This window comes from Cannabis sativa, chromosome X, assembly GCF_029168945.1.
Source record: "Cannabis sativa cultivar Pink pepper isolate KNU-18-1 chromosome X, ASM2916894v1, whole genome shotgun sequence".
Taxonomy (NCBI): Eukaryota; Viridiplantae; Streptophyta; class Magnoliopsida; order Rosales; family Cannabaceae; genus Cannabis; species Cannabis sativa.
The window spans coordinates 82,623,300-82,911,657 of record NC_083610.1 but is presented as its reverse complement, the minus strand read 5'-3'; the positions used below and the strand labels follow the sequence as shown (position 1 = coordinate 82,911,657).

The following is a 288,358-nucleotide window of genomic DNA, read 5'->3' as shown; positions in this document are numbered from 1 at the left end:
AATTTAAAAATGGGATAATTACATAAGACACTATTTTTTGTAAAAAAAAATTATATTTTTATGTTTAAAGATTTTTTTTTTTTTACATTTTTACAGTTTTCCAGAGAAACAACATGAAAGCAACAAGAAAACTACATAAAGTAACATGAAAATAACATCAAAACAACAATAACAAAAATAACATACAGACAACAAAAATCAACAACAAATTAAAAAGAGTAAAAGATAAAAAAATCGTATTTTCTGTAAATAAAATCAAAAAATCATAAAAGTATTTAAAATTTCGTGAAACTATATTTTTGTAATTTTTTTATTGTTTTTGTGTATTTGTGAAATTATTTCTTTAAAAATTAATTTTATTAATTGTTATTAATTAATTAGGCTCAATAATGTCATGAATTAATTACATTGATATCATAATAAATATATTATTACATTTTTAACGTACTTTTTTTTTTATATATATATATTATCATAGTTTCATTAACCTATTTTTAATTTTATATTCACATTTGTTGTCCCTGATTTCGCCCAATATACGTGGACCAACCGGACAGGGACACGTGGATCAGATAATTTATAAATATTTGCTAAGTCTTTGTATGCCACTAGGAAACATCCTGGGCATAGGTCCCGGAGGAGGCACCCGGAGTGCAAGGTGCTCCCGGAAGCTCGCATAGCATAAAACCTCTCCGTGAGGTGTCAGGCTTCTCCTGAGCAATCAAGTCGCATTAAATGCTGCATGGGAGGAAGCGTGTTGGGACTGCAACACGCAATAAAGTCTGACAGCACAACCTCCAACCAGCAGCGCCACAGTAATAATCATTTAAGTCTAGCGACGGCTACACTACGAAGAGTCACATCAATCACAAGGCAAAAAGGACATTCCTCATAAAAACCCTACAACACCTAGGGATTTGACCATGCATTACTCATGGTATATTCATTGGGAATACCCAACTTTATGGATACTTACAGATACACTTGTAAGAGCAATTTTAGGGATTACCCCACCAAAACACTATAAATACCCCCTCAGAGCTCATTAAATGGGATCGAGAATCTTGGGTTGCATATGAGCAAGAAGAGTAAATACTCACCAAGAACATTCTCTGTATTTATAAGGGTGACATTCTCCCAAGTATAAAATCTGTATTAAATACATCCATTAATAACAAAGACTCGTGGATTAAGGCTCATTAACGCCCCAACCACGTAAAAATCCTTCTCTCACTTTCTTACAGCACAATAGTATAATCATATTTTATTAGTTGCCGAAAACCTCGGTCAACATTTATGCCACTCAGGGGGGTACTAGGGTATACCGCACGGACAGACAGAAAAACAAACTAAGTAAAATGTAAAGCCCGCTTAGTTAAGTTGGAAATTAGCAGTTATTTATGTTAATCAGGAAATTATTTATAGCTATTTAAATAATTTATTTATGGAATTCAGATATGCATGAGTATGTTATTAGCAGTTTTTATATTTCGCATTTCCGGTGTCCGGTATTTTGGAACGCGGCGTTTGGCTCAGTAGAGATCACAACTTAGTATGTTAGTATTTTGGGGACGGGTTTTAGACATTGGGAATGTCGGGAATGGCCGGGAATTTAGAATGTCCCAAAAATACCCCTTTAGTATGAATTATGTGATTTTATGGTGGAGGGGCAAAATGGTCTTTTTGCCCCATTAATATTTTGTCTTATGTGATTTTTGTAAATGGAAATTAAATATTATTTGGTTATGTTGAGTTGGCTGAAATAAGTTTAGTTATATGGCAAGTTTCTTTTAATTTCCCTCATTTCTCAACACTTAGAAAAAATAGAAAAATTTTCAAAGAAAACTCTCTCTCTTTCCTCTTCACTTTCGGCTGGGAACTTTGGGGTGCAAAGCTGGGTTTTTCCTTCAATTCTCAAAGCTAATTCATCCTAATTGTGATCCCTTGTTGTGGTATGTGCTTCCTTGTTCATTTCTCTTTAAATTTCTTGGAAAAAAATGATGAAAAGTGTTGAAAATGCATGTGATTGTGAAGTGTTCTTGCTGCTGTAATTTTGTTGTTAGTTTATGGATTCAAGCATGATTTTTGATGATAAATGAGTTATTTGAAGCATGAGTAGCTAGGTTGTTCAAGCTTTTAATTTATATGTGAAAATTGATGATTTTTGTGAGAAAATGCCATGTTTTGTTTCTGTATATTTGCTGGATGTTATTGTTAGTTTGCAGAGGTTTTTTTAATGCTTAGTTAAGTAGAATTAACTAGGCTAGGGTGCATGCTAGTGGGTTTAACCAAGTTTGAGTTCTTGAACTCAAAGCTTGGTCTTCAATGGTGAAATTTGCTTGGGAGGTTTCTGGGTAGGTTTGAGGCCTTGGAATGGTCATTTGGGACCTTTGTAGGAGGTCTGGAAAGTTTGGGACCATTTGGGTTCGAAATGGTCAAGATTTGGGAATTTTCGGTTCTTGCTGCGAGGAGCCGGAATTCGGTTGAGCATCCGGAATTCGGATGGGGGTTCGAATTTTCCCGAGCCGGAATTCGGTTGGGCAACGGACTTCGGATGGGGGATTTTTCGAACCCTAGTTTTCCTCGTTTTTGGGTTTTTAGGGTTATTGCCATGCTTTTTATCGATAGGGAAACTTTTAGTTTCGAGTTTTAGTCCGGGAAGTGATTTAGCGTGTCAACTTATAGCGTTGTGATTTTTATGGTTTAGGAGCCGATGTCCGTAGTTCGGCTTCGGTTCCGGTCGGGTTGACCACACACTGAAATCGGAATCCAGGTAAGATTAGTATAACAGTATGCATATGTAGATTACATGTTTAGCGTGCATGTAGGAAGCTGTTAGATTACATTAGATATGTATTTAGGCTTCGAACCATCCAACCTGTCACGTCGGTACAGTGGAGTATGACCGGCGGCGGAGTATGGCCGGTTCGGCCGTCAGTGACACTTGGTTGGTGGTTCGGGGCTATTGACCTATCCGTCGGTACGAGTTTGGAGTATGACCGACGGCGGAGTATGACCGGTTCGGCCGTCGGTCGGGAGGATACTTGTCAATAGTGCGGGTCCACGAACGTTCAAAACTCAGTACCATGTTGGACATGGCAGTAGTGCTCAGTACCATGTTGGACATGGCAGTAGCGGGACTCAGTATCGTGTGGGACACGGCAGTCAGTTTTATGTATGATATTATTATGCTTTTCTTACTGAGTCTGTCGACTCACAGTTTACGTTGCATGTGTAGGTAAAGGCAAGGCAGTTGCTGATGGACCGTGAGCGAGCTTATGGGATTGTACATGTCGGGGCGGTTAGGCCTGGAGCGTACGATCCTCGGGACAGCACGGCTGAGATTTTGTAATTGTCGTTAGACGACTGTATTTTGATGTAAAAGTTGAACAGTGAAAACGTTTGTAAATATTTTATAAATCGGGATCCCGCGACTTTTTGCAAAATGGTTTATAAGTTAATGAAAAAGCAAAATTTTAATTAATCACGTTTTTCCATAAACCTCGTTGATTAGCAACGAGCTGCACAGTACGTTTAAAAATCACGTAATACGCCTAAATTAGTTAGGGTGTTACAATTTGGTATCAGAGCCGCCAGGTTGTCTTAGAAGATCGTCACGACATGTACAATCATCATCGGCGGTTAGCTCGGTTCACGGTTCGGTAAGCCTTTATTGCTTTAGTAGTTTATTTTATTCGGTTATGAAAAAGAAAAGCCTCGTTAGGAAGCATGTTAGTAGCCTGATAGTAGAATAGGCGCATGTTTCATTTCTAATTTCCAAATTAAGCGGCATTAGTAAGCTCGCCTTGAATACGACCTGATATGCCAACTCTTGGTTTCGCAGGCGGTTCTAACTAGATGGACGCCAGGCGGACTACCAGGAGTCGAGGCAACTCAGTGGGGTCGAATCAGGGAGAGGGAGCTCGGTTTCCCCCACTGCCAGGGGCGAGGTAGAGGTTCCCGAGGCGGGGGCTCGTGGTCGGGGTGATGAGAACCCGCCACGGGCGCCCGAGCTCCCGGCCGATCGGGGAGCCCGGGTGGGAGTTACGGTTTGCGGAGATGCAAGCCGGAATCGAAGAGCAAGACCTCGAGATACGAGAGGTTGAGACGAGCGGGGTGCTCCTGCCGGTTCCGGTGCCGGTAGTTCCGGCGGCACACCGCCCCTGCTGCCCAGGCCGAGATGGTAGTGGCGGCCCACAGATTGGAACCTTTGTATGAGCGGTTCCGGAAGCAAGCACCTCCGGTATTCCTGGGAGGTCCAGATGTGTCGAAAGCCGAGCAGTGGCTTACGGTGATCACCAGAATCTTGAACTTTATGGGTGTCACCGGCAACGACAGAGTGGTGTGCGCCACATTTCGGTTCCGGGAGGATGCCACGGTATGGTGGGACATGGTGTCTCGGATTCACGATGTCACCACCATGACTTGGGAGAGGTTCCAGGAACTTTTCAACGCGAAGTACTACAACGAGGCGGTTAGAAGCGCCAAGAGAAAGGAATTCGTTCACCTGACCCAGCGGGAGAACATGAGTGTCACTGAGTATACTACTCAGTTTGACCGGTTGGCGAGGTTAGCCTCGGGTATTGTGCTTAGGCCGACTTCGGTAGAAAGGAGAAGTATCTGGACGGGTTGAATCCCGAGATCGAGGCATGACCCGATGATTACCATCGACGACGGCACCACCTACGCTCGGATGGTGGAGAAGGCCTTGCGGGCGGAGGGCGCAGTGGGATGTATGTCAGATGCAGCCAGTACTCCGGGTGGTGGCGGAGCTCCTACCCCTCCTGCATCAGGCTTTAGCAGGGGGAGTAGTGGTTCGGCCATTGATCAGAGGAAGAGGGCACCCTTGCTTCGGCGGCTCGAGTCGAACGAGAGGTTCGGGGGAACCGAACGAGAGGAGTCGTCTGGTGGTAATGAGACTCGCTTCTCCTATCCCGAGTGCCCTATACGCAGAGGCATCATCGGGGAGAGTGCAAGGGCGGGGATGCTTCCATTGTGGCATGCCGGGCACTTCGAGAGGAATGTCCCCGGCTCGGCCGGAGGCACCGAGAGCTCCGGCGATGCCCACTCCGGCCGGGGTATTCGCGATCACGCGGGCGATGCGGATGCCGGCCCATCGGTTGTTACGGGTCGATTCTTATTAACGACTCGTTTTATTCAAGGTCTTGTTTGATTACGGGGCTACACGTTCTTATGTGGCGGCCGAGTCTTTAGTAAGTTGGGTAGACCCTTTGATAGATATGAGTCGGGGTTTGGAACCACTGTTACACAGCGGGGAATTGGTTATCTCCAATAGGTGGATTAGGTCTATGCCGATCAGGATAGATGGTAGAGAGTTGAGCGCTGATCTGATAGAGATGAGCTTAGTCGAATTTGATATTATCTTAGGAATGGATTTCCTATCTAAATATTCGGCGAGCATTGATTGCAAGAGGAAGATGGTGGTCTTCCAACCAGAAAGTGAAGAACCGTTCGTATTTGTGGGTTCGGTTCAGGGATCTCGGATCCCGGTGATCTCGGCTATGTCAGCGAGAGAATTATTGCACGGTGGGTGCTTAGGGTTTCTGGCCGTGGTGGTGGACACCACTCGGCCAGACACCATTCGGCCAGAGGATATCAGCGTGGTTCGGGAATTTTTGGACGTTTTTCCCGAAGAACTTCCAGGGTTACCACCTCAGCGGGAGATTGACTTCGTGATTGACTTGGCACAGGGGGTGATCCAGTTTCTAAAGCCCCGTATAGGATGGCTCCGAGTGAACTTAAGGAGTTAAAGATTCGGCTCCGGGGGTTGCTTGACATAGGGTTCATTCGGCCCGGTGTGTCACCTTGGGGAGCCCGGTTTTGTTCGTGAAGAAGAAGGATGGCTCTATGAGGATGTGCATCGACTACGGAGAGTTGAACAAGTGACGGTGAAGAATAAATATCCATTACCTAGGATCGATGACTTGTTCGATCAGCTTCAGGGGAAGACGGTCTTTTCTAAGATTGATCTCCGTTCGGGTTATCATCAGTTGAGGATCCGAGAGGAGGACATTCCAAAGACGGCTTTCCGCACTAGGTATGGACACTACGAGTTCCTGGTTATGTCATTCGGACTAACCAATGCTCCTGCAGCATTCATGGACCTGATGAATAGAGTATTCAAGGATTTCCTCGATATCTGTGTAATTGTGTTTATCGACGACATCCTCGTGTACTCTCAGTCAGAAGAGGAGCATGAGTTACATCTTCAGATGGTACTGCAACGACTTCGAGAACATAACCTCTACGCCAAGTTCAAGAAATGTGAGTTCTGGTTGTCTCAGGTGTCCTTCCTAGGGCACATAGTGAGTAAAGATGGGATCGAGGTGGATCCGGGAAGATCGAATCCGTCGGGGATTGGCCGAGACCGAAGACGGTGACGGAGATCGAAGCTTCTTGGGATTAGGCGGGTATTACCGTAGGTTCGTGGAGGGTTCTCCAAAATTTCAATGCCCCTAACCGAGCTTACAAAGAAGAATCGGCGATTTATACCGAGTCGGATAAATGCGAAGCTAGTTTCCAGGAGCTGAAACAGAGGTTGATTACTGCTCCGGTACTAGCTTTGCCTTCGGACGAGGAGAAGTTCGTGGTCTATTGTGACGCATCCAAACAGGGTTTGGGGTGCGTACTGATGCAAGCCGATCGGGTTATCGCTTATGCCTCCCGTCAGTTAAAGGATTATGAACAGCGATACCCGACTCATGACTTAGAATTGGCCGCAGTGGTATTTGCACTGAAGATTTGGCGGCATTACTTGTATGGTGAGAAGTGCGAGATCTACACCGACCATAAGAGTCTCAAGTATTTCTTTACTCAGAAAGATTTGAACATGAGACAGAGGCGTTGGTTGGAACTAGTGAAGGATTATGATTGCGAGATCCTCTACCATCCCGGGAAAGCCAATGTGGTGGCCGATGCCCTGAGCAGAAAGGGTCCCGGGCAAGTGGCTAGCATGGTTCAGATCTCACCTCAGCTAGCAGAGGATATGGTTAGATCCAGCATTGAGTTAGTGGTAGGTCAGCTTCACAACTTAACGCTGCAATCTGATCTGTTGGAAAGAATAAAGGTTGCTCAGACGTCAGATCCGGAGTTAGTTAAGATCCGAGATGAGGTATTGGCTGGTCAGGCCAAAGACTTTTCAGTATCAGATAGTGGAGTGCTTTTGTATAAAGCCAGGGTTTGCGTCCCGAACAGTGTGGACTTGAGGAACGAGATCTTTGAGGAGGCTCATTCTACTCCATATTCTCTACATCCCGGCACCACCAAGATGTACCAAGATTTGAAACCGTACTTCTGGTGGAGCGGTATGAAGAAGAATTTGGTAGAATTCGTTTCGAGATGCCTCACGTGTCAGCAGATCAAGGCTGAACATCAGAGACCCGACGGGGTTGTTGCAGCCTCTAACCCTACCAGAATGGAAATGGGAGGATATTTCTATGGATTTTGTGGTCGGATTACCTAGGACCACGGGTATGTATGATTCCATCTGGGTAGTGGTGGACCGATTTACGAAATCTGCTCATTTTCTGCCGGTCAGAACGACGTTTACAGTGGATCAGTTGGCAGAGTTATATGTTAGGGAGATAGTGAGACTTCACGGGGTACCGAAGTCTATTGTTTCGGACAGGGATCCGAAATTCACCTCCAAATTTTGGCAAAGTTTGCAACGGGCAATGGGTACGAAGCTAAAATTCAGTACAGCATTTCATCCTCAGACAGATGGTCAGTCCGAAAGGACAATTCAGATATTGGAGGATATGCTGAGAGCCTGTGTTATGGACTTTGAGGGTTCATGGAATAAATACCTACCGTTAATAGAGTTTTCGTACAACAACAGTTATCAGAGTACAATAGGAATGGCACCCTATGAACTGTTGTACGGTAGGAAGTGCAGATCCCCTATCCTTTGGGATGAGACGGGGAGAGGAAATATCTAGGTCGGAGTCGGTTCGGCGGACCAATGAGGCAATAGAGAAGATTAAAGCTAGAATGCTTGCCTCCCGGAGCGGACGGAAGAGTTACGCGGTCCAGAAACGTCGAGATGTTGAGTTCCGAGTAGGGGACCAGGTGTTTTTACGAGTATCTCCGATGAAGGGGATTAAACGTTTCGGGAAAAGAGGCAAGTTATGCCCTAGATTTACAGGACCTTTCGAGATTCTCGAGAAGATAGGTCAAGTGGCATATCGGTTAGCATTGCCTCCAGCTTTATCAGCAGTGCACAACGTATTTCATGTCTCAATGTTGAGAAAATACGTTTCAGACCCCTCTCATATAATCAGTTATGAGAGCCTTCAGCTTCAGTCAGATATGTCCTATGAGGAACAGCCAGTGCAGATCCTGGATAGAAAGGATAAAGTCCTTCGGAATAAGACCATAGCGTTGGTCAAGGTTCTCTGGAGAAACAGTAAGGTGGAAGAAGCCACCTGGGAGCTAGAATCAGATATGCGAGCTCAATATCCAGAGTTATTCAGGTTAGATTTCGGGGACGAAATCCTTTTAAGGGGGGGATAGTTGTAAAGCCCGCTTAGTTAAGTTGGAAATTAGCAGTTATTTATGTTAATCAGGAAATTATTTATAGCTATTTAAATAATTTATTTATGGAATTCAGATATGCATGAGTATGTTATTAGCAGTTTTTATATTTCGCATTTCCGGTGTCCGGTATTTTGGAACGCGGCGTTTGGCTCAGTAGAGATCACAACTTAGTATGTTAGTATTTTGGGGACGGGTTTTAGACATTGGGAATGTCGGGAATGGCCGGGAATTTAGAATGTCCCAAAAATACCCCTTTAGTATGAATTATGTGATTTTATGGTGGAGGGGCAAAATGGTCTTTTTGCCCCATTAATATTTTGTCTTATGTGATTTTTGTAAATGGAAATTAAATATTATTTGGTTATGTTGAGTTGGCTGAAATAAGTTTAGTTATATGGCAAGTTTCTTTTAATTTCCCTCATTTCTCAACACTTAGAAAAAATAGAAAAATTTTCAAAGAAAACTCTCTCTCTTTCCTCTTCACTTTCGGCTGGGAACTTTGGGGTGCAAAGCTGGGTTTTTCCTTCAATTCTCAAAGCTAATTCATCCTAATTGTGATCCCTTGTTGTGGTATGTGCTTCCTTGTTCATTTCTCTTTAAATTTCTTGGAAAAAAATGATGAAAAGTGTTGAAAATGCATGTGATTGTGAAGTGTTCTTGCTGCTGTAATTTTGTTGTTAGTTTATGGATTCAAGCATGATTTTTGATGATAAATGAGTTATTTGAAGCATGAGTAGCTAGGTTGTTCAAGCTTTTAATTTATATGTGAAAATTGATGATTTTTGTGAGAAAATGCCATGTTTTGTTTCTGTATATTTGCTGGATGTTATTGTTAGTTTGCAGAGGTTTTTTTAATGCTTAGTTAAGTAGAATTAACTAGGCTAGGGTGCATGCTAGTGGGTTTAACCAAGTTTGAGTTCTTGAACTCAAAGCTTGGTCTTCAATGGTGAAATTTGCTTGGGAGGTTTCTGGGTAGGTTTGAGGCCTTGGAATGGTCATTTGGGACCTTTGTAGGAGGTCTGGAAAGTTTGGGACCATTTGGGTTCGAAATGGTCAAGATTTGGGAATTTTTGGTTCTTTGCGAGGAACCGGAATTCGGTTGAGCATCCGGAATTCGGATGGGGGTTCGAATTTTCCCGAGCAAGATTCGGTTGGGCAACCGGACTTCCGGATGGGGGATTTTTCAGAACCCTAGTTTTCCTCGTTTTTGGGTTTTTAGGGGTATTGCCATGCTTTTTATCGATAGGGAAACTTTTAGTTTCGAGTTTTAGTCCCCGGGAAGTGATTTAGCGTGTCACTTATAGCGTTGTGATTTTTATGGTTTAGGAGCCCGATGTCCGTAGTTCGGCTTCGATTCCGGTCGGGTTGGCCAAGCACACACGAAATCGGAATCCGAGGTAAGATTAGTATAACGGTATGCATATGTAGATTACATGTTTAGCGTGCATGTAGGAAGCTGTTAGATTACATTAGATATGTATTTAGGCTTCGAACCATCCAACCTGTCACGTCGGTACGAGTGGAGTATGACCGACGGCGGAGTATGGCCAGGTTCGGCCGATCAGCCGACACTTGGTTGGTGGTTCGGGGCTATTGACCTATCCGTCGGTACGCATTTGGAGTATGACCGGCGGCGGAGTATGGCCAGGTTCGACCGATCAGGAGGATACTTGTCAATAGTGCCGTCCCCTGAACGTTCAAAACTCAGTACCATGTTGGACATGGCAGTAGTGCTCAGTACCATGTTGGACATGGCAGTAGCGGGACTCAGTATCGTGTGGGACACGGCAGTCAGTTTTATGTATGATATTATTATGCTTTTCTTACTGAGTCTGTCGACTCACAGTTTACGTTGCATGTGTAGGTAAAGGCAAGGCGATTCTTGATGGACGAGTGAGCGAGCTTATGGGATTGTACATGTCGGGGCGGTTAGGCCTGGAGCGTACGATCCTCGGGACAGCACGGCTGAGATTTTGTAATTGTCGTTAGACGACTGTATTTTGATGTAAAAGTTGAACAGTGAAAACGTTTGTAAATATTTTATAAATCGGGATCCCGCGACTTTTTGCAAAATGGTTTATAAGTTAATGAAAAAGCAAAATTTTAATTAATCACGTTTTTCCATAAACCTCGTTGATTAGCAACGAGCTGCACAGTACGTTTAAAAATCACGTAATACGCCTAAATTAGTTAGGGTGTTACATAAAATATCCTGACCCAAATGGCAGGTCAAAAAGTATGCACAAAAATAAAAAGCATAAGTATAAAAATCCTGATCTAAAGGACAGGTTAAAAAGAGAAATATGTGGCAAAAGAAAGATCACGTATAAATATCCTGACCCAAAGGGCAGGTCATATACATACAAACGCCCTGGGGATAGGCCTTAAAAAATTGTCTCCCATTCGAATAAAAACTGCTACCTAAATATATTGTTCCAAGGCAGCAGCAAATATGTACAAAAAAAAAGAGATAATAATAATAAAAGAAGTGGGTGGAATCTTGGTTGTACTGGGTCAATCTCAAAGCAGCTCAGTCAATGCGCGGAGGAAGGCGAGGTCCAATACGCGCCTCTACCATGGCATCAAGCTTCTTCTTCTTCTTCCGAAATTTGGCAATCATTTCCTCAGGTTTGGGATAGAAGGTAAGCTTGATATTTTGGTCGTTGGTAGACCAAGCCATGTAGACTCCATCGTCGAAGCGCTTTGGGCACCGGCCGCAGGAAACAGGAGAAAGGAGCTCGGCTCTTTTTGCCTTCTTAATGGTTTGTTCCTTGAAGTCCCTGAGCTCCTTCAGCTCCGCGGCTAGAGCGGCCCTGGACTCTAAGTTCGCCTGGTGAGTTTCCTCTAAGGATTTCACCTTGGCAACCATTTCGTCCAAAGCTTCCCTGGCCTCCCGGAGCTCCCGCTTAGCCTTGGCAGCAGCCTCGCTTTCTGCCCTCAGCTCCTCCTGATGCTGGGCCTCCAGCCTGTCCCTCTGTTGGGCCTCGTCCCGGATCATGGCCTCCTCTTGGGCCTCCCTCCGTTTGGCCTCCTCCTCATTGGCCTTGGCAGCCGCCTCCCGGCGCTCAGCAGCCCCCTGGTAGAGCTGCCTCTCCGCAGTGAGGTCCTGAAGGACCTTCCTGACGTCGTTCATGTCCCCAAAATCAGACAGAACGAAGCCATGATTAATGATGTTCTTGGAGAGGCGGCCAGCCTCAGCAGCAAGCTGAACAATAACACAAGTGTAAGAAAGAATTCCCAAGAAGAAAAATGAAGGGAAAAGAAAAACTGTAAAACACTTACCACGGTGAGGGAATGGCTGAGGTCCTGGACCTGGAAGATAGAGTTCAGGGAGGCGCAAGTTGCGAACCGCTTAGGCGCGCACCGGGTAAGCTGAGAAGCGAACTCGCCAGTCATCTCCGCGGCGAAAGGAGCCAAGGTGGGCCCAAGGAAGCGACGGAACCAGTCCGACAGGGGGTCCAAGTTAAGGTCCCACGGATCCTGGTACTCCGGGTTGTTGATACTTTCCTCTACCTCAACCCGCAAAACCCTCCTAAGGGCTTCCACCTCGGCATACCCCCGGGAGTATTCGTCCATGGCATAGTTATGCTTGGCTATCCGGAGCTCTTGCCTCACCTCATCCCCAGGAACTGGAGTCAGCACAATGTTGGGAGGAGCAGGATGTTCTTCCATGGGGGAGACCCCACTGTCGAGACCATGGGCAGGAGTGTCAGCTCTCCGAGGCCGCTTGGGCTCGTCCTGGGCAACCATCTTGCCCCTGCGCTTGCGAATCAGAGCAATCTCAGGCTCTTCTTCACCTTCTTCAGCTTCCTCAGGAAGAGCCCGGAGCTCTCCTGCACCTTCTGCGACTTCCTCAGAAAAGCCCCATTGCTTTTCTTGACCTTCTCCCGGTAGCACCTCCTCGTCATCCACTAAGTCAATAGTGTCAGGGGGAGCGCTGGAAGAGACCTTTAGGGCAGGGGCTATTGGGGAAGAAGTAAAGGCCGGCGGAGCCTCGGGAGTGTGAACTCCGGCATGTTGGTCCAAGATGGCGTCCATGGAGATACCTGTTTAACAAAAATAGGCAAGTGTTAGACATCCGTGGGAAACCACTTACACAAGATATGGCAAATAAGCTACTCCTACCCGGACTTCCTAATTCGGCCCTAGCAAAGTCCTGAACTTTAATGCTGGCAGCATCATCTCCGAGATAGCTGTCCGATGGCCGGAACCAGCTGGATGTAATGTAAGCTGAAGGACCTAAGGGAACAGGTTCCGGAGGACCAGAACCCATCCGGGACCGACCTAGGAAATCTCCTAAGTTTGAAAAATAAAATTCCTTCAAACGATCCCCCCACCGGGTCGAGGGCATCCTAAACCTATATAGACGCTCGTCGAACCCTATGGGCCTACGACTGGCATATTCGCCAACGGAAGGAACATAATGAATTATCAAAGGAGACTTACCGCCGGCACCGGAAGTGCCGGGCACTGGTGAGCCCCGCAGTTTGGCTCTGGAACCGAAGGCTGTGGCCTGGGAGCCCTTCTCTCCGAAGAATCCTCAATGCGAAGGGGCCTCCCGGCGGGACGATCTCCAATCTCTTCTTGAAGAATCTTGTCAAAAAATTTAGCCTCAGACTTCCCGGCAATCGCCTGGCTTCTTCTTACCACTGGACTCCCCACACGAAGTCCCCTCCCGGAGGCCGCCTGGGCCTTAGAGTATGCCTTCTCCTGGGCCTTCCGGTAGAGATAGTCCTGGTATTTCTTCTCTGCCGTGGCGATAATCTCGTCCCGGAAGGTCTTCTCCGCGACCGGCGCCCTTACATTGGGACAGATGACCCGGGAGAGGTTAGAGTCCTCCACGGATTGATGCGGAAGGATAAGTTTGGCCTTCCTACAGTTTTCCATAGTGACCAAACCCCCGACGTCAAGATCGGCTCGGTCATAGGAGGCAAAGGCCTGGGCCCTCCGGAGGAAGGTCTGTGTAGGGGCCGTCCACTGATAGGGAGGGATCCTCACCCACTCGGTAAGGAGCTCCGAGTGGTCGATTGCCCTGAACCCGGAGGAAAAGAAAAAGCGATGGCGATACTCCTTGACGTGAGTCTGCCTATTATACGGAACCACCCCTTCGTTAGCAGGATGGATCCGGAACCCATAAAAACCGTCCTTAAGTTTGTCCCCCTTCTTGGGGACGGATACAAGTTCATAAAAGTACAAAATTTCCGCCGGGCGGGGAGATCTGTTAGCCCAAGATATGTTTCCAAGAGGGGGGGTGAATTGGAAATTTAAACTAATTTCGGAAAATTAAAACTTTTAACACAAAATTATGCAATTAGTCAATTAATCAAGTAAAAGCAAGTAGTATGGCAAGCAATATATTAAGACAAATAATTAAACTTGTAAAGTAAAGAGTTTAAGGATTAGAAAATGCAAACTCTCGATTTTTACAAGGTTCGGTAGAACTATGCCACCTACGTCCTTGGTCTTCAAAGCTATGGACCTAGCTTTGAGTTCCAATATCGAGCCAAGTTAACGGGCTTGACTAACCCTTACAACCGGGAAATTTTCACCAAGGTATTTCCAAACCTCTTACAATAGTTTCGCACCCCCGAGGACTATTAACCTCTTTCTCGGATTGTTAAAGTGCCAATCTCACTATTTCCGGGTTGTTTACAAAACCGGTGCCAACCTCACCTCAATCACAATATGGAAATGTGTTTGATATACAAGCTAAAATCACTCTAGAAATATGATGATACAATGGAAACCTAGAGTGAAAAGCAAGCACACTTAAGATGAATAAAATCAAATTTTGGCTCAAAGTGTGTGAAATGTGTTGGTTTGGATTTCAAACTTAGAAGCTCCTTAATCTCACTTAGATAGGTTAGATATATGTAATAAATGCTCAACCAACTTATTTTTTGAAAGAAAAATCGAGTTTATATAGTGTTTGATAAAAAACTAGCCGTTTATAGCCGTTAGCACGTTTCCCGAGGTGAGGTCAGCCATGAACCGGAAGTCGGATGGGAACCGGAATTCCGGATTGATTACAACCGGAATTCGGTTGCCATACCGAATCGGATGGTGACCGATGGCAAAAGTGCCATTTTTCGGGACTTAAACGCGCATAACTTCTTACTCGATTATCCGATTTCAGAAATTCCAACTTTGTTCTCTTAGTTAAACAAAATGTGATTTAGAAATTCAATCAAAAAATTTTTTGAACTATCGTGTGAAAAAACTTGTTGCACAAGTTAGTGAATGGGCCAAAATTCAAATTTATAAAAATTAGTGTGCTATGCAAATCACTTTAACAAGACTAAAGTAGATTTATACCATTTAATTTTGAGTAGTCTTGATGTAGATGAGCCTCCTAGCTTGATTTGCATGTTTTTGATCCCAAGTTGATTTTTCCCGAGAGTTGACCTTGACTTTGACTTTGACTTTGACTTTCAGGTTGACTTTTTGACTTTGGGATTTTGAAGACCTCTTTTGAATAGGGTCTTGAGTTGTTGATCCCTTGATGAATCTTTTGCTCTTAATATGCTTGTTGAGTCCATTTAGTGTTGCTTTTAAAAGTTTGGTAAAAATACCAAAATATTTATTTTCTCTTTTAAATTTGCTACAAAATCAATAAATCATTAGTAACAAATAATAATCAAATATTTGCTAATCATCAAAACAAGGAGATCGAAAAGTTTGAGTTAACAATCTCCCCCTTTTTGATGATATCAAATATTTGATTATTTTTAAAGGGAAAGAAAAAAAATTTAAGCAAAGTAAGTTGGATTAGCTCCCCCTTAATGTGTGCAAGAAAAAAAATTTACCTTTTAATTTTACCTTGCATGAAATTGTAAACTCCCCCTCAATTTTTACTTATGATAAAAGGATTAGATACCAAAAAAAAGAAATTTGAGGTGATGCCAAAAAAATTAATCAATAGTTGTTCTCCCCCTTTTGATTCATCAAAAAGGGTGGCAAGGAATTCACAAAATATAAAAGAAAAGAGAAAAAAAATAATAAAAATAAAAACAAAGCAACAAGCCAATGCATTAAAAAAAATAACATCCAAAATAACATTCAACACAACAAACAAACAACAAAAAAAAATAAAACAAAGAAAAAGTACCAACTAACACAAAGTCAAAAGGCATGAAGCCTTTGCACACAACCAAAAAAAAATTAAAATAAAAAGAGACTAAATAAGCCAAAAAAAAATAATGTAAGAACTAGTTTGGTGGGGGGCCAAAGCGATCCATGTATGCCCTCCATTGTGCCATCTCCTCTTGCACATTTGCAAACCCATGAACCATGTCACTCCTCATGGTGTTAATGTCATTGTTGAGGTTGGTGAGTTGTGAGTTGAGATCATTTCGCAAGGTTTGAAATTGGTTGTCAACCGAAGTGTGAAGACGAGTGAAAGCTTCCTCAAGGTTGAATTGGGGAAAAGTAGGCATGGGAGGAGCTTGAGGAGGCATCTCTTCTTCTTCTTCTTCACTTTCACTTGCGGGCAAATTAATATCTTCATCATCACTCTCCAAATCAATTTGCATTCTTTGCCCTCTTTTGGGTGTGAACACCCATTCATTGTTAAGGAATTTGTAACCCATAGCCTTGAAAGTTTTGGATCCTAGAATGTCACTAGAGGTAGGATCATTTTTCTTTTCATGTAGGGTAGGAATTCCTAAGAGAGGAAAAAGGTAGCTAAGAAGAAAACCAAAGGGAAGTGCCTTAATCATATTAGGCTTGTCCACATCAAGTATGAATTTTAAAATAAGATAGCCTAGGTTGATGGGTGTGGTTTTGGCTATAATGAGATGCATGAGTAATTGATCAATGGAATTGATCTCATCTTGGTGGCCACTTCTAGGAGCAAGATTTGCAACAATAAATTTGTGGAGGATTTTAGCCTCTAAAGTGAGTTGGTGTCTTTTTGGTCTCATAATAAAAGGGCCATCACCACAAATATTCCTAGAACACTCATCAAAGTTAAAAATGGCATCATTTTTGAGAGAAAGTTTGGGTTCAAGTAATATGCCACCATTTATTGGTGCTCCTAACATGTCATTAAGAGATGCTACATTGAGTTCAAAAGCTACTCCTCTAAGGGTTCCTCTAACACCTAAAGGTTCTAATGTAGGTTTAATACAAGCATAAAAACCTTGAACTAGCCTAGGATACAATGGAGTATTAATTTGAATAAAAGATGTCCATCCTAGGGTATCAAAATGATGACTAAAATCAACACAATCAAGGCTAGGGAGATCACAAATTTTACCTTTGAGAATTTTCCTAGAGGAGAAATCATTGACAAACTTGTTGTGATCTTCATCATTGAAGAAGAGAGTGGGCTCTTGCCTTGCTTTTGCCCTTATTTCCCTTTGTTGAATTGCACTAGCCATTCTCTTGGGAGCTCTTGATGAGGAAGCCATTGAAGAACACACTTCTCTCTTTTTTTTTTTTAATTATTGGAAGATGAGAGTGAGGCTTTGAAAGAGAGAATTTTAGAGAGAAAGAGATGGTGGCTGCTGTATTAGGGTTAAAAAAACTGAATGGGGGAGAAAAAATTCGGTGGTAGGGTTTAAAAAGGGAAAAAATCGCAATAAAAGGACAAAAACACCCCTGTTGCTGATCCTGTGCCATCCGGAATTCCGGATGGTACAACCGGAATTCCGGTTGGTACAGGACCAGCAAAAAAAAAATCCTAAAAACGTGCTAAAAAATTCAATTTTGACCCAAATGACCCCAAACCAATTCTAATACCTTTAATATGATAAAACAAAATTGCTCAAACAAGAAAATCTAAAAAATAATGAAAAATGACGATTTACGGTAAGTTTTTCGAAAATTGCCAAGAAAACTAGAACCGTACCAAAAATGAGTTTTATGCAACGAAATTGAAAAATTCTTTTTCCAGCAGTTTTATAAAATAAAATGTGAGGTGTACAAACTTACGGAATCGAAAAATGTTGAAAAATGAGAGAGTTTGGCGAAAAACACTCTTTTAGGCCTAAAAATCTAAAAATTCAACAAGTGAGGTACCAAAAATTTGTTTCATGCAAATTTCAATCAAGGCAAACCTATAGGCATACTAAATACACTCTATTTCACATATTCAAGCATATAGACACATAAGAAAATCAAATATGCAAAAATTCACATGTTCACTTGTTTAAAAACAAGTCCAAAGTTCACCAAAAATCCACATTTTGACCTATAATTTTAAGTTTTTCAACAAGGATAGTTCATATAGGTCAAGTATCAATAAATTTTCACATCTATGCATATAAATCTCATTAATATCATATTTGGAACAATTATGCATAAATAAGTAAGTAAAGAGATATGAAATTTTTTATAGCTAGCAAACCTTATATTTCATTTAAGTTGGTCATGCCTAGCTCTCTTCTAATGAAACTAAATCTCTCATCACTAAGAGGCTTGGTGAATATATCCGCTAATTGGAATTCGGTGCTTACAAAGTCTAGCATAATATCACCTCTTTGGATATGATCTCTAAGGAAGTGGTGCCTTATGTCAATATGCTTGGCTCTAGAATGCAATATTGGATTCTTAGAGAGGTTAATGGCACTAGTGTTATCACACTTTATGGGTGTACATTCAAAATTAATATCAAAATCCTTAAGAGTTTGTTTCATCCAAAGTATTTGTGCACAACAACTACCCGCGACTATATATTCGGCTTCGGTTGTGGATAGAGCTACCGAGTTTTGTTTCTTGCTAAACCATGACACTAAGGAATTTCCTAAAAAGTGACAAGTTCCACTAGTACTTTTTCTATCCGTCTTACAACCGGCAAAGTCGGCATCCGAGTAGCTAACTATTTCAAAGTTTGAGTTCTTGGGGTACCAAAGTCCTAGATTCATTGTGCCTATCAAGTATCTAAATATTCTTTTAACGGCACTTAAGTGGGATTCTTTAGGACAAGATTGGTACCTAGCACAAAGACCAACACTAAACAAAATATCCGGTCTACTAGCGGTTAAATATAATAAAGAGCCAATCATACCTCGATACTTGGTGATGTCCACATTCTTACCGCTTTCATCTTTGTCCATCTTTATGGATGTGCTCATGGGTGTATTCATGGACTTTGCATTTGCCAAGTCAAACTTTTGAAGGAGATCCTTGATGTACTTAGTTTGACCTATGAATATGCCATCCTTTTGTTGCTTGATTTGAAGTCCAAGAAAAAAGTTGAGTTCTCCCATCATGCTCATCTCAAACTCACTATGCATACACTTAGAAAATTCTTCACAAAGAGCATCATTAGTAGCACCAAAGATAATATCATCAACATAAATTTGTACTATAATAATGTCTTTGGATTTTCTTTTTATAAAAAGTGTATTATCCGCTTTTCCCATTGAAAAACCATTTGAAATAAGAAAAGTGCTTAATCTTTCATACCAAGCTCTAGGAGCTTGCTTTAAACCATATAAAGCCTTTTTCAATTTGTAAACATGGTTAGGGTATTTATGATTTTGAAAACCGGGTGGTTGAGAGACATAAACCTCTTCCATAATGTACCCATTTAAGAATGCGCTTTTTACATCCATTTGATACAAGATAAAATTCTTGTGGCATGCAAAAGCTAACAACATTCTAGTGGACTCAAGTCTTGCTACCGGGGCAAAGGTTTCCTCATAATCAATTCCTTCTTCTTGATTGTAACCTTGGGCCACTAATCTAGCCTTGTTACGCACAATGACCCCATGCTCATCTACCTTATTTCTATAGACCCATTTTGTTCCAATCACCGATTGATGTGACGGTCTTGGAACTAACTCCCAAACATTATTTCTTATAAATTGATTTATTTCTTCTTGCATAGCTAGAAGCCAAAATTCATCAACTTCAGCCTCTTTAAAATTCTTTGGTTCAATTTGAGAAATAAAAGCAATGAAATTACACAAGTTTCTAAGGGAGTTTCTAGTAGTGACACCTTGAGAAGGATCACCTAGAATTTGGTCTATAGGATGAGCACTTTTGAATTTCCACTCATGTGGAAGGTTAGAGTTCATACCTTGGCTTTCATTTACCTTTTCCACGGGTGGTTCCTCTTTGGGAGTTTGTGAAGGAGCATTGGAAGTCTCTCCAATTTCGAGATTTTGAACCTCATCTCCCAAACCTACAACATCATCATCTAAACTTTTGCTTGTAGGCGGGTTAGTCTCATCAAAAGCAACATGAATAGATTCTTCAACAACATTAGTTCTTTTGTTGTAAATTCTATAAGCTTTACTATGTGTTGAATACCCTATAAAAATTCCAACATCGGATTTCGCATCAAATTTTCCAAGGTTGTCCTTGGTGTTTAAAATGTAACATTTGCATCCAAAAACTTTAAAATAACCAATGTTGGGTTTTCTTCCTTTCCAAAGCTCATAAGGGGTTTTATTCATGTTGGGCCTAATGAAAACACGATTCAAAATATAGCAAGAGGTATTGACGGCCTCGGCCCAAAAATATTTTGGTAATGAAATTTCATTTAGCATTGACCTAGCCATTTCTTGAATTGTTCTATTCTTCCTTTCGACAACTCCATTTTGTTGTGGAGTTCTTGGTGCCGAAAAGTTATGGTTAAAACCATGATCATCACAAAACAATTCTAAGGCATCATTGTCAAACTCACCACCATGGTCACTCCTAACGGAGGTAATAGAATATCCTTTTTCATTTTGCACATTTTTACAAAATTTGACAAAGTTTTCCAAAACATCACTTTTAAGAGTCAAGAAAATAACCCAAGTAAATCTTGAAAAATCATCAACAATTACAAAAGCATAGTATTTACCACCAAGACTAGCAATTCTAGAAGGACCAAATAAATCAATATGAAGCAATTGCAAAGGTCTAGTAGTTGAAATTTCTTTCTTGGAATGAAAAGATGTTTTAATTTGTTTTCCAAATTGGCATGCATCACAAAGTTTATCTTTAACAAACGGAATAGATGGCAAACCAATAACAAGATCTTTTCTAACCAATTTTGAAATAGAATCCATACTAGCATGTCCTAATCTTCTATGCCATAACCAAGAATTATCATTCATAACGGTTAAACATTTATTTTTACTATCAAAAGAATCAACATCAATAACATACACATTATCCTTCCTTACTCCAAGGAAAATAACTTCATTGGTTGAAACATTTTCAATGGAGCATTTTGAGGATCCAAACATAACACGAAAACCTATATCACATAATTGACTAATACTAAGCAAGTTATGTTTAAGATTATCAACAAGAAGCACATTTTTAATACATGGAGAGTATATGTTACCGATATCACCAATGCCCAAGATTTTTCCTTTTGAATTGTCTCCAAAAGTGACAAAGCCACTTTCCTTGCTTTTAAAGCTTGAAAATCTTGATGGATCACCGGTCATATGCTTTGAACATCCACTATCTAAGAACCATAAGCTTTGGCTCTTTCTTGTTGATTCCTACAAAAACAAGTTCATTTGTTGGCTTTTGGTACCCATATAACTTTGGGTCCATTCATGTTAGTTCTAGAACCCTTTGGTACCCATTTAGTCTTGCCTAGATATGCAAATTTCTTTACATGACAATAGGAAATAGTATGACCATCTCGGTTACAATATGTGCATGTAAAGTGAGGTAGACTAGATGATTTCACAAAAAAGTTTCTCAAAAATTTTTGTTTCTTACTAGGATCATAACCAATACCATTTTTTGAAAAACCACATGATTGGTTTCCCACCATGAGATCATAGCCTTCCTTACCTCTAGTGAAGGTGTATATGTCATTTTTTAGGCTTCTCACATGGGCTTTCAAATCAATAATTTCTTTCTTATGTGAAGCACATGTAGCACATTGAGATTTAGCTATAAGTTCTTTTTCATTTATTTTCAAAATCTCAATTTCTTTTAAAAGCATGTTGGTCTTCTCTCTAAGGGTTTGGTTTTTAACAAGCAATTTACCAAAATCATCAAATAGTTCCTTAAATGAATTAGACAACTCATCATATGACATATCTAAGTTATCATCATCATTTTCGCTATCACAATCATTTTGGTTAGAAATGCTTACCCCATCATCAAGTGCCATCATGCACATGTTTGCCACTTCATTCTTTCCTTCTTCTTCGGAGTCCTCTTCGTCACTATTGAGCCAATCCGCCAACATTGCCCTTCCTTTGTATTTGTTCTTCTTTCTCATTGGACAATCCATCTTCATATGTCCGGGCTTCTTGCATTCAAATCAAATTGGTGGATCATCTTTGCTTTTTCTTTCTTTTGAGTCACTCCCTCTTTGTGGCTTCTTCCCAAAGTTCTTTTTGAATTTCATGAACTTTTTGTATTTCTTAGAGAAGAGAGCCAAGTCCTCCATGTCACTACATAAGCTTTCCTCATCTTCTTCACTAATGGCATGTGAGGAGGAAGACTTGAATGCAATAGTCTTCTTTTTCTTCTCAACTTCCTCTTCTTCTGTGAGCACTCATGAAAATTTCATGGTTCATGAGTGAGCCAATTAGTTCTTCCAAGGGAAGTGTTGAGAGATCCTTGGCTTCTTGAATGGCAACCACCTTTCCTTGATAAGCCTTGGTGAGACTTCTCAAAATCTTGGTCACCATATCCTTTTGAGTAAGTACCTTGCCAAGAGAGTTCAAACCATTAGTAATTGTAGTGAAGCGAGTATACATATTAGCAATGGTTTCATCCGATTTCATCTTAAAGTTCTCATATTGAGTGGAATAAATTTGAATTTTAGTTTCCTTCATAGCACTAGTTCCTTGATGAGTAACTTCAAGCATTTTCCACATATCATAAGCGGTAGAGGCTTGTTCAATATTTTTAAAAATATCTCTATCCAAACCACATATAAGAGCATATTTAGCTTTAGCATTTTTAGAAAGCATTTTCTTATCATTTTCATCATATGCTTCATAAGTCTTAATTACTTCAACACCATTTATGACATGTTTAGCAACACAAGGACCACTAGACACAATATGCCACAAATCATAGTCAATAGATTGAAGGTAAGTTTCCATTCTAATTTTCCAATAAGGAAAATCTACTCCATTGAAGTATGGTGCTCTATTTGTGCTAAAACCTTCTAACATGTTATTTTGTGAATTACTTGGAAACGCCATGCTCTAGATTGTTAAATCTAATCAAATAATTTGAGCCCTTGCTCTGATACCAATTGTTAGCCCAAGATATGTTTCCAAGAAGGGGTGAATTGGAAATTTAAACTAATTTCGGAAAATTAAAACTTTTAACACAGAATTATGCAATTAGTCAATTAATCAAGTAAAAGCAAGTAGTATGGCAAGCAATATATTAAGACAAATAATTAAACTTGTAAAGTAAAGAGTTTAAGGATTAGAAAATGCAAACTCTCGATTTTTACAAGGTTCGGTAGAACTATGCCACCTACGTCCTTGGTCTTCAAAGCTATGGACCTAGCTTTGAGTTCCAATATCGAGCCAAGTTAACGGGCTTGACTAACCCTTACAACCGGGAAATTTTCACCAAGGTATTTCCAAACCTCTTACAATAGTTTCGCACCCCCGAGGACTATTAACCTCTTTCTCGGATTGTTAAAGTGCCAATCTCACTATTTCCGGGTTGTTTACAAAACCGGTGCCAACCTCACCTCAATCACAATATGGAAATGTGTTTGATATACAAGCTAAAATCACTCTAGAAATATGATGATACAATGGAAACCTAGAGTGAAAAGCAAGCACACTTAAGATGAATAAAATCAAATTTTGGCTCAAAGTGTGTGAAATGTGTTGGTTTGGATTTCAAACTTAGAAGCTCCTTAATCTCACTTAGATAGGTTAGATATATGTAATAAATGCTCAACCAACTTATTTTTTGAAAGAAAAATCGAGTTTATATAGTGTTTGATAAAAAACTAGCCGTTTATAGCCGTTAGCACGTTTCCCGAGGTGAGGTCAGCCATGAACCGGAAGTCCGGATGGGAACCGGAATTCCGGATTGATTACAACCGGAATTCCGGTTGCCAACCGGAATTCCGGATGGCTGACCAGTGGCAAAAGTGCCATTTTTCGGGACTTAAACGCGCATAACTTCTTACTCGATTATCCGATTTCAGAAATTCCAACTTTGTTCTCTTAGTTAAACAAAATGTGATTTAGAAATTCAATCAAAATTTTTTTTGAACTATCGTGTGAAAAAACTTGTTGCACAAGTTAGTGAATGGGCCAAAATTCAAATTTATAAAAATTAGTGTGCTATGCAAATCACTTTAACAAGACTAAAGTAGATTTATACCATTTAATTTTGAGTAGTCTTGATGTAGATGAGCCTCCTAGCTTGATTTGCATGTTTTTGATCCCAAGTTGATTTTTCCCGAGAGTTGACCTTGACTTTGACTTTGACTTTGACTTTCGGGTTGACTTTTTGACTTTGGGATTTTGAAGACCTCTTTTGAATAGGGTCTTGAGTTGTTGATCCCTTGATGAATCTTTTGCTCTTGATATGCTTGTTGAGTCCATTTAGTGTTGCTTTTAAAAGTTTGGTAAAAATACCAAAATATTTATTTTCTCTTTTAAATTTGCTACAAAATCAATAAATCATTAGTAACAAATAATAATCAAATATTTGCTAATCATCAAAACAAGGAGATCGAAAAGTTTGAGTTAACAAGATCCCCATCCGCGGGCGGCATAAAAAATAAATAAGCCTGAGAGCAGGCGGTAAGCTTTGGGAATAAGTTGGAATGGCGCAAGGCCGACAAAAACAAGAAAATTAACAAAGTAGTCCTGAAGAGGAAGCATGGCACCAGCCATCAGGTGCGTCTGGCTCCAGGCTCCGAAGCCGCCATAATTATGGTTGGGCGTCTCCGCATCGCGAGGTGGCCGATGATAGGTTCCTGAGGTGGAAGGCTTGATCCCAGCAACTTCCACAATATTCTCCAATTAATGGGGACAGGTTAAGGTGGAATGAAGCTCAGCCGCTTCCCATCCGGTTGCCCGGGGCTTATACCCCTCCTGGGCAACGGGTCCTAAGGAGACCTCCTCTAGAGTAGCCATGCGTTTCCCGCTTTTCTTCGAGGACTTCGAGCCAGAGGCAGACATTTTCTATTCTGTAAAAAAAAAAAGGAAAGAGAAAATTCCAGCAGTTAGGACCCGTACCAAACCCTAAGTCAAGAAAAAGGGAATGGGGGTCCCCTAACCGCTGGAAAGAGGCCCCCTCCGGACACGTGTCACACGGGAAACCCTAGAAAGATTCCCTGAACAAGTGTCGGGTGCAGTAAAATCGCAGAAGGTGGTTTTACACAATAAGGGGAACAGAAAGAAAAGACCCTATTCTATGCCCTAAACAACCATTGAACGAAGAGCGTATGGTCTTCTACAATGAAAATGCACAATAACAACAGAGGCATGATAATGGCGATCCTACAACTAAAGCAGTAAATGCAAAACAGAATACATGAAGGACTTAAACACTTGCATGCCCAGAAATCTCGAATGCGAACCCAGAAAAGAACAAACAGAACGAGTAAAAGCATGTCACTACCAAAGGATGCAAGAAACTTACAATGAAGTGTTGAACTGGGGGTCCTGATGTGAGTCGAGTAAGGACGAGAAGGACAGGTAGCAGCAAGCAAGGAAGAACTGAGAAAATTGCAAAGTGTTCGAAGGTTTCGTGCTGGGTCTGAGAATTTTCTCTCTAGGAAAATCGAGCAAAGTTGGCAAGAAATGAGAAGTAACCGAAATGAAGGAAAGATTGTGGCTTTTATAGGCAAAAATGCATGAGGAACAGGCGTCACCACCTACCAATCGAACGGTGGGGGAAACGCACGATTCAAATACCCAAAGATCAACAGGCTAGATTGATTTGCAATAAAGGCGGTGGAAACGTTTGAGTATCCGTCTGACACCATTAATGCGTCGCATCAATCAATGGGCATGAAACGAATCGACCTCTGCAAAAAGCGAATCGCTGCATTTAATGCCATCATTAAATGCACCCTCACGCGCTCTAAGCTCGTGCCGGGAAACCGAGGAGTCGACCGGAGACACCTCTGCAAAAAGCGAATCGCTGCATTAAATGCCATCATTAAATGTGCCCTCACGCGCTCTAAGCTTGAGCCAGGAAACCGAGGAGTCAACCGGAGGCACCTGAGCAAGCCTTGGTTTATTTTTCAAGTAAACAAGGCTTGAAGGGTAAATGTTGCCCCTGATTTCGCCCAATATACGTGGACCAACCGGACAGGGACACGTGGATCAGATAATTTATAATATTTGCTAAGTCTTTGTATGCCACTAGGAAACATCCTGGGCATAGGTCCCGGAGGAGGCACCCGGAGTGCAAGGTGCTCCCGGAAGCTCGCATAGCATAAAGCCTCTCCGTGAGGTGTCAGGCTTCTCCTGAGCAATCAAGTCGCATTAAATGCTGCATGGGAGGAAGCGTGTTGGGACTGCAACACGCAATAAAGTCTGACGGCACAACCTCCAACCAGCAGCGCCACAGTAATGATCATTTAAGTCTAGCGACGGCTACACTGCGAAGAGTCACATCAATCACAAGGCAAAAAGGACATTCCTCATAAAAACCCTACAGCACCTAGGGATTTGACCATGCATTACTCATGGTATATTCATTGGGAATACCCAACTTTATGGATACTTACAGATACACTTGTAAGAGCAATTCTAGGGATTACCCCACCAAAATACTATAAATACCCCCTCAGAGCTCATTAAATGGGATCGAGAATCTTGGGTTGCATATGAGCAAGAAGAGTAAATACTCACCAAGAACATTCTCTGTATTTATAAGGGTGACATTCTCCCAAGTATAAAATCTGTATTAAATACATCCATTAATAACAAAGACTCGTGGACTAAGGCTCATTAACGCCCCAACCACGTAAAAATCCTTCTCTCACTTTCTTACAGCTCAATAGTATAATCATATTTTATTAGTTGCCGAAAACCTCGGTCGACAACATTAAACTTAATAATAAAAAAAACGTATAATTATAGTACATAAATGCAAATTTTTTAATACAAATAAATAATAATAATCCATATTTTATAATGTATATTAATATTGCATTCTTTGTTGGATTAAAAAAATATATACCTCTTTTAGTATATATACAATCACATAATGTATTTAAGTATATATATATCTTTTAGTATTTATACACAACCATTTAAAAATATATACATATAATTTAGGGATTTTTTCAATAATGTACTTAAAATATAAACTATTTACAAAAATATTTTAATAAATTTCAATTACAATAATACCTTGTCACATCATTAAAAAATACCTTAACTCCAAAATAATATATCTGAAAATGAGATTAATCCCAAATTTCATTTTTTATTATTTTTCCTGGGTTTTCAAAAGTAACATTTTAGGGCTCGTTTGGTACGTCGTATTGTATTGTGTTGGATTGTGTTGTATTATGTTATTATTATTTAATACAATACAATATTCCATATTGACTTGTATTAATTGATTGCGTAAAGTTATAATATATTTTCAATACACTCGATCCCAACACCAACTACGGGTCCGGGTCTCGGGTCTGGGTCGGAGATTGATGTTGACTCCAAATTCTTTGTAAATATTATAATACAAGCTAATACAGACCATTTATTATGTATTAAATAATACAACATACATTGTATTACAAAATTTGGTCGTAATAATTAATACAATACATTGCTTTATCCAAAACATAGTGTTATTTATTATTTAATACAATACGACCCTTATACGGCGTACCAAACGAGCCTTTATTTACTTATAATGCCGATAAGAAACTAATTAGTTACTTTTACGTAAAAAAAACTTCATTTTTAAATTATATAATTTAAGATACAATTTGGTTACCTCTAAAACTTATTTGTAAAAATTTTAATAAGCAATTAGCAACTTTTAAGTTATATTATGCTATCTTATTATTTTAAATATATTTGAGTAACCTTAAAGTTTATTTTCGAAAGTAATGAGTTGTCATATAATATAATGAGCTACTATTTTTATTTACCAATTATTTTATATACATTTTTATAATTTTGAAATGTGTTTATTTTTAATTTATATTAAATTAATTTGTTATTTTAAATACTTTTACGTTACTATTTTAGTTTATTTTTGTAAAAATATATATGTTACTTTCAAGTTTATTTAATACAGAGTAAACTATAATCAAACATAATAATATACCACAAATCTATTAGTCTATTTTTCGTATATTGGAATAACAATTCATTTTTTTGTTTCAAAAACAATGTGTGCCTATAAAATAACAAACTAATTAGTCTACTCTTTTTTTTTTTTTTTTTTTTTTTTTTTTTTTTTCAGATCGAGATATCAAATTTGATTGTATACAAAGTACATGATTGTAACATATCTTACAGACTTATATAGTAAACTTGAATAACAAGATATGCACTTGTCAAAAATTTGAATATGATGAAATGTCTTACTCATAAAATTATTTGGCATATATGGCTATACTATGTCTATACTCATACATGCAAAATAAAAAGATTAGTTTATATAAAATAAACTAATAAGTTTATTTTGGCATAATGAAACAAATTTTCATTCTTTTTTTACATAGTAGCCTTTTTGTATAGCCTATACTATAGTATATGCTAATAAATATATTAGTTTATTTTGGCATATTAAAACAAATTTTTATTTTTCTTTTCATATATTGGAACAACAATTCATTTCATTTTATGTAGCCTACCATTATATATGTCAATAAACCTACTAGTTTCTGTTTGTTGGAACAATATTTTATATTTTCAACACAGAGTAAACTATAATCAAACATAATGATATACACCACTAAACTTATTAGTCTATTTTTCCTATGTTGTGTATACTCTGATTTTAGTTGTTACTGTTCATTTTTAATAAACCTCCTTTCAATCTTTATTAATAAATGCATTGACAAAAGAATCTTAACATTATTATAATTAATGAAATAAGTAATAATAATAACAATTAAATGTATACTATATTAATAAAAATTGTAGAAGTTAACATATTTTAACTAACTCTAACAGTTAGTTATGTTAGTTACTAGGAGCTGGTGTAACTAATTTCTCCTATTTTCGGTTGTAAGCTATGTCTATAAATAGCTTTTCTTTTCACTACTGTTTGGGATGATTTCAAGTAAGGAGTTCAGAGAGAGAGAGAGAGGGATTGAGAGAATGGTTGGAGCTATGTAAACAAATTCTGTTGGGATTAAGAACTTGAGGGTGTACTCGAGGTAGGGGAGAGGAATGAGATTGTTCTCTGTGTGTAATCCTCGAGTTTAGAGTGTTGTGTGCTTTGCCATTGGTGTTTGTAACCTCTCTTATTCTCTATTAATGAAACTTGATGATGTTTCTTAGTTGGACTATGGTCAGGGATCATGTTTGATCTCGAGGACCGAAACCAGGATAAAAATTGGTGTTCCTCTATTTGTTATTTTCTATTCTTGTTCATTGAGTAGATTAAGTATTTGTTGATTTGTTGCTGTTAATAGCATTAGTTGTTTTGCACATTAATCTCAAGAATCTTGGTGTTGTCACTTTGAAATTTAGAACAAAAATAATATAACAATAAAATATACTTTTTAGTAATTTTTAGTATTGTGTTTAGAAATGAAAAAGGATTTAAAGTATTAAAATTGTACCTTTCTGGTGTTATTCATCACTAAATTTGAGTTTTACAGCTGTCTTTAATATGATGGTAAAAATAAAATTTTCGGAACAAGTAAAACCCGTTATTAATTAAGGGTAAATACCATTTTGGATCCTGTGTTTTACAAAAGTTTTCAATTTGACCCTCTATTTTGTCAAATGACAAACTAGACCCTGTATTTTCTAAAATTATACAAATATGACTCTGAATTGATTTTTTTTTTTTCAAAATAAAACTTAATAATAATCTGATCTAGAGACGTTATAACAAAACTGTTGATATTTTCTGTATCTGTTCGTGATAGAAATTGTATTAAAGTTGGTTATATTAAAAAATAAAATTGTTAAAAATTGAGCCCAGTGTCCTATTTTTACCATGTTTGAAAAGGGAAATTTGATATTATATGCTTAAAATTAATTTATCCACTAAAAATATGCTAGCATAATTTGCATCATGCAAAATATACTCACACTATTTTTCTATCCAATTTTACCCTTAAACAAATAAAAATCAAACATCCATGTCTCTCTCTCTTTCTCCGGCGTTAACCCCGACCTAGAACCCCTACCATCGAACACACAGACCCAGAACTTCAGTCGCAAGGCCTCGCCGTCATCTTCTCTCACAGCCTCTCTCGTTTTCTGCATTTTTTTCTTCTGGTTTACCATTTTTTTGCGATATTTTGCGATATTTAGCGATGTATTTGCAATGATAGAACAAATCTGAGGTCAGGGATGAAGTTTAGTGATGATTTGCGATATTTAGCGATATTTCGCGATGTTTCGCGATGTTTAGCGATGATATTCGCGATGTGTTTCGCGATATAGTGAGTTGGAGATGTTTTCATGATTTCGCGATGTTTCGCGACATGTTCGCGACATCTAGCGATGTTTCGCGACATCGTCAAAAATCAGAAAAAAAAATGTAGAAAACAAGCGCTGTTGTGAATTAAAGACATTTAGAGATGTTTCATGATTTCGCGATGTTTCGCGATATTTAGCGATGTTTCGCGACATCGTCAAAAACCAAAAAAAAAAAATGCAGGAAACAAGCGAATGGGTTTCGCCGGAAGTGGTGCGGTGGTCGTGGGTTGTCGGGTGCTTCTCGTGGATGGTCCGGTGGGGTTTTGTTGGGAATGGGTTTGGAGAGTTAGAGAAAGAGAGAGAAACGAGAGAGTTAGAGGGAGAGTGGGGGTTTGAAATGAGGAGGGTATTGTTGGGATTAAAGATGTTTGGAGGGTATTATTTTTACATTTTTTTAAGAAGCATATAAAAATAATTTATGCTTTTTTTAAGTATATAATGTCAAATTTCCCTTTGAAAATATAGGGTATATTTTATCATTTAACAAAATAAAATGTCTAATTAATAACTTTTACAAAACACAAGGTCTAAAATATTATGGCTAATTAGTAATTTTTCCTTCTGAACTTTAACATGTACCAAATTGTGCCCCCTGAACTTTTTTGGCCGTTAAAAATTCCCCCCGAACTATTAAAATTATTAAATTTAAGGACTTTTGTCTAATTTCATTCAATTTTACTGTTTCAGTGATTGTTTATGTACTAAACCATGCTCTTCAAACTTTGATATCTACCAAATCACGCCCCTCAAACTTTGATATGTACTAAATCATGCCCCTTAAACTTTTATCCATGTTAGAATTTTTTTACTAAAATTACACAAAAGTCCTTAAATCTAACAATCTCAATAGTTCAGGGGAATTTTTAACAGCCAAAATAGTTGAAGGAGCATGATTTAGTTTATGTCAAAGTTCGGGGGAAAAAATTACTAATTAGCCAAATATTATTTACCCATTAATTAATTATAAACAATTTTGATAAGATTAAGTGATTAAAATTTATTAAAAAAAAAAAAAATTAATTACACACACGCATGATACTTAAAAAGCGCCAAGGACAACGAGGGGAGAAATTGTTGGGCGTAAATTTTGTCTGAACTCCGTAGACAAAAGTATATCTAATGTCCATCCATCCTTCTCTTATTATTTTATTTTTATTTAATTAAATCACTCGCCACCACCACCACCACGTGCTATTCCTTTATTCCTCTACTCCTTCTCCGACCCAGGTGATAGTATCGTACAATACAATCTGTAAATTCCCACGCTTTCACTTCTGCTGCCCATTTTCATTTTCACTACAAAATTTTCTCTTAGATCCCAATTGTACTTGTCTCTTTTCTTTCTCCACCTTTTACTACTTCTGGTCTGTTACTGTACTGAAAATGAAACTTCTCCTACCTGTATAATAAAAACCTTGTAATTTGGATAAAGAAGTTGAATCAGGTTGGTGAATGCGATGCTAGAACAAATGTAGTTGAAGCCTCATGTTTATCTGGATAATTGGAGTTGGAGATCACATTGATTGATTGATTGATTGTTGATGGGATTTCCACTCCACCACCTCAATAACAACAATCTTCTTTCAGCAGACACCAGACATGGATCTCTCACTTTCCGATTCAGATTTAGTTTAGTTTTTTATTCTGCGGAGTGCTTATTAAGGGTTAGAGTTTAGAGATGGCTATTGCTCGGTTAGGCCGGCAAGCGAAACGACCATATGGGTTCTGCGCAAAGATGACGGCAGTAGCCGTATTGGGTCTCTGCTTCGTATTCGTATGGTCTATGTTTTCTTCTTCTTCATTTTCCTCTTCAGTGGCCGCTCGAAGAGAAAGCTTCGATGACATAGCCGAACCTGTATCAGGAAGCTCGAGTGTACGCAATTTTGGTACTAAATCTGGTAACAAAGAAGTGAAGAAACATGAAAAGAAGGGGAAATCTGACTCTAGTTTGGATAAAGATGAGAAAAAAGTTAATGGGTCTGTCTCTAAGTCTTTCCACGAGCATAAGCATGAGAAGCGGAATTCCAGGGTAGTGCCTATTAAGAAAAAGGAGAAAGAGAAAAAAATGTTACCGGTAAAGACTACAGAGGGAGAAGCGAAACCGGCGGAATCTGAAGAAAAAGAAGAAGAGGAAGAAGAGTCAGAGAAGGAAAAGGAGGATGGGGAAGAAGAAGGATTGGTAGTAGATGGTAAGGAAGAAACTTTGGATAGAGAGGGTGAAGTGAAGGAAGACACGGAAGGTGAAGGTGGTCTGGTTGAGACTGTGGATCAGGAAAATGAAGAAACGTTGGAAAGTGACGATGATGAATCTAAGAAAAGAGGAATGAAGAAGAAAAAGCTCAAGGGTCCTTTGTTTGATCCAAAAATGCATTATAATTGGAAATTATGCAGTACAAAGAGTAAACACAATTACATCCCATGCATTGACTATGAAACAAGCTCTTGGAAGCTCCAAAGCTATCGACATACAGAGAGGAGTTGCCCAAAAACACCGGTAATGTGTCTTGTACCTCTTCCACATGATGGATATGAGGTTCCAATTCACTGGCCCAAGAGTAAAGAGAAGGTAAAGGAAGGGCCTTGTTACTTTGTAATTGTTATTTTTACTTGTAAATTGTATAGAGCAGTAGGACAATCTAATGTTGTATCTTGGCATTGCTTGTTTTCTACAGATATATTACAAGAATGTGGCTCATCCAAAGCTTGCAGCATTCATTAAGAAACATAGTTGGGTGATGGAATCTGGGGAGTATCTGACTTTCCCCCAAAACCAATCTGAATTCAAGGGTGGAGTTCTTCACTACCTTGACTCCATTGAAGAGGTGATTTTTTACTTATTTTTAAGATTTTGTATTACATACGAAACTTGTATGTAATTTCTTAATTCGCTCCTATTATCGTGAAAAGAAGTTAGTCTGTTATTGATGATGATCGAAATCTAAGCATTCTTCCCTCTCTATTTAACATGTAAACTTAGAAAGAAGCTAAAGGGTGATGTACCTTGTATTTCTTTAGCTGAATTCTAGAACACTGATAGTTAAGACTATTTATTGTTAACAATTAGGTTTAACTCTTGTTGAATTGAAACCATCAAGTTTTTCTTGCACTTGTCTACAAATGACTTATTTATCAATAGTAATGTTGATTTTTTAATGATATTTAGCAGTTTTAGATTAATTACCTGTGTATTGTGATAGACGGTGCCAGACATTGAATGGGGAAAGAATATTCGGGTAGTGCTGGACATTGGTGTTAAGGATTCAAGTTTTGGAGCTTCTTTATTTAATAAGGAAGTATTAACATTGTCATTGGGCTTGAAAGATGACCTAGTCGACCTAGCTCAAGTTGCTCTCGAGCGTGGTTTCCCTACCATTGTGAGCTTTTTTGGTAGTAGGAGGCTTCCTTTTCCTAGTGGTGTTTTTGATACTATTCATTGTGGCGGATGCACCATAAATTGGCATTCGAACGGTTTGTTGTTTACTCAACTTTGTATATTATTCTTTTGTCTTTTTCCTCTCTTAACTTTTTATATGAATATATTTGTTTTCATAAGCATTTGTACATAGCACCCTTTTTTATTTTTCTGCAGGGGGAAAACATCTTCTAGAGATGAATAGGATTCTAAGGCCGGGGGGATACTTTATTCTCTCAACTAAACACGACAACAATATTGAAGATGAAGAAGGTTTTTCCTATATGTTTTTTTTTGCAGATACTATAAGAAAGCATTATATGGAGGGTTTATGTACTGGACCTATATCTGTTTACTTTTATAAGAATTTATCTACTGTTAAAGTGTTTTTTCTTACTGAAAATATGTTTTGTATTCCTGTGACCCCTTTTAAGCCTTTTTTTTAATTGATTAATTTATCTTGTGTTTAACTCTTTCCAGCTATGACCACCTTGACCCCATCTATTTGTTGGAATATTCTGGCTCATAAAACTGATGATGTCAGCGAAGTGGGTGTTAAAATTTATCAAAAGCCCGAGTCAAATGAGATATATCAATTGAGGAGGAGGAGATATCCACCTTTGTGCAAGGAAAATGAAAATCCTGATGCAGCATGGTAAATCTTCCTTGGACTTTCCCTACAGTGTCTATGTTGCCAATCTTTTGAAATGCTGTTATTTGAGGAAGATATTTTCGTCTGGAGCACAGCAAAGATTACTTCTTTGCTTTTATTTAAACAAGCATTACTCTGCACGGGTTTCATAAGCATCACTTCCTAGCCTTATGTAGCAGAAATTATGCCTGAACTCTGCACGGGTTTGATATGGGCTTACTTTTGCTAGTTAGTGCTGCATACGTACATCTGAATGAAAACCACCTTTATTTACTAATTGTCAACCATGCTGAGATATAGCTAATTTTGGACAAAAGCTGCACAATTCTATTCACCAACCTATCTCCTATTTTATAATATTGTACTGATTATGTGGTATTTGTAACATTTACCGAATAGGTATGTTCCTATGAAGACTTGCTTGCACACTGTTCCATCAGCTATTGAGCAACGTGGAACAGAGTGGCCAGATGAGTGGCCTAAGAGGCTGGAAACTCTTCCAGACTGGTTGGAAGATAAAGATAAAGATAAATTGGCTGCAGACACAAAGCACTGGGCTGCTATTGTTGAAAAGTCATATCTTACTGGAATGGGAATTGACTGGAAGAATATCAGAAATGTAATGGACATGAAAGCAATTTATGGAGGGTATGTCAAACATTTGACTAACTAATCAACATTTCTTTTAGAAGGCATAAACTTTTTTTTAGCAATGATGGAGGCAGAAGAGGGAGCTGCATGTCGATATTAATGTTCCCTTTTTTCCGTTTTTATTTTTTTACCGTCATAGGATTGACCATGAAGAAAATTAGTAATGCTCCTTCTACAGATTTGCTGCAGCCCTTGCAAAGCAGAATGTTTGGGTGATGAATGTGGTCCCTGTACATGCACCAGACACACTTTCGATTATCTTTGAACGTGGACTTGTTGGAACCTACCATGACTGGTGTGAATCTTTTAGCACTTATCCAAGATCATATGACCTTCTCCATGCTGATCATCTTTTTTCACGGCTAAAGAACAGGTTAGGCTAACCTTGTGCAGTTCTTTTTGTCTCTGTTGTTCTTTTGATGCTAAGATTGTTTTTGCCGTAGAAGTTTACTTTCTTTGCCCCATTCAAATTCATACTCGGAATTACTGGATTGATCATATGTTTTGTAGGTTAGAAAAAAGCAGATTTCAATTGTTCTTGAAGGATTTTTGTGTACCCCAACTAGGGACTTCAAAGAATAAGGGAGATAATAGGCAAAATCATAGAAGAAATTTAGAATAGAATGCAACAGAAATAACTAGGCACATCTGATATTTGATATTGAAAGGTAAAATTGATATGAACAAACAAGAACAATGAGGTATACGAGAGACCTAATTCTCCAAGAGTTACTCCTCAATTATTCTCATCGTGTCTTTATCATTTCTTCAAGTTTCTTACTCTTACTATCATATTCTAGATCCTCACAACCCCCAGTATATGACTCTTGTACCTTTTCATTCACATTAGTCCACCAATGCCAGGGTATATCATTACTGGCCACCCAACTTTCACCTTATTCTCAAGGTGAGGGAATGGAACCAATCCCTAAATACTCCCATCCCCTGTCAAAAAACCAAGCAAGTAATGTTGTCTTCCTTCCCTTCATAGACATAACAATTTGCTTTTGAAATGTGTCACCAAGCTCAAGAGCCTTCATACTGTTTATGTCAATATTCTCCCATTATAAGAGTGACTCCTAGCTTCATTCCAAGACCATAAAGATGAGAAGTGCGAGCAGTAGCAGTACACAACGGTGCCACACCAATTTTAGAAATAGTCTTTTAGAATAGAGCCCTCAGTTCATTTTGCAACTTGGCAAGCAACTCAGATCATAGTAATTGCCACCACAAATTGGTTCAGCAGAAGTTGAAGATTTATATACAGAACCATTAGCACTTTCCCTCCTAGGAACCTGGTCCAAACCACTTCACTTGGACGCAAAGCTTTTCATCACCGTCAACTATGATATCCTCCTTGCTTTCGTTCATGTCCTAGTGGACTTCTTGAGGAGAAAGAAAATATGTAGTTGGGATAAAAGCATAGTCCGTACTATGCTTTCCAAAGAAAACAATCCAAATAAACACACAGCAAAAACAAAGTGTGATAGGACCAAAGCCCCATCTTCAGCATATAGTCTTGTATAGCGTCCTAAGAAAGCAACAAAATAGAAGCCCCCAAATAACGAAATGAAACTAAATGCTCATAGGCAGTCACCCATTTAAAGTATAAAAGTTTTCTAGAGTAAAAAAAGACACCCTTTCACTAGCATAACCATCTTCTATACTCAACCTAAAGGTCTAGCATAAATTGCATACAAGAGTGGGTATGTGGGGGGTTTGTGGTTTGGACCCATATCCAATCATAAACAAGTTTCAGACCTGGTTGCACAAGTAGTTTTGCAAAGTTGCATCTGTCTTCCCCTGTAAAAAATCTAACAAGTAACCAATGTGAACACAACCTTGTGGAATCCCATTTTCTGCTACCGATGAGAGGAGAAAGAACCATAACATAGAAAGTTGTGCAGACGTATCTCTCTTAAAGCAAAACCCCAAATGTTGGAAAAACAATCTCTGCCGCGTACCTCAGTGAGATCTAGAGGTCGCAATTTCACTACTTGTCCTCCATGTCGGTCCTTGATCTTGAGATGGAGAAGGGGCTCATCAAATCTTGAGGTTGAGAACAATCAGCTTCCAGCCTTTTACACAAAGGAGATGAAGTGACAAAATGGATCTTAACTTAATCCCTGCACATGAAATTGGGATGTGGGTCGTAGCTTCATACTTAGTGGGTCTTAGCTTGAACTAGATCGCAGTAATGGGCCTATAGGGAACAAATGAAGGAAGCAAGTACCCACAAAATAGACCCCGGCATCCATGAAGCCTCAAACATCCTTACGATGCTTGGGTGTATAACCAACATGTCCCCTGACGTTGTCGACGACGATTGACGACACTGCTCCTCTGCCAATAGGAGACACCATGGTTCCCCCAACCAACTCAGAAACAGTATATCAAAGAAGGTATCATGGCTGGTGTCATCCCACGGATCAAATAATGTCTTCTTTGGTGTACAACGAGTCTTCACTGTACTGTGAGGATCCACTGCGTGGTTATGGGAGAATGGATCGCGATATATATGGACTGAAAATCTTGAGTTCTTTGTAGCCATTCACGCTGAATACGAAAGTACCAATTTTTGTGACTTTGCTAGAGAATCCCAATGGATTCTATATTTCCTTTGCCTCCACAATGCTAGACAAGAGGATGTTTTCTTCAAGTGGAACGATCTCATCAATGTGTGCAATGTTTTCCATCATGTGCACTGTCTCTGATGTGTGCAACATTGTCCATCATGCGCACTGCCTCTGATATTTGTGGTAATGTGGCTACTCCCCATGTATTGAATGGAGACTACCCTTAGTGGTCCCGATGACGACTATATTTCTTTACGGAGAAGGAGCTAGTCTTGCATCCAACTGAAGGGATCGAGCTGAGGGAGCATTCATTCACGTCTGCCAAGGTCAGATGGGATCGAGTCCAATGCTTGCTGATATTCTGCAACAAGAGGAGTCCTGCCAACATCGACAAGGCTCATGATGGATCGGAATGGGTCTGATAGTTCCCCAACTAGGATCTTCAATGAGTATGGGAGATGATAGGAAATTTCATAGATGAAATTGAGAATGGACGGCAATAGAATTAACTATGCATATCTGATATTAACTAATGGATAATAAATCTGATAAGAACACACAAGAACAATGAGGTATTCGAGAGACCTCAACTCTCCAAGAGCTACTGCTCAATTACAATATCATTCTCATCATGTCTTTCTCATTTCATAGTTTCTTACTTGTACCATCATATTTTAGCTCCTCACTACCCCCAATATAACGACCCTTGTACCCTCTTATTTATATAATTACACCAATGCCAGAGTAGTTCAGATTCATATTGCTGGGAATATCTGCATATCCCAAATCAATAACTGCATAAGGGTTATAAAGTTTGGCATTACTTTGTAAATTGACAAACACAAGTTTTAAAGATAAGTTGACAAGGTAACCCAATGAGGTGGGGCCACTGCCACTGTGCTGTTGGGATGAATTTGTCCCGGTGTAGCTGTAGCTCCCTACACTACTTACTGGTGGGTGTAATGGGGCTCCTTTGATAACGTGATATACATGATGTGCCTCGCCTTTGTCATATTTGTTGCTTTTGTGTGTTGTATGCTGACAACTTTTTTAATTGTGTTTATCACTTGAGCTTGGAAATTACTACTTGTGCAGGTGTAAGCAGCCAGTGTCAATTGTTGTTGAGATGGATCGGATACTACGGCCAGGAGGTTGGGTAATTATACGTGATAAAATTGAGATACTAGATCCTTTAGAAGGGATTTTGAAAAGTTTGCAGTGGGACATTCGAATGACTTATGCTAAGGATAAAGAAGGGATCATTTGCGTGCAAAAAACTGGGTGGCGTCCTTAACTTTCCCAAGTTGTCCTCTGCTTGGAGTCGGCAGGTTATGGTGTATCATATGGCTGGACTACTAATTTTACAAGATTTTTGTTTCTTATTATTGAAGGGAAAAAGGCAACGACAAAAGCAGAGCTCTTTTTCACTTGAAATTCAACTTTTGAGACATCTTCTTGTTATTGTTAACAGGAAAACTTTTATCTTTTGGAGATTTTAAATATATTTAATTAGAAACACGGAACTGATTGGATAGAGAAATTTTTCATTATTTTTTTCAGGGTGGATTATAATGTTATAGCTTTGTAAAGGAAAAATGGATTTCACACTTTTATCACATTGTCATACGATTATTTACGAGTGATGATTTGATCTTCTGGAAGTTTTAGCATTTCAAATTAAGGAATAAATTACAGAGTTTGACTTGAAGGATCAATTCAAAATTGTGAATGACTCGTCGGAAAGTCTGTTAAAATCGTATAGTCAAGTTATAGTTGATTGTTGATGGTCTGATTTTCAAATATATTTGTACTTAATTTATTATTAGTTAGATAACGTTTTTTTTCAATCTGTGAAATTTGTAGAATATTGAGCAATTTTTTATATGAAAAAAAAAAAAAGAAAAAAAAAGTCCATCATGGTTCCGTGATGCTCCCTAGAAAACCATTGCCTTGCGATGGTCTAGTGATGGTGTCGCCAAAGTTTTGCATAGAATTTGATAAAAGTTTTGGTGCTTCATAATTTTTCAAAACCGTGAAAAGTTAACTCTCACTAAATCTTTTTGGAGTTTTATAATTTATGCAACACGACATTGGGCATCATATTTGGCCTCTAAAATTATGTTTTGATGAGACCATAGTTTTTTATATCTAAAAATAAGTTTTTATGGATCCTTCGCAAAATATCGTTTAGTTATGCAAATTTTCAGATCTTGAAAAAAAAACGCAATCAAAATTAGTAAATGATGCAGAGATGTGCTCCAAAAAAATAAATTAGTGTTTTAAGTGAATATATATATATATATATATATATTTTGAGACTGAAGAATTTACGACGCTAACATTTATTATCGACGCAAGAACTACCACGAACCAGAATAGCTCATTGTCTAACCGATAGTATATGTTTTCCCAAACCATGAGTGAGCAAGCTACATGAGACAAAATTGCCTCCAAAAATTTAGACAATAAAACTATATCATCCTTAAACAATATATTAGAAGAACTAGAGCTTCAATTTTTACGACTGAAAAACTACCTAAAATATTTTAAAATAAACACCAGTACATAAAATGTATTAGAATGACAATCTACGAAAAAATAAAATAAAATAATATATCAATAAGCTACTAAATTCTTAGACTATATCATTTGATTGAATCAAGTAAAACAAAAACTAATGAAAAAACTAAAAAATAACAACTATCAGCCAAAAAAGTGTTACCTTTTGGCTAGTAGCAATTATTTCTAACCCATCAAAATTCAATAATCATACCACATTAATCCATAAAACAAGATAATTTTTTAAATTATTACGTTTCCCAAAAATATATAGTTATTTTCCAAAATTTACTAATATCTCTGAATTTCAAAATACCAATTTAACTTGAAAGCCCAATCTAATTTAGAGAAATTTACGCTAACAAACAAAATTTTGAAATTAATCCCATAAATACCACTTTTCTTTTTATTTAAACCATAATAATACCGCTGCATCTTAATTTTTTTGAAACATGGGTATATATAAAGGGAAATTTACATGGTATACTAACTTTTGTCATTTTTTTACAAAAATATTGTCAGGCAGTATTTTTTACTTTTTTACTGTGTTTTTTTATAAGTTTTATACTGCAGTATACTGTGTTAAGTTTTCACTGGTGTTCTACTAGTGTTTTACCGGTGTTCTACTGTTGTTTTGAATTGTTCTGCTTTGTATTTTACTAGTGTTTTATAAAAACATAGTATTTTTAAAAAAATTTCTGTGTGACATTATTTTTGTAAATGTTAACCAAATTCCAATATATTTGTAAGTTTCCGATATATAAATGCCAAAGACTAGCAGCCCATATATCAATGTAAATGGACTACTTGTTTAGTTTTCTTTTTTTTTTCTCCCTTTTTTATTTATTAACTATGAAACATAAAAATATTCATAGTTTTCTTTAATATTAAAAAAAGGGTAATTTGCGGCAAAACCTCCTAAAGTGGACAGGTTTTTGCAACTAACCCCCTAATCTAAAATTTTGGTGGTAAAACTACCTAAACCACTAGTCCGTTAGCAGTTAGCCCTTTCCATCCATATTTGGCTGTTAAGTGCCAGGTTGGAATGTCCACGTGTACACAGTGTACACGTGGCACAATTTTATTAGTCCACGTAAATAAATATATAAAAAAATAAAAAATTAATTATTTTAAATATAAAAAATAAAAAAAAATTATTTTTCTTTAAAAATTAAAAAAAAAAACATTTTTAATTTTACATTTTTTTTTTTTTTCCTTTCTTTCTTTCTTTTTTTTTTCTTTTTCTTTCTTTTGCAAATACCCTATTCTTCTTCATCTCAGCTCTCTCTCTCTCTCTCTATCTATCCACCACTTCCCTCCAAAGCCACTGTAAACACCACCACCAACACAACCGAAACCACCATCATCCGTAGCCACCGTAGCCACCGTAAACCACCACCATCCATAACCATCGTAAACACCACCGCCCACCACTACCGAAACTACCATCACAACCTATTTTTCAAATCCATATCACACAAAAAAATTAAATACTAAACCCAAATTTAAACATATTCAAATCTAACAAACAAATAAACACACAAATATATACACAAAATTTCAGTCCCAAAACTCAAATCTGAAAACCCTAAATTTATTTTCCCCAACAACAATTATCTTTTCTCATATCTGAAAATAATAAACACGATAATACACAAATAGGGATATATATATACACAGATCTTGATGATTGCAAATTTTTTTTACAGAAATCCCTAGATCTAAAGAGAGAGAAAGAGAGAGAGAGAGGAGATCGAGCAAATAGAGAGGGATAGGGGATCGGGTTTTACCTGGCGTGGTGGTCCTCGACGACGGCGACGGCACCTGGGTCCGTGGTCCTCGACGACGGTGACGACGGCGACATGGTCCTTGGGTATTATCGGGAGAGAGAGAGAGAGGGGGGATTGAGAAAGAGAAGATGGCTGAGAGAGAGAGAGAGGGGTATCGACAGAGATGGCTGAGAGAGAGAGAGGGGGATCAAGAGAGATTAGAGATGGCAGATGATGGTGGTCTTCCATGGCTGCCTACCTGCGAGAGAGAGAAAGATAAGAAGAAGAAGAGGGTGTTTGCAAAAGAAAGAAAAAGAAAAAAAAAAGAAAGAAAGGAAAAAAAAAAAGAAAAAATGTAAAATTATTATTTTTTTTTTAATTTTTAAAGAAAAATAATTTTTTTTTTATTTTTTATTTTTAAAATAATTAATTTTTTTATTTTTTATATATTTATTTATGTGGACTAATAAAATTGTGCCACGTGTACACTGTGTACACGTGGACATTCCAACCTGGCACTTAACAGCCAAATATGGATGGAAAGGGCTAACTGCTAACGGACTAGTGGTTTAGGTAGTTTTACCACCAAAATTTTAGATTAGGGGGTTAGTTGCAAAAACCTGTCCACTTTAGGAGGTTTTGCCGCAAATTACCCTTAAAAAAAATCTCTTCTTTTTCTCTTCTAAAAAAAAGTTTAAGATATTTTTTTAATCATACTAGTAATTATTTGAGCTTAAAAATTATACCATCATTATCTATTTTTCAAGAAGATTATTTTAACATATGAGAAACATATATATAAAATTTTCAACTATAATAAAATTTTAATAACCAACTAATTTAATAAGTTACTATTATATATTATAATTATTTCATATTTAAATATTACTAAATCATATTTTAATTTTATAAAACCCTTTTCACAAGTTTCTAAAATAATATAAAAGAAAACAATAATACCTTAAAAATCCTAGAATAATTAACTCAACATTTTAAATTTTACACTTAAACAAATTCAATATATCAGCTAATTTCATGGGTTACTAAAAAGTATTTTATTATTTACTATATAATATTCTGCATAAGTTTATTTTATAGAACAATTTCTGTAAATGTCTACTAGGGCTGTACAAAAATTTTCGTAAACCGCCCAACCCGAATAACCTGCCCAAACCAAACCGACAAAACTGATAAAAAATACAAACCCACATAACTCGATAAAATTCTAAACCGCCCAATCAGTTAATTGGACGGGTTGAAAATTGACCCAAACCGCCCAAAAAAAATTCTTTCTCACATATATTGTGTATTTATGTGGTTAATTTTTATTTTAGTTGAAACTAAGAAAAAAAAACCCTCTTAATTCGGTTTGGGCGGGTTAACCCGACCAAACCGCCCAAACCGTCGGTCGGGTTAAGATTTTTTTTTAAATTGGGCAGGTTGCATGTAGAATTTTGACAAACCGATCTTTACGTTGGGTTAGAAAATATGTAGTATAAACCGACTAAACCGACCGATGTACAACCCTAATGTCTACATGCAACCAGCCCACAATTTGTTCTATTTTATTCGGTGGGTTTATTTTTTATAATTCGGTAGAGATACTTTTATATACGTATTAATTTGGTTGATAATATTTGTGTAATTATTTTATAATTTCTATATAAAATTGAAAAATTCCCTTATTATATTGTATTTAATTAGTTGATTAATTAAATCATAAATTGATAATTATAAAATATGAAATTTCGTTGTTGTTTACCGTTGTACAAGAGTCATCTTTCCTGATCTATTGGGTAATAACATGTATTTTATTTTAATTTATTGTTTTGCTTGCAAATGATTTATATTATTTACTTGATTAAGCCTTTTAATAAGGGAGATGTCAAGAAAGCTCTTTTCAGCATTCTCTAGCTCAGGATTGGATGGGTTCGAGTCTTGATTTTACAAGAATTTGTGGAGTAAAATTGGCAATGATGTCTTTACAGCAGTCTTGAATTTATTTGTTAATGGCAAGTTGCCTAAAACCTTAAACGAGACTGTTATTTATTTGGTCCCCAAAGTCGCTAATCCTACTTCAGCTAAGGATTACAGACCTATTGCCTGTTGTAACACTGTCTACAAATGCATTTCGAAGAGGATCTGTTCTAGACTTTCAGAAGTGCTTCCCTCGATTGTCAGTGCATAACCAATGTGTGTTCATTAAGAATAGACTGTTGGCCCATAACATTATGATTTTTCAGGATCTGCTAAAGGATACTAGTAAGAATGTCTCTTCAAGATGCATCATGAAAATTAATCTTAGCAAGGCTTATGATACGGTTGACTGGGAGTTTGTGGAAGATTTACTTAGGCTGCTTTGTTTTCCCTCTAGATTTATTATGTGGATAATGACTTGTCTAAAGGGAACCACTTACCATCTGGTGATAAATGGTAGAATCCAAGGTAGCTTCAAGGGGAGATTAAAAAAACTTATTCAATAATTCTAAATTAAAATAAATAAATTAATAAAATAAAAAATGACAATTACATTCTAAAAGAAGAAGAAACAAGAGGAGAGATATATTTGTAAATGGTGTTTTTATTTTCTATTATTTTTATTCATTTGTTAAATATTATTTAGTTTTTTTTTTTAAAAATTATTTAATAAGTATTTTTATTGAACATTGACACATGTTAATCTAATAAGATTTAATAGGATTTAACGGACTAATAGTGATGTAAGACCATCTCTAGTGGATGGTGTATAATTTGAGCTAAATTTAGCTCAAAACATGAGTCAATGTTATATTTGACCAAAATTATACAATAGTACTCTAATACATTAGGGGTAAAATTTAGTTTTTTTTAATAGAAAAATGTAAAAAAAAAAAAATTAACAAAAATATTAAATTTTTATTGAAAACTTATTAAAATCCTATTGAATATATATATATAAAATGTAAATAATTATTAATTACATCAATAAGTGGCAAAAGAATAAATAAAAAACATGATATTTATTGTGGTATAAAATTTAACCCATGTTATATTTTGTCGAAGCCAAAAACCTTAAGTATTTAATTCACCGAAACTAAAAATTTTAGGTATTTATGCCGCAAATACCATTATGTTTGAATAAGATTTAACAAACTGGTAGTGACAAAAGTAACAAAAATATAAATTTAAGTATTTAATTCGTAAAAAAATATATGAATGTAAGTGTATAAAATTGAAAGCATAAGCAAAAATATTCCCTTTTTTAAAAATATTCTTATTTGAATTGATACGAAGACGTCCAATCACGTTATATATGGTTTAATTACTTTCTAATGCCTATCCATTCGGTCCGCTCTTGCTAGAAGAATGTATATTGAGGAAGCTTCTCGCCCTATTTGTGGAGAGGGAGAGGAAACTAAAGATCTGTCTACCTTTGATCTGTCTACCTTTGATCTCTCAAACCTTTTAAATTGTTATAATTTTTCGTTTATTTCTAAACTGTGTAATTTTACGGTTCATAATGTGGTAAAGTAGACTTTTGCGAGTAATGTAACTAGGATAGTACATCATTCTTCCATACCAGTACACCTTTTATATAATAACTATGATGTCTAACTCTAATTTAATTTTAATATATCTATGCCTTTGGTTTTTCAAGAAAAAAAAAACTTTCCCAAATTTAGAATATGTCACTCTTCTAATATATACATTATACATACTAAACACATCAGCCAGCCACTACACCACACCACACCACACCACATGGCGTGTCATTATTATTTTGGATCTTGAATTAAATTCTCCTCTAAACAAATGGGATGAATGTAGTTGCTTATTAGGTAGTAAACGATTCAAAAGGGTCATCACTTTGTGTCGTCCGTGTTATTGTACCCTTGAAGTTTCTCTCAAGGTGGTTTTAAACTTTTAATGCTTCTTCCTAGTATTCTCAATTGAAATTCGCATCAGAGTCAAATAGGAAACTTACCATACCAAAACTTTCCGTCTTACTAGTGCTTGATGACAAAAAGCTCATTCAGAAACGACCATTATATTAGTTTTTTTCTAATAAGAAATTTGGGTAGTGGAGGAAATTATGGCATGATCGTAGTCAACCAAACCAATTGTGTGGGTTGGGCCAACTACTCTAGAGAATTATAGGGTAATAACAATAGATTAAGTAGAATGATATCTCAATGTTTTGACCTGACCCATGAAGCATTATTTTACGTGGCTTTTGTAGATTAAGAAAGAATTGCCTTTCAATCAATTAGAAACCGCTTTGTAGATTTCCAGGTGCATACTACTACTGCCTAACACAGATACTGTACGGGTCTTATTAGCGCGCGTGGAATCTACTACTTGAGTTGTAGTTGCAGGTTCTATTATGTAAAGAAAAAGAGTTTTAATGAGAATTAGAGTTAATTCAGTCCTTATCTTATCTTCATAAATATGTTATTATTATTAGTCTAATTATTATTGACTCTCATGTAATAACTTTTATAAAATATCATTTGCTATTCATACGGCGCCAATAGTATTGTGGATGTATGTTATATGCTACACGAGAGAGGCTCTCTCATCCTTCCACAATGTATGTATTTATAATAATTTTGTTTAGATACTTACTTTTCAAATTAATTAATTTTTCCTTGCAACAATGAAATATATGGATTAGTGGAACCAAAGCAATTTTTTTTTTAAAAAAAAATTACTTAATAAAATAAATATTTATTAAAAATAGATTAATTACATCTGTATTTATTTAAAATGAGTCAAATTTATTATAAGAAATTGTAAATTATGATAAAGAGAATAATTTACTTGTATATTTCATTGAGAAAATAACATATATTTACACACAACTTAGGCAATCTATTCTAAGAAACTAAGGTAACGTTTGGTTGGGAGGAATAAAAATATAAAAAATAGGAATGAAAATGAGAATTGAAATAGAATGGAATAAAATTTAAAAAGCATAAAAAAATTATTAAAATTTTCTCTTTCCTTCTATTTTAAAATGAAATAGTCATTACACCAAAATGGTGAAAAAATCATTCTATTGAAATGATATTTTAATACTTTAATATGAAACCAAATAAAGGAATAGAATAAAGATTGTTTCCTTTCTATTTCATTCCATTTCATTACCTCAAACCAAACGCCACCTAGGAGAATAAAGTAAACTGATTTACCTAATTTCTGGCTAATTTTACAGCTAATATATACATATGTAACACTCTCCCTCAAGCTAGAGCATATATGTTGATCATACCTAATTTGTTACAAAAATAATCGACTCGCACACTATTAAGAGGTTTTGTGAAGAGGTTTTGTAAAAAAATTTATCGGTGTAATGCTCATTGCATGTGAGCTTAGTTTCGAATTTAAAACTTGACCATGCACGACAGCTGCCCCATTGCATGGAGCTCGAGCATTTAATGCTATGACCATGTACGAAGAACACCACCACCGTAGGTGGCATTCGGGTTATGTGCCCACAGTCAACGATGTCGAGGTCGACTGAGAAGGACGAGTCCTTCATAGGATTCAAACTTGGACCCATCGTCGATCCTCCTTCTACTAGGTGGTTCGACCACAATGTTAGGCAGCCTCTACCTAAAACTGCTCGTTGCTTGCATTGCATGTATGGACCACTCGATCCGATTGCATACGAATGAAATAAGACTTGTTTAGGTCTTTGGGGTCTCGACTCGACTGTTTTAGCCTCACCGTGGTAGCCATGGCAACCCATTTGGGTCTATCTCGCACGACTCACTCTCGCTCTCTCTATCTCTCTCTATTAAGAGGATTGGTTTTTTCCCAATCTCTATTATAGTGTCTTTTGAGTTGAAAATACACTCTAATAAGAAAGTTTGTTCATCTTGTCAAATATATAACCCTACTCTTATCTTGAGTATTGAGGCTGATCTAGAAGATCTGGTGTGGATTCTTCATCAAGCCCATAAAGTCGTGGATTGGATGTTCAAATATTTATACGAAAAAATTCAAGGATCTTCTAAATAGCATCAAGAGGTAAAATCCTTATTCGAAGCAGTTAGATCTATTTTATGTTATATTATGTTGAGATCTGAGATTTATGGTTCATATCGAATTCAAAAAAAATATTTTTTTAAAAAAAAAATTGAATATGATTTTATACTTCTGCTGCGACTCTAATATGAACCCTAAAAACTAACAAATGGTATCAAAGCTATCTTCACAATTACATAAAGTAAATATTATGTTGAGTATTATGCATTTATGTATATGTCGACATATTATGAATGGATGGTTTATTTTTGCATGAATGTGAATTTAATTATATGATAAATTTGAGATAAGAATTTTATATGTTTTTTATTAGAAATATATGTACACCATAATTTGGTGTAGGAATTTTACATTGCAATATAAATTTTATTTGTAATTTTTGTTATACAATGTAATCTCAAATTCCTCCAAACTTCCACTGATGAGTGAGTTCGAGTTTAAGGAGTATTTTTACTAGGAGAAGGGAGACATACAAAAGTGAAATCATGGAGTTCACAAAAACATAGTGTGTAAAAAAAATATTGATGTTGCTAGGAAGTGCATTGTCACAAGAGAAAATGTTATCTTATTTGAAGTGAAAATGTTATCTTATTTGAAGTGAAAATGTTAGAAGTTGGTGTTTTTATGGTTGATTAGGACAAATATGAGTGCACTTAGGTTTCAGCTCACAAGGATTCCTTGTGGCCATGCATTGGCTGCCATATGGTTTTATGGCCATGATGAATGGGGATACATTCATAGTTACTACAAAAAAGAAGTTTATGCAACTACATATGCATGGACATTTCTCCTATGCCTAGCCCTAATAAGTTGCCAAACAAAGGCCTTAATCCAATCTTCTTTCCTTGTGAAAATAATCTTCCTGGCAGGCCAATGAAGAAAAAGAGAAGGGGGCTGATGAAAAGGATCAACCTGCAGCTGGGACAGTTAAAAAAGCTAGCAGAGTAGGAGCAGTCATGCATTGTTCCAAATGCAAAAAAACTAGCCACACAATCTTAAGATGCAAGGAATCTCTACTAGAGAAGCCAAAGGAGGACTGATATTATATTATGTTTTGCATTTATATTATGTTTTGACATTGATTATATGTGTGTGTAGGCTCAAAAGAATAAAGGAATAAAGGAGGTAGGCCACCAAGTAAAACTCAAACTGTGCAAACACTAAAGAGGAGGAAGAGAAGGGAAAAGCAGCTGGCTAAAGAGGCTAGACAGAGGGGGGAAGGTTCAAGTTCACAGCCTCAGGGTTAACTATCATGAAGAAGTCTAACATTAATTTTTTTAGCATTAGCCTTTTGGAAGAAAAATGTGTTTTAGTTTACTTTTAGATATATGTTGTATAGATGCCTTTTGGTGATCTTTTGATCAATGCACCAAGATCAAAAATAAGGTATTAACTTATATTTTGCTAATGCTACTGTTAACGCAGATTTTCGTTAACAAAAATTTGAGCCTCACAGTGATAATCTCACACAGAAAAATGAAAGCAGTAAAATACGAGGTATGAACACAAGGGATTTTTTACGTGGTTTTGCAGTTAAAATTCTGCATAGTCCACAAGTCAATCTTATTAGATTTCTGATAGTTTTTCTCAGGGCCTTTCTTGTATGATTTTTTCATCCCCCCCCCCCCCCCTTTGATCTTACTTGCCACTATTTATTATTACATAGTAGACAGTTAATTACAAAGTTGACTGTAATCTTTACAACGATTATCCCCTCAAATCATGGGATCTGATTACATATCACGTTAAGCAAATATGGTTTTTATTTAAATTTCACACAACTGTGAATATCCCACTTTTACTAGGTCAAAATGAATGTGTATTAAAGATATATGGTAAGCCTTATCGTATTGGAATATCTCGCTGGGAATGGAGCCGAGTTAACCTTGATGGCGAGTTGGAGCTCGTCATATGTCTTCCCAAGGTTGATAATGCTTTTACTTTAACTCTGACAACTGCAGTTTCTAGTGACGAGATGATCTTTTTCGCGTGCATGCCTTCCTACGGCGATGTGGATGCCTCGCTATCTCTTGCTTTGGTTCACCCATCTGTTATACTTAGTTTGTATACTGTACATTGTAGCTAAGTATCTCCATTGTCATTATATCTCCTCCATGTAACGAGGTTAGTGCCTCGTCTTGTACACCTAAAGTTACATGATTTCTCATCGAGGCACAAGGTAATAATTTGTACATTTTTATCTCGCATAAGACTGTTCAGTCAGTCGAGTTGTAAACATACTTTGTTAATTATGCTTTTAACGAGTTATTCCCATGTCAAGTGTAATTATAATTACGTGTTTGAGTTCTTTATTCTTCCCAGCTTGACACGTGTCTTCCTCTGATGTACTAGTCGAATTTTTGGTATAACAGCTACAATATTGTATAGGTATTTTTTGGTGATCTTTTGATCAATGCACCAACAAACAAATAGGGTCTTAACTTATATTTTGCTAATGCTACAATATTGTATAGATGTCTTTGGTTATTTTGATCTATGCACCGACAACCAAATGAATAGACATCACATTTAGCTAATGCTTCAGTATTCATATATTAATCATTTCATTTAAATTTGTCAATTTTTTAATTACATTCTCACACTAAAACCACTACATGTGTATTGTATGTGTCGAAACCCAAAGCAACTCATCAACAAGAAACAAATCAAAATTTTCTATTTCATTTACATGATTTTTTAAAGGTTTTTCTTTCTTAATTACTTACTTAATTACCATATTTACGTTTGAATTTTACGGTGATATTATCTGGGGAAAATTAGGAGTAAGAAAAGAAATAATTTTGAGTGACGTAAACATCTCCTTAAATTACATAAAATTATACATTTTCATACATTGGCGTATCAATTACATCGATCCAAACAACACTCATGAAATGAACTAAGAAAGGATAACGACAAATATAACAGATATGACTAATATTCCACTAGTGCTCATTAATTTTTTTGGATCTTCAACACTAGTGCTGCTACTCCCATCAAAATTTTCTATGTAATTCCATATTGTTAAGAAAAGATTGTTCATCAACCTGAACTCCCTTGTTCAAGACCTTAGGTATAGAAGATTACGCAACAATTTTTTTCAAATTGTTTTCAGGTAATAATGCCCATCAACATTTAATCTTAAAATGTCTAAAATTTCTCCTTCAAGCCTTCTAATTTTATGCAACAACCCAAGAACCACCTTTGAAGCCCTTTCACACATTGGTGGGTCGATCCACTCTCAAAAATAACACCCACAAACCAACTGCTAAAAAATCACCATTTAAGACCGAAGAGAGGAGGAGATGAGCAAACGAAAAAGGAAAAAACAGGCAAAGAAAAAAATTAACAACTCATTCTATAACGACGACATATAGCGAATCTTCTTCCTGGATGTGCATTTGTCCACAAAGTTTTGATCACTGGATCGAGGTTGTTGACAAGAGCATTTGGGATATGGAACCCTCGTCGTTTTCTTCTTCGACTGTGTAACAATGGTGGAAGGGAAGGATAGGGCAAATGACTCGAGTAGTAGGGTGTTTTTATTTTAAATTTTAAATTTTGTTTTTATTTTAATTTTGGGGTTCTCTTTTTTTTTTTTTGGTTTTATTTATTTTATTTGGCTAAATTGAAAGTTTATTTGTTTTAGGTTTTAATGCCACCATGGCATGACTTAGCTGACTTGGATCGTGCCACGTAGGCCAATTTGACACTTAAACGGAGCCAGGGTCACATGATAGTAATGAGCAAAACGAAACTTAGGTTCAGTAGATTCTACATTAAAATTTTACTTTATGTGGTTAAGTGTTAAAAATTATAAAATTTAAGTAATTTTGCCGCCAATATTCCTAAAATATAATGTTTGAGAGCTAACTTACCAAAACTTATATATTTAGGGAACCAAATTGAAAAGAAAAAAAAATCAGAGACTAAGAGGCTATTTAGCTGTGTTTTCAGTTTTTAGTTTTCAGAATTGCGTTTTCAAAAGTGAGAACAAAAAACAATTTTTTATCATTTTAAAAATGTAATGGTGTTTGACTCAGTTTTTTTAAACTATGTTTTAGATTTTGTTTTACTGAAAAAATCAATATTCTACACCATACCATGACATGAACCCATCCAACCTTGGATCGAACCTTGGACTCAGACCCCAAACCCAAACCCAGACCCTGAACTCGGACCTAGATCCAAACCTTAGACTGGGTCCGAGTCTATGTTTGGGGCCTGGGTCCGAGGGGTCTGGGTTCGGGTTAGGGCCAGGGTCCGAGGTTCGGGTCTGGGGTCCGAATCTGAGTTTGGGGTCTTAGGTTCGGGTTCGGGTCCAGAGTCCGAGTTCGGGTCTAGGTTCAGAGTCCGAGTCCAAGTCTGTGCCTGGGGTCCAAGTTTGAGAGGTCTAGGTCCAATTCGATTCGGGTTCGGAGGATTCAGGGTATGAGTTTAATGGTCTGGGTATGTGAGCAAAAATATAAAATATAATATCTTAAACAAAAAAAAATTATTTTCGAAAATTGAAATTAGTTTTTAAAAACTAAAAATAATTTTTAAATTATAGATACTAAAACCCATATAATTGGGATTCCTGTCGTACGATAAAATCGAAAAGAATAATTATCTTTTTTACCCCCTGTACTTATGACACTATACTATTATGCCCCTTAACTTATTCAGCTTGTTACAAATAGTCCTTGTATAATTTTATATGCATACATTTAGTCCTTCTGTTTATTTTGTTTGAAAATATCATTAGTATTGATGATATTTGTGGTATTATAACAAAGGATAGAGTAGTAATTTCATCTCTAGTAGGGAAAAAATCACCACATATGGTGCGCATAATAACCGACAATGAAAGATGATTAAAAAATGATTTCATAACTTTTTAAAGAAATATTTTTAAAATATTTTACTAAATAACTTCTATTAGTTTTTAAAAACTAAAAATAATTTTTAAATTATAGATACTAAAACCCATATAATTGGGATTCCTGCCGTACGATAAAATCGAAAAATATTTGGCGTGATGGTGGAGTTGTTGCTTCGTCGTGCAGTAGAAAACGTTTGTTGTCCACGCGCTGTGGAGTTATGAGGCTGTGTGATCTGTGCCCTCACGCGCCACTTAAAGGCCACGTAGTGATTGGTTGATTTGGGCGGCTGGGCTGCAACTTTACACACCTCCCAATCTCCGCGAGTTCGCCCACCTAAACCTAATTCTGTCTCTTCGTTATACTACAGAGCCCATCTTCAACAGCCACAAGTTTATTTTGTTCAACTCCTCTCGGTCTCATCTCAGCTATATACGAATAATCCTCTTTTTCTCGAAATTCTGCATATCAAATGTTAATGGCTTTATTTCCATACTATTATTTATTAGTGAGTAATAAAAGTGGTCAACTCACTTGTGTCTATTTATTTCTTTATTATTATTATTTTTTAAAAAAAGAGAAGTTTATAGCAACCAATTAATTCTTTTCTGATTTCCAAAGAAAAAAAAATTAATCCTTTTCTCTTTTCTGTTGGTTATTCTTGAAGATAACACTACAACTACCTTGCTGTCATTGCTTCATTCTAGATATTTAGTATTAATTATCATTTAATCCACTGAAGATATATAGTATTTTTCACACACGATAATATAATTTGAACCTGAACCTATAGCTAATACAATTAATAACAAGTATATAGAAACTCCAACAAATCATATGCAACTCAAATCTTTACTAATATAAATCAAGCCCATTCTAACCAAAATAAGCTAACAACATTAGAGAGAGAAGAGACAGAAAGAAAAAAAAAAATCTGCATGTACACTAATATTAAATACACAACATGAGAAGCAGAAGAATAGGATGATTTTTATTATATAGATTAAATACTATTAGCTACTCTTTCTGGGTTTGTTTTTTCTCCTACTTTTCTTTGTGTGATTTATTTCCTTGATGTTATTATTATTAGCTCCTCCTCCAATGGTTGCCGATGATTCTTCTTTGTCCTCAATTAGCTTTTGATGATGATTAGTTTCCCCTTCTACTACTTCATGTTCATCGATTTTAGCTTTCTTGGATTGACTCTGGCTAATAATAATGATACCATCATCATCACCAACTTCTATTTCTTCTTCTTCTTCTTTTTTCTGTAGACTTTTTTCAATGCTAATTTTCCGAGGCCTACCTCTCTTTCTCGGCGTCGACTGATGATGATGATGATGATGATGAGGCTCTCCTTTTAAAGATGAAGCTGGTTCAGCTATGGCTACTGAAATTTCCTTTGTTTTCTGATGCTGCTTCTTCTTCTTACCCATATCATCAAACTTTTATCACTACTTTTGCCTTTTATCTTTTTAACCAATCGAAACAACTTATCGGGGTGAAGAAAGAAGAAGAAGAAGAAGAAAAAAAACCATTAGCTGTCTTCTTATCTATATATCTATATATATATACGTGTATAATATTATGATGTATAGATATACAAAAATATATGATTTCTTGTTTAAAGAAGAAATAAGAAAAAAATTCTTCTTCTTAAGGGGGTGGTAAAGCAGCTATGGACTCGTATCTTTGACTAATAATAACTATTATTATTATTATTATTATTATTAATTATTAATATTATTCAGGAGAAGACTCCATTAAACCACATCTCTTTTCTCATCCAAAGATAAGACCCAAAGAGAAAAAGAGAGGCCTGCAATTAAGTATATTTAAAAGGATCTTAAAAGCAAAATAAAAATAAAAATAAAAATAAAATAAGGGCACATACTTAACGAAATATATATATAGGGCAAGACTATGGTAGGACCTAACAAAAGTTCCCTACCGGTAGGAAAGTTTTTTTGATCATTGATTTTAGATCGTGTGGTTATTAAGATATAAGGTGTATACTCTTACAATAAGACTGTTTGTATACAATTAAAAGTTTATATATATTATAATAATATTTAATTATATATTTATTTTACAAAATAAAATAATATTAATAATTAAAATAAATAAATTTTTAATTTAAATTATTATTAATTATTTTTTTTAAAGTTAACTCTCATATAAATCTTCACAGTTTTCGCACCAATATTACTGTTGCTCTAATTTTTTTTTCTCACTCGATATATTAAACTAGGGTTGTACATCGATCGGTTTAGGCGGCTTATCCTATATATTTTTTTAACCTCATCTAAAGTTCGGGTTGCTAAAATATAAGTGCAACCCACCCAATTTAAAAAGAAAAAAAAATTGTAAACTTACCAACGGTTTGTGCGGTTTGGTTGGGTTAACCAGCCCAAACCGGCCAAACTTTTTTTTTTTTGGTTTCAAAGTCAATAAAAATAAAAAAGATAAATTAAAATATCAAATTCCACCAAAACACAACACAATATATATGACTTTGAAACTAACAATCAAGTATATAACTTTATATTATTATATATTTAATCATTTATGTTATATATAATAAAAACTAAAAAGTAAAAAAAAATCCAATAAATTCGGGTTGGTCCGGTTATTCGATTTAATTGGGCGGGTTGACCTATTTTTAACCCGCCCAATTAACAAATTGGGCGGTTTGTAATTTTTCAGGTTATTTCGGTTTATAATTTTTATCGATTTTTTCGGTTTGGTTTGGGCATTTTACAAATTTTTTTGTACAGTCCTATATTAAACTAGTGTGTTCTCTTTTTTTTTCTTTTTATATTTTTTTTTTTTTTGGAAATTTTCCTTTTCTTTTATTCATCAATGTATTTTAGAGGTTTTTTTATCAAGTCATTTTTTTTTATCAATTTCGACTGTTATATTACGTTGTCTTATTATTATTATTATTATTATGACAAAGTGATTTAGATCACTCAAGAATTTACAATAAAAACATCAATAGTTGGAGTGTGAACCTCTATTTTTCTTTCATTTTATTGATTAATAGATTTTATGGGCTTCTAGATTAGCATCTTTTTCTTCATCGTCAGAGTAGGTGCCGGTGTCGGAAAAGTCGTGTTGGCACCAGAAAAGTTGTCGGATTGGCATTGTTGCTAGAAAACTCACCGAAAAAATCACCAAGACTTGGTGATTTTTTCGGTGATTTTTTCTAAGTGATTTTTCCGATGATTTTTTCAGCGACAATATTAATTCTGACGATTTTTTCGACGCCAGCAACAACTTCGGCGACTTTTTCGACGCCGGCAACCACTCTGACAATTTTTTCTGTCGACAAGTAAACTTGATAATTTTGCGGTACCAATGACAAATAAAACTGCCTAAACAAATAAAAATATTAAATATGAGCTTTGAAAACCTAATTTACACATATACGACATATCAAATACCATAAAATTACCTAAAATTGAAAAATATTACATAAATTGGTCAAACTTAAAAGTGTCATATTTAAGTAAACAACTTTTAAAATCTCATAGTGAATATAATTTCTTCTTTTGTTATATAATAGTGTATTATATTGTTATTGGAATATTATATGAATTTTTAAAAATTTATAAATAATTTATAGTATCATGAATGTAATGGATTATTCTTATTGAAATTTAAGAAATTTTTTAAAATACCAATAAAAATAGAATCAGCCCACCATGTAATTTATAGGTGTCTTTGATAAAGTAGTTTTATCTTTTGTTATTTTTTTTTTAAAGAAAAAATTGGGTGTAAAGGAGTACACTAATATGAGGTGTACAATTTCTTTTTTCAATTCTGATTGGTCAATTTAACTCCCCTATGGTATGAGGTAGAAAGAAGGGGCTTACACTAGATTTCCCCTATATATATATATATATATGTGTATATTTTATAAATGAGAAATGCTAAAGGGCACCAGTGGTGCCTAGCATCCTCTTATTTGTTAATATCGCTATTGGTCAAACTAAGTATCGGGTCCCACATAATTTAATATAATAGCTTTTAAGAAGTATCGCTAGTCAATCGCAACGTGACATGTCGAGAAGGTGCTAGGCACTACTGGTGCCTAATAGCAATGCTCTTTATAAATATGTGCCTTTTTAATAAGAGAAATGCTAAAGGGCACCACTGGTGTCTAGCACCCTCCTACGTGTCAATATCGTTATTGGTGCAATTAAGTATCGGGTCCCATATAGTTTAATATAATAATTTTTATAGAGTATCGCTAGCCAATTACAAGTCGACACATTTAGAAGGTGCTAGACACCACTGGTGCCCAATAGCAATGCTCTTTTAATAAATAAGTTGAGCTAGCTTTTAATTAATTACTTGCAGAACTGACAAAAAAAAATATAGAGGATGGATAAAAATTAACGAGGTAGAAATAAAAAAGGCTACTAATATAAGGTGAGGCTAGTCTCAAAGTTATAGCCAAATTTAAAACTGATGTCACGAAATTTACATTTTTTGTAATTAGGTAATACATTATTTTTTTTTTGTAAAATATTTACATTTTTACGTTTAAAGAATGTTTATTTATATTTTTACAGTTTTCAAAAAAATAATACGAAAACAACATAAAATTAACAAAAAACTACATAAAAATAACATGAAAATAACAACAAAAAATAACATGCATATAACAAAAAATCAACAACAAATTAACAAGATTACAACATAAAAAAGACCGTATTTTCTGTAAATAAAATCAAAAAAATCGTAAAAATATTTAAAATTCCGTGAAACTGTATTTTTGTAATTTTTTTTGTTATTTTTATGTTTTTGTGAAATAATCCCTTTTTTATAATTAATTTTAAAACAATATCAGTTGAAATTTAATTAGGAGTGTGTTTGGTAATATTTTTTTAATTAACTTTCAATTTTTTTAATTAGAAAAGTAAAAATATTTCTCAAAAACATGTTTTATAAAAGTATTTTCACTTTTTAATTTTTTAATTGAGAATTAAAATTTTAAAAATTTAAAAGAAAAATTACTTCCAAAATTTTTTTAAATAATTTTTTTAATTAATATTTTGAACTCCAACCTCAATCTTAACTTTGGGATCCGAACTCTGGCCTCTGCTCTAGTTCCAGACACGGACCGCGACCCAGTCCCAGACTCAAACCTAGACCTGACTTAAATAAAATCAAAAAATAAAAATAAAAGTTATCGAGCACATTTTTGTTTTTCTGTTTTTAAAAATTAAAAAGTAAAAATGACTATAGAACACATTTTTATTTTTTAAAAATACAAATTTTACTTTTATTTTTGTGATTAAAAAATTTAAAAATAAAAATATTACTAAATACCTCATAAGAGTATTCCTAATAAAATATTAAATTTATAATGTATTATTATCATATGTTAGTACTAATTTTATAAAAAATAATTATTCAACCATATGTTAAAATTAGTATTAAACATATCTATAAAGATAGGTTAGCTTTTTTTTAGTTTAGTCAAGTTATTGTTTGGGGGAAAAAATATGGGCACAAAGTAAAAGCCCAATAAAATAGAGTAAAAGTGTTAAAAAGCCCAAACAGAATGGGTACCCAAAAACCCAAGATCCGAGTACATTAAAAAGGCCAACACTGTGCGGCCCAACAAAAAACCTAGAGGATAGATACAAATAAAAAGCACAAAAGACAAGGAAGAGAAATAAACGCCGACAGAAACTATAGAAATTAAAGAGAGATGGAAGGTTAGAACCAGAGCTTACCGACGGAGGAAGGGCTAGGCACAAGACATATTAAAGATAAGGGAGACCCAAAGGGAGTCCTCCGAGCGGCTTGCCGACGGAAAACTCGTCTCCTGAGCATAATAGGGCAACACACCAAGATAGCACCTTAGTAAGGGGCGAATACTTCTGTCTGGAAGAGACACCAAAATAAGGGTGCGGAATCACGATCTCCCAGTTCGCCTTAGGTAAGAAAAGGAATTCCGACGGAAAAAAGAGATGTAGTCTACAAAGGGCGAGATAAACAATTCAAAAGAAGGATACAACGCCGCCGGACCAAGAGAGAGCAAAAGAAAAAAAACATCAATTGGCTAAAAAGCGAACACGTAGCAAGGTAGAAGGAACAGAGGAAAAGGACACGCGTCAAGAGAAGAGTAGGTAAACAACAGGTCATCCATGCAATCAAAGAACGTATCATATAAATAAAAAAAGAACCCACGTAAAAAAGGGGTGAGATTAGGAACTGAAAAAGAGAGAACTCGCACAAAAAAAATAATGATTGTTCTTGGCTAAAATAGTTTGGCGTCGTTTGTGGGAAACTTGAATTTTCCTTTTTCAGAAAACCTTTTCGTGGGACGATCGATATTCGAACAAAGAAGAAGGAGAAGAAAGTTCTGGGAAGAAGGTGAAAGCATGGCGAATGAACAGGAAGACCTCGTCCTGCATGATGATCCAAATAGCACTCGCAAAACCCAGGTGAACACTGGGAACGTTAATGGTGAAACATTGCACCCGATCACACCATGGTGAGAGATTCTGGAGAGGTTAAAGCAACAAGAGGGTAAAATGGCAACACAAGGTGCGAAAATTGCCCTCTAGAAGGAACACATTCAGAGGCTTGAAAATGAAAACAGACAGATGAAAGTTATCCTCGAAGGATACCAGCGCCCTCTGCATGCGGAAGAAACCGACAACCATCCGCTGGGAGAAATCGCTGAGAAAGAAAACAACGTTAACAGTAATCACCCTGGCAACCGTATCCGATGCATGCATGAAGAACTTGGGGAAAAGAAAACCCAGCAGTATTGGAAGCTTCAACACATCCGCAGGACCAGTAAAGGAGAGCCAGGGATGAGGTGGAGGAAATAACAGAAGCAGAAGCACTCCGCACGGCACCTCGAAAGCGAACCACAGAGCCAATGATTACCGGAAGTCCATCAATGGCGAATAAAGAAATAGAAGAGCTGCAAGAAATGATGTGGAATAAGTTACTAGCCTTAGAAGCAAAGAGTTGGATGGGAGTACACAGTGAATGGGCACGAATGGAAGGATCAACCCTCTCGCCTTTTGGAAATCATATTTTACGTGTAGAGGCTCCACAACGTTACATAGCCCCAAAGTTACCGGAATATAATGGGACAGGGGACCCCTCAGAGTATGTATGTCAATTTGAACAGAAAATGTTAACCGTGTCTATCCCGTTGGAAGACCTGGAAGCAATCAAATGCAAAACCTTCACTCAGAGATTAAGAGGCCCCGCTCTACGCTGGTTCCATAATTTGGCATCCGGAATGATAAACTCGTATCAGGACCTGATCCTAAGGTTCCAAACAAACTTTGTGATAAGTGTCCAGACCGCGAAAGTAGACACAAATCTAATGCTAATACATCAGCGAACGGATGAGCCTTTGGAAAGGTTCATTAACAGATTTAGTGAAGAATACGCCAGTATCCCAAAGTGCACTGATTCAGTGGCCACAAAGGCACTAATGCAAGGGTTGCTGAATGGCTCGGAGCTGAAAAAAGGCAATAATAGTGGAACTAGGTCTGTCATTAACAAGGGCCCTGACCATGGCACGAGGATACGTGGCTTTGGAATTAGAAGAAAAACGACACGTTGAGGAGGTGTCTCGGGAAACGTCGGTAATGGGAGATACATTCCTGTTCGAGACCAAAGATCGAATGCCGGCTGCACGGCCTCACAATAGAAATGAGGGTCGATCGGCTAACAAAAGAAACGCCCGAGGGACAGTGATGACAAATATGGGACAGACAAGGCAGCTGAATGCTCCACGGAGCGAGGAGGAGCTACCTCGAATGACCATTACTTTAACCGAGCTAATGAGGCGGCTGAGGGGAATGAAGGAAACAAAGTGGCCTGCCAAAATGACCACTGATCCCGACAAAAGGGATAAGAGCCAGTACTATGCCTTTCATGGGGAGCATGGCTATGACACTTATGAGTGTAGGCAACTGAAGCTCGAGGTCAATAGGCTAGTTAGAGAAGGAAAGGAACATTGAAAGAAAATCAAGTGAATCTTAAGATCAAGAAGATAAACTATATGTTAGTTGATAAGGGTGGTATTTTAATACTCTTAGACTACACCAAATCAGGTTTCTAGACTTGCTTGATGCTAGAAAGTCTACTAATGAGATGGTGATTACTCTGGGGTGGAGCAGTGATTTTGGTGAAGTGTAAAAACCTATCTGAAGTCTCTAACTCTACCAGTGAGACTGAATGTTAAAGTTGCAGGAAAGATACTTATTTAACCTATGGAAAGTTTTTTATAGTTTTTGGCATTAATTGTACCAATAATGAATTTATTAACTACTAGTGTTACTTCCTAACTAACACAAAAATAGTTGCCAAAAAGTAAAAAATCCAGTATCCCTAGAGAAGTAGACATATAGAGAGGAATTTCACAATATCAAGGATTTTGTGATTAAGGATATGTAAAGGTGGAGAAAGTTTGTATTGAGTACAACCTGTCAGATCCTATTACAAAGAGAATACTACACACTACACTTGATTTGAATTATCAAGGTGTTGAGATTATTTGAAATACACTTTTAGTTTTATATTAGTGTAAGTGGGAGTTTGTTAGGTTTTGTGCCCTAAATAAAACTCATTTTAATATAACCAGATTTACTAATTAATATAAGATCAAAAATCGCTTCTACGTTGCACGGTTCACATGATTTATTTTATGATTATGTTTAATGTATAAATTCTATTAAGTCCAGAGCATATATATATATTTGTTCATGATTATAGTGTCGTCAATATAATAAATTATAATTATAATTATATATTTAAAAGTTTGATTCCCATGATTTGTCAGTTCACTGGATTTAGACTGACATGATAATCGACGATAATGTATACTTACACTTTGGATAAGTGTTATGTCTTTTCCAGGGCATTGGCAAAATTTACAAGTATCAGATGTATGGAGTATACATTGAAAGGGACCAATATTGATCTTGGTTAAGATATCATAAACTTACCGTTATATCTTTCGAAGTCAATATCAATGGTTGATCTTAGGTCTATGGATCTTAATCTTGATATGGTTAGGTTCAGCTTAGTTGTATTATTTATGTTCTTCGAGTTGTTAGGGAAGCTACCCAATGGTTCTGACATATATTTACATCTTGGGAACATGGTAGTTCAATTGAGTAGGAGCACTAATCATAGATATGGAATATATAGCTTCTATTAGTATTTAGAAGTGAAACGATGATTTCCTTTGAGCTTGGCTTGATAGAGATAAATGATTGAGATCTCATTTCAGTGATTATATTAGTTTACTAAAATATTATTTATAGGTAGCTAAGTATTTTAAAGATAAAGTACATTGAAGGGTAGAATGGTAAATTTGTCCCTATTCGGTGTGGATCATCTATAGAGGTTCTTTGACTATTAAGACTGTAACAATGGATAATCATAACGTATCTATATCGTGGTACATATAGAACATTTTATATAATTGAGAGTGTATTTAATTCCAAATCTATAGTGGCGCAAGGCGGAATTAATAAGTTAAAGAATTTACTTGGTGAATTCTAGATCTACTTATTGAAAACTCGATTATATAGGCCCATGGTCCCCTCACTAGTTGAGATAATACTGCTCGCAGACTCAATTAATTGATTTTAATTAATCAATTATAATTCTAAAATTAGACTATATCTTATTTATGAATTTTCACTAGGCAATGACTTAATTGTGAAGAAAAGAGGTTTTGAGGTCAATTTATTAATTAAGAGACTTTGTATGGTCTAATTAATAAATAATATAAATGACAATTTTATTTGATAATTAATTAATTATAATTATTAAATAATTTTGGCGTTTATAGGCTTGAATTGGAAACTATGGTATTATTGAAAGAAGAATAAATGGTTGAAATAAAGTGACAAAATTGTAACTAGAAAGTGGTCCCTTTTAGTGGCCGGCCTTAAAGTAATTTTTGCCCAATATTTTTTTTTTAATCCATATAATTCAACCCTAAGCCCCAGTTGAAACACTATAAAAGGAACATGATGCTCTCATCTCATGCAACTGATCATTCAACCAAACCAAATCTAGTTTTCATTCTCTGACAACTAGTAGATGAGCGACACCTTTTATACAGTTTTCAAGCCTCCTTCATTGTTCTTCATACTCGAACTTTTAGTGATAGAGTGTCATGCCCACATATAGCAAGTCAAGTACTCAATCATAGTGAGTAAGATGGTGGTAACTAAACTCAAAGGAGAGAAAGAGATCCAGGCTCAAATCTTGATAATACTCTACGAGAAAAAGGAACAAGGGTTAGAGATCTGAATAGAAAGAGTCATTTTATTTCGCTTCAGCCAATGTAAGGTTTTCTAAACTCTTATGTGTTTAATTTCATTGTTTTAGAGATATTCATATTTAGGATGTTAATTCAACATACTTGTTAGTAAATCTAGATCCTGGTAAAATATTCCCAACAGAGGCTACCCAGGTCGCGGTGAACGAAGGCTTCGATGAGCATCGTAGAGAGTTCAATGCTTGGATGGAACTAAATACTCGAGAGACGAGTGCCTGAAAGGTGGAGGTGGATCGTCTGACGAGGGAAGCTACAGAACTCATAAAAAATTTCATGCAATATACCCAACCACAGACTGGTACCCGAGCTCGAGTTCCAACTATCAATAAAGGCGACCCTCGTCGCCATGAACTGTATGTTACAAATGAAGGGGTAGTGCATGGGCCAGAGAATTTCCCCATTACCAGGAGGACTAAAATCCAAAGGGATAATCATCCAAGGTGGGAGTCCCAGAGGGACGGAGAAAGAAAATCTGTTGAGGACCAGGACCAGCCTGGGCAGCACCATGAACAGAGTAATTCATACAATGTTCACCATCTGAGTCATAAGAGTAGCTATATGGGCTTGAACGTCGACCTATCCTTCTTCCAAAGTTGCCATGGTAGTGGGTATGCATCCCTTGCTCCTGATTCAGTTTGTTAGGTCCCCACGGTGGACGCTAAATTATAGAGGATAAAATTTACAATGATTGGAATGGAAGGATCGCGGGCACCTACAACTTGTAGAACAAAAGAAGAAAGACTGCGAAAGCTTTGGGACATCAGGGTGGTGCCAGCCGAAGAGAATCCGACGATCAACTTAGTAAACGATTTGAATAAAGAATAAGCAAATGTAAATAAAGAAGATGGAAAATAAATATCTCCACCGTAGAATGATGGCAAAGGATTGATAATAGTAAAGTATTGAGTAAGTGCTTGAGTGAGAGTTCAATGAGCGAAGATCTGATGATCTTTCGGGACTCGTCGATCCTTCCTTTATAGAGCTTCTAGTGATCAGACTCCTCCATTCTAAAGGGTGAACGTGGGAAGTGGTGTTTCCCTTTTCTAAGAGTAACAATCGATTCTTTTAGATCAGTTATAAACTCTTCAACGTTCTTTATACTTAACTTAGTCTTGTAGCTACTTGGTTCGTTTTGGCTTTGAGCTTTGCACAAAGCCCAATGTATTAGTGGACTGTATGTAATGACTTGTATTGTAATTTCTATTTGGGTTGTAAGAGCACTCTAACAATTTCTCTACTTTATTCTTTAAAATATATATTGATCAAAATTGTACATTTATTTTATTTTATTTTACTTCAAACATTTATATTAAATCATACATCATCTTTTCTATATTTCTATTTACCTTATTAGAATGTTGGGACACGATTTTATCCCGTGATGTACTTTCACGGAATGTATTCTGTGGTACATTAGATGGGTCTCAGGATACATTAGATGAATCTGAGAGTACGTTACCAATTTTTAACCTTAATTACCCTAGATTAACCCCAACCCTCAGATCAAATAACTCTCCCATGTCGTACATCACGGTATACATTCCGTGAAAGTACATCAAGAGACAAAATCTTGTCCCTTAGAGTGTTATATCTTTAATACATTTTAAGTTAAATAATAATATAAAATAAATAAGTAAAACACAAAGAATAAAATAATAATATTTTTTGAGGAGAGAGCAAAAAAGTAACTCAAAATGAATATAAAGCATTAAAAATTATTTGAAGAAGCTCTATTCCTTTCTCTACATCTATAGAAGAGAAGATGTATCATAGATTAGAGATCCTTCATTTTATAGAACCAATATACATTGATTGAAAAGATGTATCTATTGGAGTCTTATTTTTGCAATTTTCTTTAAATTTTCAAAGCTTTCCCTGTTATAAAAAAGCTGTTGAGATTGAGAGTGCTCTTAGACGCATTTGGACCTAGTACAATTTTTGGCAACACTTATAATTATAAAATAGAGGAAATTACACTTAGTATGGGATTTTAAAAGTTCTTATGATAAATATGGCACATTTAAGTTTGGCCAATTTATATGGTATTTTTTTGTTTTTAGGTTTTTTTATGGTATTTGATATGCTATATATATGTAATTAGGTTTCTAAATCCCATATTTAATATTTTTATTTGTTTAGGAAGTTTTATTTGTCATTGATGCCGGAAAAGTCACCGGAATTTGCTGCCGGTGCTAGAAAAGTCACCGGAGTAGCGGTCGGTGCCGAAAAAGTCGTCGGAGTTGCTGCCGGTGCCGAAAAATTCATCGGAATTGGCATTGTCGCCGGAAAAATCACTGAAAAATCACCAAGAAACTGGTTTCTTGGTGATTTTTCCGTTGACAATGCCAATTCTGACGACTTTTCTGGCGCTAGTAGCTACTCTGGCGACTTTTCCGGCACTGACAGTAAACTTCAGAAAAGTCATCAGAATTGGCATAGTCGTCGAAAAAATTACCATTCTTGATGAAGAAACCAGTTTTTTGGTAATTTTTCCGGTAATTTTTCTAACGACAATGGAAATTATGACGAATTTTCTAGCGTTGGTAGCAACTCTGACGACTAATACACTGGCAGCTACTCCGGTGACTTTTTCAGTACCGACAGTAAACTTTGGGAAATTCGTCAGAATTGGCATTGTCGCCGGAAAAATTATCGAAAAAATCACCAAGAAACTGGTTTTTTTTTCTTCATCAAGAAATGATGAAGAAACCAATTTCTTGATGAAGAAACCAATTTCTTGGTAATTTTTTTTTGTATTTTTTTTCTCTATTTGGTTGATTGATGAACTAGTTTCAATTATTTTCAGTGTATATCATTTTTGTTTTGTTTTCATAATCTTTATTATTGTTGTGTAACAAAATTAGTTCCTTGATGAAGAAAGCACTTTCTTAGTGAAGAAACCAGTTTCTTGATGAAAAAACCACATTCTTGGTGATTTTTCTAATAATTTTGCTGGCGACAATGCCAATTCTGACGACTTTTTTTACTTTGGCAATTTTTCCAACACCAGGAATTACTCCGGCAACTTTTTCGGCACCGACATCAAACTCCAGAATAGTCGTCGGACTTGGCATTGTCACCGGTAAAATTACCAGAAAAATCACCAAGAAACCGGTTTCTTCATCAAGAAACCAGTTTCTTGGTGATTTTTCCAGCGACAATGCTAATTCTGACGAATTTTTCAACGCCGGCAGCAACTCCAGTGACTTTTCCGGCATCGACGGCTACTCTGACGACTTTTTCCGGTGCCGGCAGTAAACTCCGGTGACTTTTCCAGCACGAGTGACAACTTCGGCAATCACTATAGTTTTATTTGTTTTATTTTTTTTAAAAAATAAATATGAAGGGAATTTTAATATTTTTTTATGGTAATTTAATTATGTTTTTATTTTTTATGAATTTTAAATTCAGATTTCTTTTTAATGTTTTATATGGTTTTTTTTATAGAAAAAAAACCATATTTTTAGTTTGATTGGTTAGATAATGCCATATTTAGTGACATTTACTTTTTATGCCATATTTATCATAACCTTAGTAATTTTTCCCATATTTTTGAAAATACTAAATGAAAAGTTGAATACTTTGAACTAAATTGTTTCATTTAAATTGAGTAAATATAAATTAAGGGAAAATTCTACAATGCACACCCTTAAAATGGATATATTGATACACCCCTATCTGTTTTAGCATCCGAAATAATTTTTTAGTCAAATTTTTTCTCATGGTCATGTACATTATAGTTATTTAAGACATCCTGCAAAATTTTAAGAAATTTGAAAAAGTTTAACATGCCGAAAATTATGTTCAAACAGTGTGTTGTACTCGTTACTATTTTATTTTATACGCGTGTAAAATAGACTGTTTGAACATTGTTTTCTATATTGTAAATTATTCCGAATTTTTCAAAATTTTGTAGGACATCTTAAATAGTTATAACGTACATGAATATGAAAAAAAATTAGACTAAAAAATTTTTAGGGTGCACCAGTACATCCCTTTTAAGGGGATGCATTGTAGAATCACCCTAAATTAAGATGTTTAATTTAAATTTTTATATTATTCTTCTTTATATTTTAAGAAAGGAAAGGGAAAGGAAAATACTTGGTTTGCTTACGGAATGCCCATCCCTTTCAGCCTCGTGAATGCAAATGGTATTGCGTTTCAACAATCGGATAAGATCATATCATTTTCAATTCAAGGTCAGACAGTGAAATCAGCCCATTTCATGCTTTACCATTCCATTCCATTCCATTATATATCAACTCTCCTATCTTCCTTCCCCTGTTTCACATTCACATCCAGACACCTAACCTTTCTTTTATTTTCAATTCCATTTCTTTTCAAATACCGACCAATAATAAAACTAAATTTCCTTTCTTTCATTTTTTCTTTTTTTGTTAAAGGAGAGAAAAGTTTATTTGGGGGGTCATGGTAGTATATTATTTTCTGACCACAAATTCTGGGCTAAGTGGGGATCTGAATATCCCTGACCTTGAGCCTTCGAAAGCGATAACCCAAGTCACACTACCTCTAAACATTGGATTTGTCATTTGATTAAGAGGTTGAGATTGTGGATGGAAGAATTCCTTGGTAAGTGTTTGTTTTATTTATTTAATTAATTAATTAATTAATTTGTTTTAGTGGTTCAATTTCGTTCGTTCTAGACTGAGAAAGATAGAATTTTTGGCGGTTTGTGTGACGTGTCGTTTATTTGTCATTCGTAGGAGAGGCTGTTTTGTTTTGTTAACAACGTGTGTGTTTTTCCTTATTTTATTTTCTCTCTCCCTTGCTTTCTTATAATAATTCTTTTCTCTCTCCCTTTAGATATTTCAATTAAAAAATTTAATTTTCTGAGCATTCATTAGATTTTCCTGTCAATCTCGATTCAACGGAGTTAGGACGGATACGATACGTGAGATTCGTACGTTGGATTAAGCTTTATACCGCGTTTTGGCTGGTGGGTGTCTCTGGTTTTTTTTTTTTTTTTGTTTTCCTCTTTCCATTTTTGCTTCTTCCTGGGTTATTTTGATCTTCGTTATCACCATAGATTCTTCATTATTTCTTTATTTTCTCTCAACAATTTGTCTTATATTCCCCACATAAAATAGCTATTCAAGTTGTGCAAGTGATTCGTTCTTCAAAATCTAGTTTTTTTTTGTTCTTTCTTTGGGCCGTGCAGGTGTAGCTTAGATTGCTGACCTGTTCATCTGTTTTATTTTTGTCCTAATTCAAAGGGATTCTGGTGATAAAAATTAGGGTTTTCTTGTTTTATTTACAATAGTTAATTGCCTGTCATATCTTGTCGAGTTTGACGATCAGGGTTTCTTTGGGGTGGATGCATCATATGTTGTTTCGTTGTTATTGGTTTGCTGTGAATACCAAATTATCGTCTTGATCCCATATCAGGTTTTGTATGCCAATTTGAGTTTGATTCGAGAAGTTGCTTTGATGACACCTTCGTTTTAATCAACATTGAGGGGTTTCAGTGAACATTGAGCTCCTTCAACGATGAATGGTCATTGTGATTCACAAAATAATGGCGAAGTGGATGACCATGGCCTCCAGGTTACTAGATACTCTGCTTATCAGCCCTGTAATAATTTATCACCTCCTTGGTTTGAATTGAGAGTGTTCTATGTGAGGGTTAGTAATTTTAAGGTTGACGATTCGTGCCCGGAGTTTCTAACTCTTAACCATATTCCTCTGAGTCCTGATTCCCTTTTGGAAGTTAATGGCACTAAAACTAGCATTTACTCTGATGGATTGTCATCCCTTCTTAGAAGGGATCGGGCGGATAGGAAATCAGAAGAAGCCACATTTGTGAGCACAGACAATATAAGGTTAACAGGGAGTTTGAAATTCGAGGTGTTTGATGAAGAAGATCTCATTCTCTCTGGTGTTCTTGAGATGTCTAATAGTAATGGTTTCACTGGGGAATCAAAACACAGTGCCAAGCGTTGGAGCATGAATTGTGATTCGGATATTACTGCTGCTGCTGGTTTCTTGAAGGGAAAACATCTTGGTGGCTCTGATTTGCCCGCGCCCACAATTGAGGTCTATGTTGCAGGCTGCTTCTCCGGAACCCCAATTATCTTAACCAAGACTTTGCAGCTTTGTTTTCGTAAGAAACAAACTAGGAAAGGCATGTTGGATGCAATTCCGGAGAATGAAGCGACTGAATCCCAGAAAGATGAAGCTCCCGGCCTTGATCTGCAGGTATTATACTGGAACGTTTTTGAACATTGAATGTTGAATTCTGTGATGCTCTTTTAGGTTTCTCTCATAACCATTCTACATTTACTGATCCATGTTGTAAATTAATGATTCCTGATTATTTATTTTTGCATTCATTGTCTTTTGTACACATTACAGTTTCTATTTTGTTTGGCGGAGATAGAATGCATTGCAGATTTATTATTTAGAGTCTTAATCTATCATAAATAAATTAAAAGACCTTAAAGGCGTTTTGGTTTTGGATTTGAATATTCATGCATTATCTTTTTGTTATGACTTCTTTTATGCTTCTGGTTTATGAACATGCTTCCTGGTGCACAAAAATCCAATTTTGTCTTGAAGGGGAGACTGCCAAAAGAATCTTATCTTAAATGCGTTATGGGGTATGGGCAATGCAATGCACAGGTTTCAAGTCTTGGGAGAGTACTCATTTACCCTTCTTGGTTTGAGTTGCGTTGTTTTCAAAGTCATTGCTTTGCCAGATACAGATATGGTGTGCCCTCATCAGTTTCATTATGGGGCCCACATTGAACCTGACTGCTTAGGCTTTTCCATTATAGAGATGTTCTTCGCATTAGCATTTCTTAATCTTGTGTTTGTCTTTACTTTCTTCCAAAGCACTGCTCTTCTCTTCTTCTACTCAAGATATCTGCAGATTGGTGTTACTGTTTATCAATTATGTTAAATGGTGTTGCTCTCTAGTGTCATTGCAATCTGTTTGATTTTCTGTTTAGTGTATTTTTTCAAATTGTTTTGTAAGGGAGGACAAAAAATAGAAAGGTAGTTCGCACCTTGGTAACTTGAAATGGTAACCATGCCTAAACCCACTAGTAAGGGAGCATGGTCTCATAAAGTTGGCCTTAAGACTTTTCATTCTCACTGTTATCTTGGATTTGCAGTTAGCAGCGTATCGAAACTACAAACCAGAAAATGAGGAGGAATACAATGATAGGTATTGGAGAAGAACAGAATATATGGATGGTGAAGATGGTGAGCTCTCGTTTTTTAACGCGGGAGTTAGAGTCGGGGTTGGAATTGGACTCGGCATATGTCTTGGCGTTGGTATAGGAGTTGGTTTGTTGGTCCGTACTTACCAATCAACAACTCGTAACTTTAAAAGGAGGCTTCTGTGATTCCTTTTGTTTAGAAAAGTGCAGGAAACTGTAGTCTCCCAAAATCCAAAGTGCAGCTAACTTGGTCTTTTTACTTTGACATCAAAAGGTGCAGATTTTGACTGTGTGTAGCTGACTGTTGAAATTTTGTTTGTCAATTGTCATGTCTTTTGTTACCTTTGTAATGAGAAATGCTTGTTTAGAGAAGGGTGTGACAGATTTGATTCCTATACAGTGGAAATAATTACCAGTCATGTGGTTCTCCAGGTTATAACTAATCTAAAGCTTGTATAAGTTGTACTGTCATGTAAATAAAACTCTTTTTTGGTGAGCTTTTAGTGTCTGGAATTTGATTTTTTTTTTGGTGAATAGAATTTGCAGGCGTTGTCATGTAGAAATGTTTTTCTTTTATACTCCCCCGTTCTTTCGAAAGTAGTCTAAACCATAAAAAAGGGTCAGAAAGAGCGGTTGCTACAGTCGGCTTTTCAATGGAAAAATTAAATCGATGGTGGTGATCTGATACATCCAATTCATAAAATACATTCATCTCAAAAAAAAAAAAAAAAGAAAAAAAAAATCTAGTTACTTTCTTCTCCATAAATTTATTTTAGTTTAAAAAATTCATTTAGAAGTGAGTACAAAATAAAAAGTTGCTCTAAGGTCTAGCTTCTCTAAAAGAATTTCAATAAGTTAATTTAGTACAATAATTTATATAATGAAGATTGAAGAGAGGAGCTATGTGGTACAGAGGGTATTGGGGTGTGTGGGGTCGAATGTACCTTGAATACTCATTATAATTTACATAGTTATTAGGGGAGTTATGTGGTAGAGTAGCCTTATTTTCGTATGAATACGACATAATTATTATAGGTATGTAAATTAATTATAGTTTCATATTTTTTTATTATGGGAGTGTTTATTGTAGGTGTTGACCCAAATTTTGATCAACGACGTTGAGTCAAATAAAAACATAAAATAGTATATGAAAATTGATTTAAGGTAAAAAAATAAAACTAGTAATTTATAGAGATTCGACTTTAATTATATGGTAATAACATACTTTTTTTTTTGTGTATTTATATCTTGGAATATCAAGATCACGAAAATCAGAATCAAGTAAGTTTCTCAATATTCCTCAAGAGATTACAAATGATAATTGTAGTAGTATCGTAGCCTTTTTGAAAATAGGAATTGGGATCCTCATAAATAGTGAAATGAGCCACTATTTATAGAGTTATAAGTGAATAAATGATATATTATAAAATATCCAATAAATATTAATTATTTCCTCAATCTCTTGATTTTAGGCAACCATAAAGACATGGTCTTTTGGGATTTGGGAGCTGATTTCACGGATCACTAATCTGGAATAAGTCAAACATGTTGGTCAAATGATTCAACTAATATCTTGCCTCGCGCAACCAAAGTGATAAATCCTGCCAATGCATGCCAATTGGATCTACTAGGTCAAGCAATTAGTAGGAAAGATGAGTTGGACTTGTACCAGCTGATTCAACAACTCTAACATAGTACGTTGTACTTCCCTGTCTTCCAGTCATTCTGTCCAACCATTATCCTTCCTACTTCGTCATGTGACGACTCGCCTTCCATTTAACTCCATGTGTCATCTTATTGCTTGCCACGTCACTCGAGTAATTTTTAGGATAACATTTTCCCCCAAGTCCACGTACGAGCATCTAGTTGTACATGGACGTCTTGGCTTCTTCATTGTACGTCCTAATGACACGTATATTTTCCCATGCAATCCACCCTTTAGGGTTTTGTACTAGTCTGATGCGGATCCCCTCAAGTCTTTTCAAATCTTTCAGCTATCATCATTACTTGCATAGAAAATTACACGTGGGAAAGCGTGACTAACGGTTACACGAATTCCAAAGATGTTTCTTTTAATGAAAAGATGAGGCTTTTGGGTTTGTGAGGGAATTTTAGTCTTTCTTTCCATTATAAACAGTCACCTGATACTTCATTTATCCCTTTATTCATTTCAAATTTTGTAGAGAAAAATTCTTTGTTCTTCAAGTTTCTCTGGAGCGGTCTCAGAGTCTTTGTGCTAATATCCCAGGAGTTTTTGGGACTTCACATCTCGGCTTCCTCGCGACTTTGAATAATGAGTAAATCTTCTTTCCTCTTTCTTGCATGAATTTCTTTGAGTTTTGATTCTTGTATTTTGTATTTTCTCAGCCAACTAGAATGTTTATGTGAATCGCAATTATTTATTTGAAATAAAAATTCTTTGTAATGAGAAATTTGAGATGATTATATCGTATGTTCGGGGTTAGGATGACTTTAGGTTTAGTTAAACAAAATTAAAGTCATAAGGTCTTGTGAATTGATTAGGGTGGAGAAAACTTTTGTTATGCAATTCAAAGATACCTTAAGATCAATGATTACATTACAAATGTATCGCCTCAGACATATCAATACAAAACCAAATTAATTAAGATAAATAAATTTTCAAAATTTAAAGTATATTCCTCACCAATATCCTTAGAAAAACTAAAGATACAATTTCTCTAGTAATTCTAAAGTAATTAGGGGTAGGGCTGAACATTTAGACCCGCAAACTTGAAAACCCGGCCACCCGCCCCGACCTGCTGCCGAAAAAAGCCAAAAAATTAAAAACCCGTGTGGTCGGGTCGGGTCCAACCTGAAAAATGCTCCACAAGGGTGTCGGGTTCGAGTTTTAAAAAAATGCAAATATTAATTCGGGTGTCAATTCGAAATGCGAAAATTAGGCACAGTCGCATATATTTTCATAATAACAAAGCTGAAGGTACAATTTTTTCATTTATTATGAAATAAGAATGTGTAAGAGAGGCTATCTTCACCTCTGTAATTGTGTCACCTACAAAAATAGGCCATAATCATCATGCCACGTGGGTATAAAAATAGCTACTAAAAAAAGTTCAAGTCATTTTCCTTGGGAAACTAAGTTTGTTTTACTATTTATTTTTTAAATTATATTTTCGTTAAAATAAAAATAAAAATGTTATTATAATATTATTTGTACTTTTTTTTGTTCGTTGACAGTGGTTTATATTTGTACTTTTCATTGACAGTGAAATGACACCAAACCATAAAAGTTTTTTATGCAAATATTGATTCGGGTGTTAATCCGAACCCGAACATAGCAAACCCACCATGCCCAGCCCGAAATATAATGGACCCGACCACCCAAAAACTGGGTTTGGTTACACATTTTAAACACCCAAAATTCGAAAGCCCGAACCCGACCATCCGAAAACCCGAACATCCGACCCGTGTGTAGCCCTAATGTAACATCCCCGCTTCAAGCCTCCATTGGGCCCTTACACCCACAGAATAATTGGCTCTTATACACGAGTACGCCACTTTAGCTGCTTCCTGGAATGACGACTGAACCTACAGACCAACACGAGTGTTTCCAGCATGCTTTGTCCTCACTCGCACGCTTCCTGGGAAAACTTCCCAGGAGGTCACCTATCCTGAAATTGCCCCAGGTCAAGCACGCTTAACTGTGGAGTTCTTTCGTGATTGGCTACCGAAAAACAAGATGCACCTTGTTGATATAGGTAGTACCAATTGATTCATTTAAGCTCTCTTCAACTGTGTAGTCCCATACTTACACAGTCTCAGAATCATCCCACTTGATCTTCCCCAGGCGATATGGGATTGCACAGCTTACCCGGTATTTCCCCTTACGGATCACGGGACTACGCTTGTCACGATCACCCCCCTTACGGGGTCGAAGCGTCTCGTCGACCACCTTCCAGGAGTCGAAGACTCTGATACCATTTGTAACGTCCCCGCTTCAAGCCTTCGTTGGGCCCTTACACCCACGGAATAATTGGCTCTTATACACGAGTACGCCACTTTAGCTGCTTCATGGAATGACGACTGACGCTACAGACCAACACGAGTGTTTCCAGCGTGCTTTGTCCTCACTCGCACGCTTCCTGGGAAAACTTCTCAGGAGGTCACCCATCCTGAAATTGTCCCAGGTCAAGCACGCTTAACTGTGGAGTTCTTTCGTGATGGGCTACCGAAAAACAAGATGCACCTTGTTGATATAGGTAGTACCAATCAATTCATTTAAGCTCTCTTCAACTGTGTAGTCCCATACTTACACAGTCTCAGAATCATCCCACTTGACCTTCCCCAGGCGGTGTGGGATTGCACAGCTTACCCAGTATTTCCCCTTACGGATCACGGGACTACTGACTGTCACACCTAATTAGGGGTGGGGGATGATTATCAACTTTCTTTAACCATTAGTAAGTAGAATTATTCCATGGATGTTTAGTCATTATTTACAATCGAATACGATATTTACGTTATCTCATGTTTGTTAAAAACAACTAAGACATCTCCTTTACTGTCATAGTATTTTGAAGTAGTGGGAGGGTTTGTAAAAACCTTACTCATGTCACTAAGAAAATACTAGTAATGAAAAACTATAGTCTTCTATACTAGTAATGACAAACTATAGTCTAGAAGACTATGGTCTAAACATTTACATGATTAGACCTTAATGCTTAAAGGTTTCAAGATAAAAAATATGTTTCCAAGATAAGTCAAATGACTTGAGGAAATTATTTTAGCATTAAAGACTGTACAATGTGTTTGATGTTTCTCATAGATGATATTCAAACATTCAATGTAATGTTAAATTAGAATCATCAAAAAAGAGAAGAGATAAAAATATTCTTTCCATATGCATATTACTTTGTAAAAGGCTAAAGAGTAATTTTAACAGTAAACCCTAAGGAAATAATTTATTATCCATAATTAGAATTTTTTGTCATCGTGGAATAGTTGATACTATTTCAAGAATGATGATAAACCATAAAAGTAACTCTTAAAAGAGATCAATAGTAAGAGGTCTTAAATATGATTTGGCATACTCAAACCAGAAATTTACTATTGAGTTGGAGGAATAAGGAGTAAAAGAATCTTATTCAAGATTGGAAAATAAAGACATAACCAGTCAATTCTTCAAATTTTAGATTTGACCTGTTTTAAACATAGATTTGTATTTGTTGCAAGATAATATATAATTAAGAAATACCTCATTCTAGGGGTGGAGCAGTTATTCAAAGTTGGTGTAAAAGCTATCTTTGAAAGTTCTAAAGTCCATCAGTTTGTCTAAATAATAGTGTTGCTTAGTGCAACCAGAAGATTATTAAGACTTACAAAGATTCAAATATAGATTTTGAATTTGTTCTAGTGATATAGTCACCAAAAGGTAAACACAGATAGAGTTACCCAATATTAGAGATTTTGAATCCTAATATGAATAAAAGTCTTTGTAAGTATTGAAAATAGAAAAGTTTGATGATGAACACAAACTTTAGGATCTATTGACAAAGATAAAGACATGCACTACAATTGATTTATACATCAAGCTTATAAGATTTAGAGAGATGCACTTTTGTTTTATGTTAGTGCGAATCGGAGTATGTTGGAATTTTATGCCTTAAATAAAATCCATCTCATGGTAATCTTATTGACTATTAAAGAATGATATAGAAGTCAAACTTTATATTACTTAGTTCACATGATTACTTCGTGATTATATATTTAATAAATTTCTATTTAAATCCAAAACTTAAAGATAATCATGATTATTGTGTTGTCTACACATTAGAAAATAATCGTGATCATAAGCTTCAAAATTTTAGTCCCACGATTTATCAGTGCACAGAATTTATACTGACGTGATAATCAATGATATTATTTACTCACACTTGGATAAGTAGAATGTCTTTTCCAAGATATTAGTGGAGTAAGCTAAGATCGGATGTATTGGCTATACATCGAATTTGACCGATATTTATAACAGAAGAGATATCGTAAACTTACCGTAATATCTTTTCTAGGTAAATCTCTAATATTTGATCTTAGATCAATGATCTTAATCCTGAAATGATCAGGTTCTGGTTTAACTGTGTTATTCTTGTTCTTTGATTTGTGTGTTCGAAGCCTACCAGTAGGTTTGACTCAATACTTACATCTTGGGAGCATGGTAGTATATTTGAGTGGGAGCGCTAATCATAGACATAGAATCTATAGCTTCTATAACTGGATAGAAGTGAAATGATGTCTCCTTAGAGCTTGACTAATAGACATAAATGTAATAGCTCTTATTTTGACAATTATATTAGTTTCTCAAAATATTATTTATAGGAAGCCAAGTATTTTAGGGATAAAATACATTGAAGGGTAACACGATAATTTTAGTCCCTATTCAATGTAGACAATCTATAGAGGATCGTTGATTATTTAAAGTGAAATAACGGATGATTAATAGCCTGTCTATTCTTGGAGAATAGAGCGTTCCATGTAATCAAGAGTGTCATTTCGAATCTATAGAAGAATCAAGAAGAATTAATACGATAGAACTTACTTAGTAAATTCTAGAACTATTTATTGAGAGCTTGATTATATAGGTCCATGGTCCCCACACTACCTAGGATCATATTTTCTTATAAACTCAATTAATTGGTTTTAGATAATCAATTAGAATTCTAAATGAGACTAGGTCTTATTTGTGAAGTCTACTAAGCAAATATGAATTTGAGACTAAAAAGGAAATTAATAGTTTATTTATGAATTAAGAGACTTTACTAAGTCTAATTAATAAACAAGTTAAATGATAATTTTATTCAATAATTATTTATGATTATAAAATAGACAAAATTAACATTTAAATGTTTAGAATAAAAAAATAGTATTATTGAAAAAAAATAAGTATAATTAAAATGGAAAATATGAAACCATTGGGCTTTCCTATAGGGTTCCACCAAGGCTTCAAATTAAAGGCCATTTTATATCTTTTTTAAGTCCATTTAATTCTAATCCTAACCCTAAGACATTACTATAAATAGACCCTTATAGCTCTCAGTTATACACACCTCTCTACACATTTCTTCATCTTTAAACTTGAGATACAAGTTTCAATTGACTATAGAGGATTCGAATTCCTCATCTCTTCTTTCTCTAGTCTACACGCATATACCCAACTGTATATATGGTGTATACAATTTTGAGTGATCATAGATTATAGTCAGAAAGGTAAGATTTTGAGAGATATAATTTTATAGTATATACAAACAATTTTCCTCACTTATTTTTGTGTGCTTCAAGTATTGAGTACTTGCACACTCAAATCAAGAAAGTACTCAGGTTAGTGTGGAAGACTGTGTACACTCTCACATCAAAAGAATATTCAGGTTTGAATTCTTGATAATACTCTACGATAGAAAGGAACAAGAGTTAGAGAATTCAAATGGAATGAGTCATAATTTATGCTGCACAATTGTAAGATTTCTTAATCTTTTATATGTTTATTTAAATTATTTTTAAAGTTTCATGTTTAGGATGTTAGATTAGTATTAATCAACATACTTATTTAGTAAAAGTAAGATCCTGGTAAAATATGATTTCCAACAATATCATCATCATCTTCCTTAGATTCTGATGATGAGGATGATGATATAATCACTGTCTCAGGCACAATATTACCAGGTTGGGGTTGCACTTACGAGATTCAACTTGTTCATCAATCCACTGTGATGCTAAATTACCCCACTGCACAAACTTGTTGAAGAAATTATCATTAGGGTCATGATGGCCAACTAGATTGACAAAAACATGTGATACTAAATCACTGTCAGATGGCAACTCCTTCAGGATACACTTGTCCAATTTTGATGATAATGGTTAGGGAACATGCCTTACAGCCTCCTCATCCAGTCTCCACTCAACTGCATAAATTGGATCTGGCAATACCATATACATGTTGGCCTCCTTGTAATTTTTAACCCTCAAATCATGCAACACTATATTGATTTCATTTTCCTCAAAAACTTTAAATCCCATATTCAGGTGCTTCCCTTTTGGCTTTTTTCCCTTTTGACTTAAAAAAAGCCAAAAGGGAATTAGTATCCCAATTCTAAAGCCATTTCTTCAAGATGCAGTTTGCTGAACCTATTAAAACCTCAGTAATCGAAGTAGGCAATTCGACTATTCTCATACCTCCTATTGCCAAATGGGTTGTACCAATAATCACCATGGATTATCCAAATTCGAACCTGCAAAGTTAATATATAATCACATAGTTAATCATAGGGGTGACCTAGGAAAAACAAATCAAACTTCCCCAACATTTTGACAAAACTCCCATTAGCAATTAACCCCAAAACCCAACAAAAGACAATAAATAATATAAAATTAAAAAAAGGTGGAAATGTTCTCATTGAAGAAGACAACAACTAAAGATTCCCCAACTGTTTTTTCAAATCTTACATTTTAATATCATATCCAACCACTTTACACAGTATGAACCACAAGTCCCAAACTTCACAAACTATTAAAGCTACTATCAGATAGAAAAGTTAGTATAAAACTCTCCCATTAACTCATTTTACTCGGACATTGATAACCATAGCACTAATATTTTTTGAAACCTTAAAAAACTTTAAAAAATATGAATATGGTACTTATTATAGTCAGGAGAAGGTTCTTCTTGACCTTGACGATGATACGCCATTTCAAAAACCTTCGGCTTCCACAAATTTGTTGGGTTTCTTTCGATTTCCCATGATAATGATGAATCTCTCCTTTAATTTGTTGAGTTTCACGTCTTTCTCCCTTTGCACTTTCTCTATCTCTTTTTAGGTTTGGATTTTTATAGAATAAAAATTATTGGGTTTTGATTTATATTTATGCTTTTAATTTTATATCATTAATGTATTTTATTTATCACTAATTTTATTTTAATTAATTCTTCCTTTTAATTTATTTTGATTCTTTAATTTAATTTATAATTTAGTTTTTCAAAAAAATTAAGTTTTAATTTCTTCATATGCCACGTCATTAATTTACTAGTGACATGATGTGCATCAGTCTACCTGACATTAGCTCAAGTGAGCCACGTTAGCAAATAATAAAGTTAGAGGAACAAAAGTGAGCTTTTGCTAACAATAATTTTAAAGAGTTTTGTTGTCAAAATTTTAATTTTAAGAATTATGCCAATTTACTTATTATTTTTTACATCTGATTTTTCCTAAAAATTTGTAGGAAACGTGTTATAATTATAAAAAATACTATCATTAAAAATATTAGTATTATAGTCAATTTAATAAAATTGCATGGATACAAAAAAATAATAAATAAATAAATAAATAAATAAAAAGATAAAGAAGTATACTTAAACTCATCCTTTAATTCTTATTTTTTTATTATTAATATTCTTACTTTCAAAATAACTTTCACTAAAAAAAAAATTATAATATTTGTCTAAACAAACAAAAATAAGCTAACACTTTCATTTATAAACAAAAATTAAGGTACCGTTTGATAATACTTTTGTTTTCTAATTCTTTACTCACAAAATGAAAGTAAAATTTTTATTTTTAAAAAATTTTGTTTTTGAAAAACAAAAATACGTTTTGTAATCACTTTTGTTTTTCAATTTTAAAAATAGAAAACAAAAGTATATTTTGTAAAGTTCATTTTTATTTTTATTTTATTATAGTCGGGTTTAAGTCCGAGGTCGGATTCGAGTTCGAGTCAGAGGCCGGGTTCAACCTCAGAGCCGTGAGGGGGGATTTTGGATCCGGGTTTGGTCAGAGTCTAAAATATTAATTAAGAAAAAAAAACTGTTTAAAAAAATATTAAAAGTGATTTTTTTTTGTTTTTAAAATTTTGATTCTCAATTAAAAAATTAAAAAGTAAAAACAGTTTTATAGAACATGTTTTTGAAAAATATTTATACTTTTTTAATTTTAAAAACAGAAAACTGATTAAAAAAGTGTTACCAAACGGCACCTAAGCTAAACACAAAATCAGCAACTGATTTAGATGGTCCGCCAAAATATAGAGCTGTTGTGTTTGATTTTCATATCTCAATCGTAATACTAAACTTAGAAATGTATATAAAATATGTTACCACCACCTTCCCGTTTTCTACAACTGAGAAAAAGAGAAGCAATATACAATAGAGTTGAAAGGTTTGCAGAGTATACATGTTCCAACGTCCTTAAAATCCAAGCCTGATCTCGCTTACATACCAACAGCTAAGCTTCAATTTAAATTATCATTACAATATATTTATGGTTTCATTGAGCTGATTGTTATTAAGGCCATCAACTCAACCAAACCATGAGTTTTAGGGAGGGAGCCTCATCGTGGTCAAAATTACAGACCGACTCAACTGGCTGGTTCAGGAGCCACTTCAGCCCCAGAGAGCCCATTGGTGGCCTGGCTGAGCTTCTCCTTGGAACCATGTAAAGCAACATACTTGGCATCATCTTGAGCCATTAATCTTGAGAACTCTTCGTAGTCATAATTCAAAACGGCTTTTCCACCAAAGTCCGTCGGAAGATTCTCCTCGTCAAAATACTGCTTCATAAGCTCCACGCTATCTTTGTTCTTCGGGTAAACAAACTTGACCTTGTGGAAGGTCTTGGCGTCCAAGAAATACTTGACGATCTACATCAATAGTAAATAAGCAAAGAATGCCCTTTAAAAAACTATTAACAGTTACTAGTATTTGGAAAGTAAAAAAACAGTTAAGCATAGTTGAACTATTTCTATTATCAGATGAGTATCAATAGAGTACTATATTTCGGAATGTCCAAGAAAAACCTATGAGAGGAATAAACAAACACACACACACACACAATAAAACCACAAAAAAAAATTCATATAGTAAAGAGTTTGAAATCAAACCTTCCAGAATGCTTCAAAAATCCGTGGGGGGTTGTACAGAAAAGCCACAGCTAGCCTCTCGGGATAGTGGTTCTGTAAAATATTTACAGTTTCACGAGCTGATTTGATCGGCACACTTGTACTCAATGTCCAGCCAGTGAAGTCTATCAACCATGCCATCTGTTCTTCACCCTCTGGAAGGTTCAGGATAGCATTCTCTATCAGATACACTAGATGTCGCATCTGATTGTCTAGTGAAGCAGTGTTCTGCAATATTTCTTGACACCATTAGTCTTCAACTATTACAGAAGCTTAATTAACAAAGTTGCAATGCGCGAGATCTCCAGGTGGGTACTTACCTGCTTTGCTGGTCTTAATATTAGAACACTCCTTCCTTGCCGATCATGAAAATTTGCCCGGTAGATTTTTCCAGTCTCGCCTTCAACTGCTATATCCTCCTGACAGCATAACCCATAAAAAATTAGATGAACTTTCAGAATGAAAGTGAATACAGTTTTGTTATTCATAAAAGAGAGAAAAACAAAGCCTACCCAACGGATGTCTTCAGGCTTAAAAACTGATCTCCATTTAAGTGACTCTTCCAGCATTTTCTTTGATTTGTCTACATTCCAATTCCGAGCTTCCAAGTACCTCTTAAAGCATGGATCAGTACAGTATTGTAAACTGCGTCCACTAAGTGGGCCAATTGCAGTCTTGAGCTCATTAAGCTGACATTTTTAACAGACTAGTAGTAAGTAACAAAAAATATCTGAGAGTTATAAGATAGTTTCTGAACTCTGAAGATTCATTTGATGCTTATTAATTTCCGTGTAAATGGTGATGGGGGCAATCAATTAAACATAAGAAACTGATCACTGATACCTTTATTTCGCGCTGTGATGGATCATTCTCCTGATCTTGATGGGTATTATTCCGTCTACGAAAAATGCTAGTCATACTGAAATCTGGCCATAGAACAACTCAACTTCAATTTACAATGGTCATCATAACGAAAGAATAGTTAATTGATAACTGACATATGGACTAAGTCTATAAAACATCAGTTACATACATTAAATGAATGGCATGTTAAAAAATGGCTTCAAAACATTCAAAAGGTGGGTAGCTCTGGGTCAAACATATCCAGATGCAGGGTTAATAATATGACTAGCCTAATTAAGGTTGTAATACTAGTCAAAGATTCAAAATTATGTACCAACCTACCCACCAAGGAGATAGATCAACATATTGTCTTTTTTTAACAATAATACACAAAACATGGCAAACCCAGTAACCACATTAAAATGGCCTGGGTAAAAACAGAAGAGGGAAGGAAAAACTAAGATCAGATAGTAAACACATACTCTATTGAATTATTCAGTGGGACAGAAAAAGAGACCAAATTAAATAACAATTATAGCTTAAATTTAGGTCCCATGAGACAGAAAAAACTGATCCTTTGTCTGCCTATTTTAAGGAGTTTGCAATTTTCTTTTTAGATTTTTCATATTATTTGGGGCAAACAAAACCAAACCCTGAAAATGTATATTAAGAAATACCATTACCAAGCTATTCTGGCTTACATGCATTCCATTAAGTATAAAAATTGAGACAAGTAAAGCTATAAAATCCAAAAATTCTTCAACGAGAGAGAGAGAGAGAGAGAACGCGAAAAAGCGACACGTAAGAGTAATCAAAGTTAAAACAACAAATTTACCACCAGATACAAACAGAAGCAGAAAAAAATGGAAATGGAAGCTTACCAAAGGAGAGAGTTTTTCGGCCCTTGTTTTTGGTTTGGTGGAGAGAGTTTTTTCTTTGTGTTCACCAAAGTGTCATGACTCACGATCTTCAACTGAGAGAGTGGACCATCGAGAAGAGAGAGAGCAGGGGACACGAGAAAAGACTACTGCCATTTTTATTTAATATAATTTTATTTAGAGGTAAAGACTTTTCATTTTGTTGAAAATACTTACATGTGAAATTAAGGACTTTATTATTATTATTATTATTATTATTATTATTATTAAAGCTATGAACGTTTAGTTGTTGTAGCTCGTGTAGATATTTTGTTCTCTCTCTTCTCTTCTCTTCTCAGCTTTACTGTCTAATACCGTACGGTTTCGGCTGTATGTTAACACCACGTGCGGTTCTCCTTACTGCAGCAACAGTCGGCTAAAAATCAGCCCACGTGTAATATGCAAAATGTATTTATTATTTTATCCACCTCATCTACTTTACAATTTTCTTCTTTGCTCTACTGCTACCATTATTTTATTACATGTGTTTTCACAATTTTTTTTTAGATGGAACGACCCTAAAAGGTTACATGGAAACAGGCCCGGCCCTGGGCATAGGCGGGCTAGGCCTGTGCCTAGGGCCCACCTATCCCAGGGGCCCAAAAAAAAATATTCTCCTTTTAAAATTATACAATTTTTTTTACTGATTTTCAAAAATACCATATTTTTTTTAAATAAGGGCCCAAAATAATTTTTTTTTCTATGGCCCACTAAGAGTTAGGGCCGGCCCTGCATGGAAAGCAAGTAGGGATCATTGACATTCCAATATCAAGTGTTATCTAGCCCAAGAGCCATTTGTACTAAATTATGTCGCATGTATTCCCTTGCCTATGAATATGCTGGAGGGAGACGGTAGGAAAAGAAGATAATACTTCTCGAACAGAGCTGACGATTGCTCCAAAACTAGATAAAATACTGTCATGAGCTTGGATATCTGTAATAAGATTTAGGCAGTCTACTTTCACTTGGTGAACATCAATGTGTTTTTCTCCGCACCAACGTAAAGCTTCTTGCGAAGCCCATCCTTCAGCTGTTTTTGGTGGCATATGTCCCTGACGGCTCATAGCCATGGCAGCAACAACTTGCCCCGAGGAGTTTCGTACCAAAGCTCCCATACTTGTTTTCCCTTTTTCTCCCGAAATTGCACCATCAACATTGAGCTTCAACTTGTCAGGGGCTGGGGGGACCATTGTGATTGTCTATCTTGGCTATGAATTGGGGGATGAGTCTTCTAGTATTATTGGGATTGTTGATAGAATGTCAAATATTCTTCTGCCTCTTGATGGATTCTCACTGGTTGCTCTTGCTGATTCCCAAAAACAATTGAGTTCCTACTATTCCAACACTTCCGAAGAATGCATACGAAAAGATTAAAAGTATCAGTTGAAAAGTGTGACTGAATATATAAAAGCGTATAAAGAATTTGTATTCCTTTGAAACTATTCATATCATGTTTGAAAGATGTACCTGACCACACCCTCTTAATACCCTTGCAATCAAACAGAGCATGATGTACAGACTCAGGATGAATGTGACAAACGGGGACAAATAGGGGATTGAGACATTTTCTATGGAAAAGATTTTCAACAGTGAGAATGGTGTTATGACAAAGACGATAAATAAAATATTTTATCTTTGGGAAAATACAAAGAGCCCAAAGGGACTTCCACCAAGACTTAAGGGTGTCAGTGCTAGAAGAAGAAGGTTGGACAAGGTGGGCGATAGTCTTGGCAATATGGTATCCAGTTTTGACAGAGTATTGGCCAGAGTAAGTATGTTTCCAGAAAAAAGAATCACTAAGGTTACTGTCAGGGGGAGGAAGAGATAGAATCTCATAAACAATGTCATTTGGGAAGTGTCTTTGAAGAAGGGGGATGTTCCAATCCCCGTTAGGGAGGAGCGAGTTAGAGACGTAGGTAAGGTGATTAGGGAGGGAAATGGGGAGAAAATGACAATTAGGAATCCAGTGATCCTCAAGGATGCGAGTGGTGGCACCATTACCGATTCTCCTACAGAGGTCGGCCTTGAGGAGAGATTTCCCCCGGTGCAAGCTTTGCCAAACATAGGAGGGGAAGTGACCCAGAGGCATTCAAAAAGGTGGACCAGGGGAAGTATTTTGACTTAAAAAGGGTGGCAAGGAGAGAGAATTGGTTTGTTTGGATTCTCCATGCTTGTTTGGCAAGCATAACTTGGTTGAAAGGTTTAAGGGATCTAAAGCCTAGACCCCCTGAACTCTTAGAATTACATAGGGATCGCCACTTTTTCCAATGAAGTTTGCGTTCTCCATCCTTAGCTCCCCACCAGAAATCAGCCATCTCCCTCTTAACAAATCTACACAAGGAGTCCAGGAGTTTAAAAACTGACATAGCATAGGTAGGGATGGCTTGAATAGCAACTTTGAGAAGAACTTCTTTCCGACCCTTAGAAAGGAGTTTACCTTACCATTTGGAAAGGTAAGACCATATTTTGTCCTTGAAAGGGTTGAAAGAGTGATTCTTGGATCTACCAAAACATTGAGATAATCCAAGATATTTATCAAGGTGATTAGTAGAAGGAATCTACAAGTAGTTCTGGATGAGAGTCTGGTATTTTAGGCTGGTATTGGGGGAAAAAAAGATGGAGGACTTCTAAAAATTAACCAATTTTCCTAAGATGTTCTCATACGTGGCCAGAGCCTCTTTAATAGCATTGCAAGCTTAGATATTCAAACGACAGAACAGGATACCGTCATCAGCAAAGAGGAGATGAGAAATTTTTGGGGCAGTCCGAGCAATTTTAAGACCAAAAGCATTTTCAGTGAGCTCAGAATGCTTTAAAATGGAAGAGAGACCCTCAAAACAGAGTAGGAAAAGGTAGGGTGAAAGGGGATCCTCTTGTCTAAGCCCCCTCGAAGGAACAACATGTCCAAGGGCATGACCATTTATGTTAAACTTGAAAGTAGCAGTAGTCAGACATTTCATAATTAGGGAAGAAAACTTGATTGGAAAGCCAAACTTTTGCATAATCTTGCTCAAGAAAATCCACTCCACTCTATCAAAAGCTTTGGCCATATCAAGTTTAACAGCCATCCCCGGAACACGTTAGATTAATTAATATATCAGTATTAAACTAGTTCATAAAATCACACACGTTGTATCCCTATAGAATAGGACGTTACAGCAAGATTGGCTTGAAGCTTGACATTCAGATCATTCACGACGTTGTGATGTTTGAGACAACTTTTATGAGAAAGAAGCAATGTCTGAACTTCTTTGATTGATAATGTATCACTTCTTGAAGTGATTCCAAAGACAACGAAGTCAAAGTCAAGACCAAGACGATTAAGGAGTTGCAGAACAAGATCTTGATCGCTACCTAGAGACCCTGCAGCTGCAAGAGCATCAAAGATCGTCTGGACCTTATCAATATACTCAAATATGGTGAGATTTGCATTTTGAACAAGGGAGAATCGACCCTTCAACTGCAGACTGCGAGCCTTGGTTTGTGAGGAAAACTTTTGCTCAAGAGCACGCCACATAGTGAAAGAGGTGGTGTAGTTGGCAACGAAAGCAAGAAGACTCTCTGTCATAGACGATCAGAGCCAAGAGAGCAAAAGCTAGTCTTTGCGATGCCATTGACGATACTCTGGATTGGGAGCACCAGCAACCATGAGCTTACAAGGGGAAACGCCAGTGAATAGAATCTCATCTAGGTCATTCCTAATGATCGTAGGCACCACTTGTGATTTCCAAGAAAGGAAATTGAGCCGATCTAATTTGAGTGTTAGAGATGACGTGAGGGAATGAGAGAAGGGGTTCCATGGAGTTGGGTTTGGAGCAGGGTTTGATGTGGCAATAGCCATGGGTGCAGTGGTAGTACCAGGATCTAAGGTTGAAGACAGCATAGACATGAGTTAGGGACTTCTGATACCATGTAAGAAACGAAAGTGGTGCATATAGCGCAATTTGATAGAAAAGACAAAGAAAATTATTGAAAAAGATAAGTCACAATTAGTGAGAGCATCTTTATTTATGAAGTCCAAACCAAACTTACAATTACATAGTAGTAAAGTAAAGAAACGAACTTAACTAACTTCAGTAACTAACTACGTACCAACTAACATAATATACTAACAGTTAAGTGATAGTATGAAAAATTCATCTAATAACACTTAGGTGGTGTTTGGATGAAGATAATAAAATAGAATGAAATTGAAAGGAAACAACTTTAATTCCATTCCTTTATTTGGTTGTATTTTAAAGTATCGAATGTCATTCTAATGGAATGATTTTTCCATTATTTTAGTATAATGATTATTTTATTTTAAAATTGAAAAAATGTCCATTCCAATAAAAAATGAAAAAAAAATTAATAATTTTTTATCCATTTTTTTTTATGTATTTTAAATTTAATCCTATTATTATTTTTATTCTTATTCCCTTTCTCATTTTTTTCCTACCATTTAAATACTATGATCCAGTAGTAAACAAATCATTATGTACTGTAATTTTTTTTTTCATTAATTACTACTATAAACTATTTCCTACCTTTTACACATAAAGCTTGTTCATGAATGATCTTCCAAAAACAACAAATATAGCTGGTTGATATGATGACGATGTAAAATGGGATCGCTTCGTTCAATTAAACCAAAAGTCGAACTAAACCAATCATTTTTCCTTTGATTAATTATTGTTATTATAAAGTTTGGTATAGCTTCAATATTGTATTGTTAGCACATCAACAGAATATATCTAATCTAATATAATAAATTCATTTTTGGAAAATTCGAAAGCTTCAAACTTTTAAAATCATCATTTTACTAATCTTTTTCTTTTCTTTTTTTCACCAAATGCATTATTTTACTAGTCAATACCCCTGGATACTAATTTATTTTTTTATTTTGTAAACTCATAATGTAACAATAATTGAGGCCATTATATTATATATTGTCTCAAAGGCTCAATTTTGGCTCCACATTCACGTGTCACGACGAATATTCTCAAAGTTCATAGCAAGCCTGGGCTGAATGGGTCATATGAGAAAACATAAAATAAAAAAGAGGTTTCTTGGTTGGTCGTACTTATATTCTTCTTAATTTGCTGCTTGACTAATTATTTTAATAAATATTTGTTTTTTTCTTCTTATTAGTCTAATCTCTCGTAGAAAAGAAGGTAGAAAAGTTACTAGAATAGCAATTAAGGGTGGAAAAAAGGGTTTTGATACGGCACACGAACACGATACGAATTTTATGGATTAGGGTCGGAAAGATTAAATGCGGGTCGAAAACGGGTCGACACGACTTAACACGAAATGAAAACAGATCAAACACGACACAACTCGCTTAACACAAATATAACGCGTTAAATACGATTTTTTTAAATATAATAAAATAAAAAATTAATAATAATAATATAATTATATAAAAATATATATTTAGTGATTCAGGATTAAGTTAAAAAAATTTAAATTTAATTTTGTTTAACATAAAATTAAAAATATTTTAATTTTTTTTAATTTTTATTATATATATAACAAACTATATATAAATATATATAAGTTATGGAACTTAAATTTATTATTTTTCCTTACAATTCTAGCTTCAATAATAGCAAAACGGGTCACAGTGGGTCGACATGAATACGATACGATTTAGTACGGGTTGGGTTAAGATTGAAATAATTAGACACGAGTCAAAAAATAGATCGACACGCTTGATACGAAATATAAAAACAGATCACATAAAATATAATACGAACACAATACGATGACACGTTTTGCCATCTAAAAATATATATCTTTATATATTAAAAGTGTCTATCTAACGGCATTTCTTGGTTTAACAGAATATACTTAAAAGTAAAAGAATATTCTGTTAAATTTAACGATTAGTTTGATCTCCGTTAACAAATAAACCCAAAAAATTAAACAATCTTTTAAATATTAATAATCTATTTTTAAATTAAAAAAATCATCTTAGCCACATATCTCTCTAACAAATTTATTTTGGGAGAATATTAATAAATTCTTTTTATTTTTAAAAAAGAAAAATCTTTATATATTAAAGTTAACCTCACGTTATCTAATGTTTTCTCTGGATAAGCAGAAATACCACTTCTATCTTTGTGTGATTGCAGATATATACACTTGTCATTATTGACTTTTTAGCTTTATAAATGGAGATGTTCATATAATATTAACACTTTACAGAATATTTATAGATATAAACTTACATTACAATGCTATGTTAAAAAAAGAACTAAATAGAATAATCTACTACTCCAATAATAAATTTATTTACAATTTTATAATTACACTAATATTATTTTTAATACATTATTAAATAATATTTCAAATATAAATATTTAATTTTTTCAAACAAAAAATTTGTAATCTTTAAAAATAAAATATATTCACAATCTTAAAAAGACCAAAATCTTAAATGAAACTAGCAATACGTGGCTCGGCACGTACATTTACCTAGTATATATATATATATATATATCTTTTTTTTTCTTTATTACCACTACCACAGGAGAGAATGTCCGCATTATAAGTGATGCTTTTCTTCATTACTACCAACAACTTGAAAGACACTTTACCAATATACCCAACTCAAAATCCAAAATTATAATAAAAGAAAATTAGATATGCAATTGTCAGCATTATCCACCCAAATCCCAAAAATAGCATTTTCTTTTTCTCCAAAATATAATATATCAACTAATTATCAAAAGAAAACATACCAATAACAGTATATGCACCCGTCATGATTATGCACTCAAATCCCAACAATTAGATTTAATCTAATCTAACCTAATAATATTAATATCAAAAGAGTAGAATTAACTATCAAAAGAAAGTATATAAGCAATTGAAAAAATTAAAAGCAAAGAATGAAGAAGAGAAACATATGAAATGAATACAAAAAAAAAAAATAAGAAATAAAGAAAGAGAAGGAAACTTGGAAAAGAAGGCCATTGAAATCGTTGGTATTGCTTAGATTACAAAAAAAGTCAGCAACCTCAGATGTCAGATAGAAGAAAGCTAACGTTCACGTCAAACTAGTCACAATTTAAGTTAAATAAATAAATAATATTTCACCATTTATTACTTTGGAATGGACTTACCACCTCACCCAACTCCTGAAAGAATCACTCTACCAACAAAAGAAAACAGGGTATTCATCTCTTCTTCTTCTTATTTTTCTTGTTACATTTTTTTACCTGTATTAAGAAAAATGCCGACTGACAAAACATAAATGTGCCCATATTGAAGGTGGTGTAGTTGATCAGACGGTGACCATTATGGCCAAGAGGTCAGATTTTGCTCAGAAGCTTTTGGATGATCTTCGTCTCCGAAAGGAGCGAATGTCTGCTTCATCACAGAGCTCAAACCGTTCTAATTCAATGGCTATTATTGGTAATTAGTTAAGTTTAGTATTCACATTACATTGTATAAGTTTTTATTATAATAAAAATGTTTGAATAGAATTAGTTCATATGGAATAATGGTATTTTTTAGTGCATGCAATAAATTAACATTATGTTCTTTGAGTATTTATTGCTATAATTAGGATATGGAATTAGTTTATTTTTATACTCTGACTTACTAAATAAAAAAAAATGAAAGATAATTACATAAATAATAATTAAAAGCTTCATTATGTAATTGTAAATGGTGCAGTTAATTGATATGTTTATTGGTGAATCATTACAGATGCCTATTCTTATGCCAAGCAAAACTATAAAGGATACAAAGATGTAAGAACAAACGAAATGGTAAAGCAATTACTGATTTATTGGTTGAATTTCAACAGACGAAATGAAGTGAAACTTAAAAAATGTTTAATTATTTTGTATAGGTTGGTTCTAGAGCTGGAAATACTCGATTAAAGTCTAGTGGAGGTAGTAGATCATCCTTGAGTGGAGAATCAGGAAAACAACAGTTGGTGTCTTATGGAAGAGGCCAAGGGTCAGAGCAATTTGGAGATCTTTCAATGGCTTTGAGTTTCGCAATAGAAAATGCTGGAAAACTTGGAAGAACAGATTCATCCACAAGAAGTTCAATGCTTGGATTTCTACAACAGATGGGAAGAAGCTCTATTAGCAATGCTGATAGGCACAGGCCTTCAACTAGCCAATTCCCTGCCTTTTCTTCTGTACAAATTGATGAGATATCAAAAGGGGCAATGAAGTTGAACCAAATCCTTAAAGCTTGCTCCAATGGCCTTAACTTTGATAGTTACTCTATTGAAATTGGGAAGGAACTACTGAAAGGAGCCATAGATTTGGAGAACTCACTGAAGATGCTTGTCAACTTGCAGGAAGCTTCTGAGTTCATGGTAAGTAGTAGTGCACAGAAGAAAAAGAAGACAAACCGAATCAAATTGCTCGAGGAAGGAGAGGAAGACGAAGACGAAAGTAGTGTGAATATAGCTGAGGAATGGAAACTAGAGGTTCCTAGATTCTCTTTCGACAAGCCATCAAGAAAAAACATCCAAGAGTTTGGAAGAAATGGCCATAAGCAGAGTCTACCAGCTCTGACTAACTCAACACAACATAGTAACTTCAACCATGAAAACCAGCTAGTGCCTGCCCCAAGATCAAGTTCCTACCACCACAATCGATCAATCAGTTCTGGTTCTAATGCCAGAAGTCTTTCCACATTATCAGAACGAAAGAATCAACCGGCCTCATCTGATTCTAAATCAGAAAAGGCAAGAATTCCCAGTGTGATTGCTAAGCTTATGGGATTAGATAAGCTTCCTGAAACTGAGAATCCAACTTCTACAGCACAGAGAAACTACATTTCCAAACCAAAAGACGAGAGAGATCAGTCATTTCGGAGAGTGGTACAGGAAGAAGAGAGAGACACTCCTAAGATTGTTGGACACAAAGCTAAAGTCCCTGAGAATCTTGTACAACCCAGAAAACAAAAAGTGGTAGAAGTTAACAAGACTACTTTTGGTCATAACAGCCCTTCATTTGTGGTGGTGAACAAAGAGAAAAAGGTTATTCCTTCTTCTCCTTTCAACTTTGAGGTTGTTATGGAAGACGAAAAATCGCCATGGGAGAATTTGCAAGGGAGCAAAGCAATGACAAGATCAGATAAGACCATGGCAAGAAAAGATGAGCAACAGAATGTGGTAATTCAATACAAACAGAACACAAGTCGAATGGATAATAATAATAAGAAGAAACAGTTGTCAAGCTGTCAAAAGAAATCACAGAACAATTTAGAGTTTCAACAACCATTCGTGCCTGGAAAATTAGTATCAGAAGATAATGGAAAACAAGTTTTACAGACAAGAAAACAAAAGGGTAGCACTGGTAGTAGTGAAGTTATGGCAAAGAGTGTATCGAAACCTGTCCGTGATGGAACAAATTTTCAACAGAAGCAGCAGCAGCAGCAGAAGCGCAGCAGCCACAGTCTAACCAAGAAAAGTTGAATAAGAAAGGTTTGAAAAAAGGTACTAATACAGACGATGTGGTGGGGGTAGAAAGAAATTTGGCTGAATCTAATTTCGTTAAGGAATACAACAATCGAAACCCGGATCAGAATTCGTCTCTAAAACTACAAGAACCTGAACCAAGAAAAGAAAAGCCTCGCATTCCACCAGTTATGGATGAGAAAGCTGTTCATGTGCCAATCATACAGAAAGCAAAAGTTGCTAGAGGGCATAATAATGAAGTACTTGGCAGAAGAAGTGGGAGTTTGAACAACCTGACCAGGCCACCAAGACACCAGAGTTCAATTTTGAAAGAAGCAGTCAAATCTAGAAAGGTTGAAAAACTTAGAGACATTAGACCAGAAGAAGCAGAACCACGAATCATCAAGTCTAATAGATCAACCGTAAACAATCAACTGAATGATTTGACTCCAAATTTGCTCAAAGAACAAGTTGAGAACAAGTACACCCTGAATACTTCAAAGGAAGATGACTATCAAAGCTTGCATGAGCCAGAAGCACTACCATCAAATGACAGCGTAAGTTAAAAAAAATTCTTACTAGTAATGGCTAATTGAATTCTAGCTATATTTTTATTTTTGGTTTGCCTTTCAATCTACGAATTATATAAGTTAATATATAATTAATGATATATTGTTGGTTGTTATGCAGGACCAAAACGTGATACCTATTATTGAAGAAGATCAAACACCTTTTTGTGAAGATGATCAAGAGCACAAATGTGGAGGAGATGTTTCAAATGAACTTACTGGTAAGTACAATATACAATCTTTCTTTTCCAACATTATAACTCTTTGTCAAAAGTTGGGATGGCAATTTGTGTTGTCATGTCATATTCGTGTTCGTATTATGTTGTTTGATTGGTCAATACTAATCCGGCCCATATATATTTTGTGTCAAGAAATCCTAACTCTAATCTGATCTGTCGTATTTTCGTGTTAACTTATCGTGTTTGTGTATCAACTATACTTGTGGTAAATGTTGATTGACATGATTGGTATCGCATATTTAATTTTTATAAAAATAATTTATCACAAATTATAATAAAATTTTCAATATCAAATATAAATTATTTATCTTATATCAATTTTTTTCTAATTATATATTTTATGAAAATAAATAATAATTTAACTATAATTTTAATGATTTATTGGAAATAAATTGGTCAATTTGTGTCGATTTCGTGTCACATGCATAAATCTTAACCCAACTCAAATAATAATCATGTCATTTGGGTTCGATCTAATTTCGGTCCGCGCCTATTTTTTATGACCTTAACCCGTAATAATTTGCCATGTTGTCATATTATGACCTGAATTGCCACATCCCTAATCAAAAGTACCAATGTGCAAAAAAGAAAATTATATATATAACCTATCTAATAGTAATATCTACATGTTAGGTTATTATTATATTCCAACAAGAATTTAACTCAGTGTATTATTTTATATAATTTTAAAAAAATATTAATCTAAATTGTTATTTAATAAATAGAGAGGCTCAATTGAACATTTTTACAAAACATAATATTTACTTTGTTTTTATTTTTGTTTTGAAAAAAGAAAAAATAACTAAATTGCCAAATCTTCCCTTACAAAAAAAAAATTGTCAAATCTTCATTATTAATTGTTTAGATGAAGTTCCTTTATTGGTGCCGTTTGGTAACACTTTTGTTTTCTAATTTTTTAATCACAAAATGAAAGTAAAATTTTTGTTTTTAAAAATTTTGCTTTTGAAAAATAAAAATGCGTTCGGTAACCACTTTTGTTTTTCAATTTTAAAAACAGAAAACAAAAGTGTGTTCTGTAAAATTTATTTTCATTTTTATTTTTTGATTTTATTTACGTCGGGTCTAAGTCCGGAGTCGGATTTGGGTGCAAGTCAGAGGTCAGATTCAGGGCTAGGGCCATGGGGGGATTTGAGTCCGGGTCTGATCGAAGTCCAATATATTGATTAAGAAAAAAAATATGTTTAAAAAAATATGGAAAGTGATTTTTTTTTTTTTTTTTTTTTTAAAAAAATTTTGATTCTCAATTAAAAAATTGAAAAGTAAAAACAATTATATAGAACATGTTTTTGAAAAATATTTTCACTTTTTCAATTTTAAAAACAGAAAAACTGATTAAAAAAGTGTTACCAAACGGTACTTTTGTTTTCTTAAAATTTAATATCACTTACATAGAAAAATCCCCTGAAAATATAATTAAAAGCTAAGCTTACATCATATAGAGTCATCAAATTTCACTCTCGAAAACTTGCAGGAGCCAATAATAACAACAAAGAAGCCACTAGGGACATGTCAACAGTGGAAGTAGGTGAATTGATGAATCATGAGAAATCAGTACTGGACACTATAAGCAATAATAATAAGCTTATTGTAGTAGTGGAGCCGCTGAGCGAGAGTGAAAACCAGCTTAAGCAGATACTCGTTAAGAATCAACTGTTCCTTAACACAGCAGAGGCTCTCTTGAAGCTCCATATCCCCAATAATGGCGATCATGATCATGGTGGTGACCATGAAGACAAAAAGCTGATATTAGACTGTGGGTATGAGCTGATGAGAAGAATAGGGAGAAAGCATGAGTTGGCATTATATCCTTGTTGTGTTAGTATAAGTTTGGTGAAGATAACAAGCTTTGATTGGCTAGTCAAACAATTGAGTAAGGACTTTGAGAAATTGAGATCCTACGGTAGGAACGGTGTAGAGGATGATTGTGAAGTGGATGAGTATCTGCCTAGGATGTTGGAAAGTGATGTACTGTTTAACAAAGATCCCCATGTGAATTGCATGTGGGATTTGGGTTGGAATGAAGACATGTTTGCATTCGTTGAAGTTGATGAAGTTGTAAGAGATGTTGAGAAACATTTACTCAATGGGGTCTTAGATGATATCACAGGTGATCTTTTCTTACAACAGATGATGACTATGAGTAGTACTAGTACTGTTCTTAGTTATTGAAATAATAACTTAAGCATTTTGTTACCTATCCAATGGAACATTTTCTTTATATTTTTCCAAAGCCAAAGAGAAGAAAAAGAAAAATCAATTGTTGTTTCTTTTTTTATTAATTTTGTTATTTCAAAGTATATATTAATGGGTACGTATACGTGTTCATATATAATTATCATGGGGGTTTGATGTGTATAATAATTTAATTTCTCTAAAGTTTTGGTATTCACTAGCTAGCTATATATCAATAATATTTGCTTGTGACACTGCAAGAAGTACTATTTCATAGGCTTCGGTTTACTTTTTCTTTTTTCCACAACCAAACTATCAGAGAGTATTAAAAAAAAACAAAACTTAATCGTGTTTCTAAAATGCAACATCGACAAGCAATCTTTATTATTCAAAGCTAGATACTTTTTTGGTGTTTTAATTTGTATTTTTATTACTAAAATTTATTTGGGGTCGGAATTGCCGGGCCCATAACATTCACAATGTGGAATAAAGTAAGTACATTGAAATGAAAGGCCTTTAGGGAAGAATCAAGAATAGCTACCTACTCCAAGTAATGCAAAATTGGTCGTTCCTATTCACGAGGGTATTGCTATTAGGCACCAGTGGTGCTTAGCACTTTTGCAACATGTCGCGTTACAATTAGTTAGCGATACTCCCTAAAAACTATTACATTAAATTATATGAGACCCGATACTTAATTAGACCAATAGCGATATTGACACATAAGAAAGTGCTAGGCACCACTGGTGCCCTTTAACATTTCTCTATTCATAAAGACCCACTTAAAAATACATAGTATCTAACTTTATGAAAGATATACTTAGGTCATGCATTAAATGCTAAAAAGGCAATTGTGAACTTGGAGTTTATTGCTTAAGCATATTTAGTCCAAAAGTGCCAAATAGCACACATGAAGGCAATGATAATAATTTCCGAGTTTTTTATTTTTATTGAAATTATCATAATGATTTCCGAGTCTTGTTAAGCTACGTTTATCCAAAAGTGCAAAATAAAAATGTAGCATCTGTACTTTCGCAGGGATCGAACACAAGCACAACTATATTCTATTATAGTGTGATCAATGTCTATAAAATAATGAGGATTTACACGTTAATTACTCCAAAAATGACTTTTTGCGTCACCCCATAACATCAAACATTAATTGACGCAACACTTCGTTATAACGCAAAAATTCGTTAATAACATCATATTACAAGTATTGATCCCATTAACAACACATGTTAAAGACAATATAAATTTTACACTGACGTTAAAAGTTATTAAAAAAAAAAGGGGCTTAAGCCTACATACCCCAAACCCTACATCATTCTCTATCTTTATCATCCTATTGTTGTGCGCGAAAGCAATAAATAGCGAAAGATAGCGATAAATACATATATCAAAGCGGTGAATAAGAAAAAAAAAACACACACACACACACAGAATCACGTGGTTCGGCAATTCGCTTACTTCATAGGAGGCAGCTAATATTATTAATCTGAGTAGAAAATATACTAAATACAGATACAGACTTCCTACTAATAATATCTGTCAAGTGTTTCTCAAATTTAGCTATACAGATGCTCTCTCTCATGGATTTCCCAATGAACCCAATTGTACAAAGTTGTACTCGAATAGTTCGCCCTGAATTCATAGACACAAAATTGCATGTACTGAAGTGTATGTATTGAATTACAAATGCTATTCTAAGAGCTCTATATTTATAGAAGAAAAATCTCAACTCCCAACCAAATGTAATAATGAGAGGTAGCTCCATCTCCCAACCATATGAATCAATGAGGTTGCTCATCTCCCAACCATATTTAATTAATGATAGGTACACTGCTACAAAAAGAGGCTTTTTATCCCATTTTTTAAGGGCATTTTATCCCGGTTTTAGCTAAAATAAAAACCGTGATATATGCCAGTGGGATAAAAAGTCATATAAAAACTGGGATAAAAAGAGGTCTTTTATCCCGGTTGGTTTTTATATAAAAACTGGGATAAAAGGCCTCTTTTTAAAAACTGGGATAAAAGACCTCTTTTTATCCCGGTTTTTATGTAAAAACCGGGATTAAATGTCAAAAATAAAATAAAAAAATCTAAACCCAAAAAAAATTATATCAGCTCCATAAAATTAAATAAGAAATGGATATACATAATCGATATACACTCAACACAAAAATTGATTTATAGATTAATTAAAAAAAACACAAAACATTTTGAACTAAAATATTCCCATGAATCAATACATAGCTCGAATATGGGTGTAGAGCTCAATACAAACCTAGAAAATTTTCATAATAGTTAAAAAATAAATATGAACAAAATAAACCTAAAAACTATACACCATGCCAAAGCTTGTTGTTCAACGCCGACTGCACGAAAAAAAAAAAGCAAGTGAGGCACATAGAAACAAAGAAGTAAAAAGAGTTCAAGTGGTGTCAACCTTGAGTTTTCGAGATTGGGATCTTGGATCTACAGTTGGAGTAGCTGGATTAAGATATCAGATGAACAAAAAGATAGCAGAGGCTTCGTCATTTGTCGTCAATTTTTTGGTTCTGTCGTGGCTCGAGCTTTAGAGGTTGAAGAAAAAAAATAGCAGACTGTTTTGGAGGTTGAGCTGCTTGAGCATGAAGAAGAAAAAAAAATGGCAGAAAGAAATGTTGCACAGTCGCTTAGAGAGGGATAGGAGAGAGAGGCGGCTGGGAGGGACTGATATGTGTAAATGAAACCCTAAAACCTAATGTTCCTTTTATATGTGTAAAGGCCCAACAACATTAAAAGGCCCTAATATTATGTGACTTTTTATCCCGATTTTTATATAAAAACCGGGATAAAAAGTCCCACTTAAAAACTAAAGTAGCGTTTGGCAAATGCATAAAAATAGCCCTTTCAACACCGTTTTTTATCCGTTTGCCAAACAATGCCCTTGTTCAAATTTTTTTAAGGCTCCAAATGTGAAAGTGGGATCAAAAGTTTTTATCTCACTTTTTATTTTTTTCATGTGTAAAAAGTGGGATGAAAAGTCCCTTTTGTTGTAGTGGTTGCTCATCTTCTAACTATATATAATAAATGAGATAGCATAAGTCAAAAGCTATTGCATAGCTTCATTGACAAATGTGGCAAATAATAAGTCTCAAATCTCTTGAAAGTTGAACTATATATTTACAACTTTAAGACAATTTGACTTTTGAGTCAAATCCAGCAATCTCTACTTTGGCAAAAAAACCAAAAACCAAAAGCGCTGCCTCCACATGTGCCCTAGGAGCTCTAAGTTTGAAAGATGTTGATCAAGATCAAATAGTGTTGAAACTTGATCCCTGTAACTACTTTTGTAAGCATATCTGTAGACTTGTCTACAGTCTGACTTTTTGGAGAATATAACATTCCCTCATCAATGATGTCACGAACAAAATGAAATCAATATAGATGTGCTTAGTGCGACCATGATGGACTTGGTTCTTTGCTAAACAAATGGCACTCTGACTATCGCATAAAACCTCCACGTTCTTCTGAACAATACCCAAATCCTGGTCAACCCAAGAAGTCAGATAGCTTCTTTGAATGCTTCTGTTACAACCATATATTCTGCCTTTGTAGTAGACAAAGCTACAGGTTACTACACTGTCGATCTCTAGCAAATTGGTCCCCTTGCCATTGTGAACATATAACCAGTAGTTGATCGACACTTATCCAAATCACCAGCGCAGTCAGATCAACATAGCTGACTAGATGTTTACCATCAATCTTGTCTCTCTCAAACTTCAAACCAATATTCACAGTACCATAGATATATCGTAGAATCCACTTTACTGCTTGCCAGTGACCTTTACCGGAATTGTGCATGTAATGACTCACCATACTAACAGCATGCAAAATATCAAATTTGGTGCATACCATTACATACATCAGAGCACCCACAATATTTTCATATAGAATACGCTCCATTTTCTTCTTCTCATCGGTGGTGCTAGGTGACATCTTTGCACTTAACTTAAAATGAGATGCAAGTGGTGTACTAACAGGTTTAGTTTTATCGTATGTATCACTGTTCCAGTACTTTCTTCAAATACTGAGTTTGTGTCAGACAGACTGTGCTTGCAACTCTATTTCATGTGATCTCCACCCTAAGAATCTTCTTAGCTTCTCCAAGATCTTTCATTTCAAATTTTAAACTTAACTGAGTCTTTAACCTGGCAATCTCCACCTTGCTCTTACATGCAATTACATATCATCAACATATAAGAGCAAATAAATGAAAGCACCATCTTGGAGTTTTTAGAAGTATACATTGTGGTCGTATTGGCTGTGGGTATACTTCTACTCTCTGATAAAGTTGTCAAAATGCGTGTACCACTATCGCAGTGACTACTTCAAACCATACAGTGACTTACTTAGCTTGCAAATCCAATTCTCACATCCTAGAACTTTGTAACCATCCAGTTGAGACATGTAAATCTCTTCATCTAAAGTAACATGGAAAAAAGTTGTTTTGACATCGACCTGAGCTAACTTGAGATCGAAATGTGCTACCAAAGTTGACAAAATTTGAATAGAAGAATGCTTGATAAAAGGTGAGAATACCTCATTGTAATCTACTCCTTCTTTTTGGGCATAACCTTTTGCTACCAGTCTGGCTTTTTATCGAATGTTGTCTTTACCAGGAACTCCTTCCTTCTTGGCACAGACCCATTTGAAGCCAATAACCATCTTTTCTTTAGGAGGTCAAACTAACACCCATGTCTAATTCTGGTGTAGAGACTTCATCTCTTCATCCATTGCCAACTTGCATTTCTTGACGTCAACACTCTGCACAGCTTCTCTGTAAGTGCATGGGACGTCATCATCAATTACTGGAAGTGAATGCTACCAAATATGTGTATCTAGCATGCCTTTTAATCTTCCTTCTTGGTCGAGTAGCGGTAATAGATTATGATTGCTGATTGACTGGTGGTGAAGCTGAGGGAACCTCCACCTCAACTGAGATCTCTTCTTGATCATCACTTTCATCTTCACCATGATCGTCAATAATATTTTCTGGATCTTCTCGTATCTCAAGCTCCACCTTAAAAGGAGTATTTGGGCTTTCATTCTCTTTCACTAAGGTAGTCTGTCTTAGCATAACAGACTCGTCAAGTGTGACATCTCATAAAAAAATTTCTTCGATTCACCAAACCAAAGTCAAAAACCTTGACTCCTTCATTAGAGCCCAAGAAATTAGCTTTCTTTTCTCTAGGATCTAGTTTGGAATCTTTGACATGGAAATATGCAGGACATCCAAATATATGTAAGGAATCAAAATCACAAATAGGTTTTTCAAACCATACCTCTTTAGGTATTTTTCCATCTAGTGCAATCGTACAGATTATGTTGACGATATGGGTTGCATATGACAAAGCCTCAGCCCAAAATTCTTTGTTCAATTTGGATTGAGATAGCATACATCGAACTTTCTCAACCAAAGTATGGTTCATTCGTTCTGCCACGCCATTTTGTTGCAGCGTACCGAGTAATGAAAAATGTCTAATTATCCCTTCTTCTTAACACACTTCTAAGAGAGGACTTAATTTGTCTTCACCACCATTGTCAGATCTGAGCCTTTTAATCTTCCTGTTAGTTTGAGTCTCAATCATTTTCTTCCATTTAAGGAAGACATCCAGAACTTCATCTTTCTGTTGCATGGTGTATACCCAAACATATCTAGAAAAATCATCAATAATTATCATAAACCATCTTTTACTTCCAAGTGAAGCATTCTTGGAAGGTCCCAAAACGTTTATGTGGATATAATCTAGAGTTCCCTTGGTGCGATGAACAACAGTGTTGAACTTGACCCTTGTCTGCTTTCCCAATACACAATGGTCGCAAAAATCAAACTTTTGGGTCTTGGCACCTTTAAGTGGACCTTGCTTCACTAAGCCTTGCAAAGCCTTCTCTTCGGCATGCCCTAAGTGCATGTGCCAAAGGCAGGAAGACTTAGATGTCTTTTCTTCAGAACCGCTAGAGACAGTTGCTCTTCCTGTAACAGTACTCCCATCTAGGAAGTATAAATTTGCCTTCCGAGCACCTTTCATTGCAACAAATGTACCTCGTACAACTTTCAAGTTTCCATCTTCCAGTGTTATCTTATAACCATCAAAATCAAGAACACCTAGAGAAATAATATTTTTATTTAGATCAGGAATGTACCTCACATTCGTAAGTCTTTTGATTATACCATCGTGCATCTTCAATAATATTATTCCAATCCCTTTTGTCTGACAGGCATTGTCGTTTCCCATAAGGACAACTCCTCCATCAAGTTTTTCAAAATTTGAGAACTAATGTATGTTTGGACACATGTAATAGGAACATCCAGAATCAAGGATCCATCTATCTAAATACATATCTGATGAAATAGAAAAGGTTGAATCTTCTTCGATGTCGGCTTTTGGTGCAACATTTGCATTTGACTTGTCCTTGTTTAGACAATCTTTCTTCCAGTGCCCTTTCTGATGAAAATAGACACACTCATCTTTCATAAGATTTCTTCTTGATGATTCCCTTGTAGACTTTGATCTGGATTATTCCTATTATTTGATCCACCTATTTTCTTTTTGTTCAATCTACCTTTTGTTGCAACCAATACTTATGGCGTTGGGTCTCTATGATCAAGTTAATTCTTCTTATGATACACATTGTTTAACAAAGCATTAGAAACATCTATAAACTTAACCGCAACTTTACCATATAACAGAATTTTGGTTAAATGTTCATAGCTTTCAGGTAATAAATTTAGCAAAAACAAAACTTTATCTTCATCACTAATTTCAACATCTAAATTTTGTAAATTTGCTAAACTTTTGTTAAAATTATCTAAATATTCAATTGTATGGGTACCTTTCTTGAACTGGAAATGGAAAAGTTTATTCTTCAAGTAGATTCGATTCTCTACACTTTTTGTTATGTACCTTTCCTCTAGCTTTTTTCAACGAACTGTAGCTACGCTTTGTTTCATCACAAAGTACTTTTGATCTTTTTCCAGACACAGTCAGATTGTGCCACAAGCTTGACGATTGACAAAATTTCATTCTTCGTCAGAATAATCTTCTGGCCTGGACTCCAAGGTAATATTAGATCTTCTCAAAATAATAAATTTAATACTTCACATTGCCACATGCCAAAGTTATTGGTATCGTTAAATTTCTCCACCTCAAACTTTGCACTTGATAACATGGTTCTCCTCATAGAACCTCTTGACTCGCCAGAACTTTTTACGTCAACTTGTACATCTTTTTCAAAATCTCAGTTGTCAGCCATAAGTGTAAACTATTAACAGAACTTTTGAGCTTCTAACTTATAACAAAGTTTTCCAAAATTTTAATACTACCTTATTTTGAAATATGCATGTCGCGGTTGAATTCAGAACTGTCTAAATAACTAGGAATAAGTCCGACTCGGTTAAAAACGGGTGAAAAATGGCCTGACTCAGTCTAAAAGAAACACTATTTCACTAAGTTAACTTGGTTGTTGGCTGCAACACACTAACCAGTGCGTCGGACCTCCGATTGAAACCATTCTTGCGGGGTTAGATTTGTCTCATCAAGAGCTTTAATTAGATATATAATGTCGTTATATTTTGCTCTGATAGCAATTTGTTGTGTGCAAAAGAAATAAATAGCAAAAGAAAGCGATAAATATATATATCAAATTGGTAAATAAAAAAAACACGCAAAATTACGTGGTTTAGCAATTTGCCTACTCTGCGGGAAGCAACTGATATTATTAATTCGAGTAGGAAATATACATAATACATATACAAATTTTCTAGTAGTAATATCTCTCAAGTGTTTCCCAAACTCACCAAAGTATTTCCCAAGTTTGGCTATACAGATTCTCTCTCTCACAGATTTCTCAGTGAACCTGATTGTACAAAGTTGTACCTAATTCACCCCGACTTCGTACACACCGAATTGCTATGTACTGAATTTGTTATGTACTGAATTACAAATGCTCTTCTAAGAGCTCCATATTTATAGAAAAAAAAACCTCAACTCACAACTAAATGTAATAATGAGAGGTAGCTAATCTTCCAACCATATGTAATCAATGAGGTACTCACCTCCCAACCATATCTAATTAATGAGAGGTAGCTCATCTTCCAACTATGTGTAATAAATGAGAGAGCATAAATCAGAAGTTATTGCATTGCTTCATTGACAAATGTGGCAAATAACAAGTCTCAAATCTCTTAAAAGTTGAACCATATATTTGCAACTTCGAGATAGTTTGACTTTTGAGCCAAATCCAACACCAATATGCCCCAAACATGATCACTACTATCTCTCATTTAGTCACCTCATCTCCATCGACAACTAACTGAGCTATGACACATGATGCATGGGGCTACGTAAGGGCTCTTTATTGTTGTTTATCCCAATTTTTAACATTGATGATGTGGACACTAAAATTTACAAGTGGCATGATAGGTCAACCTTCTTTAGAGGTTGATCAAAATCCTATGATCGGTTGATCTCCAAGTGTTGAAAGGTAAATAAGGAGCAACATCAAGAGCCTAGTCGATAAAGCGTATGGAATATTTCAGTCGATATGATTGATTGGCTGTTTATTGAAACTTAGAAATGGTCGGCTTGGAGCAGGGGCATCGAGCGAGTGTTAGTTGGTCGGCACAAGTAGTCCTAGGAAATAGGTCAACTCTTTGTACACTGCGTGAACACTTGTATTTGATCCAGTCCTCAACCGAGCCCATGAACATAGCTTAACATTTGAATTTTTGTTAGGTGTTTGAGTATTTGAAATGTTAACCTAACATATGGTTGTTTTACACGTGTAGGATTGGTAGGTCAAGGCCCATGTAAATTCTATTAAATACCAGACTTTTACCTCTAAAAAAGTCACACACAATTTGTAAGTAGAGACTCTGTCATTTTACTTTTATTCTCTTTGCATTCAAGCTCAAAAGGATTAGGTTATATCCCAAGACTTGGGCTTAAACCTCTATAAATTATGATGTCATTTATCAATTTCTAAACTCTTTCTCATTTATTATTATCGTTTATTTAGACTTAGCGTTGTTGGCTAAATTTCCAGCCAATAATTATTTTTCTCTAACTTTATTTTTCACACCCATTCTCATTATTCTTTCTTTCTGTTTTATATGATATGGGTTTGATGGGCATGCGACGATCAACGAACTAGGTAAGCCTCTCTCTTGCAGTATTTTTCTAGTGAGATCTTGGTTTTTGCTTTACTGTTGCACGCAGTGGTGGTTGGTTTGTAGTGGAGGAGGCAATTGGTGTGTGGTGGTGGTAGCGGATTTGTGGACACTCGAGGTCAGGGCTTAGTATTGGCAACTCGTGTGGTTTTGCCTTTCTATATATTTATGTTTGTTAGTGTATATTGGTAAATTTTAAATTGTTTATTGGTTTGATACTTTGATGTAGCTTTGTAATGGTATTGTAAGATGTTTAAGTTAGGTATTTTTTGAGTTCAATTTAAAAAAATATATATACCTACTTAGCATGCATTATTGATGTTAAAATAAGATCCAAATGTATCATTAGTTTTAACATCAGTATTACGATTAATGACGATTTTAACGTTAGCAACACTACTAATGCTATTAATGTTAGCATTTGTACGTTGTTGGCGCTAAAACTCATTTTTGTTGTTGTTTGAACTATATATAGTGAGTCCACAAAATTGGGATTAAGGCCCCGTTTGGGGTAGCTTTTAGAAAAGTTAAAAGTGCTTTTTGAAAAAGCTATTGCTTAAAAAGTGTTTGGCAAAATAAAAAAAATAGCTTTTTTAATAATTTAAGTTAAAATTATAGCTTTTAGCTAAAGTTGGCCCACACCAACTTTTAGATTTTAGCTTTTACGGGAAGTTGAAATTTGAGTTTAATGAATTTTTTAGTTGACCCAATTACCCTCATTCAAATTAAAAAATTGTCCTTTTACTTAGGGTTTTTTTCTCATTCGTAAAAATCAACCTAGAGGCGAGAGACATCGTAGTACGAGTCGGCTCCTCACCTTCGCGAGTCTTCTCGAGTCATGGATCATCCACGCCATTGTTCGCCTTGACACCGTCGTCAATAGTTCTGCACTGATCGAGGTTTATCTCTTAACTCTTCTTTTGAATGCCATGAAAATATTTTTTTGATTTTTTTTTTCCACTTATGTTGATCGCAGGTCTTCTTTTAATTTTTTTTTTATTATTTTCTTTTGATTTGCAAAAGAGAGATAGTATATAGTGGAGTAGTGATTAAATTGTGTTCGTTCATAAATTAGGCTTAGGGGTTGTGTTCATAGGTTAATCTTTTATCGTGGAATAGCATCATTTTTGCATATTGATGCGAAAGATGTTTAATCGCGAGTCTCCTGGAATGCACTTACTGAAACTGTTTGTTCACTCATAGCTAATGGTTGTTTTGCGAGCTCATATATATATCCCCACTATTAACCAACTTGTACCAATTTAATGATTTGAATATATATATATATATATATAATAGCTAGCTAGGTTCGAATTCAAGATAAATTCAAAATATGGATGATGTGGCCAATATTATCATGGTTGGTTAAGTGCTTTATGGGGTGAAATGCATGTGGAGAACTTTCTGCAGCTATTTTGATCAACGTTATACATGTACGAGATTGCATGCCATTCAAAGGATATCCATACATGGGCGGATTGGTATCTTGGTTGGTATGCAAGGTTTATAATTTGATGTTATGTGATCAGAAATTTGGTAGGCCCATTTGAATACGTATTACTTTCTACGATTCTTATGGCTGCATCAATTAAGGGTTGTGTTGTCTTATAAAAAAAGGTAAGGGTTGTGTTTACTTGGGTAGGGAGGTTCATGAGAAAATAGTGAAATATGAGTTCCAGTTATACTTATTTGTTGGCAGTCCTTTGATGGATATGTACTCCATAGCGGGTTTGATATAGGATGCAAATCCCAAAGTATTAGTGAATTGTCTCTCCTCTTCCTTGTGGTTGCTTGAGTCATTAGTAATTAGTACTCATCAATGCATTATTTCTCCAACATAGTAAGGTTTTTTTTAGGAAGGTAATGCAGGAAGTGTCATGTGCAGTGAATTGTTCCTTATTTAAGATAAAAAATTTTAGATACCTAAGTAGAATAAGATGATGATGATGCTTTCATCATAGTTATTATGTGCTTTTTGTGTTGGATTAGTCTTTAGCTTTATAACTCATTATTATATTTTTATTTTTATTTTTTGATAAAATTTATTATTTTAATTTAATTAGATGGAGAAAGAAAAAAATATTTGTACTAAAAGTGATGTAGCAGTACCACGAGGTAAAGCAATATGGAATTCTGAGTGTGAATTTTTTCTTGGAATTCTGTATCAAAGAGGTTGATGATGGGCATCGTCCTACTACTTTTTATTTAGATAAAATTGGGTATCAAAACTTGATTACAAATATGAAAAAAGCAAGCTGAAAGAGATTACTAGAGCCGAATTGTGAAAAATAAGTGGGATGGATTGAAAAATGAATGGAAGCTTTGGAAGCAACTCAAGGGAAAAGAAAGCTGGTTTAGGATGGAGTATGCAAAAAAATACAATTGATGCAATTTGAAGATTGGTGGAATAGTAAATTACGGGTACATTATAATCTTGTTAAATATTTATATAAAACTAAAAAGACTTTTTTTATGAATGGTACATTTAATTAACAAAACTCCTTTTGTAGACTCATCACGATCTTTGCAAAGTTTCGCATTCGGGGAATTGAACCAGAAGTAGAGGAAAAATTAGATAAGATTTTTATGAACATTGTTGCTACAGGAGAGCATGCTTGGACACCTTCATCTGGAATAATTCCATCTGAGTCTGAAAAGCCTTTTAATGATACTGAAACCTTACATGAACAACTTGAGAGTAGTGATGATGATCTAGAGACACCTAATATTGATAGATTTTCTAAAGAGAAAATTAGCAAGAGATCAACGAACCCTTGAGAAACAAAATAAAAGGTGAAAAATGAAAAAGGGAAAATGAAGAAGACGGGGCACAATTTGTAATGATATTTGAACAAATTGGTCGCCTTGGCGATGCGTGGAGACAAGAAGTAGAAATATTGAAATAGCTAGAAAGGAGAATAGTATTGCGAAGTTATGAAAATGTTAAATTCTTTGCACGAAATCGAAAAGGGAGCGACTTGTATTTATTTGCAACTCCGCTTGTTTATCATGAAAGAGAAGAGAGAGATGTTTGCTTCATTGGAAGAACCTGAGTTGATGCTTACTTGGCTCAAGAATGAGTATACTTTAGAATACTTATAATGTTTAAATCGCTTAGAATAGTAGTATTTATTTTCTAAACTTTGTGTTATGACTTTAATCTATGTTTGTTATGTTATTTTTTGAATTGTATTTGCTCTCAAGACTTAGTGTTATCACTATTTAAAATAAATATGCTTTATTATTTTTTTACTTGTATTAGCTATGAAGACTCTATGTCTATTTGATATCTATTTCATATATATTTTTTAATATTTACAGGTTTATTTTAAATAAAAATAATGGCGATTAGATGATGAGATTGAGTTACAATCGGTGTATGTAGCTACATACCTTGTTCAACATTATTATACAACATACATTGAAAAGACTCCTTGTATGAATTCTTCTCGAAATTTGGTCATATGTGGTTGATGGAAATATTACAAGAAATGAAAGTAGATGTTATAGAATGTTTAGGATGGAGAAATATGTCTTTATTAAATTATGCAATGAATTGGAAGCTAATTATGGATTTAAGGGTTCAAAAAGGATGAGTACTCTTGAAATTTTAGGCATGTTTTTATTTACATTAGGTCACGGCGCTGGAAATCGATTAACACGAGCGATTTCGGCCTTTCGGGAAGACCGATTAGTCGATATTTCAACAAGGTTTTAGATGTTTTATGTCATATGAGTATAGATGTATTAAAACCACCAGACCCAGAATTTAGAGATGTTCCTGAAGAGATATTGAAAGATTCTAGATATATGCCTCATTTTAAGGTAAGTCATATTGTAAAATTATATATTTTTTTATTAATTTTTTGTCAAGCTAGCGTATAATTTTATAATCGGGTATTCTTTTTCTAGAGCGTATTGGTGCAATAGACGGTGTACATGTAAATGTCGTAATTCACACTGAAGATCAAGTACCATTTGTTGGTAGAAAAGGTACCAACTCGAGAATATTATGGCAATATGTAATTTTGATATGCAATTTATATATGCGTATCTTTGGGTGGGAAAGGTTACGCTCATGATACGAAATTTTCTATTGACTTTACGTGGTTCAACTTCAAATTTTCCAAAACCACCCCAAGGTTGCCATCTAAACACATTTATAAATTATTAAAGTCTTTATAATTTTTTAATTATGTTTTTATATTTTATTTGACAGGAAAATATTATTTAGTGGATGCGGGATACCCACAAATTACAGGTTTTTTAGGACCATATAAAGGCCAAAGATACCATCTTCCACAATTTCAACGAGGTAGCAGACCTACTGGTTATAAAGAGGTATTCAACCAGGCACATTCTTCTCTTCGAAGTGTTATTGAAAGAACTTTTGGAGTATGGAAGAAAAGATGGAAAATATTAAGAGATATGCCTAGCTATCCATACCAGAAGCAAGTAAAAATAGTGATTGCATCAATGACCTTGCATAATTACATTCGAAGGCATGCACAACGTGATCGACATTTTGAGAAAATTAGAGACAATCCAAATTATTGTGCAAGTGATCAAACTAATATTGAAGATGAAGATGAGACAACTAGAGCTTCAAATTTAAATGAAATGGACAATATCAGAGATTTGATTGCTGCAAGTTTAATAGGACATAATTAAATATATTCATGTTTTTTATTTATTTTATTTGATTAAATTTGAATTATTTGTTATGATGAAAATTTATAATAATTCAAAAATATTTAATAGACAATATTTATGTAGATTTTATTATTATTATTATTAGTAGTAGTAAAAGTTTAATTAATTATTTTATTATATATATTTAAAAAAAAATTAAATATTTTAAGAAAATAATTATGATAATTTGTAATAAAATAAAAAACAATTATAAATATATTAATATGTATGAATTTATTTAAATAAATTAGATAACAAATATCATACCCATTTTAGTAATTGTACATTTAACAGCTATTCAATCATTTAAAACATAGAAACACTTATATACAACTTTTCTAACTACCCATTGTATTTAAAAATATATTCTGAAAACCATGAGTTTTTTATGTGTGATTAATTTCTTTCTTTTTACATGTGTAGCAATGCAATTTACTTTTTCATAGCATGTATTTGTCTTGTGCTATAAAGCATTAGCTTTCTACAAAAATATTTAAATGTTAGACTAATATTAGCTAAAACAAGTACACTATTCTTTGATTAGTGGTGGAATAAGTTGGTGAAAAAGCTAAAAGGTAAAAACTCTGAGTTGGAATAAGTGAAATTTTTCTTTTTGTACTGTTATTCTAAAGATTGCTTGCACACCAGTTAATCAATTATACCCATGTCCTTATAAAGTTTGTCCAACTTTATGCCATTGTTTTAATAAAGTAGCCAGCATTCTACAATTATTTGAGAAGCTTTTTTTTTTATATTAATAGTTATTTAAATTTAACAGCTATTATTAATGTTCAAATGCTTTGCTTATATTCTCGAAATGTGTTTTCATGTTGTTCTTCAATGAGAAGTGATATGCTGTTTCTTAGCTGGTAAGTAAAACTAAAGTCTTTGTGGTTTGATTTATTGAAAATGCTCTAGAGATCTACTTTTATTATTCAATCATCACGATGAACTAGATACGAAACCATATATGCCTTTCTCAATAAAAAATAAAATAATAAAAATCCACTAAAAATATTGACTTTTCAGAAATAAATGTGTGGATGAAAATGATTAAATAATTTAAGTTTGATAAGAGGACACACATCGGATCCCGGTATAGACCACTTCACAAGATCCGACTCACTCACATGCCTAAAGCCTCAAAACGGACAATTGAACCCATCAATTCGTGTTCATGCAAACCCCACAACGGCTCGTAACGGTTATAATTAAAGGTCATTTACGTCAATTTTGGACAAGTATATTATCATTAGACGACTTAATAAAGTAAACTTTCCAATTCCAAGTTCATAATAATCACAACTCACGTCACACACTACTTTAAAGTTTCTGTCGTTTACTTATAAGGAACCAAAATTTCATTTGGTTTCTTTTTCATTTTTTTTTTTCTTTTTGCGTTGAAAAATAAAACTGTAAATTAAATAAACAAAACGCGTCGCATCCACGCCAACATTTACTTACAGCTTCCAGTTTTAATTTCATAAAGCGGTGGAATTCAATTCAACTTTTCATGTAATAAAATAAAAGGTGCGTTTGCAAAGTCACCGTAGAATTAAATTTACAGTTAGTAATACTAGTGCAAATGGATCGGGTCTGATCCGATCTGATCTAAATCATGTAAGAATTTGTTTCTGTCCACTAAATTAGATATTTATATTGGATCGTGTAAGGATCTGTCTCTAACTTATTTGAGTTGGATCTGATTTGACCCGATTTTTTTTTTCAAGAATTTTAATTTTATATCTATTTTAATTTTGCATCAGTATTATTTAATACAATATTATGTTTGGTATTGACTTGTATTAATAGATTGTGTAAAGTTATAATATATTTTCAATAAACTCGACTCTAACACCAACTACTAGTTGGGTCCAAGTCCCAGTTCGAGTTCTGGGCTCCGGGTCCTAGGTCAGGGTTTCAGTTGGAGTCCCAGGTCCGGTCTGGATCCAGATCTGGGTCCCGAGTCCAGTCTGAGGCTCGGGTCTCGAGTCTCGGGCCCAAGTTCCAGTCTGGTGTCTGGGTCCTAGATCCAGGTCCAGGTCTAAAGTCTCATGTTCGGGTCCCAAGTCCCAGGTTCGGGTCCGGGTCCTGGTCTAGGTCCCAATTCCGGGTTTGGGTCCAGGTCTTGGTCCCAAGTCCGGGTCCGGGTCCTAGGTCCCGGTTCTGGGTTTGGGTTTGGGTCCTAGGTCTGGGTCCGAGCCCGGTCTCAAGTTCAGGTCTCGGGTCTAGGTCCCGGGCCCGAGTTCGGGTCTCATGTCTAGGTCCGGGTCCTAGTCCCGTGTCCTGTGTCTGGGTCCGATTCCAGGTATGGGTCTGAGTCTGAGTCCGGGTCTGGATCCCGAGTTCCGGGTCCGAGTTCGGGTTTGGGTCCAAGTCTCGAGTCCAGGTTTGGGTCCAGGTCCCGAGTATGGGTCTGGGTCTGGGTCTGATCTCGAGTGCGGGTTCAGTCTCGAGTTCAAGTGTGGATCCCAGAATCAAGGTCCGGGTTTGGGTCCAGGTCCCGAGTATGGGTCTAGGTCTGGGTCTGATCTCGAGTGCGGGTTTAGTCTCGGGTTCAAGTGTGGGTCCCAGAATCAAGGTCCGGGTTTAGGTCCTTGGTCAGGGCCTCGAACTGGGTTCCAAGTCCAGGTGAGTGTCCGAATTTGGGTCCAAGTCCGGGTCCGGTCCTGGGTTCGACTCAAGATCCAGGTCTTGGATCCGGGCCTAAGTTCAAGACCTAGGTCTCGGGTTCGAGTCTGGGTCCGTGTTTGGATCCTGGGGGGTACGGTCTGGGTCCGGGTCCTAAGTTAAAAAGAAAGTGGAGAAGAAATTGATTAAATTAATTCATCTCATATATAATGAGATCGTGGATGCAATAAGATAATTAGGCCACTAAATCTTGTTAGTAACTTTCGACGAGATATAATAGCCAAGAAATGAGCAATAACATTAATAGATCTAGAACAGAAAGAGATACTATCATAGTGAAAATTAGAAAAACTACATCTAAAATCTGCTAAGACTAAACCCAAAAAACATTTCTATTAAACTTCAAAATCACATTCTGAAATCCCAATACACGAGATTGAATGTCGTCATTTTTTAAAGTTAAAACTTCTGCCATTTCAAAAGAAAATGTACTCAAAATGTGTCAAACAGCATAAACCATAACTATTCTCTCAAGTCACCAACTACCATGTAATTAGAGTGTACTATGTAATTATTTCATTTCATGTGTAATTACATTTACTGTATCATATTCAAACACACACATCTTATATCGTGTAATTACACAAAAAGAAACAAAAATATTTACCTACATAATAAGCTTTTCCTAAAGTAACTTTACGGTTCTGCCCCCAAGACTTAGCCTCTTCCTTTTCCTTGTCTTATATTTTATCTTGCGCTCTCAACCAGGAATTCTCACATTCTTGGTCAGAAACAGAATAACACAAGAGTCTTCTTTGATTCAACGACTATGGCGATCACACTCCCTTATGCTACTACTACAGCTTTGTTATTCGCTACCCTCTTGCTCACCTTTAATCTTGCAAGTAAGTTTTCAATTCAGTTGATTCTTTCTGAAATTGGGTTCCTCTGTTCTCTTGTTTCAAGAATCAGTGGAGCTTTAGTTTTAATGCTTAATTATTTTATGCTATGGTGTTTTTTCTTTTTGGATTGGGTTTCTGTTTGTTTGGTAGCCAAGAAAAAAAAAAAGAAAACGAAGGAGGAAGGAAACTAAAACATATGGATTTCTTCTTTAAATTGAAAACTGATTAAAACCGTTATGATGTAGAATCACAGTCATTCATCGGTGTAAATTATGGCCAAGTCGCCGACAACCTTCCACCGCCGTCAGCCACAGCAAAGCTACTTCAGTCGACTTCAATTGAGAAGGTCCGATTATATGGATCGGACCCGGCTATTATCAAAGCACTTGCCAACACCGGCATCGGAATTGTCATTGGTGCTGCTAACGGCGATATTCCGGCACTTGCTTCCGATCCCAATTTCGCTAAAAATTGGGTTAACTCAAATGTAGTTCCTTTCTACCCATCCAGCAAGATTATCTTGATCACTGTCGGCAACGAAGTCATGACCTCCGGTGACCAGAACCTTGTGAACCAGCTCGTTCCGGCTGTGCAGAATGTCCAAAATGCCCTCGATTCAGTATCATTGGGTGGAAAAGTCAAGGTCTCGACCGTACATTCCATGGCTGTGCTTCGGCAATCAGAGCCGCCATCAGCCGGTAGCTTCCACCCGGACTATATTCAGACGTTGAAAGGTCTGTTATCCTTCAATAACGCTACCGGTTCACCTTTCGCGATCAACCCATACCCGTATTTCGCTTACCGGGACGACCCAAGACCCGAAACGCTGGCGTTTTGTCTCTTCCAACCTAACGCTGGGCGTGTCGATTCCAACACAAAGATCAAGTACATGAACATGTTTGATGCTCAGGTAGAGTTTTCTTTTGCTGAGGTTCTTTATCTTTTCTTGTTGAATGAGACTAAAGTCTTTAACAGAGACAGTGATCTTGTTGTTCAGGTGGATGCCATAAGATCTGCATTGAACTCATTGGGGTTCAGTCATGTAGAGATTGTTGTTGCAGAGACAGGGTGGCCTTACAAAGGAGATAGCAATGAGGTTGGTCCAAGTGAGGAGAACGCCAAAGCCTATAATGGAAACCTGATTGCCCACCTCCGTTCCATGGTTGGAACCCCATTGATGCCTGGGAAATCAGTCGATACTTACTTATTTGCTCTGTACGATGAGGACTTGAAACCTGGCCCGGGTTCAGAGCGTGCTTTTGGTCTATTCAAACCCGATCTTTCCATGACTTACGACGTTGGCCTTTCTAAAACCAGCACCCAGGTCAGTAGACTAGACTCAGTACAAATGTACAAGTTTAACAACTGATTACAATGCCTAGTTTATATACAAAATTCATTATTGTTTGTCGTTTTTGTTAACAATCAATTACTTTTTCTCAGACCCCATCGTCACCCAGTACCACACCAGTGACTCCATCATCACCAAAGGCAAAAAAGACTGTTTGGTGTGTTCCAAAGGCAGGTGTTTCAGATGCCCAATTACAGGCTAACATAGATTATGTTTGTGGACATGGATTTGACTGTGGTCCAATTCAACCGGGCGGTGCTTGTTTTGAGCCCAATACTTTGGCCTCCCACGCTGCCTACGCCATGAATATCCTTTACCAAACAGCTGGTCACGATCCATGGAATTGTGATTTCTCCCAAACAGCCACTCTCTCTTCCAATAATCCCAGTGAGTATTTTTTTTTGGATAAGCATGCATTACTTTAGCGTATGTGATTCTGATATAATAATAATTCTCTTTTCTTATCTTTTTTTTGGGGGGATTTTGCAGGCTACGATGGCTGCACCTACCCTGGTGGCAGTACCTGAATTCAACATATAAAGCTTAAACGAATAAAGGGTGGTTGTTTTTTTTTTCTGTGTTCATTATTGTGACTTGAAGAAGGAAAAAGCAATTGTTTTCCTCTAAATATGGGATTGGGTTTGTGAAAAGTAATTATATTATATTTACTTAATTGAAGTTAGGTAGCAAAGCTCTAATAGTAGGCTTTCGTAATCGTAATCGTATATATATAGATGTATAATGTACACTGTGTACAAGGGAGACTGGAGAAAATGTATCATCATGGATTGGATTTTTATAATGGTTGAAAATTCTACTGTATTAAATAATTTTAATCTCTGTGGGAATGAATTATTGGCCATGTACGTAATTGTTTTTCATCTGAGTAAAGCATACCATTTCAATTTGTTTCAAATTTTTCATTAATTTTAGAGAGACGCGAAAGCGAAGGTCTATGGGATCGTTTCTGTAACTAGATAACCAGCACCGAAAAATGTCTTTACATTGTATGGTTTGGTGTTTTGATGATCCCTACCTTATTGACCGCAAATTCTGCATTTATTATTACTTTCATTGGTGCCACGTGATCTGTTTCTGGATCTCTATTTTACACATTAATCACATAAACAAGCAATGACTTTGGAAGTCCACCACCACCCCGTAAATTAAAGAAATTACATTTTTATATTTTTTTGTAAAAAAAATTAAATTTCTAAGTTTAAAGAAATTTTTTATATTTTTACAGTTTTCTATAGAAATAACACGAAAACAATAAAAAAAAAAAACTACATAAAATTAACATAAAAATAACTTCTAAATAATATCAAAACAACAAAAAAAATAACATACAAATAATAAAAAATAAACAACAAATTAACAAGAATACAACATAAATAAAAACCCTATTTTTGTAAAGAAAATCAAAAAATTATAAAATTATTTAAAATTCCGTGAAACTATATTTTTATAATTTTTTTTTTTTTTTGTATTTGTGAAATAATCTATAAATTTGGGTTAATTACATAAGGTATTATTTTTTTTTTTACAAAAATTAGGGATCAGTCCCAAAAGGGAAAATAAAAAAAACCAAAGTACGTCGTTTAGTTGAGATCTCATTGTATTAATTTTAACTGATCCCCATTTTTCGGTAACGGGCCGTTGGAACTCATCAGATTTACAAATCGTAACTAACTAGGATTATTAAGTGGCTAATAACAAGAGGGTAAAACATTATTAAAAACAAAAAAAAATGTTGAATAATATAGCGACGAGGGAGAGGGAGAGGGAGAGAGATGGTGATGAAGAACTCCTCCTCGTACCAGTTGGTGGTGTAGGAGTAGGAGTGCCTGGAAATGGAGGAGCAGCCTCTAAGACCTTGTCCTCCCCATCTCCATCTCTACCACCACCTCCTCCAATTTGCCATCATCACTCTGGCCGTGAGGTTTTTGTACATTGCTTAAATGTATATTGTGAAAGACAAAAAAGATTGTTGTTGTTCTTGTTCATAATGTTATAACAACATTATTGATCTTTTGTTTGTAGGCATTTTCTAAAGTCATTCGTAGCTGGGCTTCGAAGAAGTTTATGACAGGATGGTAAGCTCTTTTTTGTGGCAATATCATGTTGTGGTTGCGATAATGTAGTAGAAATAGAAAATACTGAACCTTCTTGGCAGTGTCATACTTCTTCCAATGGCTATAACATTCTATGTAACATGGGGTTTCATCCACTTTGTTGATGGTTTCTTCTCTCCAATCTATACTGAACTGGGGATCAATATTTTTGGTAAACCACACTGTCTGTATAGTTTTTGTTAAATTACCAATTTATTATACTCGCAATGGTTTTTGACATTTCTTTTCAACCTCTAAATTTCTAATCTACAGGTCTCGGATTTGTTACCTCTATCACCTTCATCTTCTTAGTTGGAATTTTCATGTCATCCTGGTTGGGAGCTTCGGTTCTTACTCTTGGCGAATGGTTCATTAAGAAAATGCCTCTAGTAAGCTATATTTATGCTGCCTCAAAGCAAATAAGCACAGCAATATCGCCAGGTAAAGATTGTAACCACTTGCCATCGGTTGCCATGTTCTGAAACTTACTGAAGCTCATTTTGAGCCCTCCCATTGTAGACCAGAGCTCTAATGCTTTCAAGGAAGTGGCTATTATAAAACATCCACGTATTGGGGAGTATGCGTTTGGATTCATTACTTCTACAGTTGTTCTTCAGAGGAATGTAGGCGAAGAAGAACTCTGCTGTATTTATGTGCCATCAAACCACCTCTATATTGGAGACATATTTCTTATTGATTCCAATGATGTTCTGAGGCCTAATCTCTCCGTACGAGAAGGGATTGGTACAAAGTTTTGTAGATAAAATATTTGTAATCCTGTATACATTGATTATTAAACTCATTTATGGTCTACAATGACAATTTGGTTTTTGGTTTTAATGTGGCGCAGAAATTGTTATCTCTGGGGGTTTGTCAATACCCCAAATATTGACTACAATGGACGCACAAGCCACCACAAGTGGAAGAAGAATCGGCAAAGCTAGGAGCATCAATAGTATAATGGTGAGACTTGAGTATGGTCATGGAACAGTGGGAATGTATTTGCTATGAAATAAGTTTTGGTGTTCAGAAAAAGAGCGTTAACATTCTGTTATTAAAAAGGACTTATTTTAATTCACTTTGGTTTTCTTTTTCTAACAAAGAATATAAAATAATAAAGGAAAACAAGTGTATTAAATTGATGTTTCCTATTAAATTGCAGTAGGAAGGCAATGTTAAGCGAAGAAATGCTGTGTGAAGAATTATATAGAAGAAAATGGAGTGGAAACCTCGAATCCAAGTGAGAAGGAACTTTTTCTACGAACCTTTCTACCCTGAATCTGTACTATTTTCGTCATCTACCTAATTTTAAGTTGCAATGGTCTCCTATACTTCGTCCTTTTTGGAATACAAAATTGAACATGATTTTCAATTTTTCAAAAAAGAATGATGCATTATCTCTTCCTTCAAAATTTCTAGTGTAATGAAAATTATCAAAACTGATAGCCAAAACTTCGTAAAGAATTTTGCATCCACTAAAATAATTTTCTGGAAAAGATAGTTTAATCCACTAATTCCCTAAAATATCATCGATTAATCCTTAAAATAATTATCATTCCTTGATTCTTTCGGCTTGTGAGAAAGTATCACAAGCACAAAAGAAGCCCAGACAAGCAGCAAAGTGCAAAAACAATTCTGAAACCCTAATTCCCCATATAAATATAGGCTAATGTTATTACCAAAAAAAAAAATGATCGCATAATAAAGCAAATGAATTAAATTAAAACATCAACCTATTGTAACCCCGCTCAGGTTTTCTAGTGAACAAAATAAACAGTACTCTTAACACCGAAAAAAGTACACAAAATCGCTTAAAGCAGATTAAAATAGCTGCTGCTTTGCTGTGGCTGGCTCTATGAAGGAAAACAAAAGTCCTAGAAGAAAAACCATATACAACAGTTCAAAACCAAAATGTATTTACAACAGCCTCTTAACTTTTCCTAATCTTCCACAGTCTGAATCTCACCCATCATGATCCGGTTACTGACAACATTAAATCCCAAAACAGCAGGGCTAACCTTCTTTCCTTTCTTCCCCTTCTTCTTCCCACCTTTCAAGAACCCATCACCTGCATTGGCATCTCGATCAACATCTCCAACACTGGCAAAGTCGGAACTCATGTCTCCAGCACTGAACCCAGTGACATTTTGATCATTTCGACTTTGGAAGGCAATTTCAAGAACATCCGCAGGTAACAACTCTTTGTAGTTGAGAAATTTGTCAATGAACTTGTGATCAGGATCAAATGATCCAAGGTTCTCTATCAAAAGAACCTCAGCCTCTGATCTTGATTGTTTCAAGCAAAATTCGAGGAAACTTGTATCTATCAAGTGTGGAAAAGAAAAAAAAAACACCATTAAAACTAATTAAGCAATATTGACCTACAGCTTGCACATCATACATTTGGTCAAATGGCTTCAACATTAAGCAAGAAGCCACAATATGGACAGAAAAGGCCCAGGATATAATTAGCATGTAATTTGAGTGAGCTAAAAATTGTACTAAATGAACTTCTGAATTGCAAGTAAATTATTGGATGCAAGATTGAACGTACCTCTATTACCCATAAGGCGAAGATACTCACTCTCACACCAATCTCTAAAACCTGTGGCCTCTGCGTGAAATAAATAACACGAAAATAGAAATGTAAATGTCAATACATGATGAAATTTGCTTAACAATTCTATTACAAAGCTTACCTGATCTCTTGCTCATGGCATCTCTTTTCCCTTTTAGAGATGAGTGTACAGAGCCAGGTGACGATGAAAGAGCAGCTCGCTCAGTGGCTTTGCCACCCATTGACTTTTGCCGGTTTAAGGACCCTGCTGATGTTGCTTTTGAAGGATTGTTTTTCATACCCCAACTACCCTGGCCAGAGAGATTAGGAAAATCTGCCCTGCTTACAGAAAATAATATGTAAGCAAAAAGTTACATATAATATTGAAATAGACTTAATGACAAGTTCAGCATGATTCAGAATTCGACAATCAAAATTAAATTCAATTCAATTGCACTGCCTCTTCAAAAAAAAAGCAACACTATCAAGCATTTATATTAGAACAACACATCTATTTAAAATATTTACCCACCCACCATCCAGCACTAAACAAGATCTATAAGGAACAGGTTGAATTGTTTAATCACGCATTAAAAAGATCAGCCAGACCCATCCTGCTCATAACATACTACAAGACAACGGAGAGACAATTCCAACAATTTAAGGCAAACCAAGCTAAATAATGATTATAAAGAGAGAAATCATACTGTTTATTGTCTTGCTTTGTTTGGTCAATCGGCCCCCAAAATAAGTCATCATCTCCCTTGTGTCGTGACTGAGAAGCAAGTGAATTAATCTGCATAGGAGACGCAACTTTAGATGGAGATGAGCCAGAAATAGACCATGAAGGACCACTGCTGCGTGGGGGATGGGTTGGCTGTGCCTTCTGAGGAGTTGGTACTTGATTCACTTGCTGTGCAGAAGATACCTTTTTCTCTTGCTCCTTCAGAATATCCCTTAAAGATGTTGGTTTTGGAACCTTTCCAGACTCTGTAGACCATGCTGGAGAAGGAGGAGGAATTGCTGGCTCTCCCTTCCAAAAAACAAAATCTCCCAAGGAAGGCCCTGATGGGATTGCAGGTAATACTTCCTTTTCCTGCTGTGTAGGTCGGGAGCTTTTGACTTTCTCAACAGGGCTTGAACTAATAGGCACATCAACAGATGCACTAGAAGCTGAGATCCTACTTCCAGCTCCCTTAGCTTTAGCAGATTTTTTACGACTCTTTTTAGTGTCTTTCGCCTCTATGAAGTTATCATCATCCACAGGTTCTGAAATGGGAGTTGCAACCTGTGATATGCTTGATATAGTAGCAGAAACATCAAAATCCATTTCAGTAGACTTCGCCAAAACTTCTTCAGCCAATAGATCATGCAACTGGCTCTTCTTGCTCTTTGGGTTCAAAGTGCTGTCAGGCTTCCCAACACTTGACACAGCAGTACCTACATCTCTCTGAACCTCTCTAGATACTTTTGGATCTGAACTGGCCACAACTCCAGCCCAAGGAGCACTAGACAAACTCAAGGAGTTAACAGATGTAGCAATCTCCGACACAACTATATCTGCCTGCACTCTATTCTGTTCTTCTTGTTGAATTTCTAACAATGACTTTGCTTTGAAACCAGGAGCAGGTTTCCATGCCCGCTGCCCAGCTGCAACAGACCCGGTGTGAGGAACTTGAGTACTTGCAGCCATTTTCTGAATTGGTTGGGATTCATCAACCTCAACACCAGCATTCCTCGATTTATTGACCCCATTGTCTTTTAACAGATGTGGTGATGACCCATATATCTCATCCCCTGCACCAACTTCAGCCTCCAACTTATTGTCACCAACAACAGTCCTTTCAGTTTCCAACTGCTTTGATTGCTGAGTAGAGACAGTCTTGGCCCCCTTCGCCTGCTCAGACAATTGTGCTTTTACAGATTTCTGTTTCTTAGATTTCTTCTCAGAAGCCTTTTTCGGTTCACGAACTTCAGCATTTTTTACTTCTGTCATTGTAGAGAGCTCAGTGTTCTTTTCCATGGCAACCTTCTCTTCTTCTACTGCACTAGTAAACTGTATATTCACATCATTTGCATCTGCCACTTTAGGAATTTCACTTGCACACACTTCTGATTCAGGCATAACTCCAGGATGCTCCAAGGCAGAAGATTCTGCATTTAACCCAGATCTGGGAACCATGATGTTTCTTTCAGATCTAAATGGGCTTTCAGAAGGCATCCCTTGTGATTTAGTCATAATGCTATCAGAATCAGATATGGATTTTTGCACAAGTAATTCCTCAGTAGCCTTGTTCCTCACCTCATGCAATGATGAGCTTGAATTTGGCAATGAATCCTTCTGACAACCATCACCAACCTGTTCTGCAACAGTACCACCCCAACTCTTTTGATGGGTAACATTGTCAAACATTTGATGAGGTAAATGTAAAGAGGCTTCGGAACTTGCATTATAACGTGTATCCTGATTAACTTGTGGAGAGAAATTCATTAAGCCTGCAGACACTTCATGCTGAATACTGGGAACTGCCATATTTGAACCAACTGGAAACAGGTCTTGAGGTGGTTGAATACGAGGATCAATAGATGCATTCACTTTCGGTATTGCTGGAACCTGCAATTGCCCAAATGATAGTTCCCCAAAATGTTGGCGGTTTTGATGCTCCGACAGAACATGAGAAAGCAGCTGTTGCTGTTGCTGTTGCTGTTGTCTTAAAAACATTTGCTGCTCTTCCTGTTTCTGCTGCTGCTTAAGCAACAAAATTTTATCAAACAATGATATTGGCTGTGCTGGAACAGGTGTCTGAGAATGTAACTGCAACAGGTACTGCTGTTGTAGCATATTTAACAGCTGTGGATCCTGTGCTAAACTAGAAGGCAGTAACTTGTCCGGTGTTGGAATGCCTTGTGTATTATCAACAACCTGAGGAAACAGATTGGGTAAAGATGGTTGATTCTGCAGCTGCAACCTTTGTTGATGGATCCCATGAGGAGACTGAGGTGGAGCAAAACTCTGATCATGACGCAATTCCATCTTTGTCTGTAGTAGATCTGACCCACTTTGGGCATTAAAATTTGACCAACCAGCAACATTATTATTTACACCAGATGATGACCGATCAGATAAACCTTGGAGGACAGACATCATGTCAGCATTCTGCAAATGAGGCTGGGAAGAATTATCTGTCACTGGTGGTAGTAGTTTGGAGTCAGTGGCCATCTCTGACATCGGAACTAAGGATGCTGAATCTCTACCTGGCCAATATGGATAAGGAGTAGGCAATGACCTCTGACGTTCAAGAGCCATTCTCTTGGCAAGTAGGTTGTCCACTCCAGATTGCGGCAAGGTATGAGCATTATTGCCAACATAACCTTGCAAACCTACAGGAGAACATAATATCAATCAGCAAATGCTGTCACTAATAATAAAAAGCATAATCCAAATCACAATCACATATCAAGAATTATCAACTTTTGTCGAGAAATCCCACCTTCGGAAAATGCAATCTTCTGGAGAGGTGAGGTACCAGACATCAGTGATTCCAAATACCTATTCTCAGCTTCTGTAGTTGAACCATGATGTTTAAGCCTAGGTTCATTTCTCATTAAATCTATGTCGCTTAAACCAGCATGAGTTTTATTAACACTGCCAAAGTTTGGCCGACTTCCTGTGTCAGAAACTTCATTTGGTTTAGGAGCAGCAAATCCAGGTGGGGGTCTGGCTTTCGCTCGAAGATGGGGCATCACATCACCAAGGGATGCGAATGGTACATCATTGGATGCTCCTGCCAGGCGAACCTGTAAATCTATACCAAAGTATCCAGCCTCAAACCATCCAATAATATCAGCCCCAGCAAAAGGGCCTTGAATCATACCCTGAGGATCTACATAACAAAGTTGTAACTCTTCTGGAGAAGGCTGCAGAGGTTTCCTTACATCCTGTTCTCTGTCCAGGACTCCAGACGGTTGTCTTCTAATGATATGATCCTCATTGCTTTCCCACTTTGCCCCAGTTTTGGTTAAAGATGAATCAGCCGTATTACTTTCCCATTCATTATTAAGATTCTTTTGAAGATGTGACCAACCCATCTCAGGTGTTCTTGACTTAGCATCAGTTGGAGTCTCTTTCCAATCATGCACGACCATATGAGAGGGTTCATTCAGTGATTGGGCTCTCCATGTAGCACCAGGATGAGCAGAAACATTTTCCTGCATACTTGACGAGTTTGATTCCCTACTAATAGTCGCTTCGTCAGACTTTTTAAAAGATCCACCATCTTCTCTCTCAACTGCATATAAATAAACTGTAGTGAGAAACTATGTCTCAAAAAGTTACACATGAAATACGTACACTTAAAAAAGATCCATATTCTTTCACAGTTACATCTATATATATATATATATAAATTATACACAAATATATATTATATACCAAGACTTCATTTCAAAAGAGAATATAAACTAAACATTCTTAATGCCCGTAATTGTTGGAGCAATAGATCTCCATGTCTTAAAAAATTACACATGAAATACGTACACTTACAGCAAATCCATATTCTTTCACAGTTACAACAAACTACCTTTTGAAATGGCAGAGTTTTCATCCTTAAAATCTTCAAAACCTTGAGGTAAATCTTCTTTACTACCTGCAATGCACACACAAGATAATTCCATCAAAGAGTAAAAGCATGAGAATCAACTATAGGAATGTATGTTTTCCAATTCACTAAATGAATAAGTGAAATACCAAGCTTAGTTCGTCTTGATTGCATAAAATCCGTCTGGCCCCGTCCTTCTTTGGATATTTGTGGAGCGCCACTACTTACAATATCCCCTTTATCAATTCCCTTAATAACCACCTACTCAACAAGAAAAGAATGTTTAAGCTTGCTGAAAAGTAGAAAGCAGTAACAACACAATATTTAATAAATATATATATATATGTATATCTAATGCAACTTACCATTTCCTCAGGACTTGGTGTATACAGAGCTAGAGGCTCAACCGGGTCATCCACTGTAAGGGAAGGAACTTCTGCACCATCCACTAGTCTCCGGAATGATCTCAAATCACCCAATCTGTACACATCAAGTAACTTTGTCCTACTATACTTCAAATGTGAATGCTCTCCATGACCACTTTCACCTTTGTCTGAAAAGGTGCCCTGGGACTGAGAATGCGAAGAAATATTTGCAGTGGCTCCTCCAGAACTAACTCTCCCACGGCCAAGAGAAAATGAATGAGGTGCATTTTCCCCACGACCTCGATTATACAAATATGGAGGTACTTGTTTGTTTGAGGTTTGTGTTTGGTTATGCGGTTCTCCCCTTCCTCGACCTTGTAATGTGCTGGATCTCCAAGGACGAACATGGTCCCCTTCCTTTTCTTCTTTTCCATGATTAGCAACAATTGAAGACCTCTTATCAAGATATGAGTTAGCATCTTTACCAGAATCCATCCATTTCTCACGCAAACCTTCTGCCTCTTTTTCATCAGGTCCCCAACGAGAGTTCCACTTGTTTTCACGACGCTGTTCGTAATTGGAATCCTTGTTACTTGAATCAGCCCATCGCTCAGATGGAGCACGACGCCCTTCACCAAAGTGTCTAGTGGATGAATTGTTGTCTGTCCAACGTTCCACCCTACGAGGGTCGCCATGTTCTTTTTCTCCATCCCTCCACCTATCTTTTCGCATAGAGGAATTGGTGTCCCTTTCTTCATCTCGCCAGCGGTCACGTCGACCAGTTTCCATATCCAGCAAGGATGGTCGAAAAACATCTTTTCTCTTCTGGGTATCATGAGTCTCCTCACCGTTGCCTGCTGGTTTCAAGAAATCTGTGCGATTTCCATATGGAAAATTTGAGCTTGGAGGATTTTCCTGCGGACATTAAAAAAGAAGTAGAAAATTCCCTAGATAAGTACTATTTTGGGGAAATTTCATAGCATTCCTGCTTTTTATACATGTAAAAGTACAAAAGTAGCTGAAATTATTAAATATTATAAATTAGTCTGCCTATAATTATACACAGTAAGTAAGTTCCCGTCAGTAAGCAGGCATATGTGAAGGACTAATGCTAGATACATAAATGGTCAACTAAGTGATAAGGGTAACACACCCCAGTTCCTATTCCTGGCTTGCTCTCTCCCGGCTTAGACAGAAGCCATTGTGGTGAAAGAGGGATGGGATTGTCAAATCCCTGACCATCTGCATATAAGATATAAGCACCGAGTAAGAATTTTAAAAAACTAAAACTGTTACACAACTGTCACCACAAAACCATCACAAAGCCAACTGGTGAAGAGACATAGAACGAATTAGAGATGACTCGTTACTCTATGATAAACGGTATCGCAAGAATAACAAAATAAATAAAATATTGAAGGAGGCAAACTGTTTGAATGAAGATACAGAAGTGTGAATAACAAGAAGTTAAACCACCAAAAAATGGATTGCAAAATATTGTAAGTCCAACTAGATTCACCACGAAAGTAAAATGAAATTTGAAGAAGAAATTTCAAGAAACCAATATAGAAAAAGACTAAAAATCGCCGACATAAATTGATCTTACACTAATCTTTTTGAAAACGTCTTTCTTTCAACAGAAAAACTGCATTTCTTTGCAAACTCAAAACCTACTATTTTTCTTGTAATCTTCGAATATATCAAACCCATAGTTAAGGCGTAATCTAGTAAGAGAGCAAACCAGCAAAAGAAAAAAAAAAGAGTCCGAAAACAGAACAAAACCCTAAGTTCAACTATTTATGAAAGCTTAAAACCAACCATGTAGAAAACCTCAATAAGAAAAATGCATCGGTAAAGACCAGAAGCAGAAAAAAAATGAGAATGGAGATCAGCATGCGCCTCGGCCTCTCAGCCGAACTAGGGTTTTAGAGGGAAATCAACGGCGGACGCCATAGGAGACGAATCGAATATCAAAATACCTTTGGGGATCTGATTGGAAGTGGCAACGGAAAGGTTGAGAGGACGAGAATCAGAGCTGGAACGAGCGGCCATGGATGATCGGGTAGAGAGAGAGAGAGCAAGAGCGACTGAGACAAATAAAACCCTTTTGCTTTCGATTGAGCTTGAATGAGTTGTGTGGGAAAGAAAAATAGAAAACAGGAGGAATGGGGGGAATATAGTGAAGGGCAAAATTGGAGATAAATGAGATAGAGATGAGTAGGTTAAAAGGATATAACCTAGAGGCGCACGTTAGAGAAGTGTCTTTCGATTTTGTTGTCTGACCTTTAATACTTCAATAGATAATATGATACACGCGCCGATAAGAAAGTGTAAATCACGATAGTACAAAAATAACGACACGTGTCAGATCAGTTGTTCGTGGTGTACACGTGGATATCTGATTACTGTCTATGTCTGGATAACATTAATTTTGCCCTTGTTAGTTCCAGATTGGAACTTTATGTATGATTTTTTTTAATTTATTTAGATTTGTTTTATAGAATTTTCATTTTTATTTTTGTTGTGTGAAGAAATTCTTTTGTTTGTTTATCTTTTTTAACAAAGATTTTTTTTTTCTGCTGGCAAATATAAAAATTCTTTCGTAAATGCAAGATGGATGAATTATGAATATAATGAGATGTTATCTATTATTTTGAGCTATTGCTCTTGATTTATCTAGATGATTTTAAATAGGATAAAAGTGCTTAAATTACTAGTTTAGTAATGTTTTAATATAAATAATTTTTTAGCGCCGAAAATATACTTAAAGGTAAGTATTTAAATTATTTTTTGACGACAAAAAATCTAAATTATTATGTTCATTTTAGAAAAAAAAAATCTCAACCACCAACATAAAAAATAATCAAACTCAAAAAAAATAGGGGTGAAAATACATTATTGAGTAGTATCTGCTACTGTTAAGTTTTAAATACAACTTGAATAATTCCGTCACCAAACAGTATTAAAGGACGTTATAAGCTTAACTTTTATTAAAGTGTGGTTACAACATTATAATCTACAGGACAATACCAAAAAAAAAACATCTTTAAAATAATTAAAAGATTACTAATTCATTCAAAACAAAACCTAAAGAGGAGATTAAAAATACTTTGTTCGCAACTTTTTGCACAATATTCAAGCAATACATCTCAAAGATAATATTTTCATACCCAAAGCAATAACATTGGACCATGCCATGTCGAAGAGCCAAAGTCTCTACTGCTTTGAGATCAAGATAACTTTCCAGACGCCACACAACAGAAGCAATAATTGTACCAGAATGATCGCGAGCCACTATACCAAAGCCAGTACAATTATCAAATTTATCAATAGCAATATCAATGTTCACCTTGATATAACCAGTCAAAGACCATTTCGAAACTATCTCATCTGGCATTGTAATCGCGTGTCCCAGAGAAAGCGAAAGCCCAAATTAAACTTGACTATGTTGGAAGTTCTAAAAAAATTCTTGATCCAATTCACCGTCAAGACAGGAGGTAAATTAATGTTATTATGTATCATTTATTTCTCTTGAACTAGATAGGTCACAAAATAGTCATAACTAATTCAATTATCTTAATTATTGTGTTAGTATCACTTAAGTAATTAATTTGTTTTATCTTTTTGCTGTGAAAGCATCCATGTTTTAAGTAAATTTGATATTTTTACTGAAAAAGATAAAAATAAAAAAGAAATTAAAAAAAATAATACTTTCGAGTGCCAAAAAGATAAGTTAAGTATTACAAACATAATAATTTAATTATTTTCCTTGTTAAAAAATAATTTGAATAATTAAGTGCTACAAATAATTTAAGTATTTTTATCGTAATATCAATATTAATAGCACACATATTACGAGACATTATGAGTAGTGTGCTCATACACTAGCTATTTTTTGAAGGGTTTATTTCATAAATACTCAAAAATAATAATAAAAAAATTACATTTTTACAGATTTATAATTTGTTTTTATACTTTTATGAATTTTAATTTTTTTTAACAAACATACGGAATTTCTGTTGCTTTTTTTAAAAAAACAAAGAATAAATGACAAACAAAAGTAGTAAAAAAACAAACCAAGATCCATCAAAATGTAAAAAGAATCCAATTTTAAGTGTAATATGCAACTTTATCTTCTTTAAAAGGAAAAAGAACAAAAAAAATGCTCAAAATGCTCAAATCATGCTTATTAAATGATATATTTTAGAGAAACATTTAAAGAATGTTATGTTGCTTTTCCAGAGGTAGAGAAATACTATGCCTATAAAATAGAATTTTAGAAATATTTTTCAAAGAAATATTAAGGGTATCTTAAAAGCATTTTCAATGGAAGGTAATATTTATAGTTATCAAAATACATATATCATCTTACAATATATTTTTATTTTCTCTTTACTCCACATAAAATTTGTCACATTTTTTAAAAAAAAATACTCTAATAGTTGATAACACTAAAAATTATCCATCATGGTCCCAAATCACATTAAATTAATGACTTTTTATGTAAAAAATAACATTTTCTAATAAAAAAATAGCATGTGGTCATTGTTTATATTGAGCTAACACTTTACCTAAAATTGAAATTGGTCTTGAAAATTATATGTATTAAGACAACTCCCATTGGAGATGCTCTAAGGTTTAAGGTGACATACTACTATTAGTACATTTCAATTTCAAATCACACAATTTTTTAATAATCAAATCCCACACATTATCATTTAAGGCTCGTTTGGTACGTCGTATTGTATTATGTTGGATTGTATTGTATTAGTATTATTTAATACAATATCATGTTTGGTATTGACTTGTATTGTATAAAGTTATGACATGTTAATAAACTCGACCCAAATACCGACTACGGGTCGGGTCTCGGGTCTATTTATCGGTCCAGGTTTAGGTCCAGGTCCGAGTTCTGTGTCCGGGTCCAAGTCTGGTCCCAGGTTTGGGTCTGGGTTCGGGTCCCGAGTTCGGGTTCGGGTCCGGATCCGGGTCTGAGAATTAGATTGACCCCGGATCCTTTGTAAATATTATAATACAAGCTAATACGGACCATTATTATATATTAAATAATACAAGTTACATTATATCAAAAAATTTAGTCGTAATAATTAATATAATACATTGCTTTATTCGAGCATAGTGTTATTTATTATTTAATACAATACGACTCTTATTAGCCTATCAAACGAGCCCTTATTAAATAATATGAAAAATTGCTAATTAATTATGAGATGTCACGTCGATATGATATTAAACATCTTGAAAGGTACGATGTATTATATCGTATTATATTGTGTAGTATTATATTAAATTGTATAATATTATATGTCATATTTTTATATAATACGGTATATGTATTGACTTGTATGTGCATATAAATATATAATATTTTGATATAAATTAAAATTTAACATAATATTATGCAAAAATATGACATACAACAGAATTTAAAATAGATAACATATTATTTTACATCACGTGTTTTGCAAAAATTACTAATAGGACATATGACCTTCTATTTAGTTAAATGATAAATCAAACCTTATATTTTTCAAAATGATACAAAATAGTACTTTGAACACAATTTTTACCAATTTTTTTAGCATTATCAAGCTCAATTCTAGTACAAACAAATGTAAAAAAATATAACTAGACTAATTATAACATTTCTATGTTAGATTATTTAATGTGTTATTTTAAAAAATACAGAGTTTAAATTATTATTTAACAAAATAAAAAATTTAATCGATAATTTTTATAAAAACAATAATTTAAAATAATATATAGTAAACAAAAAATTATTTAAAAAAAAATAATAGGAAAAATAAAAAACTCATGTAAGTGCTTTTTTAAAGACATCAAAACAGCATGATGTGTGGCGTTTTAGCATAGAACAAATCCAAAGTGTACTAATCAACGGCTGAGAAGTGTGACAGACCAAAGTTGTGAGCTTCTTTTTTTTTCTTTCTTGAAAAGGGAATGGGAATTCATGCAAATCGTGTGACTCATATTTATAAGCCCAAAACTCTTCAACTTAATCCTTTTTGTACTTTTCACTTCTCATGCAAAACCAAAAGAAAGTAAAATAAAATCTTTTTATTCTACTTCAATATTTTGCCTAATTTTTAATCTTTTAATAGTTTGCTTTACATATGTTAATTAAAGCACAAATATCCAATTTAAATTATTTTAAATTAAAAATACACGATGAGATTTTATATAATATTTAAGAAATAGTTCAATGTTTTTATATATAATACCGTGAGATCATGAACAGTATTTTTTGTTCAAAAAAAAGAATAAAACGTACTATTGTGAAATAATAATTATATTCTTTAGTATAAGCATCAAGTTCTTAGTAATTTAGTTACTTTGTTTGCATTGGGACTAATCTTATATATAAATTGTGATATTTTATTTTGAGGACTTCTGTATAACTTGGTTGGGGTCATGGTAGCCATTCATTAATATTTCACCATCATTGCAAATGAATAAATGTTTAGAAAATTTATAAACCAAAATTACAAAAATACGTTTATGATTTGTTTTTTATTTTTACGCTTTATTTTTTTTTATTTACAAAAATATATTTTTAGTAAAAATAATAAAATACTTTTTTAATTGTTTTATCATAGTTGAATTATAGTTGTCATTAGACTGTTTTTTAGTTGTTTTAGATTGTTTTATAGTTTAATTTATAGTTATCGTGAGGTTGATTTCTCGTTATTTTTTTGCTTTTTGCTACATAAAGTGTATTTTTATAATTTTAAAATTTTACAAACGTATTTTTTTAAATAAAAACTTTAAACCGTAAAATTATAAATAAAACATAAAAAGTATATTTTTAAAATTACCCTAAGTTTTACCCTTACTCATTTCGCATCATTTTCTAACTAACATTGAAGAGCTTTTGCGTTAATGACACACTAACGCAGTAGACTCATTTGCGTCGATGATACACTATGAAAGTAGAAATATTTAAACAAAAATAATAATACTAATAATTCAAATTTGCAAATTCCATATTATCCATTTGCATAACACGGATTCGTATTCATCCAGTGAAGAAAAAAAACCACAAAAAAATAGCTTAACTCTAGTTTTATAATAATATAAACTCATGAACACATATACTAAATACCCCCAAAAAAATACGGCCAAACTATTCCTACACGTAAACTCATAAGTTAAAATACAGAATGAATTAATAAAAATGCAAAATGAAAATATAATTTAATGTAGAAGCCAATTGCACTTAGTTGTCCAACATACCATAAACCTACAATGTCAACGAATTTAATTAAGACATTGACTAACGTGAAATGTTATTTTTGTATTAATGGCAATTACACTTCATAATAGAGTTTTATTAATAATGTTTTGTATGAGAAATTAGGCATCATGTTAACTTGGATTATTATCGTCCACTCAAAATACTCAATCATCTCTAATCTGTAAGATATAAATATTATATTAAATTTGACACAAAAATAAATAATATTATATTTAGCACAACATTTATAATTGTGCTTCAATACAAAATAATATTTTAAGATACAATTAGTCTAAAAAATAAAATATCATTAATAATTACCAATAAATTAGAAATCACTCCATATACTATTTTTTAACTTTTTTTTTTTTTTTCATTTTACAGTTTGAGTTGTTCCGGTGGTTGATGCATGAGTTGCCCCGTTAGTTTTTCCGTATAAAAGCAAAAAAAAATGTAAAAATGAAAAAATCCCTAAATTAAATATTAAAAAACCTATTAAATATATAAATAAAATATAAAAAAGTTATTAATTACAATGAGTGGAAAAGAGTAAATAAAAAAATAATATTTATTATGGTGTAAAATTTGATACATGCTATATTTTTATTTTGAGCCGAATTTAGTACAATGTTTAATGTATGTCAAATTTACACTATCATTGGAATTAAACTTTATAAACATGGGCTAAAAAATACATATACATTATATTTATAGCACTCTATGATTTATGACACAAAATTTAAAACTACTGTAATTTTAGTCACCAACAATTATTTAGAGTAGATCAATAACTCAAATAGGGATAAAAGGTTGCACCTATAAGTCATCTAGAAGAGCAATTGCCCTTACAACTAAAGAAGAACCCACGGATGTAATATTCTAAAAATGAGACATGGATTAACATTTCTAATTAACTTATTTACCAAAAAAAAAAAATCTAATTAACTTAATTAATGGGAAATTATATAATTAATTATATGTGAATATTTGAATTTAAGACCTCATTTATGTGTATAAGGATGTTTTCTATAATTTTGACCCGATAAGAGTAAAGTTGTAATTTTATTATGTTATTTGCTAGTTGACTATATTATTATGTAGTGTGTTCGTTTTATTGTGTTATAAGTAAGGCTAATTATGATTTTTACCTCCCGAACTTTGACATGTACTAAATCGTGCCTCCTGAACTTTGAAGACCGTTAAAAATTCTTTCTGAACTATTAAGATTATTTGATTTAAGGACTTTTGTCTAATTTTAGTAAGAAAAGTCTAATAAAGGTGAAAGTTCAGAGAGCATGATTTGACAAATGTCAAAGTTCGAGGAACATGATTTGGTAAATATCAAAGTCTAGGGAGCATGATTTAGTACAAAATTAAATAAAATTGGACAAAAGTCCTTAAATCCAACAATTTTAATAATTTAGAGGAATTTTCAACAGCCAAAAAAGTTGATGGGGCATAATTTGGTATATGCTAAAGTTCAGGGGACAAAAATCCTAATTAGCATATAAGTAATTTTCGACAAATTAGTGCGGTATAATTATAAATAGGTATTTTGATTGAGACTGAGTTCAGAATCATATTATGTGTTATGACTATTAAATAATTTTATTTGATTAATTGTGTGAGTTAATGAAATGTCAATGCCTTTTGATCCATTTTATGATGTTTGTAGCCTGTTGCCACTTATTGCTATGTTGATAAAGGAATTTTATTTAATATAAGTGATATTCATATTTCTTTCAGCCTTGAAGAGCTTCATCGCCCCTTTCATTCTCTCTTTCCCTCTTTGTGAAAAAAACTTAGTTTTTACTTGATTGCTTGGTGAATCCTATAGTTAGTGATTGTGCAATCTAATTGAGGTATGAATTTGATTCTTTAATATTTGAATTTTTTAATTTAATTTTAGGATTTGAGTTCATATATGCCGTTCTTGAATTTGAGTACTGATGATGATGTTTTTGGGTGATAATTGCATAGCTATGATAATTAGAGTCATAGTTGAAGTTGATTAGTGGGTTTTAATCTTGTTTTGCTTCATGTATTTTGGTATGCGATGTTTTTGAGCTGAAACTTAAACTTTGAGCATGAATTTAAGTTAAATTTCAAGTTTCTAAGTTGTATTTTGGTGTATTTTTAGAGTAAAAAATCTTGATTTTTAATTTAGGCATCGCGACCCTATTCTTGGGAGTTGCGACCTTTATTTTTTTTCGTTGTTTTTGCTCTCTGTAACAAGAGAGCCACGACCTTAGTTGCAGAGTCCCGGCCCTTATAGTTCAATAGAACCGAAATTTTTCGTATCTTGTTTTGGCGATAATTTTTTATTTCTAGCTCCATTTTGAATGTTTATATCGTTGAAAATCTTGTGAAGAACTCTACCATTTAGTCTATATTTTGAAACCTAATTATTTATAAATATTGTTATGTGATTGGAAATTAATTCTATTGTGTTTGTACCTGAGTTTGTTAATCAAGATTATCTGTCAATTGGAATTCTCCACTTACGTTGGAATCTAGGTAAGAAAGTGAACTTTACACTTAGAGTTTAATGCTATGACACCTTTTATATGCTATGTAGTTACATATATAGGAATAAGTGTTAGGGCTATCATTCTAAAAGTTCCTATATATGAAAATATGTTAAATAAGTTGTGTGGATAAATGACAAGGGTTATGCATCTAAGATATAATTAGATTAGACTTGGTAATCAAACCAAGATAAATCCTAATAAGGCATTATAAACTAAATAGACATGTGGGCATAACACGCGGTGTCTATACAAAATAGATCTAAGATGTGGTGGCATCATTATAAATAATGTGGCGTGTTATATTAGTGTAGATGCATAGTTATTAACAAAGTGGCGTATTAAATGAGATAAATGTTACGTGATTATTTTGGGTTTGATTATGCTTTCTTACTAGGCCTTATGAGTTTGAGGGCTTTGACGGTAGATTGTACATGTTCTGGTCAAGTTAGACCATAAAGGTCAGGTCCTATAGGGATATTACGTTAGAACATGCACCATATAAGAACACACAAATTTAAGTTGTATATGTTTTAAGATATTACAATATCTTAAAACATATAAATTTAAGCCACCACACAACATGCACCATATAAGAATACACAAATTTAAGTTGTAAGTTTGATTGAAGAAAAAATCACCACCAACTATGGAGGACACTTCAACACCTTTGAATATTCCAATTGGTCCAACATCTAAAGGAAGTTTTCCTAAAACCACCATACATTCTTTTATTACTCTCCTTCTGCCTTTTCGTAGTAAGTTTAATACTATGTTTGGTAGAAGGAAGAAGTGAGTGGATGGAGAGGAGATGAATGAAAGAAATGGGAGGAGATAATAAATCTACTTATTTGGCAAGAGAAATTAGGGGAGGGAACAGAGTTAGATGGAGAGTAAATCCTTCCAAATTCTTAATTTAGAATTCTTCCATTAATAGAAGGTTTCACACTCCCTCTTTAATTATTAGAAATTAAAAATATACATTCTTAATATATTATTAAAGAATGGAGTTTTTTCTATTTTGAATTAATATTACTTTAAATAAATATTTATACTACTACAAGCAAAAATAAACATTTATATTATTTATTAATTTCAAATAGAAATTTTTACATGAAAAATTTATTTTACACAATTTATTACAAAATTACTCATACACGCCTATGTTTACATTTTTACTTACAAAGTTGGTTTTATTACACAAATACCACTTAGTCATCATTTCATCCATCATCAATCAAATCCTACTCTCTTCCATCTCTTTTTTCATTTTCTATCAATCAATCCATCATTTCACTCTCTTTTTTTATTCTTTTCTTTTTATTTTTAATTTTATTTCAGTTTTTAATTTTTTATTTTTAATTTTATTTCAGTTTTTAATTTTTTATTTTTAATTTTATTTTCAGTTTTTAATTTTTAATTTTTTTTCCATAACAGTTCTTCTTTTCTTTTTATTTTTAATTTTATTTCAGTTTTTAATTTTTTATTTTTAATTTTATTTCAGTTTTTAATTTTTTATTTTTAATTTTATTTTCAGTTTTTTAATTTTTAATTTTTTTTTCCATAATAATTCTTCTTTTCTTTTTATTTTTAATTTTTAATTGTAAAGCTAGTTTCTTATATATTGTTGCTTAGGTCTAGGATTGACTTCTATCAATCAAGGGAGAACTATATATATACATATATGATATGCACACGTAGTGAAGATTTTTGAGACGTACACAATGATATTATTGTCAACATATATAGTAGATATTAGGAAATTAGGTATACCAATACCAACAGCACCACGATTCTAAGATTTTATTTTTGAAATATCTCAAAATCAGTCTAATATTATTTGTACAAATTAAAAACGCGCATGTTAGTGTGTCTAATTAAGTCAATAAAAATCACTATTGAAAGAGTGATGAACATATATAGCATTGCTATTGAAAAAACTGATGATATACAACATTCACGTGCAACAATATTAGAGAATAGTGTGCAGAGATTTCATTGTCAACGTTTCTGGGAAAAAAGCTAATGTTGGTGCTGATGTTCGAACCGAGGTTTGTTTTTGGTTTGTTTTTGGTTTTCTCCCATATTTGAAATTTTACACCTTCTGTATGTATTTTTTTAATATATTTTTTATCTAGTTGTTTCCTGTCCATTTTTATATCATCAATGGGTAACAATGAGATTTATCATGGATGTTGATGTTCAAAGAGTTTTTCCTGTATTTTAGTTTGTATACAGTTGTTTTGTAGTTTTATTATAGTTTTGCTACTTGCATATGTTATTTCACTATAAAATTAATATGCAACTATTTGCACAAAACTTACTATGTATAACTACTATTTCTTAGTCCCCATCAAATTAAATTCTTGCATAATATATAAACTATCATAAAACGATAATGCAACTATAAGGCAACCAACACAAAAAATAAATCAAAATGTAACTGTATATAACGTAGATGTATTATTCATGAGGTTTTTTTTAAAAATTTTCACATCATACATTGTTTTGAATTTGGTGGGAGGTCCAGATCTGTTTGTTACAGATCTACATTTCATGAATCTGGATTTCGATATTAGGGGGAGTTGTTTTGATCGAATAAAACAGAAAACAAATGTGTAATTTCAGTTTCTTCACAGTTTTTCTGATTTTTTTTTCGTCATTTTCAGTTTAGATCATTGCAGGTATTCTTTTCCAGTTAATTTTGCCAGAATTAATAGTTGTATTTTTCTCGTTTTGGTTTCATTTTGGTTGCTTTGCGGTTTTGAAACGAGCGTGTATTTTCATCTTCATGGTTCGCTCTGTACAGCTGAAGGCTTAGTGCATGTGGTATTTTTGTAAATATTTGTATGTGGACTGTATAAATGTTTAATGGGCCGGCCCAAAGTATTTTTGTAATTTTTTTTTCCTTTTTTGTATTTTTTTGTTTTTTTCCCTTTCAAATATACTATTTTCAAAGTTTTTTATTGGGCATTTTACATAAATGTATACATTTTTCTAAATAATTACAAAAAATGTGCAAAAAAATACAATTTTAAAAATATACACATTTCAAAACATATTTACAAAAATTCATACATATTTTTAATTAAATTATAATAAATATATTAATGATTTAACTTTCTATATATAGATTTGTATAATAAATATTTATAACCAATTGATATGATATTAATGAAAAGGCCACAACTAATTAGCAAAATATATATATTAATAATTAAAAAACATAAAAGATTCTAATTATAAATTTGTTATCATACAACTCACGTGAATATCATAACTGTTATATTTTTAAAATTGAAATCATATATAATCATAATTGCAAGGGAAATGAAAACTAATAATCTGATTATGTTATATGATTATTAAAAAACTTATAGCTATACGTATATTATCATAATCTAATCATAATTATCAAATTCTAATTATGTTATATGATTATTAAAAAGATTATATTATCAGATTTTATTGGAAAAATATTAAAAATTGATATTAATTATACATATGATCATATCAAGCCAATTTAATATATTTTAATGTTAATTAACATATATTTTGAATTAGTGATATATATATATGTTCCATATTTTACTTTTCATTCATTCATTCTTTTTTATTTTATATATGTTGTTTTTTTTTTCTTTTTTTTTTTTTTTTGGTGGTGTTTCTTATTATGTTTTGTTGTGTATGGTATTGTAATATTTTTTTAATATGTTTATATGTTTTTAGTGTTTTTTTTAAATTTATATATGTTTTTGTTAAACTTGATGGGTTGTTTTTGTTTATTTTTTTTAATGTATTTTTTTGGTGGAAGAATTATTCATGCTCCATTTATAAAGGTCCTTTTTTTTTGGTATTTTTATCTTTTTTAGTTGTTTTTTTTTTTTGTTTTTTTTTTTGGTGTTTCTTATTATGTTTTGTTGTGTATCGCATTGTAATATTTTTTTTAATATTGTTTATTTATTTTTAGTGTTTTTTTTTTAAAATTTATATATGTTTTTGTTAATCTTGATGGGTTGTTTTTGTTTATTTTTTTAATGTATTTTTTTGGTGGAAAAATTATTCATGCTCCATCTATAAATGTCATTTCTTTGTTTTTTTTTTATCTTTGTTAGTTGTTTTTTTTCTTTTGTTGTTTTGTGGTTTTTTTATTATGTTTTGTTGTGTATTGTGTTGTAATATTTTTTTAATATTGTTTATTTGGTTTTAGTATTTTTTTTTTAATTTATATATGTTTTTGTTAAACTTGATGGGTTATTTTTGTTTATTTTTTAATGTATTTTTTTCGCTTTTTATTATTAATTTAAAACTGTTTATTATTTTTAATCGTTAATTATTTTTTTATGTCTTATATTTAAAATATTACATCTGTATATTTTTTATAAATCATCTTCTCATCTATGTTATTGTTTTGTTTATTTTTTGGTTTTATTTTTTTTTTCATGTGTGTATTTTAAGTACTTTTCATATAAATTTATTCATCGTGTTTATTTTCATGTGTTTATTTATATTAGGATTGGGATTTTTATTTCATGTGTTAATCAATAAAATTATGATTATATATGTTTTAAATTTTAAAAATATTGCATTTATGTTATAAATGATGTTGCCGTGAGTTGTATGAGAACAACAAATAATATTGTTTATAAATAGAATTTTTAAATTATTAATATACAAATTTTGTTAATTAGTTGTGGCCTTTTCATTAATACCATATCAAGACATAAATATTTATTATCCAAATCTAAATATAGAAAGTTGAATCATTAATATTTCAATTATAATTTAATTAAAAATATGTATGAATTTTTGTAAATATGTTTTCAAATGTGTACATTTTTAAAATTGTGTTTTTTTGCACATTTTTTGTAATATAATTGTTTTTGTTGTACACTAATGAAAAAACCCCTTTTTTATTTACAAATATACGGTAGAAAAACTCTCCCAAATGCGCAAGGAGAAGTGTGACACACATGTGGCTATGTGGGTGAGTGAAACTCACACTCGAGTGAGAGACAAAGCCTTCAGAGTTGCCTGACACTCACAAACTGTAGCATCAGAACGCAACAGTAGTTGCCACGTGGCATATTCAGACGAAGTGGGTTTCAACATGCAGGGCTTCTTTTCTCAGCGCAAAATAACTAAACAACAAATACAAAAACAACTAGAAAACAATTCAACTATGACATATAAATCAATTAAAGTTTATCATATTATGCAAATAAAAAAAAAATTATAAGACAAAAACCTCAAAAAATACTACACCAAAATAACTTAATATACAGTTTTAACTCTTGTGCCGAAATGTAAATGCCCTAATACAATAGGTGAATATCGACATATTGCCTGTTGTAATGTCTTGTATAAGGCTGCAACTAAACTCATTTGCTCGAGGCTCAAAATTATTCTTTCAAATATTGGGGCTCAAAATCAATGAGGTTTTGTTAAAGGTAGATTGATTGCTCATAATATAATGGTATGTCAAGATCTTGTTAGACACTATGGAAGAAAAGCTACAAGGGCCAATTATATGATCAAACTTGACTTGCCTTGACTTGCACAAGGCATATGACACGATTGAATAGAATTTCCTAGAAGAGATGACCCATGCTTTTCAATTCTCTACATTGATATGTTGTAGGATTAGATACATTTTAATGCTTATTTCTTCTTCTTATTTTTTTAATGAGTTTTTATGTATACTAATTAGTATTTAAAACATAGTAGTAATTTTTAATCTATCTTATACTCATTTGGCATTTCTCAAAATTTAAATATGTTTTGGTATTTAAGTTTATTAATGAGAGTTTTTTTGGATTTTTTTTTAAAATATTCGTAAAATGTAAATAATTACAAAAATACTTTAATAAACTCAATTATAATAGTACCTTGCCACAATACCTTAATTCCAAACTAATATGCGTGAAATAGAAATAATTCCAAAATTCTTTTTGTTTTCTTATTTTCCTACATTTCAAAAGCAATTTTTCAGTAACTTATGATACTGATAAGAAACCAATAAGTTATTTTTTTTATAAAAGTATCATTTATGTATTATATAATTTGAGATACATTTTGATTACTTCTAAATTTTAATTATATACATGTTGATAATTAATTAGTTATTTTATGGTTATATTAATATATTTGAATAACCTTTAAATTTATTTTAGATTAGTTACTTTTAAAACTATATCATTATTTTTAGTTTATATTATATTGTTTAAGATATAGTTTTATGTTTTTCTTTTCTTTTCTGTAACAATGTTACTTTCAATCTATTTTGAGAAACTAACGTGTTACAATAAAATAAAATAAATCACATAACTTATTAGAAAAAATTTTAGACATATGAACTAATGATCAATTAATTATTTTAAAGTCACATTGTGGTACCTTAATATTGCTTAAATTTTAGTAACCGTGAACTTGGTTCGCACATTAAATTTTGTTTAATTGTGAAATTAGTTGGGATAAGTTGAAAAATACTATTTTTTTGTATCCATTAATCAAAAATACCTTCGTATTATATTTTATTAAAATATATCTATTTTTTTTTTAAGTGGATTGCCTATTATATTCTCAATCTCTACTTAAGTTTAACATATAATTTACATTAATTTAAGAGATTTAATGAGAACATCATCTATAAAAATGGGTATATCTTAAAGGATATAAAAATAGAAGTAAAAATTAAAATAAATAAAATAAAATGAATACATGTAATTTTCTCAAATTAGTTAACTTTTGGTTAACTAAATAAAAAAAAAAACTACTGTTAAATGTGATCATTTTGACGTGTAAAAAATATATGTTTCCATTGTCACCATCATGAAAAACAAAAAGTGCTTCTTATGCCAATAAAAAATATTGTGATATTTGGTGGTAGTCAATGATATTTTAATTAATAGATTAACACAACCAATTGGTTACTTATTTATAAATTTTTTATTTTTATAATTATTTTTACACATTGTTGAAATGTAAAATATATAATTAATATTGTAAACAACTAAATAATTACTTTTGTTTTGGTGACAAATCATATACTTCCCCATCTCAAAATGATCACATTGAAAAATGGTCATAATGGTACTATTTTTTTAGGCCAAATACATTTAATGATGTGACTAAAATTTCTTTTTAACTTTGGGGAGGAGAGAAAAAGAAATATCTATTTTATTTGATTTTTTTTGGGTAAATACTATTTTGGACCCTCTGTTTTGCAAAAGTTACCAATTGGACACTGTGTTTTGTTAAATGACAAAATGGATCCTGTATTTTCTAAAATAGTACAAATAGGACCCTGAATTGATTTTTTGTCAAAATAAAATTTAATTATAATCCGATCTAAAAGTGCTATGAGAAAACTGTTTACATTTTTTGTATCTGTTCGTATTAAGCATTGTCTTCAAGTTGGTTGTATTAATAAAAAAGTTGTCAAAAATTAAGCTCAGGGTCCTATTTTTACTATTTTAGAAAATACAGGGTCCATTTTGTCATTTAACAAAACACAGGGTCTAATCTATAACTTTTGCAAAATACAGGGTCCAAAATGGTATTTACTCGTTTTTTTCCAAAGATAAATTAAAAATTACATTTTTACGTTTATAAATATATTTTTTACATTTTTACGGTTTTCCATAGAAACAACACGAAAATAATAAAAAAATTACATAAAAGTAATATAAAAATAACATCTAAATAACATCAAAACAACAATAAAAAATAACATACAAATAATAAAAAATTAACAGCAAATTAACAAAAGTACAACATAAAAAGACTGTATTTTTTTGTAAATAAAATCAAAAAAATCGTAAAAATATTTAAAATTCCATGAAACTATATTTTTGTAATTTTTTTATTAGCTTTGTGTATTTGTGAAATAATTCCTTTTTTCTATGTATAATTACTTAATTGCTAATTGTAGAAATCTAAGTTCAAATAAAAGAAAAAAAAATAATTATCAAGTAAAAAGAGAAATGAAAAAAATAATTATCAGTACAATAATTTAAAAAACGACAATGAAATTGTTACTGAAATGGAATAAGTTATTATTAATATAATAGTAAAAAAAAGTGTGTAGATGTAAATTATCCAATTTTAAATACTCGAGGGGAATTTTACTTAAAAAAAGAATACTCGGGGGTATTTACTTTACTTCCCCAAAATTTGAGTTGAACAAAACATAATAATGAAGAAATTACACTCCATACTTTTTTTATATTGTCCTCTTTTATTTTTACTCTTTTTTTTAAAGTCTATCATTTTTATCTATTTTTTTTAAACATTATACCAATTTTGCCCCTAACACTTCAAGATACTCTCCATGACTCTCTTATGTCAGGATATTTTTGATACAATACATATAAAAAGAGATATGTTTCAATTAAATATAAAATTAGAGGTAAATTTGATTAATTGATTAATAAAAGTGGTATTTTTCAACTTATAAAACTAGAGGTATTCATTGGACCACATCTAATATTTTTAGGCTTATTCAGATCCAATCTAATTATATATTGCATGTTAAATTTTACCATTCGATCCGATACAATTAGTTTCAATTATCCAATCGATCCAATATCGAATGGATGTTGGATTGAATCGATTCTATCTGTTAGATGTATTTTATATATATATTTTTTGGTTTAATTTAAATTTATTCAATATTTTAGAGCTAGTTTTTTTTTTTTTTTGATCGGATCGGATCCATCCAATATTTTAAGTTTAGTATGTATTGAATTGAATTAGATCCATCTAATCCAAAAAAAAAAAAGAAATTTTAATTTAATTTTTACATATACATATATATTTTAGGTACAACAATATAAAATCTAATTACTCATCCAAACTAAATGAAAATACTAATTAGTTCAATTGGATGTTAGATGTATTGAATTTTTAGACACCCCATCCAACATCCGATCTGATCCAATTGGATATTCAAAAGTAACATCCGATCTGATCCGATCCAATTGAATATCCAATGTTTGTCGACCAGTTGTAATTGGATAGGTCGATTGTCATTAGATTAGATCAATTTATGCACACCCCTATATAAAACAAGTTGGAATGTCAAAATATATGCAATACAAAAATAAGGAGGCACACAAAAGTTATACAACTATATCCAGGGCAAACGGGTTGAAGAATACGAAGGATCATTTGAACTTGCCTGCAATGTCGAATATATATAGTTTGGTTTGGTCAAGTCAAGATTCATTTATCTATCTCTCTTTCCTTCCCTGAAATGAAATATATGTTTCACACATGACACACCTCAAGATATCTTCTTAGTAACGTTGCGGTCCTAAAGTTGAAGCCCTCAACAAAGCCCTCGACAGGTTCACTCTTGGTGCGAGATGCATGGAGTTGTTTTCTAACTTGAGTAGCTATGTGATATGATTTGATTATGGGACCGAAAATAGAGTATGTTATACAATGTGGTAGAAAAAGAGTTTGCGTAAAAAAAAAAAAAAAAGAGGAAAAGACTCGAGGCCCTTACCCCTCCCATTCTCTCTCAAGCTCTACCACCATGGCACCCGCCACCACCCAACAACACCATTTCAACCTTACCACCACCATTATCATCGCCCTCGCAATTAATGTTGCCACCTCCATCCACTATTGAAACACCCCATAGAAGAACCAATCTATGTTTTAATTAACAAAATGAAATCCAAAACAAACCCTCGAATAATATTTACTTACAACACTAATTTAAAAACACATTTATGTATGATTTATTGGGTTTGCTCGCATTTTTATTTCAAATCTAAACTTCAAAGAAATCAACAAAATCTTGAACACAACGATATTTTTTTGCGATACTCTCCTTTTTTTTTTTTAAGGATACTTTTACGATACTCTCTAACGATACTTTTGTAATGCTCTCACTTATTATAAATTTTTGAAGTAAAACAATGCCTTTGCAATGCTCCCATTAAAAGTTAATTTTTAGTCTAAAATCAAGTTTTAACAGGAACATTGCAAATATATCGCAAAAACATTACAAATGCATCATGTTTAACTTCAAAAATCATTAAAAATAGAAACATCGCAAAAACATTATTTCTTACCTAAAAATTATGACAAATGAGAGCATCACAAAAGCACAGTTAGTGAGCATCATTTTGTTCAAAATTCTACAGATTTTCAAAGTTCTAAATGTGGAGCGAGCCAAACTAATAAATCATACATAGATATATTAGAAACCTTTAAATTAGTGTTTTAAGTTAAATATTACTGGAGTTAAGTTTTGAGTTTGATTTTGATTAAAACATTAGAGAAAGAAAAATAGATTGGTGCTTCCATAGGTGTTCCAATGGTGATAGGAGATGGTAGCATCAATGGTGTGGACAATGTTAAGGGTGCTCTACTGCCACAGGAAGGTAGTGGTAATGCTATCATAGTAGAGAAAAAGAGAGCTTGAAATATGGTTTGAGAGAGAAAAGGAGCTGATAATGTGACACAATTTTATCCAAAAACCTTTTTTTTTTGCATAATTATTAAAGTTGGCATGCTATTTTAATAAGGCATGGTAGAAAACATAACACCAGAAGTTTTCCATAAAGAAATGTGTTAATTTCATTATTGCAAGATGATTATAGTCCGTAAAAAGTTTCCAGGTAATGCTCAGTTACTAACCTTCCCTAGTTCAACTCCCCATTGATCAAAAGAGTTGATGCCCCACCCGAAACCTTGCACAGCAATTCTGTGCTCATAGATTGCCAATAACTGAACATTGGCAAGACACAATAACTGAACGAATTACCAATAGAATAATTTGGCTGAGTCGCGAACAATGTCGCTCTCTTTAAGACGTTTCGCGGCTCTGCCCGAAGTGTGCACAACAGTCTAGCAACCACGGCGTCCCCAGGATAAAACAGCCTCTGTATAAGTACGATACGTTCTGCACCGAGAGAAAAATCGTAAAGAGAGAAAAGATTTTTTTTTAATGTTGAAAAGATATATTCTTACGTTGTTCTGATACGACTTAGGTAAGAAAACGGTAATGTTCGTTCGTGGAGGAGTTGGATCGTGGGAAGAAAAGACGGATCATTGACTGATCGCGTTTTACCTCTTCTGATCACGTGTTAAAATTAATTAATAAATAAAAAAAATAAATTATTTAATTAAATAATTTTTCTTTAAAAAATAAAGTGACACCTCACCCGCCCGGATCGGTCGGACAAACGGCGGCGACGCGCGCGTGTGGTGGTCCAGTGGTGGTCCAATGTCGCTCTCTTTAAGACGTTTCGCAGCTCTGCCCGAAGTGTGCACAGCAGTCTAGCAACCACGGCGTCCCCAGGATAAGACAACCTCTGTATAAGTACGATACGTTCTGCACCGAGAGAAAAATTGTAAAGAGAGAAAATATTTTTTTTTTAATGTTGAAAAGATATATTCTTACGTTGTTCTGATACGACTTAGGTAAGAAAACGGTAATGTTCGTTCGTGGAGGAGTTGGATCGTGGGAGGAAAAGGCGGATCATTGACTGATCGCGTTTTACCTCTTCTGATCACGTGTTAAAATAAATTAATAAATAAATAAAAAATAAATTATTTAATTAAATAATTTTTCTTTAAAAAATAAAGTGACACCTCACCCGTCTGGATCGGTCGGACAAACGGCGGCGACGCGCGCGTGTGGTGGTCCAGTGTGTGAGTCCTCACCCATGCGCGCAAAACTGGATACCCCTTGGGGCCCAAACCCATATCTCAAACTTGCACTAGATATACACTTCAAATGTAGTGTTTCTATCCCATGTGAGACTCCTACTCACACACTTCACTTTTCTATTTTTACATAATTTCATACAAAGTTCCATCAAAAACTTACAAATTTTAATACATTCACCAAGCAAATGTGAGAGCTGCAGAATTCAGAAAAATATGTTTAGACTCGAGCTATCTAATTGATAAGGCATAAAAATATGTGGAAATTCATGTGACCTCAATAATGCCTTATCAATTAACTCAGTCCAAAGTCATCTGCTCCAAATATGCTTATTGTGGTTATGTATAAAAAGAAGCATTTACAGTATTGTACTTATTTTAAATCATTCCCTTAAATGAAAAATAACAATAAGTTAAGAATAAACAAAGAAAAAAACTGCATACCTGGCCAACATTGTAAGCAGTTAGTGAAGGTAGAAGAAGGCTGAGAGAAGGTCTGTGAAAGAAAGTACAAGAATTAGTACACTATTCATTGACCTGATAACAATGTCTAGTCTACAAATTAAGGAAATAACCTTATGAGGAACCAGATGCTCTGCCACATTCTCCTTTTGCACCTGTTCTATGGTCTACAAAAAACTCTTCAATGGTTAGAGAAAGGAATAACTGACTGATGCTTTCATAAAAAATAAAATGTGGTAATATGACAATAGCACCAAAAGTTGACTAATATACAGCATTTACTAACCCTCACCGAAACACCCTTGCATTCTTTATTTTATAATTTGCTACCAAATTTTCCAAAAGAGATTGTAAATCACTCCATAACCACTAACCCAACCCCTATTTTGGGTCAAGGAGGAATATTAATATTGAGCAAATGAGATAAAACTCTCCAAAGAACAAAGAAAGCATCTATGATGGTGCATAATACCTTCCCATAAGCAACAAAATTATTCATCGTTACTCACCACTTCACCTGCAACAAAATTATTCATCCTTGAATTATATAAAATTCTGTGAAGTAGACTATAAACTTCTAGAAAATCACGTGATAATAAATATTAGATCTAAAAAGATCAATAAAAAGAACCTTTCAAGTAGACAGGCTGCTGACTCTTCACAACACCAATAAAATCACAAGGAATAATACGGCCCTGAAAGTTCATAAAATAGTTAAGTGCAGCTTTCAGTAGATATAAAGAGAGGTTAACTTATGTAGCTTGAAGTTAAAGAATTAACAAAGTTTCACCAACAAATTATCAATACCTGATGAATTAGTTGGTAAAAACTGTGCTGACCATTTGTTCCAGGTTCATCAAAGTCAATTTCACCAGCCTCGTAGGGAAGCGGAACTCCATCAATTGATACACCCTTGCCATTACTTTCCATGCTAACCTACATAGAATTACAAGACGAAAGGTATTAAGAGCATGCAACAAAACGACACACACCTTCAAGGAGAAAAAAAAAGGCAGGTAAGCTAAGCAGCACTCTAAGTGGACCTACCTGTTGAATGTGTGGGGCAAACTTCTCCAGGGCTTGGGAGTAAGGTAAGATGGCCTAAGCAAAAAAATATTTAGTCAATCTATTCGGTGGATGGTAAAGAAATAAATAAACTTGAAGTAGATGTAAGCACTGACTCTTGCAGGATATCCAAGAAATGAAACATTCCATAAGCTCAACAAGCCTAAAAGCACCTAATAAACAGATGTCTTGTTTAAAAAATTAACCTGTACTGAATCTCACTTCTGAAGTTCAATTAAGAAAGAGCATTATGGGGCATTGGTGGTGCTCAGCACCATATAGACTAATCCTGGTACCAAATGGGTCCAACAACATTAAGTTATCATATTACATCCATTTATATTAGTGGGGTGGTGTTGAATACCATTAGCGCCTCTTAGTATTATTCATCAAGAGAAAGAATGAATAAGAAAGGAAGAAAAGAGTGTGACACGGCAGTCCTCTTTGAAACAGTTTTTTTGCGTAAGCAATTGTACTGAACTTTCTTGCATATCAAATTTGCACGAGGGAAATTAATCACTTGGTTATGGAGACAAAAAAAAATACCAGTTCAGGTACTTAGGAATATTTTTCTCATATGGTGCTGAGTGGAAATGCTGATCAATGCTTGAGGCCCCCTTTAAGAACCTTTCACCAGATGAAAGAAACAATGTTATGGCATTAGAAACATGCCAAATAGCATAATTGGTAAATGAAGTTAAATTCAATACAAACAAATTAAGATATTCTCATCTGTCTTTCCCCTAGTAACTAGAGATGAAAAATAGATTAATAGTTCAAACTAATCTGATTGACAGCTGGAGCACAAGCAAATTTATCCATAAAAAATTTCAGTACTAATGATGCAGTGGAACTGTAGCAATTATAAAATACATACTTCTCAACAATTTGGAAACCATACTGAAGAGACAACGGCAACACTCCCACAGCACTGCAAACTGCAACCAGCTGTTAAAACTCCAATCAATTATCAAAAAGGGGCAATCTTAAAGCGAAAAAAAGAGGTAAACTACTTACCACTGTATCGTCCACCAACCCAGTCCCAGAATGTGAAAGCATTGTTAGGATCAATACCAAATTTTTCCACAAGCTGAAACAGAAAAAATAATTTAGTACTAATGACCCAACCGGTGCTTAATCATCGAATACAATGACTAAAAGAGTACCATAAGATTTGTGCTGACTGCTACCATATGCCTAGCAACAGCAGAAGGCCTGAAGATAGTATGCAATCACAAGAGGGGGAAGTTAAAGCATCTTTCAGGCATTTCAACAGTTAATTTCAAGAGGACCAGTAGAGAGACTGGTTAAATGCACATCTTTTCAATAATTAATTTCAAGCAGAAAAATGCTAAAATATTTGACAAGAAAACTTTTAGGGGGAAAAACAAAATGACAGAAAAAGATTTTACTTTTTCTGCTGAAAAAAAAAACAGATTTTAGTTTAGTGAAAGAAACCACATGAAATGGGACCAATCTTCATTCTTGATTTGCTCAATTCCATATTTGTTCTACCTTTTTCATTTACAGCAGCTTTGAAGCAAATTCAGCCATTCAACTATATAATATAGATCACCATAAAATTCCCCAAGAAACAAATCCCATATTATTGAAGAATTTAAGCTACAGTTTAACATTGAACTGACCCAACAGCAACCACATCTGTAAGTGGTAATCCTGTAGCTCCAACCTAACAAAATTTTCAGTTATTAGAAAACTGAAGCATCACATCCAACAAAAGTGAAATTAACAGGCTAAGGAAGACTACCCAAGAACCATTGCAGACCCTCTCAGAGAGCTCCTGGATCTTGTCCAGAACTTTCCAAATATCCTGGACCACATTCTTCCCATCATTCTGAATAACAGTGTCTCTAGGAGCACGGAGAGCAACATGGAGTACTGATCTATTCTCTGTGCTATTTATCTGAAGTGATAGAACACCCATAAATAATCAAACAATATACATATATATAAATAAAAAAAAAAAAGAGAAACAAGTTTGCTTAAAAACATTAACAATTAATTTCAAAGAACCATCAAATGGATATTCTGTGGTATTTTATAGACAAGAGACCAGCAATGACACTCAGTTCATCAAACTACCAATGAATTCTTGCTTTCTAATAAGCACAACAAAGTTAATAAACACATTACTTTGAAACAAGTAAACCCTGTATCACATTACTTCATTTAGTCAAGAGATAAACTTGAACTTACATGTTCCCCACCAAACATTTGATTAATCTTGTGTTTGAGATTTGCTGTCTACATTGTCAATACCAACAATCAGATAAGCTACTAAAGAATAGCAAGCAACATGGGCAGTTTAAAAAACTAAAAGGGGTGAACTGAGGCTACCTCTGCTAATTTAAAGAGCTTTTCAATGGTTGCAAGTGTGGCATTCTGCCGCCAGTAATCCAATAGCAACCCACCAAACTCACTGTAGAAAAGTAAAATATACACATATAATCTGTGTCAAACTAGATTCTAAACAAGAATATTCATAATTAAACACACTTCTAAAGCTTGAAAAGAATTATCGTACACCATCATTGAGTGGCATCGTTGAGCATCATTCATCAAATCACGTAAATGGGTCTTCTTAATCTCCTCAACATGAGCCTGCAAAAGCAAAACGACGCATATTTGTAATCATGACCAGGATTTCAAATGTTACACGTTACTTGCATTTCATTAGTAGGAAAATAAAAAATCCCAAATAATGATGACTCTAAGTAAGTCCATTATCTATGAAAAACTAAAACTCTTCCATTAACCATCGTCTGAATTCTCGCAAAGGAGAAATAGCAGCAGCAGCAACAACAATAATAATTAATTTCCAAGCTTAAACATTAAAATATTGTCCTTCTACCAGCATTTTCCATTAGTTTGACCAAAAACATCGAATGAAAAAAGAAAGAAAAGAAAAAGAGATTAAAATACAAATCATCAACTGAAACCAAACAAACAAGATACACCTAATCGATAACAAAAAGAAAAGACATTTCTTACTTCAGTAACCAAACAGAGCAAATGCACAGGATGAAGATGATCAGACCCTAGAGAGAGAAAGAGACGCGAAAGATGTATTATCTCATATAGCATATATGTTGCATGTATGTATGTACCTGAAAAGTCCGAAATTTTGCTGGAAAGGGATAACCCAAAAGTAGGACAAAAATACATGCTTTTTCCATACACTGCGTCTACGTGGGTTAACTCAGGTGCTTGAGGTTTATGCTAGCCCGCCACGTGGCAGTCCCATGATGTCAACTGGTCTCGTCACATATACGCTCTTCGTCGCCATAATTAAGATTTTTGACTTAAATTTTGACAAACTTTTAAAGCTCGTTAAAAATGTCCTTAAACTATTGACAAGTGGATATAAGGAAATCGAGAAAAAAAAAATATTATTAATGATAGCTTTCAAGCAATATTCAAATTCACCTTTGCTTATCAATTGTTCTTGGACAAAGTTGTCATAGAAATCTTGAAACAGAGTTGCATAGTACGTTTGATTTACTGAAGACGAAGAAGATATGGCAGTGGAAGAGGCTATTGTTTCGTTTGTGATTGAAAGGCTCAGTGACTTGTTACTTAATGAAGCCAAGTTCTTGCATGGAGTCAAAAGCCAAGTAGAGAATGCAAAGATCAAGCTGCAATGTATGAGGGCTTTCATAAAAGATGCAGATGCTTATGTAAGAAATGGTGATGAGAGAGTTCGCCTATTGGTTGTCCAAGTCAGAGAAAATTCTTATGCCTTGGAGGATGTTATTGAAACTTACACCTTCAAAGTGGCTTTGAAAAAGAACAGAGGTGTGATAAGTGTACTGAAAAGGTTTGTTAGCATCTTCAAGGAAGGAGTTGATGTCCATAGAGTTGGAGCAAGGATAGAGGAGATCTCATCCAACATTGATACATGGACTTCAGAACTTCAAAAATATGGAGTACAGAAATCAGTGGAAAAGGCAGCAGAAACTTGTTCAAGCCAAATCCAAGAGCGTAGTGAGTTGAGGCGAACTTATTCTCATTTTGGGGGGAATGATGTTGTTGGATTCAGCAAAGACATCAAAGAATTGGTTGCCCATTTGACAGCAAATAAAGAGAATAATCATACTCTAGATTGGCATAGGGTGATCTCTGTATGTGGGATGGGTGGATTGGGGAAGACTACCCTTGCAAGAAAGGTTTACCACCATCCTACTGTCAGAAATCACTTTGATTGCTTTGCTTGGGTCTCAATATCTCAACAATGTGTAGTGCGACAAGTATGGGAAGGAATCTTATTTGGCTTGAGTTCTCCCACACAGGAAAAACGGAAGGAAATCAAAAACATGGTCGATAGTGAAATAGCCAAAGAGCTTTACAACCTTCAGAAGCAGAGAAAATGTTTGGTGCTCCTCGACGACATTTGGAGGACTTCAACTTGGGATCGTCTAAAAGCTGCATTCCCATTCACTCCCCATGACGAAACCGACAGCAAGATTTTCCTAACAACTCGAATAAAGAATGTAGCTTTGCATGCGGATAAAAATGGATTCATCCATGAACCTCAGTGTCTCAACGAGAATGAAAGTTGGGAGCTGTTTCAGAACAAATCTTCATGTTTTGTGAAGAAACTAACAAGTAATACATTTCAATCTCAATTTATTATATAACTGAGAATATTCTTTATTCTTACTGTAGTTTTATTTATCATATTACTTTAATTGTTTTTGTGTGTATTATCAGACTCCAAAGACAATGAAAGAATGAAAAAACTTGGGAGAGAGATGCTTAGACACTGTTCTGGTTTGCCATTAGCCATCATTGTGCTCAGTGGTCTTCTATCTACAAAACAAACAGTTAATGAGTGGGAGGAGATGAAAGAAAATACATAATTAAATCTGAATACCATGGTGTTTCATGGGTGTTAGGTTTGAGTTATGACGAGTTGCCATCTTACTTAAAGTCATGTTTCCTATACTTGGCTCGTTACCCTGAAGATGTCACAATACAAGTAAAAGAATTATGCCATATGCTCACAGCAGAAGGTTTGATATTGCAGAGGGAAAGTTCAACAGAAACTATCGAGGATGTGGCATATGATTGCTTAACTGAGTTTGTGAAAAGGAGCATGGTTCAGGTAAAAGATTATGGTTTAACAGGAAGAATGAAAACATTTATCATTCATGATCTCATGAGAGACTTGTGCTTGTCTAAAGCTGAAGATGAAAACTTTATGAAGTTCATTGACTTGAGGGAAACAGAGAAGAAGAAGAAGCCATTATATTATGCATCTACAAATGTACGAAGGGTTGCCATTCATCTGTGCAATGATGGTACTAATGATGTTTTTCGTTTTGTTAGTACTATAAATGAATCTCTTAGATGTCTTATAGTAGATACCAGGAACCATCACCCCGGAAAACATGAACTGAGACTTGTGTTTAATCGCTTTCTCATGCTTAGAGTTTTCAAACTTCATGGCTCTTATTATAGAATTAACCTTGGCATCAGATTGCCTAATGAAATTGGAAAGCTTATTCACCTAAGGTTGTTAAGTATTGGTGGTGGTATCTCATTGGAAAATTTCCCATCTTCCATTGGCAATTTGAGATATCTGCAGACTTTAAAGGTACACAGTTCATATGGCATACTTATACCAAATGTATTGTGGATGTTGAAACAACTAAGGTATATATACTTGCCCTATTTGTGTCGCAAAACTTTTAGTAGAGGGATGAAGTTATCTAATGTTGGAAATCTTCAAACATTGGTAGGTGCTCCAATCACTTACCTTGCTAGGAGTGATTTTCTGCAGTTAACAAATCTCAAGAAATTAAAGATTCGGGGAGAATTTACCATGATCCCCCAAATGTCACATTCAATCGCCTTTTGTCTTTACAAGTGTATCCTAATGGTAATGAAATCTGGCACGAAATGACAGATATTGTTCCTATCATATCCTCGAATTTATAAGCTAAAATTGATGTTGCCTATAATAAAATTACCAGAAGCAAGCCAGTTCTCTCAAAACCTTATCAAGTTAGGCTTGAGTAAATGTGGTCTTGAGAATGATCCAATGGCAACACTGGAAAAACTATCGTGTTTAAAGAGTCCTCACAATTGGTATGAGTAGCTTTAAGGGGCATGAGATGGTGTGCTCAGAAGGAGGTTTCCCTCAATTGGAATCTCTCAAGATTAAATGTGTATTTGACTTAAAAGAGTGGAAGGTTGAGGAAGGAGCTTTGTCTAGTCTTCATTACTTGGAGATTAACCATTGTTGTAGATTGAAGAGAGTTTCGGATGGATTAAGATACATTACTACGCTTAAGAAGATGGTGATCAAAAAGATGGCTAAGCAATTCAAAGAAAGGGTAGACGAAAGAGGAGAGGATTTCTACAAAGTCAAGCATGTGCTATCCCGTGTATTTCTCAACTGTGATGGAGGTATGTATGTATGTAATTTCTCAATCCAATTTCTCAATCCAACATTTGGATCATGAGTTTGCCAAGATGGTGGCTATTTTTGTTCACCAATTTTGAATCAAATGAGTAGAGTAGCCCATATTTTTATATATGGCTAAATATTCTTACATTTGATCCATGTGGGACAATATTGTTTTCTGGCTTACCCTCTTGAACAAGTAATTTATTCCTATTCTATTCTCTTCCAAGTAATTGCTTTAATTTGTTATTTTTTAGAAAATGAAAAATAGTTTTTTTTTTTGGCTTTCTGTATGTATAATGTCATTGATTCGATCTGAAGAAAATTTGCTATGAACAAAGATCATCAATAAGTTATCTTTTCACTTTTTTTTCTTTCTTTTCTCTCTTTCTTTAGAGAAACATTTTCCTTTTGTAAAATACAGAGGTATGAATTCATATTACACGAAGTCATTAAAAACCCAAATCGTTTTTCTGGGTTTATTAGGAAGGAGACTAGTCATAATTACCCAAACACAATGTCTAAGTATAACCCAATTATAACATATATAAACTACTTGGGATCTACCATCTTCGATGGTTTTAAGTCCTTTCTTTTCTCTGTATGCTTGGACTTTTTCTTCGATTCTACACTGACCTGTATGTATATATGTCATAATATTAAAATATAATATAGCCAAAAAAGACAGTCAGCATTCTCACTTACTATTAAGTCCATTCCTAAACAAATTTCACTTATTATATATCATATATGCCACCTAAGAACTCAATTTGCTTATTATAGTATTATAAAATAAGATCCAAACATGTTTCTCTCAAAAAGAAAATATAAAATAAACAAAGAAAATCCAAAAATGTTTGTTAAGAACAAAAGCTTTTCAAACATTTATACTGAACACTTCTCCGAATAAAGCCATTCAGTGGAAATTATATTATTTCTACAGAGTTCTACTAGCTGAGCTAATTAGATACAGAGATCATAATTTCATTAATTTATTTTGTTTAATCCAAGTCAACTCAACCAAAGCATCACGCGAAATTCAACGCCAAAAAAAAGGTCAACAAGGTTTCTTTATCCATATCAAATTTTAATCAAGTTAATCTGTACTTTTAAATCACTCAATTTCATAATCAAATTATTAAAGTCAATAAAATGAGAGAATTGCATAGCGTAAATATCAGTCTTAACAGTTTAAATTTAACTACCTAAAATCAGAATATCCAAAAACGAAGAAAAAACTTGTTCAAAATTGAAAAATCAAATTAACTAACCGTTGATTTAAGATGGAAAGGATCAAGATTATTGGTGAGGATGGAGATCTTGGCAATCTCAGAGAAGGCAGAGTCTCGGAGAGCAGGGACATCACTGACCAAATTTTCGTAAGCAGCTTCGAAAGCCTCTTGCCAAAATCGAGGCAATTGAGTTCTTCTACTCTGAGTATACAAATCCCACATGTGCCTCACTACCTTAACTCGCTCCTCCACTTCCTATTAATTGAAATTAAATATAAACCCACACAACAAACAATTAATCAAACTCCCAAACACCAAAACCAGAGAGAGGTAAGAGGGGAAAACGAACCAGAATGTCTAGATCGTCGTCGTAAGTAGGTGAGTTAAAGTCATCATAGATCCTAGAGAGGTTACCGGTTGACCACTTGAGAGTAACGGAACCAGTAAACATGGACCAAAAAGCTAGTAGAAGAACCGCAGCTATAACCCAGAACTTGTACGAACTCTTACCGAAGAAACGGGTAACGGGTGGTCTAGGGCTTTCTCTCCTGGTAACCATGGGCAGTGATTGTGAATCAGTATCTTTCATGGTTGATCGAAGAGAAAGAGATGATCTTGCCTGAGAGACTTGAGAGATCAAGTATGTATGGTAATAATTAAGTGAAGTGAGTGAGTGAGTGGGTTTGGTGGGCAATCAATTATTATGGCAATAAATTAAATGTATGTAATATTTTTGGGTTTTGAGAAATTGAATGTATGAAATTTATAGCATTATGTGTGATGTGACCATAATAATGTCAAAATGAATCTTCATCGAGACTCACCTAACTGCCGCCCTTTCTTGGGCCCTACAATCTTAAACGCGGCTTTCAACGACTTTTTCACTATACAGCCGCGTATTCACTCTCACTCCTACGCACACCGATTGTATAATGGAAATTTGACATCCCATGCTTAAATTAAATGTATGGTCTCGTGGAAGAACACGCCTGTCTTCAAAAATGAATGTCTTTAAGTTAGAATGCTTGAGGTTGCGGGAGTGATCGAGTATTCTTAAAATTTTCCCTGTTAGTTAAGTTGTATAAGCTTTCTTTGGTTTTCGTAATAGAGTCTAGGTTATGTAAGGGTGTTGTTGATAGTTTTATAGTTAAGTTGGGCTTTACTCATGGTGTTGAGGTCCCCCGTGTTGGTTTTGGAGGGGACCTCCTTTTTTTAGGAATTTGGATGTTGATGTATTTTTAACTAAATTTTCTGTTAATCATGTTCATTGCTTTGTCTTTGGTGTCAATTTTTTGGTTTTAATTTTATTGATTTTTATGGTACTCCTTATCCCACTAATCGTTATCGTACTTGGTAAATTCATAATGGAATAAGTCTTTCTTATTTTTCCTACCTTGACTTCTTATGGGAGATTTTAATAGTTTTTTGACTTGGGATGATAAAAACAATGGTAATAATAGTAATGGTCCTTCTAATTCCTTTAGGGAGTTTATTGACAAATTTCAGGTTGAAGCCCTTGACTTTCAAGGGCCTTGCATGACCTAGAACAATAAACATGCTAGCCTTAAAAATATTCAGGAAAAATTAGTTTGGGCTCTGGCCAACAATCACTGGTCTGTTCTTTATCCTAATGTTTCCCTTAGCCATTTAGACTTCTTTGGCTATGACCATAGAGCCATTTTGTTGAAGTGTGATGCCCCTCCCCCTAACCTTAGTCAGGCCCCAAAAAACAGGTGTTTTCTCTTTGAGAATGTCTAGCTAACTAAAGCAAACTGGGATGAGGTTATTCTTAAAGCTTGGAATCCTTCTATTAGCTCTAGTTCTCCCATTCAACACCTTGTTTCCATCCAAGAAGCATGCGCTGACCACTTATCTCACTGGAATCATAAGTCTTTCTTTGGGTTTCCAAAGAAAATTGCCCAAGCTCATAAGAACCTTGAAAAGGCTAGAGCCTTTCTTGATCATTATGAGGCTTCCTTCCTTAAGATTAGAAAGCTTCAATCTTAATTAGATAGCCTTCTTGCCAAGGAAGAATCTTATTAGAAGCAATACTCTAGAGTTAATTGGCTCTATGCTGGGGACAAGAACACCCAATTCTTCCATAGATTTAATTCGAATAGGAGAAGCACTAATTGAATTAATCATTTTATCCTTGATAATGGTTTAAAAGTGGTTAATATTGACATTCTTTATGAAATTAAGATGTACTACAAAGATCTCTTCACATCATGAAATCCTCGTGATATTACTATCGATTGGGCCATTCATGGTGTTAATGCCCAACTCAACCCTGACTAGTGTTGATTCCTTGATCAGACTTTCTCCCCCAACGAAGTAAGGCAAGCCTTGTTCCAAATGCCACTGGAGTTAATGGCTTCAATAACCAGTTTTTCCAAAAGAACTAGAATGTCGTTAGCTATGCTGTCACTGATGCAGTGATGAGTTTCCTAAATCATGGAGTTGATATTTCCTACTTTAACACAACACTCATTACTCTTATCCCAAAAATGAAGAACACATCTACCCTTCGAGATTATAGGCCTATTAGCCTTTGCACCATTATCTATAAAAATATTTCAAAAATTTTGGCTAACAGAATGAAAAAAGTTCTTAACTTCTTGATTTCTCCAAACCAAAGTGCCTTTCCCAAAGGGAGACTAAAGTTTGACAACATATTTATGGCTCAAGAGCTCTTACATGCCATCAAAGGGCATAAAATAAGAAAAATTGCTTGGATGGCGATTAAGCTTGACATGGCCAAAGTATTTGATAGAGTGGAATGGTCTTTTCTTAACAAGGTCATGCTGAAATCAGGTTTTCCAGCCAAGTTCACTTCTCTGATTATGAACTTTCTTACCATAGCTTCATATAAATTTAATATCAATGGCCATGTATTTGGCCAAGTTATTCCTACCCGTGGCATTAGGAAAGGGGATCACATATCTCCTTACCTTTTTCTCCTTTGTTCTAAAGGCCTTTCCACTCTTCTTAGATAGGCAAAAGCTGAGGAAAGGGCTGTTGCAATAAAAATTGCCAGAACTGCCCCAAAAATTTCCCACCTGCTATTTGATGATGATAGTATCCTTTTTTGCAGATCGAACATTCAAGCATGTAATGATATCAAAGACACTCTTGCAACATACGAGTCTATCTCGAGGCAGCTTGTGAATTTTAACAAGTTGTTAGGCTATTTTTAGCCTATATTCTGGATCGATTTTATGTGCGTTTTTTTACTGTGTTAGGACAGAATTATGCTTGTTTTCTATGTTTTCAGGTTCTTTGGAATAATAGAGGTCTCGGGATGAAAAAAATCCAGTAAAGACGAGCTGAGCCAAGAAAAACATCATTTTTGAGGAAGTATGTGTATCTAGCCGCGGCTAGATCATAAAGCAGATCGCAGGATTTTCAAAGCTACAGTCGCCGCGGCGAGTACAGAACCATCATTTTTAGCATCGATCTGGCCGCGACGAGATCATATTTGGCCGCGGCGAGATCCCTTACGGCTCAGGGGTATTTTTGTCCGACAAACCCTAAAAATTAGATATGAATAGAAAACTGCGATTGGAAGTCAGGGAAAGCGATTTGGAGACCGAAAACGCAGTAGAGAGCGGCAGGAAGAGCAGCGTGATTCAAAGTAAAGATTCATAATTCATCCACCAACAGTTTCTTTCTTTATTCCTCTTTAATTTATTTATGTTGAATATTCTCATAGGAATGGTTATGGATTTATTTCTGAACTAAATTTCCCATTTAGGGAAGATAATGATGGTTGTTTAATGTTTTATCCTAGTTAATGCTTAATTGCCATTCCTCCATTCTTGTTTGTAGAATTATCTTTATTTGTACTCAATTTCATGTTTAAGATTGATCACCTTGTGCATGCTTTATGATCTCAATTCGTAATCTGAAAAGTGAGAATTGAGAATGCTAAAATTTGGATAATCGATGTTCTATGTGAAACGAGAGTATTCATATAACTTATGTGACAAGTAGATTATTACCTAATGCTGATTTCATATTAGTTTAATTAAAAAATTAATTAGAGAACATGTGATTTAAAACCTAGAAAATCTGAAAAAGAGCTAGGTTACTTTATAATCTGTCATAGAATAGCAATTAGACATTAACGAATTAAGTAAACAACAACAAGATTCTCCTCCCTATCATCTCATCTTACTTAACTTTAATTGTGTTATTAAGTTTTCTGAAGTAATTTAATTCTTTTAAATCATAATTAATTTCAATTTGCCAAATAAAATTATAGGTATAGTTTAGTAGTAATTAATCCAATTCCCTGTGGTTCGACCTCACTTGCGTGAGCTACTACTTGACTGTGTATACTTGCGTAGTGTTTACAATTTTCGTAACACAAGTCCTTTGTCTTCTTTCCCCCGACACTAGCCTTACTTACCAACGCTCATTCAAGATTACTTAAACATCTCTACCACAAATAGTTTGGATAAGTACCTTGGCTTATCACAATTCTTTGGTAGGAGTAAGAAGCACTCTTTTAACCCAATTAATGACAGAATTTGGTCCTATCTCGACAAATGGAAAGGCAAACTATTCTCTAAAGGGGTAAATAAATCCTTTTGAAAGTCGTCATCAAATCCATACCATCCTATGCAATGTCTATTTTTAAACTACGTACCTCTTTTTGCAAATTTGTGGAAAGGGAAATGGCTAACTTTTGGTGGGATACAAAAAGAAAAAAAAGGAAAATCCATCGGAAAAATTAGAAATCTCTCTATTTTTCTAAGTTCAATGGAGGTCTTGGCTTATCATTTCTGGAGATGTAAACGAGGTTTTTTCAGGCATTACTATGAAAATACGTAAAGCTGTCAACTGACATCTAGATTTATCAAATTATCTACTTGAGACTAATTTCCAATCTGAACCTTGACTTGAATTAGTTTGAATTAGCATCGCTTATCTTGCAAACTAAATATGGCGTGACATTTTAAACATGTCCATAAAAAATAAATTCAGTAATTTACTTACCAACAATTGTCACTCTAAGATTGAAACAACAAGCGTATCTTCACAACTATATTATTGATTATTATTTTCTGGTCTGGTTTCGAAAATTGAACAATGTTGAATACCATTGCCAAGACTAGCTCAAGTTTTCATATATAATTAGATTAAAAACGATGGCATCAGATAATAAGCGGAGTTGTATCATCACAATTCATCTGTAATTGCATATCATTGTATCATCACATGCCATTAATCATCTTCAAAAGAATAAAAGTTTGTAAAAAATCAGAAAACAAGCTCAGAAGATATTCCCATACAAATTCATAAACGAATTTCATATGTCCAGACATATAAGGAAGCAAACCTCATCATAGAAAGTGAATAAAAATGTAAACAAAAAAGCTAATTCAAAACAACTCAAAAGAAGCAAAAACCTAAAGCTAATTTACAAAACAGGATTAGAAATAAAGGCTCAGAAATTCCAAAATTTGGAAGACGCAGACAATCAACATGGCATCAGTTCAGACCGCCCGTCTGCTTATTCTCATCATTGAAAATCAACAACTAACAAAAATGGATTTTAAAAACAAAAACTAAAAAAAGATAAAAGAACATAAAAACATAGGCATCAGAAATTAGAGAGAATTTGTTATCTACATTTGAATATTCAGTGTGTAGTATAAGTGATTGTATTTTTTTCATCACATGCCTGCCTCTATATATAAAAAAAAAATAGTTACAAATTTGAAGTAAAATAAATTAAAGTTAGAAATTAGTGATTGGCATCAGATTATAAGCAAAAATGTATCAACACAAACAATCAGAATATCAATAAGCGGTTTGTTAATGATCATCAACTGCCATTAAATAATTAAAGTAAAGCAAACAAAACTAAGTAGAAATATCGGAAGAGTCATTTGACACCAAAGCAACTGAATAAAAGAGATGCAATGGGCTGGTAAGCAAACCTTAGATCTTTGCATCCGATATATCTCCTACAGCTTTAGGATTTGCTGGGAAAGGAGAAGGTAAAGCAGATGCATTTTCATACAAATACTGAACCAAAATCAAAACAATTGAAGAAAAACAAGAAAGAGCAAATTATGTCAATCATAGAAATTTAACTGATAGAACAACCCAACCTTGGGATAAGCGGCGAAGTAAAGTGTTAAGCTGAGTGTGTCAGGGTAAGTGAACGAGGCTTCTGGTTTATATATAGGAGGCTTCACAGAAATTAGGGTTTTGTGGGTCAACTTGGATTTACTATTTTGCCCTGCTCTCGACTCTATTGTCGTTTCAGTTAAAAAGGAAAAGAGAAATTGTCGTTTCTTACCAAACGACATGTAGTGTGTTCATTTTGAAAGAATCCAACCAAACCCCCTAGGGCTGTACAAAAAAATTTGTAAACCGCCCAAACCGAACCGAAAAAACCGATAAAAATTACAAACCGAAATAATCGGAAAAAATTACAAACCGCCCAATCTGTTAATTGGGCGGGTTGAAAATAGGTTCAACCCACCCAATTAAACCAACCAACCCAACCAACTCGATTTTGCACCTTTAATTTTTTTTTTAACTTATTATATATAACATAAATGATTAAATATATAATAATATAAAGTTATATACTTAATTATTAGTTTTAAAGTCATATATATGGTGTTGTACCACCAAATGTGATATTTTTAATTTATCTTTTTAATTTTTATTGATTTTGACTTTAAAACTAAAAAAAAAAGTTTGGCCGATTTGGGCGGGTTAACCCGACCCAACCGCCCGAACCGTTGGTCGGTTTATATATATTTTTTTAAATTGGGCTGGTTGTACTTAAATTTTAGCAACCCGAACTTTAAATTGGATTAGAAAATATATAGGATAAACCGCCCAAACCGACCGATGTCCAGCCCTACCCCCTAGCATATCCTAATTCATCCACTTTTTCTACTTTCATTTTTCTCTTTTCTTTTGGACTTGAAAGCTACCACCATCTCCAGCAGATAGTGTAAATATTGTGATAAATTTAACACAAAAAATTAATAAACAACATATTTTTTATAATATTTGTTATTGTACTCCAATGTACAATAACATTTTATAATTACAAATTATTTCAAAAAGTAAAATAGCATTAATAATTATCAATAAATTAAATATTTAAAAAATAATTAATGACAATATTATAATAAAAAAATGTATATTAAAATTTATCATAAATAATTAATAACAATATTATAATAAAAAAATGTATATTAAAATTTATCATAAATAATTAATGACAAAATGGTAATTAAAAAAAAATTATTATGTGCCAAATATTTAGTATAATTTTGGCACAACTTTTTTAGCATAAGTCAAATTCAGTACAAAATTTAGCACACTATCAGAGAACTAATTTTTTTAAAAGTACTAAATGTTATTCTAATTTTCTCACAGGGTGATGTGATGCCCATCTAAGTGATATGTGGAGAAGATTTCATAACTTGTACGGACAGCATGCTCCATGATAAGTTGTTTAGAGTGATTTATTACTTATAAATAATTAATTTGAAGAGAAAACTCAAATAATCGGTTAGAGTATACTACACTATTCGACCAGAATAAATGTAGACAGAATCTCTTCAAGGATATTCTCTAAATAATCAAACAATCTCGACCAAGGCCCTAATTTTGTGGAATTAATTCACGTTGGCAGAAGAAAAAAGGAAACCATCTAGTTTTTTTTTTATTATTATTATTTCTCTTGATTTAAAGTTATTAAGTTTCCTTATTTATATGCAAACCATGAAACATATTGCAATACCTCCAACTATTGATCTTTGAGCTTAAATCCCAGTGTAATTCGAATTGGGTAATCGGACTTCTAAACTCTCTCTACTCTCTTTAAATGTAATTTACTATTTTCACATAATGAAAAAAGAGCTCGGGTACAAGTACTCTAATTTATAGTTAAAATACTCAATTTGCGTTACATTAATTGTCAAAATATTTTAATAATTAATTTAAAAAATAAATATTTAGTAAATCATAATCTAACTATATATATAGAATATTAATTTAGAATTAATTATAATGAATATCAATTTAATCTGTGAGAAACCAATCTTTTGATTTCAATTACGTGTTAAATTAAATGAATTGATTTCATAATAAATACTAAAAATATTCTAATATCTTACTTTTAGATTTTAGAATTAATGGCCTATATTTTTTTTAACATTGTAAAATAATAATAATGTACATTATATCCAAGTTGTCAAAAAAGAAAAGTATCCTCATAGAAAAAAAAGAATTAAATACCTAAAACATGTATTTACATCTCTGATGTACTCCTTAGATAACAATTAATGTAAATAAAAAATATAATATTGAATTAAAAAAAAAATTAAGTGTCTGCAACATTATTATCTCTCTTGAGTTCAGAAGGGGGCAAAAAACAATCCATAGACAATCCAGAAATGTTAAATCCAATCTCTTCAATCTTCCATGTCTCCTCAATCCTTCTCTTGTGATTATGAGCTTCTCCATACCTATAAAGCATGGCTGAGGTGTTACCACTATGAGCTATGTTAATCCCATCCTCGTATCTGTAATCCTCTATGGATGATATCATTGTTGTTTCCCAAAATACACTACTACTTTCCTTGTTGTTCTTTCCCTTCATGGGCTTCATTCTAACTAGTTTTGTGTCTTCAAACTGGATCAGAAGTCCAGTGCGTTGACTGAAGTAACCCCACATTGTATGCCGTGATATCTCAGTTTGGGCCGTGCTTTGGGCCTTGAGGATGTTTGGGGCCGTTTCTAGCCTCAATACAAAACAGTCATCATTCTTAATGGTTTTCTCTCCTACACATACACCTTCAAGAAACAAGTTGGCTATGCACCTGGGGTCCAATCCCTAATAATTAATTAAAAACACATATGACTTAGAAATAGAATACAATAAGGTCACTGACTTTTTCTTTAAATTATTATCTTTATTATTATTAACTATGCTATTATTGCTCACCTAATTTATTATTCCTGCTGAAATAAATAGCTCATATCAAATGTTAAAGGTACACTTAAATTTCAAATAATTTCTAATTAGACAAAAGTGCTTAAATACAACAATCTCAATAATTTAGGGGCATTTTTAACAAGGAACATGATTTGGTACATGTTAAAATTTGAAAAGCAAAAATCCTAATTAACTTTATTAATATATTGTAATATAGAATTTTTCAAATTTAAATTTAATAAATTATATAAAAAATTACTAATAAGTAGAAGTGTGTGTTTGTTACCTTTCAAGTTCAGTATAAAAGAATGAGAAATCCATTTTCACTTGTGTGGGGGTGAGGTGAGGGTGAGGGATGTTTATTAGTGTATATGTATTGTCGGACTACTTTTATTTTCTATGAAAAAAATGCTAATAACACTCCTTTCTGTATTAGATTATTATTAATGCAATTAAGTATCAAGTTAACATATAATAATTTTGATTAGATATTTGTTACATGAGTATTGAGTTAGAAGAAGTTTAGACTAAAAGAATATGAAACTCTAACGTTGGAGGAAGCTAATATTACATCATTTTAATTTAAAAAATGAATTTCACTTGAAAATACAAATTTTTTAGTCATTAAAATTTAATTTACTTAAGTTTGACATTCTCATTCACATCAACTCTAATCTCATACCAAATACCAAATATCGATAACCAATCATAAAATGCCACATTTAAATAATGCTAGCGACTACTAATGTCCACTAACAATTTTTTTTTTCTTTGTGACTATCAATCATCATTGGGTTTATGTATTTTGATCATTGGGTTGTTTCACCATGATGTAATATGATATAATATATGTAATTGTTTAGGAATGGAATGATCCCCAAATTATAATTACCTGGAAGAATCGACGAAGTGGTCTAGGAGGGCCTTTGTTAGCATGAGAAGGTTGAGAAGAAGACTGATTCCAAGCGAGTTTGCCATCACTGCCGGCACTGACTTTGAAGCCAGAAACCACAAGTTCTAAGTACCACAAATCAGGATTCATTTGCCAAAGCACAAACCCACCAACCTCATGACCTTGCTTCCCTTTCGTCTTTACACTAACAACACTATCATCACCCTCTTTCATTTCTGACCCCCTCATCTTCACCTGTCCCACTGCGTACATGCTATTGATCGAGTTCAACGCCCCTAATCCCCCTGTTGCTGCCAAATATTGTTGCAATATATACTTTGCCGAAGAAGTTTCCTGCATTTTTTTATTTTATTTTTAATTTATATACAACAATCATATTAACAGTTGATGAGGAAAGACATTAATTTATTGAGACTTACAATGGAACCAGTTTTAATTGGACGAGTTAGGAGAACGTTGCCAGATTGGAGCTGAAGAGGAATAAGAGGAGAACCAACGAGTTTAAGCAAAGCCATAAACTCGTTATTGGATCCAGAAGAGAGATGGGATTTATCATTATTATCATTATTATTAGAAGAGGGAAGCTTATTAATATTGTCAATGGATTGTGCTTTCATCAAAGACCGTAGATTTTGCCACCTTAAAACCGCGTTGCTCCCCATACTGGTGAACATTTCTTCTGGGATAGGAACCTCCAACACCGTATCCAGCCCATTTTCTTTGTCAAAATTCGGACAAAGCTTCCTCATAGATTAGAAACCAATTCCTATATATATATATAAAATGAAGAGCAATAATTTTTATTTAAAAAAAAAATAATAAGAAAGAAAGAAAGAGGAAAAAAGGAATCCTTGATATAGGTAAGAGTAGTATTATGAATATGAACCCTTTCCCCTCTTTCTCTACGGCCCCTCTAAAGTGGCAACATCCTATTAAGAACGAGTGATTTAATGGTCAGAATATGCAATTTCATACAGTGAAGGGGCTAGGGTCGATCGATGAACAATTGAGAGACAATGAAACAAAAAAAAATTGAAAAAATGAGAGAAACAGAGAGAGAGAGAGGCTTTCCTTGTGTGTAGATGATTTTGTGGGCACGATTTTGACGGCTTTCATCTTTTTATAGATATATATTACTAACTTCTATATATAAAGAGCCATTTAAGACCTCTTATAATTGGTATCTATAAATATAATAATGTCTATGATTAGTCACATTGGATTAGTTGGGGAAAAAAAATTATATAAATTGTGATGAGTTTATAATTAAGTTGTGGGTGGTTGCGTTTCTTTTAATGAAAATGCTTTTAATTATTAGGACTATATTATTATATTATGTATATATGAAATAGAGAAGAGAACATGCTATGCATACGCATAACGCAACAAGTTCCCCAAAAGAGGTCAAAGTTTTATTTTGACACCTAAATTCTGTTTAAAGCTATATATTGTGATTGAATATCTCATTAACAGGTCTTTGAACACTTAGGGTGCCCCTTATTTGACTAGATGAGTGATCATTTTTTAGAAATAATCTAGAAAGATAATATCATATATAATATAAAGTTTATAAACGACCTATTTTACACATACCCTATTCAATCTATCTCAACCATGCACTTCACATTCTAACATCATCTAATTCAACACATTTTATCATTATGATCTTTTTTACATAAAGAAGTGTAATTATATAAATGAAATCAAGATAAGCCTCATGACTATTACAAATAGTGTTATTTGGTATTGAGAAAGACTCAATAATGCTAATTATATTTTAAGTAAAATACAGACTTAATTAAATTGTGAGCAACAAAGCTAAAAGATCTAAAACTCTGAATAATTACATCCCAAAAATGAATTTATAAGACTTTTACAATTAGCAACAAAGTTGTCAATTTCTCACCTCGAGTTGGCAATTTTAGAGCATTTCTAATAGCGATATCCTTTAAAGGTGTCAAAAACTTTCACATTACCTAAAAATATAATATTTTATTTTATTTATCTTTCACATTATTTTTAGTATTTTTTGTTCTACAATATTCTAATAGTAAACAATTTTAAAAATTATTAAAATAATATTTTATTATTATTTAATATATATTAATTAATTAAATTTTCTTACTTTATGACAAAATAACGATAAATAATGATACCCTCAGTTATTAATAATGATTAATTGGTCCCTTATGTTTTTAAAAATTACCATTTTAGTACCTTAAGTGCATTTAAAATTTTAATATTTTCAAAATAACCCTATTTTAAATATTTAAATTATTATACATTCAATTATGTTATAAATATTAATAATATGTGCATGTCCAAATCTTTTATTTATTACCATTAATTATAATCAACATTTTTTTTTTCTTAGTTTCCCTTTTTCTTAGTTTCTTAATATTTGACTCTTGTATTTGTATAAATAGAGGTTCACCCCATTAGAATAAATAACTGAAAAATTCTCATTCACTTTCTCTTTCTCTCTTCATCTTCTTCTTATTTCTTCTCATCTATTCTATATTATTTTATAACACGTTATCAGCACGAGTCTCTGCCCAAGCTTCAAGCATGGTCTCTGCCTAAGCTTCAAGCATGAGTCTCTGCCCAAACCCCAATGTAAGTATTTTGTTAAAGTTCTTGAATTGTTTCAAGGTCACGATACACTAAATATATATTTATATATATATACTTATCTGACTGAAATAATTTCAAGAATCCTTTGTTTTCTTTTTTTCTTTTTCTCTATATATCTATATATTATATGTATGTATATATTTTTAATTATATGTTTATTATTATTTTCATATATATATATTATGTTCTTATCATTTATAATATTTACAATATATTGTGGACAATGTCCCACATGGAATAAATGGTAGAGAATTGAGCCATATATAAGAACATGGGCTACTCCACTCATAGCCAATTGGTTTTGAGATGGAAACCCATGATTCTCAACATGGTATCAGAGCCATATCCCTTGCGGGCAAGTGATCATATCCGATCCGCACCTATACAGATAGTGACCATGTCCACTCTGATACGGTTCAAGATTGATGAGCAAAAAATAGCCATCATCTTGAGGGGGAATATTGTGGACAATGTCCCACATGGAATAAATGGTAGAGAATTAAGACATATATAAGAACATGGACTACTTCACTCATAGCCAATTGGTTTTGATATGGAACCCCATGATTCTCAACACAATATATGTGTGTATATGATATAGTAAAGAAAATTTGTATAAATTATACATATATCCTGAAGATTATGTATCTTCGATAAAATATTACATATATCCTGATGATTCTGCATCCTCAGTAAAATCTTGCATATATCCTGAAGATTATGCGCTCTCAATAAAATCTTGCATATATCCTGAAGATTATGCAAACATAATATTCATCATATTGTTGACGGATATATTATGAAAGAGATGAATACATATTTATGTATATGTTCTTGTCTCCTTTGAGGACAATGAAAAGTAATCTAATATCGATATAGATTTTGACAAACATTTCTCAAAGTAAATGTTTTATATTTGTCGAAAAAATGATTGTATTTATGTGAATACAACTAAAGAATCATTAAAATTTAACATTATTGATGCAATTTTATAGTGAGTTTTGAATACCCAAAAAGAATGTTAAGAAAATTGCATTGAAACATCAAAGTATAATAATAACAATGAGCATGACTAATGTTATTTAAATACATGAGGCATGTATTTATTGTTCATCATTCAGAGAATGATACGAATTGAATTCAATTACTTTTAAAGATTGTTCGTATTCTATAAATTAGTCATGTTATTATACATTGTTATTAATTGCAATATTTATATTGGAAATTATTGCATGTGACAGATATTAAAGATCAAACTTTGCATACATCTTGGAGAATATGCAAAAACAGCATTCATATATTCTTAGAAATATCGTAAAATAAATTGTTGAATAATTTCTTATATTTTTATGGATGAACAAGTAATAAATTTTTAAGAAATTTATAATAATGTTCTACTTGTTCAACGTCATTCCTAAAGTGAATGCAATATTGTTTACTACTCATATATTTCCAGAAGAAAGTGGAAACAACCAAAAGATGAGATACCACACACAATTAAAGTGCATGATATCTATATATAATGTGTGGAATTGAATAATAGTAGTCGTATAACTGTAATAGGGACACACTTTATGCCATTTGTTTCAAACCAATCAAATTACTAACAACTCAATTGAAAACCGACATTCTCACTAAAAGAATTTTTAATGTTTTTTAGAGAAAATACTTTTGATATTTTGTTACCTAATTAGTATTGGAGTGAATTGTCAAAGTTGTTAACGTTGTCGTTGGTGTCAAGCAATGTTAGCTTTGGATATTTTGCTTTAAAGTTAAATAATTTAATACTTTAAAAATTAAAATAAATAATGAATTAAATTTAAGTGGTTTTTTGTAACACTTTTTAATCAATTTTTTGTTTTTAAAATGAAAAAGTAAAAATATTTTTTAAAAACATGTTCTATAAAACTGTTTTCATTTTTTAATTTTTTAATTGAGAATTAAAATTTTGAAAATAAAAAAAATTACTTTTAATATTTTTTTAAACAATTTTTTTTTCTTAATCAATATTTTAGACTTCGACCAAACCCGGACTCAAATCCTCCCCCACGGCCCTATTGCTGAACCCAACCTCTGATCTGAACTTGAATCAGACTCCACACCTAGATCCGACTTAAATAAAATCAAAAAATAAAAATAAACTTTACATACCATATTTTTATTTTCTATATTTAAAATTGAAAAACAAAAGTGGTTATAAAACGCGTGAAAAACAAAAATTTTACTTTTATTTTATGAATAAAAAAGTAGAAAATAAAAATATAAAGCACCTTAGTATCAGAGCAGGCCCGGCCCTGGGCATAGGCGGGCTAGGCCTGTGCCTAGGGCCCACCCAGCCCAGGGGCCCCAAATTTTTTTTTTCTCTTTTAAAATTATACATTTTTTTTATCGATTTTGAAAAATATCACATTTTTTCTAACATAAGGGCCTAAATTTTTTTTTTCCCTATAGCCTACTTTGTTTTAGAGCCGACCCTGTATTAGAGTTATATAAAAAATAAAATTAGGAAAAATGATGTAAATGAGAAAAAAGTAAATTATTATATTTTAGAATGGTTGGAAATTTTTAGCAATTTTGGGGGTCTTGCATTGAGGGGATAAAGAGAAAAATATTTTAAAAATAAAAAAATTCATCAAAACGCGTGTGCATAGTAGTAAGTAGTGACTAGCAGTAGCAGAATTTTGATTAATAATTATTTAAAATTAATTATCTCTTACATGAGATTGTCATCTTGTGCCACCCATGAATCGAATATGAAAGACAACTGTATTTTAAAGAAGTAATATTGACAAATTATGAAAGAACACAAATTGGGAGCCATGACACATATAGTACGGTGGAGTAGAATTTGTCAAACTCCCAGTCCCACCTGGAAAAATGGCATTATCATTCATTTGAATTTTAATGTCTTTTTTCAATGCCGGATCAATTAATAGAATATTATAGTGTCCATTAAACATCTAATACTCTCTTAAGGTACTAATTTTTTCTTTCCTTCGACAGCTTTTCAGCACCATCAAATGAGTTTATTTTCTATTTCACACGTTGATTAACTATGTGTACAATACAGCTTTCGATAATTTGCATAATATTTCATTTCATATATGCATTGCGTAATTTGCTGTAAGATAAGAGGATACAATACAATTAACAACCACATTATTAAGACCAATTCTCTTAAACTAATTACTTTTTATACAATTAAGTAGTTTTCAATCGTGGGTAGGGTTATAATCCCAAGTTAGTGACCAATTCACATTATTAATGCATATATCGGAACCTTACAATTGCTAAAGAATTCCATCTAGCCAACCTTACTATGAGCATAAAATCTAAGAAATAAAAAAAACTGTTCTAACCGACCTACTGAATATTATTAGAACCGAAATGGTTAAAACTGCTATTAAACGGTTAATTTTTTTTAATAATAAACTTATCGAAAAACCGAAACTAATAGTTATACATATATATTAATGGGTGATTCTACAATGCACCCTCTTAAAAGGGATGTACTGGTACACCCTTAACTTGTTTCGACATCTAGAAAAAAAATTTAGTCTAATTTTTTTTCATATTCATGTACGTTATAGCTATTTAAGATATCCTACAAAATTTTGAAAAATTCGGAATAATTTACAATATAGAAAACAATCTCTCAATATCTTGTCCTCTCTATCTTTACACGCGTATAAAATAAAATAAATGAGCCTATATATAACATAATTTTCGGCATGTTAAACTTTTTCAAATTTCTTAAAATTTTGTAGAATGTCTTAAATAACTATAACGTACATGATCATGAGAAAAATTTGGTAAAAAATTAACTTTCGGAGGTAAAAACTGGTTTAGATTTGAGTGGATTATTTACCACACCGCTAATAATTAAAACTGCTATTAAACGGTTAGGTTTTTTTAGTAATAAACTGATCGAAAAAACCGAATCTAACAGTTATACACATATATTAATTTATTAACTATATATAATATGTAGTTATTGATAATATGTATAATTCGAACATATACATATATATATTTCCAAGGTGACTTGGATTCAGTCCTCGTCAGCTAGTATTATAATACCATGACATGAAATTTGGGGTCCCACACAATATGGCCGGCTTGGTATCTTATTCTTACTATATAATAATTTAGCATTAACTAAAAATATTCACCACACTCGTGCTAATTTTCTTCTATCATTTTATTTTTGTTTTCTAGTTTTACTAAAATGTCTAAGCGCTTTAAACTTAAATTTCCTAATGTTAAATCTTTCCAATTATGTCGTTCCAAAGACCCTTCATCCTTACCAGAAAATCCTAAGCCGGTAATTTACCGGCCATCGCCGGTAAACCCGAAGGTTTTCGACATCGGCTACCCGTCCACTCTACCGGCACCTCCGCCTTCAACACCGGAGTACTCGTTCGTGATGCGACGCGCCGCCGCTTCATCGAGGATGAAATCGGACGGCTGTGGGCCGACGACGTGCGCTCAGTACTTCTATTCTGGCTGCAGCAGTACCGAATTGCCTTGTTGCAATTTCAAAACGACGTCGTCGTCTGCCGTGACGGAAAAATATTTCGTTAAGAAGAGAAAGAATGAGAAGAAGCAGAAGCGATCAAAAGCTCGGAGTGATTACCGAAGAGACTTCGTTTCGTTTAGCAGCAGCAACGATTATGATGAAGACGAGGACAGCGTAGTCCTTCTCGATTCTTCAAGAAGCTTCTCGAATGAGGTTGCTAATGATGAACCGATTATAATGGAGATACCGAACGATATTCCGAGAGTTCGATCAAAGGAGAAGGTCGTGGAAGATTCGAGAATTCGGAGAGTGAAGAGCCAGAGTAATTGCAACACCGGTAGTAGTAGTAGTAGTTCTAAGAATCGGAAAGGATCGGTCAAAACGGTGCCGTTTCAGGGAACAGCCGGTGACGTGGTGGAGGTAACAAAGGTGAGGGAAAGCGTAGCAGTAGTGAAGAAATCGGATGATCCGTACGAAGATTTCAAGAGGTCAATGTTGGAGATGATAATGGAGAAGCAGATGTTCGAGGCCAGTGATTTGGAGGAGCTTCTTCAATGCTTCTTGACACTGAATTCGCGCCAGTACCATGGTGTTATAGTCGAAGCTTTCTCTGAGATTTGGGACATCTTGTTCTGTGATTCTCCTGTCAAACAACACCGACTCTCCTTTTAAATTCACGCTTCATACATACAGCTACCTCTCTTGGTTTTTTTTTTGCTTCTTCTTTCGAGTGTTGTGTTTATTTTGCATGTATGTTAATACTTTAATTCAATTCGTTATCTTTTTTCTTTCTATTTATTATATTCATAATTATTTTGAAAAATTATGGCTCATTAGTGTTTACAAGTGTATATTACTAAGTAATTGTTAAATGTAAACCCAATTCATTTATTAATCGTGTAAAAAAAACTAAATAATTATGTTTAAATTTTATTAATATATGTTAGATTAGACGCCCAAAATGAAGGGTAAATACTATTTTGGACCCTCTCTTTTACAAAAATTATCAATTGAACTCTGTGTTTTGTTAAATGATAAAATAGATCCTGTATTTTCTAAAATAGTACATATAAGACCCTGAATTGATTTTTTGTCAAAATAAAGTTTAATTATAATTCGATTTAAAAGAGCTATGACAAAACTGTTTACATTTATTGTATCTGTTCGTATTAAGCATTGTCTTCAAGTTGGTTGTATTAAAAAAAAAGTTGTCAAAAATTAAGCTTAGGGTTCTATTTTTACTATTTTAGAAAATATAAAGTCTATTTTGTCATTTAACAAAACACAAGGTCCAATCTATAACTTTTGCAAAATACAAGGTCTAAAATGGTATTTACCCCAAAATGAATAGTTTAACAAGCAAATTATTGATGTCAACTCAATAATTACTCAAACCTGTTTAAGAAAACTCATTCTATTTATTTCCCCAGATTTCTGTGTGACCCATTTTGCGTACCCTAGCTCAAACACCAACAAATTCGAATTTTGTTTGGATACATTGATTGTACTTACTAGTTACTATAGATTACTTCATGGGCTTCTGGCTCGTAGGCCCAATGGTTTGAAACCTGGCCGAAATAGTGCATTCAGCATAGCTTTAAAAACGACGTTACTAGAGTATTTGAGTCTTGTGCGGGTGTAGAGGCGATGGGGGTGAGACAGACACATAAATGCAAAAATTAATTGAAGATAGAAGTAGAAGTGTAGAACCATTCAAATTTTGTTTTTTTAAAAAAGCGAAGCCAGAGAGATCGATTCAAAATAGCACAAGTACTTGCCTATAGTAATAAATGTTAGAAATAAATGGAGACAGCAATCACAGCACAACGGTTAAGAAGCTTCAGTATATTACTTTTCTTTGGTACAGTACTACAGGCTACAGCAACGTACAGGGTTTTCCTATCTCAATGGAAAACAATAGAGATAACAAATCAAAGTATTAGACGGAAAAGGATAGTGAACAGTGAATTATTGAATAGGTCATCTGAAAAGTAGCATAGAAATGGAACTTATTTGCTCCAGGTCCAGGGCAATTGTACAACAAAATGGGTATTAACGTTTCATTTATTTACCAATTCGTGGGTATTCGGTTCCAACGATGATGAGTCATTTTCAAAAAGTCTAATATGACAAAGTTCTTCCCCAGCTTCATCAGCAAACGTTATTTTTTTCTTCTCCTTGTTTACAGTAGTTTCACGTTCAGGAGCACCAGAGTCGTTTTCAGTCAATCTCTGTAGAACATGAACAAGAGTGAGACAAAAAAAAAGGCATAACACATTATATCTGAGTAATTTATAAAAGAAATTTTTGTAATCAACTTGTAAATAAAGAAGTTAATAACAATAAAATCAAGTTACCATGATTTTACAGAAACGGCTGCAGTCCCTGGCCATTATAGAAAGCCATCTTTGAGCTAATTGTTCCGCTTTGTTTGCATTCTTAATGGCCATTCTCAACTGTAATCAGAGATGATCAAAAAACATGATCAGGATACAATCACATGGAATTGGGTATGGTTACATTATACATAGAAATAATAATAATAATAAAGCTAACAAAATGCTAGAGCATATATTCCGATTAAGAGAAATATACAGGGCTCAAATTTAAGAAAGTTTGTATCGTTGAAGAATAAGTTTTATGTTCATACACAATAATAAGCGAATGTAAGAACAATATGTTCTGCAAAGTTTGTATCGCTGAAAAGCCTGAAATGTATAATAAGCATACCTCACTGGGCTTAGATTTAAAGGACGTTGCTGGACCGGCTTCAGGGAGCAATTTATCTTCTACAATGTCCTTCAGGGTCTTTAACTCATTGGTGAGCTTTGTTGCAAGACATTCCATGTCTTGCATCTGGCGTTGTGAGAAAGCAATTGCATTTTGCGAACAAGTTTCTATGGAAGTGCACCCAGTACTAAAGCGTGGGAATACATTAGAACGATGAGGACCCTTATGGTCACCTTCGGTTTGGGTGAGTCTCTTCTCGTTCTTTGGTTTCACAACGTTTTGCTTAAGGTTAGCTGAATATCTAACTCTAGCAACCTGACAAGACTTTTCAGCTTTCGAGATTTTGGTCTTCTTCTCGGTCTGTTGTGTAAAGCATAGTTTCTTCTTAGGTCCTGAAATTACGAAGGAACCAACAGAAATCAATGAAACAGAAGATCTACTTTAGAGTTAGAGCAAGTTTGACTGGTTAAACAAAAATAATAGTTGAAACAATACACCAATGTAAGTTCAACATGAAGGTTCGCGAGTCCAATTAAGATTGTTCACTTACTGTAATGTTCCTCCCCGTGTAACTCAATTGACTCCACAGCCTGACACAATTTTTCTTGAGAATCTGGAGAAATAACCTAAAACAAATAAAAGGAATATATGTGAAAACAACCTCCACCACAGCATGAATTAGTCAAATAACCATCCAGTAGAGATGACATACCTTTCTGGTTGACAGGAGCCTTTGAGGAGGAGGATTTAACTTTGAATTTTGGTAGTAAGACTCATCACCTTCTGAAATCACAAGCTCCCCCAATTGCTTATCGTCATTTGTAGGTGATTCATCAATAGACGGAGCAACCCACCTATCAGGACTGGTTTTAAGATTATGAACTGTATCACCTATGGTGTCTTCACTTTGTACATTAGCTTCACTTTCGTGGGTATACTCAGTGTCCTGAAGGCACCCATGGATGGCCATAGAGGGGAGATTAACATTCTTGTTACAGTCTGTGCTACATGGGATTACATGATTGCTGGAAGGACTTGGAATGCCATCAAGTACATGCCTACAATCACTGGTTGACAACACAGGTTCTCCTTCCTCTCCTATAGATTCTAATACAGACAATTCTGAGCACTGTTGACTCTTTATTTCTAAAATATCAACCATTTTACTATCGTCACATGACGCACTTGGATTCTGAACTGGCTTAGGACTTTGATTTTCCATGTAATCAAAGCATGCTTCATTTTGAGCACACAATTGTGGTTCTTCTATCGGAGAGATCAACATCTGGGTCTCTGGAACACATTGAAGAGCTGCTGAATCAGTCATTTTTTCGGGTACTACTCCACAAGAATCGACCGAGTCTTCTACAGCCTGAAGAGCCTCAGGAGTGGAATGTTCCGAGAACTCACGATACACTTCACTAACAACAGAATCCTCAGGTTTTCCTGTTGCGTAAATCAATTTTTGAGTTCCCCGATCACATTCAAAGGCTATTTCAGTCTCCCCGAGTTCCACCCCACGAGTATCCCTCTGATTGTCATCAATCAAAGAAGGATCAACAAAAGAACAGACTGCATTTTGTCTATCAGAACACAGAGGTACAATATCCAGATCACATTCTTCTGTAATCTCGATCGTATTTCTGTGTACTGCTCCGTAAGAATCCACAAGGAAACAGATAGCATTTTGGCCATCTAAGCACAGTGCTTGGATGCAATCATAGTCCGTCGCAATCATAGTTGCTTCTCTCTGTAAAACCTCGCAAGAATCCACTTGATCTTCATAAAGCAAGGAGGAATCACTGGCAAAAAGGATGGAGCATGGGCTTTCTACAGATTCAACTTCAGGAACTTCTACTTTGACGGTGATGGGTACAGGGAAACCTCCTTTAGAATGTATGACATCTTGATCACTTAAGTCTTGTTCCAATTTAATATATGATGCAGAACTTTCAGATTGACTAGAGACAAGACTTCTTTGACGTTTACCCTTCACCTTCTCCTTCTCTTTCGCCTTCTCCTTCGCCTTCAGCTTTTTCTTCTTTGAAACTTTTGATTTCAAGGTAATGAGAGTTTCCATGAGATCACAGTCGTCTTCATCGGTCTGTAAATTGAAACGGGTGCACCTTTCGTCAGTTAAGGAATGAACAAACTTTGAACGTTTTCTTTTCTTTGTTTTGCAGTTCTCTTTAATTTGCTTCAGTGTCATCTCACCAAAACCAATATCCACCACGTCACTGTTACTTCCGTCATCGTCATCACTGCAACTAAACTCAGAAGCATCTAAATCACTTATCAGAACACGTTTTGCTAAAGTACACCTGCTTGGGACAATCCGATTCTGATCTTTTGCATCTAAAGTGTCTAATATGTCTTCCAACGTCCTGACTTTGAGTACTTGCCTTCCAGGTTTCACATTCTGAGTATTTAGTACCAAATCACCTCTCGCAGCTTTGATAAAATGCAAATTGTTGCAACTCCTCAACTCCATTGGAATAAAAGATATGCTCTTCTTACTGTTGCTGAAATTTTTGTCCTGTAAGGAAAGATATTTTACAAGGAAATAAGTAAGAGAAGCAAAAAGTAGTTTGGCCTTAAGACCAAAAACAAGCTAGTAGCAACTTAGATAAGTAAAATTAACCAAAACTCAATGTGTATATGCCCAGGTGTGGTAAACGGTAAACATAACCAGAGATGCCAACTTCATAAGAATTAGCAATATACCAATTTAACCGTAACTAGGTAATCTTGTGACCGTACATAGGTGATGTGCAGAGACCAATAGCACTTTAAATACAATGCACAGTCCATCACTACAAATGAACAGCTTGAATCTATACAACATGATCTATTTTCTAAGTAACACTCAGCATAAACAAATGTTAATTTGTCACTCATCAAACAAAGTCTCTAAGTTAAACTCTACAAAAACCTATAAAGTAGATTAATATCCACATAATCTTTCTAGAAATTAGCATCATTGTTTTCAAGATTATCTTTAACTTGCAAACTAAGTTGATTTAGAAACGATACATATTGATTCCAACGCAAAATATAAAAGTCCGCACAACAAAATAGCCCTCTGGGGAGCAAGGACCCCTTATTGACTTTTTTTTTTCTCTTTTTATTTAGTTCCTGGAAAATAAAAAGCTAAGCAAAAAAATTGTCAAAAATGAACACCGAACTTACAAAAAAAATCACCAACGCAACGAAAAAGAAGCAATTTCATTGCGATGTGATGAAAACAACGACGAACATTCTAACTTATTTCTTCAACTGAATGTAAGAAGCTAACATGTAAAGGACAAAGACTGCCATGAAATTAGAAATCTCTACTTGAAAAGAATACACATTCTGATGAAACTAATAATTTCAGTTGCAGATATCCAAACCAGAAAAGAAGAAAAAAATAAATCAAACGAAAATAACTTACCGGAAACTAGAGGATCTGATTCAGAAATCAAAATAATGGATCGACGAAATGCGTGACTGAGTTTAGGGCTAGCTCTCAGCGGGAGGTAGAAGATCTGATTCAGAAAGACAGATCACCAAAATGGAGATCGAGGAATTGCTTGACTGAGTTTAGGGCTAAATATCAGTGTTGAAAGGAGAGAGCGGGAATGATAATCTGAATGGGTAGGGCAAGATAAAGAGGGGTACTCTATATGGCGCCAATTTTCTTTGGCGGGAACGCGGATGATACTATATTTAAGCGGCAAACTCAGAGCCCCACGTGGCCCACTTATCTGTACCTTTTTGTTAGGCTTCAGCCCAATACCATATTGGGCTTCAGGCTTCACCTAACTTAAAATAGGAAATTACACTCTATCCTTTTTTATACCTTTTTTATATTGTCCTCTTTTATTTTTACCATCTTTTTTAAAGTCTATTATTTTTACCTCTTTTTTTAAATATTGTACCAATTTTGCCCCTGTCATTTCAAGATACTCTCCATGTGACTCTCTTATGTCAGGATATTTTGGGTACAATACATATAAAAAGAGAGGTATGTTTCAAATAAATATAAAATTAGAGGTAAATTTGATTAATTGATTAATAAAAGAGGTATTTTTCAACTTACCCCGACTTAAAATCTCAATCTTATTAGTGCGATATGTACTAGGAGGAAATTAGACTCTATACTCTTTTATTTTTACTTTCTTTTTAAAAGTCTATCATTTTTTTTTTAAAATACTTTACAAATTTTATACTCTCTCTGTGACTTCCTTATGTCAGGGTATTTTTAAATATAAAAGTAGAAGTTGATTTAGTTTAATATCAATAGCAATTAAACTTTAATCCATTAATGAAAAAGAGGGACTATATTTTTACTTTTTATTTTTTTGCTCGAAGACATAAAGACCATTCCATCAACTTCTCTACCCTATTTTTGAAAATAACTCACCAAAATTTTAGTTTCTTTATTTTACTTTGTACTTACTTTTACATTTAACTATACACCAACTTCTTTATTTTTTTCTTCACATAAGAAAAATAAAACACATGTTTATATAATATATAAAATAATAAAAAAAAAATTGAGTTATACAAAACCAATAAAAACAATTCAACCCTTACCTCACCCACTCCCACAACACACATAACAATATCTATTTTGAGTTTTAGACATTGTTGTTGTTGTTGTTGTTGCCCCCTTTCCAAGTTCAACGTTGTTTACAATGAAAGCTACTTTCAAGGGCAAGTACGACTCTGACAAAAACGCCGGCGCCTCCGCATCTTTCGCCTTTCGAGCTGGCGATGCTAGGCTCAGAGCTTCCATGACCGAAGCCACACTCGTTGGTGGTCCGAGCTTGAACGGCTTACTTCTTTCTATCGATAAGCCTGGTTCTTTTATTATCGATTACAACGTCCCCAAAAAGGTACCTACCCTCTCTTAATCTCAACTCCTTGTAATTCGTTTTTCCAAGTAATGGATTTTTGTCTTTTTTTCTTCTTTTTAATTGACAATTTCCGGATGGGATTTCCATGCCGTGTGCACAGTGTTTTTTTTTTTTGGCTAGTTATATAATTCTGTTTTGGTTCCGAAAATGTGGTGAGAAAATTTTGGAATAGGTTAGGCCAAGTTAGAATTTGCTTCCGAGGTTTTGGCTATATTAGGGGTTATTTGTTCTTTGGTTCAGAATTTGATTGTGTCATTCTCTGTGGTGCAGGATTTTCGATTTCAGTTCATGAACACAATTAAGGTTGCAGAGAAACCATTGAATTTGACTTACATTCATAGCAGAGGTGACAATAGGACTATATTGGATGGAAGTCTTATCTTTGATTCAGCTAATAAGGTTTCGGCCAATTACATGTTTGGGACGGGAAATTGCAAGATGAAGTACACTTACATTCATGGTGGGGTGACATCATTTGAGCCATCTTATGATTTGATCAAGAATACTTGGGACTTTTCTGTGTCTCAGAAGGTTTATGGGGATGATGTGTTTCGGGCTTCGTACCAGACAACGAGCAAGATGTTGGGGTTGGAGTGGTCAAGGACTTCAAAGATAAATGGATCTTTCAAGGTTTGTCTTCGTATTATGTTTCTATTTCAGTTTTTGTTGCCTGGATATTGGAATTTGCTTTTCGATTGGTTAAAAAATATAGTTTTATTTGGAAAGAGAGAAAAAGATAAAATACTCAGAATTTGTGGCATAGATATACAGAATAAATGGATCTTCAAGGTTTGTACTTTGCATATATATAGTTTCTGCTTCTTTTTTTGTTGACTGAATATTTGGAATGAAACAAAATTTTATTTGGGAAATCTATAGTTATTAATTCAACTGTTAGTAACTCAACTCCTGGTGGTGCTGGGATTGGCACTTGACCGTTTGGTTATTTTTAAATTTTTCTTGTACACCTCGGTCTTGCATTTAGTAACCTATTTCCTTGGCAGAGAGTAGAATTTTGCTTTATATACCATTCAGGTACTATTTTGTGAAGAATTTGCTTTTTCCACTCTCAAAAAGTGTACACTGAAAAAGGATAGTAACCCTTTACTTGGATAGGTATTTAGTGATATTTACATTCAGTGGAGGGCATGTACTGCCCATAAGGATAAAAAGATCAAAAAGTTGATATAGCTTTGAAAGTGAAACACCAGTAGGAAATGTGCATTTCTTTTGGTTACTCAATGAAGGTTTGCTTGCTGGAGTTTGTTTGAGGAATTATAAGTAATTCTGTATAGAAGATGAGACGATGATTAACCAGATATGGAATAGGCGTTAAAGTCAGTGGTACTAAGAGCATCTCCAATGGGAATGTTTTAAAGAATGCTTGATGACATGGATTTGTTTTTGACATCTTTTAATAAATGTTTATTATTGGAGTGAAAAAGAATGCCAAGGAAAAATGTCTAAGAATGACATATTTTATATCTTCTCTTTATTATGTCATAAAGTAAAATAATTTAGGTATTTCATATGTATGAAATAATAATATAATATTATCTTAATAATTTTTAGAAGTACTTACCATTGAAATATTTTAGAACAAAAAGCGTCAAAATAGTGTGGAAGAGAAATAAAATAAAATATTATTTATTTAGGTGATTTGGAAGTTTTTAATACCCTTAGAATGCCACGATTAGAGATATTCGGAGAGACTAGCAGATTTTGTTAGTAATTTTGGGCTAGTGGTCTAGTCACTCAGTGGTATTGAGAGATTAATAGATTTTGTTAGTAATTTTGGGCTAGTGGTCTAGTCACTCAGTGGTATTGAGAGACTTAACAGATTTTGTTAGTGATTTTGAGCTAGTGGTCTAGTCACTCAGTGGTATTGAGAGGATTTAACAAATTTCGTTAGTGATTTTGGGCTAGTGGTCTAGTCATAGGAGGTACTAAGGGAGTGTTGGGGATGAGGTTGGAGATCAACAAATAAAATAAAAGACACAAAAGAGGTTTGAAGAAGTTTCTCAGTGCTTGAGGATTCTTCAACGAAGAATGAGAATTGGGATACAAGCCTTTAAATTTTTCATGCAAGCAATTTCTTGATTTTTTTTTTGGGCTGGAGAAAATGGTGGATCTTTGAGAACAAGAGGCATTAGAAAAAGAATGCAAAAGTATGATCAACCCTTTAAATAATGTAAGCATTCGCTTTGTTTTACATATTGCAATTAAAAAATAAAAAAAAAATGACTTTTCAAAAAAGTGGCAAAGTGTGGTGGATATGCGTCATTGCCTTTGCGTGTCTCCTACTAGGCAGCGACGCGCAACGTTGTCTTTTTGTACCTGCGACGTAACAAAGTTTCTCTTGAATTTTGACCCTTGTTTTTGGCCCAAATCATCTAACAAGTTGTTAAATTTCTCCCAACAAATTTAGATGTGTTTATATACCTCAATGTGTAATGTATTCATCCAATTTCAAAATTTGTCCATTTTTTTATACCAATTACTTACATTCAAAATTCATACTTGTGTGTAATTTTTTCTTTCCTATTATAGTGTGTATTGTTCTACTTTAGATTTAACCAATAATGACATGGAGTTCAGTACTTTTTAAAGACTCGTCTTATTAGTTATTTCTACACTTCACTTGGTTGGTTGGTTAAAAGTTATGTATAACTTTTGCTTATTTGTTTCTTACAGATTTCAGCATCATGCGATTTGGCTGCAGAAGTTAAGGTACCAAAATTAACCGCTGAGAGCTCGTGGGATATTGAGATGTGAGAAACTTTCTAATTCATAAGCTTGTCGCTTGTTTTCCTTTGAACATCTTCAATTGAATGCTCGGACATCACTATGCCATTAATTGGTGTATTTCTATTTATGGGGCATCTTCGTGCCATCTTCGATTAAATAACAACTTATCTTTCAAAACTTCATTTACCAATTTAAGATAACTTGTTCCTACTTTATGCATTTCTTTTTCAAATTAGAGAAATGTCAAGGGAAATGCATAATAAATTCTCTAATTTAGGCATATTACTTGGTCCTTTCTTTGATGGTTGAAATGTATCTATGCCTGCATAACATTTTCTTTCTGTTCTGTTTGGTATGGGTGATATAACTTCGACCCACCTCAAAGGGTGATCTCTTATCTGTTAATTCCACTCTTATGCTAATTGTTGTTGTTGATTGTTAATTTTTTGAGTTGAAACTCGGATTTGTTTTGACTTGTATTTTGGCTGCCATTTTGAGCGCCCCTAAAAGACATCGCCATGGAGGGAATCACTTAATATTCTTTTTTTTTTTTGTCAAGACTTAATATTCGTTTTTTTGTTTTCACATTACTTTACTAGTTTAGGATGCTTTATTTTACCTTCTTTTCTCTTGCTATTGTGTTTCTCTACCTACCTAAATTACTATTCATTCTTCATTCTTCAAATGTTATATCCCTCCGTTTCTTATTAGTTTATATTTGAACAAATAAAAAAGTTATTATGTGTTGTAATGTAAAAGTTATAGTGTAATTATTAGATTATGTAGCGTAATTACATAATATCTCAACCTAGGTGCTGGGCCCAGTGCTAGGTGTCAACCTAGTCCCCTTTATGGCCCTTCGAAAGTTCTGTTTGGTCCCTGAAAATAGTTCAATCTTAATCTTTTCTGAAAACGGAGAACATGCTCGGAAGAGTTCTCGAAAAACATCATTGCCAAAATTGACAAATTGAGAACCTGGGCGCTAAGTGCCCAGGCACCGGGTGCTCAAAAATGAATTTCTCTGAATCAAATTCTGATGCCTCAAATATGTATGTGGTATGTCTAGTTCATGTCCCAATGAAACGTTTGACCCATTTGCACTAAGAGGTCCCGGAAACTGAAACCCTAGTTAAGGATGTCAACTTGAGTGCTGGGTGAAACCCTAGTTAAGGATGTCAACTTGGGTGCTGGGTGAAACCCTAGGTGCCCAGGTTGACTTCTGGAGTGCAGGTTCATGTAATTTCAGCTCCCGAGGCTTGGATTTGGTTGTTTCATATTTTCATGATACAAAATACTGAAATATAGTGAGTTGGAAATGAGTTATCAAGGTTTGAACTTCTATCATGGAGTTCCCAAAGTCAACTTGGGCACAGGGCTAGGGACCCCTCTTAGGTCAACTTGCTATTACTTGGGACTACTCAACTACGAGATGTCATCTTTCTTGTCATGTGTCAAACATTGATGTCCATGTCATCAAGACTACTTTTGGTGTAAACACTCTTGCAAAAAATTATGAAGGGTTATGGAACTTACCAACTATTAAGGCCAATTGTGTTCCAAAGCTCTCAAAAACGCCTCCAATGGTGGTTCTTTATGCTTGGGCCAAAATGGAGAATAGAGAGAAGAGGAAAAGGCAATTTTTGAGTTTTTTTTATGGTTTTGATCATTTTGAGTCTTCACTTAAGCCTATATGTTGCTTATTCTCTAATTATTTCCACACTTCTCCACATATTTTTCCTCTTCTATTTATTTTACTACGAATAATAATTTTATTTCTATTTGTAAATATTTAAATTAATTTTTCTTGTAAATAATTTTTTCTTCTTTGTAATTTATTTTTCTTTTCTTGAATTGGAAAATTATTATTATTGAGGTGAACTTGTAAAAATTTGAAAAAGGGATATTTTATATTTCTTGGGTTTATAATGTATTGTAATGGTAAAGTCATGACATTCCCAGCACCATACCACTAAGTCATCGACAACAAGATCGAAATGGGGGGTACACAGACAAGTTTCTACCGTATGGCTATACTGCTAAAAACTTAGGGGGAGAATGTTTACCTAAATTTTGGCGTGGATGATGTGGCAAGTATAATAACACGTGGCATGAGAATAGCATGATTGAATTAATGACGAATGTATAAAGTTGTTATCCCTAATGGGATATATTCCATGTAAGGAGTGAGATTGAGTAATTACTCCTTATGGGTATGTTTGAGCAACCACCCCCTAGGGTGAGTATACACTCCCCAAGGGTGAGATAGGTGACTACCCCCAAGGTGGGTTAAGCAATCACCTCTACCCTGAGGGTGAGTCATCCACCTAAGGGTGATAGATTAGTTTCAAGATATACCCATCACCTCGTGCACTCTCATTCGTGATTTAGGAACCATACTCCACCTACATATGACATGGTTAATGCAATACATCCTCTTATTATCAATATTACATACTACTAAGCACTAAACACAACATGGGGAGTAAAAGAGAAGGTACTCAGGAGTACTACCCCCCTAAAGGGTCGGACAGTTAGGCCGCATCTTAGGGAGTACCCTTTGTTGGAACTTATTTTACCAGAATATAGATTTACTAACATGCATGTTTAATTAACACCCTAAATATGAATTCTCTGAAACAATGAAATAAATAAACACATATAAAGTTTAGAAAACCTTACATCGATGGCAGCAGAATAATGACTCCTTCCGCTTAAATCTCACCTTCAGTTTGGTTAACCACCGTTTTGTTGGAATATGTTTTACCAAGATCTAAATTTACTACCATGTATGTTGTTTAACATCCTAAATATGAATTTCTAAAACAATGTAAATAAACACATATAAAATTTGAGAAACCTTACAGTGGGTGCAGCGGAATTATAATGGCTCCTTCCACTCAGATCTCTAACCCTTGTATCCTGTCTGTAGCAGAGTATCACCAAGATCTGAGCTCGAATCTCCTTCTCTTGAATCTGGATTCTTCACAGCCTTACACACTATGATTGAGTACCACTTGATGTGTGTGGGCACTTACTCTATCGCTATAGTATAGGGTTTGAAAATATGAAGAGAGAAAGAGAGAAGAGTGATTCGAATGGCATAGAATAGATGACTCAAACTTTTTACTGAAGGCAAGTGTTTTCATCATCTTTGATTTGAGGCCATCACTATCTATTTATAGGAAACCACCTAGGTTTAAGTTTGAATTATTTGGCATTAAAATATTAAAAAAATAAATGGTAAAATCCCTTCAAGTGGCCGGCCATAGGATGTGGCCCCCACTTTGCAATTTTACCATTTTTCAATAATTTATCTTATTTTTTCAAAAATATCATTTTTTCCAATTTAACCACTTAAATACCAAAACTATTTATTTAATAATTAAAATTAATTATCAAATAAAATTGTCATTTAATATATTTATTAGTTAGACTTAATAAAGTCTCTTAATTAACAAATAAACCCTAGAATCTCTTTTTTTCACAATTAAACCCTGACTTAGTGAAAATTCATAAACTAGACATAGTCTAATTTTAGAATTATAATTAATTAATTAAAATCAATTAACTGAGTCTTACAAGCAGTATGGTCTCAACTAGTATGGGGACCATGGGCCTATACAACCGAGCTTCCAATAAGCAGATCTAGAATTTACCAAGTAAATTACCTAACTTATTAATTCCTTATTGCATCCACCATAAAACTTAGAATTGCACTCCCAGTCATATAGAACGCTCTATATGTTCCACGATATAGATACGCTATAAACATTTAACCATCGTTCTAATCCCAATAATTAAAGATCCTCTATAGATGATTTACACCGAGTGGGGACAAATTTACCGTTTCACCCCTCAATGTATTTTATCCTTAAAACACTTAGCTTCCTATAAATGATATTTCAGTGTGCTAATATAATCACTGAAACAAGAGCTCTTCCATTTATCTCTATTAAGTCAAGCTCGAAGGAAATTATCATTTTACTTCTATGTCCAGATAGAAGCTATAGATTCCATATCTATGTTTAGCGCTCCCACTCAGTTGTACTATCATGTTCCCAAAATGTACGTATCACCCTGACCAAAAAGTAGGCTTAACTAAAAAATCAAAGAACAAGAATAACACTCCTAAGATTAAACCTAAGCATGTCAGGATTAAGATCTTTTGATCTAAGATCAACTAGTGATATTGACTTAGAAAGATACAATGATAAGAATATGATATCTTTACCAAGATCAATATCGGTCCCAGTCCAATGTATACTCCATACATCCGAAACTAGCATACTCTGGCAATGTTCTTGAAAGAACATATCACTTATCCAAGGTGTAAGTATACTTTATCGCTGATTATCACATCAGTGTAAATCTAGTGCACTGATGAACCAGGGACATTATCTTTTGAAGCATATAATCACTATAACGTCCCTGCTTCAAGCCTCCATTGGGCCCTTACAACCATGGAATCATGGCTCTTATACACGAGTACGCCACTCTGGCTGCTTACTAGATTGATGACTGACCCTACAGACCACACAAGTGTTTCCAACGTGCTTTGTCCTCACTCGCACGCTTCTTGGGAAAACTTCCCAGGAGGTCACCCTTCCTAAAATTACTCCAGGTCAAGCGCTTAACTGTGGAGTTCTTTCGAGATGGGCTACCGAAAAATAAGATGCACCTTGATATAGGTAGTACCAATCAAGCAATTTAAGCTCTATTCAACTGTCCAGTCACATACCTACACAGTCTCAGAATCATCCATCTTGACCTTCCCCAAGCGATGTGGGATTGCACAGCTTACCCGGTGTTTCCCCTTACGAATCGCGGAACTACTGACTGTCACAATCACCCCCCTTAAGGGGTCCGACGTCCTCGTCGACCACACTTCCGGCTGGGTCAAGGCTATGATACCATCTGTAACGTCCCCGCTTCAAACCTCCCTTGGGCCCTTACACCCACGGAATCATGGCTCTTATACACGAGTACGCCACTCTGGTTGCTTACTGGATTGATGACTGACCCTACAAACCAACACAAGTGTTTCGGGCGTGCTTTGTCCTCACTCGCACGCTTCTTAGGAAAATTTCCCAGGAGGTCACCCATCCTGAAATTACAAACCAACACAAGTGTTTCGAGCATGCTTTGTCCATCTCCAGGAGTTTTCGAGATGGGCTACCGAAAAACAAGATCCACCTTATTAATATAGGTAGTACCAATCAATCCATTTAAGCTCTCTTCAACTATGCAATCCCATACCTACACAGTCTCAGAATCATCCATCTTGACCTTCCCCAAGCGATGTGGGATTGCACAGCTTCCCCGGTGTTTGCCCTTACGGATCACGGGACTACTGACTGTCACAATCACAATTACATTCCACTGTGTTGACATCACTGTAATTGTGAATAACTATATGTTCTGGACTTAATAGATTTTGTACACATTAAACCATAAACATGAAAACTACACGTATATATAAATGACTTCTAATCTTTTATTGATAACAAATCAGATTAGATTGAAATGGGTTTTATTTAGGGCATAAAATCTCAACACGTTTTTCGCACTATGATTGAGTACTTGACTTGCTATGTGTGGGCATGGTACTCTATCACTAAAGGCTTGAAGATTGATGAAGAACAATGATAAGGATTTGAAATCACTATGAAATGAGTCTCTCATCGACTTAGTTGTCTGACAGAGTTAGAAAACTAGGTTTAGATTAGTTGTATGTTGAGTTGGATGAGAATGAGAACATCATGTTCTTTTTATAGTATTTCAACTAGCGTTTAGGATTTAATTATATGTATTAAAAAAAATAAAATAATAGGCAAAACTTAGGGACCGTGCTTCACATTCAAGCATGATAACCCAAATTTTCCTTTATCAACTACTATTTACCACGTCACTCGTTTTATGATAAAATTAAATAGAATATGATAGAAAGATCACATTACTGTAAACGTTATATTTCGATAGATGTTATCAACGAGTCGTATACCATAAGGAGCAAAACTTGGTAATGTAAAAAATTCAGAAAAATAAAAAAATTAAGAGGAATTTTATTTGCACCTTAAAAATTTAAAAATACACCCCTTTCAATAATTTTTATTTTACATAAAATATATATTTAATTATATTAGTTTTTTTAATTAGTTTCTTCCAATTTATATTCTTAAAAAATATACATCTAAAACAAAAATAAATTATATTTTAAACATGATAACAAAAAAATTAAAATAAAATAAGAAAATTTATACTTGATTTAAAAAATATTATGAAAATAAAATTAAAATAAGTATTGAAACTAACACAAAATAATGTGAGAAAAAAATTTAGAGATATATTAAGAGTGATTTTTGAAAATTATTTTTAGCTTAATTTTTATAAATTTTAGGGTGTACTTATTAAGGCTGGGGATCCGATCCAATCTAATATTTTTTTCCTCATCCGATCCGATCCAATCCAATAAGTAATTGAATTTAGAAAATTATCATCTTATCAAATCCAATTAGACTTTAAAATCCAATCTAATCCAATCCATTTACTAATTAGATTGTATCAATTTTTTAATTGGATATCTAATTACACACCTAAATTTTAATATTAATTTAAAAATATAAAAAAAAATTAGTAAAAACTAAAAAATATAATTAATACATATTTTAATTTTTAATATTTTTTGTTATATGAATAATTTTTTGGTATAGATAATAAATGTAATTGGATTTAATTGATTTTTAATTAAATTTTAAGATTGACATTTAATAAACAATTTAATCTAATTATAATTCAATTTTTAACATCCAATCCAATATTCAATTTTTATAATTAAATTAGATTAGATGAATTCAATTTAATTAGGTTAAATTTTTTTTTTTTTTTTGAAAAGATAACTGTGTTATTATAAATTAAAGAGGATAATCATTTACAATAACAGAGTTGATCGATGGAGGAAAATTTTCCATCCAAGAGATAGACTCATCCCGCCCTAGAGCATATTTTGCTAAACAATCAGCAACCGCATTCGCAGATCGCTTTACATGAGTAACAACTATGTTAGGGAAAAAGGAAAGGAGACTAGTAATATCTAATATCAAATCATTAAAAGAGGAAACAGCCATTAGTTTATTGTTTAAAGCATTGGAGACCATAAGAGCATCAGTTTCCACAATCGATACTTGTAGTTGTAATTGAAGAGCCCAATTAAGGCTGAGGAACATAGCTTTAGCCTCCATTTCGTGCGAAGAATAGAGACCAACAGTCGGCATGGAGAAAGCTGCAATGGCATGGCCTGAAGAGTTCCTTACAACCGCACCAACACCAATAGTATGCTTAGTTGTATCTATGGCAGCATCAATGTTCAGTTTGAAGAGACCTGGGGGTGGTGGCTGCCATCTAGCAGGTGAAGATGCAACCGCAGGAGCCATAGTTGTAGAGGCGGGGAGAAGCGGATTCGGTTTTTGTATCGTAGTTGTGCCGCTCGATAATTGTTCAGATAGTTGGAAGAAAAGGCAGCAAGTGATGCAGCAGGTTTTGCCGATTTACCATGAACAACTTGATTCCGCTCAGCCCAAATGCACCAGAGAGTACAAAAAATCTGCTCCATTTCAGTTTTTGAGTGTATAGTGGAGAGGTGTTTAAGGTAATCTCCCTTATGTAAAGCAGTAGCCAAGTTCCAATCGAAAGTTGAAGAAGCATAACGCCAAACAGCCGTTGCATATCGACATCCAAAAAACACATGTCCAATTGACTCCCAAGCATTACGGCATACCGAACAAGTAGCATCAGTAATAACCTTCTTTTTGACTAAAGCTGTAGCCACGGGAAGAGCATCATGAATAACACGCCATGCGAAAATCTTAACCTTTTCTGGTAGTTGCAGCGACCAAAAAAATTTCCACCAGGATGTGTCGTTTGTGGAACTTGATGAATTGTTCTGGTCTGCTAGCTTAGTTGCAAAGTGGTATCCTGAATGTACCGAATATACACCATTAGTACTGTGATGCCATATCAGTTTGTCAGAGCTAGGAAAGTAGCTCAAGGGGATGGTAAGAATCCTTTCAACATCTGTAGGGTGGAAGCATTGTTGAAGCAGATTAACATTCCAATGGCGTTCTTCAGTAATAAAATTGGCCACCACAGCAGTCGGAGGTCCTTGATATAGGTATGGCAAAAAGGAATTAAAACCTGGCACCCATGGATCAGATCCACAATTGATATTTCGACCCTCTCCAACCTTCCAACGCAAACCAGCCAGCAACAGTTCCCTTCCATAAAGAATACCTTGCCAAGATAGTGAAGGTGAATGACCATGAGGGGCATCTTGGAAGGAGTTGTGGGGGAAATATCTACTCTTCAAAAGTCGGAAAATCATGGAGGATGGGTTTTCTAGAAGTCTCCAAGCTTGTTTAGCTAAGAGAGCTTGATTAAATTGCTCAAAAGAGCGGAAGCCCAAACCACCTTCCAATTTGGTTTTGCAAATTAATTTCCAGTTGCGCCAATGAATTTTAGAGCCAGATTCCGTTCGTCCCCACCAAAAATTAGACATCATTGATTCTAGTTGGTTGCACATGGTAACTGGGAGGCGGAAACAACTCATAGCGAAGGTTGGAATAGATTGAACCACAGCTTTTAACAAGATTTCTTTTCCACCCGCTGAGAAAATTTTTTCATTCCAACTATTCAATAACCTCCAAATTTTGTCTTTAACATCACTGAACATGAGTTGTTTATCTCTTCCAGAGTAGGCAGGTAACCCCAAGTATTTTTCATGACACTCACAAATCGGCATGGAAAGCGTTCTATGGAAAAAAACTTGAGCAGCCAATGTAGTGTTTGGTGAGAAGGACATTACCGATTTGTCAGCATTGAGAGATTGACCAGACGCCCGATGATAAATATCCAAGACTCTCTTGATGGCAAGGCATGACTCCTCATTAGCATAACAAAAAAGTAGGCTGTCGTCCGCAAATAGTAAATGAGAGATGGGATCGGATCTTCGTGTCAGCTTATAACCATGGAGATGACCCATGTCTTCTTCTTGTTGCAACAAACGAGAAAAACCTTCCGAACAAATTAAAAAAAGGTATGGTGATAAGGGGCAACCTTGCCTCAGCCCTCTTGTAGGAATAAGGGAACCCGATGTTTCACCATTCAATTGAAAAGTGAAACTGTTCGTTGACAAACAAGTCATGATAAGTGTGATCCATTGGCTGCAGAAACCCATTTTTTCCATTACTCGCTGGACAAAACACCACTCAACCCGATCGAAGGCCTTACTCATGTCCAATTTCATTGCAGCAACTCCCTTTCGTCCCGTAGTTCTGAGTTTGATTCCATGTATAAGTTCGAAGGCCACCAAGATATTATCAGTAATGAGACGGTTTGGTAAAAAGGCGCTTTGGCTTTCAGATATGACATGAGGGAGAAACACCTTAAAGCGAGCCACCAACACTTTAGTGATAAGTTTTGAGATAACATTACAGAGACTAATTGGTCTGTAGTCCTTCACATAGACTGGTTTTTTTTTCTTCGGAATCAAAGTAATGATGGTGGAGTTAAGGGGAGTTGGGTCAGCACCGTGGTTAAGAATGTTTAGAACAGCAGCCACAACGGAATCGCCCACAATGTTCCAATTATTTTGATAAAACATTGCCGACATACCGTCAATCCCGGGGCTTTTATCAGAGCCCATTGAAAATAAAGCTTCCTCAACTTCAGACCGAGTGAAAGGTTTGGCGAGTTCAAAGTTCATGTCATCAGTGATCGTACATGGAATTGCAGTAAGAACGGCATCAAGCGCGGGTAAATCAACAGGCTGGGATTGAAATATTGCAGCAAAGTAATCTTGAATAGCCTCTGACATTTCGTGCTTTGAAGTGACTTTAATTCCGGCTTCAGTAGTGATAGAGCGAATTTTATTATTGGACTTTCGTGCAGATGCTTTGGAGTGGAAGAACTTGGTGTTTCGGTCTCCCAACTGAAGCCAATCTATGCGGGATCGTTGCTGCCAGTACATTTCTTCTTGTTCAAGAAGATCATCAAGGACTGATTCATGTGCTTTGAGAGAGGCGGCTGTAGCTTCAGATTGTGTATTTAGATTATTCAGCGCTGCCACCGAAGCTTGAGCATCAGTAATTTTTCGTTTCATATTTCCATACTTTCGGATGTGCCATCGTTGAAGGTGAACAGCACAATTGTCCAATTGCTGAATGACATTTGAGATGGGATCAGTAGCAAAATCATTACACCAACAGTGATTGATAATTTCTTTGCTTTCAGGGTCAGCAAGCCACAATTTTTCAAAGCGAAATCGAGTGTGCGGTTTGAGGAGGTGATGATCATGGGCCACGGCTTTTATTGTTGCAGAAATAGCTCTGTGATCTGATGTGAAAAAGTCGAGATGTACTACTGGAGGTGATTCGAAATGTTGATCCCAAAAGGTATTTGTGAAACACCAATCTAACCTTTCTTTGATAGTGATGGTGGCTGTTCTATTTTTAACCCATGTGTAATGGTTTCCTTCATATGGTAGCTCCTTCAATTGACAGAGATCAAGAGCCTGACGAAACCCTTGAATTTGTGAGTCATTACGCAGAGCTCCACCAGATTTATCTCTTTGGGACAAAATTTCATTGAAGTCACCAATGATAATCCAAGGTGAAGTTGGAGCAATATCGTGCAATCTCTTCAAAAGTGTCCATGATAGTGCTCTGTTTGATGTTTCAGGGGCTCCATAAAAAGAAGAAAAGTGAAAGGAGGGACCATCTTCAAAGGACATGACACAATCAAAGTAAGTAGGACCAAAAGTGTTAAGGGAAACATTAACATTGTCTTTCCATAGTAGCATAAGTCCACCACCAAGGCCAACGCGTGGTGATTCCAGACCGCAACTGAAGTTTAATGATTGACGGAACCGTGAGATAGAGTTGTTACTAAGACGAGTTTCCATAAGAAAAAGTACTTGGGGTGACTGCTGTTTAACAAGCAGTCGCAAATGTCTGAACGCTTTGGGATTCCCCAGCCCCCTAGCGTTCCAACTCACGATTTTCATGGTGAAGAGCGGGGTTGCATCTCAACCTCCGCTGATTCGTCAATGAAACCATCAGAATCCATTATTAGAGAGGAAACAAAATGGTTTGAGCTATCTCCTTGGGACGAAGAAGGAGCAGCCATGGAGTCGTGTTGGCTACGGCACCGTTTTAACAATTGTCGCATAGAAAGTTGGTCCTGCTGACGCTTTGATTGCTTGTTTGGGTTATAGTTTTCTTTGTCAACACCAGAATTTTGGTATGTGGAAAAGGATCGGATGGTAGGAGGGGTAGTGGAGAAATGGGAGTTGTGATTTGGCATTGGGAGAGAATTGAGAGGGATGTTTGTATGAGGGAAGTAAGTTGTTGGAGGATAAGTGGCTACAGGTATAAAAGAAAGGTGTTGAGTTCCAATATCAGGAGTGAAAACATTGTCTAAATGTATTGTGGTAGAACTGGTGTGGCTTTTCAGATCAGCGGCAAGTGTAGTAGGATGGATGGCATTATGTGTAGTGTTGGTGGAAGAAGGGGATATGCCCTGATGAGAGGAGATAAGAGGGGTAGTTAATTGATGGTTGGAATGATGGTCTGGAGTTGGGCGATGGTGGACAGCAGTAGAAGCAACAAAAGAAGGATTAGGAGAAGTGGCATTCGGCTGGTGCAAAAAATTAGGAGAGGAAGGCGACAACAGTGGAGAAGAAAGGGTTTGGTTTGAGGTTTCTCCGTGTGATAAGGTTTTTGGTTGAGGGGAGAACATTTTGTTAAGTTGTGGGAGTGACGTAGTGATGGAGTTTCGAGCAAGGCGAGTAAGAAAAGGCCAGGCATTCCCTTTTGAGAAGTCTTGTCTATATCTGTCATATCCATTATTGGGTAACTTAGCACCTTTCATCCAAGGGCCATATTCAAAATCATCATTGTTTCCATTATCCATTCTCTCCATAAAAGCCACACATTTCTCAAATGGATGACCAAGACGACCACATTCAAAGCAAAATTCGGGTAGCCTCTCATAACGGAAATCAACCCAGAAATCATCCCTGACTCGTGGTAGACTAATCATTCGGCCTCTAAGCAAAGGCTTTGAAATAGGGAGTTTCACACGTATTCGCAAGAAGGGACCCCACCCTTCATCAAGGGAGTCTTCATGGACATCAACAAATTCACCAACAATATTACCAAGTGCCTTAGCAAGTGATTTTGATTTGCTAAGGAAAGGAAGACGATAAATTTGTACCCAAAATGGTGTGAAAGCCAAATCTGTGATTGAGACATTTTGCAGAACATCTGGCGTGTACATTACAATGAGATGGTTTTGAAAGTGCCATGGTTCCTTATTTAGAACTCTTAGTTTATCACCTGCACATCCAAAGGTAATTTTGAACATATCATCACGAAATTCAGAGACAATAGTCAGATAACGGCCTTTCCAGTGACTTGACATTTGGCTGATGAAAGTAGGCTTATGGATGAAAGATTCAGTAACAACTCGGGCAAGTAATACATGGCTTTGGTTTGAAGCAGTTGCAGTCGTGGCAGAGGAGTCCTCGTCAGTGAGGACAAGGGTTGATCTTTCCTCATCAGTAAGAGAAAGATCATTTTGGATTGAGTGCAGAAGAGGGTCCATAATCGGGTTGAATAGGCGGCTGAAAACAAAAGTATAGCAGGGAATAGGGGAACTGGGAATAGTGTATCGTGAGATGAAGAAGGAAGTTACTTAGGCAAGAACTGCTCTAGATCAAGGAGAAAAGGATAAAGCAAGGTAGTTGAGAAAAGGAAAGTGGTTAAAAACCCATAACGGCAACAGACCTAAGAAAGGCACACATATTCTCAAAACCATAAATACTTTTTTTGAGTACAAATATAACTCCCGTGTCCCCACATACTAATTAAAAGATATTTTATCCATAACACTTTAATCGCAATTTTAAAAAAATAAATTTGTGTCGATAACTTGGTATCTCCGTTTAATTGTAACGGTAACGGATGAAAGAGAGAATGAAAAAGATGATCCGAGTGGGCCCACCGCGTGTGACAGCGTTACAGGTAATTTTGGCGGTAAGAAGGGATTTTCCCTCGCAAATTTCAAAACACGGCGCCTAAACCCATCTTCTTCTTCTTCTTCTTCTTGAAAATCTCCGCATCTCATTTCTCCATTCTCTCCCAATCTCTCTACCATGGATAGCGACGACGAAATTCTCCCTTTTTCCTCCCCCGAGGGAGTTTCTCCTCCAGTCCGCGAAAGAAAGTTGAAGCGCTTGAAGAAAGCAATTAGGGTTTCAGATCCCCAAATCGAGCAGCAGTCTGATGTTGGATCTTTTATGGCGGAAGCTAATTCATCCCACTGTGAAAACTTAAACTTTGAAGTAGGGGATGAGTTCTTGGTGTCTAGTTCGGGATCGGAGGATCTTGATGAGGGAAATGATCTTGATTCTGGATTTACTGGTTTGGGTACTGAGGATAATGGTTTGGGGGCTAAGAGGGTTTTGGATTTTGGGAACTTTAGCGTGGGATCTGGTGAATATGGTGTAGATCGAAGCAATAAGACTGGAGATGGCAGTGGCGATGATGCTTCTGTTGAGGAACCGGAGAAGATTCAGCTTGATTCTGAATGTATTGTGGAAGAGAAGGACAAGAAGAAGAGGAAGAAGAAAGATGATAGCGGTGAGGGTAACGAGACTGATATCAAACGAATGTCGGAGAAGGTAAGACTTTGTCAAATTCTGAGTTTGAATTTGCAATGAGTTTTCTCGTGTGCTTATTCTTCCCGCGCTTATCAATCTGCAGAAAAGAAGAGAACATCTAAAACAACTCCACGCTGAATCTCAGAGGCTGTTGCGAGGTATGAACACTTAACTGAATCTTCATTCTATCTAGTGCATAAACCTCTTACACTCGGCTATCTGGTTAAACTATTGTACTTACTTGAAAATTGCACTTTTTTTTTCCTTGATAAGAAACTAGAGACGCAAAGTTTAAATCAGCACCACTTGTTCAGAAGCCTATATCTTCAGTTTTGGAGAAGATTCGACAAAGAAAGTTAGAAGTTGCGAGAAAGTGAGTATTCCATATCTGATTTTGAATTTGTAGGTTAACGAAGTTTATAATGCGGCGAAGTGACTCTTGAGTTTACCATTTTTTGGCTTGGTGACAGATCTGCTAGTATTAGAGGTACGTCTTTCATTGACGATAGTGACAGTTTATCAGGGGATGATTTTGTACACCCAAGTACAGAAGTAATCGAGTTAGATGCTAGAGAAGGAGATAGAGCTCCAGCAACTATAGATGAGGGGAAAGTTGCAGGTGGGACTGAAGCAGAGGGCAGTATCCATGGGCTGCAGAAGGATGAATCTAATCATAGCATTGCTAACACCCGAGTAACAGTTTCAGCTCAGATGGTATGTTACTGGATGTTGACTTAAAAAACATTTCTGGCTAATTATTTAATGGATGGAAACAGTAGATATCTGGTTCTGGCAATTTCAACTTGTTTTACATGGGTTTTTGAATTCAGGTTATGAATGAGGAATCAAAGCAATCACAATCGTTTCGTGCTCCTAATGATGATACTCAGGTTATCTTTCACTTTCTCACTTAATGGTTTGAAAATGTTCTACATTCCAATTAGTTTGTATTACAACTAATAACTTGTTATTTGATATTGTAGGATTTGTTTTCTGATTCTCAAACAAGTGACTCTAAAAATGAGACACCAAGCAGTCCTTTGGAAGAAGCTTTTGTGCCTTCAGTACTCGCAATGAACTTGAAGTTTGACTCTGCCCCTCCAGATGATGTGTAAGCATTTATAATTCTATCTCATCCTTGGAAATGCCCTGTAGCATTTTTTCGATCTCCTATTCTGTTGTTTAATTTATGCTGTATACAATACTAATAATTGCTTTAGTTATTGCAGTTGGTGTATGCTAATATTTGGATATGTTTATTAAGTCTGTCAATATTACACGCACATACTAAAGTCAATTATAAGAATGCACAACTCTGTGTTTTTATTAATTGCAAACCTGTAAACACAGCACTTGCAGTTTTTTATAAACCACAGTTCCCGCAATTTAAATTTAGATGTCATTTTTCTTTGTAGTACTTCTGATGAAGAAGAGGTTGATGATGACAAAGAGAATGTTAATCCCCACCCATCTGAATCAGCTGGTTTGACTTTGTCTCCAACTGGTGATCCTGTCAAAGCTTTTGTTGATGATGAAGCTGAAGAAGAGGATGACAGTGACAATGACCTGTTACGATTCAAAGATAATGATGAAGATGAAGATGATGAAGATCTTGAAGATCTTAAAGATATGATAGCAACAGGATATGAAGAACAGCCAATTGATAATGAAAGACGCAATGAACTTCACCAGAAGTGGCTTGAGCACCAGGATGCAACTGGTACGGAAAATCTTCTGCAGAAGTTGAAGTATGGTTCAAACCTTAGAGGACCATCTTTAATTGAAGAGAAAGAAGGTATGGAAGATGAGGAGTCTGGTGATGATGATGATGATGAAGCATCGGAAGAGTTGACTCCATCAAATCTTGTGAAGATGAATTTAAAGAAAGTAAAGCAAATGATTCCTCAAATGTTTACAGACAGCAACGATGCATACTTATCATCTGATGATGATGAAACAGAAAAGAGGCACGCCAAACAGTGTTTGCTTGAGAAAGCTGTGAGTTATTTGATGTGACTGTTTCCATGCATACTTGAAACTTTCCTATTTATTGCAGTCATGCTTTCGATTCAAAGCTTTCATCTTATTTTATTATAAAGACTAAAAATAGATTGTGTGAAACAGGAGCAGCAGGTTACTTTCTTGTCACCAGCAGAAGATGAAAGTTCTAGAGAAGTTTTTTGTCGAATAAAGAAGCTGAATCTTGTGCCTGATATTAAGAGGAGAGCTAAAACAAATAGTACGATAATTTATATGCAGAATAATGAAGATATGCAGTATTTCACAGAGTGATCTTCTTCTTATTATTATTTCTTATCCTAATTGTTGTGTTTTGCAGCACATTTTGATATGTCTCACATGGGAGTAAACAGGAGCCTTTCATCAAGGGTATGTAGTTTTCTCTAATTTATGAAATCAAGCTATGGGATGAAAGGTTTATTAATATATTATATTTAAATATGCTAAAAGGAATGTATTAGATCGTCAAATTTTAGCGATGAGGGTGACATAAGATTTCAGTAACAAGTGATCATTGTAAAGTTACGCTGTTAGATGCTGCTAAGTTATAACAATGTGTTTGCTTGTCACAGTCATCTTTCCTTAGCCGGGGAGGATCAAGTAATTTGCCATCCTCCAAGAAGCAAGGATCAACAACAGCTCGCTCTTTTATCTTTGAACGAGATGATAGCAATAGTAGAAGCGCACTCACAGCATCGGAGGATGCTTCAGAAACGGTAAGTTTTTCCAAGAAGGAAGTGTAGGTGGTTATACATATTTGTCATGGTACCATTAAAATATAAAAGGGGTCAGTCATTGTATGCATTCTTAATCTTGCATGTCCATAACTTTTTATTGGTTTAATTTTCATATAGGACAAGCAAATTCAGAGAGAGAATCGACCAAAGGTAACATCCTTTAAGATTAGCAACTCCCAAGTAAAGATAACCAAAAGCTCATCATCTGTAAAGAAGCAAGATACTTCATTGTTGGATATATTAAAGCGAACTTCTATGACATCGAAGCGATACAAAACTGATAGTGTGGTCACCCGAACCGATTCTATGTTAGCCTCATTCAAGTTGGTGAAGAAGCCGGTGAAGACAAATGAAGATCGTAGTTTGTAGCTGACCATTCTAAAATGCTGTACTACATATTCTACTGATTCATATGAACTCATTAAATGTTTATGCGATTCACATTAATTGGTTGCATTATTGTTGTTGGATGAATTTTAGACAACAAGGAAACCATAAACACTATGTGAGTATCCGTTTAAAGTAGCAAGTACTCAAGAAATCACAATAATAATAACTGAGACAAGAGGAGTGGTTGGACAAAGCTTGTTTGTCTACGCTAGCGTTATGAAGTTTGTCATTAGCTTTATTTCGTGGTTATACAAAGTGTTTATATATATATATATTAAATGTTTTTTATTGCAATTAAAATATAAAACGACCAAGGACTGAGTTTTTATTTTTGGCTTTTTCTGTAAAAGCTAAAAAAGGCAATAATATTATATAAATATAGTGCATTGGCCAAATAAGCATTTATACACTCCTAAGAGAAAAAACAATAAAAATATCTCTTCCTCTATAATTCCAGTCGCACCAAAATTGCTTCTGAGAAACAAAGCCAACCGAGCCAAAAGGAACTTGGCAACGAAGAAGCAATGTCGGCAAATGAAGAACACCATCAATCCCGGCGAATCAACTTGAGAAGAAGAAAAATATTGAACCAGAAATCAACCATTACTGATTGATGAATGATTTTGTAGAAAAAAAAAACATGGTTTGAAACATAAACTCAACCCTGTAAAATAATTTAGATTCCATAAACTAATTTCTCCTAAATTCAATATACAGATTCGTAAAATATAGATTTGTAACAAATAGATATCGAGATTTCGATCAATCCAAATCAAGTATAACTAACAAAATATTAGTAGCTAATATTATACCTATTGCATTTATATTATTTTCTAGAATTTCAATCTTGAATTTATTCAGTTCCGATCGCGACGAGTCATTCAAATTTGCATTCATCTCGCGCAATGAATCTTGCAACATTGTTTGAATTTTTTGTTTCTAAGTGGTTGCATTATAGTTGGCCTTCATTTTTATTAACGCTCTGATAATTGACATATCAATAATTACGAACTAATAATGCTACAATAATTTTAGTCTTATAAGTATTTCATAGTGACAATCCAACACAAGGCTTTTATAAAAAACAATTATAATACGATTAGTTTTTTCATATTTAAACATTGGTCGAGTTCATGTTGGTTTACAATGTCTTACTGTTCTTTCTTCACAAAATATTCTTAATATACAAGTCATTGTTCATCAGTGCAACAAAACTTTGTTAAATTTTTTCTTAACAATGTCTAAACACATTATTCATATATAGTTGGACCTACGTTGTTAATCAGCTAACATTCGTGCTACTAAAATATTATTATGTAATAAATCAGGGTTTGGAATTGGTAATACGCAACTCATATAGAGAAAACTCTATTGGGGTAAGCTTGTTTTTATTACGAAGTAAAGGTTGTCATTAGTTGTTTATAGGTTGTCAAATAGATGTCTGACATAATAATGTATATAAATAGTTGATGTTGTGCATGTATCTTCAATGCTCTATTGTGTTGCATTTTTTTTTTTTTACAGTTTTCTTATAGTTGGATGACCATATTTGAATTTTTCAAAATTTCAGGAAACATAATCAATTCCATTTCTCATACAGTTCAATGTGCAGTTTGATCAAGGAATAAATTATGTGAATTACAAAGCTAGTGGTAAATTTATCTCAATGTATTGCAAATATGAAGAACTTGTGCACAAGTTGAAGCAAGTGCTAGAATGCAACCAAGAAAATACTCAACTGCAACTAAAATACCAAGTGAAATGAGGTTACTAACTACTGAGGATAAATGATGACCCAAGCCTATTCTTCTACATACAACTAAAATTGAAAGAACTTGACTTCACAAAGTATCCATTATGTGTGAACATGGTCAACAACACATCAACAACCAACACCACCTCTTTCTTTGCAATGAGTAGCTCATTAGTTGCATAACCGTTGTTTCAAGGTTGTATGACATATTCAAAATATTAACAGAAACATAAAGCATTATCAACATCACATTTGACACATTAATGTGAAGTTCTAAAACTTTTCCTATTACATTAACTATTCTGTTGAATCTTCAAAAGTTGTCCAACCATTGATTGATAGTTGTAAAAAAGGTGTTATACATAACACAATAATTCAAAGATTCAAATAACTTCTACAACTATATTCCTAGGTTTACTAATTAGATAGGTTGCATAAAAGTTATTTCATTGTTGAATCAAACATTATATACGTCGACACAATTCAAAAACACGTGCAAAAACATAAGCATGAAAACAAAATACAATACCATACAATCCAAACCCGTAATCAAGGTGAACTATTCAACCCTAAATTGAATGCACTGACCAACAATGTTTGCCCGAAATTCCTTCGAATTGGACTAATGCACCTCTTTTAAGAGAATACCATGAAAAATTTGAGGGGACAATTATGAATGGAGGAATATATAAAAATTTATCAAATTGGGTTGCACAGAACAAAGCCTTAACATTTCCTAAAAGAGTGAAATTAAGCTTCTCAATGACATTGTTACTTGTCACTTTCGATCTATAATGATTAGAACAGGATACTTGTATTCCCATTCCTAAAATAAAAAAAAAACATGTCAAAATGAAAGCAAAAGGTGAACACAGTGTAAACAAACTACAATACAACTGTTAGCAAATTGTTTAAAAACAACACCATACCAAAATAAAAAAAAATGGTAAATAATTGCCCAAGGAATACTAAAAAAACATTAAAAAATAGTACAAATATTCATTACGAAATAAAGTCTAAATTAAACCAAAACAAATACATCAATGGCCAACTATTTATGCCGAAAAACTAAAAAATAACCTAAATCTAAAAATATTCCCAATCAGAAAATCTATCACTAAGAAAACAACAAAATAATAAAATACATAAAACATTGGAATCAAAATCACAACGAAAAATATTAAACAAAATAGAGACAACATTTCAAAATCAGGGCAAAATCGAAAAGAAACTGAAACCAAACCTTAGGAATTTGATCTGCATGCTTCTTCCCCCTCTTAACTTCTGGAATCGAACTCTTTCCTCTTTATTTTTTTTTTCTTTAAAGGACTGTAATCCTATTTTTTGCACTATGACGTGGCAGTTAGCTGGATGACACGTGTCTCACACTTTCTTACCTGGGCGAAAGGTTACACTCTTAGTAGCCCTCAAGGATTGGTAGAAAGGTCCATGTTATCCATACATAGCAGGATGTTTGGGTAAAGTCATCAAGGAAAATTTGCCCAAGCTTGATCGTGTGATCAACTCGCATGCACAAGCCAGGAAATGTGAGTTGGCAATTTCGAAGATGGACGTCGTTTTTTCCAAGTGTGCATGTCACAATGATAATCCCTACATTCGTGGGATTAATAAAGGCAATAAGCCTAGATTTCTAATCTCTACATTGTAATTTATGGAATTAAACTAGTTTCCTATTTTATTCATTATAGATTAAGGGAAATCATTTTTCATATAATGAGCCCCTATATATAGGGGTTTAATCTCACTATTAGGGACACGAGATGGATTCAGAAAGAACACTCAATAGAGAAATAACGATCTAAGAGAGAATTACTCAGATATCTATTGTAAGAGTTTTAGAGAGAGAATACTTTGTTCTTTATCTCATAAGTTAATATAACTTAAAGGCGAGTAGGCTATTACCATCATCATTGGGCCGAACCTTTAGAAATTTTGGTGTTCTTTTTATTTACTGTTTTTACTTTTTATTATTTACTTTATCTAATCGCTTTATTTTGACTCATTGTCGTTGGTTAGAAGAGAAATCAATATTTTGGTGCTTCCATTGAGAGTAGAAACACAAGCTTTTTGTCTCAAGGGGTATTTTTAACGACCTTAAAAGTTCAGGGGATATGATTTGGTACATGTCAAAGTTCAGGGGGCAAAAATTCTAATTAGTCTATCCACTTATATAGATGATGTCTACATAAGACTCTTTAAGTTAATGTAAATTAACTTAGTAGGGGTATATTGGGCAACTCACTTATAAAAGTGAATATATTTTAATAAAATATAATATGAAAGTATTTTTGATTAATGAATATACAAAATAAAGGCTAATTAAGATTTTTTTTCTCCTCGAACTTTGACATGTACCAAATCATGCTCCCTGAACTTTTTTGGGCGTTAAAAATTCCCCATGAACTATTGAGATTGTTAGATTTAAGGACTTTAGTCTAATTTTAGTAAAAAAATTATAACATGAATGAAAGTTCAGAGGGCATGATTTAGTACATATCAAAATTTGAGGGACATGATTTGGTAGATATTAAAGTCTAGAGAGCATAATTTAGTACATAAACAATCACTGAAACAGTAAAATTAAATAAAATTAGACAAAAGTCTTTAAATCTAACAATCTCAATAGTTAAAGAGAAATTTTTAACGGCCAAAAAAGTTCAGGGGACATAATTTGTTACATATCAAAATTCAGAGGAAAAAATATTAATTAGCCAAAAATAAAAGTATTTTTTAATTTATCCCATAATTATAAGAGCAAATAAATATAGCAAAATTTTAAAGTGTAAAATGAGAGTAAAAAATTAAAAAGAATCTATACATAAATATGATGCTTTACCTACCTAAGAACAGATATATATAATAGATAAATAATAGATATTTTGTAAAAATTATTAATTATTTATTTTATATATAAAATTAAAATATATTAATTATATTTTAACAATTTTTCACGTAGATCAACACATACAAAGCCTGCTAAGCAATAAGTGTCTGAATGAGATTGGTGGGACACTAATTTTCCTTTTATAAGTGTCCAACCAATCTCATTCAGCCACGTAGCATGAACTGGTAGGTTAAATCGGCTTCGGATGTAAAACATTTTTGTTTTGTTTATAATAGGTGCGATTTATGTCCCAATCCACCACGTGTCACAACACTGTAGGTGAGCACATATATCTAAGTATAGAATTGTCTTTACTGCAACATTTTCCATTTTTCTATTACACTACCGGCCACCCCACCCTAGATATTCTCGCTCGTGTAAATTAGATTAGAGCAGAAAATTGTTGCCCTAAATCTGAATCTAATTTGTGATCCGTACACAACACAGTCAGTCACACTACTAATGTTGAGTTCTCACTCCAAAAATAGATCAATCCTGTGGAATTATTGAATCTACAATGGACTTGAGGACATAGATACTGTACTCCCAGATCCACAAAATTCTACCTTTTTGCTACAATGGAGATGCACTGATATGATGCCATAGTTATTATTAGCTTCTTCAATGGCGAATTCACTCAAAGGCAAGCTCTTTTTCATCTATTTTCTTTTCGTTTTAGCTTCCCCTCCACTTCTTAATCGGGCTTTTGTGAGTTGTAACACGGTCCTGATCCAAGACGAATCTGATGACAAAACCGGGAGTAGTTTTGTATTGGATCCACAACTTGCTCTATTGCAAAGACTGGATGAAATAGTGAGAAACCTTAGTGAAATAGTTGCTAGATTAGAATCTAAGCTACCTGATTCCTCTGAAAGGGTACTAAGGGAGGATGACAATCTTGTCATAGAAGCTTTAAAGCTGGAAAAGGGAAAAAACGATTTAAGAAAGAGAAAGTACGAGGTCAAAAAGTCCATTACAGAAATGGAAGAAGAAGGAGCGAAGGGAAAAATCCAAGATGAGTCGAGATCAGGAGCTGTATCGGTCACGAAGTACAGTCCTTTTTGGTCTGAGAGGTTCCAGTTTGTATCAGCTGTGAAATTGGATTCTCAGGCGACTTGTATAAATGTGTTGCCATTTAGGGATTACGAGGGTTTAAGTAAGTATGTTGCTGTTGGTGATGAGAGAGGGACTGTTTATGTGTTTTTGAGAAATGGGGATGTTTTGGTTCAGCATCATACTCTCTCTGAATCCCCCATCACAGCCATGGTTTCTTATTTATCAATTTATAAGAACGAGAGTTTTGTGGTCACAGGGCATAAAGATGGTATAATCTTGATTCATCGGATATGGGAGGGATCAAGTGGAGAGGATTGGAGCTCGCTTCTTATTGAAAACGTTGGTAAGTTTGTATCCCCTGATTATGATGGAGGAGATGGAGCATCCATAACAATCTTGGAGGTTCATCATGCTGGAAGAATGAAGTACATTTTGGCCACTGATGTTAGGGGGAAGATATGGGTTTTCAGAGAGAATGGGACACTTTATGGTTCAACTACACCCAACAGTAGGCCACTAGCTTTCTTGAAGCAGCGGCTTCTGTTCCTGACGGAGAGTGGAGCAGGGTCTTTAGATTTGAGAAGTATGAAGGTCAGGGAATCTGAGTGTGAAGGTTTGAACCATTCTCTTGCTCGGAATTACGTCTTTGATGTGATGGAGCGGTCTAAAGCATATGGTTTTACATCAGAAGGTGATCTTATCCATGTTTTGCTGTTAGGTGATATAATGAACTTCAAATGCAGGGTTAGATCTAAGAAGAAGTTCGACATGAATGATCCTCTTGCACTTCAGGCAATAAAGGGTTATTTGCTTATTGTGAGTGAGGATAAAATTTTTGTTCATAATGTTTCATCTCAGCATTATGTTAGAGTTGGAGCTCCTCGGATTATTTTCTCTGCTGGTCTTGACGAATTAAGATCATCTTTCCTGAATTATCAGAACATTGAATCAGATGAGGAGAGGAATAGGGTAATCCCCTTGATAGCCAGTGACCGTGAAAAGTTTATTGTTGTTGGGCTTGGTGGTGGCTATGTGGGCATGTATCGCTCCAACCTTCCAGTATATAAAGGGGAATTCAATACCATATTTTGGACAAGCCCTGTGCTGTTCTTTGTACTTTTTCTCTTTGGAGCGTGGCAATTCTTTGCTAAGAAGAAGGAAGCACTTACCTCATGGGGACCAGATGATCCTTTTAGTTCTACTTCTACTGCTGCTGGTGCCACAACTGGTGCTCCTTTAGGAACAACTAGCTCTGGAGACAGAGTAGACAGATCTTTTATAGACTCTTCTTCAAGAAATAACGATATGATGGAGCTTAGAGGGAGTGGCCTTAGGGGGCCGACGAGAAGGTACGTTTCTCCGCCTAGATATTCCGGTGGTGGTGCCACAAGTTCCTTTAGGCCAGCTTCTGTTGACCATAACAATAGGCCAACTTCTGTTGATCCTAACTTCAGAAGTTCAGAGCTGAAATATAGAAGCCCGGGTATAGATTCAACAGGTTTTCCTAAGAGAAGAGAAAGTTTGTTCGTAAACAATCAAGGTGTGGATGATAGCAACTAACTTTGTGTGATCAACTGTACCAAACTTTTGTTTTAGTTAAGCAGTTTAAGTTATTTTGATATATTTTTTTTCTTCTTCTTCTTTTTAAAATGATTCATTTGGCATTGTTGTGCTGTCATTTGAAGTCACACTGGCTGCTTCTGTAACCTCAGCTTTCACAAATAAATCTAATACCCCTTTTTATTTTATGTATTCTGTAAGCATTTTATATTTTTCTTTTTTAACGCTTGTATTTGTCTCGATAAATTTTATTGAATTATGGGAAAGAAGACCAAATTATCAAAATTATACCGAAACAACAATATTTGGTTGAAATAATAAACTATTAAATAACAACGAACAAACTAATATCAGCATTACTCGAATCACACAACTTTGACAAACACACAAAACCAATAGGGAAATTTGATTTGATTTTTTTTTTTTTGGTTCTTTTCGCCAACTTTAATTATTATTACAGAAAAATGTGTTCCAGCCAGTTTTTGTCAAATTTTGTCTATCAAGATTTTAGGATTCAAAATTCAATCTATAATGTAAACCTGTAAAAACGTTCATTTCAATTATTACTTCATAGATTTCAAGTACTCATGTATAATTTTTTTTGGTTGTGTTTGCGTTTTTTTCTTCTTCCACATATTTTTGCAAGTGGAAATTGTAAATTTTAATTAATTTTTTTTTTTTGGATAGATTTAAGATTTTCAATTAAAATTAATACTATAACGACGGTTCATATTAAAAAAATTTACTATAAGGATGGTCTAGTAATGGTACCATGAATACAACCCTCTCAAATTGATCAATTTTTGTCGCAAACTATCGTTTTTATCTCAAAAATTATGTGATTATCGTTAGAACAACGCTAAATATCAATTTATCATTGTTTATTTTCTTGAAAAATAAAGTTTTCATTGCAATACTGCCAAAGAATCATTTTCTGCCTAAAATTAAATTTTTATAGCGCCATCGTTAGACATTATTTTTTTAGCTAAAAAACTTAAAGTTTTCATGAAACTATCGTTAGACTATTCTTTAATATAAAAAAAATCTACAATTTTCAAAGATCGAGATTTGGAGTAAAAATAATGTAAAAAAACCAAAAGTCTCTTACATATATATTAGAAATCTACGAATTTGTATTTTACATGAATATTTTCTCAAGTTCAAGATTTAATTCTTTCTTAAAACTTATATAAACCACTCTAAACTAATTTTTTTTTTACATAAATATATATACATATATATTCAAAATGGACAAATTAGTGTTTTACATGAATATTCGTTTTACATTATGTACTCAAAATTTGTGAATTAAAAATGATTTTAAGAGTCTTTGGATAAAAATTAAAAAAATAAAACTCCCACAAATATTTGTGAAGGATATGGCGCATAACTGTGTGTGAAGGTGTAGTAGAAAAGAATAAATATGGTAGATTTTTTTGAAAAGATGAGTGCTAATTACAATCTCCTATTACAATTTCTTAGTCAACTTCCACGTTTGAAATTATATATCGAAATAATTTTTTTCAAATTCTTTTTTATAGCGGTATTCGTTATAGTTACAGTATATCATCCCTGTAAATTTTAAAAAAAATTCAAATAGTTTACAGTACCAAAAATAGAGTTCCTTTCCTGATATTCCAGTTTACCACGCGTGTTCAAAAAACTTCAAATGTATTTTTGGTACTGTAAACTATTCAAAAATTTACAAGAATAATGTTGTAATCATAACGAATACTGCTATATAAAAAAATTGAAAAAAAATATTTCGGCATGTGATTTCGAGCGTGGAGATTGATTAAGAAGTTATAATTGTAATCAGCACTCCTCCAATCTACTAAGCACTCCTCCAATCTACTAAGCACATGCTTTCTGATCTTATGGCACGTTTACTATACAGTATTCAGAATCAGAATAATTTAAAGGAGAAATGTAACGGAATAAATGAAAAATAATCGGAATCAATATTTGTAATATGTTGTTTACTAAAATTTTTTGGAAATGGAATGGTAGTGATTTATCTTGTTTACTTTATTAGGAAACGTAATCGGAATGCTTAAATTGACTAAATTGCCCTTTTGAGTTAAACTATATTATATGGTAGTTATTTTGTAAGACGCATTTTAAAGGACAAAATTGTCATTATATATTTAATATTAAAAAATAAAATAAAAAATAATTAAAATTCATTACCCTTAATGGCATTCCTTATAAAATTGGTAGGAGAAGTTCTCCCTTTCTTTTCTCCTTTATTCAATCAAGTTCTCCCTTTCCTAATTTTAATAATGTATGTAAGGGAATGATTACTTTACTATTGATTCCCATTACTTATTAGTAAACATGCCATTATAAGTTCATCCACACGAGCAATATGAAGAAAAGTCCTATTAATTGTTGAGCGAGTTAAGTTTTTATATTGTACAATAAGCTCCCCCAACTCTTGGACCATGGAATTAACCTAAGAACTTTGTGCGCATTAACCTGTTGATTCTATGAGATGTTTGGAAGTTGAATCCGTGAGTTAACCTAAAAAGCTTTGTTTTTTCAAGAAGATTGTTGCAGTTCAGATGTAAAACTATTAAATGAGCAATGTGAAGATTGTGGTGGTCAATGCTGACCATGAACAGCACAAGCAACATAAAGTAGAAATGCAAGCAGCATACTGCAAGCAACGGGTTCGTGCATCATGTTGAGGTGCTCGACGCCTGGCTCACATACACGAGCAGCAAGCTCAAAAACTGCACAATGCGCATGTTGCCAGATTCGGGCTGCTAGGCGTGCAAGGAAAAAGAAAATTTTTCATATTACTGCAGGTCATCAACAAAATTGCCATGTTAATATCATTTTTCAACTAGAGAGCAAGAAAACGAAGTCATTTTCTTTTTCGCTCCCCATATTAAATTACGACATACTTCCCTGGTAATTGCAATTTTTTCACCCTTAAAATCTATTGCTCTAACATTGATTGCGTCCATCGCCGTACACCTATTGGTTATTAACTTATTTTATGAGTTTTCACAATCAATCAAACTTCCATTCCCACTAGGAAAAGAAGTGGAGTTTATACAATATATCGGATTTGCTTAAAAAATATAACAATATTACTGTGTATTGGGATTTTTTCCTTGACAGTAGAAGAAAGAAGATACAGAGCTTTTTGAATGAGTGAAACTGGATGTTTTTAAATCATCACGTTAACACATTTACGATCATAAACTAGCTATATATATATTTATGCAGGGCCAGCTTAATAATTAGCAGAAGTAAAAGCAATAGAAAATGGAAGACCCCCTAGCTCTAGGCGACCCTGCTCTTTGTAAAGACAAGCACCGCCAACTCAGTAGCTCAATCGGCTTGCAAACTAACAAAATAGTTTATACAAATTATATTTAATAATTAATATACTGATAATAACTAAATGAAAGGACAAGCATAGGGAAAACACCACCACCCTACCACAGGGCCGGCCCTAGGCATAGGCGGGCTAGGCCCGTGCCTAGGGCCCACACTTTCCGGGGGCCCGAAATAAAAAAAATAAAAAAAATTATTAGGCTTTTATTTAAGTAAAATTTAAGTGTATTATAAATAATAAATATTTATAGCTTAGTTGGTTGAGGTAGATGGCATAAAGTCTAAGGTCATGGGTTCAAATCCCATAACACTCTTCTTTTAATTTTTTTTTTTATATATTTGAGGGCCCCAAAATTTAATTTGTCTTGGGCCCATGTATTTTCAGGGCCGGCCCTGCCCTACCACCAGATAAGGAAGCTGACAAAGAACAAATGAAAAATGTATCGATTGAAGAAGAAAAGATTACCAAAAGTATTCTTTCAAATTAAAGGAAACACTGCTTTGCTAGGCAGTGTCCAGTAACATAATATACAGTGACAATGATCATAAAAATCCTTACAGTGCCAAAACCGGCTGACAAGAAACTTTTCAAGCATGAATGGAGATGCAGCAGATCAAACTGGAATCGGCAATCCCTTCTTTGCCATGCTGTCCAAGACATCATTGACGGCTTGACACAGCCCAGCTATCTGGTTCATATGTAAAGATATTTGTGGTATAAGAAACTTATAAACCAAATGAAGATGCAAAAATCATGAAGACGAAGAAGAAAACAGCAATGAAATGTATGAGAGAAAAATGAACTATTACCTGTTGATCCCATCGCTGCAGTTCTTCTGTGTCATCCTCGAAATGTATGACAGCTTCCACCTGACATACCACTTGTAAGATTAGTGCTTGATGTAAAAAAAAGAAACTATTTTTTTCCTTTGATAATCTTGAAAAATAACCGGAGTTAGTACAAAGATTCAGTCAGCTAAAATTTTCCAAAAATAATTTGATTCACAAGTGAACTTCATGAAAAACTTAACAGAAGGCTAGATGGAGATAAAATCATGCATCACTTAAATCCTTGAAATGACACCTGAAAGACAGATGTCACATTGCATACTTTGTAATACCTGATCAATTGATCCTCTCATTCTGTCCTCATAGATCATTCTTGATGCTATTTTTTCAGCCTGCAAAACAATTACAGTATTTTCAGAAAGAACCGAGTAAAAAATTAACCAGAGTAAAATGAACCAGTGCTAGAAAAGACAGCCATAAACCACAACTACTTCAGTGATAACTAATTTATTTCGTGCCACCTCAACCACTTTACTGCATAGTTTAACCAAAATTCTTGGGGCGAACTTAAAAAGAACAAAAACAATCGTGGAAAGCACACCAGCAAAAGAACAAGGCTGCATTGCTTTTTAATACGAAACTGCTAGGTCCCAGCTCAGGTTCAAAACCTAGAACCATTACTCACTTGAGCTAGCCTCAACTAGTGAGGAACAGCATTACTCAATATAAAACAACAATTCGATTATTTGACACTGTCCCTTCAAGGACCTCCGATAAAATTCAGTTACAAATTCAATTACTTGACACAAAAGAAGCATACTAATTTCCAGAATCTAAGACTACACTAGAACGATCTCATTCCTATAATATTCAAATAAACCACTGGATATTAAATTTAAAGCCCCAGGATTCAAAAAATGAAAGAAATAACATTGAGTGCAAAACACACACACACACACTAGCTTAAATAGAGAAAAAAGAAAATAACAAAAGACCAAGACCTTATGAGGTTCAATGCCCAGCAACGTGCCCAACTCATCGAAGCTGGAAAAAAAACAGCTGTTAACACTATCAATCCCATCAAAATGATGTAAAAGGACTTAAAGAACAAAAGCATTGGAAGCCTAAGATGAGCAATAAAGAAACCAAATCACTATCATACCTTATGTTTGTGTACAGTTTGCTCGCACTTAGCAAATTATGCTCAATCATAGCACGATCAAGGACAGTGAAGTTGTCAGGTAAAATAGCTTTCTGTTAAAGTTGATAAATGATGCCACACAAATAAACTTTCTCAACAACATAATTAAAATGCTGCATATGCAAGTTGCAACAACCAGAAAGATTAAGGTACCTGATGTGCTTTTAATTCTTCAGCAAATGCATCAATTTCGGGTTTTCTTAAAATTCTTTCCAAGTATACCTAGCATCCCAATTATACAACAGACAGCATTTCAAAAAGAAGCAAGAGAAACAAAGTAAGGAAGCACAATAACAGTCAACACAAAATATGATGTGAGTACCTTTTGGAGAATTGGATAAATCTTTAATTTTGAGCATCTTTCATCCTACACCAAGAATCTCAAAGTATCAGAGCAATACAAGAACACAAGAACTGAAAAAACACAGTAAATAGTATATGTATAGTAATCTTGAGAAGCAAATTACTTTGTATAAAGTTGCAAGAACACGAGAACGTTGGGGTCCTGCAGCAGCTAGAATTGTACATGTTACAGCTGCAGATAGAGCTTGTTCCAGTGCTTCCTCATCAATCTCTCTGAAAAAAGAATATTTATTAAAAATATATCACCCATAGTGTGTCACTAAATCAGGCTCGAGGCTCAATTGATTTACTATCAACCAGGGAAAAATAAAAGAATTTGTTAACAATTGGAAATAAATAATTAGATTATATTTACAAGCAACACAAAAACATAATAAGTTACATACTCTTCGCCTATTTTCCTCTTCTCGATTTGAGAAATGTCATAGTAACGCAATGCTGCTTCCAAGAACTTCCTCTTCAAGTCTAAAATTCTAGCATAGCATACCTGGAGGAAAAAGAGGGGGCAAAGGAAGAAGTAAGAACCCGTAAAATTTGCTTGAAATGGAAAATTTAACAACATCATTTCAATGGACCTTGTATTGTAAGTTCAGTACTTCTTGCTGACTGTTGCTAACCAAGAATGAGGCCTTATTGATAAAAGCTTCTGCATTAATAGCATCATCATCCTGCATTTCATAAAATGCAAGCACAACAACAGCATACTAAAAACTTTGAAATCCCAAAGGAAAAGGAGAAGAGAACTACTATTCCTACACTCTGCGGAAGTAGAGACAATGACCCAGATATATTTCTGGGAGGGAAGGATAGTCATCAACTAACGAATAGTAACTTCAATAATTGTGTAATAATTATTCTTTACATGTACCTCAAGATACAGGCGAGCTACTTGGACACATTTTGATAGCCTGAACGTATCGTCAATCATTCTGATGAAGACATCAAACAAAATTCCACATGCTTAACATTCTAGAAAACTGCGAGATACTCATTTTCATGAGAATAAACAAGAAAATAAAATAGGGTCTTACTCTCGGACCTCATTCCAGAATCTAGATCAATGCCACTGAGCATATGAGCTGCTTTCGACCACTGCTGTTCAGATTCATACAATTCCGCAAGTTTCTCTCGTATGATTAGCACCTGCAGCATTTTTAAAACTCAATAGAATAAAGGGTTAATTATCTCCAGCAGTATTCTGCAAAAACATCAATAGTCATCTCCGGAAGACAAAATCCAAAACCCTATTAAAGGCAAACATAACCAAATTTCTCATTCTAGAACAATGTACATTGAAATAGCAACCAAACAAATAAAAATAAATGGCCAAACGGACCTGTTCCTCAAACGAAACAACCCGAGGCTGAATCTGCGCAAGGATATAATGGGCAATCTCTTTCTGAGAATCCGTTTGCAACCCCCCTAATTCTTGCGCAAAGGTTTGAAGTAGTTGCCGGGAAACCACCAAAGGTACATCGTCAGATAACACTGCAATACAATTATGAAATCGATTAGGGTAAAACTAAGCGCCTAAAACCGATTAGACTTAGGTGCAATAGTATGGTGAAAGCAAGTAAGTTCGAGATGTTACTATGGTCAATAAACTTCTTGGCCTGGGTTGTATCGTTGGAAGAAATTACGGATGAGAGTATGTGTTTGTACTGCTCGATCTTTTGCCTCTGATCAGAAATGGCAGACGCATTCGCGAAGGCGCTCTCCATGGTTGTTCAAGTTCGGCAAACCCTAATCTTTTGGGGAGAAATATCGCCACCGGCTCTGGCTTGTGTGGTTAAGCGGAGGGGAGTGTTTGAAGAGAACGGCTCCGCCCCTTCTATTACACAAATGTTGGTCCCTTTCCCTTTGTCTACGTTTTAATATTAGGTTACCCTATCCAAATGAGAAATTTCATTTAATATACTTAACAAATCTCAATTTTAAAAAGGGTAAGTAGGAGTTTCGTTACAAACTTTAATATGTACCAAATCATGTTCTTGAACTTTTTTAGACGTTAAAAATTCCTCTTGAACTATTGAGATAGTTAGATTTAAGGACTTTTGTCTAATTTCATTCAATTTTACTATTTTTGTGATTGTTTATGTACTAAACCATGTTCCCCAGACTTTAATATTTACCAAATCATGCCTCTCGAACTTTGACATGTACTAAATCATGTCCCCTGAACTTTCATCATGTTAGACTTTTTTTACTAAAATTGGATAAAAATCCTTAAATCTAACAATCTCAATAGTTCAGTGGCATTTTTAACGACCTTAAAAGTTCAGAGGGCATGATTTGGTAGATATCAAAATTCAGGGGGTAAAAATTTTAATTAGCCTTTTAAAAAATATCCTCTTAAATGTTTTATTCAATGCCATTATATTAACTTCCTATTTCACCCAAAATACTCTTATTATTTATTTATTTTCAAAACCTAAAAGAACCTAAAAAAAATTGTCTCTCTACAGCCAACCCTAACATAATAGCTGCCCCTACCTTGAGCCCCCTTCGCCCATGTCCGACCCCACTCCGCCTACCCGTGCAAAGAAAGAAGAACGAAGGACCACTCTTGTCCGTCCAAGATTCTCCGTCGTTCTCCTTCGAAAATCTTTCTCCATCCTTCGCCGATCCTTTTCCTTGTACGAAGGACTCGTCCACGCCGATCTTTCTCCATCCACGAGAAGGTATTGTTCAAAAAAAAGTTTGTTGTTAGTTATTTTTTTGTGGTTAATTTAGAGTGATTATATATTATTTGTGTTGAAATACACTTCGTTTTGATGATTTTTTCTTAATTTTTGATCGGTTTTATATGTTGATTATAGTGTTTTCCGATCTAGTGTGGTGGTGATTGAGGAAAATAAAAATGATGTATGTTCTCGATTATTTATCAAAAGATTCTTGATAGGTTATCAATAAGATTTAGCTTTTGGTGATAGTCATTAAGGTTAGCTATTGTCGACATGTTATCGATATGTTGTCGACAGGTTCTCTATTGATAATAGATGGAAAAAAAATTGTAATTTTGTTTTTTAATTGATTCTCGCTTGAATATCGATTGATTATTGACGAGTTTGTCGATAAGGGTGACAGTCATTGTAGTGGCCAAAAATTGCTCTAAGCCCAACGAAAAGGCCCAATGATCAAAGTACTTACAAAGCCTACTTATAAGTTAGAAATAAGGAACTCGTAAGCCCAATGGTTCACATGGGTCACGCCCAATCCATGCCTTTTGGGTCATACCCATATTTGAATATCCAGTCGACAATAAAGTTTGACCCCAAAGTGTAATATTAGGGTTGACACATGGAGGAAGAAGGATGTTAAGTTTCACAACTAACCCACGACCATAGCGATCTTCCCTAACATAGCAGAGCGAGAAGATCAACCCCCAAGTGATACGTTGATGTGAATACGCTCATCCGGAACTAACCAAAAAGAGAACGCTCATCCCTAGAAAAGTGGAGGAAGACCGTTTCTCTAGGGATGAACCACGTCTCAAGAGGTAGCCGTTTTCCTAAGACAATAAATAGACCCTCACTGGGACTGAGAGGGGGATCAAATGATATACGAATATTCACTCTCTTTCTATAGTTTTACGACTAAACTTACCATTTTTCTACGGTCCGACGTTCTCTTTCTCATTCCGGTGAGTAAGGTTTGACTGTTGATCATCGCATAACCATTGGCATAGGAAGTATTTATTTACACTTCTTATTTTCTTTTTTACTTCACACTGTAAGTTTACTAACTTGACTATCGGAGTGCCTTCGACCGGCACCACCCGGTGTCCCAAGATTTCACGGTCATTCTTTGTCTTTTTTCTGTAGGTTGTCGGTGCCCACAAACGCTCATTCTGATCATTGTAGATTTTAGCCTCTACAATGCCTAACATATATCTATTGGTATCTCAGTACAACTCTATGTACACCTCACCGATACCCTGATATGTTTTTCTAATGGAAACTGAAATGCACGTTAAACATGTATTCATATATGCAATTATTATACTAATCATACCTTGATTCTAAATTTAAGTGTGTCGGTCAACTTGAGTAGAAACTGCTGCTCGACAATTTACAGACCCTTAAGTCACAACATACGTAAAACTGGTAAGCGATACACTTAATCACTTTTTAGGGACTTAAACTTAAAACTAAAAGTTTTTCTATCAATAAATAGCATGTCAATACTCTAAATATCGAGAAAAGACTAAAAAATGAGATTTCGAGAAAAACACCCCAGAAAATGGTAGGCCATTTTTCCTAGTCCTAATTGCTAAAAATAGTAGACCGTTTCTGGAAAAACAACCTACCGTTTTCAACTGCAAGATTTTAAAAAATCTGATTTCTCACTCAAATCTACCCAAAATCTTCTATAACCTCCAAAATACCTATACAAGTCATATACAACATAATTCAACAGGAAAAAGCCTCTTGATGTTTTTCAACAACTCACCTTTAGGCTCGATACCTCCAAGCATTGCCACTAATATTCTTCCCTCTTCAGTAAGTCCTTTCACCTTTGTTGCTTCAGTTATGAATCGACTGATGTAATCTTTTAGAGGCTCTTTTAGTATTTGCTTCACTTCTACCATGTCTTCAACTGTGTGTAAAATTTTGAAGCGAAGGTGTTTCATGAATCGAACTTCCCAGGTATCAACTTAAAATATCATTGTTGGGTGGCTTCTACTAATGTTGCTAGGAAGATTCAACACCTTACGTCGCCCTTTACTCCTTGCAAGTCTGTTTGTATCTTGAAGCACTTATTGTGAGATATGGATCATCTTTCCGGGTATACATCTTCCAAGTTGGCATTTTAAACTAGGTCAAAAAATCTAAGAAATTGATCCATGATGTAAATGGCAAACCCCTCATTTGATCGAGTTATAAGTCAGTGAGTTTTGGGTCAGTTAGGATTTATATTAGGCTCTTAAGTTGTTCCAATTGAGCTTGTACCCTTAAATCAACTTGGCATGCCTATTGACCGACCTGTGTCACATGTTGGCCCATTTGAACCTTGAAGGGTATAAAGCTGTCTCTATTATGTGGGACATAGTTGTCCACATTGATAGGATGATTATTATGCGGGGGACAAAATGTTGTCTTGATTACTTCTCCTTCAGTTTAAGTCATCCCAAAGGTCATTTCCAGGCCTGAGTCCCACCCTTTGAAAGATTGAGTCAGCCTTGGGCCTTCTATTTGAATTTTGATTGGTGGACCTTGCCGGTCTGGGAGGATCTTTGTCATTTTGGGTGTTACCTTGATTGCCATTATTGGGCGGGTTTCCCTAGCAGTAATCATGCCTTCATTGACGATTGTCAATATTGAGCCCACTTTTGGCTTTGTTGTCATTCTTGTTAGAGTATGATTGTCCATTTTGGGACCTTTTTTGGCCTTTTCGAGGTTGTTGGTCGGCATACTAGTTATGACCATGAACCTAGACCCTTCCATCTTGATTGTAAATGCCCATCTATCCCCGAGATCCTCCAACTGGCCGAGGAGGTACATCTTCTCTCCTTTCTTTAGGTCTGGGTTAGAAGTTGGTCTGGTTGTTCTTTTCGAGGTAGTGACCATTAAAAGGATTTTTATAATCCCTTATGTGTTTAATTTATTATTTTTAAGAACTTTCATATTAGGATGTAAGATTAGTCATAATCCAACATATACGAGTAGTAAATTAAAATCAAGGTAAAAGTTTTTTCAACAATTTTATCTCTTGAAAGTGCGTAAAAAAAAGAAAACGCCCCTAAATAGTGAATTTGTCTCATTATTTATAAGTGAGAATGAATAAATTTATTCTTAAAATAATATGAGAAAGATGAGTGTGGATTTGAATATGAATTCCACTAAACGGTTAAGGAAAGTATCCTAAAATATCTTCAGCGAATTCTTCAGGTCGGCTATTCACGTTATGCGACTTGCTCACATCGCTCGGCGTGAGGTGAAATCTTGAGCCCGTTCATGTGATAATTATTTTGAGCATTTATACTTCAATTTAATTCGTCATTGTCCTCCTTGGTTGGTGCATTCTGGTGTAACATTCCGTCCATGGTTAAATTTTCCTGTTACATGTCAGCTTGTTAGGTACCACACCACCCATGTGAATTTTGGAATAACAAACTTGAAAAGTATAACATTTAAGGTACCTAACACTATATTGATGTGAGATTTTATAATTAGTTAGTAAATTTTTATATTAATTATTAAATTAAAATATAAGAGATAGACATCATCTTGGTGTTTAGCTAATAGAAACCATTATTTTATTATTGTTCTAATAAGTCATTGATAACTTTATAAAAATATATCTTTATGGTCTTAACTTTTGATCCCTTTCAAAAAAATAAAAGTGAAGTTGAATTATAATTACACAATATATATATTTCTATTCTATACAGCATCAAATAGAGTGTTTCTGCAAAAAAATACAGTATAGGTACTTTTAAATTCATAAATAACCTTAAATCATTTTTAAAAATTTAGAACAAAATCTAAAATAGAAGTGAAGTTGTAGGAATTATCCTGAAATGAAAAAAAGAAAAAGAAGAAAAACACAAGAGTGAGGTGAGTGGATAGGAGTAGTACAAATGTCGTCACTTTTACTCTTCTTATAAATATGTAAATAACCGACTAAAACTCTGTCTATTCTCAACACTGTAAAAAAGCCGATCATCTTTCTCAACTCTCTCTTTTTGCTCCATTACCTTACCTGGAACCCTCAACGCTCTCCCAGAAGAGTATCGCCATTTTCTGTGATCAAGCCCACATTTCAAACTTTGACCTAAACCTAAATGGAAAACTCAGGTCACTCTATACTTTTTCTATTCATTTGCCTTTGATTTTTCTTATTATTGGTGAATTATTAGCTCTTGTGAAATTTTCTTGCCCGAAAAATCTGTGGAAGAATTAACAGAAAATAAACTGTTGTTGGAGTCTTGCAGCGAACATTTTTTTTGTCTTTGTTACGAGATTCATAGCTTTCTTTTCTGGAATTTCTCTGTGAATTGTATGTAACTATAAATTGCGTGTTATACTTTTCTTTCCGTTTTTTGATTGATGATCAATGAAGTGCTTTACTTACTTTTGAAGAAACATTTTTAGGGACTGTTATGCATTTTTACAATTGAATAGTGTGTGGCGCGGGACTTAAATCTAAGCTAACGATATTAGATTTTATGTTGGGTTATTGTTCATCTTGTTCTAGATTCACGCAACTCTTCGACTTCGAAAACTGAAACTTAGTGTATCGATTATCTTACATGTTTGTCTTTTAATTTGAATTTTTTATTTTGATACAAAGTAAGTAGAAAGAGAAAAAGAAGTCACGAATCATGGGGAAGCTCTTCTTGAGTACTAGTTAAATTAATTTGCATATTACTTGATCAAGAGATTTATGTTCATATGTCCAGAATTGAATCTAAAGATTTTTTTCATTTCGTTCTTTATGATTGACCTTTTACAGCTTAGTATCTGTCAAATTATTTGCAATTTCATCACCTTATCTTTTTTCCTTGTTTTCTCACTTCCTAATTTTCCGTTTAATGATGATACATCTAGGTAATCTGCAGGATATCCTTGTGCCACCAGTTGAAGGTGTAGCAGGAGGAGGGACAGCATATGGATGGGATGATGGTGGTTTACGTAATCTAAGTCCACTCAAGGGATCAATAGATCCCTCAGAGGTTCCAACCACAGATTTAGTACATGTGTGGTGCTTGCCAAACACAACAAATGTTGGACCGCAAGAAATGCCTAGACATTTGGAGCCTGTAAGCATCCTTTTATTATAATGTAAAATTTCTGTTTTCTCTTAAAGTGCTTATTTTCTTTTTTAATTATATTAAAGATAGTTGTTTACTCTTGTGATAATTTAATAAATAAGTTTGTAGGATCTTTTAATTTGAACACTTCTACTAAGAGATTTATGGTGGTCGATTCATTTTAATATGATTGAATAAATTCTTCCAAAGTATTTTTTTTTGATGGATTCCAAAGTATTTATATAATGAAAAGTTCGGCTATTTAAAACCTTGCGATATAAGATGAGTATAAATTTATCAGTCCATGTTTAAACAGCCCTTTAAAAACTTTATTTGGTTTAGAGCTAGTTTTTAACATGTTATGCTTCTTAAGAGAAATGCATGTCATAAGTGATCCACTATTTTAAAAATTTGTGTATGTACTGCAACTGCCAAGATCATCCTTGCTATTTTTGAATTTGTTTAAACTATGTTATGTGATATTTTTATGCTGAATACAAAGGAGTAATGAGATCATTGTGTCTCAAAGTGGGAGGTGGTTAGGGAATGAGAAAAAGCAAATTTGAAGGACTTTAAGTCTACTCATGACATAGATATGATTACAAGGAGACTAAGCGCATGTTTGGCATCATAACTAAAAAACTGTTTTTTGTTTTTAAAAACAGAAAACTGTTTTTTGAAAACAATTTGGCTTGTTTGGCCTTGTTTTTTTAAAACAGTTTTCAGAAAACAAAGTTACAAAAAACAAGAATTTTGAAAACAACAAAATGTTGTTTTCTGTTTTAAAAACCAATTCACTTTTAGTTAATATTGTTTTTATAAAACACTAACCAAACATGACTTGTTTTTAAAAACTTCAAAAACTATTTTTTATTCTCATTTCTAAAAACAATTTTTTGAAAACAAAAAACAGAAAACAATACCAAACATGCTCTAAGTTTTTTGTCTCTTTTGTTTTTAATTATTGGGGTGGAGGAAAAATGTAATTCTTCTAATAGTTTTAAGGTGTACACTTAGTAACTGAATAAAATAGTATTTGACCTGTGCTTTAGTTTGCATCCCTCTTCTGTTATATGATGTAATAGACTTTACAATGGTGATGATTACCTAATCACTCCTTGATGACTGATTTAAGTTTTTTTTTTCTTTCTTTCTTTTTTTCTCTATTACTTTTCTTCTGTCTTGAGTTACCTTGGTGATCTGGATCTGAATTTAGCTATTTTGAAGATAAATCTTCTGGCTGCTAGAAATGAGAGAGAAAGTGTTCAGATTGCTATTCGTCCAAAAGTTTCTTGGGTTGGTTCTGGAGGTGCAGGCACTGTGCTGGTCCAGTGTAGTGACTTGTCCTCTGCATCTGGTGATAGGTTAGTTCCTTAAATTGTTTAATTCTTTGAGGTCTAATAACTGCTCTGTCAATGAAGGGTTTGTTGATGTTGGCTACCGTGCAGATTAGTTGTGGGAAATTCATTAACATTGCGGCGCGTAGTGCCAATATTGGGTATCCCAGATGCTCTTGTTCCTCTCAATCTTCCAGTCAGCCAAATAAACTTATTTCCAGGGTAAAAGCATATTAACTCTGTTATTTTTTTTATGGGGACTAAGGAGCTAAGCTAATTTTTCTTTTGTACCTTTGCATTTCTTTTCCGTAAACAACCTGCAGAGAGACCACTGCTATCTGGGTTTCTATTGATGTTCCTAGTACACAACCACCGGGTCAATATGAGGGGGATATCATTATCACTGCTGCAAAACCTGACACCGAGTGAGTATATTACCATTCATTTCATTTGGCTCAAGACCTTAGAGATTGATTATAAATTATACTCTATAAATCTGCAACAATTCAGTATAACTAGAATTCATAATTATCTCATTCTGGTTCATTGCAGATCTTCTGCTCAATGCTTAAGCAAAGCTGATAAATACAAACTTTACAAGGAACTTCAAAGCTGTCTTGAAATGATGGGGCCAGTTGATGACAGAACATCAGATGGAATGGTACATTTCTATTTGTCTCTGAATTAGGATTGTTTCTTGTGCGATTTGAAGGTTTGTTCATCTGAATATTTGTTCCTTTAGGTAGAAAGAGTGAAATCTGCAAGTACATCTTTACGAAGCGTTCTTCTGTCTCCATTATTTTCTGAATTTTCAGATAATGGGCCAGTTGATTTAATGGATGAAGATGCCATTTCAAACCTTTCATTGCGTGTGAAGATAAATTTGACAGTTTGGGACTTTGTTCTTCCTACCACTCCTTCACTTCCTGCTGTGTTTGGCGTATCCTTGAAATAAGTATATTGAACAATTCTCCATCACTGATGCATCTGGTTTAAGTTTTCTGGTGATATTGTTTAAAGTACTGAACTATTGTTTAATTTCTAGTTTCCTACTAGCTGAGTTCATTAGAACATCAAGTTTCAAATATTCAGCTAGTTAGGGATGAGATTGTCAATGTAGAAAACTAGTGTTGCATATACCTTGTTTTTCAAAAACAAAAACAGGGAAAAAAAAGTTCTATGTGAATCATATAGACGTCGCATAATCAACCGACAAGGATGAGAATCTCTGAACAGGGAAAAATAATGTTACTATGGAATAGAAGTATTCTCTGAACAGGTGAAAAGTAATAATACTATGGAATAGAAGTATTCTCTGATAAGCTTTGCCAAGTGAAATAATTACGATCAAATCAGTAATGCCGTAGAACAGGTTGCTATATTGGCATATACCTCCATTTCAATTTTTATTGTCAACTGAATTTAGTTCAAACTGAGAGTATGTTGCTATTAGAGTATTAATTCTTGTAAGCTGGTGGTTGGCCCCTTTTAGAAAAGTTGGTCATAGTGTGTTGTGTCTTTAACTCTGTCTTAGATTTCTGATACCGTTATTGAGGATCGTTTTGGTGTTGTTCATGGGAGCAAAGAGTGGTATGAGGCATTGGAGCAGCATTTCAAGTGGCTTCTTCAGTTCAGAATAAGCCCATATTTTTGCAGATGGGGTGACAGCATGCGTGTTTTGACTTACACTTCCCCTTGGCCAGGTAACTTGTGGGCTGACCAAAAATTTATATTTGGCAACATAATTCTTGCCACTATGATCAGGCAGTATTTATTCTGTACACAGTTGTTTATGAACACAATTTCGCTGTGTCTTACTTTCTTCTTTCCCTTTTTCCATGGGCATTGTAGCGGATCATCCAAAATCAGATGAATATTTTTCAGAGCCACGATTGGCTGCATATGCTGTACCATACAGTCGAGTCATCTCTGGGTATGCAGTCAGTTCTCCAGATTCACTTATGCAGCTCTTCCGTGGTGAAAACTGAGTTGGCTTTTAACCCTCTTGGTGATGTTACAGTGATGCATCGAAAGAATCCTTGCAGAAACAAATTGAGATACTGAGGACAAAGACTCACTGGAAGAAAGCATATTTCTATTTGTGGGATGAGGTAGGAACAGTGTTGCAGAGCAATATGAATAGAAAACTTTTGTTTGTTTACCTTAGCTGAAAATGATGTCCTAAGATAATAATATTTCTTGGAATATAGCATTTTCTGTAGTTCAGTTATATTTTTTGTATGCCATTGAACTCTGGCAGAATGGCTGTCTGTCTTATTACAAGGACTAATATTTCTCCCATATTTCATGGCAGCCACTCAATATGGAACAATATGACTCTCTGCGGAACTTGGCCTCTGAGATTCATGCTTATGCTCCAGATGCTCGTGTCTTGACTACATACTACAGTGGTAGAGAGTTTTTTTTAATTATTTTCCTTTTTTTTTTGCTTTTCACATTTGTTATGTACATGCCGTGTTAGTTAGTTTTTATTGGTCATTTCTGGCTTTGGGATTTTGAAATTCTTGGATGTCCTGTACATCTTTTGAGTCCTGATAGGATTCCACATGGACTAAGTATGGGATTGTTTGGTGGTAGGCCACTGTAGACTCTAAAAGGGGGTTGTATTGTTAGGATCCCACATTGATTAAGTGTGGGATTGGTTGATGGTATATAACTACTTGGGCACCGTCCTCCCTTAGGCTAGTTTTTGGAAGTGAGTTCTACTAGTTAGTTGTATCAAGTCCATGGTTAGCTGTAATTATAAAATGTGTAGATTGTACTCTTATTGAACTCATTGTACTTACCTTGATTCTCAATTACTGTGAAGAGGTTTATGGTGCTAGTGTGGCATCCTTCTTTTGTCGGTTGTAAATATTTATTTATTTTAGACTGAGTACTAGTTTATTATATACCTCATAAATTTGGTATCTTCAACACTCGTTTCAGCTGTTATGTTGGAAGGGTTCAGTTCTAGTAATTCAGGCACTGTTATTGTTCTGTCTTTTATGTAGGGCCAAGTGACGCACCTCTTGCACCTACTGCTTTTGAGGCTTTTGTAAAAGTGCCGAAATTTCTGCGGCCTCATACTCAAATCTATTGCACAAGGTATTGCAGTTAATTGATTCTAGAGGACACTAGTTGATGGATGAAATGTGAAAATGGCTTGCCAACTTGAGTTATAATCACGAATTAGTTTATTACGATTATCCAGACTATGGCAACTCCATCTTACGGGTGCATTCTGTTTCTTATCTGTGTCAACTTAATCTATGTTAGGCTCTTGTAATTGGAACTATTTTCAAATTTTAAAGTGGTTCTTTTCTTTTTTGGATTTGAGCACATTGGACAATGCAATATTCCCAGGTTTATTATTGTGTAATGGTAGCGAATGGCTTTTGACTTCCATTCCTTCTTTCTTATCAGCTTAAATTTTTCACACCTACTTTTGTTTTTTCAACTGTCATATGTACCAACCATCCCTAGGTCACCCACACAGTTCAATATTTGCATGATTTAGATTTGTGATATAAAGGGCAGGCTCTTCTCCTCTCTTCTAGGTCATTATTTGTGGTGAATACAAGCTGATACTAAAATGCTCTGAAGTCCGCAAGGATGCACCTTTTGTTTGTTTACTCATTTATGGGGTGGTAGGCATTGATGTTTCAACTTTTGCAAGACAGATAACTTCAAATTGGGGTTTCCTATTTTCAGTGAATGGGTGCTTGGGAATCGAGAGGATTTAGTCAAAGATATTATTTCTGAGTTACAGCCGGAAGATGGTGAGGTAATATAACTGAAACCTGGCTTTGATGTCGACTCTGCAATCTACTTTCTTCAAGAAATCGTTCTAGTGTAAATGCTTTTCTTTTCCTACTGTTGCTACAGAAAATATTTGATCAAAGTAATATTTGCAATCAGCATCCATCGTCATTTTACCAAGCATTGATTATCCGCATGATCTTATATGAAGCAAAATGAACCTGTTCCCTATTTTACTATACTGCATGTGTATGTTACTGAAGCAAAGTGAACTTGTTCCCACAGGAATGGTGGACTTATGTGTGCATGGGACCATCTGACCCTCATCCGAATTGGCACCTTGGAATGCGAGGTACACAGCACCGTGCTGTTATGTGGCGTGTATGGAAAGAAGGTGGGACAGGATTCTTGTACTGGGGTGCAAACTGCTACGAGAAGGCAACAGTTCCCAGTGAAGAGGTAATTCTTGGCATTTAATCTTGTTCCATTTAACATTGTATTTATGTGTATGAACTTGTTAAATACTTCATATGACAGATAAGATTTAGGCGCGGCCTTCCACCTGGAGATGGAGTTCTATTCTACCCTGGTGAGGTTTTCTCGTCATCACATGTACCAGTTGCTTCACTACGATTGGAGCGCATTCTTAGTGGCCTGCAGGTCAGCCATAGTGAATTATGAATTTAGGTCTTTGGACCTGTTAAACTCTGCTGGTAATCTACGTTTAAGTTTGTGATCAAGCTTTTCTTTTAATGTTTTGTAGGACATTGAGTACTTGAAACTCTTTTCTTCAAGGTATGGCAGAGATGAAGGATTAGCTCTCCTAGAGAAGACGGGTGTATACCTGGGCCCTGAACGTTACACACATGAGCACATGCCCATTGAAGTGATGCGCGGTGAGATTTTTAATGCATGTCGATCTTGAAATTGAGATCACTTGTAGAAATGATCAAACACCCATTCTCTTCTCTGCTGGAGAAGGAGAAGTTTAGTTGGGTTCAGGTCCCGCATTATTCTGCATGGAGGCCATTGCCAACACTTGCCAATCAAAACATCGTGGCAAGGGAGATCTTTAACGTGTGCATATGTGGCCAATCCATGTGGCTCCAATTAGATTTCAACATGTGTTGATCTTGTTGATTTTTCGTTTGTCGTGTTCTTTTATTTTGTTTCTTCTTTTGAATACCCTTTCACAAAACTACCTTATGGTCTTGGGTAACTTTGTTATTTAAATGGTATGTTGCTTAAAATAGTGGTATAGCTGGAAAGCTCAGCTTGTTAGATTTTGTCTCCAAGGCTAATGTAAATCTGTAAAAACAGTGTCCTTGGTCAATTGCTTTCCTAGTTTTAGCTCCACGTTAGATTGCCCCCCTTGAGAACAGGTGTATCAATACTCCCCTTTTATAAGCCGTTGGTGCAGAGGTTGTATTCATGACAAGAATTGTAATCTCTTATTTAATATTTATTTCTCATATTAAATATTGGCCTGTGTATGCTAAATATTTGGGTAAAACATTAGGGGCTGGAAAAGTTTGTGAGAGATTTCTTGTACTTGGAATATTTATAAAAAGATTGAATAAATAATGATGGAGATAAACATTTGCAGCAGTGTTTTCCTAAAACTTAATCCAATCATAATCACCACGATGATAAGTGATTTTACAAGATTTAATTTGCAGAATATTTTTTACTCTTTTTCGAGGGGAACAGGAGCACTGTGGAAGTTAGAACTATCCGTTAGTTTTTATGGTTCTAATGTAAAAGCTTAATAAGCCTGGCTCTGTTGGAATATGTAATTAATTCTTGGGGAACTAATAGACGAAGCCAATAAAATGATTAACATAAATATTGCATCAGCTATGGTCTGTGGTGATGGTGACCCAGAGTTCCGATGCTTAAATTCTGATTAGTTGCACTTTGTTGGGATTTCCGGTTGGGAGTTAGAATGATCCTTTTTGGCTCTTATATTGCAGCAGGTCATGACTACGACGCCAGAGAAGCTTTGACTGCCCTAGTCAAAAGAAAATCTGACAAAGGATTTGGATGGGAATAGAGGTTTAAGAAGAGTATCTTATCTTGGGCAACAGTATCGACCGATGGTTTCTTCATTTCTGTTATATGCTTTTTCAACCACATGGGTGCATTTATACAATAGCTTTAAGCAGTTAATGTTCATTATCATCACCCTTTTTTCCATTTGGTATATGTTGTGGACCTTAGTAAGCACAACGCCATTTTCCTTTCCTTGATCTTTTTGCTCTCCTTTAGTTCTAGTTCTCTTATTATTTGTAAATCGAACTCCACCATTCCATTACTATCCTTTTGAGAAACTCTTTTTTTCCCTTTTTTTCCATAAATATTAGGAAAAATATGATAAATAATCGAATTTGTATTAGGCAATTTGCCCCACTTTCTCAAATCCAACCCCTACCTTTTTCCCACTTCAAAAAGAATAAGTAGCCATTGACTCATGCATTTTTACAGGCCGTATCTGACCCCACAGTCTACACAAATACCATAATCGCAAAAAGAGGAAGAAAATTAAAAGAAAAGGTTGGAGTTTAGAGAGGAGGACCAAAGCTTAGGGGGCCTGTACTACTCGAGATTCAATGTGGACTTTTGCATCATATTGGAATCAGAAAGGAGGCAGAACAGCAAGTAAGAGATAATCAAATTGGCCATGATTACTTCTGGGCCTGGTCTCTACTTTCCTTTTTGACATTTGTGATGCCTCATAACCCTCCAGCTGTATAATATTTTTGGCAATTTTTTTTTTTAAAGAATTGCTAAAATATATTATTGGTGCTTAGCATTTTGTTTAGTACTCAATGGCAGACTCAGGATTGAAGTTGAGAGGGGATTGAATTTTTTTTTTCGTAATTTAGGAGGTTGCATAATTTAATTTTCTACAAAATATAATTATTAAAAATTGATACAAACTTATATTTATATAATATTAAATGTAATAAGTAAAAAAGTAACAATAAAATTATTGATTTTCATGGTTAAGGCACTAAATAAAAATAAGACTTTAAATTCTAAGATTATTTTTTTAAAAAATAAATTTTAAAAATTAAAAATTAAAATGTTTAAGTAGATTTAAACATTTGACCTCTATATATGCATGAGGTACATTAACAATTGAACGAAACCTAATGCTTTGTTAATAATTATAAAATTTAATTACAAATATATATTGTAATTAACTAAAATACATATATATTTTTTTTTCGAATTTTTTCTAGAGGCGAGTGCCCCTCTTGTTTCTATGTAGATTCGTTCTTGATATCACTATTGGTGTAATTAAGTAGTGAGTCATATATAACTTAAAATTTTTTTTAGAAAGTATCACTAATCAATTCTAAGATGCCACTTATAAAAAATGATAAGTACCAATGTGCTTCATAATAATACTCTTTTTTATAGGTTGCAATTCTCCAAAATTGGTCACTAATGACTATGAAAGTGACATGAAAAAGATAATAAAACTTGCCACTTGATAATTGCTTCAAATTCGAACTAGGTAGGATAACATCTACAATGCATAGCTTTCTAGTTTTCCTTTTTTTAAAGCTTTAAATCAATCATTTCTAGTGGCCAATTATGTCATATGGGTGTTTAAACGAGTTTTATGACTGAGGCTAGTTTGAAAGTAATTGGTGTTACATCATTATATGCTATCTATTTTTCCAATTACCCTTCATGTATTTTTGGGGCCACAATTTCTTTACAAAGAAACAAAAATCTTATCCACCCCATTATCTCACACCCTCTTCCACAAAAAGTAAAATACACTCCGATCCAATTTCACGTCTCAAAATTCTCAGTGGAGAAACAACATGAAATGATTCTCTTTAGTAGTAATAATTTGCATTCTAATTTGTTGCCCATAATAATTTGGATTTACAATAGTTAACTTGATTTGTAGTATTAAAGATTAAATAAAGATGAGAGCTAAATATTATGGAAGAGACAGTAGTCTAGGAGTAAGTTATATTAAGAATAGAGAACTTAAAAGGCGGGCTCAATTGAGCGATGCCCTACCTTTTGTTTTATTTGTGGCATTATTGGTCACTCCGACAAATTCTGCCCACGTCTTTTTCATCAACCAATTGATCGTATAGAGAAGCCGTATGGTGAATTCATGAAAGCTTTACCGCAGCGTAATCACAAGAATGTTGGTTCTAGATGGCTCCGAACCAAGGGATGGTGTCCTCCGGTGGTGACGTCGACTGAAACCTCGAGAGCCGAGATGAATGAACCTGGCCCAAAAAATGGCGGAATGGCTCCAGCTGCTGCTGCCGTCTTTCATGGAGATTCGGCCGAGAATGGTGGAGGTAATAATGGGATACAATTGGCTAGAATGAAGGGAGTGATTATGGGTGATGGGGATGGGAATATTGATGAGATTAATATGGAAAAAAATAGTAATGATGGGCTGGTTATTTTTGATAATAAAAAAAGGAAAATGACAATAGATAACCAAGTTGAGAATGCTGAGGTGGAAAAGGAAATGAGTAACCTTTCAAAAAACTCATCTTTGGCGGGCCTTGGTATTGGGGCTCGCCAATCATCATGAAAATTTTAGGTTGGAACTGTCGTGGGCTTGGGCCGTCACGAAATGTTCAGTTCCTTAAAGAGATGGTTACTACTAAGCGGCCCAATATTGTGTTTTTGTGTGAAACGTTGTGTAAGAAGATGAAGGTGGATCAATTGAGTAGAGCTTTGTGCTTTGAGGGGTGTTTTGTTGTAGAAGCCCAAGGAAGAAGTGGGGGTTTGGCTATGCTTTGGAAGAACCAAGAAGAGGTTTCGGTTGACACATTTTCAATGAACCATATTGACTGTAAAGTCTCTTTTGAAGGACAACAAGAATTTAGATTCACTGGAGTATATGGTGAACCCAATAGAAGTCTTCGAAGGAAAACATGGGAACTTTTAACAACACTTCTTACTCGGTCAACTTTACCTTGGTGCCTCATGGGAGATTTCAATAATGTCCTCAATCAATCTGAAAAAATTGGTGGTCAACCTTACCCGATGTGGCTCATCGAAGGATTTCAAGAGTCCTTGCGGTTATGTGGTTTGAGAGATATGGAAATGCATGGGCATCCTTTTACTTGGGAAAAAAGTAGAGACTCTCCTAATTGGATTGAAGCTAGACTTGATAGAGCCTTGGTGAATAATGATTGGTTAAGCATGTTTCCTTTGGCAAAACTCACTAATCTTGAGATATCTCCTTCAGATCATTCTCCGTTACTTTTGGAACTTCAAGTGGGTTCGGCTCCTCCTCATGAGTACCGGTTTAAGTTTGAAAATTGGTGGACGAAGCATCAAGGGTGTGAGGAAATTATAGCTAATTGTTGGGATAGAATGCATGGCCACGGCATTGAGGAGAAAATAGAAGAATGTGGCCGTGAGCTTCTTCAGTGGGGAAAAGAAGTCTTTGGGAGTTTTTCTTCTCGTATTAAAAGCTGCAATCGTGAGTTGAAGCGATATAAAAGTAGAAGAGATGAAGAGGGAAAGCAACTTTTTTATGATGCCAAAAAAGAACTATTTGCGGTGCTCAATCAAAGGGAAACTTTTTGGAAGCAAAGATCGAAACAACTTTGGTTGAAGGAAGGTGATCAAAATAGTAAGTTCTTTCACTCCAAGGCTAGTACGAGAAGACGCAACAATCAGATTCTCTGCTTGAAAGATGATGAAGGTAGCTTGCGCCATTGGGATAGCGGTTTGGATAATGTCATTGTGGATTTTTATTCTAAGCTGTTTACCGCTGAGGCTACAACTTGGGAGGATGTGCTTGATTGTGTCACTCCAACAGTTCGTGAGGAGCATAATGTAATGTTGCTTCGGCCAATTACTGATGAGGAGGTCAAAGAAGCAGTGTTCCAGATGCACCCAGACAAGTCACCAGGGCCTGATGGTATGAATCCTAAATTTTTTCAAAAATATTGGCCTATTGTTGGTAATGATGTGATCAATACAGTTCGAGCTTTCTTTTGTAATGAATACATGCCGAATGGGATGAATGATACTAATATTGTTCTCATTCCTAAAAAGAAGAAACCTGATAGGATGAGTGAGCTGCGTCCTATATCCCTTTGTAATGTTATTGCTAAAATCATAACTAAAGTTTTGGCTAATAGAATGAAGGGATTATTATCTGAGGTTATATCTTTGAATCAAAGCGCTTTCATTCCTGGAAGATTAATCACAGATAACATCATGGTAAGCTTTGAAGTCTTGCACTATTTGAAAAGAAAGCAAGTTGGCAAGGATGGCTATATGGCACTGAAATTAGATTTAAGTAAGGCGTATGACAGAGTTGATTGGCATTTCTTATGTGCTATGTTGAGACGAATGGGGTTTGCTGATAAATGGGTCCGTCTTATGTTTGGTTGCTTATCTTCAGTGCAGTATCAGATTGTTACAACTGGTCATACTTTGGGACCGATTATTCCAAGTAGAGGGCTTCGTCAGGGTGATCCCATTTCTCCTTATTTGTTCCTTGTGTGCGCTGAATGCTTCTCTGCTATTATCAGAAGATTTGAAGAGAAGAAGTGGATCCATGGCATAAAAGTGGCTAATGGGGCACCATTGGTATCTCATATGTTATTTGCTGATGATAGTTTTCTCTATTGTAAGGCAACAAATGGGGAAGTTACTCGTGTGCTTCAATTGCTTCAAATGTTTTCTATGGCTACTGGTCAACAAGTAAACTTTGAAAAGTCTTCTGTGTTCTTTAGTACTAATACTTCCCCGGAAATGAGACAAATTATTTGTACTAGAACGGGCATTCAGGAGGCATCTGAGAATAGTAAGTACTTGGGACTCCCAAGTTCGATTGGAAGAAACAAAAATGCCGCTTTTGGTTTTGTGAAAGATAAGGTGCATAAACGAATTCAAACATGGGACAACAAGTTTCTTTCTAGAGCGGGTAAAGAAGTGCTTATTAAGTCGGTTGTTCAAGCCCTCCCAGCTTACACTATGAATGTCTTTCTCATCCCAGTTGGCATTTGCCATGATATTGAGCGAGCTATTAGCCAATTTTGGTGGCGATCTTCCTCTAAAAAAGGAATTCATTGGATGAATTGGAATAAACTTTCAGCTCACAAAGCTAATGGTGGCATGGGGTTTCGAGACTTTAGAGACTTTAACCTTGCGCTTTTGGCCAAGCAAGGGTGGAGGCTCCTCACTTGTGGTGATACTCTGATGGGTAAAATTTTTAAAGCTCGCTACTTCTCTACGGGGTCGTTTCTTACGGCTACTCTTGGTACTAATCCAAGTTACATTTGGAGAAGTGTGTTTGAAGCTCAAGCATTGGTTCGGGCTGGGGTTAGGAAGATGGTTGGCGACGGATCTACAACCAATATCTTGATGGACCCGTGGCTTGTTGATGACTTGAATCCATTTATTGAATCTCGACATCCAGCTCTTGTTGGTAATTATGTAAACTCCCTCATGAAAACCGATGCAATTGAATGGGATGATGAGGTGATTTTGGATGTGCTAACTGAGCGTGATCAAGCTTTAGTCTTCAAAATTCCCCTCTCACAACACTATGTTAATGATACTTGGTATTGGATGAAGGAGGACCATGGATTATTCACGGTCAAGAGTGCTTATGGCCTACAACAACAGATCAAAGGTAACATTGATATGGCTGCCAACTCCGGTTTTTGGAAGCAACTTTGGCAGCTGAAACTCCCCCCGAAAGTACTAGATTTCTTGTGGCGAGCCTCAACAAACTGCTTACCTACAAGGTTTCAGCTCATGACGAAGCACGTGCCCATCAACACCCTCTGCCCTTTCTGCAATGCAGCACCAGAAACGGCATTGCACGTACTGGTGCGGTGTCCGTTTGCTCAAGGGTGCTGGAGCTTGGTTCGGGTTCGTCGTCGCATTTCTTGCTATGACTCGGGCGGCGTGGTTCGGCGAGGGAGGCGAGTCAGATGGACCATGGCTGAACGGTTGGAGGCGTCGATGGTTTGTTGGTCGGTTTGGAAGCATCGTAATGAACTGGTTTGGAACGATAAACAGCCGGTGGTAAGTGATGTTGTAACATTAGCAAAGCTGAATTTTATTGATTGGTATAATGCCCAAAAAAATAACCAGCCTTCTCTTGAGATTAATGGCTCGGTTGATACATCCTTGGAGCATTGGACCCCTCCTCAATTCCCTACAATAAAAATCAATGTTGATGGTGCAATTTTCACTAATGAAAGGCGTTTTGGTATTGGACTAGTGGCTAGAACGGCGGGTGGAATAGTGTTACAAGCAAAAAAGATGAGTAAAATGGGTCTTCTGAAGCCGCATGAGGTTGAAGCTATTGGTATCAAGGAAGCTTTGAGTTGGATTAAAACCAATGCTTGGTCAAATGTGGTAGTGGAGTCGGATTGCTTAAGAGTCATCAGAGATATTCAACAGTCTAAACAAATGGCCTCGCCTTATGGTCATATAATTTCTGAATGTTTGGCTCTTTGTTCGGTTGTTGTGGATGTTTCCTTTAATTTTGTAAAACGATCTGCTAATAAGGTTGCGCATGTTCTGGCGCGATCTTCTCTTTCTGAGGCTGATTGTACTTTGTCTGGGGATGCTTTACCTATGGTAGTTGCATCTTTGGTTTTGGATGACTTGTTTTAATAAAATTCATCATTTCTCAAAAAAAAAGAAAAAAAAAAAAAGGCGGGCTCAATTTCTCTCATTTTGTTAACCTATTTGCATGTACTAAAGTTTGAAATTACAAATAAGTTTACCAATTAGAACCCATTTACATTAACAAGGTTAATCACTCAATAATCGAATAAATTGCAAAGAATATGCAATGAACACACAACTGTTTGGTCCATGACCCATCTCCATGAGTCTGTCTAGGGGTGTTCACGGATTGGTTTGATTTGGATTGTTAAAATAAATCTCCACATACACTGTACAAATCAACATTTTAAAAGAATACAAAGTAGAAAAACATTCTAGGTGGCCTTCGGCCTCTATCAACCTACATACAAAACACAAAGTTAGTTGCAAAGTTTGTTAAAACTGTTGCAACTAACTCTATGCTCTCTCTAGTTATTCAACAACATATAAATACATGAAAATTAAACAGAACACATAACAGATCAGATCAGAAATTGGGAGGAGAAGACTTACAGAGCTTAAGTCTTGGAGCCCTAATTTTTAGGGCTCGGAGATCCAGACCCAAAGCAGACAAGCATACACAGAAGAGAGAAAGGAGGAGATTAGTTCATATTGAGAGAGAGAGAGAGAGAGAGAGAGAGAGAGAGAGAGAGAGAGAGAGAGAGAGAGAGAGAGAGAGAGAGAGAGAGAGAGAGAGAGAGAGAGAGAGAGAGAGAGAGAGAGAGAGAGAGAGAGAGAGAGAGAGAAACACTGTAAACAACAATGGATTACCAATCTTACCTTTGTGATTTGGGATCCAGCTTTGTATATCTCTGATCTTGAAGATCCAATAGTGGAAACGAGGCAAGCTCGAAGAGGACGTACCCAGATTTCATTGGGGAACCTCTATAAAATTTCTGGTGCACACTTTCCATTTTTCTTTCTACATTTAATCATGTGTTTGATTGTTGTGTCTGTTTTCTGGGGTTTAAACTGATTTGGGAAGGGTTGATTTGTTTTCTGGGTTTGGTGCAGCCTTCGTGTTCTTTAGAGAAGAAACACGAAGCCTGCTCTGCTAGGGTTTCGTTGTGCCGTATGTGTGTATGAACGAATAAAAGAATTTATGAAAGTTTTAGGGGGTTATTAGGGTTAAGAGTTAAACGACTTGGAGTCCAGGTTAAACGGACTGTCGTTTGGGGTTTTGATTCTTGGGAGTCAACTGAGCTTTGACTCAGTGGGAAAGGTGTAATTTGACGTTGGAATATTGATTAGTTTCTTTGTTGGGTGTAGGGCAAAATAGGTAAAATCCCTACAGTGGCATTAGAGCCAAACAAGGCAAGGAATCTGCAGCAAAGAATAATCAAGAAAGGATCAAGAAACCAATTCAGAACAACAAGAATTCAATACACATAACTCAGTTCACAAAGATCAACATCAAGATCATTCTAAACTCATTTTTCTCTACAGTTTCTTGAAATAATTACATATATATAATTATGAGTTCAATGAAGGTTAATATTGGCAGGTTTGATGGTTCAAGTGATTATCGAATCTAGAGGAAGAAGATTATGGCTCTATTAGCTCAAAATAAATTATTGAGGGTTCTTAATGACCCCGTGGAATGACCAGCTGATACACTTAAGGCTCAACAGAAAGAGTTGCTAGAAACAGCAACTAGAATGATCATTTTCAACCTATCTGATTCTATAATCAGATTGGTTGACAAAGAAGACACACCTGCCAAAATTTGGAACAAGTTAGAGGAGCAATTTCAAAAGAAATCACTGATCAACAAGATTTACTTGAAGGAGAGGATCTATAGATTTAAAATGAGTTAATCTAAATCTCTAGAACAAAACTTGGATGAGTTCTTGAGATTGCACATTGAGTTAGCAAACTCAGGGGAAAATGAGGCCTTAAGTGATGAGAATCAAGTAATTATCATTCTCATTTCACTGCCTGAATCCTACAGGGAAGTCAAAACAACCATTAAGTATGAGAGAACTGAGATCACTCTTGAAGAAGTAATCTCAGCTTTGAAATCAAAAGATTTGGAGTTAGAGGTTGAAAGACCCGGGCATACTAATGGGGATGCAAACCTAAGCAGGGGAAGGCCTACACAAAAGAAACCATGGCAAAACAGGGGCAGAAGCACTAATAGGGGTTCACAAAAGGAAAATAATCACCACAACAAAGGGAGATCAAAATCAAAAGGCACTAAAGATCCTAATGGGTGTTATCGTGTTGGGTTTTGTGCCCTAAATAAAACCCATTTCAATATAATCAGATTTACTAATTAATAAAGATCAGAAATCATTTTATGTTGCATGGTTCACATGATTTATCTCATGATTATAAATTCTATTAGGTCCAGAACATATGTATTTGTTCATGATTATAGTGTTGTCAGCACAGTGGAATATAATCATGATTATATGTTCAAAAGTTTAATTCCCTGATTTGTCAAGTTCATTAAATTTAGACTGGCATGATAATCAGCGATAGGTATGCTTACACCTTGGATAAGTGTTATGTCCTTTCTAGGGTATTGGCAAAGTTTACCAGTGTCGGATGTATGGAGTATACATTGGAAGGGACCGATATTGAACTTTGATTAGATATGATAAATTTACAGTAATATCTATTCAATTCAATATCACCTAGTTGATCCTAGATCAAATGATCTTAATCTTGACATGATTAGGTTCGATCTCAAGAGTGTTATTTGTGTTCTTTGATTTGTTAGTTAAGCCTAATTTTTGGCCAGGGTGATACGTACATTTTGGGAACACGATAGTACAATTGAGTGGAAGCGCTAAACATAGATATGGAATCTATAACTTCTATAGGTATTTAGAAGTGAAACGATGATTTCCTTCGAGCTTGCTAAATAGAGATAAATGATTGAGATCTCATTTTAGTGATTATATTATTTCACTAAAATGTCATTTATAGGTGGTCAAGTGTTTTAAGGATAAAATACATTGAAAGAGTGTAACGGTAATTTTATCCCTATGCAATGTAGTTCATCTATATAGGATCATTGATTATTGGGATTATAACAATGGATAATTAATAGCGTATCTATATCGTGGAACATATAGAGCGTTCTATATGACTGAGAGTGCAATTCAAAGTTCTATGCGTGGATGCAATAAGGAATTAATAAGACAGTGAATTTACTTGGTGAATTTTAGATCAGCTTATTGGAAGCTCGATTATATAGGCCCATGGTCCCCATACTAGTTGAGACCATACTACTTGTAAGACTTCAGTTAATTGATTTTAATTAATCAATTATAATTCTAAAATTAGATTGTGTCTAGTTTATGAATTTTAACTAAGCAAGGGCTTAAATGTGAAGAAAAGAGTTTCTAGGGTTTATTTGTTAATTAAGAGACTTTGATTAGTCTAATTAATAAATATATTTAATGGAAATATTATTTAATAATTAATTTTAGTTATTAAATTATTAGAATTGGCATTTAAGTGGTTAAATTAGAAAATTGACGTTTTTGAGAAAATAAGATGGGAAAATGACAAAATGGCAAAATTGTAAAGTGGGCCCATTATCCAACCCATGGCCGGCCACTATGCATGGTTTTACCATTTATTTTTCTATTATTTTAATGCTAATTAAATCTAACCTAAACCTAGGTGGTTACCTATAAATAGATAGTGATGGCTCACACTTAAAGGTTGATGAAATTTCTTGTCTTCAGAAAATTGAGCCTCCTACCTATAGCCGAACCTATACCCTCTCTTTTCTTCTTCAAATTTTCATACCTTGAGTGATAGAGTGAGTGCCCACACATATCAAGTGGTATCTCAATCATAGTGTGTAAGACTGTGAAGAATCCAATCAACAAGAAGGAGAATCGGGCTTAAGAAGGAGAGAAAGAGATCCAGGTTCAGATCTTGATAATGCTCTGCTACAGAAAGGAATCAAGGGCTAGAGATCTGAACGGAATGAGTCATTATATTCCGCTGCAATCAATGTAAGGTTTCTTAAACCCTTATGTGTTTATTTCATTGTTTTAGAAATTCATATTAGGATGTTAATGAAACATACTTGTTAGTAAATCTAGATCCTAGATAAATATTTCCAACATATCATTGTGGAAAGCTAGGGCATTTCAAGAGAGAATGCTACTTTTACAAGAGAAGCAATGGGAAATCAAATTCAAATCATCAAGAAAAATCAAACAAGCAAAATAAGACTAAGAATGACTATCAAAATGCAAACCTAAGTTATGGTTATGATAGTGGAGATGTCTATGTGGCTGCATCATCTTTTAAAGATGATTGGATTATTGATTCGATTTGTACATTTTACATGACTAACAATAAGTCTTATTTGTTTGATTACAGGGAATCTAGAGGGGGCAAAGTCATTCTTGGGAATGATCAAACATGCAAAATTTAAGGTTCAGGTTCTATAAATTTTAAAATGTTTGATGGCATTATTAGAACCTTAACTAATGTTAGATATGTCCCTGATTTATCTAGAAACTTAATATCTATTAGTGTACTTGATGATCTTGGTGTTGTTAGCAAAATTGAGGCAGGTACAATTAAATTGGCTAAGGGCTCTATGACTATCATCAAATGACATAAAAATAGTGGCCTATACTACTTGCAAGGAAGCCTAGTAGCTTGCTGCCACAACACTAAGGAGCATGTCACAGAAGACACTAAGATTGTCCTATGGCATAGGAGATTGGGACACATTAGTGAAAGGGGGTTACAACTAATGAGTGAACAAAAGCTACTTGGTAAGGACAAAGTAACCAAAGTGGATTTTTGTGAATTTTGTGTACTAGGAAAGCATCATAGACTTAAATTTCAAACTCGCACACACAAATCACAAGGTATCTTAGATTATGTTCACTCAGATTTGTGGGGTCCTGAGAAAACCCTAACTTTTGGGGGTAGTGCTTATTTCTTATCATTTGTTGATGACTATTCTAGGAAAGTATGGGTTTATCTGTTAAAACATAAAAATGAGGCTTTTTCAAAAATTTGTGCATTGGAAATTACTTGTTGAAAATTTAACTAACAGGAAATTGAAAACCCTAAGGACTGATAATGGCCTAGAATTTTGTAATGATGAGTTTATAGGTTATTGTCAATACAATGGAATCCAGAGGCACAGGACAGTGAGAAAAACCCCTCAGCAAAATGGTGTTGCTGAGAGAATGAACAGAATCATACTGAACAAAGCAAGATGCATACTTTTCAATTCAGGGCTCTCTAATGGGTTTTGGGGAGAAGCAGTTGTAACCACTACATACTTAATTAATAGAAGCCCTTCTATTGCAATTGAAGGTAAAACCCCTGAAGAAAGGTGGACTGGTAAACCACATGACTTATCTAATTTGGAAGTCTTTGGATGTGCAGCTTATGCACATCAAAGTGTAGGGAAATTAGAGCCGAGAGCTCTAAAATGTGTGATTCTGGGATACCTAGAGGGTGTAAAAGGCTATAGATTGTGGGTAAAAGGGAAAGGAGGTTTTAAAACACTCATTAGTAGAGATGTAATTTTTTAAGAAAATGATTGTCCTTGTAAAAATACTAATGAGCTTGATGCAGGTTCCACAGAAACTAACCCTGCAGGTACATCTATTGGAGTCACTCAAACTATCCCAACTGAAGTGGAACCGGATCCAGATCAGGTGGAACCAATTCAAATGAAACCACAAGAAGCACCAAATCAGGTGGAACATGAAGTTCAAGATGAAGAAGACAGGAATTAGGAAGACCTCACATAGTATCAGCTTACAAGAGATAAAGCCAGAAGAGTCCCTAAACCTAACCAGAAGTACAACTACAATGTGTGGGATGAGAGTATTACTTATGCCTGCATGTGCAAACTTGAAGTTGAGATCTATGAGCCTCAATCTTATGAAGAAGCACTTAAAGACAAAAATTACAAGGCCTGGTTGAAAGCAATGAAAGAAAAATGTACTCTCTTATAAAGAATAAGACATGGAGAGTTGTACTTAGACCAGATGGCAAGAGTGTGATATCTTGCAAATGGCTTTTCAAGGTCAAGAAAGGGAGGACTAAGGATGAACCTATAAGGTTTAAAGCTAGATTAGTGGCAAAGGGGTTTACACAGAAAGAAGGGGTAGATTTCACAGAAATATTCTCACTAGTGGTGAAATATAAGACTATAAGATTGATGCTATCCCTAGCTACTCAGTTTGACATGGAGATTGACCAAATGGATGTGACCACAACTTTTCTACATGGGGATCTAGAAGAAGACATCTATATGGAGCAACCAAAAGGATTTGTGGTTAAAGGTAAGGAAGACCATGTTTGTAAGCTTGACAAGTCTTTATATGGACTGAAACAGTCCCCAAGACAATGGAACAAAAGGTTTGACACCTTTATGACCAAACAGGGGTTCAATGAAAGCTATTATAACCACTGTTTGTACTTTAAAGGTTCAGAAATAGCTAAAGTCATTTACTTGCTACTCTATGTGGACGATATGCTAATAATTAGTAAGGAGAGGTCAAATATCAACAAGGTCAAGGAATTGCTCAAATCAGAATTTGAAATGAAGGATATAGGTGTGGCAACTAAGATTTTAGGGAATAACATCCTAAGGGACAGGGGCAAAGGGAAACTCATGCTACATCAGGAAGACTACATCACCAAGATCATAGAAAAATTTTCTATGAAAGAAGCAAAGGCTGTTTCACAGCCGATTACCAACCAATACCGCATGTCTAAATCTATGTGCCCTTAGACCAAGTTAGAGCAAGATGTTATTGTGCATTTGCGTATTCAATTTTCACAAAATGTTGCGTACTAATTTAATTATAATGAGAATTATTTTGAATAAATAATTACAAGAATGCTAATTTATATGCGAATAGAACACCATATTCCTAACTGCCAAAACCAAAACTAAAAATAGTGAATTCAGACAAGTAGCTTGAATATGAAAACTACAAATAGGTATTGACAAAATTTAAGTCAATAAGAAAGAGCTAAAGCTTCTACTTCCAAAATTAAAATGCTTCCTAAAAAAAATAAGATCACTATTAATAACATAAACCAACATAAAAATTAAAAGATAAATAAAGATAAGATTAAATGTATTGTTACTAATCAAAGGAGTTTATTACGCCTACCTGTGGTTTATGATAGGTAACATATTAAAACCACTTAATTTGTAATTGTACCTAATTAAATTAAACATAAGAAACATACTATTAAAAAAATTGTTTTTTAGAAAGAAAAAGAAATTAAACTTAAAATTAAACCGTCTACAAATTTACATAACTTGACCATTTTTTACAGAATAGCTCTGATACCCATCATATTGCTATGGAGAGCTATAAATGTGGTGTGCTACTATTTTTTAAAACATTCTGCTATAATTTAACTTCAATATTGATGTAAAATATGTGGCAAATTTGGCCTAAGCTAAAAATTGTGTTAAATTTGATACAGAAAATAGCATGAGCTAAATTTTAGCTCACAATAAATATTACTTTTTTTACTTACCTTTTTGCCACTTATTAATACTATTCATTGACTTTAAATAAGATATATTTATAAGATATTAAAATAATATAAATAAAATTAATCATTTTGTATATTTTAAATGAGTATTAATGGCAATATTAACCTTTATAGTTAATTTATACCTTGTGTATTAGAGTAAAAATACAAAAAATAGGGAATATTTACATAAGGTACTATTTTTTATAAAATATTTATATTTTTACGTTCATTTTTTTTTTTTTTTTACATTTTTACGGTTTTCCAAAAAATAACACGAAAACAACATAAACTCAACAAGAAAACTACATAAAAGTAACATGAAAATAATATCAAAATAACAACAAAAATAACATACAAATAACAAAAAATTAACAAGATTACAACACAAAAAATCGTATTTTTTGTAAATAAAATTAAAAAAATCGTAAAAATATTTAAAATTTCGTGAAACCGTATTTTAATAATTTTTTTTTGTTATTTTTATGTTTTTGTGAAATAATAGGCTAAATATATCTTTGTAGTATATTTCAAGTCAAATTTAATCTAAAATAAGACATAGCTGCATCAAAATCTCAACTTTCGTGATAGTAAAGATTGCAAATTTCGAGTTATGTTCATTTATCGATCTAATAAAATCCCAATAGTTACATATCCACTATTTAATACTTTATGAGTTGTCAATTTATGATACATGAGTTATACGATCAGTTTTTCTTTCTTATTTAGAAATAAATAATTTTACAAATACTTTTATTTTAGATTTTAGATGTAATTGACACTTTTTAGCTAAAAGTTTTGAATCACAAACAGTAATACTAATATATCCATATAATTATGCTTTTTTAAAAAAATATTCTTATAATTATAATTAATAAATTAAACCTAAAATAAGATTACATATTATTCAAGTCCACCGTCCAGTTCCACAGAAAACGAAAAACCTGCCAAAAGATTCAATACTGTGATACAAGACAAGAATAATCATTTAAACTACATATTTTGACTACTTGTCATTTGCAGCCAATTTTTGGCCCTGTATAAATCCAAACGCATATCATGTTCTATTTTTTTGGGTAGCATTTTGGCTAAATTGGCTGAACATAAGTAAATGATGGGACAATTTATTAATCTTGTTCAATATTAATGGATTAAAAATTGAAAGTTTAGTTGAAGCTTTTAAGTAATTAATTAATTTGTCAAAACCCTTAATTAAGAGGAGAATCTTTGTTGTTACTTGTACTCAGGACAAACAAGCCACACGCAAATTTGTATGCATTAAATTAATAAATTTCACATCTTTTTTAAGGAGCAGATTTTATGTGACCCATCACACATAAACTATTGGGTTTTTCATTTAGTATATATTAAAGAAGAAAAAAAACAACAAAAAATCTATACACAAAAAGACTGTTGGTTATGCATAATATATATATATATATTTTTTTTTATTTGAGAGGTACGTACGAGTAAAAAGGAATGATTTTCTTGATTTCTTTAGTTTAAAAATAGGACAAAATAAATAGGTAGTGGGCATTCACACTATAAAGTTACACGCCAGCATCTGACGTTGTCAGTGGGTGGGTCCAAATTGCTATAACAGTGGTCTGAGCCCTGAAATAGTACTACTTGATGTAAAATGTCCAAAATACCCTAATTCGTGTTATAATGGATTTTCTTTTAAGGAAGGAAGGTGGGCTTTGCGTGTGCCTAAACGTAGCTGTTCATATTGGTCATTTTTCAGGCTATTAGAAAGAAAGAAAGAAAGTTCCAATTCATTTTTTCCTTTGCACTATGGTTGTTTGGTACAGCGGAGGAAGTTTTTTTTTAGAGAAAAGTTTTTTTTTTTTTAACAAACTGAGAGAAAAGTTAAAAAAGAAAGATAATTAATAAATGTATTAGGTACGACAGAAAAATTAATAAATAGAAATGAAGATAAATAGAAAAAGTAAAGGTATATTTATTAAAAGTTGAAAGAAAATAGAGGCAACAGAAACATCTTAATAAATTATTAAAAGTAATTTTCATATAAATATCTATTTTATTTTTCATCAAAATAAAAAAAAAAAATCACATCCCTTTAAATTTGTTAATTAAATTCAGAATTATCTATTAAAATGTATAAAGATATAAAAAAACACTATCATATCCACTAAAACACTTATATGATATACACAAAATAAAATATAGATCTTGACAATTTTTTTTCCAAAAAAAGAAAAAAAAGAAAAATGCATAGCGTCAGAATTAAAATCAATAATATAATCACAAGTTCACAACATGTAACCATATTTTCTTCTAGCTTTATTCCTTATAAACCTTACTTTTCTTCTACCAATATTTTAAAGGTAAGTCTATATTGATATTTTGCTATAATTTTTTAGTCTTTTTATGATCGGTACGTTGTAATTATTTAAGATTATTTGTAAATTTTAAATTTTTTTTGAATAACTTACAATTTTAAGATTAGAAATTAAATTTTTATTATAACTATACACGTAGTAAATAATGATTTGAACTTTATTTTTAGTATTATAAATTATTTAATTTTTTTAAAAAATTTACAAGTAATTTTAAATAAATACAACATATAAGATCATAAAAAATAATTATATTAAAAAATTAATGTGAATGTTAAAACAAATAAGAAAATTTATGAAAACACTCATTTTCAGGGGTGTACTACAAATTTTCTATATTCTTTTTAGTTTTGGTTTGGTAAATAGGATTTATATATTAAAGTTATATAAGGATATTTATAAAAATTATATCCTCAAAACATTACTTAATGATAAAAATGTTGAGAGGAGAAAATTAATAGGTAACAACAGAATTATGCATTATTTTTATTTCCATTCTCCCTGCCAAAATTAGTGTTTACCAGTTTTGGTAAGCGACAATTATAACCTGCATCCGAGACTAGCATTTAAATATATTTCTCATCATTTTAAATCGTTGGATGGAAAATCACGGAATGATCAACGGTTGTTATTGTCGATATATACCGTTACACATGGTGGGGTTGTCTACTACGTGATACAAATCTCAAGTATGGCAAAAACTTAAGCACGTGCTGGATATGTACGCACGTTATATCTACCTTTTTTAAGCGATTTACCGACATTTGGCGCCAAATTTGTACGATCGAGCCAAGAGGGCAAAACCTTTCGAAGACCACCAGTGTTGAAACGCCATTTACAGAAAAAATATCACGAGGGGATTCTGACTTTAGGGGTATTGTAGTAATTTCGTGGGGGAAAATACGTCATGACAAATGAGGACAATAATTTACAGCAAAATCACGAAAGAGCCACTGAAGCTTAAGACAAACTATACAAATTGTCCAGTTTTGTCTTTTCTCCTCCTTATCTGTTAAGTGGTATTTTTGTAATTCAGAGAAAATTTGTCGCAATGAAAGCTGGAGGAGAGATAAGAAAGGTAAATAAAAAAAAAAACACAAAATCACTTTTCTTCCTATAATTCAACGAATTTAAAATCCCAAAACACTGGCCACTTCAAATGCAAAAATACGAGGGCGTAGTTGTCAAATTACAGAGCCCTTGTTTATCTTTTATTAAAAATGCTCATTGCTCACAAATAAGTAATGCCCGTATACAATAATTTAAAACATTTTTTGCTAAACGACAAGCACCGCCTAGTCCGACTACCTCCGACAATTGTCGTAAACCCGGTGCTGCTGACACGTGGACGGATAGATTTTAATAAATAGCCAGGAGATTAAACTTGGGGTCAGGTACACCTCTGCTCTGGTTCCTAACCATGGTTAAATAAAAACAACACACCATGTTAAACCCAACCCAGCGCCGCTTTAACTATTTTTAAGCATTTCTACTCCTCTCTTTTTATATTATTATTATATTATGATAGAATAGAATAGAATTCATTTATTTTAACTTTGTTCAAATCTTCCTTTCTCTCTCTACTCTTTCGCTCTTCTTCTTCTTCTGCCAGCTATGAAGCCGCCGCCTTAGTCGACACTGTTATTCTCCGGCCACAACCACGACCATTGTTGAGAACGAGAAATTCCTAGTTCAATCTTCTCAACTGTTTTCGTTATATATAGCTTTCTCGAGGAAAGAACTATAAAAATTTCGTACCACTGTACTAGACTGTGAGTTGGACTTCGTCTATACTATACAAGAACAAAGCTTATGATTATCGGTCCATAAGCTTTGAATCGAAAGACTAAGTTATTATCTTTCTTGAGCTAGAAGATTGAAAGAAAAAACTCCAAGCAAACTCAATGGGAGAGTTAGGGAATTCCACACGAATGGAGGTTTCCACAGTTTCTGCTGGAGAAGCTAGTATGTCTTCCCCTGGTTTCCAAACGTCGCCTGTTCCTCTTGAAGTAGTTATTCCGAAGAAGAAGCGCAACCTCCCTGGAATGCCTGGTAAGGCTATTGTAAGAACAAAAAGTAACGCTTACAGAATAATAATAATCATAATTTTTTTTTGTCAAATAAATAAAATAACAATAATTTTTTTTCTCTTAATTTAATTTATTTATATATTCAATTAATTTGGGGTAATTTAGATCCGGATGCGGAAGTGATTGCTTTATCGCCGAATACTCTAATGGCTACGAATCGTTTCGTTTGTGAGATCTGCAACAAAGGATTTCAGCGTGATCAGAATCTTCAACTTCACCGCCGAGGCCACAACTTGCCATGGAAACTACGGCAACGAACGACGAAAGAGATACGGAAACGAGTTTACGTATGTCCAGAGGCTTCGTGCGTTCACCACAATCCTGCCAGAGCTCTCGGTGATCTCACTGGAATAAAGAAGCACTTTTGTAGAAAACATGGTGAGAAGAAGTGGAAGTGTGAGCGGTGCTCGAAGAAATATGCCGTACAATCTGATTGGAAAGCGCACATGAAAACGTGTGGTACCAGGGAGTATAAATGCGATTGCGGAACTTTATTTTCAAGGTCTTTCTTTTTTCGTTCGTTTTCCATATACGGTTTTTTTTTTCTTTTTCTGAGAAAGGTTTCCGTTTCTGTTACCATTTTCCGAGAAACCTGTTTGTTTCTTTGTTTTGTAGTTTTTAAATAAAAAAATAATTTTCTTAGGTGGCTACTAAATATGTTTGACTAATCTGGCAGAAGGGATAGCTTCATAACGCATAGGGCTTTCTGCGATGCGTTAGCGGAGGAAAGCGCTAGGTCTCAAGCCCTAGAAATTAGCTCAGAGGCTGGGAATTCCAATGTAAAGACAGCGGTGGCTTCACCGCCTCCGCCGCCTCTGACCCCGTCGGTCTCTGTGGTTTCTCCAGCTTTGTCGATTCAGAGTTCAGGTAATAGGGTCTATAATTAATGCTCTATTATTTCATGTTGCTATTTAAATTCTACATTTCCTTTATTACGTAGGTCAGACTAGCTAAGGTGATTTTGAAAATTTAGTTGCTGCTTGGGTTGTTGTGATGCAATATGACAATTGTAACACTTTTTTTTATAATATTATTTGTATTTGACTCTGGTTGTCTTCTGATACAAGAATTCTTTAATATTTTATATGCTAGTTTGGTGTTTATGGCTGTTTGTAATTATATTAAAGTGTCTTCTGAATTATGTCGTTACATGCTCTTACTATTATGAGGAATAAGCAGTGATAGTAGTTCATCATATTTAGGTGTTTGACAGTGGGAGATGGATAAATAAATAAAATATTTTTAAATTTATAGAGTATATCACTATTTTAATAGCCCTGCTTATTCACGGGCTGTGAACTGGTTGCACGGTTGATAAAGAAGCTCAAGGATCGAGGGGTACTATGGCTTAACATTTTAAAAAAGAAAAAAAAAAGATTGATGGGAAAGGACGCCATAATTGCTTGTCCTTTTTACTTATATGGGGCTTGCAAGTTTTAAGCTGATATTTCGTTTTTTAATTAGGACTTGAAAAGTTCCAAGGGGAATCCTTTCTCGCCTGCGCCCTTTTTCCTTTCCTTTTGGTTGATTTCCCTTTGTATTTTATATTTCAGTTTTCCCCCATATCTCCTTTTCGTGTCCTTTTTCAGTTTTTCCGTATTAAATTTTTCTTTTTCTTTATTGGTATATTCTGTTAACTTGTTTTTGGTATCCCAGAATTGCCTGATAACGGAATAGGACTTTCTCCACCCACACCGGCGACCACAACTGTCTTGACCACTACTTCTGTCACCACTTGCTCCAGTAATAATGTCAGTAGCAGTAGTACTGTATTTGCCAGCGTATTTGCTCCTTCAAGCGTTGCTCAAGTGCCTCACCCACCCCGTACCTTAGCTAATTCCTCATTTTCCAATCTATTGGCTGGCCGATCACATTGCTCCACTACTCTTCCAACAGTGTCCGATATGGAGCCCACATCTCTCTCTCTCTCTACGTCACTTTACTTGTCCAGCAACGGCGGCTCCTCCCTATATCAAACACAAGACCAGGCCGAGCACCGCAACTTCAGCCCATCACCACTGCAGCCTCCAGCAATGTCTGCAACGGCATTGCTTCAAAAAGCAGCCCAAATGGGTGCTTCGGCTTCAAATTCCTCGCTGTTGTGCAGTTTTGGCTTGACAACATCAACATCTTCAGCCTCCGTTAAAGACAGTCTTGGCACGCAGTGGAACAGTACTCAAATCAAGCCGGAAAGTGGTTCGTCGACTTTGGCAGCTGGGCTTGGGCTTGGGCTTCAGCCTGGTGGAAATTCTGGCTTGACAGATCTAGTCATGGGCCCATCGTTGACCTTCGCGAGTCCGCCCATGACGCGTGATCTTCTTGGTCTGAGCATAGGTGGAGGCAGTGGTGTTGGTGGTGGGGGTGGTGTTGGGGCTTCTTCCAGTGGGCTTTCTGCTTTGCTCAATTCCTTGGGTGGCAGCAACGGTTTTGATATTACAGCACCGTCATCTTATGGTGGAGGGCGTGGTGGTCGGAGCTCATCTGGAGACAAGTGGGAAGGTCAGCAGGAGAGAAAGCCTAATGGACCTGCTTTTCTCTAGTTAGTGACTTACTGCCTTATTTGACTGGTAGTTTTAGTGAGAGAGTACTCGTTTCTACAGGTTCTTTTTTGCTCGACATTTCGGAGAAGAGGATTGTGGAGTTGGTGTCTTAGATATATCTTTAGTATTTGGTAATTTAAGTTTAGTGTATTTACTTTGCAATGACCTTGTGCTGTTTTTAAGCTTTTAGTTTTTAGTTTTTAGTGTTTGGGAGATATGTATGGGAGAAGTGGTGTACAGGATTCCCTAATGCCAAATGAAAGCACAAAAAGGACTAACGATATTAGTATATTACTTCAGGAATATGAAAGCTTTTATTATTATTATCTTTTAATTTTTACGGGTCTCTTGTGTCAACTAATGAGTAATAATAAATCCATTACTTTGCATATGGCAATATGTATATAAACTTAAGGTTTGAAGAAAAGAAGAAACGGTCAACATCAGAGATATTGTACAATTTGAAATGCTGAACGGGGAGGGACTTTGGAGAGCTGATGCTGTGTGTAGTGTAGACTCCATTTATTGCCCATTTTGAACATCTCATTGTGACGGTGATCTATGTTGTGGTTGGGGTCTAAGGGTGATATTTAACCAGATTTAGAATGGTCAGAACGCCAGTGGTATTTAATTTTGTGAGTTGGCAGAATGCTATTTTTGCACTGATTACCAACTTAACGGGCCCATCCATTTTATGGTGAGGGTGAGGTGACCCTCCAGCCTGGTGGGTTGGGTTGGGTTTGCTTTGCTACCCGCTGCCCAGACCGTGGTTTCCTCTCTTCAAAACCACATTGATTTTATCTCAACTTAAATAACCCACGAATTCTTCATAAATAATATCTTTTCACACCACCAAATCAACCATGTTATGAAATGATGAGAGACAAACCCTGTCCAGTCAAAATATAATATAATATAGTAAAAATATTTTAATCATCACTCACTAAAAGTGTCATCATTTGTTTATCCCTAACACAGGATATTCTTATTATTTGTTTGTTGCTGAAAAATCTAGCAACAACAATATCGTCATTAGAAGCTATTTATACGAAAAGATCGCTTTTAGTGACGATATATATTGATCGTCTGTCTACCTTTGTGTAAAATCTTTTGTATTTATGATTTAATTTTCAATATTTTTGTTCACAAATGATAACGATGACATTTTTTTTCATATTATTTGTACTAGTAAACAATACTACGCGTTGCGCAATAATAGAATTGATACGAAAAAATAATAGTACAGTAGAACCTCTATTTAAGAATACTCTATTCAAGAATAACCTCTAATTTGTTATAAAAAAATCAAGTCCCGATTTGGGCCAGTTATAAATAAGAATAACCTCTAAATTGTAATTAGTTATATATTTTTTAAGTCCCCTATTAACAAAGTATACCTCTATATAAGAATAATTACATCTTAATAAAATGTATACATGTATTTTGTAAATTTATTTATGTAAAATTAATAATTTTATTTTAAATTATAATACATGTATGAAATTATATTTACTCTAAAGTATTTCTATTATGATATAGTATTAATGATTATTTATTGTTATTATTGTTACATTAATATTTTTTGGTTTTTTAATTTTTTTTTTCTAGTGTAACTCTATTTAGTTATAACCTCCCAATTAGAATATAATTTACTTGGTCCCAAGTGTATTCTTGGATAGAGGTTCTACTGTATATCATTTTTCACACTTAAAATTGAGTGAATAGTTATTATAAAAATTTAAAAATTTATGGCAATTATTATTTTTATTTAAGATACGCTTATAAGAAATTAAAATATAAGTTTTCTTATACAATGGGTAGGCAATAAGCTTGTTGGCTAGGAGTCCTTTGCTTCTCCATGTTTCTAGTAGTTGTAATTTAGATTTCTTATCACTTTGTCAATAATAATAATAATAATAATAATAATGTAAGTAAAGGTAATAATAAAATGAAATTCTTCGTAGCTATTAAAATAATAATTTATCTAAACTATTATCAATGGTTTTTATCCCAATTTTAAGATAATTTTTGTTTTGATAAATCCTATTTTAAGATTCAATTTACACAAAAATATTATGGTATATCTTTTGAATTTTTTCTTTTGAATAGGTTGCTATTAATTTTTTTCTTTCGAAAAAGGTAATTGGAATCACTTAAAAAATGACGATGAAGATATTAACAATTAGCGCATGATTCTCTTCAAATTAGGATAGCCCATTGTATCACTGAATGACATACTTTCCCAAATTATGGGCTACTGTATTAATATCGCGACCAATATAGGAAAAATTTGCTTCTAAAAATTTAGATAATAAAATTATAAGAGAAATGTTAATTACAACTTCTTAGTCAACCTCCACATCTGAAATCACATGCCGAAATATTTTTTTTCAATTTTTTTTTCATAGTGGTATTCATTATAGTTACAGTATCATCCCTGTAAATTTTTGAAAAATTTCGAATAGTTTACAGTACCGAAAACAGAGTTCCTGATATTCTAGTTTACCACGCGCGTTTAAAAATTTCAAACGTATTTTCGGCACTGTAAACTATTCAAAAATTTTTAAAATTTTACAGGAATAATGTTGTAAGCATAACGAACACCCCCGTGAAAAAATATTTGAAAAAAAATATTGAGATATGTGTTTTCAGGCGTGAAGGTTGACTAAAAGGTTGTAAGAGAAGGTTGACGGTAACACTCCTCAAATTATAATAAAAGGAAATAACCTACTCACTCATCTCATTAATATATGCAGTCCATAAACACCTATATACATAAAAAAAAATTAATAAATAGATTAACACACTAAATAATAAATAATGATCGTAATAGATTTAATTTTTTATATTAAATTTTTAGTATGAGTAGTAAATTATCTTTTTTTATATATATATATATTATTATGTTTATAATGAAAGGTCACATGTGAACAAATGAATAAAAAAAATTAGATTATATATAGAATGAAAGAAAGTCAGAAAAACACTTCACATTCTCTACGAAATTGGATGGTTAGGAAAATTTGGTAGACTAAATTATTAAAAAAATATGAACTATAAAATAACAAATGAATAACAAAAATGTAATGAATATATATTAATAATAATGTGGAAAACAATCTTCCCTCCCCTATATATATAAGGTTAATTTCAGTACACTAAAATATTTAAATAACATTATGTTATTATTAGTTAATTTTATGCAAATCATTATTTTGTAAGAATTCTAATTTTTTTTTTTAATTGCTAAAGAGATTTGAATGGCTTTGGTGTTCTCATCTTCATAAAATATGAATGCAATGTACGCAAAAGCCATGAGTATATATGCCATATATACAAGTCAAAGGCATTGCTTTGATGAGTGCAACAATACTTATTCTAGAAAGTCTATATTAACATAAAAAATCATAATAATGTCTTACAAAGTTGAGGTTGCAACAAATATGATCTTTTTTTTTTTTTTTTTTTTTTTTTTTGATTCAAGCGTTTATATATTACATCATGTTTTAAAACTTATAAATATCATAAATATCATATCACAACCACAAACTCACTTGCTATCCTCTTATGTATATTTTAAAAAACTTAAAAAACTTGATTTTCAATACTTAAAAAACTTTAATATTTTATTCTTAAACCAATACATTTCAAACTAAAAAATATATGACACTTTTATCTAAAATCCAAAAATACCCCTCATAACTCAGCCCCATTTTTTCCCAACCCGCATATGCATCGGACCCCCATCGGGCCCTATCGGACCCCCATCGGCCCCCCCATCGGACCCCCCAGCTTGCAAGCATCAGACCCCCCGTCGGACTCCATCGGACCCTAACCCAATTTTTTTCCCCAACTCGCAAGCATCGAACCCCATCGGGCCGTCGTCTTCCCCAAACTGCAATTTTCCCAAATCCCAAATCTGAACCTAAAATCGAACCTAAATCTAACAAAACTCACCGTGCACACATAAACACATACATTATACATTATACATTATAACCCTAAAATAAATACTTCAAAACATATATCACACAAAAAAAATGACAAAAAAAAGGGAGTCGGCGGTGGGAGATCGGTTTTGGTTTAGGAGGGGGCCGACGTTGTGGACGGTGGTGAGGGGTCGGCGTTGTGGACGGTGGTGAGGGGGGTTTTGGGTTGTGGTTTGGTTTGGGTTGTAGACGACTAGAGAGAGAGAGAGAGATGGGGTTGAGTTATGAGAGGGGTATGTTAGGGTTTTAGATAAAAGTGTCATATTTTTTTTAATTTGAAATGTATTAGTTTAAGAATAAAATATTAAAATTTTTTAAATATAAAAAATCAATTTTCGCACTGTAAACAACAAATTCAATTAATTATTTTCTATTTTATCAAAATCTTAAAAAGTAGTTACTGAGAGTAATTTCAACCATTAATAATAGTCCAATAAATAATAATGATAAAAAAAACCGTGAGAGATAAGAGTACCATATATTAATCAAATTAAGTACGAACTATTGCCTTTATGAAAATGAATTATTGACAATTTTAAGAAAATATATAATTAATTTTACTATCCACTTACATTTATTTTCTTCACACATAATCATTTTTCACTAACATATATCACTACAAAAAAAATGAGTTCTATAACGAGAATAAATGGCCTCGTTATAGGTTAAAATATCATCAATATAACTCTATAACGATGACATGTATTCTCGTTACAAAATTCTTGTTAGAGACTCGTCATTAGAAAAAAAAAACTTTCTGCCGAGGACAACAATAATATTCTCGGTAAGGGATACACCAAGAGCATGTGTTTTTCGGCAAAACTTAAAAATGTTATCGGTAACTGACTTGTTTATACCTAGGACATTTTCTTGGCAGGGCCAGCCCAAGCATATGGCAGCTTGGGCCATTGCACAAGGCCGGCCCCCTATATTAAAAGGCCCCATTTTATTATCATTTCTTATATATATAATATAATAAATATTTTTTTTTATAATGTATAGTATACATATAATAAAAGTTTATAACAGTAAATATGTACTTTAAAGAAAACTGTTAAAATATTGTGGTCCCAATACACATGATTTTAAAATTTATGAAGTATTTTTTTTTTTGTCAAAATTGAATTTATGTAGCATTAATTAATAATTTTTTTTTTTAATAAAATGCCCAATTTTTATTTTTTGTCCAAGGCCCCCAAAGTGCTTGGGCCAGCCCTTAGTAGAAGATTTTAACAAGAACAGACTATGTTTTTTTTTTCAATATTAACTTTCATACTAAATATATCTTATACATATTCATTTTGACATTAGTTTTCTTCAAAATAATGATAAAAATAAAATTTATTAATAAAAATAACATAAATTTTGATATTTTATATTTTTAAGTTATAAGTTGAGTTATCTAAATACTAAATATGCTAATAAAAGAGTTCATGAAACAAATAGACAATGCATATAAACATAGCTACTGACTCAGTCTTCCATCATCGGGATGATTAGATTGTTGAGACAGATTCTGCGATCCTGGAGTCCTAACTAGTTTCTCCAACTGTCTAAGCTGCTCCTAGCTATGACATGAGCTCCAACATATACACTAGCCTGAGCTGAAGGAGTTGAGTAAACGTAGGTGGTGTTGCCATCTCTCTTGTGCTAATTAGACGTCCGTAACCTTTTTGGTGCCCATGATATCTTCCAAAAAAAAGTTTGGACAAGTGACAGATCTTCCTCTTTTGGATTCATGACATTGTCTAACTCTTTAATATTTTGGGTGGACTGTGTTTGTTGTATCTCACGTATGGCAGTCATTTTCTCCTATTATACAATAATATTTAAATTAACTATAAAATTTATTTATACAAAGCATATAAAGAAGATAGTATTTGTTTAAACCATACCCATGTCTCTCTTGCAGTGTCAGTCACCCATCCTTTGCCCTGCTTATGGTGAGTGGTCTGCCAAGCATTTGAGATTGGTGCCAGTCGCCCAAATTCTGGATCACGCTATGATATAGATGTTTTTTTATTATTCAAAGTAATAACAACAACAAAAAAAATATGATAATTATATTATAAATAAATCACTCTTTTATAACGCAAAGCAAGTATAGATTGAGATTCTCCATGGCTCAACTCTTTCAATTTTTTCCTATTGGATACATTGATCTTTGAGCGTCTCTATCAAAAATAAATATGGAGATATTAATATGTAAAATTAAAATAGTTTAGTAAAAATTCAATTGGGTTTGAATAAAATTAAGGCACCTTCACTTCAGGTTATTCAAAAAACGTGATGGCCTTTTTCTACTGGTTTATAGTGCAGCCGACATATGGAGTTGTGGGACCATTCTTTTCGAAGTGTTCTTCGAGTTCATGCTTGAAGTCGCAATATTTTTCAGAACAAGATTTATCAGTGCCTGTTAAGATACTAGAGAGATGATCTGCTCCATATCTTTCGCAACCGATCTCAAAAATATTGTCCTATAAAATAAACTTTCATTAGTTAATATTATATAAAATTTATGAGAAGCAATTTAATTGTAAAAATAATTTATCTCTACTCTAGACAACATCCTCGTCTTCACAGAGTTAGGTACTTGTGCCCAATTTTTGTAGTTTGGATTCATGTATTGTTGTACGAGTAATCCTAACTCCCTCAAAAAATCTAAACTGTACAAATCTACTGCCTTGTATATTTTTCCTTTGATGTCCCACTCGATAGGCAGTGGAAGTCTGAGTTTTTCTCGCTTTTCTCGTATTCTTAATCCCTTATGAGGTCCACGTTTCTTTGGAGGAACTGCTGCCATGTTTAAATATTCATAAGTTAGTATATTTACGTAAATATGAATAACATAAGTTAAATATGTTAAATTATATAACCTCGCACATAGTTAACTCCAATATTTATCGCACCATGAGGAGGATCACTTCCTTCATCACCCCCGTGAGAACGAGCAACACCCGTCATATATGAAAAAATACAAGTATTAGAAAACATTATAATAATATTTTTTTGATGAATCAGTTTACACTGTATTCCTCCATAAAAACTGTTTACAACCTACACAGCTCCTTATAACCAAGGTCTTTCATTGAGCTAACTTACCAATCAAAATTCCATTTACAATGACTCAAACCACCCTATATCCACATATGAAACCTTTCCGTTTCTAATATATACAATTCTATTCTTGACATTAAATTGAATTGCTTGAACACATCTATCAATAGTTTATATTTTTTGATTCCATAAGCACTCATTTCTATTGATTCAAATTTGATAAACTAATCTCTTAATAGAAATTGAAAACACATTTTTTTTTTTCAAAAACTTGACATCTTGGTTCTTGAGATCCATCTCAATAACTTCATCAAAGAAGGTTTGGATGTCCTCCATTGCAACCATCTTTTAATCTGATTAAGGTTTTTCCTGCTAAATTCACAATCAAAGAATAGGTGGTCCACCATTTCTGATCTAGCATCACACAAAGACAAACATCCTCATTACAAATTTTGAAATTCATCAACCTACTCTTCGTTTGGAGACGATTCTGAATAGCTAGCCAAGCAATGAAACTGTGCTTTGGAACATTATATCTGCTCTAGATCTCTCCACACCAAAACCTTCTTACTCGAATCCAGTAAAAGAGCATTGTAACGCATATCGATGCTATAATCCCAATCCATAAGTAACTGGAATTCAGGAACATTTTTGTATTTTTCTTTGATATTGACTATCTGTTTCTAATACCAGCTACTTAAGGTTGAGGAATTATAGTCCCACCAGTTTGCATTCTTCAAATAGACACTATGTATCCACCTTACCTAAAGATTATCTTTCTTTGACGCTATAGCCCAGATATACTTCCCAATGAATGTTATATTCCAAAGGATTGTATTTCTAAACCCAAGCCCACCTTCCAATTTGTTTTCGCAAAGTTGATTCCATGCCACATATTCAGGACAAGTCGTTTATGCAATGCCTTTCCATAAGAAAGCACGATAGATTGAATTAACCTTTTTCAAGATAACTTTTGGAGGTACCATAATCTATGCCCAGTAAGTATGCAAAGTTATTAGAACTGAGTTAATCAATGTGGCCTGACCTGTAAAAGAGATATTCCTTGTTCCCCAAATCTTTATTTTCTAAATCATCTTCTCGACTAGAACATCACACTCAACCACTGATAATCTTCGAGAATAGATTGGTATACCCAGATATTTGAATGGAAGCATACTTCTCGAAAAACCAGAAGTATTTATGACTCTTTTAATTTTAGAATTTGCCATACCACAGTAGTAAAATGCTAATTTCTGCTCACTTGGATTTAAACCCGAAGACTCCAAAAACAATTTGAGACCTTGCAACAAGTAATATATTGATTTAAAATCTCCATGACAAAATAAAAGAACATCATTAACAAAGCTTAGGTGATTAAGCTTCAACTCGGAACATCATTCATGAAATTTAAAGTCTACATTCTTCCCCACCCGATCTAGTATTCTTGATAAATATTCCATAGTTAGCACAAAAATTAATGGGTACATTGGATCACCTTGATGCAAACCCCTTTTAGCTTCAAAAAAGCCATGTAAGGAGCCATTAAAAGTTATGCTAAATCTTGGAGTTCTTATACAAATAACTAGTTGTGTGAATTTCCATGAGAAATTGAGAGCCTGCAATATTTTTTCAATGAAATGCCATTCTAGTGTATCATAAGCCTTTCTTAGATCAAGTTTAATCATGCGATTCAGTCTAGTGGCCTTTCTCCCATAGTGTTTGACAAGATCTTTGCAAATCATAATGTTATATGCAATATATCTCCCTTGTATAAATTCGCTTTGGTTTTGAGACACTAGAAAAGGCAAAACTAATCTCAATCTAGAGCAAATTATTTTAGTTGCAACTTTGTAGATAACATTACAACACGCAATTGGACGGAAATCACTTACATTGCTCGAGCATTTTACTTTTGGAATAAGTGTGATGACAGTTGAGTTCAATTCTTTGAGTAACTTCCCTGAATGTAAGAAGGAAGAACTGCTTCACAAACATCCTCTTTGATTAATTACCCTGCAATCTACTCTTCTAGAGCGAATCAAAGAAGCACAATTGCAAGATCCAGAGTTAGTGAAATTCCGAGATAGGGTTTCGACTGGAAAGATTAGTGACTTTACAGTGGATGACACGGGAATGTTACAATTTATGAATCGTGTTTATGTGCCTATGGATGGTAACATTAAAAGAAAAATCTTGAATGAGTCTCATACGACTCCTTACTCAGTTCATCCGGAAACAACGAAGATATACCAAGATCTTAAGGCGATGAATTGGTGGCCTGGAATGAAAAGTGATATAGCTGAATATGTTGTAAAGTGTTTAACTTGCCAGCAAGTGAAGAATGAACACCAAAGGCCTGCAGGGTTGCTACAGCCACTGAATCTTCCAGAATGGAAATGGGAAGACATTGCCATGGACTTCGTGGTTAGATTGCCTAAGACTACGGGACAGTACGACTCTGTGTGGGTCATTGTTGACAGGTTTACAAAGTCAGGGCACTTTTTACCTATTCGGACGAATTTCTCCATTGATCACTATGCAGAACTATATGTTAGAGAAATAGTTTGTCTCCACGGTGTTCCAAAGTCCATTGTCTCTGATAGGGATCCAAAGTTCACATCAAGATTTTGGGAGAGCCTACATTGAGTCATGGGTACTCAATTGAAATTCAGCACAACATTTCATCCTCAGACGGATGGACAGTCTAAAAGGGCTATTCAGGTTTTATTAGACATGCTACGGGCATGTGTGTTAGACTTTGAAGGATCATGGATAAAGTACTTTCCCCTGATCGAGTTCTCGTATAACAACAGCTATTAGGCAACAATCAGGATGGCTCCTTATAAATTATTATATGGAAGGAAATGTAGATCACCTATTCACTGGGATGAAGTAGGTGAAAGGAGGTTCTTAGGTCCCAAAGCTATTCAGAGAACAAGTGAGGCAGTTGATAAAATTAGAGAGTGAATGCTTGTAGATCAGAGTAGACAGAAGAGTTATGCAGATCCAAAGTAATGGGATATTGATTTTCAAATCGGAGACATTGTATTTCTCTGAGTATCGCCTATGAAGGGCATTAAATGCTTTGGTAAGAAATGAAAACTTAGCCTGAGGTTCATTGGACCTTTTGAAATCCTTGAGAGGGTACAGGTTGGCTATGTCACCAGCGTTGGCAGCTGTACACGATGTGTTCCACGTTTCAATGCTTTGAAAGTATGTCTCATACCCATCCCGTATTCTGAGTTATGAAGCATTGGAACTTCAGCCAGATTTTTCTTACGAGGAACAACCAGTGCAAATACTGGACAGAAGAGAAAAAGTCTTGAGAAACAAGACAATTGCGCTGATAAAAATATTATGGAGGAACAATAAAGTAGAAGAAGTAACCTTGGAACTCGAGACATATATGTAGCAAAAATATCCGAAGTTGTTCAAGTAAATTTCGAGACGAAATTTCTATAAAGAGGAGATAGTTGTAATACCCTAAGATTAAGGAATTGGATTAGCAAACCCTAACTAGTTAAATGTGTATTAATATGGAATTATATTATTATATGATTTAATATGTATGAATTATACTGATAAATGACATGTTAAGACCCCGTTGGTGAGCCATGGATATTTTCGTAATTTTGACATGAGAAGGGTAAAACTATAGTTTTAATGTTATAGCGTGCTTATGGACTATATTATTATATAGTATATAGTTTTTGTCCTTCTGCAGATATTTTCTGAAAAGTCGGTGCGGTATAGTCATAACTGGATATTTCGGGCCGAACCGAGTTTGGGGCTAAATTACATTTTTTGGATTTTATTTTAGTATTTTATAATTAGTTGAATAATCTGAAATTTATTGGAGTGTGGAATATGATGAAATGACAATTTTGCCCATGATTATATACATATGTGGTGTATTGGACCTAAGGGCATTTTGGTCTTTTGACCAATTAATTAATTATCAACAAAAGGAATTTTACAAAAATTAGAAACCAATTTTTTTGGTTATTTCCAACCCTGGCCGAACCCTCTCTATTTCTTTCTCAACTTCTCATTTTACCATTTCTCTTCAAATTGGACTTGATTGATTTGTGCTTGGTGATTTGGAATTGTGAAGCTTGTGAAGAACTTGAGGTAGTTTTTTACCTCTTTACTTTGTGTTTTATGGCTGAACATTTTGGTGGTATTTGTTGGTATTTAGTGTTGTTGGCAATTGGATGCATGTTGTATGAATTGAGGTAAATGGATGATTTCTATGTTGATAAAGCTTGGAAGTTGTGAGTTTTGAATCTTGTTTATCTTGTATGTTTATTAGGTTGATTAATTAGAGTTTTAACTTCTGTAATTGGGTTTGATTTCTTTGGAGTTCATGCTGAAATTTTGGGTCATATATAAGACTTTGGTGTTTAAACCTTGAGCATGTGATTATGATAATTTTAGCTCAAGTTTGGAGCTTAGTATGGATTGTTGGTGTATTGACTTTAATGCTCATATTGGTGTTGGAAAGAGTTTGATTTATGTGTTTTAGTTCTCTGTTGTGATTGTTATAATCTGTGATAGTTGAATTTGGGGTTTGTGCATGTTTTGGTTGTATGTGGTGTGCATTTGAGCTTGAATTCGTTGCTGAATTGGGGTTTTCTAAGTTTGGAACCCAGGCGCCCCAGTCCCACTCTTAGAGCGCCGCGACCCGCCCCTAGGAAAAATCTTGGGTTTTCAACCCAGGTGCCGCGACCCCCTCCTTGTGTGCTGCGGCCCGCCTTGTGGTATCTGGGCAGATTTGAATGCCATTTTCGATTGTTCATAACTTTTTGATTCAGACTCCAATTTAGGTGTTCCGAATATCGTTGGAATGCTCGTTTCGAGCTCTATATGTTTATCTATATTTGATCCCAATTTTAGCAAATTTTTCTTTTATTTTACTAATATGTACTGAAAATGTCTATGGGTTGTCTTCTTTAATTCTCATTTTGTGCACCATTAAATTATCTTTTTCTTTCTTTCTCAATTTTCAGGGGCAAATTTATCAAAAATAAATAAATAAATAAAATCAGGGACAAATGAGAGGAAAAATAAAAATAAAAAAATGTATATATTAGGAAGATGCGTCAGCATTTACCAAAGCAAAGAACTCGATCGTAATACTCAATTGATAAAGTATCCCTACTAAAAGAACTGCATTATTATAAATTGAGAATATTAATCAAGGAATAATTACATTAGGCACTAGTTTTTGTAAAATATTTATATTTTTACGTTCAAATAATGTTTTTTTTTTACATTTTTACGGTTTTTTAAAAAATAACACGAAAACACATAAAATCAACAAGAAAACAACATAAAAGTAATATGAAAATAACATCAAAATAACAACAAAAAAACAACAAAAAATAACATACATATAACAAAAAATTAACAACAAATGAACAAAATTTCAACATAAAAATACCGTATTTTATATTTTATGTAAATAAAATCAAAAAAATCGTAAAAATGTTTAAAATTCCGTAAAATCATATTTTTGTTATTTTTGTGCATTTGTGAAATTATCCCATTAATCAACTCTCTTTTACATTATCTTTCATATTACCAACCCTCTATAGTATTGGTCAATAAAATCTGAAAATGGAATTATTTCATATTTAACTAAAAAAAGTCAAAAAATTGTTTTTATATAAAAATATGGACTATTCACTTTATTGTATTTTCTTATTATTTGCCTATTATTTTTATATTTCTTATATGAGGCTCCATGGAATTATAATTAAAATAAAAAAATTGTAAAAGTGATCTTTATTTTTTTTTTTTTGGTAAAAACGTAATTTTTTTATTTTGACAGTATAAATATGAAAATTAGCCTAAAAATAATATTTTGGATAAAATATCATAATAAAAGACAAAATCCGATTAAACTAATTATTCACGAAGAGGCTATAAATAAAGTAGTATACTCAAATAAAATAAATATGAATAAATAAAGTCATGATTCATGAACTTCTCCTAATACACTGCTATATGACACAAAACAATTACCCAAAAATCCAAATTCCAAAACCAAGATTTGTCCAAATCTAAATAATAAATAAAAGGCACTCAACCGGCTCTGTTCTATTAATTTTATGTATAAAAAAAGATTTTTATAAAAATATTAAATTTTGAGTAAAAGTATATAATTTTAGTGTGTCACAGAATTTTTTATAAAAATATTGTCTTTTTATAAAACAATCGTAAATAACAAAATAGAACAATTAAAATAACAGTGAAACAATTAAAAAACAACCGTGGAACAACAGTGAAAACTTAACACAGTATATAGTATAAAACTTATTTTTTTAAAAAAAATTCTGTCTTACAGTATAAAATAAAAAAAAATTAAAAATTATAGTATGTGGTTTAAAAAATCTATTATTATTTAGGATAATTACATAAAATATAATTTTTTGTAAAAATATTATATTTTTAGGTTTTAAGATTTTTTTTTATATATATTTTTATGATTTTTTATAAAAATAATATGAAAGAAAATTATATAAGGGTAAAAAGAAAATAATATCCACACAACAATAATAAATGACATATAAATAACAACAAATTAACAAGAGTACAACATAAAAATACCGTTTTTTTTTTAAATAAAATTATAAAAATATTTAAAATTCTATAAAATTCTTTTTATTGATTTTATGTATTAGTGAAATAATTACTATTATTTAATACGTCGGGTCCGGTGCGATAGAAAAAAAAAACCAAGCCTAGCTTTGACTCCAAATTCCGATTGCTCTGCAATCAAGGTGAGGTTTCTTATTTTCATTTTGAGTTAATTTTCTGAACCTAAATACCATTGGATTGGATCATAGTTTTAATTATGTTGGTTGGAATTGGAGTAGATTATCTTCTAATGTCACATGTAATGTTTTCTTTTCTTTGTCAGGTTTCTGGATTACAAGTTTTGCATATTGTGGTATTTTTCTAAGTGAAAACAAAACAGAAGTATAATATAATATATCTTATCTTGTACTACTTCTAACCCTGCAAAGGAAATTTCTGTAATAAATTGAATACGATGAGTGTATTGCTTCTTATTGTTGTTGTTCTCCTTATACTTCTAATCTTCGTAAGCCTTGCAAAATTCGCCTACTCCACACTTTGGGTCCCATTGAAAATTCAGAGGCAGTTTAAGAAGCAAGGTGTGAGAGGCCCAGGCTACCGTGTTTTGTTTGGGAACACAGCCCAAATCCGGCGTCTTTACACCGAGATTCAGTCAAAGTCAACTCTGACCGACAACGATGTGCTTCCATTGGTGGCCCCTTTTTACCATAGGTGGTCTCGCATGTACGGGAAGACTTTCTTGTATTGGTTTGGGCCCAAGCCCAGGTTGGCAATTGCTGACCCCATTCTGATAAAGGAGGTCCTTAAGAACACCAGTGGGCATTTTGGAAAGGTCGGGTTTAACCCCTCCAATAAGCAGTTGTTTGGACAGGGCCTTGTTGGGCTTGAGGGAGACCAATGGGCTTTTCATCGAAGGATTGCAAACCAAGCCTTTACTATGGATCGTGTCAAGGTACTAAACACAAAATGGAATTTGTACACACAAATTTTTAACTTTTTTGTATTTATTGTGGGGTGGAATTTTCTTTAAAACTGTCTAAGTTTCATGTGTTAAATATTTTGTAAATGAGAGTTTTAGATGCCCCACTAAATTCACTCTCTCCTCCACACTTTCCCATATAACTCAAAGGCCAGAACAATTACTATGAATCCCACAAATACTAATGTGAAACCAAATACTATTTGCTCTAAAAAAATTTAAATTGTATAGTAATTTAATTACATTAGTTATTATTATAACAATGGGTGTATTTTTTTTTGAAGAAAAGGCATCTTATTTTCACGTCTACATTATTTTGGCTATGGCACAAAACTTTTATCCCAAAACTATAATGTTATCTATGCAATATCTTCATGATTTGTTTCTTTGTTTTTCGTTTTTTAGAGTTGGGTGCCAGATATGGTAACAAGTATAATAAGAAAAGTTGAAAAGTGGGAGGAAACAAGAGGAGGAAGAGATGAATTTGAAATAGATGTGCACAAGGAAATTCATGAAGTTTCGGCAGACATTATATCTAGATCAGCTTTCGGAAGTAGTTTTGAAGAAGGGAAACGCATATTCGACTTACAAGATATGCAAATGTATCTTTTCTCTAAGGCAGTTAGAAGTATCTATATTCCAGGATTCAGGTAATTTATGTCTTGTTTTTTGGCTACAAAATCTTTATAATTTAATATTATAAGCATTGTTCAATGGTGTACATGTATTGTTTTGAACGAAGCAATGGTGTTTACAATTACAAACACAGGTTTTTGCCCACGAAGGACAACAGAGAGAGGTGGAGACTAGATAAGGAGACTCGTGATTCAGTGAAGAGGCTAATAATGACAAATAGCAAGACAAGTGAAAATTCAAGGAACTTACTTACTCTTCTAATGTCTTCACATAAAAATCATGATGGCAAGGAAAAGAAACTAGGAGTAGAAGAAATCGTAGACGAGTGCAAGACTTTCTATTTTGCAGGAAAGGAAACCACTGCCAATCTCTTGACTTGGGCTCTCCTTCTCTTAGCTCAGCACCAGGAATGGCAGAACAAGGCCAGGGAAGAAGTAGTTAGAGTTTGCGGATTCAATGGACTTCCACTTGCAGATAATTTAAGTGATCTTAAACTTGTAAGTGTTCTCAGTCTTGATCTATAGGTCTTTCAGAGTTTAGTATTTATAAAAGAAATTTATCTTTACTTGAACTTTTGCTCATTGATAAATAAATAATAGCTGACAATGATAATCAACGAAACACTTCGACTCTATGCTCCTGCTGCAATGATGATGAGGAAGACATTGAAGAAAGTTAAGCTTGGAAGTCTAGACATTCCTGCTAACACACAGTTGTATTTGGCATTGACTGCGGTTCATCACGAACCTGAGATATGGGGGGAAGATGCTAATGAGTTCAATCCATCGAGGTTTTCTGAGCCTCGGAAACATGTAGCTTCATTCTGTCCATTTGGCCTCGGTCCTAGAATTTGTGCCGGCCAAAATCTAGCAATGGTTGAGGCCAAAATAATCTTGGCCATCCTCATACAGCGTTACTATCTCATGGTGTCACCAACCTACGTCCATTCTCCTATGTTGTTTATAACGGTGCAACCTAAATACGGTGCTCAAATCCTTCTGAGGCCGATTTCAACATGAAGGGTTAAACCGGAAAGACCTACAAAAGAAGATATGAAGTCCATTCCACTCTTTTCTAAACTTGTACTTTTGCAATCCTTGTATCCTTGTCATTTATTTTGGTTTATTAATAAGGTTTGAGTAGTGTTGTTTCTTATATGTGTAATAAATAATTATTTGAATCTTATTTTTAGTATTGTAAATTATTTAGAATATTCTAAATATATATAAGTGGTTTTAAACAAGTACAATGTACACGATTATAGAAAAAAAAATTAGACTAAAAAGCTCTCTTGAATACGAAAACAAATAAACGTGACCATTTTGAGAGGTGTATACAGAAAAGACTATAGTACACCCCGAAGAAAGGGTATTTCAGTAAATTCATAAGTGAATTAGATTCACTTTAGAGAGTCATTTTGTATTATTTTTAGATGTTTAGTGTGTTTTGTGCAGAATTAGGCTTGTTTTCTTCTTATTTTAAGTTTTCATGATGAAGTATATAATATGGATTGTAATGAGAAGAAACATGATAAATAAGATGAATATGATGTATTTGACATTAATTTTGAAGTTTTAAAATGATGTGAGTGGAAAATTTTAAGTTTGAGATGTTTAACACGTCTTGTTTGTGATCGAAGATTATGTCTGAAGATTCAAGCCTGTTTTTGACTAGGATCCTTTCATTTTTTGGGAAGACGTTTTAAATAAAATTTGTGAAGACATTTTGATTAAGATCCTTTCATTTTTTTTAGGAAGACGTTTTAAATAAAATTTGTGAGATGTCTTTTATCTTTCCAAAACATCTTGAATTGTCAAATTTCGAACCGTATCAAGAGAATTATGACCAAAATATTATTCGTCATAGCAGGAGAATTTTAAAAGTGGGCTTAGGGGTTGCAGCGTTTATTGAAGGGGCTGCAAATCGGCGTTGCAGCACAATTTAAAGGGGAATTGGTGCTGCAATGCGTCCAGAGAGCTGTTTTGGAGCCTCACAAAGTAGGGCTGAACATTCGGGTTCAAAACTCGTAAACTCGGCTGACCCACAACCAAAAAAGTAGAAAAAACAAAGAAGAAAAAAATTGAAATAGATAGGTCTGTGTGAGAGTTTTATAGTTCTCGATTTTATTGTCACCTAGACTTGTAACGTTATGCTTTTTCCCTCTTAATATATATAACTTAAATAAATTATACCTAAGTTAAATTTAAACCAATTCAAAGTTTCCTATATTTCCTATAGATAAAATATATTTCATATATCTATATATAATATAAAAAAAATTTGTAGTAGACCCACTAAAAGGTCATTCTAGTAGACTACTTATATGTTGGCATTCAAAAAAAAATTAGTCAAAGTTAATGATCGTGTAAGTTGTAACTATTTAGGATCACTTATAAAATTTTCAAAAAATTATGAATATTTTACAATACTGAAAATAAGGTTCGAAGTCCAAGTCCGAGGTTTGGGGTCCAGGTCTCAATTCTGGTTTAGCTCTGAGTCCAGGTTCGGGTCTGGGTCTGGGGTCGGGTCAACGTCCGGTTTCAAGGTCCGGGGTCCGAGTCCAAGTTCAGGTCTGGGTTAGGGTCTAAGGTTCGGGTCTAGGGTCTGGGGTTTGGGTTCGAGTCTGGGTCCGGGTCAGGGTTCGAGTTCGTGTCAGGGTTCGAGGTTCAGTTCGAGGTTCAGGTCGAGGTTTGGGATCCAGGAGTCTGGGTCGGGGTCCGGGGTCCTGGGTCAGTCGGGGTCCAAGTCCATGTTTAGAGTCCGGGTTCTGGTTGGGATCAAGGTTCAGAGTTTGTGTCCGTGGTTCGTGTTTGGGTTTAGGTTTGGGTCTGGGTCTAGGTCTGGATTTTAGGACTGGGGCCAAGGTCTTCAACTTCGGACTCTTTGTAAATATTATAATACAAGCTAATACGAATTATTTGTTATGTATTAATTAATATTATTCACATTGTGCTAAAATTTATGGTCGTAATAATTAATACTATGCAATATTTTATCTAAACATAATGTTACTTGTTATTTAATACAATATGACTCTTATAGGACCTACCAAACGAGCCCTAACTCCACAATCTAGAGTATACTCATCCAAACAATGAGCTAACTTATTAGTCTCTTTGAAATTAAGCAAAAAAACCTTTGAAGCTTTAGAGAGAAAGAGACAAAGTTTTAATGCTTTCAATGATTCCATCTAAGTGACCAGTGTAGCTTGAAGCTTTTGACAACAAAGAAATTGCACTAGAGCAGTTAGAGGAACCCATTGATCTTGAACTCTCCAAGCTTGGGAGGAACCCATTTGACAGCCGCTCGCACCTGACTTTTTGGTCCTTCTCTCATTGTTGCTTTTGAAAGTTCGCCAGAAATTAAAGCATCACTCCACCAAATCTCTAGGCTTCGGACTTGACTCCCCACTCTAGACTTGTTCCTCAAATACCAAATTTGTGAAGATAAAATAAAAGAAATATCAAAATCATCATTTGACAGCGAAGCACGGACATGAGAAACAATGAGCTATAAAAAAACAACACTCTTGCCTGATGGGGCCAAAAAAAAGTGCTCCATATTTTTTTTTGTGCCCATATATATATTTTTGTAAGAATAATTTTTCTTTTAATTTTCAAGAAAAAAAGAAAAAAGAATTTTTCTTTTTAAAACTTGAAAAATATTTTATGCTTTGTTTTATCTCGTTTGTACAAACATTATCAATCCACATATATTTATGTTTCTTCACTTAAATATTTTTGTCTCTTTGGCTAAACGACTAGCCGTTCCGTTGGTGGCTTGATTGCATATAAGCTATGTGAAGGGGAAAAAACAATATATATTTTTTTCTAAAAAAATATTACATTTCATTAATTGTCACTCTAAGAATATTCTAAATTATTTTATTAAAATGAAACAGTATCAAATTAATATTTGACTCGGCAGCAATTACATATAAAAACACACTCAACAGTCCAAATCCATGCCAAGTTGCCAACTAAAGCCTGCCCTGCCCTCATCAGCAATTATAGAGTTGAATTTTAGCAGTGAGATTGACATATATATATATGTATTAAAAAAAAATTGAATTAATTGTTATCATAAACAAATATAAAACAATATTCCAAATTTTAGGAACCACATTGTTGTTGTTTTTTTATTTAAAAAAAATTGTTTTCACCTTTAGAAAAAAAGAAAATTTAAAAAAATAGTATAATTGATGGATAACAGTCTTTGGTACTCCATATTCTATTTTTTAAAGCCCGGAATCGTCATAGTTTATCCACCTTATATTTTTTTTTTTTTGAATAAAAACAAATGAAGGCAAATGGAGATGGCGCTTGAAATTGAAAAGCCACAAATCCAAAAGTCTTACCCATTGGACGTTGTCTCTGTTAAACTAGCATTAATAAAATGACTAAACTACCCTCTCGTAAATCCAACACAACAAACAACCATCCGTACCGCCAATTTAACAACTATTCAGGAGATTTATTTAATAAGTCGGCGCTATAAATACATCATTATTACAAATCTAGGAAAATTAAAACCCTAGCTTTAATCTCAGCTGGTCAAATATTTTCCTGGTTCCCAAACAGTGTTTATCTGTTTAGCTGGTTGAAGCTGATCCCAAATATATTGGGAAAGAAAGATGGATAGATAAAGAAGAACAGAGGAGAGGAGCTCGTGCCCGTTTTCTCCCACCTAACTCCACAGAGTCGACTCCAGTCTATCCGTGGAGCCCGAGCCTACCTTTTTCTTTTGGATTTCTAGGGTTAAAGGTTTCTGATTCCGATTGCCTAGCCAGGTGAGATTTCTAACAGATTTATGTTGTTCCTCTTAATCTTTCTTCTTCTTCTTTTTTTCTTTTTTAATTTAATATTGAACAAAAAGCGGTGGTGAAGCGGCGTAATCGGCTTATGGTGAAGCCAAATAATTAATTAATAGAATTTTTGATTATTTGTATTGAGATTTGTTTATGTAATTAGTATTTCCATTATATCTGTCCAAATATCCTGTTGTTTATGTAATTCATTGCCATATATCTGGAAAAGAAAAATACTCGGCTTAGATTGAAATACTATCATATTTGCTTACTTAGAGAATATTTTGTTAGAATTAGTTTATCTTCTAATTTAATTTGTTTACAACGCTATTAGCTTGTTCACTAGCCTTGTTTTGTTGTCATTTTCAGGTTTTCCAATCTGGTGATGTTATTAGAGTGGTTAGGATGCAATAGATGGTATAGGGAGTTATGAGATTTACTTCCGCACGTTCTGGTGCTGGTTTTGTTCTCTGTTGTAGACGAGTTGTAGCAATTTTTTTTCATTTAAGAGGTTAAGATGCCCCCACCTTATTTTTCAAGGCTTAGATCTGCAGTTCAGAGATCGATTGTAGGTGATGATGGTGCCCTCCAGGACTCCGTAACAGTTTTATTTGGGAAGGGAAGATCTCTTTTTGAAAATTCTAGATTGTTTTCCAGATCACTATCAAGTCTTTCAGATCTTGAAGCACTTTTACGACCAGGCAATGTAGTTGCTGCAAGTGCAGCTTCACAATTAGTTAATCAAAGAAAAAATCTTTCTGTTGTTGGAGCTATTTCGCGCACATTCTCTATACCATCAGTGTCAGGGCCTTCACTTCAGGTCTGTGGGTATCACTTCGATTGCCTCGTCTCTGACCCTAATCCATTTTCAAACAAGGAAAAGTTGAGCAAACCTATGGCTGTTTCCGGTTCTAGAGTTGTATTTGGTGAATTTTACGTAAGTAATTTGACATCAAGGCTTGAACACCGCCTGCCATTAACTGATAGTAACACTAACAGTGTAATATACAGCAGCAAAAACAGAACTTTTGACAGCTTCCAGAAAGCTACTATGAGTTTGAAAAATCATGGCCAACCCAACAATAGTGCAATCTATGGGTATTTCGTATATGAAGTTGGGAGGAGGTGGTTTGGTTCCTACCCAGTTATAGATTCAGGATCAAAGGAGTTTCACAGCTCATCTTCTTCATGTTTCTCTGCTGGTCCTGCTCATGATGTGTCTTTTGACAATTCTTCCCGCGAGGAGCAACCCTCTAGTTCTGCAGATTCATCTTATCAGTATGTTACTTATCTTGTTAAAATCATAATCGTGTTTTCCCCGTATTATGTTATGAACAGTATTGTTTGCTCTTTGATATAAACGTTCAATAAATACTTCTATAGTTATATGCTGCATCATGACTGAATTATGTTCTCTTTATGGTGCTAACATGAAAGGGACTGCGAAAAGATACTATATTAGTGGGAGAGTGGGGTAACTGGGGTTGAGTCATTTGGATATCAGATTGATGATTTGACCCTTTTTTTTTCCTTTTTAAAACCTCGTGTTACATAATATCCATTTTTAGTGCTACCAATTACTAAAGATATTACAACAATACAGGGACAGTAAGCCTGGAAAGGCTCTAAAACTGGTCTCAGCATCATGCTATTTACCCCACCCAGATAAGGAAGAAACTGGTGGTGAGGATGCTCACTTTATCTGCGTTGATGAACAAGCAATAGGGGTCGCCGATGGTGTTGGTGGCTGGGCAGATCATGGTGTGGATTCAGGACTATATTCCAGAGAACTCATGTCTAATTCAGTAACTGCTGTGCAAGAAGAACCCAAGGGTTCCATTGACCCAGCAAGGGTTTTGGAGAAAGCTCACTCAAGTACTAAAGCAAAGGGTTCTTCCACAGCGTGCATTATAGCACTTAATGAGCAGGTATGCAGCTTTTATTATGCCAGATTCTTTAGCATGTCACAATAATAGGCTTTATTTAATATTACACAACTTAGGGCGTCTGATATGTGGACATTTGGTACTCACAGATAAATATTTGAGAAGGTTTTATATGTGATGAGAATTCATGATACTGCAGTGTATAATCTCGCTGCTAAAGCAGATACTGTGTAATTATGAATTTAATCTATTAAGGGATAAATGGAATGCTATGTAATCTGATCGATCAACATAAGCATGATGTTTTTAATATTGTACCCCAGCAGTGACTTCACTTGGAGCGAGTATTGAACTTCAAATGTAAAATTAGTCAGTATAATTTATAATGTCGTTCACTTTGATTGGAGGCTCATTTCTATTTCTTTATATGTCCACACATGGATGGACTCAATTTATTGTTTTCGAATGAACAATAGGAAGTTGGGAACTGAGACTTATTTTTTGTCACTTGGTATCCTATTTTGATCATTGATACTGTTTATGGAACATTTTGTGGGCAACTTAAATATATCTTTGGCCTCATCTTGCAGGGAATTCATGCCATTAATTTAGGTGACAGTGGGTTTATTGTGGTCCGAGATGGGTGTACAATCTTCAGATCACCAGTGCAGCAGCATGATTTTAATTTCACTTTTCAATTGGAAAGTGGAAATAATGGTGATTTACCTAGCTCTGGCCAGGTCTGTTAATTTGTATATGTCGTATTGTCTTTCGAAGTTATATTGCCATTTATTCAAGTTTTGTGAGTTTTATTTCTAATTATATGATATATACAAACGAGATAGTAAACACTTGAAACTTGTTTATCACTAGGATTGTAAAGCTTTAAATGAGTAGTTATAGTTTGTAACTTTCATGAATAGTTAACATTCCGTGGTTGTTTTCATAAGCTGAATGATAAGGTGCTAAGTTGACTGTTTGATTCAGGTTTTTACAGTACCTGTAGCTCCCGGGGATGTCATCATTGCTGGGACTGATGGACTCTTTGACAACTTGTACAACAATGAGATAACGGCAGTAGTAGTGCATGCCATGCGAGCTGGCTTAGGGCCTCAGGCAACAGCTCAAAAAATAGCAGCATTGGCGCGTCAACGAGCACAGGACAAGGACAGGCAGACACCGTTTTCCACAGCTGCTCAAGATGCTGGTTTCCGCTACTATGGGGGAAAGCTTGATGATATCACAGTCGTTGTTTCGTATGTGGCTGGTTCTAGTGACAAATGACAACTCTTTTGTTCCTCTCTGTACCTGATGTATATACTTTGAGGATCTTTGGCGTTACTGAAACTTCTCTTTACCAAGGGCACGGATTAGTAATTGGATGTGTTGGCTATATTTGCAAAGAAAAACTGGATGGAGCCGAGCCTATCCATTATCCATTCAACTTCTTCACAGAAATTGTTCAACACAGTCTAATCTAAGCGTGCATGGAAAGTTGATAATCGCAGTAACATGGAAGATGATCAAAGAAACACTCTCTATAGATGATGTATATAGTATACTCTCCTCATATTCATTTTTATTTTTTGTAGAGTCGAAGACTCCTCTGCAGCCGTTTATGTTGCACACTTATCCGTTATGTAAAAGCGTGATGGTGTTTTTTTTAGTGTATGATGTAGTAGACAATAGTGCAGACTCAATGGTTATCTTTTTTAGCTTTCAATCTAATGAGGGAATTGTTTTGGTTATTTGAGATCACTTGGCTAAGTGCTTTTCGTTGATTAATGCCTTGTTCGTGTTCATTATTCACGGTTGCTTGTAAATGTTGAACCACTCAACCAACTCAATCTTACTGATAACTCTATGAAAATAGAGTTATTTATATTTTTTTGGGCATTAAGTTAGCTTTGTTCTCAAGTATTTTTAGTTTATTTTAGTGACTTTTATTTGGTTTTATTTAGTTTTGCAGAAATATTAATTTTAGTATTTTTTAGATTAAATTTTAATTAATTTTGTAATATTTTATCAATTTAATTTAGTTTTCCATTTTATAAGTGTTAATCTTAATGTTGTGTATTTTTGTAGAATGTTTAAATGCATATTTTGGACTTATCACATGGGTCAAAATTATGGGGCTAATATTTCATCAAAGTGTCATTAAAATCACTAAAGTCCAAATATATTGATATTTTGTTATTGGGCCTTTGTTTCAATAATTGAATGAAAAAGAAATTAAAAAAATAAAAGAGAAGGAAGCATGGGCCACGTAGGGCTATGTTGGTGGTTACAAGATCATATATGCATTATATGTGTGCTTGGTAAAAAAAAAAGAAAAAAAGCAGGGCAGTAGGCGTGAACATAAATAGAAGAGGCGCCTGGGTCTTTTTGGAGCCCTGACGCCTACAACAACCACACAGTGAAGAAATGAAGAAAAAGAAAAAGAAAAAAAGAAAAAAAGAGAGAGAGAGAGAGAGTTTTATTTAGGGTTTTAATCTAGCATTTTTATTTTGGAGATTGGCAATTATTCAAAGGAAGAAGAAGAGAAATTTGGAAGAGGAACTTGGAGTATTGTGACAAGCTCCAAATGGGTTGTTATTTCTATCTCTCTTTTCTTTTAAACTTTGTAATTTTTGCACAATTATGAGTTAATTTTTATTTTGCTAGAATTATTTTGTTGACTTAAATTGTAATTTGGTATTTTGTTGCTATGTTTAGTAAATTGGTTTTGTTCATTCAAGTGTGTTTATTGTGCAATTGCTTACTTTTGCTTGATCACCATTAGTAGGTACTAGCTAATCTTAATTTTGGAAAAAATAGGGTTAGTGGAATTGCTTGAATGATGCATGAATATCACTTTGGAAAAATGTGATTTGTAAATGGCATAGGAATATGTTATTTACCTTGTATGACTTGAAGGAATTATGCTAAAATTGGTATTCTTAAAATTAATTGGGCATAGGAATATGTTAATTAATTAGAGAATCAAATCATAAATACTTTGGAAAAAGAATTATGAGATTTTAAATTCCTAGTTGACATCATCAATTTGCAACAATACTCATTTGCTCCATTATATCAATTTTACATTTTTTTAGGTCAATTTAATAGTCTAGCTTGTTTTCTGCATAGTTTGTGTTTGCTAATTTTTTTAACATATTCTCATCACTTTATTTTATTATTGTTGAAACCAATTTGTGAGTAATTAGTTTTATAAATTAATTTCCAATTTTCAATCCCTGTGGAGACGATACTCGATTTATCACTTTATTACTTGTTACGATTGCGTATACTTGCGTACACAATTTTCACAACACTTACTCCCACTAAAATGCTAAAATTATTATATCTATTTGTGCACTATGCCTCTTTTTTGTTTATTCGAAAGACCTCATGGTAAATTAGTGCTTCCACGAAAAAGCTAATTAAGATTTTTGTCTCTCGAATTTTGATATGTACTAAATCATACCCCTTGAATTTTTAATGTCGTTAAAAATACCTCCTGGACTATTGAGATTGTTGGATGTAAATATTTTTGTCCAATTTTAGTAAAAAAAGTCTAACATGGATGAAGGTTCAGGGGCATGATTTAGTACAAGTTAAAGTTCGAGGGATATGATTTGGTAGATATTAAAGTTTAGGGAGCATGATTAAGTACATAAACAATCACTGAAATAGTAAAATTGAATTAAATTAGACAAAAGTCCTTAAATCTAACAATCTCAACAGTTTAGGGGAATTTTTAATAGCCAAAAAAATTTAAGAGGTATGATTTAGTACATGTTAAACTTTAAGGAGTAAAAATCCTAATTAACCTCACCAAAAATATTATTATAGCTAGGCCAAGTTTTAAAATTATAAATATTTGTGCGGAGATTAACAAAAGAAATGTTTAAAATAAAATTATCATTAATTCCATTGAAAGAAGTCCTCAAATTTGATATACTTGGAGTTGGAGTGTCATATCATATAAATAATTACTAAATAGCTCGTACACATTATATATTTATTTAGATTTATTTGCGGCGTAAATACTTAAATTTATCTTTTGGTTACAAATTAATACTTAAGTTAATTTTTTGGTGGTAAAAATACCTTCCGTCAATATTTTGTTGCAAGTGAGGTACTTAATGTAAACTTTTCAGTTAAATGCCAACTAAATAAATACTTAGTAATTTTAATTAGTCCAAGCCATTTAATTTTAATTTTAATTTTTTATTTAAAGAAACATAAAAATTCGTTTATAATATCAAACAATAATAATAAACTAAAATTAACATATATTAAGGTATTAACATTAAAAACAATATGAAAGTTGCCTGCCTGGAATCACTTCTTTTAAGCCACTGGTTTTCAATGGGACAGATACCAATATGAAAGTTGCCGATCTTATAAATAATGATAGACAATGGGACCATGACAAGCTTTCCTTGCTTTTCCTTGATTCGGATGTTTCCAAAATTATAAGCTTGCCATTAACACTCACCTCACAGCAAGATCAACTTATTTGGCATCATGATTCTCATGGTTTCTATACAGTTAAATCGGGATACAAGCTTGCTACTGATCTGGAAGATCAATAACCGAATGTCAGCAGTATACAAGCTCAACAATGGTGGCAAAAGTTTTGGAAAATGAAAGTGCCTTCCAAGATTAGAATTTTCTTATGGCGTGCTATTCATGATTGTCTCCCAGTTGCGGATATCCTTCACTATCGACACATTTCGGATACCGATCGCTGTTCGTTGTGTAACAGAAATAAAGAAACCATTTCTCATGCTCTCTTTTTCTGCAAAAGGGCCAAGAAAGTTTGGCAAAATTCAGCATTCAACATCGCTGATTTGGTTGCACCAGAAATGAAATTGATGGAATTTTTTCTTCATATTTCTTCTTGCTGGTCTTCTCTACAGCTTGAACAATTTGCAACTATTTTATGGAGCATTTGGACAGAAAGGAATAAAGAGAAACATGGTACGAAACCAAAACCATTTGATGTTCTCCTTTATTTTGCACTCTCTTACTTGGAGGATTATCACTCTGCTAGACAAACATCAGCAACTTCGGCATCAACAACTTCTCCTGCTCTATCTTCAGCAGGTAATTCGGCAGTCTCTTGGCTCAATCCTCCTTCGGGTCGCCTGAAATCGAACACAGACGCTGCTATCAACGTAAGGAATCAAATGTCTAGGTTTGGTGCTGTTCTTAGGAATAGCTACGGTGACATTATTGCTGCAATGTCTTGCCCTTTCAAAGGCTATTTTAAACCCGACATTATGAAAGCTTTAGCTCTAATGCATAGTCTACAGTAGATCAAGAACTTACAACTACCAGTGCACTTCATTGAAACGGATTCTTTGGCAGTAGTTAACGGTTTATTATCTTCGCAGGAGCTAGTTTCTGATTTCCATAGTTTTCTTAGCGACATTTCTCTTTTAGTTTCCAATTTCCCTGGAGTTCAGGTCTCTCATATTTATAGATCTGCTAATAATGCCGCTCACTTGCTGGCTAGATATGCTCTTTCGGCGGAAATTAAATGTTCATGGTTGGAGGAAGTTCCTCAGTCAATTATGCCTATTGTATTTTAACTCTTTGTTTAATATAATAGCATTTTATCTCAATAAAAAAAAAAACATTAAAATCAAAAACTGAATGAATAAAAAAAATAAAAAATAAATAAACTTAAAAATAAATCTGGTCGACTCATCTTTCTCTTCCCACAGGCTTCTTCTCCGGCGGTACCTCCACCCAACCCCAATGAAGCGTTCTACCCACAATCAACGAACGAGATTTCCACCCACCAGGATTGCAAGCATCAGAAAACCGCGATGGTGGTTCTGTCCACTCTCTCTCTCTCTCTCCCCCTCTTTCTCGACGTCTCTTTGCTCAGAGTCGGACGGAGCAACTCCGGCGTCTATGGCCCAAACAGACTTTACTGCAGCTTGAAAACTTCTAGATCTGGATCCCTTCCTCTGTTTGTCTCTGTGCGAAGTCTGATTGAGATCTGGACGAGGCGTCGACGAGACACTTGGTCTTGGCAGAGATCTCGGCATCGACGAGATCTATTGTTTGATTAAATATGGTTTTTTTATAGTATATAATTTTACCAGTTTTCTTTGTTTACTATGATGATTTTTTTTTTAAAAAAAATGTAAAAAGAAAATATTATAAATTTTGAGAATTTTTCTTTTTAAGTTTTGGGTGAGAAAATATTTAGGTTTTGAAAAAGTTTTTCAGTTGTTGAATTAGGATGCGAAGGTGAAATTTTAGAATTTTTTTTCTTCTCTTTTTTCTAATTATATTGTTCAGTTATTTTAATTGATCACTTTTTATTTTTTTCTATATAATATTTTTTAAAATTTTAAAATAATTATTTTTATTATTTTAAATACAAAAATCAAAACTAAATCACTTGGACTAATTAGAAGTTGCCAAGTATTTATCTAGTTGGCATTTAACTGAGAAGTTAACGTCAGGTACCTTATTTGCAACAAAATATTAACAGAAGATATTTTTACCACTAAAAAATTAACTTAGGTATTAATCTGCAACCAGAAGATAAACTTATTAGATATTTATGTCGCAAATAACTCATTATGCCCAGAAGAAGTTTCACTCGAGGATGTCTACCTTGTACCTGGGATGAAGAAAAATTTACTATCAGTGGCGCAACTTACGACATTAGGCCACCATGTCATATTCGGTCTTTAAGATGTCAAGATCTACCAAGATCTTGAAATCTCTAGAACACCGATGATGAGAGGATAGCATTTAGAGTCTGTCTATGTAATGTCAGTAGAATCAGCTTATGTAGACAAGACTCAAAAGAACGAAAAAACAAATTTGTGGAATGTAAGGCTAGGACATGTCAGTTATCACAAACTCAAGGTGATGATGAAGTAGTCTATGTTGAAGGGTCTTCCTCAACTCGAGGTCAGAATAGAAACTGACTACCAATATGGTAAGGCACATCAATTACCATATGAAGATTCAAAGTTCAAAGCAAAAGCACCATTAGAGCTGGTCCATTCTGACGTGTTTGGGTGAGTTAAATAAACATCAATCAGCAGCATGCGGTACATGGTTACATTCACCGACGATTTCTCAAGGTATGTATAGATCTTTTTAATGAAAGAAAAATTTGAAACTTTTTCAAAATTTAAAGAGTTTAAGGAAATAGTGGAAGGAGAAGTTAGGAAGAAAATTTGATGCCTCTAAACAGAAAACGGTGGTGAATATACCTCAGATGAATTTTTTGAGTATCTTCAACATATGTGCAAATACGCCACCAATTCACATATGCAAATACTCCACAATAGAATGGAGTAGTTGAGAGGAAGAATCGCCACCTTGTAGAGACATGTCGAAGCATGCTACATGCGAAGAACGTTCCAGGGAGGTTTTAGGCAGAAGGAATGAAAACAACAGCTCATGTCATCAATAGACTTCCACAAGCAAAGTTAGGGTTTGTTTTACCTTTTGAAAAAATGTGGGGTTGTAAACCTGCAGTAAGTCACTTTCGAGTATTTGGCTGTGTGTGCTACGTATTCGTGCCAAGCCACCTACATAGAAAATTTGATAAAAGGCGCTACGATGTATCTTTGTGGGATACGACAGGCAACGGAAAGGGTGGAGATGATGTGACCCTACAGCTGGAAAGTGTTATACATCAAGGTATGTGGTGTTCAATGACGCGTCATCATGGTGGTTATTGCAAAAGGAAGTATTCCAGATTCTAAAGAAATGGAAGACGAATTGTGGAAGAAAATGGGTGAGCAAATTGTTGATGGCCAATTAAAACTTCGGAGATCAACACAAGTGTAAAAGCCAAATCCCAAATATTTCAATGCTGTTGTAGCCAAGGAAGAGAAGTTCAGAGAGCCAGAGTCATATGAAGAGGCATACCAGAACTCTAAGTGGCTAAAAGCTATGAAAGAAGAGATAAGTGTGTTAAAAAAGAATTAGACTTGGGAGCTGGTGCTAAACCCGAAGGAAGTGAAACCCATTTCATGCAAATGGGTCTATAAGGTAAAAACTCGCCCTGACGATTCCATTGAGAGATACAAGGCTCAATTAGTAGCTTAAGGATTCTCTTAACAGTATGCACTAGATTATGACGAGACATTTAGCCCAGCCGCTAAGATTGCAACAGTGGGGGTTCTGTTAGCATTTGCAGTTAGTAAAGACTTGAGGCTATGGTAAATGGATGTGAAGAACGCCTTTTTACATGGAGAATTAGATCAAGAGATATACATGGTGCAACTAAGAGGATTTGAGGATAGAGCTCATCCAAACTGTATTTGTAAACTGAAAAAGGCACTCTATGGTTTGAAGCAGGCTCCGTGAGCATGGTACGATAACATTGTTGAGTTCTTAGTGAAGAGTGGTTACGTCATGGTACATGCAGATTCAAGCTTATTCCTCAAAGTAAGGCAAGAAAATATTGCAGTTGTTCTATTATATGCCGATGACCTCATTGCGATGATGAAGTAGAGATTCGTCAAACAAAGGAGAACTTGTCAGTTCGCTTCCAAATGAAGGAGCTTGGAAAATTAGAACACTTCCTTGGATTAGAAGTTGATCGAACTGAGGAAGGTTTATTTCTCTTCAACAAAAGTATGCTAGAGATTTGCTGCAAAGATTTGGAATGCTCGAGTGCAAGCCCATATCAACACCTATGGAAGCTAATGTTAAGCTATGTGCTCATGCTGGGCACGACTTGTAAGATGGAGCAATGTATCGACAACTAGTAGGTAGTCTACCTTACATTAACAAGACCAGACATCTCATATGGAGTTGGAGTAGTAATTCGATATATGCAGCAACCAAAGAAACCACATTTGGAAGTAGTATGACGAATACTGAGGTACGTGAAATATACCATTAACTATGGTCTCTTTTATAAGAAAGTAATGAGGTTAAGATTGTTGTCTACTGCAATGCTGATTATGCTGGAGATCATGACGCACGACGATCAATAACTGGATATGTCTTCATGCTTGGATCTGAAATAGTATCTTGGTGTAATAAAAGGCAACCAACAGTATCCTTATCAACCATAGAAGCAGAGTATAGAGCAGCAACAATGACAACTCAAGAAAGTATGTGGTTGATAAAGTTGATGAAGGATGTACACCAGCGCGCAAATTATGCAGTGCCACTTTATTGTGATAATTAGTATGCTATTTGTCTAGTTGAAAATTCAATCTTTCATGCACAAACAAAGTACAATCTTTCATGCACGAACAAAGCATGTGGAAGTACATTATCACTTTCTTAGAGAGAAAGTACTCTGAGAAAAGCCTGGATGCATCAAATAAAGAACGAAGACCAAGTAGCAAACATATTCACTAAAGGACTCAAAACTACAACATTTCAAAAACTCAGAGAACAACTCAGTATGATGAGTCAGTGTTGAGGGGGAGGGTTAAAAGATCAATACCTCCTCTACAAATATCTAGAATTTTCTATTATTTTGGTAATATTATAGAATCATTTAAAATCATAAAGAGTTAATAGTCAAAAGAAATTTCAAGAAAGTTTTAAGCTATAGTAAAATGAAAATTTGCTAGAATATTCTAGTATAATAATGCATCATCCTTTGAGTAGCATAATATAGGAGTTGGTCCTTTGGTGGTACATAGTGAGTTGAGTGATAACTTGAGTGTACAAGTGAAGTATGTCTTAATGTGTTCAACTAAGTCCCAACAAAATTTTAAAAGAGTGTCTCATCAAATAGTGTGCAAGTAAACATATAAGTTTGAGCGTCTAGTAAATAAAAAGAGTGAGTGCTTGGTGTGTATTGTGATCAAGAAAAAGTATTTAAGTCTTAGTATAATTACTTTTACAATAATAAAGTAATTACCTTTTCACGTGTTGTTCTCTGTCTATATCTCCCCACAATTGCATAACACGACATTAATGCTGCTATTGCCATTAATATTAATCTCACCACCTCCCATCACTAATATTGAAGCACCATTTTTTTCTTTTATTGTTCTAGAGATTCAAAATTAAATCTAAAACTTAACCATCAAGAATATTAACTTAAAACACTAGTTTAAAAGTTTCAAACATAGCTATACATAATTTATTTTTGCACATTTTCCCTTTCTTTTTCAGATCTAAAAGTTCGTAGAATATTGAGCTTATTGATGCTTAACGATACTTTTGCGATAGTGGCGTAAAACAAAGCTTAACGATGACACCATAAAAATTTATTTTTTTTTAGCAAAAACAATGGTAAGAAATATTTAGGATAAAGTTTGATTAAACTAATTTGATGACACATAATTATTCACTCATGTAATTTTGACTTTCATGGTGATCTTTTTTCTGTTTCAAGATCCACATGTTTAGAATGAGTAAAACTTTAAACTTGAGATATAGAATAACAAATTTCAAGATTTGTCTGTTTGAGGCCATAATATAGCTTGAGACTTAAATAATTAAAATTGTATATTTTCAGACAATCCAAACTGATCAACAGATTCTAAATCTTATTATTGAACATCGTTTGATTATCATAGCTTTTGACCAAAAATGAATTTTTCATGACATTACCGTTAAAATACTGAAGCATTGTTTATTTTCTTTTTGACTAAAATAAGTTTTCATGCCATTATTAATCATAAAATTATCGTTAAACATCGCAGTAGCATTACTGAGTTCAAAGATTTGCAAATTTTAAAGAGTTTTAAATCTAAAAAAAAAAAGATTAAAACCATTAAATTATGCATAAATGTATTTGAAATGCATAAATTAGTATTTTAAGTGAAACTTCTTAGAAATTTATGTTTTATATTTGATTTTTAATCATTACAATAAAAGAAAAAATAAATTTGTATAATGAGCTCATTATCCCATTCCCATCATCGTATTAGCTCTTTTATCTTTATTAGCTATTCTACAAATTCGTATGAGCTGGAGTTTATTCCTTCATCTTCTTGTCAAGTTTTATAATAATAAACTTCCCAATTTTATTAACAACTCTGTATTTTGGCAAAAACTCTGGCATTTAAAGATTCCACCAAGTCAAAAACCTATTATGGAGAGCTGTAATGGGATGTAACGTGTTCCTTTGCATTCAGTTGCTGGTGTACAGCAGGAATCATTGCTGGTGTGCCAAACATGGTATTTGGTTAGAGTCTTTATTCACTTCTAGTTATGAGGATACTGTCTATTGGGCTCTTTGGAAATCTAGAAATGCCCTTTTTTGGAATCATAAATCTTATTCTATCAATGATGTTGTGGTTTCTGCTTCAGTAACTCTTGAAAGCTCAGCGTGCAACTTCTCTGTCATCTTTCAACATTTGTTCTAAAGATGATGGTGCTGAGATATGGACTAAAACTGTTGCCAACACAATTCAAGTTAATGTAGATGCTGCCATTTTTGAGAATGAAAGTTTATTTGGTTATGGGATTGTTGTTAGAAGCGATACGTGATCACTTAAATGTTTATGTCTTAGTGGACAGTAGCTTGTTGAAGTGGTTAAAGCTATGGGAGTGAAGGAAGCTCGGATTTGGCTTAAGACCAAGAGGTGGCAACATGTAATAATTGAAACCGATAGCATGGCGACCATTCAAGCAATTCGCAGCAGCTTTCTAATGTTCAATAATATTTTGTTAAGTGATCTACAACTCGAGTGGCGCAATATCTTGTTAGAAGCCTTTGATCGTAGCATTCTTGAGCATAATGCTCCAGTTGATTTTTCTCAAATTCTTTTTATTATTTTGTATTTTGAATGCTTGAATTAATTATGACAAATTGCATTTTCTTAAAAGAAAAGAACTAAAAAAAAAACTTCACAATTGAATTTCCCACAACATTTTCTTGAGGATGCGTTTGGGTGTTGCGATAGACAACGATTAGCGACGCTATGTCTAAGCCCATGTTTAAAACTGGGCATTGGGAACATTAGTCACGATGCATAGTCAAGCCATCATGACACTAGCGGCGTGACATAAAGAGAACAACATCATGAATGCATGCATCAGTATCGCAACTCGCAACGCCCAACGCCGAAGCCTGGCTTGAATTCTTCATATCTTAAGCGAACAATGTCATGATGAACAAGCACTAGTGTCATGACGCTTAAGACCAAAATTCCAAAACTATTATCTTCAGTTATATGAACCAATAATCAACACTACTTGTTTGATAATTGGGCATAAAAGAATGAGATCTTACTATTTTTTTTATTTATAAAGCTTCATTTTTTTTTTCTTTTCTCATATATTTTCTTTTTCACATGATTTTTTTTCTTGATGCTGATTTTTTTTTTTTGTTTTTATTTATTTTTTCAGTCATGATTGATTTTTTTTTATCTTCTATATATATATATTCTATATATATATATATGGATGATTTTTTAATGGGTAATACATGGTTACTGAAAAAATTGATGAGGTGGCTATTTGGTCACCGCTAGAGCAAGTTACCAACAAGATTTTTTTAAAAAGATTATATTTATTTTTTTAATTATAGAGAATGATGATTCAACTCAGTGAAGAAGACACCATCAGCTACCAACCACGAAATCAAACTTTAGTAAATGAATTCTTTCGCCATACTAAGCGGATTGAAGATTGAAGATTGAAAATGTGCATTTTGCTTCTTGCTCATCTGAGTTGCCATTTTCAGTTGAGAATGTAGAGATTAGGACTGCCATCTACAATGGAGTTTGAGTAGTTTTTTTTTTTTTTTTCTAAATGCCAGTGGTCACACACATCTCACTTTCAAATAAAAATTTCCATTTAATCATAACAACAAATAAAACTCATTAATTTTGATAAAGATCCAAAAAAATGAACTAGAAAAAAAACCTAAAAGTCCTGAACATAATTTTCATGCAACTCGACAATGGGACGTGCCAAACTCTTTTGCCAATATCTAATCCACATGGAGTTCGAGTAGTTGATAGGAGAGATTGTGCCTTCAGTCGAAGCTTTTTTCAACAATTCAATTTATAAATTAATGTTTTTTTAAGGTGTCGTTTGGTAACATTTTTGTTTTTTAATTTTTTAATCATAAAATGAAAGTAAAATTTTTGTTTTTGAAAAACAAAAATGCGTTCTGCAACCATATTTATTTTTCAATTTTAAAAATAAAAAACAAAAGTGTGTTATGTAAAGTTCATATTCATTTTTATTTTTTAATTTTATTTAAGTCAGGTCTAAGTTTGGGGTTGAATTTGCGTTCGGGTCAGAGGTCGGGTTCAGCGCCAAGGTCGTGGGAGGAATTTGGGTCTGAGTATGGTCGGAATCCAAAATATTGATTAAGAAAAAAAAAAAACTATTTAAAAAAATATTAAAAGTGATTTTTTTTTATTTTTAAAATTTCGATTCTCAATTAAAAAATTGAAAAGTGAAAACAGTTTTATAGAATATGTTTTTAAAAATATTTCTACTTTTCAAATTTTAAAAACAGCAAATAAATTAAAAAAGTGTTACCAAACGCCAACTAATTATTTCATTCATTTGGGAATGAAGGGAATACAAAGAATGTGGTTTGAAAAATAAGATGACTGTCATGTCATCAAGTAATAAGTTAAAATAAAAAATATTAATTTTAAAAAAATAATTAATAACAATAAATGTCATCCAATTGATCAAATCCAATAGTAAATAATTAAATACACATTTATGGGTAATATTCATTAAAACCACACATATATGCTCTTAATGTGTATTACCCATATATAGATATTTTATTATTGACCATTGGATCAAATATAATGGTTGATATTTAAAATCATTAATTATATATTAAAAAATTAATATTTCCTATTTTCTCACTTCTTTCTTTGATTTTTTTATTCTCTATATTCTTAAAATAAATAAAACTATTAATAGAGAAAAAAAATTATATATGGAATTGTTATTAAAGAAGTAAAGTGTAAAACACGCGAAAAAAACTAACAAACTATTTTTTTTAATAAAAATCATTGGAAAATTCTACAATGCACCTCTTAAAATAGATATATTGATGCACCCCTATGTATTTTAGCATCCGAAATAATTTTTTAGTCAAATTTTTTCTCATGATCATGTACGTTATAGTTATTTAAGACATCCTGCAAAATTTTAAGAAATTTGGAAAAGTTTAACACGCCGAAAATTATGTTCAAACAGTGTGTTACACGCGTGACTATTTTATTTTATACGCGTGTAAAATATAATGTCTGAACATTGTTTTCTATATTGTAAATTATTACGAATTTTTCAAAATTTTGTAGGATATCTTAAATAGTTATAATGTACATGAATATGAAAAAAAATTAGACTAAAAAATTTTTCTGGATGCCGAAACTAGTTAAGGGTGCATCAGTACATCTCTTTTAAGGGGGTGCATTATAGAATCACCCAAAATCATTTTAAAGATTGAAAAGAAAAAAGTGTATATTTATCTTTTTATAAAATTTGCTCAAACTAGAATTCTAAGCTGTATTACTAAGAACAAAAAAAAAAATAATCTTAAGTTTTAAGCTGTAATACATATGTAATGTATAAAATTTTTTCTAAACCTATAATCTTTAATTTTGTAATAATTAACAATCATGTATATGTTATTATTTTTTAAAATACTTGGACTCACCAAAACCTATAAGAACAAAACCAATGAAAAAAAAAGTGTCATAAACATTATTGAATAATGGCATTGGCCAACACAAGAATTTTAGCACAAAAAATTATACTTGATCCCTAGATAAAATTATCATCTTCTAATCCTAAGAATATAAATAATGAACAACTCATTAGTTATTCTAGGAGAATGATAGATGGTAATGATAAAAAAATCATTAAATGATAATAATATTTCTCTAACAATGATACCTAAGTAAGAACTCACAAGTATTGTAGTATTTCATTTTTAAGAGCATGAATAATATTAAGACAATTGGATTCCACAATCAAACTCTTATTCTCCTAATAAAATTAACACATTAATATACATATAAGTTTTACAATAATAAATGATTAATGACCTCACAATTTTATAAAATAATAAAATAGTAATTTCATTTAGTTTCTAAAAATAATTTATAATTTTTCTATACTATTGGTTGTAATTATTATTTCCAATTTTATAAAAAAAATAAATATAATTTTTTTAAAAAAAATATTATTGAGAACTTGCTATAAAAGGTTATTGAATTGTTACATTATTAATTTTTTCTAGTACCCATTAATGGGTATTACTCATTAACAAGTGTTCCATATATGGGTATATATTATTTTTTTTAACTTTTTTTATTTTTAATTATAAAATTTGAGTTACTCTAATAGTTGTTCCAATAGTTACTACGTGGATTGAGATATGAATTAGGGTTGCGATTTAAATTGCTCCGTATGTTTCCGTATTAAAAAAAAAAACTACTTTTAAATGTAAAATAAAAAAAACCCTACAACAATGTCATGGTCGCTTAAAGCATATAAAGCATAATATTTAAGTTGGGACCATGATATTTTTATATATAAAGCATATAAATTTAAATTTTCCTTACCTAATCAGATATTTAGAAAGTATTTGCCTCAAAATTCCATTTTTAAAATCAAGTTCCAGTCCTAAAATAATTAGATTTGAAATTTGGGAAGAAGGTAAAAAAAAAATAAATCAGTTAGCTATTTCTCTCAAGGGAAATTTGATTTTCTATACTTAGAAAATCAAAAAAAAAATTTCCTAAACCAATAATTTAAACCCTAAAAAAACTATATCTTTTTTTTCAAAACCCCAAAAATACCCTCAAACTCTCACAGCATCTCTCTTTCTCTCTCTATCTCGGCCGGTCCCACGAATCTCACACCCCAGGTCCGATGGTCGGACCATGGGGTCCGATGGGGTCCGATTGGTCGGACCCCATCGGACCCCATGGTCCGACCATCGGACCTGTTTTTTTTTTTCTTTTTTTTTTTTCCCTTCTTCATTCGATTTGAGAGAGACTTAGAGAGAGGGGGCCCGATGGTCGGACCATGGGTCCGATGGGTCCGATGGGTCCGATTGGTCGGACCCCATCGGACCCCATGGTCCGACCATCGAGCCTGGGGCTTTTTTTCCTTTTTTTTTTTTTTTTTTTTTGCTTTCGATGACCGGCGGTGAAGAGGGGGCCTGGGATTCGTGGGCTTCGACCGCCGGTGATGGGGGGCCTGGGATTCGTGGTCGACGACCGTGGGTGAGGGTGGTTCGGGTTGGGGTTGATCGTGGGTGAGGGTGGTTCGGGTGAGGGTGGGCGGTTGGGGTGAGATAGAGGGAGAGAGAGATAATGCAGAGAGAGAATATTGTGAGGGGGGTATTTTTGGGTTTTGAAAAAAAAGGTATAGCTTTTTTAGGTTTTAAATTTTTAGTTTAGGAAAAAATTTTTAAGATTTTCTAAGTATAGAAAATCAAATTTCCCTCTCTCAATCATGTAGTCTTGTTTTACATATGACTCATTGACTTGTGGAGTAGAGTCTAGAGTGTGATGAAGGGGACAGCTTTATCCGTGAAACATGTTTGTCGTTTTAGCATCTTCATTTTGAAATAAAATTGTCGTTTTTCTTTTCTTTTGTCCTCTCCTCTTCTGTATGGACTAACCACTAAATTGTCCTCCTCACTCTTCTTCACCAAAGGTGCAAATAATTTTAGGGCTGTTCATCACTACTAAAATTGTCCGTACCGTACCGCAAAAAAAAATACAGTTTATAATTTTTTGTGATGTTGTCACCGTTTAAATTTTTTTCAAACTGCATGGTGGTGTGGTTTACGATTTTGAATTGTTAATATAGGATTCAAACCACACCGAACCGCATATATTAATTTTTATATTTATTTAGGTCTAATATATGAAGTCCTAACCTAAAACCTATTAATTATTGTATTGTTGAAATTTGAATTTTTTTTCATATTTATTTTCAAGTTTTACGGTATTTTTACCAGGTGTCGCTCAAGCTTTATTGTATTTGTGATAGTTTAATTTTTAGTGATACTCTAAACCCCAGAAATTGTAGAAACCGCACTGCACTGCACTATTTTTTACGATGCAGTTTCTGCGGTTTTTTAGTTTTGCGGTGTTGGTGCAATTTGAAAAATTAAAAAAACCGCATATACAATTTAGTTTGAAAATGGTCAAAACATACACCACCCGCAATACAAATACCCTAACAAATATGGGGTGTTGTGATAAAAGGTTTTTTTTCTTTATTTTTTTTTTCATTTTTTGATAAATATGTATACTAAGAGTTGTGTGTGCCTGCTTGTAAAAAATTATAATATCGTGCCATGCCTTCCAAGTGAGTTCGTTAAAGAAAAATATAAATCATTCAGCTCGTACATTGAAGAATATGAATTATGTTGTAACGTGCTAACACTAAAATTACATGTATTTTTTATATTTTTAATTACTTTTGTATATTTTTTCAACAATACTTAATGTAATTATATAAAAACAATTATAATTATTAAAATCTAAATACTTATAAATACTTTAGTTTTTAACTCATAACTTTAAAATAAATTACTATAATTTTATATTTTCTAATAATTTTAGTTAAATAAATATAAATACTCGATTTTATATTTGAATTTATATATAAATAAATTATTATTATTATTATTATTATTATTATTATTATTATTATTAATATCACATTATGAGATGTTTTAACATGCTGAGCTTTAGACTAGTCTATTTATACATATGTATTGTACTTTAGGTTTATAGTGTTGTTGTGTAATCAAGTTTATATTTTTCATGTCATGTTAGTTATTTACAAAATTTGGGTCAGTATTTATTTTTGGTGGAAGAGTTGTAGTCTGGAGAAGCATTAAACAAACCAATATTATAGATTCAACAAACCAAATATATAGCAGCTTGTGAAGCATCTAAGGAAGCAGTTTGGTTGAAGAAATTCTACACAGCTCTAGAAGTAGTTCAAGAAGTAGAAAACTCACTGGTGCTCTACTGTGACAATAGTGGAGTGGTGGCCAACTCCAAGGAACTAAGGAGCCACAAGAAAGCAAACATATTGAGAGGAAGTACCATCTACTAAGAAATATAGTAGAGAGAAGTGATGTAACAATCTTGAAAATCGCATCAGAACATAACCTGGTAGATCCATTCACTAAGACACTACCAACAAAATCTTTTATGGGTCATATTATTAATATGAGACTAAGGGAGATGCCTAATTTTCTTTTAGGGCAAGTGAGAGATTGTTAGAGTTTATGCTCTGAAAGCCTACAAATATATTTTTTGATTATTAAATAAGAGTTGAACATTTGATATATGTATGAATGTTAAATTATTAATATTATTATTGAATAATTTATATTAAATATCAAAAAATTCCTTATTCTTATATATGAGGTTGTTGACTTGTAGCTGTACAGAGAACTAAGACCACTTAGCTATGAATAAAACAATTAGTAACATATTAAAGTTATAGAATCTTTAATCAATAGTTGCTAGTACGGTTCACTAATGCCCGTTCTTCAGTGGAAGTAATCTCGATTTGAATTATGGATGTAGTATGACATCAAAGTAAATATATTGTATATAATAAAAATTATATATGATAATGACCGATATAATGAAGTTGTCTTTATTAACATAATGTTTATCATAAAGACCTAGTTCATATTATAACGATGATCAATAGTAGATCGCCTAAATCCTGAGTTATCATGAACTCCTGTTCATATTATTAGTTTTTTTATTCACTCGTTAAAGTTTCTCAGAAAAGATGATTTTTACAACTTTTGTTTTATGAATCTAATAATGTGCATGTTTGGGAACATGATGTAAAATCATAGAATCTTAACTTTCCTCACGTATCAAATACTGATTCCCTTTAAGTGTTAATTATAGAA

General features: G+C 34.3%; 22 protein-coding genes, 1 long non-coding RNA gene, 2 other non-coding genes and 2 pseudogenes across 35 annotated transcripts; 14 read left to right on the top strand and 13 right to left on the bottom strand.

Moving 5' to 3' along the window:
- Positions 1-17,363: 17,363 nt before the first annotated feature.
- Positions 17,364-22,637, bottom strand: LOC133032407 (uncharacterized; the record flags this gene model as incomplete). The annotated part of the gene is made up of 3 exons (XM_061106340.1): positions 17,364-19,180; positions 19,502-20,972; positions 22,035-22,637. Coding segments are annotated over 3 exons (3,348 nt in total), but the record flags the coding sequence as incomplete, so codon positions are not given.
- Positions 22,638-31,167: 8,530 nt separating this feature from the next.
- Positions 31,168-39,044, top strand: LOC115700770 (probable methyltransferase PMT28). Of its 2 annotated transcripts, XM_030628413.2 has the most exons (8): positions 31,168-32,658; positions 32,765-32,914; positions 33,290-33,560; positions 33,682-33,777; positions 33,985-34,159; positions 34,556-34,804; positions 34,986-35,180; positions 38,479-39,044. In XM_030628413.2, exons 1-8 carry the CDS (start codon positions 31,771-31,773, stop codon positions 38,675-38,677), a joined length of 2,223 nt encoding a protein of 740 aa, XP_030484273.2. In that variant the 5' UTR covers positions 31,168-31,770; the 3' UTR covers positions 38,678-39,044. The 2 variants fall into 2 exon arrangements, with proteins under 2 accessions (XP_030484273.2, XP_030484279.2); XM_030628419.2 differs by lacking the exon at positions 38,479-39,044 and having other exon boundaries at positions 34,947-35,128.
- A 2,169-nt stretch (positions 39,045-41,213) lies between these two features.
- Positions 41,214-42,024, bottom strand: LOC133031863 (uncharacterized). The gene is made up of 2 exons (XM_061105610.1): positions 41,733-42,024; positions 41,214-41,397 (listed from the first exon to the last, which is right to left on the bottom strand). The coding sequence occupies exons 1-2, from the start codon at positions 41,958-41,960 to the stop codon at positions 41,215-41,217; spliced, it is 411 nt and encodes a 136-aa protein (XP_060961593.1). The 5' UTR covers positions 41,961-42,024; the 3' UTR covers position 41,214.
- An 11,412-nt stretch (positions 42,025-53,436) lies between these two features.
- Positions 53,437-54,429, bottom strand: LOC115700759 (uncharacterized). Its single transcript, XM_030628403.2, has one exon. It carries the CDS (start codon positions 54,037-54,039, stop codon positions 53,617-53,619), a length of 423 nt encoding a protein of 140 aa, XP_030484263.2. The 5' UTR covers positions 54,040-54,429; the 3' UTR covers positions 53,437-53,616.
- Positions 54,430-67,006: 12,577 nt separating this feature from the next.
- Positions 67,007-70,625, top strand: LOC115700732 (uncharacterized protein At1g01500). 3 transcript variants are annotated; one of them, XM_061106790.1, is made up of 4 exons: positions 67,096-67,538; positions 67,814-67,905; positions 68,355-69,164; positions 70,082-70,625. In XM_061106790.1, the coding sequence occupies exons 3-4, from the start codon at positions 68,457-68,459 to the stop codon at positions 70,313-70,315; spliced, it is 942 nt and encodes a 313-aa protein (XP_060962773.1). In that variant the 5' UTR covers positions 67,096-67,538; positions 67,814-67,905; positions 68,355-68,456; the 3' UTR covers positions 70,316-70,625. The 3 variants fall into 3 exon arrangements, with proteins under 3 accessions (XP_030484252.1, XP_060962773.1, XP_030484243.1); XM_030628392.2 differs by lacking the exon at positions 67,814-67,905 and having other exon boundaries at positions 67,007-67,538; XM_030628383.2 differs by lacking the exon at positions 67,096-67,538 and having other exon boundaries at positions 67,582-67,905.
- Positions 70,626-80,209: 9,584 nt separating this feature from the next.
- On the bottom strand, positions 80,210-83,115 carry LOC115700723 (uncharacterized). 2 transcript variants are annotated; one of them, XM_030628357.2, is made up of 6 exons: positions 82,771-83,115; positions 81,890-81,972; positions 81,559-81,735; positions 81,367-81,465; positions 81,029-81,274; positions 80,210-80,788 (listed from the first exon to the last, which is right to left on the bottom strand). In XM_030628357.2, the coding sequence occupies exons 2-6, from the start codon at positions 81,962-81,964 to the stop codon at positions 80,507-80,509; spliced, it is 879 nt and encodes a 292-aa protein (XP_030484217.2). In that variant the 5' UTR covers positions 81,965-81,972; positions 82,771-83,115; the 3' UTR covers positions 80,210-80,506. The 2 variants fall into 2 exon arrangements, with proteins under 2 accessions (XP_030484217.2, XP_060963164.1); XM_061107181.1 differs by lacking the exon at positions 82,771-83,115 and adding an exon at positions 82,372-82,568.
- A 6,573-nt stretch (positions 83,116-89,688) lies between these two features.
- On the top strand, positions 89,689-95,405 carry LOC115700700 (uncharacterized). The gene is given in 7 exon segments (XM_030628338.2): positions 89,689-89,965; positions 90,064-90,207; positions 90,505-90,566; positions 90,650-92,234; positions 92,237-92,775; positions 92,909-93,008; positions 94,519-95,405. Coding segments are annotated over 6 exon segments (3,099 nt in total). The 5' UTR covers positions 89,689-89,965; positions 90,064-90,092; the 3' UTR covers positions 95,217-95,405.
- A 16,849-nt stretch (positions 95,406-112,254) lies between these two features.
- Positions 112,255-114,842, top strand: LOC115700677 (glucan endo-1,3-beta-glucosidase 7). Its single transcript, XM_030628301.2, has 5 exons — positions 112,255-112,664; positions 112,907-113,571; positions 113,659-113,985; positions 114,105-114,399; positions 114,502-114,842. Exons 1-5 carry the CDS (start codon positions 112,589-112,591, stop codon positions 114,537-114,539), a joined length of 1,401 nt encoding a protein of 466 aa, XP_030484161.2. The 5' UTR covers positions 112,255-112,588; the 3' UTR covers positions 114,540-114,842.
- Positions 114,843-115,630: 788 nt separating this feature from the next.
- Positions 115,631-118,284, top strand: LOC115700668 (protein LIKE COV 1-like). 2 transcript variants are annotated; one of them, XM_061107212.1, is made up of 7 exons: positions 115,632-115,954; positions 116,056-116,108; positions 116,189-116,298; positions 116,400-116,567; positions 116,646-116,870; positions 116,977-117,089; positions 117,289-118,284. In XM_061107212.1, exons 1-7 carry the CDS (start codon positions 115,763-115,765, stop codon positions 117,289-117,291), a joined length of 864 nt encoding a protein of 287 aa, XP_060963195.1. In that variant the 5' UTR covers positions 115,632-115,762; the 3' UTR covers positions 117,292-118,284. The 2 variants fall into 2 exon arrangements, with proteins under 2 accessions (XP_060963194.1, XP_060963195.1); XM_061107211.1 differs by having other exon boundaries at positions 115,631-115,954; positions 116,977-118,284.
- LOC115700657 (protein ESSENTIAL FOR POTEXVIRUS ACCUMULATION 1) lies at positions 117,821-125,901 on the bottom strand. The gene is made up of 10 exons (XM_030628280.2): positions 125,626-125,901; positions 124,800-124,888; positions 123,647-124,561; positions 123,431-123,542; positions 123,264-123,329; positions 122,175-122,972; positions 119,391-122,064; positions 118,826-119,022; positions 118,681-118,740; positions 117,821-118,449 (listed from the first exon to the last, which is right to left on the bottom strand). The coding sequence occupies exons 1-10, from the start codon at positions 125,696-125,698 to the stop codon at positions 118,067-118,069; spliced, it is 5,367 nt and encodes a 1,788-aa protein (XP_030484140.2). The 5' UTR covers positions 125,699-125,901; the 3' UTR covers positions 117,821-118,066.
- A 16,253-nt stretch (positions 125,902-142,154) lies between these two features.
- LOC115700647 (glucose-6-phosphate isomerase, cytosolic-like) lies at positions 142,155-149,791 on the bottom strand (annotated as a pseudogene).
- A 407-nt stretch (positions 149,792-150,198) lies between these two features.
- Positions 150,199-153,147, top strand: LOC115696616 (putative disease resistance protein At1g50180; annotated as a pseudogene).
- A 284-nt stretch (positions 153,148-153,431) lies between these two features.
- LOC115700640 (uncharacterized) lies at positions 153,432-155,075 on the bottom strand. The gene is made up of 3 exons (XM_030628254.2): positions 154,671-155,075; positions 154,361-154,576; positions 153,432-153,725 (listed from the first exon to the last, which is right to left on the bottom strand). The coding sequence occupies exons 1-3, from the start codon at positions 154,908-154,910 to the stop codon at positions 153,642-153,644; spliced, it is 540 nt and encodes a 179-aa protein (XP_030484114.1). The 5' UTR covers positions 154,911-155,075; the 3' UTR covers positions 153,432-153,641.
- Positions 155,076-159,473: 4,398 nt separating this feature from the next.
- LOC115703407 (small nucleolar RNA R16) lies at positions 159,474-159,552 on the bottom strand. The gene has a single exon (XR_004009173.1). It is a non-coding gene; the product is annotated as a small nucleolar RNA R16 (small nucleolar RNA).
- A 370-nt stretch (positions 159,553-159,922) lies between these two features.
- LOC115703408 (small nucleolar RNA R16) lies at positions 159,923-160,014 on the bottom strand. The gene has a single exon (XR_004009174.1). It is a non-coding gene; the product is annotated as a small nucleolar RNA R16 (small nucleolar RNA).
- A 2,463-nt stretch (positions 160,015-162,477) lies between these two features.
- Positions 162,478-165,429, bottom strand: LOC115700631 (uncharacterized). The gene is made up of 3 exons (XM_030628244.2): positions 164,631-165,429; positions 164,191-164,544; positions 162,478-163,196 (listed from the first exon to the last, which is right to left on the bottom strand). Exons 1-3 carry the CDS (start codon positions 164,958-164,960, stop codon positions 162,684-162,686), a joined length of 1,197 nt encoding a protein of 398 aa, XP_030484104.1. The 5' UTR covers positions 164,961-165,429; the 3' UTR covers positions 162,478-162,683.
- A 5,475-nt stretch (positions 165,430-170,904) lies between these two features.
- Positions 170,905-172,340, top strand: LOC115700622 (transcription repressor OFP7). Its single transcript, XM_030628233.2, has one exon. The coding sequence runs from the start codon at positions 171,074-171,076 to the stop codon at positions 172,034-172,036; it is 963 nt and encodes a 320-aa protein (XP_030484093.2). The 5' UTR covers positions 170,905-171,073; the 3' UTR covers positions 172,037-172,340.
- An 853-nt stretch (positions 172,341-173,193) lies between these two features.
- LOC115700613 (uncharacterized) lies at positions 173,194-177,889 on the bottom strand. The gene is made up of 6 exons (XM_030628223.2): positions 177,528-177,889; positions 174,807-176,630; positions 174,645-174,720; positions 174,095-174,486; positions 173,722-173,820; positions 173,194-173,595 (listed from the first exon to the last, which is right to left on the bottom strand). The coding sequence occupies exons 2-6, from the start codon at positions 176,583-176,585 to the stop codon at positions 173,425-173,427; spliced, it is 2,517 nt and encodes an 838-aa protein (XP_030484083.2). The 5' UTR covers positions 176,586-176,630; positions 177,528-177,889; the 3' UTR covers positions 173,194-173,424.
- Positions 177,890-178,620: 731 nt separating this feature from the next.
- On the top strand, positions 178,621-181,920 carry LOC115700604 (outer envelope pore protein 24A, chloroplastic). Of its 2 annotated transcripts, XM_030628210.2 has the most exons (3): positions 178,621-178,974; positions 179,266-179,625; positions 181,690-181,920. In XM_030628210.2, exons 1-3 carry the CDS (start codon positions 178,774-178,776, stop codon positions 181,768-181,770), a joined length of 642 nt encoding a protein of 213 aa, XP_030484070.1. In that variant the 5' UTR covers positions 178,621-178,773; the 3' UTR covers positions 181,771-181,920. The 2 variants fall into 2 exon arrangements, with proteins under 2 accessions (XP_030484070.1, XP_060962491.1); XM_061106508.1 differs by lacking the exon at positions 181,690-181,920 and having other exon boundaries at positions 178,655-178,974; positions 179,266-179,867.
- A 12,740-nt stretch (positions 181,921-194,660) lies between these two features.
- Positions 194,661-198,841, top strand: LOC115700592 (uncharacterized). Of its 2 annotated transcripts, none has more exons than XM_030628190.2 (11): positions 194,661-195,478; positions 195,561-195,615; positions 195,731-195,830; positions 195,928-196,171; positions 196,288-196,347; positions 196,441-196,568; positions 196,873-197,455; positions 197,582-197,696; positions 197,796-197,845; positions 198,049-198,192; positions 198,331-198,841. In XM_030628190.2, the coding sequence occupies exons 1-11, from the start codon at positions 194,951-194,953 to the stop codon at positions 198,580-198,582; spliced, it is 2,259 nt and encodes a 752-aa protein (XP_030484050.2). In that variant the 5' UTR covers positions 194,661-194,950; the 3' UTR covers positions 198,583-198,841. The 2 variants fall into 2 exon arrangements, with proteins under 2 accessions (XP_030484050.2, XP_030484058.2); XM_030628198.2 differs by having other exon boundaries at positions 194,732-195,478; positions 197,588-197,696.
- A 4,747-nt stretch (positions 198,842-203,588) lies between these two features.
- Positions 203,589-206,065, top strand: LOC133032635 (uncharacterized membrane protein At1g75140). Its single transcript, XM_061106698.1, has one exon. The coding sequence runs from the start codon at positions 203,886-203,888 to the stop codon at positions 205,875-205,877; it is 1,992 nt and encodes a 663-aa protein (XP_060962681.1). The 5' UTR covers positions 203,589-203,885; the 3' UTR covers positions 205,878-206,065.
- Positions 206,066-209,650: 3,585 nt separating this feature from the next.
- LOC115700579 (COP9 signalosome complex subunit 4) lies at positions 209,651-213,489 on the bottom strand. Of its 2 annotated transcripts, none has more exons than XM_030628178.2 (14): positions 213,170-213,489; positions 212,915-213,066; positions 212,618-212,721; positions 212,447-212,507; positions 212,154-212,246; positions 211,965-212,065; positions 211,683-211,791; positions 211,538-211,582; positions 211,369-211,437; positions 211,177-211,268; positions 211,016-211,058; positions 210,347-210,406; positions 210,036-210,095; positions 209,651-209,914 (listed from the first exon to the last, which is right to left on the bottom strand). In XM_030628178.2, exons 1-14 carry the CDS (start codon positions 213,297-213,299, stop codon positions 209,840-209,842), a joined length of 1,194 nt encoding a protein of 397 aa, XP_030484038.1. In that variant the 5' UTR covers positions 213,300-213,489; the 3' UTR covers positions 209,651-209,839. The 2 variants fall into 2 exon arrangements, with proteins under 2 accessions (XP_030484038.1, XP_030484030.1); XM_030628170.2 differs by having other exon boundaries at positions 211,016-211,073; positions 213,170-213,469.
- A 4,481-nt stretch (positions 213,490-217,970) lies between these two features.
- Positions 217,971-225,914, top strand: LOC115700558 (uncharacterized). 3 transcript variants are annotated; one of them, XM_030628139.2, is made up of 16 exons: positions 217,971-218,378; positions 219,132-219,343; positions 220,562-220,698; positions 220,783-220,893; positions 220,995-221,096; positions 221,224-221,332; positions 221,414-221,611; positions 222,206-222,374; positions 222,523-222,604; positions 222,692-222,782; positions 222,986-223,082; positions 223,686-223,779; positions 224,386-224,458; positions 224,719-224,892; positions 224,971-225,093; positions 225,197-225,914. In XM_030628139.2, exons 1-16 carry the CDS (start codon positions 218,366-218,368, stop codon positions 225,356-225,358), a joined length of 1,947 nt encoding a protein of 648 aa, XP_030483999.2. In that variant the 5' UTR covers positions 217,971-218,365; the 3' UTR covers positions 225,359-225,914. The 3 variants fall into 3 exon arrangements, with proteins under 3 accessions (XP_030483999.2, XP_030483990.2, XP_030484008.2); XM_030628130.2 differs by lacking the exon at positions 217,971-218,378 and having other exon boundaries at positions 219,101-219,343; XM_030628148.2 differs by lacking the exon at positions 217,971-218,378 and having other exon boundaries at positions 219,138-219,343; positions 220,522-220,698.
- Positions 225,915-244,327: 18,413 nt separating this feature from the next.
- Positions 244,328-247,894, top strand: LOC115700551 (zinc finger protein GAI-ASSOCIATED FACTOR 1). Its single transcript, XM_030628118.2, has 4 exons — positions 244,328-244,982; positions 245,126-245,522; positions 245,697-245,887; positions 246,677-247,894. Exons 1-4 carry the CDS (start codon positions 244,835-244,837, stop codon positions 247,558-247,560), a joined length of 1,620 nt encoding a protein of 539 aa, XP_030483978.2. The 5' UTR covers positions 244,328-244,834; the 3' UTR covers positions 247,561-247,894.
- Positions 247,895-261,283: 13,389 nt separating this feature from the next.
- Positions 261,284-264,028, top strand: LOC115700542 (cytochrome P450 734A1). Its single transcript, XM_030628106.2, has 5 exons — positions 261,284-261,391; positions 261,532-262,161; positions 262,594-262,838; positions 262,958-263,321; positions 263,424-264,028. Exons 2-5 carry the CDS (start codon positions 261,664-261,666, stop codon positions 263,841-263,843), a joined length of 1,527 nt encoding a protein of 508 aa, XP_030483966.2. The 5' UTR covers positions 261,284-261,391; positions 261,532-261,663; the 3' UTR covers positions 263,844-264,028.
- A 3,035-nt stretch (positions 264,029-267,063) lies between these two features.
- Positions 267,064-271,265, top strand: LOC115700534 (probable protein phosphatase 2C 55). Its single transcript, XM_030628093.2, has 5 exons — positions 267,064-267,613; positions 268,001-268,909; positions 269,235-269,559; positions 270,108-270,257; positions 270,505-271,265. The coding sequence occupies exons 2-5, from the start codon at positions 268,149-268,151 to the stop codon at positions 270,799-270,801; spliced, it is 1,533 nt and encodes a 510-aa protein (XP_030483953.1). The 5' UTR covers positions 267,064-267,613; positions 268,001-268,148; the 3' UTR covers positions 270,802-271,265.
- Positions 271,266-274,009: 2,744 nt separating this feature from the next.
- Positions 274,010-275,850, bottom strand: LOC133032511 (uncharacterized). Its single transcript, XR_009685141.1, has 2 exons — positions 274,837-275,850; positions 274,010-274,652 (listed from the first exon to the last, which is right to left on the bottom strand). It is a non-coding gene; the product is annotated as an uncharacterized LOC133032511 (long non-coding RNA).
- Positions 275,851-288,358: the final 12,508 nt, after the last annotated feature.

What these genes read in the sequence shown, in the direction of transcription:
- LOC115700770 (XM_030628413.2), top strand. Translation starts at nt 31,771, where the DNA reads ATGGCTATTGCTCGGTTAGGCCGGCAAGCGAAACGACCATATGGGTTC. An exon ending in GGCCCAAGAGTAAAGAGAAG is followed by an intron (nt 32,659 to 32,764) that starts GTAAAGGAAGGG and finishes TGTTTTCTACAG; the next exon opens with ATATATTACAAGAATGTGGC. An exon ending in GAAAATCCTGATGCAGCATG is followed by an intron (nt 34,160 to 34,555) that starts GTAAATCTTCCT and finishes TTTACCGAATAG; the next exon opens with GTATGTTCCTATGAAGACTT.
- LOC133031863 (XM_061105610.1), bottom strand. Translation starts at nt 41,960, where the DNA reads ATGGAAGACCACCATCATCTGCCATCTCTAATCTCTCTTGATCCCCCT. An exon ending in GTCGAGGACCACCACGCCAG is followed by an intron (nt 41,398 to 41,732) that starts GTAAAACCCGAT and finishes TTTGAAAAATAG; the next exon opens with GTTGTGATGGTAGTTTCGGT.
- LOC115700759 (XM_030628403.2), bottom strand. Translation starts at nt 54,039, where the DNA reads ATGGGTAAGAAGAAGAAGCAGCATCAGAAAACAAAGGAAATTTCAGTA.
- LOC115700732 (XM_030628392.2), top strand. Translation starts at nt 68,457, where the DNA reads ATGAATGGTCATTGTGATTCACAAAATAATGGCGAAGTGGATGACCAT. An exon ending in CTCCCGGCCTTGATCTGCAG is followed by an intron (nt 69,165 to 70,081) that starts GTATTATACTGG and finishes TTGGATTTGCAG; the next exon opens with TTAGCAGCGTATCGAAACTA.
- LOC115700723 (XM_030628357.2), bottom strand. Translation starts at nt 81,964, where the DNA reads ATGACTAGCATTTTTCGTAGACGGAATAATACCCATCAAGATCAGGAG. An exon ending in AGCCTGAAGACATCCGTTGG is followed by an intron (nt 81,466 to 81,558) that starts GTAGGCTTTGTT and finishes TTATGCTGTCAG; the next exon opens with GAGGATATAGCAGTTGAAGG. An exon ending in TATTAAGACCAGCAAAGCAG is followed by an intron (nt 81,275 to 81,366) that starts GTAAGTACCCAC and finishes GAAATATTGCAG; the next exon opens with AACACTGCTTCACTAGACAA.
- LOC115700677 (XM_030628301.2), top strand. Translation starts at nt 112,589, where the DNA reads ATGGCGATCACACTCCCTTATGCTACTACTACAGCTTTGTTATTCGCT. An exon ending in TGAACATGTTTGATGCTCAG is followed by an intron (nt 113,572 to 113,658) that starts GTAGAGTTTTCT and finishes CTTGTTGTTCAG; the next exon opens with GTGGATGCCATAAGATCTGC. An exon ending in TCTCTCTTCCAATAATCCCA is followed by an intron (nt 114,400 to 114,501) that starts GTGAGTATTTTT and finishes GGGATTTTGCAG; the next exon opens with GCTACGATGGCTGCACCTAC.
- LOC115700668 (XM_061107211.1), top strand. Translation starts at nt 115,763, where the DNA reads ATGTTGAATAATATAGCGACGAGGGAGAGGGAGAGGGAGAGAGATGGT. An exon ending in AAGCACAGCAATATCGCCAG is followed by an intron (nt 116,568 to 116,645) that starts GTAAAGATTGTA and finishes CTCCCATTGTAG; the next exon opens with ACCAGAGCTCTAATGCTTTC. An exon ending in CTCCGTACGAGAAGGGATTG is followed by an intron (nt 116,871 to 116,976) that starts GTACAAAGTTTT and finishes AATGTGGCGCAG; the next exon opens with AAATTGTTATCTCTGGGGGT.
- LOC115700657 (XM_030628280.2), bottom strand. Translation starts at nt 125,698, where the DNA reads ATGGCCGCTCGTTCCAGCTCTGATTCTCGTCCTCTCAACCTTTCCGTT. An exon ending in TTCCAATCAGATCCCCAAAG is followed by an intron (nt 124,889 to 125,625) that starts GTATTTTGATAT and finishes TCTTATATGCAG; the next exon opens with ATGGTCAGGGATTTGACAAT. An exon ending in AAACTCTGCCATTTCAAAAG is followed by an intron (nt 122,973 to 123,263) that starts GTAGTTTGTTGT and finishes ATTTATATGCAG; the next exon opens with TTGAGAGAGAAGATGGTGGA.
- LOC115700640 (XM_030628254.2), bottom strand. Translation starts at nt 154,910, where the DNA reads ATGAAAGATACTGATTCACAATCACTGCCCATGGTTACCAGGAGAGAA. An exon ending in ACGACGATCTAGACATTCTG is followed by an intron (nt 154,577 to 154,670) that starts GTTCGTTTTCCC and finishes TTCAATTAATAG; the next exon opens with GAAGTGGAGGAGCGAGTTAA. An exon ending in CTTTCCATCTTAAATCAACG is followed by an intron (nt 153,726 to 154,360) that starts GTTAGTTAATTT and finishes ATATACATACAG; the next exon opens with GTCAGTGTAGAATCGAAGAA.
- LOC115700631 (XM_030628244.2), bottom strand. Translation starts at nt 164,960, where the DNA reads ATGAGGAAGCTTTGTCCGAATTTTGACAAAGAAAATGGGCTGGATACG. An exon ending in CAATTAAAACTGGTTCCATT is followed by an intron (nt 164,545 to 164,630) that starts GTAAGTCTCAAT and finishes AAAAAAATGCAG; the next exon opens with GAAACTTCTTCGGCAAAGTA. An exon ending in CACTTCGTCGATTCTTCCAG is followed by an intron (nt 163,197 to 164,190) that starts GTAATTATAATT and finishes ATTAATTATTAG; the next exon opens with GGATTGGACCCCAGGTGCAT.
- LOC115700622 (XM_030628233.2), top strand. Translation starts at nt 171,074, where the DNA reads ATGTCTAAGCGCTTTAAACTTAAATTTCCTAATGTTAAATCTTTCCAA.
- LOC115700613 (XM_030628223.2), bottom strand. Translation starts at nt 176,585, where the DNA reads ATGGAGTTGAGGAGTTGCAACAATTTGCATTTTATCAAAGCTGCGAGA. An exon ending in TTAAATCTAAGCCCAGTGAG is followed by an intron (nt 173,821 to 174,094) that starts GTATGCTTATTA and finishes CTCTGATTACAG; the next exon opens with TTGAGAATGGCCATTAAGAA. An exon ending in GCCGTTTCTGTAAAATCATG is followed by an intron (nt 173,596 to 173,721) that starts GTAACTTGATTT and finishes CATGTTCTACAG; the next exon opens with AGATTGACTGAAAACGACTC.
- LOC115700604 (XM_061106508.1), top strand. Translation starts at nt 178,774, where the DNA reads ATGAAAGCTACTTTCAAGGGCAAGTACGACTCTGACAAAAACGCCGGC. An exon ending in ATTACAACGTCCCCAAAAAG is followed by an intron (nt 178,975 to 179,265) that starts GTACCTACCCTC and finishes TCTGTGGTGCAG; the next exon opens with GATTTTCGATTTCAGTTCAT.
- LOC115700592 (XM_030628190.2), top strand. Translation starts at nt 194,951, where the DNA reads ATGGATAGCGACGACGAAATTCTCCCTTTTTCCTCCCCCGAGGGAGTT. An exon ending in TAACAGTTTCAGCTCAGATG is followed by an intron (nt 196,172 to 196,287) that starts GTATGTTACTGG and finishes TTTTGAATTCAG; the next exon opens with GTTATGAATGAGGAATCAAA. An exon ending in AGTGTTTGCTTGAGAAAGCT is followed by an intron (nt 197,456 to 197,581) that starts GTGAGTTATTTG and finishes TGTGTGAAACAG; the next exon opens with GAGCAGCAGGTTACTTTCTT.
- LOC133032635 (XM_061106698.1), top strand. Translation starts at nt 203,886, where the DNA reads ATGGCGAATTCACTCAAAGGCAAGCTCTTTTTCATCTATTTTCTTTTC.
- LOC115700579 (XM_030628170.2), bottom strand. Translation starts at nt 213,299, where the DNA reads ATGGAGAGCGCCTTCGCGAATGCGTCTGCCATTTCTGATCAGAGGCAA. An exon ending in TAGCTCGCCTGTATCTTGAG is followed by an intron (nt 212,247 to 212,446) that starts GTACATGTAAAG and finishes TATGAAATGCAG; the next exon opens with GATGATGATGCTATTAATGC. An exon ending in TGGGCATTGAACCTCATAAG is followed by an intron (nt 210,407 to 211,015) that starts GTCTTGGTCTTT and finishes ATTGTTTTGCAG; the next exon opens with GCTGAAAAAATAGCATCAAG.
- LOC115700558 (XM_030628130.2), top strand. Translation starts at nt 219,116, where the DNA reads ATGATGATACATCTAGGTAATCTGCAGGATATCCTTGTGCCACCAGTT. An exon ending in TCCTCTGCATCTGGTGATAG is followed by an intron (nt 220,699 to 220,782) that starts GTTAGTTCCTTA and finishes GCTACCGTGCAG; the next exon opens with ATTAGTTGTGGGAAATTCAT. An exon ending in ACAGAACATCAGATGGAATG is followed by an intron (nt 221,333 to 221,413) that starts GTACATTTCTAT and finishes TTGTTCCTTTAG; the next exon opens with GTAGAAAGAGTGAAATCTGC.
- LOC115700551 (XM_030628118.2), top strand. Translation starts at nt 244,835, where the DNA reads ATGGGAGAGTTAGGGAATTCCACACGAATGGAGGTTTCCACAGTTTCT. An exon ending in CAACCTCCCTGGAATGCCTG is followed by an intron (nt 244,983 to 245,125) that starts GTAAGGCTATTG and finishes GGGGTAATTTAG; the next exon opens with ATCCGGATGCGGAAGTGATT. An exon ending in TGCGGAACTTTATTTTCAAG is followed by an intron (nt 245,523 to 245,696) that starts GTCTTTCTTTTT and finishes CTAATCTGGCAG; the next exon opens with AAGGGATAGCTTCATAACGC.
- LOC115700542 (XM_030628106.2), top strand. Translation starts at nt 261,664, where the DNA reads ATGAGTGTATTGCTTCTTATTGTTGTTGTTCTCCTTATACTTCTAATC. An exon ending in ATCTATATTCCAGGATTCAG is followed by an intron (nt 262,839 to 262,957) that starts GTAATTTATGTC and finishes TTACAAACACAG; the next exon opens with GTTTTTGCCCACGAAGGACA. An exon ending in ATTTAAGTGATCTTAAACTT is followed by an intron (nt 263,322 to 263,423) that starts GTAAGTGTTCTC and finishes AATAAATAATAG; the next exon opens with CTGACAATGATAATCAACGA.
- LOC115700534 (XM_030628093.2), top strand. Translation starts at nt 268,149, where the DNA reads ATGCCCCCACCTTATTTTTCAAGGCTTAGATCTGCAGTTCAGAGATCG. An exon ending in TTATAGCACTTAATGAGCAG is followed by an intron (nt 269,560 to 270,107) that starts GTATGCAGCTTT and finishes CTCATCTTGCAG; the next exon opens with GGAATTCATGCCATTAATTT. An exon ending in ATTTACCTAGCTCTGGCCAG is followed by an intron (nt 270,258 to 270,504) that starts GTCTGTTAATTT and finishes TGTTTGATTCAG; the next exon opens with GTTTTTACAGTACCTGTAGC.